The following is a 213,897-nucleotide window of genomic DNA, read 5'->3' on the forward strand; positions in this document are numbered from 1 at the left end:
TTTTTGTTGATGTGTGTGTTTTTTATGAGCACTAAATTAAGGCACATGCATATTCAGTTTACACAACTAAATCAGAATTATTTACATTGTAGTATATATATATATAAAAAAATCTAGCTAAAAAATGCAATCTGTTGTTTATTCCGAGGGTACTAAACAAAAACATTCTCCAATCTTCATTATACTTTAAAATATTTTGCAATGATTAAGTTAATATATATATATATATTGTTTGGTTCTATAGATAGTTGTCCATGTTTCTCATCTATCTTGCATTTAGTGCTCAATTTTAAATCATTAACCCATTTTTGAGATAATCCAATACGTGTTTAATCAGTTTTAGAAACACATTATCGGACTGATATTATAGTAAGGCCTAAAGTTGTTAACTAGTAATTTTGCAGTCAGGGGACGAAAAGACAGTGTTACGAATATCCGCTAACCTAATTCTAATTTGGTACAAATGACCTCGGGTAGGAGTCACGAGTCGCTCATGGTACATTCTCTGATCGTAGCCTACCTTTGTGATAAAACGTTTCTCCATAACAATAACGTACTCGAAAAAAAAAAACTATTAGGTATATACAAAAATAAATAATAAATATAGTTGGTCGAAATTACAGCACTCTCTACTCTAAAGAATTTAATCTACAATTCTTTTAACCTGGATTTGTCACAAATGAACTTGTGCATGTTCAGAACTTATCCTCTGGTCCTTAATTATATATTTAGTATGGAGTTTTCAAAAGTTATGAACAGGTTAGAAGTTGTGGAGAGAGAGAGAGAGAGGGAGAGGGAGAGAGAGAGATAGGCCAAAAAGGACATGCCATTGATCTTCAATTGTACAGAAAAAGAAAATTCAAAAACGTTATTGACTTTATGCGTGCATGTCAGACATTAACTTTGAGATAGCCTATGGTTTAAAATTTAAATAGATAATAAAAATAAATTTAAAAAAATTCCTTCTACATTGCTCTGCGAGATGAATTTTCGGTTGAATGCTAATAAACAAAAACACTTGAACAGAAATACGACGTTAGTAAGGAACAAGAGTACGTCTATGAATTGAATGATCCTGGCAAGCTATTGAACAGGAAATTATGTATTATCTCTAATCAGGAAAGAAAATCGTGTTTTTCAGTGAACAATAAATTTTATGGTCCGCCTTAGCAATGGTAAACTAAAGTTTACGTGGACTTGATAATCATTTGCGGACGCCACCTTCAAACCCTCCTTCCATGCACACTCTTTAAAACGTGTATATTTGTTTATCTTAAGGGATGATTAATTGAAAAAATCTTGATCCGCATTTGATGATCCAGGCATGGAAATTAAAGAAAAGAAAGAAATAACTATATTACAGTTTATAGATTAAAGAATCAATAATTCTCTTTCCTAGTTCAAGATAGGTGAGAAAGAAATATCCAATAACCGGGAAAAGTTTGCTGAACTTCAAAATGTCATTACGATCTGCAAAGGTGAATCTAGTGAAGAAATGAAAGAATTCGAGTCGCTGATGTCTGCTTACAACTTTTGGCAGGTAATTTTGATTTGTTAATGATGAACAAACTCAAAGTACATGTATAGAATTTTATCACAGCAAGAGCTAAGAAGCTAAAAATCGGGGAAAGTTCGCTCGTGATTCACTGATTTTAATGCCATTACAGGCATTGAATTATTCGATTCGATTCGAACATTAGTTTTTAAAATGTGAATGACTTAATCCAAAAAATCAACAAAATGATAAAAGAAAATTATACCAGTTTATCACCAACTTGAAACAAACAAGCTTTTACGCTTTCATTGAAAAAAAAATCTTTCCGTATAACAATACATGCATGTAATTGTCATTTTTTATGTTTAGTCTTCAGGACAAATTTATTCCCGGCCGCAGAAGTCTTCCGAAGAACCAGTTAGAAGGGGGGCTAAAAGAAGCAGCGGAAAAAGACTGAGTATGACGGTCAGGGAGTCCAGACATATTCCAGAAACATTTTTCCGGAACTTTCAAAAAGTTACACCCAAACCTTCTAAAGAGTCTGAGGAATTTCAAAAGATTAAACTCGAAAACGAAAAGCTTCGTGCACAGGTAGATGAATTAACCACAAGGTAAGCTTGGTCATAGCTGTTGCAAAGATAGGGATTTGATGACATTGTTAATAATATAAAATCCCTTAATTGATGTTGTAAATGCGGGTACTGAGAATACATTTAGATACTACATTTATCTAGTTTCTTTCGAGCATGGCATTACAACACTGCATAGCAACTGGTAAATGTGTCGAATTTATAGTCGCCAACTTGAAAAACAGCCTTTTTCCTTGGTGCATTTCATATAATGGGTTTTCCTCAAATCAAGAAAAATCATGAATATGGAGAAGTACCGGTAATACTAGTAATGCAGGAAATTCAATTTTGGATTGATAAAAGATATGCTCCTCTACTGTAAAACACCTTGTCAATTAGTGACCTTTCATAATATGGTTCTTTTATTGTTTTCAAACCATCTGCCAAATCTCTTTTCCTGGTAATCTCAGTGTGACAATTTGGCAGTTTAAGTTATACAGCCTACTTGTAAAGAACAAGGAAAAAATGTCAACTATATATAGTGACTATAATGCCTTTGGCATAAGTCTTTGAGTCAACAGAATAGAGCTTTTAACATAACATATGCACCTTAGGGTGAATATCAAAAGTTCATTTTCTTACAATTTTATCAAGACCCCCCTTCCTTTCAAGACTAAGTGTGATGAGAGTTGATTTAAATTTGATTACGTTTATTCATTAAAGAAATTAAATACTAATTGACTAAAATCTTATGGACGATATGCATTTTTTTGCGTAATTCTCTATGTTTGACATAAAAAAAGGGGTTCTTTAACCCTCCCCCAACTTTTTTATATTTAGTTTTATATCAGACATCTATCTTTTGATCTGCATCTTTTCAAATACTGTAGCATTCACTGTATACTTTAATTTGTTTTTTCCTCATTTCCCCCCTTTCCTGTGAAAGACTGAGCAAAATCGCTAGCGATAAACTCGCAGACGGAAATCCAAACTTTGCCGATCTGAGCGACAAGAACAGGCCAACAAAAATAGGAGAGAAGTTCGGCTTAGTGTATGACGAGGAGTGGAGCGAGGCTTTTGAGGAAATTATAACTAGGCAACATAAAGATGTGGAGGCATACGAAATCTTAATGAAAATTGTTAAGGTATAAGTCTTTTTGTTATCTGTTGTGAGTCTTAAACATTTCACGGAGTAGGAAAAGAGATATACTCCTTACAAGAGGGGAAAAGGTATTTCTATGTGTGTATTGTAATGTAACACACCAAAATAAATATTGAATGGAATTTTGTAATCCAACAGGATTCCGTTTTAATTCAGATATTCTGATCTTGCCGGCTTCAGAATGCATAGTTTTTAAAAATGATAGATTAATTTGCGTGTTTACTGTAAACTACATGTAGTAATTGTAAAGTAGACAAACTTTTGATACTGTTGTGCAGGTTGGAATAGTGTTCTGTCAAGAAGTAGCGAAATCACAAATGTCTTCTATCGAAACAGGGATGCGTGAACCAATGCTGCGTCCTCAATGGTGCAGCAACGGAAAGGTTTGTTTTCTGGTGTCGGATGAATTAAATGTAGTATTCATAGTCGTCAATTGTTCACTTTCAAGACTTTCACCTGAATAATATGGTAGTTCTTGACTATGCACAGCAGTCTTTAAATTAGAACAATCGAAATTTTCAACAATAAAGGTAATTTCATTTTTGTTTGCATAAATTCTTTGGAATTTTGACTTTAAAAAATATTTAAATTTATGAGTATTTAGGAATACTCTGTGGAAGAGATGGAGGCAAATACAAGCTTTACAGCATCATTGAAAAAGTTTGCTAAGGATTTCCGTAAAGCTACATCGACATCGTCAATCAGCCCTCTGTGTACGGTAAGTATCCATGTCCTCATGTATATGTTAAACACTCTGCCCCTTGTTTTTCTGGAACATATTAACCTTTTGTATGAATCTGTAAGTCCCCCACAAGTCATTTTTAAGAAACCTTTCCTTATTTTACAGTAGTCAGCTGTGTGTGATACAAGTTTTCTTTAAGAACACCCCTTTTTCTCGCACAGAAAAGCTTGTTTTTATTTAGTTCCTTTTTACCAACTTTCTTTATATCCATACAAGAAAGTGTTATGATTTGAGGGATGGAGAAATATATAACTTCCTTATATCTGAAATTGCTTTATATCCTTGTAAGCGAGTTTAATTGTATTTCGACCAACTAAATGCTTCTGTTTTTCCTTGAAAGTCTCCAATGTAATATCAAGTGTTTAATACTGGTAGATATTTAAAGATGCCAAACTCAAAGAAATTATCGACTGGGATGTGTACAAGATGGACAACTTGAACATTTACATAGACGCATGCATCGAATGCTTATGGTTAATGTGTGTGCAAGATCCTCCAATGCATATTGTGTCGTTAAACAAAGGTGACACCTATAACCCTGCTTGTTTTAATATGTTTATGACAAAAGGAAAAGAAGTGGAGTATACGGTTTGGCCAGCTGTTTTCCTGTACAAAGACGGACCATTGATATCCAAAGGATATGTCAAAGTCAAATAAGCGTGTGAAATGGTTATGAGAAAAGAATTTAAAAAGTGCAGCGCTAGCCAAATCAAATTATTTAATTCATTTTTAAAGATATTTATTTATATAAATCTGAATTAATATGGGATATCGAAAAGGTGATAAAAACAACAGTTAGTTGTATATGGTTGTTGAATTTCGACTTGTTTTAAGTTCACCTGAGTGATCTTTTCTGATCAAAGTTTTCCCGTCTTCCATGCATCTCTTTGTCTGCGTGGAGCCTGTACGTTTATTCAACACATTTTCAGCCTTTTCCCTTTAACCACTGGATTAATTTCAACTAAACTGAGGGGAAAAAAACACTAAGATAAAAGAAATTCGTAAGTTCTATGGTCGATACAGTGACCTTGTCAGCAAATAATTGTTAGGCCATTATTTACACACTGAATTTCCGATATTTACCGATCATTACAATTAAGGAGCACATGGCTGGTGTGACCGGTCGGCGGGGGATGCTCACTCCTCCATGGCACCTGATCCCACCTCTGATGTTTTTGGAGGTCCATGTTTGCTCTGCTCCCGAATTGTATTGTTTCAATGGACTTTGAGTTGAATATTGTTCAATATATCCATATTTCATTCAAACGAAGGACAACGCAGCAAGAGAGATAAGGGAGATAGATTATAAAAATGGCGGTTTTTCAAAATCTTTTGAAAATTTCTTACCTCCAAGTACCTAATCAAGAGGTACTGTGAGCACTGATCTCACAAAAATGATAACCCCCCTCCCCCGCCTCCCATATGATTATAACGGCAAAGTCCATGTTATGGTATGGGAGACAGATCAAAGAGTAAAAAGGGAGGTGCAAAATGGCACTAATAATAAAGATTCTGTGAAAGTATCATTTAATTATATGCAGTGATATAGGAGGAGTTCGGAAAAGAAATTGGTACTCCTCAGTATTATAGAAAGAATAGCAGTGTCTTATGTTCTGATATAAGAAACCCGAAATATGTGTCCGATCAAAAGTTAAAACAGAAGGTCACAAAGGCAGTATGTAACAAAGATTCTGTGAAAGTCTTATTAAATTTCATGATGTGGTATGAGAAGAGTTGTGGATAAGAGATGGGTACCCCAAGGCGTAACGGACGGACGGACAGACAGACGGACGGACTGGACATCAAGCATTCATGATTGTATGATTGTAATAAATTGAACTCTCTACCAAAATTGTGAAATTCAAGGCCCCAGGGTCGGAGGTCTAGTGTTATAGAGGGGCTTTATAGATAGTTTTCGTATGTTGTATTGTCCCTTCGAGTTATTTCCCTTGACCGCCATCTTGGAGGTCAAACTAGTGAATTTTCCTCTTTGAGCAACAAATTTAAACACGTTAGACAGAAATATGAGGGCAGCTATCATTAAAATACACATGTACTAAATTTGAATTAAAGGAGGCTATTGTTAACATATACTCGTAAATGAGGCTGTTGTTAACATACACTCGTAAGTAAAACTGTGTTATCTTCACCTCGCTGCCCAGTATGATAAAAAAAAAAATGGTTGAATAATGAAGGAAGTTGGGCTCGTTGAACTGAATATGGCGACCAACGGGAAATAACTCTTTCTAAAATCGCGTCTATCGAAAACTATCTATAGATAATATAGTGTAAATGAGTAAATTCTTTGAAAATCTTCTCTCCTCTGGTATATTAAGCAGACTAAGTGTGTAGATATAATGAGCAAGGGTGTCTTTTCCAAAATTGTAAAAAAAATTATGGTTTCATCTACATGATCAGGGGTTTCGGAGTGAGGAGAGAGCTCAAATGATCATATATTGAAAATGCATTAATTCTTCTCCTGGGTATTAATCAAACAATTAAGATACCCGTAAGTGCATGGTTATGATAAACACGGGTGCCGCTTCCAAAATTGTGAAATTCATGGCCCTTTAGTCAGGAGTTCTGGAGTTGGGTTGGGCTCTATTGATGCATAATTTTTTTTTAATTCTCTGTTAGGTAGAAGACTGGTAAACTAAGTGCATGATTGGAATAGCAAAGTTGCCTCTCCCCAAATTTTGAAATTAACGGCCCATTGGTCAGGGGTTCTGAAGTTATGACTGTACTGTATTATGATCATAAAATGAAAATTAATTTTTGAAAATCTTCCTTTTAGCACCTGGGTATTTACATGTAGCAGACAAACCAAGTGCATAATCATGTTTAGCAAGGTGTCTATTCCAAAATTATTAATTTCATGGTCAATGAGTCAGAAATTCCTGTGTTAGGGTGGGGCTGTATTGATCATATAGTAAAAATGCATTAATTCTTTGAAAATCTTCTCTTCTCCTCGGTATTAAGCACACTAACTAGTATATAGTTATGATAAGGAATAGTGCTTCTTTCAAAAATAGTGAAATTCATAGCCTTTAGACAGGGTGGGGCGCTATTATGATCATGGAATTTTTACGCTGCTTTAAGAGAAGTTATTTTCCATTGTTATTTACTTATGAAAATTAATCACTGTAAATAATGTTATTTACAGGTAAATTGATTGAAAGAAGAATATAAGAATTTTTATCGTATAATGCAAAAAGTACTTTCAGAGTTTTTTAATAGTCAAGTAGATGTGTAAATGATAGAAGAATAAATATTAAACAAAAATTTCTTAAATATGTGCATTAAATATTATTCAAAGACCGATGGCCTTGGAATATTCTGTGATTATTGTGTTTTATTCTAAAACATTGCTGTTTTGCTCTGTTTGGTGACAGCAATGGCACTTGCAAAAAAAAAAAGAAAAAAAAAAGATGAGGCCACATTAGAGGACTAAAGTTTTACACAGAAGTATGTAAATTTATACTAGAGCAATGTTTCTACAATGTGTAACATTTTCTATACTCAATTATAATTGCTTAAGATACTGAATTTTGTAAAATATATGCATATTTATTTGTCATTAAGATTTGATAACTCTTGTGAGCGTTGTGACTCTTGGAACTTTTGTTAACATATATTATGCATGTATTGAATTATTTTATACTTACTTTAAGTATGGACTAATCTGTTGACATACTTTTCCAGAGCATTATCAATAAAAATATGATTGGGCATACAATCAGGAAAAGTTGGTCATTAATTTTATTTTCATTGACCAAGAGAATATAGCATAATAATATTTCTTAACACACATTCGTGTTCTATGAAATACATGTATACTTTATTTTGAAATCTACGACTTTCTTGAAATAATCTGCCTACTTGTCTATAGCAGTTATTGGATTGTCCTGTCTATGGGTGAAATGTACAAAATACGATACTGTCGGCATATTTATACTTCATATTCCTTGTTTTAAATGTTCGTTTTCCAAGATATTGTTTACGCATGCATATGCAGTGCCTAAAATATAACATGTTTGCACTTATGGATTATTGTATTTCATATATGTATAAGTTGTTTTTGTTCTTTTATTAAAATTTTCAATAAAAAACTACATAATGTTACTCATATTCTTTTAACTTTATTAAATAAGTGTAAAACATCTACTGTCCATATACCTTAAAAAATGATATTAAATGAGGGTGCTTTAACATTAAAGTACCTCAGATGAAGTACCGATTTATCATTTTGAAATTCTGTCACACAATGGCTATACTTTATTCGTGTTGAAGTGGAGAATTAAAATCATATTGATGAATTATTACACGTATGAATTTCTCTGAGTTATTACGAAATTCCGAATTATGTATTTTTGAAAATATGGATAAGAATTTTTTTTACATTTTTAAATCAAAACTAGAAACTATGATAGAAAAAAAAAATACAGGCAAATTATTGTAAAGAAAATATGAATGTTGAGAAGTATCTGAAGCTTTAAAGCTAATGATTTTCTCTAGTAACTTCCTTTTTATAGGAATAAAACTTCATTGATACAAAACTACAAAGTATACCAATCAGCAAGGGCGTGAGCGATTATTATACATGTAAATCAATAGTTAAAAAAATAAAGATTCAGGAAAAAGAATCGTGAAGCCGATGTGTAGCAACTACACATGTCCATTGATTTTTAAAAATACAGGAAACTAATATATGCTGTTGTGTTTGTCTAAGTAAATTCTTTCTATTACTAAAATTTGTAATTTTTAATTGTACATTATTTTCAGTAATTCAGTCTTAATTCAGTTGTTTTGTTTTGCAATCAAATTGAAATATGCTTAATTCAGGTCCCCTGAACTATTTGCATCGGTCGTACCAATTTCAACCATTTTTTTTTTATTAAGCATCTATATGGGATGATGCCGGTGAATTCATGATATCTGACTATTGGGCCTGATGGATGAACGCAAACCAGTTTATTAATTTTTTTTCCTGAGCAACTAACAAACTGTTCCTAGGATTATCTTGAGCAATAAGTTCTTTACCAAAATTATGAAAATCATTACGTATGGTCTAAGGATTTAGGCCTCAGGACGCGGTTAAGTTGGCCATCCAACTGAAAACAGCATTAATTCAATAGGAACTCTAAAAAAATATATGAAATCATGGATCAATGGTTGAGGTAAAACGGGCTGGGCGAAGTTGATCATCAATAAAACTGTATTATAAGTACTCTATGGATGTATATTTTTCTTGTAACATCTGTCATGTTTGTGATTATAGATCGCTTAGCTATTCCAGCTTGTTCGGTCTTCCCAATAGGTGGTGTTCGATGCATTGCAACGATATATATTGCAGCATGTTTTGTTAATTGGGTCAAATGACTATCAACAGTTTTAAGGTTTATTTATCTTTGATGAACAATTGAAATATTACTTTTACATAGATTTAATACGGTTTTGACATAGTTGTTAACTTACAATTACTTTTGGGCCGGTGCCCATTGTATGTGGGACTGTGACATGAGTTCTTATCCCGTCTCTCCATCTGCGTTTCTAAGAAAAAACTATATACAATCGTCAACTTTTGACAGCAAAAATTCATGTATGTGTACCTATGTATATTTTATCAATGTACCTATATATTTTATCAATATTCCCTATTATACATTATACGAGAATAGTAAGATTGATATTGCCACACTAAGTTTTATAACATGCCGAGAACTTGGTATCCTGTGCTACCGATCTTATTATATCCTCATCCCTTAAAAGAGATTTCACAATATTTTTTTTCAATTGAATCAAATTTTTCCTTGATCATTTCAAGTTCATCTGATTGCTAAAGATTGCAAGGCAAATCATACAAAAGAACTGCTTTATCAGTTGAAGTAGATGAAGGACACTGGCTGTGAGGATGGTGTTTAAAATTCGTGAAGGAATTCGAAAATGTATGATTAATTAAATCCACTGGAGTATTAGTACTCCTTAAACCAAATTCTGAGATAATAACTTCGAATCAGAACTGAGAATATTTGTTTGGATGTAATGCGTTTCATTTTTGTGTCGCCTGCAGGGCAGAGCGACACTTACTGATCACTTTACCCGGCGTCTGTCTGTCTGTCCCGTCTGTCACATCTTATAACTTAAAAACTGGAAGAGGAATGGCTTTGATATTTTAATCTTGTATTACTTGGCAATATGGCTTTTGTAAAATATCAATTAACCTAGTGACCTTTCAGTTTGACATTGCTGTTCTATCGCAGTCTTAATATCTGTGATATTTTTTTTTTCATTGCAAGCAAATTAATGTATGAATTACTAAGTATAGTACTATTAATGCAAATAAATAAAGCTGACCACGACCACTCTCAGATTTATTTATACATGTATATTTAATGATGCTATAGCAGGCGACAAATGCGTTCCTTGGACTACTTAGTTTACTCAATAAATGAGCAGTTCGAGTTTAGTTTTGTACCACAGGCGCTTGTTTCATACAGTAGTTAATTAGTTTCGTTTATTGATTTTCAATCTAAGTTGAAAATGTTGTCGTGTAATCATTTTCAACTTCAGATTGAAAATTAATAAACGAAACTAATTTACCACTAGCATACTGTATGAAACAAGCGCCTGTTTAAACAACTTTTGTTTAATAAGGAGGCATTGAGGGCCCAGAATTTAAAAAAAAAATGTGTTTGGATATATAATTCTACTTTCAAGGAATTAGATATTTCTTTTCTAGTGGCTTTCATTATTCTAAACCAACTCCAGAATTTAGATATATTTCACTCATTATGATATGAAATTAGATTTAACAAAAGACATCAGATCACAGTACATTTATTAAATTACATTTAAGCACAATGATTTAATCAAGTTCATATAAAATAATGATTTTTGTGGAAAAAGTCCAGATCAAATAACCCGTGCTTTCTATGCTTAATTTTATACAATACATGTACCGGTATGTAAATTATAAAATAAGTATTGTGGCTTCTTTCTTGTGGTCGGTATTTAAAAGTATGCACAGAGTATTCGAGGTATACATAAGAAGAACCAACTGTTATATGAACTGAAGTCCTGTGGTACGAAGAACGTTTATTAATTTATTTTTGGCAAATCGTTGAATTCTGCATGTATTCCCCTACACATTTAAGAAGAAAGTAGAATACGATTTTTAATCCTTTTTACATCGTTTAAGTTGAAATTAATTACAAAATAGAAATCATTATTTTACATTTTAAATGAAACTTGAAAGGTTAATAATGGGTGTATTTTACATTCATCAGTGATAATTACATCGTCGATCGGAACCGTGTCTGGGTTTTTCTGGAGCTCCGTTAAATGATATTCAACGAAGTGTAGCGGAGAGAAAACATTTAGATTCCGACAGTGTGATGTTAAGAATCATAATTTGTGTAAATAATTGATACATCTTTTTTATTCTTGTTAAACAAGTATGAAAACAGATAATCAATATGGCAGAATCATTGAAATAAAACACATTATTATTTAGCTTTCATAATTGCTTAAAATGACAAACATATGAATTTATTTCAAAACCAATTCCATGATGTTTCTGAAAAAATAATCCAGAGGATATGAATTTCACAAGTTGACTTCTTTTCATTATCATGAAAATGGTATTACAATTTAAGCCCAGAACTAAGGAAGTTTATGGAAAATGCTTATATGGCAATTTCTGTACATTACTAAGTTAAACCCGCCTTTTGGCTCCATTCTCCCTTAACATTAGAATGCATATATAAGGTAGTCGTTCCTTAGGTTCTGAAAATCAGCAGTTAAGTAATTGAAAATGCTCACAAAAGTGTCACTGAATTTACAGAATAATTTGAATATACCCATGTTATTTCTTCAAAGTTATTCATAATTATTATAATTAATCATATTATAAAATTATGGGGAAAATTATCGAATCTCAAATATAATTAAGTGGATGTTATATTGTAAGCGGTAGTTAATCTAGAACTATAGATGTCCCCAACATCGATTATTTAGATAAAATGAAGCTCCTCCAGGGCGTGCGTAAAAATGGTGAATTTTTGAAGAGTGCGATTCTTTTTTTTTTTTTAATAGAAAATGTTTTGTAATGTCATTTACCCCATAGCATTTTCTTTTAAAAAGATTTCACAAAAATTATATTATGTGGATTTTAAAAACAAAGTACATGGAAAAGATGTAAACTCAAGTGCACCATGAGCATACTATATCAATTTTCTTATCAAACTTAAAAAAAAAAAATTTCTTCTTTAAAAGACAAAATTTCAGTTTCCGTTTATAAGGCTTTTTCACATAATATAGCATGGTTGTAGTTTACATGAACGTCGTTCCATTTGTGTGTTATCATATCGATGCAGATTGTTGTATATCCTTTGTCTGGTTGCCCAGTACCCCAGTAAAAGGAGTTTATAACCCTTCCATCTGCAAACCTCCATATTCCGCCAGATTTAAATGCGTCAATGCGGAAATTGCTGACACCAGCTGAAAAGAAAATATTGAAGAACGCTAGAAAAATGCTTAATGTTAAAATTGTAAAGAAAGAAAATATGAAATATGTACAGTTTAAAATACTCACTGCCTGTGGGAAATGTGATACTTTCTATCAAGTTTTGTTTTTCTAATGAGTCCACTACCATGAGTCTACCCCCGGACTGACTACACAGCTGGTGGGCGTATGTATTATTGGCTAGAGTAATGTCCGGTTTGTAACATATAGAGAAAGTCCTGTCGTAAATGTAACCATTCCTTGTGCATCTAGAGGTTGTTAAATCTATAAACATTAAGGTCAAGATCTAGTAAATGAGTTTAGACTGTCTTTTTGGTGCTAGATTCATTATGACGTCATAATTGATTTAAACTTAATTTTTCCCGAACTTTACGGCTATAATAGAATTATGTAGAAAATGAAGCATTTTCATGAAATTCAATTTGAAATCATGTCAAAAGTAACCCCGATACCTATTTTTAATTTAATATCATTTTAAAGAAGAGGTCAAGAAGATATGAAAAACTGTTTTCTGAGAGACTGTCGGCAATAATGATACATTTCCATTTTCTGAGATGGAAAAAACTCCCATATTTATACCTGACTTCCTTCTTTTTTCATTGAAAATGACAGTTTAGAATATCTTTTTTCGTTGAATTTACCTAAAAATTATGTCCCGATACACCTAATTTTACCAAGCTATATTTGTAAAGGATCATTTAAAGAACTTGTTTCTCAAATTTGAGAAATCTGAAGGCACCTTTCATTTAATAGATCTTGACCTTAAAAATAAAATTCATTCTTTTTGTACTGGATCAGCAACTTCAAGATTTTAAAAAATATTGATTTATGCTTGAATAATTTAATTCTGGTTGTAACGCTGTATTTGATTGGATAAAAAATTTACTTTATATCGTATAAAATTGGTTGCCTACGTCACAATGACTTGCGTCAAAAACATATCGATCCGCCTGACGTTACATTCAAATTTTGTACAAATTGAAGTCATTTTTAAGGACAATCATTTTTTTCTTACACCAAATGAATGAAAGTTAAATTATTAGGAATGAATTTAATAGCTACCCATTTTATACGGTATAAACTGGTTTGGGGCAGTTTACACTTTATAAACCGCGAAGCGGTTTATAAAAAAGCGTAAACTGTTCCAAAAATTTTCCAAGGAAACTAGATGGTCTGAGGTACAAATACAACATGTAGAATGTCAAATTTTGCTGTCCTTTCGTATTTTTTTCTTCATAATTTGTTTTCTATCATTTTCTTCTTTGTATTCTTTTTTTTATTTGTATTTTATAAAAGGATGACTGCACTTAAGGACATGCAAAATTTGCGACAAAATAAACTTTTAAATGGAACACTTTTCTTTTAATTGTAGGAATAGTCAACATTCAATCTACAACTTTACGTAATTACATGAAATAAAAGTATGTATTTACGAAGTACGAATCTTATGATTAACATTTTCGATCATTTTTATAGAATTAACCCCCCCCCCCCCCAAAAAAAAATACTTAAACATACCGTTGACTTCTGAATAGGATTCATTTTTAATGACAACAAAGATATCATCTCCATTTTGTCCAAGATCTGAGGAATCGTATAGCTGGCATAAACCGCTGTCAAATCGCACTGACTGACATCCAGAAGTGAAGTGACAAGCCTGAAAACACTCCGCTCTTTCGAGGAAGCTCGTAGCAGAAAGAGGAGCAGGGTGTGTCCCACTTGGGGGCAGTTCTTTTATTTGTCGTTGAAATGTCGTTTGTTTGAATATGAAACATCGCACTACATTTGTAAGAAAAAATACGAAAAATAAATATCACTTTGATACAGGATCTCACAATGAAAAGAGCTGCATGAAACAATCTTAAACACTTCGGCTTACTTTTATTTATTATTTACATATTTTTAGTTGTGTCCCGTTTTGTTTTGATTTGTTCTGTCCAGACACTTTTATGTAAATAAAGATTGGTTCAATTTCAAATTGGTGAGACCCAATTAATTTATGTCAAAAAATCATTTTAACTTGACTTGCATTGGGAGCTGAAAGGAATTCAGGTTTGAGATTCATTTATCATAGTTCAATGCAAATCTTGTGTGATATTTTTAGTTCATTGTCAGTGCCTGAAATGTTAGCTTATAGCTAATGTTTCTCTTTGTTTGGAATATCCTGTTCGTTAAAATCAATTAATGACATACAAATATTCATCCTTTGATTCAATAAATTCAAATTATCTTATTCCATTCCAAAATTATCAAAGGTTTACCCTGGAGTCTAAACAAACAAATTGAACGCAAACAGGTCAATATTTTGCAGTCTGTATGTGTGTTGTAGTTTACTAATTGTTTAACTGGTCAGCTGACTGATATTTTGGGTTTAAATTATCTTTCGCAAAAATTGGCAGTATTGTGTCTTAATTCACGAAAAGGGGTGACACTTATTAGTCAAATTTATTATATATTGTAAAAGGAAATCATAGATTTGAAAGTATATAACATTTACATTGCATTCATTTCAATATCAAAACTTTTATTTTTAGCACAAAAAGGTCACCAGTAATGGCACAATTTACGTGCACGTATGTAAAATAACTTTTGTCAAAACATTTTGTGGCACTTAATAAAACAGAAGGTCCCATGGTCCTTAACTGTTACTTTGATATCATATTACAAGTCTTTTCTTTTTAAAGCACATTTCCTTCAAATAAGCCTCCTGTATGTCACTAGCTCATTAGCAGGGTATCTTTGTTACAAATCTATAGCGTAGATAAAAATGCCATCCTCATATTCAGTGATCTTGACCTTGTTAGCGGTTTAGATCTGACAATATGTAGCAGTTGAGTGTGCTTTTATGCCAAGTATGCTTTATGTTTCTTCGTGAATCTATTGTCCATTTCTGTCGAAACATATATTTATAGAAAAAGAAACTTTTCAATACAGGCCTATAGGAACCAGGAGGGGTAAATGCTAAAATTATTTTGTGCCCTTTTTGTCTGTTTTTTTTTTTTTCTTTTGGCTTGTCAATGAATTTTTGTTCGATTGTGTCCCCAAGAACTGAAATTCCTCCCAACTTGCCTGCAGTATAGGGCACCTAAAATAATCACAGTGGAACTCTTCGTCAAGATGGTGTAGATGAAATGTGAAGATAACGAACAATAATCATGCCCAAAAGTACAATTAAACAATACAAATTGAGAGCTGAGCAAACCAAAATCCCTGAGGTGGGATCAGGTGCCATGGAGGAGAAAGCATCCCCTGTCGATCGGTCACACCCGCTGTGAGCTCCTTTTCATGATCGGGTAAATAGAGAAATCCGTTGACAATTCAGTATGAAAATAATTGTCTAACAATTTGTATAAAAAAACGTCAGTCTACATTCGACCTAAGAACAGAATGTATATACAAATAAGGTCATTGTATCCACCATAGAATTTGCGAAATGTTGACTTCAAACCAGATTGTTGATACCCTTGTATCACAACCTATTTTTTCAGTAGCATGAAAATAGGAACATTTCAACCTTATTGATTTTAGTTGCGGCAGAGACATACAATTCTATTTTCAGAAAAAGAAGAAACACGTTTTAACCTGCAGCTTTCAATTATAATCCAAGAAAAGATATTGATTAGACCAACTCATGGTGAAGATATTATCAACCCGACATAAAAGTTTCTGAAGTTTTTGCGCAGCTTTAAGCAAGATAATGTCCTTGGACCCAATGACCCAGAGTAACCCCATCCATCATTTCTATGTGCAGACGTGAAAAAAAAGCTAAAAGTAAAACTAAAAAAATTGTTTCATTATAAATGATTTTCAGTATTTTAAATATGTGACCAACCTATCCCCTCAAGCAAAGGAAGAATTATTTGTAGAAAAGCCCATTGCTCTAAATAAGTATGCAAGCAATCTATCTATAAATTTCATGGGTAGAGAAGAATATTTTTCAAGATTTTTGTTTGTTTATTGTTTAACGTCCCTCTCGAGAATTTTTCACTCATATGGAGACGCCACCACTAGGCAGTGGAGAGCTGCAAATTTTGACCTATACTCGGCACTCAGGGCCATTGAGCAGTGAGGGATCTTCGTGCAAGCACCTACTGCGACACGGGACCTCGGTTTATACGGTCTCATCCAAAGGACCGGTCTCCTCGTCCCACAGTGGGATTCGAACCCGCGACGCAAGGATCAACTCCTTACTCCGCGACTCTAGAGCGAACGTTCTAACCACTGCGCCACGCGGGCGACTTTTTAAAACATCAAACTTATAGACCTAGCTCTGGATGAGCACCAAAGCCATGGAAATGTATTTTGTATTCTAAAAGGACTCATTGTATAGAATAAGCGTATAAGCAATTCAACTAAAATTTTTGAATTCTTTAGATCAATTTTTTTTTTCAAACATAGCCCCTCTCCGACATGAATATCAAAATTAATAGTAGGGATCACAGCTCATTGTACTTAACCAAGCATTCTGTCTGCTTGGTGTCTAAAGGAAAGAGATTTATTGTATTTTTCGATTACTAGTATTGAAATTTGTGATCCATTTTGTCCAACTTTAGACCATGCATCCATGACTGAGGGTATATGGAAGACACATAAACTGTTATAGAACACATATTGAATTTATGTCTTGCAAAAAGTTCATAAACAGCGATCACGAATTCACATTTTTTTTGCCTTTCACTACAATAAAAGTTGAGAAATATCGGTTCTGTGGTTTCAGAAAAGAAGCTGATAAAAATATCAAAGTTTACGCACGGCTCAAATAGCACATCGACAGACAAAATTGAAAGCAATGGCTCGCCAAAATTTGGTGACCATGAAAATTGCCTCCTGAGCCTTTCATAAATATTGCTAAAAATGATAATGTAATTTAATATAAATAAAAACGACTAACCTATGCAGAAATTAATGGTACCCAAGAATATTGTTGTATACTGCATATCTTTATCCAGTTTTACTTGTATAATCACCCAACAAATCTGAGCGCTCTCAAACAAATACTGATATTGACAATGAAGTATACCGAAGAGGATTTGATAATGTTGCCAACAAATAAAAAAAATCTAGTGAGGTCGATCACATTTAAAGGAAACCTTGCATCGGAAAGCTGTTTGCACAAAATTAATTGGTAATGGCTATTTTATCTTAAATATTGACCTTTAATGTTTGTTTTTAATATTGACGATTCAAAGGTATAAAAGAATCTCTTTTTAATGATTATTTTATAATTGATGGTTTCTCAATGGGTTTTATTGTGATTATAATAAAGTTTTAAATTTATCAATAAAGGAAATCTAATTTTCTGATTTTTGTTGTCCTTCAGAATAACCTAGATAGAAAAAGGCTATTGGACTGTCATGCAGCAACTTTTTTTCAGCATGCTGCAAATTTTCATGTTTACCAGTTCCATTGAATTCCAGCTTTTGCCTCTAATGGTCAACTGCAGTCCAAATGAAACGGGTAATACCTGTGATATATACAGCTCCGTGCACTTTTTAAGCTCACATGTTTTTTTTCCCTCCACAAATTATGGTCATATTCTTCTAATAATAATAATAAACATTGATTATCTAACTTAAGTTCGACAAAATAACCCTAAGACGTATCTGATATCTCAAGTCAAGGGTACACGCCCTTTTTCGAGTTTTCTTTGATACTATTTAGTTGAAATTTTTAAATCGCCTTCTTAAAGGTGAGTATTTTTCTAAATATTTTGCTAATTTACCATACTCGTCTTGGTTTTGTCAAAATGTAGCGCTGAAAGGAGACACAGCTGCGGATGGAAACCATGGCAAAAGGTAGGATAATGAAGAAACTTCTTTTAAATTTACGGTTTGAAACTTTGTTATTCTGCAGTAGGACGGATCTCTCTTGAAGCTAGATTTCAGAAAGTGACACTGAAAAATGCCAGCTTTTTAACATGGAAAGCAGTTGAACAGATGAAAAATACTGTTATCATCTTGATGGAGTCATGTAAATGTGCAGAAAATACAAGTTACAGGAGCTGTACGTTGTCTGTGTGTATGCGAGGGGAAAAAAGTCACCCATAGTCAAGAGAAAATCTTCAAGAATTTAGCATCGCAGGAAAGACGTCGACAATTTCTTGCAAGAGTTGAAGGAAAGGATTGTAAAATGAAATGATATCGCACTTAAGTAAAACAGCAATTCCAAAAAAGTTATATGAAGGAGTAAAATGAGATACTTTTCTGCAAAAAGCTACTGCTTTCAAAAGAACGGATACAAAAACGGCTGCAAATGGCAAGAAACCACTAAAGCCACTTGGAAATTGTTATTTTTCCAGCCAAAAGTATATTCAAGTCCTACCACATATTATCTGTGAATTATGTTTTTAATTAGTCAAATAAAAATTTAATAAACTATCACTTTTAAAATGTAAATTGTTGCCTCGTTAAACAATATCACATTGTGACAATGCGACTAATTTGCGGAAAAAAACATGTATTTAAATAGTACGCAAAGCTATATATACTTTTAATTAATAAGTAATTTTTATACGTTATGTAAACACTACGTATTTATCCTCAACTTAACACACTAACAAGAAAATGGCAATGAAAAATTGAACAAATTATTATTTAATTTACCTGGAAGAAAGCAAATGGTGAAGATAAAAAAAGAGAAACACACGACATCGATTCCTCTTAAGACATGTATTGACATTCCACCTTACGTTATTGTTTCTTAAGGTTATTTTTGGTCGTCTTCTATTTGGAATATTCTTTATATAATTAATAAACAAAACACACCTGTATTGCCCTAATGAACCAAAGGAACTTGACCTGATATTAATTATTTTATAGCTAGTGAAAAGCGATTGGTAATTCAAAAACTGTAATGACTGTTATAATGGGATTTTTAAATAAATATATATATATACGCCATACTAGTTACTAAAGTTAAACATATCAATTTTCAAAAGGAAATGGGACTACACTGAGCTGACATAACACAAAAATGCATTTAAAAAATATTTGGAATAAATATAAATTTACAATATGACAGAGCTTCCCTAAAAAACACAATACCTAATTATTTTTCATATCAAGATCGTGTATTTTAAAACTTCTGTTTTGCAGGTTGCATTATTAATAAAGTAAAATACTTATACAAATGCCTACAATTTCAGTAGCTTTCGAGGATTTTCCATGCTATCTTTGCAAAAGTAGAATATTAAAAAATTTGCAGAGAAGCAACATTGCTTGATTTTCTGGTTACAAACGTTATGGCTAAAACCTGAAACATAATTTAAAAAAAAAATGCATTTTCAGCTCCCTTTAAATACTTTCTTACATGGGTGAATTTAAAAAAAAAAGACCAACAAGATGTGTTTGTGAAACACTGATGCCCCCGTATGGCAACTCATTACAAAGGTTAAACTTTCTCAAATGTAAAACAAATATGTTGGTACCCAAAGTAAGGTCTTGTCTCGAGGAATATACCTGTGAAATATGAAAACCCTAGCAGCAACCATTGAATAGATATGGAAGAGGTTAGAGTTTTTCAAAAGTAAGTCAAACATCAAAGTCAAGTTCAAATGTCAAAATTATTGGTGCCCAAGGAAAGACCTTCTCACAAGAAATACACAGTCATGTGAAATATGAAAGCCCTAGTACCAACCGTTCAAAAGTTATGGCCAAGGTTATAGTCTTTCAAAAGTAGGTCAAATTCCAAGGTCAAAGGGTCAAAGTTGTTGGTATCTAAATGAAGGTCTTGTCACAAGGTATACACATGTGAAGTTTGAAAGCCCTAGCACCAACTTTTCAAAAGTTATGGCCAAGGTTGAAGTCTGAAAAAAAAATTTAGCAAAAGTGGGTCAAACAGTGATCTTTTGGACAAAATATTTTGATAGTTAATTTTCTAAAGGAATTTGCATATTTCCACTTTTTATGAATTGCTTATTCCCCTTTTGAAATATTCTTTAAAACTTTTAAATCAAAATAATCTCTCTGTGTAGTGTGTGTAATGTACAAATAAATAATTTTGATTAAGTTGTTTATGAATTGGCAATTTAAATACCTAATCCAATGGCTTCTAATCTTGTTTTAGAAGTGATTAACAGGTATTAATATGTGTCCTAAGGTCAGAGATTAACACTGAACTTTAATAGATATTTGATTTGCCTAATGATAGTTTGACACATAATATGTCAAGTACCAACATTTTGAGATATAGGTTAGAATGCTGAAAAAGAAAATATCAAGGTAAAACGTATCCATTGTTTTACGTAAATACGTATATCAAAAAGCTAAAATGACATCAAATTTTGCAACACAAATGAATTACGGTACAAACATGAATAAACTTGCTACTAATCAGAATCTATTTATTCCTATCACAAATTCCCCAGTGGAAAGTATCTTCAACGTGACAGGAAAATCTTCAAACCTGATAGATGTAGGTTAGGGGATACAATATTTGAAAATTTCATGAACATGTAAATAAAAAGTGTTGTAACTGAATCTGATATGAATATAAAGGAACTTTCTAATCAATTTATTTAAACGTTTTCTTAAAAATTAATTTGTAATTTGATTAATTACCTTTGCAAAGTAATTTTAATTTAATTAATTACATTTTTTAAAAATCTTTGTAATGGTAATTTAATTGAAGGTTTTGGGCAAGTAATTGTAATTGACCCCATCCCTGGTCTTTAGATAGTGTCTTAATACCTGACAAATATCTCATTGATATCTCAATTCACAAAAAAGTTATGCCAAAAATGATGCTAAAAATGTCAGGAATGCAACAACTTTTTGTGACATTTTGAAACATCAATATTTTTTGCAAATCTGTGAAATAAATAATAATGGTTTATGTTGTAAATAAAGACTTTCCTGATAACGTTCAAAGTACTTGGCTTTAAATATAGACTGAAGCAACTTTTGTTTGGCCAAGTTCTGGTCATGGCTGATGTTGAAAAAATGTTATACCATGTCAGGAGTGCAACAAAAAAATATGTTCCCAAAAAATCAGCGATTTTAATATCTGAAACACAAATAAGTCAAAAAAGACTCTTCAAAGTGTTAAACAATAACTCATATACAATTTAAAACTTAAAAATGTTATATAAATCACAAGCAGCATTAATGAGAGTCAAGTATATGTGCATACCCAATAATGTCAGGAGTGCAACATTTGATGTTTTGCTCCTCAGCATGGAAAAAAAACTTCTATCAGTATATGAATCTCTGATTTTATTTTGGAAAATAAAAACAAAAACAATTTATCAATTACAGGATCTGTCTGTATTTCAGATCTTTCTATGGTCAAGAGTACGTGTTATATGATGAAAAGACTTCTATCCATGCCAAGAAATATTTTTTTAATTGATAATGATCTATTTTAATAATTTAGTACTAAATTATTCATAATTTTGTTATTAAAATCCTTCTCTTTTATTTTATCAATTCAAATGTGTTTTCATCTTTTCTTTGATTTTTTTTAAGCATGTAAAAAAATTAAACACACTGAAAAATTGTTATAAAATTCAAGTAATTAAACCTCAACTCCACTGATACAACAGAACAAGTTATGATGTATTTTTTGCTTCACAATTCTACTTTAAAGACTCATGCTCTTGGTCAGGAGTGCAACAATTATGTTAAAATTATTGCTGATCAAATATGAATAAATATAAAGAAAAAATTGATAAGTAGAATGTTTCTGGTTGACCTCAGTTGCTTACAGTGTTTGTCCTGTGAAGGAAAATATACTAAAAATATATATTTTATCTTCTAAATATATATTTTAGCTAGTTTTTTGACGTAAATAGGGAATAATTCAAGATATAAAGCCAAGTTTAAATACTTTCAAATGTTTTAATTCTGAAGTATTGGACAATAAATATTCGTATTTCGTACCACTTGATGTTACCAACACTTCATGAATTTTTGTGTTTTATGGTTTTAATTTTACTGCATGTTTGATGCTATTTGATGTTCAAAACATTTTGTCTATCAACTGATTATAGACATTTTACAGTCAATTCAGAGAGTAGTTTTCATCATTTAACACATACACTTGTATTTTTTAAATGCAATGTAAATATATTGCACATTGCAAATAATCATGTTTTGAAGTCTTGAAAATATTAAAAACTTGCCGTAAATGATAAAAAAATATCAAAATGACGAACTGAATTACAAACTAAGAATAAGTTATTGTGTGTTATAATTTTTAAAACAATGTTAAATAAAATACATATAAGATGTCAGAAGTATTGTAACATATGGTCACTTCAAAATCTAGTATTTTTTTTTAAAGAAAACTTGTATATCAAAATTCTTTATTGGCTTAGATTTAAAGAATTGACTTAAATGGACAAAAAAGTGATCTTGGGGAATTTTATTGTTTCATATTTCTTTCATATAAAATCTTTTCAAACTAGAGTTGAAAAAACAATGTAAAATAACAATGAAAAATCCGTTTTTTCCACATATACAAGAGAAGAAAACTCAGTCAAGGTGTAGATCTAATCATTTATATCCCTGATACCATTTTGAAGCATAAAAACCATAATTTCTTTTGATTATGTATTTTAGAGTCTTTTAGGATGCGGTGGTTTTCTTCTTTCACATAAAGTTTACTAATAAAAATCCTGAAACTTTTTTTTATGCAATTGGCAATTCTATTGCAACTTCAGGAATTTAACTGGAATGCGTGTACAATATGATGATGTAAGTGAAAAAAAAGTTATTGGTAGTTAAATTTTATCAAAAAATTTCAATTTGATGGTCATTATTTTTTAATTCACCCCTATTTCAGGGGTGTGTCAGTGACTTCCAATAGTTGTATATCACATTTCACCAATCTATATCACTTTATTTTTTAATCATACTATAACATTCATTCTTTCAAATTGTATTTATAATATTGAAATCACTTCAAAGAGCTGAAAAATAAGTCAAATGATAAGATCTTTTGCAATTTATTACTCAGTATTAATATAATATTTAATATACATGTACATGTATTATTAATTTAACTATATTGATGTAAATATTTCATGTGTATCAGAAGTGCAGACTTACAATACAGTGTATTGCAATCAATTACTAAGTTCTGAAAATTTGCAAAAAGTGAATAATTAATAATTAAAATTAAAAATGATAAGAAAATTATAAAGAAAATTCATCTGTCATTCTTCCAATCAACCTACATGAAAATAAAATCAAGAAAACTGTAGACAAAATTAAACAAAAAAAAAAAGAAAAAAACTCTACATGAAATAAAAAAAATAAATGAAGACGCAAATATTGGCTTCAATTGAGGTATTTATCAGGTATGTTTTTTTCAGTAAATCCAACTTCCAACGGAAGCCCATTTATGACCTATTAAAAAATATTTTCGTATTCAATATAACTTATTGTCAAATTTGTTATAACGAATTTGATTCGTTATAACAATTTGTTGAATTCATTATAATAAATTAAATCTTTTGAATTCGTTATAATGAAGTCAAGAAATTGCTATAACAGATTAAATTCGTTTGAACAAATTCTAACATTTGTTATAACGAATTAAACTCGTTTAATCAAATTTGACAATTAGGGTCTATAGAAAAATATACATAAATTCGATATAACGAATTGTAAAATTCGTTTAAACAAATTTAATTTGTTATAACAAATTTTTGAATTTGTTACAATGAATTCAACAAATTTGTTGTGACAGATTAAATTCGTTTTAAAGAGTTCCACAATTTGTTAAATCAAATTCAATGATAGATCCTAAATGCGCTTCCGTAAACTTCAGAGTGGAGACAATACGTGAAAATGACTATGTATTCTGCGTTATAACCATTATGCAAATTTTGCAATTACAGTCGCATCTCATTATCTCGAACTCAACGGGACTGAGGTTAAACATCGATATATCTGAGGATTCGAGATAAAGAGGGTAAAAATCATAAAGAAAAAGTGGTTGGGACTGGTAAATCACTTCGACATATTCCTGGCATAGGAGATATTGGTGTTCGAGATAAAAGCTCAGTTGTGACTGTTTAAAATCACTTGGGCCAGATGAACCCTTTGCTAACAAGGGGTCCTTTATCATACAGATAGACAGCAGGCCAGACTGTCAGGTTCACAATGTCCCCCTTCTTTTCATAGTACTTGTAGGACTTTTTGTCCATCTGTTCCCCCTGTTTCTGCCAGCAGATACTCATGGGTGGATCCTGTACCACCATCAGCCACACAAACTCCACTACTTTGTCTATGTACTGCTCCACATGCACAAGTTTTTGGTAGTCCAGTTTACGACCCTCTTTGATAAATGTTTCCTTGAACATCTGTGTACAAAATTATTTTTTTTCAAACATTTGTTGACTCTCCATATTTTTAACTGCATTTTAAGTATAATAATATTGTTATGTGTAACCATTCTGCAAAACATGAATATCTTGATTTTCAATGTAAAATCGATTTGAACTTAACCATTTTTGATTGATAAACATTAAACTTCAAAAACATCTCCTGATACTCAGTATGTTGAATATATTTTTCACACTTTTTGTCTATTATGTTTAATTGTTAGAAAATTTCTTAATTGTGGTTGCTTATTTGTTATCATAAATTTTGTTAATCACTCTCAAAACAAAACGAAATAAAGATAACTCATGAAAACAAATCCCTTGGTATCACATGAAACTTGCCCATCACGAAAATGTACCAAATTCAACAGAACATTCATGTATAACTTGCTTTATTAACCATTTTTTGTCCAATAAAAAAATTGCTATTTCTCTTAAAGCAAGATTATTCTCCTCATTTATAACAGTTTTCAGATTAAATTTCAGGTTTTGTACATACCACACATAGAGACGGCACTGAGGCTTTGGCAGACGCCTTTTGGAACTCCTTGGCATGCTTAGTTATGGAAGCAAAGCTCTGGGGGTCGTGTTTTGTAGACCTGGATTTGTCAACAACTCGAACATCCTTCAAAGAAACATGGTCCAATAATTTAATCGAAACGCATTAAAATGAGTCACATGTCGATCTTTTAAAGTCCAAAGCAATATTTTTGCAATGTACAAAAAATCGTTCTCATGTTGAATTTTAATACTTCGAATTACCTCATCTTTGATCGTCCATTGAACATGAACCATGCAGAATCTCATACTATCCATCAAACGTTGGAGCTGCTGTTCTTTGACATCCTTTGTGAATTTTTCTGCGTGCTATTTCCGGAAAGTTGTAATTTCAGTTAAAATGCATGTAATAACAATCAAATCAATGCATACTTTTTAATAGCAGTTCCTTTATTTAAAATATCAATACAATTTGTAGTCAACTTACAATAATGATTTCCATTAACAGTTTAATGATCTCCTCATCAGTTTTGCCAGTTTCTTGCAACTCTTCAAAAGCATCTGACCATTCATTGTCGTAAACATTGTTAAATTTTTCACTGAGTTTTGTAGGTCTGTTGGCATCGCTCAAGTCGGCTATGTTGGGATTTCCTTCTAGAAGTTGTTTACTGGCAAAGCTGCTTAACCTAAGGTAATAAGAGAACACTGAACTGGATTTTTTTTAATGTGTTACGTATTACGTGTACATATCTAATACACCACATCCGGGTCAGTTACAATGAAAACTTATCCACATGAAAGTCCAGATATTACCAATAACAGAGCAAAAGCCCTGGGTATAAATTTAGAAGGATCTTCATCTCATAGCTAATACTTTATACCTTTAACATTCTTGAAATAAACATTTAATGTGAGGTGTAACTAATTAGGGATCCTAACTAGAACTTTGATCCCACCTCGTGGTGAGTTCCTCGATCTTGGCAAGGTGTATCTGTTCTCGCTGTTCCATTTCTTTTAGTCTTTCCATGGACACGGCCATTTTCTTCTCGTCCACTACCGGTTTCATGCCTCCATCCTCGCTGTCTTCACTGGTCAGACTGGCTTGGGAGAGTGACCGATGAATTTTTCCCCTGTGTGGCGGATGAGGGGCTCCCCCTTTTTCTTTCTTCTCTTTGGGTGGTCTACGAACAATTTCCGGAGTTCTGATCTCATCTTTCAAAACATCCTCCTTTAAATATACATGTATTGATACTTTTCCATTTGAGACCTCAGTTTCATATTATCAGTTTTCAAAACTTTTTCCTTAAAAATAAAGCATTTTATTTTATACAGGTTGAATATCAAGAATTGAAGTTTATACACATCATATGACATTGTTTAGTGACAACTTAAACATATATATATATATATATATATATATATATATATATATATATATATATATATATATATATATATATATATATATATATATATAATCCAAATTTAAATAAAAAACTAAAACTTTAATCTATAGAGCTTTCGCCCCATGCGGGCTCATCTACTGATGGGGCGAAAGCGCTATATATAGATTAAAGTTTTAGTTTTTTATTTAAATTTGGATTTTATTTTATCCCTATACCAAGGAAAAATATTTTATTGAATATATATATATATATATATATATATATATATATATATATATATATATATATATATATATATATATATATATACTAGTATATAATGTATCAAATATAAAATTTCGGACTTTATTTAAGATTTATTTCCTCCTCCAGTACCTTCTCCTCCTCTGGATGAAGTGTGAAATATTTCCTCTCCGCGAGTAGAAGATCATCCAGTTCCTTCTTGGAGTCGGCGTTTTCTGGATTCTCATTCACTTCCTCTTGTATGAAATTTTTCAAATGCTTGTAGCGACTATCGTCAATCGTGGCATCTCTAGGATCCTAAATGTCGTCATAAAAATCTTTTCAAAAATAAATTACCAGATGTACGCCTTTTTAATAAATATATATGTATATAAAATTGAAATTTATTGGAAAATAAGAAACACCATGTTTACCATAAGGTCTAGTTCTTTGGCCTGTGGGTCTCTCTGTGTTTCTTTAAGCCATTTCTTTTCAATGATCAGTAAGTCCTTGTAGTCACTCTCCGCGTACCTGTACCTGCGGGCGGTCGTGTCGTTGTCTTCCTTTACGCGATTCAGCACCGCTTCTATCTTCTCTCTTTTGTTAACCTTCTTCTTGGGAACCTTTGAAGAGTGAAAAACATTTTACTGAGGTATGAAGTCTTCGAGTTTTTTTTATACGGGTATGTATGAGATTTTTCCAACGAAAGCTTATTAGTATCAAGTAAAACAAGATGTGTTTGTGGAACACTGATGGCCCCGTCTGGCAGCCCAAGGTTTTTCAAATGCACGTCAAACTCCAAGGTCAAGAGTTCAGAAATGCTGGTATTCAAAGAAAGGTCTTGTCACAAGGAATACACATGTGAAATATGAAAGCTCTAGCACCAAACATTCAGAAAATATGGTCAAAGTTAAAGTTTTTTCAAAAGTAGATCATACTCAACGGTCAAGGTCATGAGGTAAAAAATATTGGTTCAAGAGGAAAGGTCTTTTAACAACGAATACATATATGTATATAAGTGAAATATGAAAGCCCTAGGACCAACCGTTCAAAAGTTACAGGCAAGGTTAACATTTTTACAAATGTAGGTCAAACCCAAAGGTCAAGGTCAGGAGGTCAAAAATGTTGGCAATCAAAGAAAGATCTTGTCACAAGGAATGCAAGAAATTTGAAAGTACTAGCACCAACCTCTCAAACGTTTTGGCCATGGTTAAAGTTTTTCAAAAGTAGGTCAAACTCCTAGGTGAATGCCAAAATGTCAAAAATTTTGGTACCCAAAGAAAGGTCTGGTTACATGGAATATGGAAATGAAGTATAAAAGCCCTAGCACCAACCGTTCAAAAGTTATAGCAAAGGTTAAAGTTTTTTTTTCAAAAGTAGACCGAACTCCAAAGTCAAGAGGTCAAATATGTTGGTACCAAAAGAAAGGTCTTGTCAAAAGGAATACACGTGTGAAATATAAAAGCCCTAGCGCCATCCATTCAAAGGTTATGGTCAATGTTAAAGTTTTTTTGCGGACAAACAGATTAGCAGGCAAACAGACAGACAGACGAACGGAAAATTAAAATCAATATGCCACCGAATGATTGATCAAGGGGCCATAAAAAAATAACACACGACTATCTCGTTATTACAATATAATTATCTCGTAATTACGAGGAAACTCGGAAAAGATCTCGTAATAACGAAAAAAGATTTCGTTAATACGAGAAAAAAATGTGATTATAGATTTGATAAATGGGAAAATATACCAGGTGAATAATTTTATCAAAATTTGTTAATCCTTTGTACTTCAAAACAAAGAAATTCTGCGGTAACCGAGGAAGTTAGAAAAGTTCGCGGACAAGTTCTATTGTGAGCGGGCTATTTGCATGAAAGCAGTAAAACTCTGCAGATAAAAATATACACATTTTCCAATTAATATGAAAAGATTTGGGGTTTTCCTATTATCTTTAAAAAAATTTTAGATAAAGCATGCTACACGGAGCATGCTACTTTTTTGGCACCTTTACATTACGGAGACATTTTTTAAATCAAAAATTGCACTGTTGTAGCACGTAAAGATTTTGATATTTCACCTGTCGCTAAAATATTCATGAATCGTCATTTGGCGAAAATTTGAACTAAATTGGAGTAGTAATGATTGTTTTATCGCTAATTATAGCTGATCGATGCGTAAAAACAAAGCAAATAGTGGTAACGCCATTGAACGTCTTGGAGCATCGAGCTATTTAGGAGAAGTTATGTGTGCAGACAGGAAAATGCCCGAAAGAGACTAAAATGTGTTTAGATGATGCTGGGGATTGCCTACACGCATCTAGTACCAAAGTGTTCAAGTGGTAGCAATTTTATAAGAATGGAAGGATTGACATTTTGGCTATCAACTTCTACGAATCCCCAACATTCTGCTTATCGCATGGACGTTGCGCCCATGGATTTTGCATTGTTTCTAATACCTGATTGCTGAACTGAACTTTTATAATACCATGGGTATGATTTTTTAGTAAAACGTTAATTCTGCGTTATTTTTTGGATTTTTTATTTGGAATACATTGTAAATGTGTACCAGAAGAATAATCTATGAAAAAAGGCATAAAAATATTTTTTGACCCGAGGGGGGGGGGGGGGTCCTGTCAACAAGTACCTGTGTCACAAACCGCCTTTAGACTCATTGAGTTCAGTCCCTCGAAGCCCCTTGACGTTTCTTCGTTCTTAAAAAAAATATTATACTTGCAAAATAATTAGCATAGTAAAACTGTATTTTGGTACATAGAGTTTGAATGAAGTCTTTTAATTTTGGTCTCTCTTATATACATTCTAACAATGTTTTTACATGAGTCGATCAACGCTTACTTAGTTTATTTTTAACAAATAATACATGACTGAAGCATACATCACTGAGGTGTTTCGGGTGGGTAGAGGTCCCTACCTCGGGGAGATCAATTTAGAATTTTAATTTCAAAGATCATTTTTATCTAGACTTCAAGTATTACATCTTTGTTCGTGCCTATCTAAGTACATGAAATTGTTTTAGGGAGACACTTGTCCCCATGGCCCGTTTTATTCGCCACTGATAGTAGAAAGTTGATAGAATGATTGCGTTTTCCAGATGGAAAATGCGTATATGATATAAAACGGCATAAAAAAAGAAAGGAGAAAAATCTTATAGCGATATATCATGGGACCATTTTGTATATATTATTTCGCACTTACGAGATATTTCTCTGGTAATTACGAGATATTTTCTCGTAATTAGCAGATATTTTCCCGTAATGTTGTGAAAAAATTATCTTAATTACAATTACGCAATCTTTCTTTGAAATAAAAAGATCTTTTCTCATGACTACGAGAAAATTATCTCGGAATACGAGATAGTTTTCTCGTAAATACGAGATAATTTTCTCGTAATTACCAGTAAGTTGGTTTTTTTTTTTTTTTTTTTTTTTTTTTTTTTTTTTTTTTTTTTTTTTTTTTTTTTTTTTTACATTATACTAATAGGCTTTCGTACTTTCCTATGTCATTGTGCAAATGACAAGCATTTTACAATTATTCTGCGATACTTGTATTTACCTATTATTTGGAAAACCCAAACTGCAAGCATAATAATTTTTTTAAATAAATTAATTCATTTAGTTTAACATTTAGTTAAAAATTGTTTTCGAACCATTACAGTGTATATTTTTTTCATGTAAGCAAAACTCAATTCCAGAGCCAAATACCATGCCACAAAAATACATGTACATGAATATGATATAAACTGTGGGCTTTGGAATATATCGTTTTCGATCCTGTAACATTCTATACGCATGTCTTAGTTATTGTTTTTCAGCAGCAATCTGGCAAAATGTTAATTTTTCTTGAATATTCAACTCATTGCCTTTACAATTTCACAAGCCACTGGGATAATATGGGTTAAACAGTAGATATGTGTTAGGTAAAGTTTTTTTTCTGGAATATGCATTCCATAATTCATAACTGGAATATATTCAAGCATGCTAATAGAATGAAGATGCATTCCATGAATTTATTTAACATTTTTATTTGCATAAACTGCAGTCTTATTCTGTGATTAAAAAATCAAAAACTTTCTAATCGAATCCTGCAATTATGCTTCAGAAAAATTCAATCACAAATATTAAACGGAACTTACTATGTCTCCTTCAAATCCATTTCCTTAGATATATAAAGCATCGCTGACAAAACAATGATTGCGCTATGCCATGTGGACGATGACATGTTTATTCAGAAATGTTAAGGAAAATCATATTTACTGTATATGGACGATAGACAGATTTTGATGACAAAAACATGCATATAAGCAAGTAACTATTAATATCAAACTCAGTGACAAACTTGGGTTACAATATTTTGTAGCTATGAGACTTTGGTGATCCTACAGAATCATGTTTTCCAGATTTTTTTGCGACAAAAAGATATTAATTTGAGAAAATCTTGCTTATGGTGGGAAGGCTACATTATTGCAGCGATATGATATACCGTTACCCTGTCTCACCAGAAAATCTTAATTACATGTGTGTACTTTCCTTATAAATTACATAATTCCTTCTTTACCTGAAACTAAGAAATTTAAAACGTAAAGATATTTTTAATACATGCACATATTGTTAAAAATCCAATCATAAAAAACCAGTTTTTCTTTCAACCCAAAATTAGAGAAAGCAATGCGGTTACCTCGCCATGACGTTTGCTCTGAGCCGCGTACAGCAGAATAAGAGTTTTAAATTCGTCCAGGGCGTGGTCAAACACATTGTGACCATGGACGATCAGCTGACTGAGGATCTGGAATTTCTCACATGCCTCAGCTTTATAGGACTCCGGCACGTTCAGACTGTCCATATTCTAAAATACAATACAGAAGGAATAGCATCTAGACTGTGTTGTATTACTACATAATAAATAATACGTGCATTTCAAATATAATACAGATATTTAGAACAAACTGACCCTGTCAAACAATTTGCATTATAAAGGCTGCATTATGCAAAGAAAGGATATTTCTTTTGGATTATGACTGTAAGTTTACGCTAAAATGCAGAAAAATTCCATTAATTTTGTTCTCGATATTTAGAACCAGTTTCATTTAATTTTTACGATGTACATGTATTTATCATAGGTGTGTACCCTGGACTCTCTCTGATATTCGAGGGCTCGGTCTTCCAGTTCTTTAAGCTGTTTGTAGCCTTCATTCCGTTTCGCCTTGTCTTCTTTTGATGTATCTAACAATATTTTGATATTCTGATACCTGCTTATGTAAGATCCTGGCTGACGACTCATCTACAAGTAAAATCAAATGACTTCATGATTTATTTCTGATATGCATAGATCTCACATGAATCTGGGATCAAACTTCAGTAAAGATTAAAGGAAAATAGAATCCCTGCGGATCCAGAATTTTTCATGGGATGAATAGTTGAATACTATATTGAAAACGGTTTTTCTCTAAGGGGATCCGCGTGTATTCTAAAACTTCGTTTTGCATTTTTAAGTTATTCACCGCAATTAAGGTAGCTCTAAACAAAAAAGTGCATTTTGGACTTTAGAAAAATACATAAAGGTGTACAAATTGAGACTAATTAATTCATTTTCAACATATGGTGCCTGCTTTATTTCCGCAGGAAAAATAATAACAAATGTGGACTACTCGTGAACAGATATCATTGTTGTTTACTTATATTTGGAATATAAATGGAAATAATGAATTCAATTACTTATTCTTAGTCTAAATTAATGATAAAAATGTTTTAATGTATTACAAATTGTGTAATTAACTGTAAATAGCAATTTTTCCATGTTACTTCTAAAGGGCAGATCACTCTAACTGCATAAATCTACCCTATAAATAGAACTCTTTAGTGTACAGTGTTTAGAGCTTCCTTAAAAATTTAAAATTCCTGAGGAGACGGATTGCAAGATCTTACCAACCAGTTTTTAATTATGGGAAAGAACGATTATGAGCATAAAAATCCTTACGTGTTTTATTTAATTATTCATTCGATAAGTAATAATATTTTTGCATTAAAACATCTCTCTAACCCATCCATAAATGTTTCAAAATATTACATGCCCCAATAAAAACTACAAAGCTACTGACTGTGACGGCACATATTGACGCCCAAGCACTTTTTGTCGCTGGCGACATTATTTATGTAGAAAATTGCACTATACACATATTGTCGTCCATTCGGCAAATATTGTTGTCGACGACAATATATGCCGCAAAAACGCCTTTTATTCCTCTGCAAAATGGTTAACAATATTTGCAGTACAAATTTACTCATATAGATCGCCAGCGACAATATGTGCAGGGGCGACAATATGTGCCGTCACAACTACTAATTTACCCATTCCTGTAGTTCCATTTGTCGTTAATAATTATCTCACATCTATATCCTTAAATTGCCTTTTGCTCTCGGAATGGTTTTTATCATACAAAATGAGGAAGAAGGAAATTTTCATGAATGTTTTAAAGCTCTATGTAATAAATAAAAATATATGTGTACCACATGTAACCAGGAAATCCATTAGCGATGGCTTCCAAACAGAAAAGGGGGGTAATTATTTGAAAAACACCTACATAAATGATTTATACAAAGAAATATTGATGGAAACGTCAATTTTGGCTGTTGCATAATAGTTGAGACATATGAATGCATGTGTATACTGAATAAAGGCATGAGAAGGGAAAAACAGCTGTGCAATTAATAGAATGCCAAAAATTTGATGTACAATAGTACTTACGTAAACCTATCAAATTTATTTCAAAATGCATATTGCAGGAAATGGGCTTTCTGCACATAATCTGAATATTGAACCTGATAGATGTGTTAACGAGCTTAGGAAATATAGATTTTGTGAAATGTGTTCAAAAAATGTGATTGAAGATGAATTTCATGTTATACTAGATTGTCTTCTTTTACCCTGACCTCAGATTGAAGGACTATAGTATTTGGAAAAATTTACTATAAGAAACCTAGTGTTTGGAAATTCCAACTTTTAAGCGTATAAAATGTAAAGGAACTTCTTGGAAGTTATTTATGCCAAGCCCCCATTGGGCAAATGAATTATTGCAATTTTAAAAGTTTCAAAATAACAATTACTAGCTGATATAACATGTTCTATGTACCTGCTAATTAGTTACTTATTTATTATGCTCATTCTAAAATTACCATACCCTGTAATACTTATACTGTAAATATTTAGAAATTACATATAATTTGTACTCTTGAGTGTCGTATGGCACAAAGAAATAATTTGAACTTGAGGAAAAAAAATGCTCTCTCCGTGATTTCACTCTTGTACCGTGTCGGCACTAGCCTTTTATTAATTAATAATCTTAACTTAATTAGTAATACATACATAATGCAGACTATATGTAATTAAATACTTTGTACAACACTGATCAGCAAAATGTGTCGGCTCATCCTCGATCGTTATCAAGCTAAATTATTTCATGCTGTGAACCAAGTTATTTTTTTAATCCCAAAAATGTGATTTTTGGTTATAGCTTTGTACACGGACACTGGAAGTTATTGTAAATGTATAGTGCGCGCATGTATAAAACCTCCAGTATCCGTGGTTTTGTATACATTGCAAGTTTTAATACGCATAAAATGTAAAAGTGCACATATGCATAACAAATGCAAAAAAATCTGGACATCGCTTTTCAAACCTTGAGTTTCTTTATTTTTTCCCAACTATTAGATTTTTTCTCTGTTACTACCCACTAACGAAGTACATTTCCTATCCAAAAAATAAAATCCTTGATAAGTCGGTCTTTTGACTTTTTTTCATTGAATGTGAACAGTCTTTATTTAATAAGCAATACTGAACTCGGTGGAATAGCAGTTTAGAGTTCGAATTTTATAGTGGCCATGCATGCAAAATGTACGTGCGATGCACTTTCAGTATATGCGTACAATATACTGGCTAGCTGTTTAAAAGATTGCAGATGAAGTAACTGTTCATTGTTTTCTCATTGATAGACAAGCACTTTGTAATGACCTATTTCACAGCTAATCTATTTGTACATAAGATAATAAGTACAAGTCCTGAATTTTCTTATTCAATGCTAAATTCCAAGTCATTTTTTTACAGTAGTATTCATAAGTAATAATATATATGCTGCTTAAAACATCTCTCTCTCTCTCTGTACGTTTTATCTGTTTTAATTTAATCGTTGACCTACTTAAATTTAACATTTAAAATGCACAACAAGGAAAAATAGTACGTAGCAGTTAAAATACATTTCGGATAAACCTTCTGAGCAAGTATCAAAACAAGTTTGCAAAGTTACCCCTTTTACTCATGGTAAATAACTGCATTTCCTTCACCGCTTGTATTTTTCCAAAAACAGTCCATGTCTGTATAGCTGACATGTATGTATGTTTTTATATTTCGTTTATTTAAAAAAAAATGAAATTCCACATGATGAGGAACTAAGATGATTTCCTACGTTGACAAAAAAATATGGATATATTTATATCAAATTAGATAGAATATTCTATCGTTAAAATGATATTGTCTTACGGACCCGGTTTGTGGCGAGGGCTTGACCAGTGAATACAGATTGTTCCATCAAATGTACATGCATGCATGTGAACCAGATTTTGAAAGTGGCCTAAACTCAGTTAATGTAAATATAGAGTATGTGCATGTATACATATTTTTTAAATACATGTATATGTTTACATTAACTTCAAGTGCCCGTAAACTCGTTCAAATCATTTATAACGAACACAAATATTTCTACTTTCGGTTTAGATATGCTCTATGTTTGCATCTTAGTGACAATTATTTACATCAAACAAGTAAAACAGATATTTCATTTTTTTTCTATTTTAAATGCACAACTGCCCAATCTTGCTGTTCTTTGCAAACTATCTTACCCTGCCTCTTGGATGAGCTCTGTATTCCTTTGAAGTTCCGTCGAGCAAAACTTTTGTTTACGTAGAAGTAGGTGAAGGTCACATATTCTCGTGGGATTGAGAATGGGTTGCATGAATTCAATGTTGACATATCATGAACCTGGACAATAGAAGTTAATTATTTTTTACGTATTTTTTGGGGGAAAATTAAGATAGGAAATTAGATTAAAAAAACCCATATCACTCTCTCTCTCTCTATCACGACCCCCGGGGGTAGGGCGGGGCCAGAACAGGGGTCAAAGTTTTACATAGGAATATATAGGATAAATCTTTAAAAATCTTCTTCTCAAGAATATAGCAAAGTCATTATTAGTCATGTAATATGGAAGCATCCTCAGGTAATGTAGATTAAAGATTGTTCAAATCATGACCCTGGGGGTAGGGCGGGGTCAACAGGATTCAAAGTTATACATTATAATATATAGGAAAGACCTTTTTTTTTAAAAAAAAATTCTCAACACCGGCAAAGCCATGTTTAGTTCTATTAATATAGAAGGATCTTCATGTAGTGTAGATTCAAGTTTGTCTAAATCATGAATTCATGACTCTCTGGAGGAAGGGCGGGGCCACAACAGGAGATCAAAGTTTTACATAGGAATATATAAGACAAATCTTTTTCTCAAGAACAGCAAAACCATGAATAGTCATATTAATACAGAAACATCCTCATGTAGTGTGGATTCAAGTTTGTTCAAATCTTGATCCCTGGGGGTAGGGCGGGGCCACAACAGGGGATCGAAGTTTAACATGATTAATAGATAAGAAGAGTGAGCATGCGAGGTTAAGGAGAAGACTACCTAATTTATAAATCTTGTGTCTTATTATTTTGTCAATAAAATATTTTCGATTCAAATCAATTCAAAGTTTTACACAGGAAATTATATATAGGAAATATCCTAAAAACAAACCCTCGCAAGAACAGCAAAGCTATGATAAGTCATATTAATACAGAAGCATCCTCAGGTAGTGTAGATTCAAGACTGTTCGAATCATGCCCCCTGTCGGAAAGGTGGGACCACACCAGGGAATAGGAAAGTGATCAAAGTTTTACATAAGAATATGTAGGAAAAAGAATCTGTCGATGAAGAAGAAGGGCCATAGTTGTTCAGGTGAGCATTGTGGTCCCTGGATCTCTTGTTTAAAAAGCATCTATTCAAGAACCACTGGGCCAGAAAAGATGAAAGTTATGTGAAAGCTCAAGTTTGTTCATATCATGACCCCCGGGGGGAGGGCGGGGCCACAACAGGGGATCAAAGTTTTACATAGGAATATATCGGAAAAAATCTTTTGAAATTTTTAAAATCTTCTTCTCAAGAATAGCAAAACTATTATTAAATGTAATCATATTGATATAGAAGCATCCTCAGGTTGTGTAGATTCAAATTTGTTCATATCATGATCCTCGGGGGTAGGATGGGGCCACAACAGGGGGATAATTTTTTTTACTTAGGAATATATAAGAAATTAAGAACAGTTAATTAATAGTCATATTAATACAGAAGCATCCTCGTGTAATGTAGATTCAAGTTTGTTCAAATCATGACCACCGGGGGTAGGGTGGGGCTACAACAGGGGATCAAAGTTATGCATAGACATATATATATATATATGAAATATCTTTTAAAATCTTCTTCTCAAGAACAGCAAAGCCATGATTTGTCATATTTTATGGAACTATCTGCAGGTAGTGTAGATTCAAATTTGTTCAAGTCATGACCCCCCCCCCCCCCGGGGGGTAGGGTGGGTCTATAATAAAGTTTTACATAAGAAAATGTATGAAAAAGAATGCTGATGAAGAACTTAAGGGTCATACTTACTCGGGTGAGCGTTGTGACCCGTGGGCCTCGTATTACTGATGGTATGAACTTTGTTTGCTGCTGAAAAACACTCTAAGATGTTGGCGGTCTTGCCTAATGATCGTTATAGAAAACTCAATCTGGATTCACTGACTAAAGTATGACGTGAATCGAAGTTTTCAGCTTATAATTGGATCAATATTATAATTGTTTAAAAACATTTTTTCATAGATAAATAAATCTCCATTCTCTAATTTAAGTCATTACTTTAGCATGGAGAATTTTTATACAAGAAGAAGTATGTTTAAAACGTGAAATACCTGTACTTAGTCGGGCAAAATTACGGACTGTTCCCTTTAAATGCACATTGTTTGTAGCACAAATGGGATCTCATAGATTTACATTTTGCTGCATATATGGTATACCGAACAACAGTTAAGGTAAGTGAAATGCTTGTAATTTTCAGTTCAACCCTCAGACTCGCTACAAGGCATGTACATACGCAGGGCTAAAACTGACACAAAAAATACATAAAGTACGGCTATATCTCTCTATATATAACGTATGCTTTGCATGTTGTGAATACCAAAAGCTGTCGAGATAACCGGTTTTAGGTAAGTAAATATATAATGACAAAAAGCTTTTACTATAGGACATGAGTATTAGCAAGGGATGCCGGATCTTTTCTTTTTAAATCAACACTGTTAAAGAAAAACTAAATTATGAAACATGCATCTACACACTAATTTCACTAGATAACTTTCACTTTATGTTGAAACATAACATAATATTAGTAAATGGTGGGTAGATTAAGGGGCCGTATACACTGAATGCTAACAAGATTCCCAGTACAATTTTTCAGTCCAGTATTACCTCTAGGTCCTAGGTCCCCCTCTTAAAACTTTTTAATCCGTTTACCCCCCCCCCCCGTGATAAATAAATACTTACAACATGTAGTATACCTTGATGATTATTAGAAAGCAAAACGATCAATCCAATACAGTGTAAAAATTATTATAAAGAATGTACATGATTATGAATTATTTTAATTTATATAATTTTTTATGCATTGCAGCATCGTGTTTATTAAAACGTATCAGCGAAATGTAAATCTCCCTCCCTCTCTCTCTATTACATGTACGTGCATTCATTGTGACATGAATAAAATGAAGGTATGTAGCATCGTTTTTCAATTGAAATTGAATTGAAATTTTTTGTCCAAAAAAAAAAGAGAAAAGGAAAAATACCTAGGAGGGGGGGGGGGCTTTCTCTTTCGGAGAATTAAGGAAAAATTGAAATGCAAGACTGTGGAAGGAATTGATCATACTGCAACAACAACAAACATGGGCGAGGGGGGGGGGGGGCTTTTTTAAAATGAAATTTTCCATTGTGGCAATTTTGGTTGAAATTGGTTCAGTGGTTCTGGACAAGAATATGAAACGTGATCGAAAAGTTTACAACAACGACGACAGACAACTGACAAATTTCGATCAGAAAAACTCACTTGAGTCTTCAGCTCATATAAATATATAAGTGTCTGTTTGGTTTGGACTGAGACCATTCCACCATTTCTAATGCACACTTTCTCATTAGATTAATAACATTTTCATAACCGTGTCTAAAAGTGTTACTTATTCCACCATTTTATAAGTTTTGCAATTTGGGTGAGAGGGCGTATTGATTCATACCGCATAAACCTGTTTTTTGAGCAATCAAAACGTAGTGTTTCTTTCGCTTTCAGGTATGTTAGCACAGAAAATGTAAACGAAAGTTCGAGTCGACAACCTCTTTTACCTACGTAAAATTAATTGCTATGTTCGTAACTTCCTACCTCTAACAAGCCAGAATGTCTTCAAATCTTCATACCGAACAGATACGCAACCTGGAAGATCTAGTGCAAAGAGTAAGCAAGGATCTTTCACTTTCGCAGGATTGCAAGAGGAAAGCCCAGGAACAATATAAAATACTGAAATCAGTAAGTAAATATATACTATTCCTAAAACAGAAAACCTCCAAATGGCTACATTTTCGATGTAATGAATTCTAAAATGACAATTTTCTGTGTAGTTATAAAAAAAAGACTTACGGACGGACAAACCAGAAGATGGATGGATCATCTATACTGTAGATGATCCTAATTTGACAGAAATCCCTAAAGAATCTGATCAAGTAGCAAGCACGTGGGAAACACTTTCATTTGGGAGGGGGGGGGGGTGTCACAATCAAACACTTTCAGTTTGGGTGGGCACTACCACGCAAAAATTCCTTGACAAACAAAAACAAAGGAGGGGGGTCATCAAACGTAATTATTGAAGAGACACATCCATAAAGAAGCTTTGTTTTCTAAAGTATACTATATGTATATATCAACAAAATTATTCAGAGGGCAGTCCCCCCCCCCCTCCCCGGTTCCTACGGTCATGAGCAGTTCCCACAAATACAACCAACCGGTATTTATCTATACATATGTAATTAAGTTTACAATTAATATTTAAGACAGCTAACTGGCCTACATTTGCAAATCTGCTCAACAATGTCCTTTTCACATTTTGTGCCAGTTTTTCGAGGTCATCGATAGGAAGTACATACATGAATGTTTTTATGAGATTCGATCCATGTTGAAAAATATTTACAGATCTAACCTATTTTGAGGATTTATTGCAGTGTCACTACATTTTCTCTTCCTCCGAGCTAGATGAGGAAGTTTTGGCTCGGTTTGTCCGTCTGCATGTTAGAATTACACAATAAACTATGATTACATACATGAAAAAAGTTTAATAGGGGATAGTAACTTAACGCATCTGAAAGTCTTTGTAAGCTGGGAATGAATTGTTTAATCTATAGTTTATGTAAAGTACTTTTCCTATGTATTTTAGCTAAAAAAAATGTTTAAATGGACTGATGGATAATTAATACATTTATAGATATTTTGATAATCTAGCTTCCATAATATTAATTTTAGAACGGTGCACCAAGGTTAAAGGAAGCGTATAAGGAACTAGAGGATGTTGTTAAAAAGGCTGAAAACTATGACATCGCTGGTTTTAGAGAAGCACGTGTAGAGTTTGAGAGTTTGCTGCAAAACAGACTTGGTCAAGAGCAACAAGAGGGACCCAAAGTAAGATTATTTTGATTGTGTGTGTTTGCTAGTCTTTGAACCAGATGGCATTTCAACAGTTGAGGAGGGGTGGATCTACCCCGAACATTTCATCAAGCTCGGTTTGGTCAGACAAATCAAATTTGTGCTCGACAATAAAATGAAGCATCTAGATTAACTGCAATGATAAAGTTGTATTGAATTATTACGGCTAAAAATCAGTGTTAAGCTTTATACTTTATTGCATACAGAAGTATTTTCCTATACAATTACCTACAATTATTGAATTAAAGAGTAATTGATGACAGTGATCATTCTGAAAGCTTTCTCATTAATATAGACTATATTTTAGACTTTCGCTCAAACTTTACCGTTGGGACATTCAGCACAGAAGCAAGAGTTTTCAAAGACCTTTAAAGGACCAGTGAGTACCAAGTCTGCAGACGACAATCACCAGAAGAGATCAAGTTCTCCTGCTCGAGCAGACGGCACGATCACAGTGTCTGCTCTAGAGTATAAACGATTGGTGGAATCTGAGAAGATGAACAAGGCAAAAGTAGAAGAACTGACAACAAGGTATGATGACTAAAAGCGACATCTTTCTTCACTAAGCTTTGTTTCTGACTTGCCCTTCTCTTGATAAAGAAGAGAAACAGATAAAACTCCAGCGTAGCAAAAATGAAAATAATTAAACATTTAAAAAAATAGTTAATCATGGCCTGCATTAGTCAATCATGCCCATCCTTAGAACATTACTGATGAAGCGCAAAGTGCCACAATTATTTAAAACGTTTCGATGATCTACTACATGATCTACTAGATAATAATGGGTACTTTGTATAAATCATAAACTTAATTTGTAATGGGAAGGGACAGATAAGTGGGAGGTTAGAAAAAGGGAAGGGTAGGTGGGAGAAGAAAAAGGGGGGGGGGGGTAAAGGGGAAAGAATGGGAAAGGAAAAATGTAGATAGGAGAAGAAAAGCTAAGAATAGAGGATGGTCCAAAAATATCTCCTTATCAAACTTCAATACAAATCATATTGCAAATTCTCTATACAATATGAAGAGTAATGACTCTGAAGGACTTATTGTTTCAGACTGAGTAGTTATGTCAGTAAACAGCTTAAGGATGGTAACCCGAATATAGCTGATTTAAGTGACAAGAATCGTCCGACAAAACTTGGAGAGAAGTTCGAACAGTTGTATGACAATGAATGGTCGGATGCGTACGAAATTCTGAAAAGTACCATTAAGGATGAAGATAAAGTCGTCAAGACCTTGGTCGATATTACGCAGGTATAACGATTCCCCATATCCGCTCATATCATGTTAAATTTGATGCTAATGTAATGATCATTATGACATATTTGGTATTGAAGTTAAAACTGATGCTAATGTAACAAAAATTACAACGATTATGGTTATGGTGAATTCGTGTTTTTGAAAAATGAAGTCATATTTCATATTCTGATTTCATAATTAAAGTAGAACAAACAAAATTTGAAATATAACATTTAATTTATATATAACGAACAGTGGATATCAATCACCAAGCGGTTTTTGTTAAAACATCCGGACAGTAAGAACTGATGACTTTGTGATTTTAGTATTTACGTAATGTTAACATTCTTTACTGTCCAATTCAAATATGGGAGTTAAGTGTAGATTCAAATTTCCTCACATCTCTGTTCTGTCCTAAATGTTACTGTGGCAGGTGACGACAGTTCCCGAGAGCAGTGCAATCTTAACTTCACATATTTTATTGAAAGAAAAAGAAAATATGTACCTTTCCTCATGTATAAGAATCTTACATTTAGGGGCACTGCTAAATTTGTTATTTTCATGTTTATCGATAACAGACATGTACATATTAAATATATTTTCTTTTCAAGAAAGTGCACGAGTTTTGTTGCAACTTTGCTCCACAACAAATTGAAAGGTTGGAGTCATATTTTATGAATCCGATGCAGGACATTAAATGTAAAGTTCAAAGTGACCAAGGGGCAAGTATTTGAAGTGTAAAACTTGTATCAATATTTATGTAGTAAATACAATACCCATTGAATGTATAGATTTTGAAAGGAAATAATTTTCTCTGTGAAATGTTGTGAATATTAAGCTTCCCTAAAAAAAAATTCAACGACTTATTCAACTATATTCACCTGCTTTTATCAACTTTTGAAGGATTACGTCTTGCACGTTCATAGAAATTCTGAGGATAATACAGCATTTTTTGAGCTGTCAAAGTATATGAAAGACTGTAGAAAGTCTTGTGCAACAGCATCGATCCCTGCTTTGCAAGTGGTGAGCATACTTTGCCAATTATAACACACTTTTAATGTCCTCAGATTATTGATTTTTTTCTTTCACATTTTTCAAGTTTATGAGTAACGTGATCAAGTTTAAACTTTAAATATTACATGTTATGTTTTTTTTTCTGTAGATGTTTAAAGATTTTATTTACAAAGAACACTTCCCCAACAAAAAACCAGAAATTCCACTAGAAATCTTCATAGACAAGTGTGTAGAATTCATTTGGCTAATGTCTGTTCAGGACCCCCCTATGGATTTAAGGTACCCCATCATGGGGGAAAAGTTTGACACTTCCTCTTTTAAACACTTCAGGAAGAAAGGAACCATAGTCCAGCAGTGTGTTTGGCCAGCAGTGTATCTACACAAGGATGGACCCGTTGTTTCCAAGGGCTTTGCCCTTCCTCAATAATTCTTTCAGTTTTTTGCATTTTAACATTATAAAAAAAATAGCACTGTTTCCAAGGTCTTCAAAGATTCATGGATGAAATCCACATATTTTTGCCTTTTAAGTTTGGCAAACGAACTACATTTCACAGGCATTTAATTTCAAAATAAAAGAAAAAAACTTAAGTGTTGTCATTTTTGCTTTAATTTAATCTCTTCTAAAAGTTCTATAAATAATTTTTTCAACACTGTGGGATTTCCCTTCTTCTGAGTTGAGTCCATTGCTCTTGACACTAAAAAGTGCATTGCTCTGTCCTGCTTTCCTTTGCAGTATTTTTTCACCTGTGACATAATAACAAGCAAATACAATATATTTCACTGACTAGAAATAATAAACCATTGAACTCCAGTATCTTGAACATTGATTGAATATTCTAAGGACATGTAAAAGACAGTTGATGGTCCAAATCTTACTATTTCTTGTTTCAAACCAGATACCTTGAACACTAAGGTTCTTGAAGAGTTCCACCATATCTGAGATCAAAATTCCACAATATGAGTCAAAGAATGTTTCTATTCTTGGTATTAAGGAAGTACAGTCTAACCTCGTTATCTTGAACTCTAGGGGACTAAGACAATGAATATAGACAATCCCCTTATCTCTAACTTAATGGGGTCAAAAAAAAAAAAAACTTCAAAAAAAAAAAGAAAAGAAAAGTCAAATGACTTCCAATTTACTTTGACATATCTATGGTATTCAAGATATCAATGTTCGAAATACCAAAGTTCATCTGTATAATCTCATCAGTTTTACGCTTCAGTATGCATTTCATTTGGAGAATTACTTGCTAAGAAATAAAGCATCTCACACAAACCTGATTGGGATTTTCCTCTATGAGTTTGATACAGACAGGTCTGAGGCTTTCCACATCTACAATCTGCTGCCAACCATTCTTGTCCACTATATTTTTAGGTCTGTCAGTTGTAGATTGGTGTAGAAACATTTCCACTAACTTAAAAAGAATTATAGGGACCTTCAGTTAGATAGATGACATAGATATAAATCATGATTACATCTGTAGAGCATGCAGTCACAGGACATGTTAACTTCATTGGATGTTTCAATTTAGTGCAACTGTATGTACACTGTACATGTAAATCTTGTTTGTATTAAAGTTTCAAAACTTGTCATAATAGTCATAATAAAGATATGTAAGACACATGCCTGTACTTCAAAACATGTGCAAAATCTTAATTTGAGTAATGTATACAGGTATGTAAAATGAGAATTTATTTAAACATCAATAAAAAGATCTGGCTGGATATTTGGACTGATGCCTTAATCAGTGAAAGTGACAGTCTAAATATCCAGCCAAAGCAAATCTCATCTCAGATTACACTAAAACTGAAATTACCTGAAGGCAATGTGACTTTGTTGTATATCCACTTTTCTTTAGATCAACAATTTCAGCTATGATATCAGGTGAAATTGGACTTATAAAAAAAGATATTTTTTTATCAAACATTAAAATAATGAATAAGTACTGTGCAACATTGAAGGCTGAAGTTTCCTATTTGTAGTAATTTCATAGATTTCTGAATTCATTATTCGAATTCTAATTACATGCACCTACCTTCTTCTTATCTTTTTATCATGTTCATTGTAGATGCCTAATAAATCATTGACCATGAATTTTGCAATGAAGTTTGGTGGACTTTTTGAACAATTCACAACCTCATAGAAAAATTCAACACCTTTATCTTCATTCTACAAAAAATGAAATAATGTCCTACATTTTTTTTTTAAGTTCACTTGTGGAAGACAAATAATAAAAATAGAACTTGAACACACTTTATAGAATTAAATCTAATTACCACAAGTACATAGACATCTCTAAGCGCAACATTCAACTCATTGGTCAACTTTTCTCTAACATCTCTGGGTAGAGGAGGCATTTTCTGAATCTCTTCGTCGATGTTAGTTACATTTGTCTGTGATGATTCAGCTATGGATGCATTGTCATATAAATAAAGGGGAGGCAAATTGGGCTCCGGCATGAATCGATAATCCTGCAGTCGCTCTTTGTCTCTCATTGGAATCGTCTTCCTAAAATCAAAAACATTTCATCATTATTATCTATTTTAAATGATTGTTTTTGACAAAATCTTTATTTCAAAGAACCAAGTAACCTTACTACTTAGAGTGAGTGGCCTTACCCAGACTCTGAATCAAATGTCCGAGTTTCATTAATTACCGTTCCACCATTTTTTACCAAATTTTTTTGTCTATTTACTTCATAATCTACAAAATAAGAAAAAATAACTGATGTGCACTTTTTTCTTACCCTCTAAAACGAATGAAAGAAAAGAAAAGAAACAATGGCCATTTACAGAACCCACATATCACAGTATCAAAATCAGAAATTCTTAAACTGAAATTAGAAATAATCCTAATGTTTGATTAATATAATGATAAAGTGCTCTTCAGATAAAGACTTATTCAGAATACTATGGGACATAATAATTATTAAAGTACCACAAAAGGTTGGTATTTTAAGTTGATATCCACTCACCTACAGCATTTTTAAGATCCTTGAGACTACCCAGATTCTTAACTTCAGACCTAACCCCCAGTGGCTCTCCTGGACGGTGAACTGATATATTGGCATCCACTCGCAAGGCACCCTCTGTAACAAAAGGACAAGTCAACATACAATTCTATGTTGAGATTTTCGAAATAAATTCTTCATTTATTTAATAAAAACTAGTTTCATTAAACTGACCTCTGAAACTGCCAAGACAGACTTTAAGTTGTCTCATCATCAGCTGGACTTCTCTTACAAAGGAACTACAATCAATTCCATTTACAAAATCAGGTTCTGTAACTATCTCCATTAATCCAATTCCTGAAAATCAGAAGATTATAGCCCAAGAATATCATTATATTGTACAACAGAAACTTTAACATTTTTTATGAAAAGCTTTAAAACTCTGCATGTAAACATATAAATGCAATTTGATTGGCTGAAGTTTTTTTAAAATAGTTATAACTTTCTTAGTTTTCAACAAAACAAGACAAATTTTACAAAGCAGGAAAGTAAAATGTGTCCATACATTGTGTTATTACAGTAAAATATGCTTATAGTGAAGTTCCAGGAATGAACAAACAAATGTGATTCATTATAAACATAATTTATTATTTTGTTCACAATATGTTTTAAAATCACAGAAAATGAAAATTATTTTGCTTTAAGTGTGAATTCATTATAAGCTTATTTGCTATAACTACACTTTAATGTTTGTATGTGTTCTGAATTCTAATATAAGCTTTAACACAGAGATAGCCTTTACAGCCTAAAATATGCCATAGAATATTTTTTTTCATTTGACTTAACTATTATGTTTTTTCCTTTCTATGGTACATTATCTTTGATCTACTTCTAGTCTATATGCCCTCACCTGCTCTGTTGAGGTCAATCAAACTTTGCCCTCCCTCCTCATCATGCAGGCTCCGCCCACTGTCTTGTTCCAGCTGTAACTGGGTGATCCTGGCTGTTTTAATGATGTATCTGTTTTTCTCATCAATCAAAATATACTCAACTTCCCCTCCAACAGCCAATGGCTGTCTTTGTTGTGTTATTTGGTAGCCTTGCTAACCAAGGTTAAAAACCAAGATATTAATGAAAAAAAAATGTGGAATCCATACAATGTAGACAATGACTGCTGTTAAAGTTTCATAAAACATTAGAATTGAGAGTGTGAAGGACATATCACTAATGTTATAAGGGCTTAATTGACCTTTTTTGGTATAGGGTCCTGTATCCTTTTAATTGGGAATTTTAAATTGACCTGAATGCAAGGGTTACTAAGTCCTGGTTATACTTACTGGAAGATCTGCATAGAAGTAATGCTTTCTGTCAAACTTGGATATTTTGTTTATTTTGCTTTTCAAAGCAATTGCTGTTTTCACACCAGCTCTTACACACTCACTATTTAATACCTGTAACAACATAAAAGACATTGTTTTGATCACAGAGACTATCAGAATGAGTATACATGAAACCAACTTCCATTTCAGCTATTTAATTTATTTTGATTCTTTTTTTATTTAACAAATATGTGAAGACTTTCTCAAATTCCATAAATTCACAGACCACAGATACTGAGCATGTGTTAACCATTCAGGATAATTGCACATTACATAAAAGAAATTTGATGCAGTACTAGGCCTATATACAACTGACATTGGTACCATGCAAGCATAGATATCCGTTAGTTGCTTAAACAGGTTGGGACCAATCGCCCAAATGGGATATAATAGCTCAATTGGGATATGATATCCCAAATGATATATAAATTTACAATGCAAAAAATGAAAATTTTTATCTTGGCTATAAATATCATAAATCTGCATCAAGATACTTATAAAGGAATAACTTTTGGTTAACAAGTTTTTCTGTATGACCACTGTTTAAGAGATTGATCCCTCGGAAGTTCGTAAACTTCTTGGGCATCAATCTAACAACCCATAGGGTTGCAGAAAAACTTGCTTGTTTTAAAGTATTTTATATGATATTTATAGCCAAAATAAAAATTTTCATATTTCTGTACTGTAAATTTATATCCCATTTGGGATATTATATCCCAGACGGGTTATTCTATCCCATTTGGGCGACTGTTCCCAACCTGTTAAAGATGAAAAGAAGTTGGTATTTGCACTAAATTTTTCACTTAATAATTTCTTATTAGAATTTGTCAAACAATTTTTTTTGGCAACATGTCACATCACCATACAAAAAAAAAAAGATTTACTGGTAGTGTTCCTGGCAGTGCAGCATCAAATATCGATACTTGTGAGTTCGTAGGGGCTCCGAAAGCAGTAGAGGAGGCTGAAAATAGTTTACTGTTGGTGTTGATCTGTGCATGGATTTCTAAACCGATCACACCTTTCAAGTTTTCTTGAGTGCTGCTTTGTCTTAAAAATAAAATACAAGTAATTACAAATAAAATTGGGCCATACAAGTTTCATCAACTTGTGAATCATGAAAATTACTTAAGTGTTGTGTCAATTTAATTTTACCATTTGGTATAATGTGAATTCTATACCTGCAGTGTTTGTACAGATGAGTATGCTTTGGACTTCTTTTGATTGTTGAATAAATAGCACAAGACCTCAGCGTGCAAATTTTCATGGGCGCAGCCATATTGAATGAAAATTAATAATTCTTACATAAATGTATTCGTATTCGTAATAATAGCGAAACTATCATTTCGGATTATATTGACTAATCAGTGGAATATAAAATGTGACACAGTTGTGAAAGAATCAAATATGCTGCTCTTTTATTAAATTAGACTGAGAAAATAGTGTAAAATCTTCCAATAAATTTGTAGAAGTTATCTCCCTTAACTTTCACGCTCTTTCATGTTTGCGTCATCAACTCATATTTCTCTCGAGGTATAATATGTATGCTGTTTTGGATCTCGTAACCAGCCTCTATAACCAGGCAGAGCGCATGCGTGAAATAAATTTCCATCGAGATCGGAAAACAGCAGAGAGGAAATTCGGAATATATAATGGAAACTAGTAATGCGGAATGATACTATAGTCAGATGCAGAAATTTTTGCATAATTCGATCAACTTTTATTTAAAAAAGCAGAAGAATAAATGAATCAACTTTACAGTTAGTTTTTATTTATTTATTTATTTAATTAATTATTAATTTATTTATTTATTTAATTTATTTATTTATCATTCTTATAATTAATTGACTAAGTAACTGATTTATTTATTAAAAAATATATATTTGTATTTTTTTTAATTCATTTATAACATTCTTTCCTTCATTTATTAATTATTCCATCCATTAATTAATTATCTATTAATTAATTCATTGATTTATTAATTTGTATGCATGTTTGTTTATTTATTTATTTATTTATTTATTTATTATTCTAATAATTAAGTAATTGATTAATTTATTAAGAAGTTCATTTATTTGTTTGTTTATCTATTTATTATATTCATTCCTTCATTTATTTCGTATTCTATTTATTTATTTATTATTTATCTATTTATTTATGCATTCATTTATTCGTATTTTTATTTATTTCTTTATTTTTTATTTCTTTATTGATTGATTGATTTATTTTTGCATTTATTTATTGATTTTTTTATGCATTTATCATTTATTTCTTTTATAAATTAATTATTTTTACAGGGTTTGTATACTTATTACCAGGGTCTGTTTATGTATTGCCATAGTTTGTATACCTATCACCAGGGTCTGTATACCTATCACCAGGGTCTGTATACTTATCACCAGGGTCTATGTACCTATCACCAGGGTCTATATACCCATCACCAGGGTCTGTATACCCATCACCAGGGTCTGTATACCCATCCCCAGGGTCTATAAACCTATCACCAGGGTCTATATACCCATCACCAGGGTCTGTATACCTATCACCAGGGTCCGTATACCTATCACCAGGGTCTGTATTATCTATCACCAGGGTCTGTATACCCATCACCAGGGTCTGTATATCCATCACCAGGGACTGTATTATCTATCACCAGGGTCTATGTACCTATCACCAGGGTCTATATACCCATCACCAGGGTCTGTATACCCATCACCAGGGTCTGTATACCCATCCCCAGGGTCTATAAACCTATCACCAGGGTCTATATACCCATCACCAGGGTCTGTATACCTATCACCAGGGTCCGTATACCTATCACCAGGGTCTGTATTATCTATCACCAGGGTCTGTATACCCATCACCAGGGTCTGTATATCCATCACCAGGGACTGTATTATCTATCACCAGGGTCTGTATATCTATCACCAGGGTCTATAAACCTATCACCAAGGTCTGTATACCAATCACCAGGGTCTGTATACTTATCACCAGGGTCTATGTACCTATCACCAGGGTCTGTATACCTATCACCAGGGTGTGTATGCCCATCACCAGAGTCTATATACCCTTCATCACGGTTTTTTCTTCCCTCGTGCAGGGTCTAGTTCCCATCTTTTTAGTAGGGTGACCTTCAACATAGTTTGCATTATGAAAATGAATCCAATTACTTTTTAGGGTGTCTTCATAAACGTAACATCTTGTGGAGAACGTATGAGTTGTTTAATGAACTATAATGATTTTATTGTGATTAAGATGCATTGACTCTAATGTTATATTGATCTTATTTACTTTTTATTTTGTAGTGTAAGCCTGTCAAGGAGGAAGCAAAGGATATAGAAACTTATAACAATGGACAAAGATTTATAATTGTGTGAAACTATCTTTACATTGTAAATGCCAATGTATCCTGATTCCTCTATTGCATAAATCGAGAGAAATCTAAAAATTCCATTATGTTGTTTACTTGTTCCAGAAAAAATGTGAAGATATACATATCTACATAATTAATCAATAAAGTGTGAAATTTTAAAAATTATCATAAAAGAAGAGCAACCAACACAAAGTTCAAATTTCTTCTATGTTCATGACAGTAGAACAGTAGGATAATAGTGCCAAAATTTGTGTTCTACAAACCCTAATTGTCATGTTGTCAAGAAGGAGACCCAGTGTATTTTCACTGCATGGAAATGATATGGAATGTCTTTAATCGTTTTTTGTTGTTTTTTTTTCTTTTTGGTTGGGATGCAATCGTCTATGGCATATTGTGACTGTCGTGGCGGCTCATCATATTTAAAATTATTATATATTTTTAAAGTGGGATGTTCTGTTTAAAAGCTTAGGACCAAGGATCGAGTTATGATTTGAAAGTCGATCAAACTTCAATGTCAAGTTTATGAGGTTAAAAATCAAAGTATATTTGGAAGGTCTTGTTACAGCTATGTTCATGTACAAGAAAATATTAAAGTCCTGTCTCATCAGGTGCAAAGCTTTGGCCAGGATTAAAAGTTTTGTAAAAAGAAAGTCAAATGCCAAGGTCAAAGATCTTAGGCTATATACATTCCAGTGACTTGTTATAGTTTTGTCACGGGTATTGCACAGGTCAATTATGAAAACATATATCTCATTCCATACTAAGCTTAGGTCAGGGTTATTTTTTTTATAAGTATATCAAATTTCACTGACAAGGTCATAAGATAAAAAAAATAAATTCAGAAAGATTTTGTAATTCGTAATTCATATGTGGAATATGAGAGTCCGATCTTCTCAAAATTATTATATATTTTCTAGGTGAATATTTCTTGAAATTGATAAACTAAACAAAAAATTATGACCAATGTTCAAATTTTTGTGATGAACAAACACATAGACTGTCCCGGCGTATTTGCTTTAGCAATGGCGAATAATTGAATAAAATTCCATGAAAGATAAATTGATAATTATGATAAAACGTTTTATTTGAAGTAGTGATATGTATATCTTTCCAAATTAATTTTATTAGCAATACATATATTCAAAGAGTAAGGCGTAGATAGTGTATTAACCCCCCACCCCTCCATTTATTTTTGTAAACTTTAAAATATCATGCTGGCAATTTTTTTTATGCTTGCTAAAATAAAAACTGATATATGAATAATTTACGGTCTAAAATTATTTCATATAAACACACTGCCCACACGTTAGGTGCCTGCAAACATCTATGTGCATGCAACAGAGGCAATTGATGTTACTTTTTTGTATATATGAGGTAAAAAGGTTTTTTTTGTTATATATACCTCCTGCATTTACAAGTGAGGTTTGAAATATTAAAATTTTATTTTAAGAAAATGCTCCGAATATTCGACTATCGTTCGAATAATGTTATCGAATAGTCGACTAAGGAAGATAAATATTTTGACATCCCTAAAAATACACAGTAACAAGATTTCGAATATGAACTTTTCGCATAATTAAATATGAATCACAGGGATTTTTTAAATATAATTATGAAGTATACACAATTTCAAAAATAAATCACAAGATAATCGAATATGAATTACAAAATTGAGTGTGTTTGTTTCTTATCTGACTATATCTTTGCGATTTCAAATAATTCTCCCATGTATCGTACATTTTTGGGCAATTTCATGATTTTAATCATGTGCGGGCAAACACAATCTGTGATTAATGTGTTAACTGTTGATTCTACTTGTTTTATAAACAAAATATTTCATAGAATTTTCCTACTAGATTTAAAATTTGCAACCAGTTTAAGTGTTCTCAATTCTTTAATTTATTTGATAAGATAAATTAATCGAACGCTTTATTCGCATTTTTATGCCCCCGTATCGAAGATTCGGGGGTATGTAGTTTTGCCCTGTCCGTCCGTCTGTCTGTTTGTCCGAAAAAACTTTAACCTTGCCCATAACTTTTGATTGGTTGGAGCTATGACTTTCATATTTTACATGTGTATTCCTTGTGACAAGACCTTTCTCTGACTACCACCATATTTGACCTTGACCTTGGAGTTTGACCCAGTTTTGCAAAATTTTATCAAACTTTGACCTTGGTCATAACTTTTGAAAGGTCGGTGCTTTGGCTTTCATATTTCACAGGTGTATTTCTTGGAAGAAGGCCTTTCCTTGGGCACCATTAATTTTGACCATTTGACCTTGACCTTGATTTTTGACATACTTTTGAAAAAAAAAAAAACCTTATCCATATCTATTCAATCGTTGCTACCGGGGCTTTCATATTTCACAGGTTTATTCCTCGGGACAAGACCTTACTTTGGGTACCAACATATTTGATTTGCGTTTGAGAAAGTTTAACCTTTGCTATAAGTTGCCATACGGGGGCATCAGTGTTTCACAAACACATCTTGTTGTCCGTAACGGTGATTTTTGTACATCAGTATTGGGGGAATTAAAATTCATACTTTAACATAAACTCAGTAGGAAGGAAAATATTTATACAACAAATCAAATAATTTGCAATTATAAAATGTTAACTTGTTTTATAAAAGATAAAAAAATGTAATAACAAATTGTTAATCTGAAATTATAATTTGATGAATTGTAAATATAAATGAAATAAATAAAATCTGTAGTGTTTAGGTGCCTTGAAAATCTATAGTGAGGTCGTTATTATTGGTCGACCTTTCCCTACACCTTGATCTACATGTTTAGGCCTTGAAATAAATTCCAAGCAACACATTCCAGACAATTATTTAGCCATTCTTCTTTATTTATCATGATAGTTAGGCTGACAACACTTTGTTATAAATAGTGACTTTAACCCACTTCCCCCAATAAAAATTCATGTAATCGATAGGTTATACCTCCTTAAATTTAAATTGAAATTTAAACTTAAATTTTCAGTGCAGGCGTTCATTAAAAAATATTTTTACAAAGTCGCAAAGTCCAAATGTAGACTTCAAAGCTAAGTATGCATGAAAGTTTGATATGTTTGATGTCAAAGAACATACCGTATTAATTTCTCGAACGGTCTATAACATGGTCATTTCAGGCCAAAAATAAATAAACAAATTAGTGAACAAATAAACGTACAAATAAACCTCACTTTACAGCAAAGGACTTTCTCTTCTTTAGTGAACAAAATTATCTAAAATCTATAATGGTTATTATCGAATATTTCAATTTAATTTTGTTTGGTATTTCAAATTAAAACAAAATGTGTTTGTGAAACACTGATGTCCCTGTATGGCAGCTTTTGACAATGGTTAAAGTTTCTCAAATGCAACTCAAACTCAAATATTAAGGACATACGCAACGTACTTTACCTACTGATAATTTTTAAAGATATTCTTAATTTAAGATTATATAGTGCCATCAGATGTTCGTAGACAAAAAATCAGCATGCATTACCAGGGGTTTTGAAAAGATATCAATTGATGAAAATTCTTGTATAATTCAAAGAAAAATATACAAAAATTATTAAACATATATTCTAGATGTTTTGTTTATCCAAATTTATTTTAGAAGAAGTGTACAACAGCATATATAGACATTAAAATGTAGCAAACAGTTCCTTTAAGTATTTGAAATCCTCAACTCCAGGGAAAAAGACAATAAAGTTCAAACCACGTTGCGTATGTCCTTAATAGCTGAAAAATGTTGTTACCCAAAGAAAGGACTCTCAGTGAATATATCTGAGAAATAAGAAATCCCAGGCACTAACCATTCAAAAGGTTTAGCTCAGGTTAAAGTTTTTTAAATGTGGGTCAAACTGCAAGGTCAAGGTCAAAGGGTCAAATTAAAGGTACCCAGGGTAAGGCTTTGTCATAAGAAATACACATGTAAAACATTAAAGAATTAGCACCAACTGTTCAAAATATATGGCCAAGATTAAAGTTTTTCAAAAGTATGTCTTATTCCAAGATAAAGGTCAAAATTTCAAATATGTCGGAACCCAAAGAAAGGATTTGTCACAAGGAATACACATGTGGAAAATAATAGCCCTGATACTAATTTCTCAAGGTTAAAATTTTTAAAAGTTGGTAAAACTCAAAGGTCAAGATCAATTTTTTTATATCCGTTCAAAGGTCTTGCTACTATGAATACACATACTAGTATAAAGTATGAAAGCCCTTGCACCAACTGTTGAAAAGTTATAGCCAAGGTTAAAGTTTGGTAAATTCTTGAAAAAGTGGGAAAAACTCAAAGATCAAGGTCAAAAAAGTCAAATATGTTAGAACCCAAACAAAGGCCTTATCACAAGGAATGCACATGTGAAATATGAAAGCCATAGGTCCAACCAATCAAAAGTAATGGGCACGTTTTTGCGGACAAACAAACAGGTGATGGGTATACAGACCCTGGTGATAGATGTACAGCTCTAGTGATAGATAATAGAGACCCTAGTGATAGATAATATAGACCCTGGTGATAAGTATACAGACCCTTTTAATAGATAATACCGACCTTGGTTATAGAAATACAGACGCTGGTAATAGACATACGGACCCTGGTAATAGGTCCACAGTCTCTGGTGATAGGTATACACACCCTGGTGATGGGTACATACAGACCCTAATGACAGATAATACACACCCTTGACATAGATTTACAGATTAAGACCCTGTTCATAGATACCCAAACCCTGGTGATGGGTATACAGACCCTGGTGATGGGTATACAGACACTGGTGATAGATAATACAGACCCTGATGATAGTTATACAGAACCTGGTGATAAGTAAACAGACCCTGGTGATGGGTATACAGACCCTGGAGATAGGTATACAGACTCTGGTCATTGGTATGCAGACCCTGGTGATAGGTATATAGACCCTGGTGATAGATAATACAGACCCTGGTGATAGGTATAAAACCCTGGTGATAGGTATAAGGACACTGGTGATAGGTATATAGACCCTGGTGATAGGTAATACTGACCCTGGTGATAGGTATAAAGACCCTGGTGATGGGTATACAGACCCTGGTGATAGGTATAAAGACCCTGGTGATGGGTATACAAACCCTGGTGATGGGTGTACAGACCCTGGTGATAGGTACATAGACCCTGGTGATAAGTATACAGACCCTGGTGATGGGTATACAGACCCTGGTGATGGGTATATAGACCCTGGTGATAGATAAAACGGACCCTGGTGATGGGTATACAGACCCTGGTGATGGGTATACAGACCCTGGTGATAGGTATATAGACCCTGGTGATGGATATACAGACCCTGGTGATAGATAATACAGTCCCTGGTGATGGATATACAGACCCTGGTGATGGGTATACAGACCCTGGTGATAGATAATACAGACCCTGGTGATAGGTATACAGACCCTGGTGATGGGTATATAGACCCTGGTGATAGGTTTATAGACCCTGGTGATAGATAATACAGACCCTGGTGATGGGTATATAGACTCTGGTGATAGGTATACAGACCCTGGTGATGGGTATACAGACCCTGGTGATGGGTATACAGACCCTGGTGATGGGTATAAAGACCCTGGTGATAGATAATACAGACCCTGGTGATAGATAATACAGTCCCTGGTGATGGATATACAGACCCTGGTGATGGGTATACAGACCCTGGTGATAGATAATACAGACCCTGGTGATAGGTATACAGACCCTAGTGATGGGTATATAAACCCTGGTGATAGGTTTATAGACCCTGGTGATGGGTATACAGACCCTGGTGATGGGTATATAGACCCTGGTGATAGATAATACAGTCCCTGGTGATGGATATACAGACCCTGGTGATAGGTATACAGACCCTGGTGATAGATAATACAGACCCTGGTGATAGGTATACAGACCCTGGTGATGGGTAAAAAGACCCTGGTGATGGGTATACAGGACCTGGTGATGGGTATACAGACCCTGGTGCTAGGTATACAGACCCTGGTGATGGGTATACAGACCTTGGTGATAGATAATACAGACCCTGGTGATGGGTATATAGACTCTGGTGATAGGTATACAGACCCTGGTGATGGGTATACAGACCCTGGTGATGGGTATAAAGACCCTGGTGATAGATAATACAGACACTGGTGATGGGTATACAGACCCTGGTGATAGGTACATAGACCCTGGTGATAAGTATACAGACCCTGGTGATGGGTATACAGACCCTGGTGATGGGTATATAGACCCTGGTGATAGGTACATAGATCCTGGTGATAAGTATACAGACCCTGGTGATGGGTATACAGACCCTGGTGATAGTTATATAGACCCTGGTGATAGATAAAACGGACCCTGGTGATGGGTATAAAGACCCTGGTGATAGATAATACAGACACTGGCGATGGGTATACAGACCCTGGTGATAGGTACATAGACCCTGGTGATAAGTATACAGACCCTGGTGATGGGTATACAGACCCTGGTGATGGGTATATAGACCCTGGTGATAGATAAAACGGACCCTGGTGATGGGTATACAGACCCTGGTGATGGGTATACAGACCCTGGTGATAGGTTTATAGACCCTGGTGATAGATAATACAGACCCTGGTGATGGGTATATAGACTCTGGTGATAGGTATACAGACCCTGGTGATGGGTATACAGACCCTGGTGATGGGTATACAGACCCTGGTGATGGGTATAAAGACCCTGGTGATAGATAATACAGACCCTGGTGATAGATAATACAGTCCCTGGTGATGGATATACAGACCCTCGTGATGGGTATACAGACCCTGGTGATAGATAATACAGACCCTGGTGATAGGTATACAGACCCTAGTGATGGGTATATAAACCCTGGTGATAGGTTTATAGACCCTGGTGATGGGTATACAGACCCTGGTGATGGGTATATAGACCCTGGTGATAGATAATACAGACCTTGGTGATGGGTATATAGACTCTGGTGATGGGCATACACACCCTTGTGATAGGTATACAGACCCTGGTGATAGGTATATAGACCCTGGTGATAGCTATACAGTTCCTGGTGATAGATAATACAGTCCCTGGTGATGGATATACAGACCCTGGTGATAGGTATACAGACCCTGGTGATAGGTATATAGACCCTGGTGATGGTATACAAACTATGGCAATACATAAACAGACCCTGGTAATAAGTATACAAACCCTGTAAAAAATAATTAATTTATAAAAGAAATATATGATAAATGCATAAATAAATCAATAAATAAATGCAAAAATAAATCAATCAATCAATAAAGAAATAAAAAAAAAGAAATAAATAAAAATACGAATAAATGAATGCATAAATAAATAGATAAATAATAAATAAATAAATAAATAGAATACGAAATAAATGAAGGAATGAATATAATAAATAGATAAACAAACAAATAAATGAACTTCTTAATGAATTAATCAATTACTTAATTATTAGAATAATAAATAAATAAATAAATAAATAAATAAACAAACATGCATACAAATTAATAAATCAATGAATTAATTAATAGATAATTAATTAATGGATGGAATAATTAATAAATGAAGGAAAGAATGTTATAAATGAATTTAAAAAAAAATACAAATATATATTTTTTAATAAATTAATCAGTTACTTAGTTAATTAATTATAAGAATGATAAATAAATAAATTAAATAAATAAATAAATTAATAATTAAATAAATAAATAAATAAAAACTAACTGTAAAGTTGATTCATTTATTCTTCTGCTTTTTTAAATAAAAGTTGATCGAATTATGCAAAAATTTCTGCATCTGACTATAGTATCATTCCGCATTACTAGTTTCCATTATATATTCCGAATTTCCTCTCTGCTGTTTTCCGATCTCGATGGAAATTTATTTCACGCATGCGCTCTGCCTGGTTATAGAGGCTGGTTACGAGATCTAAAACAGCATACATATTATACCTCTTCTCTCGGAGCAAAACAACAATGGCAGACCATGATCCGTTTGACATAATATACGAAGAAGGAGACGATGAACAGTCAGAATCAGCGTCAACTCCAGACTACTCAATAAATTTACCGGATCCTATTATAATTAGAGGTGCTGGAAATGTCACAATGTAAGAAGTCAGGGGATTTTATTTTGTTATTATTGACAGATAATGTTAGGCAAAATAACAATACATCATTGTAACACCTCAATCAATTGGGGGCTTCATTTTCATTATTAAATGATTTCTTGAGATGCAAAGAAGACATAGGGTTATAGGTTTATTGTAATTTTACTAAATTTTAAGAGCAAGGCAGATTATTTTTCTTTTCCAGTTTACTTTTCCTTTGTTTTACATAAAAAGCAGGAAGGTTATACTTAGCATGTGACAGGGGAAAGGAATTTCATGCATCAGATATTAAAGCATGATAAAACTGGATTATATGAATAAATGCGTAATGTATTGTATGAATCGATAGATTAATATGTGATATATAGAGCATCCACTCATCTTCACCTTAGTTACTTATCAATATATATAATAATAAATGTTTTTAACTACTTTTTCAAGATTTGGACTCAGCAACCGATTTGACACTGAATTCCCTTCTGGTCTGGCAGCAAAGGTAAATGTTCATCCTAAATTTTTACTTATGTTTGATTTCAGTTCATAAACTGTTTCATTTTGGGTAATAGTACTAATTAATACATGTATAATTTTTTTTACCACCATAGGAGTTGACATTAACCTTGATCTTTGACAAAGAAGTTAGCAAATGAAAAAAATATCTGACCAAAAAAAAAAACAAAACTTTCTGATAATCATGTTTCTAACTTAATAATTGGTAAATCAATTAGAGTTGACCATGACCTTTTTCCTTGAGTTAGTACGAAACATGCTTATCACTGTTGAGGATAACCTAGCTGATAGGATCATGGCCGTAGGAACCGGGGGGGGGGGAGGGGGAAGGGGGGCATGCCCCCCAATAATTTTGCCGCTGTATAGAATACTATAGAAAACTTAGGTAATATATGCTTGTGTCCCCTCAATAAAAACGTCTGATGACCTTTTTTTTTTATTTGCTTGTCAAAGAATTTTGGTAATTGATAGTGCCCCCCCCAACTGAAAATTTTTGGCTGTGCCCCCCAAACTGAAATTGCTTCCTATGGGCCTGAGGATTATTTCATCCAACATTACAATTATCTTCAAATTTCATGTTTTGATAAATTAAGATGCAATATTTGATTCCAAGAAGTACATGTATGTTAAAGTTGACTGTCACATTAAACTGATTGCAGAAACATACTTCTCTCTCAATGTTTGGAGGTTAAATATGCTAGTAATTTAGGACTCATCACAACCATCAAGATTTCATTTTATAAGACTGAAAATACTTTGCAGTCAGTCAATTTTTTCCTTAGTTTTTATTGAACTTCAGAATGCACATTTTGTATTACAGGTAGCTCCTGAGGAATACAAGGCTACAATATCTCGTCTCAATAGCATGCTGAAAAAAGCTCTACCAGTCAACATCAAATGGCTGTTCTGCGGCTGTATATGCTGTTGCTGCACTCTAGGTTGCTCCATGTGGCCTGTTGTCTGTCTCAGTAAGAGGGTAGGTATTATGTTGTGTATCCCATTAAATGGTTATATTGACATTTACTTGATTGTGATGTGTAAGTTAAAAAAAAGGTTTTTTTGCTGGTCTTTGATATAGGACTAATATTTTGTATTTTAATTGCCTTTCACCCTACAGACATATACAAAAGAATTGTGATTGAAGACTTAGTTTTTAGGCTCATGTGGTCAAAGGTCAAGGTCAAATGTTAAATTAGATACCATTATCATTACATATTTATGTGATACAATCCCCAGTATGTTTTTAATCCTACAGACATCATACTTACTACATAGGTAAAGAATGGTCAGAGAAAATAATTATAAGTTGTTTGGTCACTTAGGGAGAGGTCAAGGTCAAAAACTTTAGATTGTTGAATTTACCATTTTCATGCAATATTTTACACTCTAGGCCTAAGTCTCTATATTTACATTTGCAAATGTTTTCTTTTATATAACACTATTAATTAAAAGCAACACATATCTATATCCGTAGAAACACGGGTTCCTCACGTCATAAACATTCGATGTAATTTCTCAGTGATGTAATAAAGGGTCGACTCACAATTAATGGATCAAATACGTGCTGTTGAGTTTGAAAAATAAAACATTTCACGCATTAGAGATTATAATCAGGAAAGAAGTCATAATGTAAATATAAGTAATAATGTATCATTTTTTAAACATCTATCGGGATATAAATACAGGTTGGTACAAGATCAAATTTACCATAAAGCCCTTTGGGCTTTATGGAATTTGTTCTCGTGACCAACCCGTATTTATATCCCGATAGATGTTTAAAAATTATACAAGTCTTTATAACCCACAGATTTCTTATTTAATATATCGGTTGATAATGTTCAGACAAAATGTTCAAAATATAAGCTCAAGTTATTGATATGTCCATTATTATGCAATACCTTGAACATTTTGTAACCTATAATCATCATATGTAGTAGAGAATGGTTTGAGGAAGATACCTACAAATTTTGAAAAGTTAAGATTATTTATGTATATATTCTAACCTTTCAATGTCTAAATAAATAATAGTCAGAGAAAAAAAGATTTGTAGTTTTTGATTGGGATCACTTGGTCAGAGGTCAAACTTATTTATAGGATCATTGTTATGCAATATTTGGAAATTTTATTTCCTATAGATATCTTAAACATGTGTATAAATGCAGTATGGGTTGAGAAAGATGTCTATAAATTTTGAAATCATCAAAGGTATGACCATTATGATGCAATAATTTGAACATTCTGAAACCTGTAGACTTCACATGAACATGTAGTTTATTAATGGAAATTGCTTCAGAAAACATACCTTTAGATTTTCAAATTACTTGGTCAAACAGTTAAGATTGCTGAAATTACCGTTGTATTTAAATAACGGGGTTTTTTTTAATACACATAAAATTTCTTTATTAATTAATTGATATCAAGATTGGTTGGGATATCAAATGTACTTTTTTCTGTCATTAGCTCACCTCGACGAAGTCGAGATGAGCTTATGCTATACCCCCGGCGTTGGCGTCGGCGTCGGCGTTAGCGTCGGCGTCCCGGTTAAAGTTTTAGGAGCAAGTCCCATTCCCAAGTTACTATAAGCCCTACCTGGACCAAACTTGCATGGATGATGCATCTAGAATGGACACTGCCACACTTGCTTCGGATGCTGGTTCTGACCTAGATTTTCCAGATGAGTGACCAGGTTAAAGTTTTTGGAGCAGGTCCATTCCCAAGGAACTATACGCCCCACCTGAACCAAAATTGTATGGATGATGCATCTAGGGATGGACACTACCACACTTGCTTCGGATGCTGGATCTGACCTAGATTTTCCAGATGAGTGACCAGGTTAAAGTTTTTGGAGCAGATCCATTCCCAAATAACTATAAGCCCTACCTGGACCAAACTTGCATGGATGATGCATCTAGGGATGGACACTACCACACTTGCTTCGGATGCTGGATCTGACCTAGATTTTCCAGATGAGTGACCAGGTTAAAGTTTTTGGAGCAGGTCCATTCCCAAGTAACTATACGCCCTACCTGGACCAAACTTGCATGGATGATGCATCTAGGGATGAACACTACACACTTGCTTCGGATGCTGAATCTGACCTAGATTTTCCAGATGAGTGACCAGGTTAAAGTTTTTGGAGCAGATCCATTCCCAAGTAACTATACGCCCTACCTAAACCAAACTTGCATGGATGATGCATATAGGGATGGACACTACCACACTTGCTTCGGATGCTGGATCTGACCTAGATTTTTCCAGATGAGTGACCAGGTTAAAGTTTTTGGAGCAGGTCCATTCCCAAGTAACTATAAGCCCTACCTGGACCAAACTTGCATGGATGATGCATCTAGGAGTGGACACTACCACACTTGCTTCAGATGCTGAATCTAACCTAGATTTTCCAGATGAGTGACCAGGTTAAAGTTTTTGGAGCAGATCCATTCCCAAGTAACTATAGGCCCTACCTGAACCAAACTTGCATGGATGATGCATCTAGGGATGGACACTACCACACTTGCTTCGGATACTGAATCTGACCTAGATTTTCCAGATGAGTGACCAGGTTAAAGTTTTTGGAGCAGATCCTTTCCCAAGTAACTATAAGCCCTACCTGAACCAAACTTGCATGGATGATGCATATAGGGATGGACACTACCACACTTGCTTCGGATGCTGGATCTGACCTAGATTTTCCAGATGAGTGACCAGGTTAAAGTTTTTGGAGCAGGTCCATTCCCAAGTAACTATACGCCTTACCTGGACCAAACTTGCATGGATGATGCATCTAGGGATGAACACTACACACTTGCTTCGGATGCTGAATCTGACCTAGATTTTCCAGATGAGTGACCAGGTTATAGTTTTTTGAGCAGGTCTATTTCCAAGTAATTATAAGTCCTTCTTAAACCAAACTTGTATAGATATTGATCTTGGGATGTACTCTAACTAGAAAAAATATGATGTGAGATTTGCCTTACTTATAGATAACCTTCGTCGAGGTGAGCTTCGTAATCTTTGATTACCTATGTTTTTGGAAGTATATTATGCTCTGCTTAATGAATTTGCTAGCTACATGTATCATGGGAGATAAATGAAAATTAAAAGACTCTATATTTGCCAACTTTTTCATTTTTGTAGACAAAGCATGCCATAGAGAAAATATTAGATTGGGAGAATAATCATTTATATCAAAAGGTAAGTCATGAATACTTCAATTATGATGTTAATTTTATTTTAATCAGCTGTTTTTTAAGATGTGTTTCCTGCTTTGAGGAATGTATCAGTAAAGATCACACTCAAATAAAAATCGGATTTCACTTTGATTGGGTGAATTGAAGGCTTATGATTTTCAAGAGTGGCTTACATGTTTAAGAATTCGAATCTCTTCAATAAACCATGAAATCTTTCCTTTCCTGAAATTGACTTACATTTTGAAATATAATTCCTCAGATCTAAAGCTTTTCTGGGGGACTAAAAAAGTGGCAAGTACTTATGAACATTAAGCTTATACAGTAAAATTGGTCTAATCCAGACACCACTGGTTCCATATACTGCCCCTTTCGCCATATTCACTGTTGGGCAAAAATAAAATGGGGAATTCGAACAACACGATGTAATTTTTTTAACAGAACCGTGACTGTGTGAATTTAAAATGGGGCAAATTTGTTTGCAATTGTGAAAGGGCGAAAATAACATAGGATGAGAAAAATCGTGTATACAGTAAATTGGCTGGATTAGATACCATTTTGGATTAGGCAACATTTCAAGCAATTGAATTAACTGAAAGTGATTTCAAGTTTACACTCTTTTAGAAAATATTTTGGAATATACAACATCCAGTTCAGAGAAGTTCAACTGTACATTAGTATAATGTAATGTATTGCATTGCCTTGTAGCTTGGACTACATTGGAGGTTAAGTAAACAACGCTGTGACTCAAGTAGTATGATGGAATATGTGAGTATGCATGACATGGTGAATTCATGAGACAGACTTATAGAGCAGGGATATAAGAGCAAAGTCATGTTGTTTTACTACATGCTGAATTTAAACTAAATGGAGACTAATTAAATAATATATTGCCTGAAAGAGTTCATTCTCTTGTATTCATTAAAATACATTGTACACTCTAATATAAATTGCCATGTGTACAGTATTTTAGCATTACATGATCAAAATGTTACTAGTGTGAGCTTTTGACCTAGCTATGACACTGATCTGTTGTTTTTTTTTTCCAGGTTCTTTTGATAGAATTTATCCCTAAGGTTCCTATATTCCGACCAGACTGAAGAAGCAGTATCACGTCGGAGGTGAAACTGTCTGTCTCCTAAAGCTTACAGCTCTGCCATATTGTCAGAATTTCTGATTCATTTTTTTCTTCTTTTGTGTTGACCAGATTTATTTTGTAGTACAAAAAAATGTAGAATAGAGTATTCAGTCCATTTTGGTACAGACTTGAATGTCACCATTGTGGTTCTCTTGTAAGATTAAGCAATAGTAAAACAAACAATGCAATTTTGTATGAATGAAAAATTTGTGTCAGATTGCTTTGGATTTTTTGAAAAGAAAGCTAGTGGGTAAATGTAGTGTAGAATTGTTTTTCATAGTGCATTTTTTTTAATGCTTCAGAAACATTTTTTTTTTTTTTTGAAAGTGAAGGCTTTGTGGATCAATGTTCAAAATTCATATGTAGAAAGCACTGCCATAGTCTTGCTCAAATCAGATTTCCTTTGCTTTTCTAATCAATGATAAGGTACTGTAAACCAGTTATTACTTGTGACAATTTTTATTTGTGATTTGTCAGTTTGAAATCCATCCACGACTAATTTTTGTGACTGAGGAAACGTTCTACCTAAAAAAAAATTTAGTAGAAAGTTTGCAATGAGAAATGTGTGCGAGAAAAAGAAGGTCACGAAACTCACAGATATTTCTCACATGCAGATGAAAGTTGGTTTTCATTATTCCCTTTTTTCTTTTTTAAATTGAGCTGATGAAGTGTTCATTAAATCTTCGTGAAGTTCATGTTAAAAGTTTTCATGAAGAAGTACATCAACATTTCTAACTTGACAGTAAATATTTCTCCACAGTACAAGCTTTAATGAATTTATGGGGTCAGTCAAAGTTGCTTTAATACCCATGAGTCATTTTAATCTTGAATTCTTTGAATTTTGTTAGGTTTTGGGAAAAAAATAGCATTAGCCTGGTTTTTATTTAGCCTTTCTGCACAGCATGATAGAATATTAGGACAAGGAAATCTAATGTAATAAATATGATTTTAATGTTTAAAAAAAATGAAGCAACCAAAGCTGTGTACAGTACCTTTTAAATCATGAAGTCACCAAATGCCTAATTTTTATTTCATGGCTTGACCAAACTTACATTCCATGGCAACATCTATTAATTGTTTTGTTCATTATTTACTGACAGTTCAAGCTCAACATTTAAGAGTGTCAAAACTTGCACAATGTCCTTGTCACTCACAAATACTTGTATGTAAAAGTGTTATCAATGTTTAATGCCACTGAGCAAGTATGAAAGTGACATAGCTTTGATCACGTCAATCTACAACATTAACCTGTGAGAATAATTTTACAAGTTCATGCTGTAATGTTTGAAATTTCATCCACATACTTATCCATGTAATAAAGATAACTGAATTATATGAAAGTTAACTTGAAAGCTAAAAGCACATTCCATAAATTATGAAATAAGATTCTTGATACTCACTTTCTAACATTTTCTTTATATTGACAAAATATCAAAGAGCTTGAACATTAGAATTGAGTCCGATAAGGCTACTGCTTGAATCAAAGTATGTGTGTATAAACATAGCAACTATGGTCTGTGCATATCAAAATATTTATTGGAATTTCAGATGGAAAGTTTCAAGTATGAAGTGTGTAAACATTCTGAAATATTTTCTGAATAGTTCTGTGTACAGAATATATTTTTGCTTAATTTTTGTTTATTGATTATTTTCATCATTATCTTCTTGGTGAACAAAAGATCTTAATGCAGCCTATAAAGGTACAAAATGTATTTACATGTACCATAAACATTCCATAGGAATAATAATTACAAACATAAAAATTGATGTGTTTATATAAACTTGGGAAAACACTTTTTTAAATTTGTGAAAGAAACATTATACTGTGTGATAAAAAAAAATGTATTTAAAACCTACAGGTATATATATCAATCCTTGCTTCAATATCTCTGACTCAACAGAGTCAGTTATCTACTAATTTTTTAAGACGCAAAGTTATATTTTAAGTATACACAGCAAAGACAGATATTGTTTTGTCTTTGTTGGTATATTTATATAGTACATGCTCACATTTGTGTTTCACTCAATTAGTATTTTACACTTATATATATTTTTTTAAAATAAAACCAAGATTGAAAAAATTATTTGCATGAAATGATGAGTGTATAATGAATTAAAATAATGGCTTGAATCAGCACTCATGAATATTAATTTATTGGTAGTCTATATATTACATCTTTGAAATTAATTGTTAATTCGGTACAAACCAAGAATAAGCTACCTCAGATTATTAAAAAAACAGATAAGAAAAAGTTTTATTTTTAATGTGTGATAATGATCAATATGTTTTGGAAGCAATTCATCTCACTTCTTTGTAGTGCTGCAGCAAATGCATGCATGTGTATAACTTTTCCATTAGAGAATGAGGAAGAGAAAATGAGATAGTGAAAGAGGGAGGGAATGTGAACACTCATTGTAATGATTTGTGTTATTTTCTCAAGCAATGTGTATTATATTATTCATTTATTATTCATTTTGAATAATAAAGAAAGTCTACATCATTGTTTTGTCTTTTTTATTTCTTAAATTACATAAATGTGACATCATTAAAAATACACTTTCTCAACTTTGATTTTAATGGATTTAATAGTTATGTTACCATGATCAAGTGATGCCTATGCCTACTTTGATACAAGAGAGTAAAGTCAATGGCAGGGACATAATTTTGACTCCAATTAGATAAGTTACATGTACATGTATTATTGTGAATATCATTTGCAATGCATGCTTGATAAATGTTTAAGGTTGTTATGGACAAACCCCTGTAACGTTGACCTTATTTAAATGTCCTTGGGTGAGAATACATGTATGAAGGCCCCTTTTATTCACTTCAAAAGTTATGGTCTGATGTTTGATCTAATGGAAAATAATAAAACATGAAAATAAGCCTTAAGAATCTTTTATATTTAGTGGTTCTTGCAAAACATACACGTACTGTACACGTGTATAACAAATAATGTGACATGCTGAAATAAACTGCATGCCTTTCACAATAGAACATTTTGAAAGTAAAAATTGTCCATATAAACTTTAACAACGTATTCCATATTTTCATAAAAATCTGAATGTTAGTAGATTGGTGATGTACGAGTACAACAGCAATCACAAATCACATGTCATTTACAATGTAAAAAGTCACCATTCATAGAGTTGAATAAACTGAAATTACTATACACTGTAATCGTCCACTTGCTGAAAACCCCCAATATATTGCATTTGGGGTTAAATTGAATGCTGTAGAAATGTTCCTGAATCCCTTTGAGCCAACTTTGTATCAGTAATTTCCATAGTGCTTGACTCTGCAAAACAAGGGTGAGACAACAATGAGAAGAAAAGTTGTACAAAAAAATGTTTGTCAACAAGGAAATGGAACCTTAAAGGAAATATCTCCTCACTCCTTATACAGGTACGATTTCAAACAATAAATATGTTATTATAATTATTAAAAGAATGTGTTGTCAGGACTATGTAGTGATAGCCAGAGGTATGATTGTCAGAGAAAGGGGGGACCTCAAAAGTGTCCCGAAAAATCTACATCTTTTTAAATACATGTATTAATATACATGCACATATCCTCACAATTACGGAGAGTACATGTATTTGGATTTTAAAAGAAAATATAACACTCCTAATAATTATTTTGGACTGGTACAATTCTACACTAGTAAGAAATGACAGATTTCTTATCTAATTCGCCAATCATCAGAAAATCAAAAGTGACTCTTAACAACAAACCTGTATAAGAGAGCACAGCCTCTGTGTGTTCCTATAGAAAAATAACCACTGTTCAGGGAAAAGTCCATACATGTAGGTATCCGTAAATTATCCACTTTTCTTTCTGGGAAGTTTGAAAAAACTGTCATGGAGGGAACATGGACCTGAGAAAGGAGAACAGAAGGGAAATTATAAATCATTCAAAAAATCTTATTTTCCTAATCAAGTTTGGGGAAAGATTCAGTCAATTTGCTGAATCACTACACATAGATGAACGTTACATGAACATGTTTTGTCCATTAGCTCCAAAGGGAAAATGCAAAGATCAGTAAATATTTTAGGTCAAACTTTTTTGGCAAATGTGTCCATTTACATTTAAAACAAAAAAAAGAAAGAACTTTTGATTAAAAAGAACTCACAAGTTTAACTGCTTTTTCTGCATAATTAGATGACACAGCTAAGATTTCTGACGTCGAGTTGAACACTGCTTTTGTACATGGCGTAGTGAGGTTCATGATGGCCTTGACCGGTTTAGGTGACCTTGAACTCAGTATGGTCTGTGAGTCGTAGATATTGACAACACCACTGTATGACCTGATCAAGAAAAAAGTGAATAATAGAATATTTTTCTTGAAATATTTGAAGTTGTCATATCTTAACAAATATTTTTCATATTTTTAAGACCTTTTTTGGATATTTGAGCCAAGCAACTTCAGACACAAATAATCAAGCACTATCAAATGTGATCAAAATCATATTTTAGTAAAATCTTTTTGATTCTAAAAATGATGCCTCTTTTTCTAATAATTTTTATCATAAATACAGTTGAACTTCAATATTTCGAACATCGATATATATATATAACACCATGGATATCAAAGTGAATTGGAAGTCCCAACCACTTTTTCTTTATGCATTTAACCTCGCCTTGAATCCTTGGGTATCTCAGAGTTTTTTTTTTCTCAGCCCCATCAAGTCTGTGATATTTTAATTACAAGTGATAATGAGTAAAACTGAACTTTAAACAAAGTTTTGTTTTAAAATTAATGATCAAAATTAATGAAATTTTCAACCCATCAAGAATGGAAAAATCATATTGTCAAATAAATTCATACTCCAACTGCAATTTTGTAATTATTTGACAGCAAATATGCATATAAACATTTTTCTTCCTTTCACTTAATTCTAGATGTTTTTTCAAATGACATCTAGTTTGCGGAACACTATTCCCAATGTTCTTTAGGCTACTAACAAGAGACGAATAATTCTATGCTGTATAGATCAGTAATTAGCAATTTCATTTCAATCTTGTATACATTATACATTTGAGATTCAGAACAAAAACTATGTTAAATAAGATGTGTTTGTGAAACACTGATGCCCCCGTATGTCAACTTATAGCAAAGGTTAAACTTTCACAAATCAAATCAATGTTGGTACCAAAAATAAGGTCTTGTCACAAGGAATATACCTGTGAAATATGAAAACCCTAGCAGCAACCATTGAATAGATATGGAAAAGGTTGAAGTTTTTCAAAAGTAAGTCAAACATCAAGGTCAAGATCAAATGGTCAAAATTAATGATGCCCAAGGAATTGCCTTCTCACAAGAAATAAACATGTGAAATATGAAAGCTGTAGTACCAATCGTTCAAAAGTTATGGCCAAGGTTTAAATTTTTCAAAAGTAGGTCAAACCCCAAGGTCAAAGTCAATGGATTACAATTGTTGGTATCCAAAGGAAGGCCTTGTCACAAGGAATAGACATGTCAAATATGAAAGCCCTAGCACCAACTGTTCAGAAGTTATGTCAAAGATTAAAATTTCCAAAAGTAGGTAAAACTCCAAGGTCAAGGTCAAAAAGGTCAAAGTCGATGGTATCCAAAGGAAGGTATTGTCACAAGGATTACATCTGTGAAGTATGAAAGCCCTAGAACCAATCGTTCAAAAGTTATGGCCAAGGTTCAAGTTTTCCAAAAGTAGGTCAAACTCCAAGGTCAATGGGTCAAAGTTGTTGGTATCCAAAGGAAGGTCTTGTCAAAAGGATTACATTTGTGAAGTATGAAAGCCCTAGCACCAACCGTTCAAGAGTTATGGCCAAGGTTATAGTTTTACAAAAGCAGGTCAAACTCCTAGGTCAAGGGTCAAAGTTGTTGGTATCCAAAGAAAGGTCTTGTCACAAGGATTACACATGTGAAGTATGAAAGCCCTAGCACCAACCATTCAAAAGTTATGGCTAGGGTTAAAGTTCAGTAAAATTTTGCAAAACTGGTTCAAACTCCAAGGTCAAATATGATGGTACCCAAAGAAAGGTCTTGTCACAAGGAATACACATGTGAAATATGAAAGCCATAGCTCCAGCCAATCAAAAGTTATGGGCAATGTTAAAGTTTTTGCGGATAAACAGACAGCTAGACAGACAGATGGACAGACAGGGCAAAAAGTATATACCCCCAAATCTTCGATACGGGGGCAATAAAAAATCACTTTAAACATACCCACAAGCCAGGTACTGCCCATTTGGAGATAGAGCAATGGATGTTCCCTGTGTACACCCATCGTCATAGAAACGATGTATACAGTCCCGCCTATCAAGATCCCAAACATAAACATCACCTTCAACTGAAATGACACATTTCACATTATGATAATTCCTTCGACTTTGTTGTGAAGAATAAAATCATAACTGAACGCACAAAAAAATCTATCTTTTTTTAAATCTATATATAATTAAATCAGCCATTTCTTTGGTTTATATTACATTTTTTACCTTTTACAGATTTTTAAATGTAAAGAGAGAGAGAAAAAAAACAAGCAACAAGTAAATACATGTATCATGGTTTCCAAAGGGGCGTTTTGGTATTAAATATACTTCTTAATCACTTTCTTGTATTATTATTTAATTTACTACAATATATATATATATATATATATATATATATATATATATATATATATATATATATATATATATATATATATATATATATATATATAATCACATACTAGATAAATTGAGGAGGAGTACCAAATTCATGCAATCACCAAGAAAATGACCTAATTCTAGAGACAACTAACCTCCATGTGAATACATCAGGTGCCCATCCTTGGAAAATGCCACATCTTTTACTTCACCATTCATCTGCAGTGTATGAATCCATTCTTTGGACTAAAAAAAATTTAGTGACCAGGTTTCAGTTGTATAAAATTTTTAACTTTCTGATTTGAGATTAAAGAAAAAGAAAGTTCTCAGCTTGGTAATCAAGAATTAGTTAGCTCAAAGTTTCCTTCAATTATTTTTTAAAAGCTTAGAACATATAAGAAAAATATATTATCTGAGTATCCGATACTAAAGTAAAGGGACAATAAATTGATAATTGTTCCCTTCTTTTTTTTTCTAATATAATTTTGACTATATAACTGCAACTTCAACTTTAATGAAATTGTTTTTCACATACTATCCTTCTCCCCATTAGGTCGAGTTTCCCTATTTTTCTCTTTACATCTATTTACACCTACTTTTGCTGACAGAAGATGCATTCCTCCAGTTTTCCCAAGAAACACTAAAAATCTTCCATCTGGTGATACTCTAAATTTCTTCATCATTTTCTCCTCTAACCCTGAATTTGAACATAAATGAATTCCATGTGAAATAACATAACGATAAATAATTTTAATCTTTCAGTGTGAAATGCAGCATTTATGACACACTACTACACTCCCCATCCCCAGAAAATATTATACATGGCAAGGAATCGAAGTCTTTTTTCACTGTTTCAAGAACTCCTTCTTATTTTGAGTGGTACATATGCACTAAGAATGAATGATGATCATAAGCAAATATGAAAGATTAGAGAGGTTTAGCAAGCTCACTTGTACATGTTCGTGTAAACTACAAGTTAGAATTACACGTACATGTACACGTTTACATTATTTTTCTTATTTAGCAAAGTATAAGCTGTACGTGTACTTGTACGTGTTTTAAATGTAAAAATGTAATATGCATATCACCCTTTTAAATAAATATATGCACACATTTATAAGAAAAAGAATGAAAAGAGCTCTTATAATTTTGATCCGTCAAAGCCTGCTTTGAAAGTCTAGATGTTGTGTATTTAGCATTCTATGAAATTATATTTTTCAATAATAGACATTTAGTTCTTTATATCAGTATCTGCATTAAATCTTCAGGTTTTAGGAAAATGCACAATTTTTAAAATATAAACAGCAGTTAAAGAAATATAGGCTGCAAGACTGGACCAACCTGTACTCGGTAATCTACATGTAAGTGGATACACGTAGAAATTCGTCATTAGCAAAACTAATGACGTAATGCACATATTTCTGGGGGGATTCCCTCCTACACGTACTTGTACATGTTGGTTTGCTAAACCTCTCTATTCATTACCTTTTATTTTGGGAACATTGATAATTTTTCCAGCCATCATATCGTAATATTTAAAGTTTTTGTATCTAGACCCCATTATAACTTCATGACCATCTGTGCTGAAATGTGCTGTGTGGATTGGAAAACCATCAATAAACACACTTTGGATCTTTGGATTATGTTTACCATCCACCTGCAAGCACAAAAGACTTCTTAGCTGTTCAAACTGAACATTGCACAAGTAATTGGTCTAATTTTTTTTAAAATTTATTTACAGTTGCACTATCTCGAACTTCAATATCTTGAATACCATAGATATGTCGAAGTCAGTTGGAAGTCCCAACCACATTTTCTTTACGCAATTTAACCTCATTATCTCCAACCTTTTTTCTCGGTCCCATTGAGATAACAAGGTTTGATTGTATTTATCTTTACCTGAAATAGGCTCAAAGTGTAGTTCATCCCTGCAGTTAGAATAACCTGAGCTGTTGGGTGAAACTCTACTGATGTCAACTTGCCCTGTCATCAAAAGGAAACAGATGAAGGCATTCAACATTTCACAAATTAAATATACATACAAGATTTTTATCCCCTTAATTGATTATTCTTTCACTTATGTGGCATAAAAACTTTAAAATACCTTTTCTGTAAGGACTTGAGACACTTTTAATCAAGAATTTTTTCTTTGCAACATATTAGTTGGAAGGATAACGGTAAGTGTATAGGTATTTATTGTTAATTCCCTTGATAGAATACTATACTCCAGTAACTGAAAGCTGCATTACACATTTATTTCCTCTGACACTTAACACATGTATCCCTGAGGGCATTATGCATTTACATGTGTACATGTACCGGGTATATCCCCCCAAAATCTTTACCTCAGAGGCATTACATATTTATTTCCCCTGAAACTTCATCTTTGAGGGCATTATGCATTTATTCCCCCTGAAACTTTACCTCTGAGGTCATTACACATTATATCCCCTGAAACTTTACCTCTGAGGGAATTACACATTTATTTCCCACAAAAATTTACCTCTGAAGGTTGTTCCTTGTTGGCATCAGTACATTGTTTAAGGTCGATTAATCCTTTAGGTAATGAGGAGGAAGTTATTAAATAATTTCCAGTCTTCTGAAGTAAATCATCTACATCACTGTCATCTATAAAAAAAAATTTATTTCATTTTAAGTTTTCTTTATGTTTTTGTCTAATGCTTATGTGAAAAGATTCATGACAACCGATATACAAGTATTCCATGAAAAAAGAGGTTTCACGGTGACTGAAATATACCCACCACATGCATATATTTTCTCGATGTTAGACTTACCATCAGATTCATGAGTTCTCTCAGATTGTAACTTGGCCCAGTTAGGAACAGAGGAGACTTTCTCAAATCTGCATTCAAAAATGAACAAAATTAAATTTAAAACAGATGTAAAAAAAAAACATAAGTTTTACTTACTCAGATTTAGATGAGAGGTGTACTATTATGGACCTGAATTTAGCAGTGTACATGTACTTACTCAGATTTAGATGAGAGGTGTACTATTATGGACTTGAGTTTAGCAGTGTACTAACTCAGATTTAGATGAGAGGTGTACTATTATGGACTTGAGTTTAGCGGTGTACTTACTCAGATTTAGATGAAAGGTGTACTATTATGGACTTGAGTTTAGCGGTGTACTTACTCAGATTTAGATGAGAGGTGTACTATTATGGACTTGAGTTTAGCAGTGTACTAACTCAGATTTAGATGAGAGGTGTACTATTATGGACTTGAGTTTAGCGGTGTACTTACTCAGATTTAGATGAGAGGTGTACTATTATGGACTTGAGTTTAGCAGTGTACTAACTCAGATTTAGATGAGAGGTGTACTATTATGGACTTGAGTTTAGCGGTGTACTTACTCAGATTTAGATGAAAGGTGTACTATTATGGACTTGAGTTTAGCAGTGTACTTACTCAGATTGAGATGAGAGGTGTACTATTATGAACCTGAGTTTAGCAGTGTACTTACTCAGATTTAGATGAGAGGTGTACTTTTATGAACTTGAGTTTAGCTGTGTACTAACTCAAATTTAGATGAGAGGTGTACTTTTATGAACTTGAGTTTAGCAGTGTACTAACTCAGATTTAGATGAGAGGTGTACTATTATGAACCTGAGTTTAGCAGTGTACTTACTCAGATTTAGATGAGAGGTGTACTATTATGAACTTGAGTTTAGCATTGAACTTACTCAGATTTAGATGAGAGGTGTACTATTATGAACTTGAGTTTAGCAGTGTACTAACTCAGATTTAGATGAGAGGTGTACTATTATGGACTTGAGTTTAGCAGTGTACTTACTCAGATTTAGATGAGAGGTGTACTTTTATGAACTTGAGTTTAGCAGTGTACTAACTCAGATTTAGATGAGAGGTGTACTATTATGGACTTGAGTTTAGTGGTGTACTTACTCAGATTTAGATGAGAGGTGTACTATTATGAACTTGACTTTAGCAGTGTACTTACTCAGATTTAGATGAGAGGTGTACTGTTATGGACTTGAGTTTAGCAGTGTACTTACTCAGATTTAGATGAGAGGTGTACTTTTATGGACTTAGTTTAGCAGTATATTTACTCAGATTTAGATGAGAGGTGTACTGTTATGGACTCGAGTTTAACAGTGTTCTCACTCATTCTTCAGTTGAGAGGTGTACTGTTATGGACTTGATTTTAGAAGCATTGTTACTCAGCCTTCAATTGAGAGGTACACTGTTCTGGACTTGAGTTTGGCAGTGTACTTATTCAGATTTAGATGAGAGGTATATTGCTATAGACTTGAGATTGGCAGTGTACTTTCTCAGCCTTTAGTTGAGAGATGTACTGTATTGGACTTGAGTTTTTCAGTGTACTTACTCCGCCTTTAGTTGAGAGGTGTATTGGTCTGTTTTTATTTTTCTTTCATCTCCTCTTCTTATTGAATCATATCTTCTTTCTCTTGTTATCTGTATACTAAATACAAAGTATTTCGAAAATTATATTTTGCATTCAGTGCATGCCTTCTTATAATTCTGTGACAAAAAAAGTATTAAAGTATTTTCACATTGCCACAAACACATCCTAAATATTAATGATGATAAGTCATTACCTTCCCTTATCATCTTCATCCTGCCATACAGGGGCCTTCTTTTGCTTTGGGGGAATTTTTTTCTTTTTAGCTTGTGTTTCATATTCTGCCTATATGTATAAAAATATATATATATTATACAAAAATAGCTCATACGCAAAACCAGTGAATAACAATTCTCAGCTGAGCGAGAGTGGTATATCATACGCTCATATGCAACTTGCTGATATATGCACTTTATAAGACTTTTTATATGATGCTATTACAGTTGAACTTTGGTATCTCAATCACCGATATCTCGAATACCATGGAAATGTTGAACTGAGTTGGAAGTCTGGGTTTCTCTTTTTCTATGAATTTTAACCTCAGTATCTTGAATCTTCAGATATCATGAAGTTTTTCCTGGTCCTATTGAATTCAAGATAATGAGGTTTGACTGTATATGTAATTTATTTGTAAACAATACATTTAAAAAAACCATTGTATATTCTGAAGGAAATATGTAGAAAACCAGTAGCCAATCAAATCATTTACATCCTCTGAATCATTAAAGTAATTTTACTTCAGCAGCACTCTGTGTTTAACTTTAAGTGCAGCTAATCATGTGGGATGCTTTAAGTAGCCAATATTTAATTGCGACTGTCTGCATTTCATTCACTGCATTCAATAAGTCACTTGTCAGTAAGACAATAATTTGTTTCACTTAAATGATGACTAATTTCAATTTACATAAACACCTTGTTCTTCACTGAAAGACACATTCTATAGGCTATCTACCCCAGTAGCCACTTTCTATTTCTGAGCCTAAATCACCTCGTCAACCATGTACACTTTACAGAAACATAGTTTCCTGTGCAGCTTGGATATTTCACACATCTGTATGCATTAACTGAATTTAAAAAAAAAAGTAAGACATATACTTTTGGGTGTCTTGTACTTAAAAACCCTTTCATTGCCTTTAATTTTCTCTCAAAAAAGAAATTGCCATTGATGAATATATCAAAAGGCAGCTCATAGGGCTAAATTGACCATTTTTGGTACAAGGTCCTGTACCTTTTTCAAATGGGAATTTTTAATTCCAAACATGGTAAAATTTGGAAAAATTAATGTCTTATACTATGTTTTACTGTAGAATAAAGAGTTAGATTGTAGGTTAATTCCCTTTTCAATCTTTATGAATCATCATAATCTCTAAATTTGATAAATTCAAGTTCTTTTTCATGCAAGGATCTAGAGGGGGTTGGGGGGTTGGGGGGTTCCAGCCCCCCCCCCCCCCCTGGAATTTGCAAAGTTATTAAAAGGATATACTGAAGCAGATAAAAAATAACTTTGGACCCCCCACTCCTGGAAAACGTGGACCCCACCACCATGAAATACGTTCTTTTTCTCTCATTTTTTACTTTTTTTTTTTTGTTTTTTTGCTTGTCAAGTTTCTATTTAAAAAATATGAAAAATGCATTCTGCTTGCCATTTGGGAATACCTATATTTGGTTAAAAAAAAAGTCAATTTTCAACTGGGACAGGGTCCTTTGACTGGACATGGCTGCAAGGACTATTAACAGAATGAAGCCATAGCTTAGCATTGGTAATGTATATTTAGAATACAGAAAATTTTCACATGTGTTTTTAATGCTGTGGAATTTAAGTGTATTTTTGATGCTCATAAATATAAATGTGTTTAAATTTTACAGATTTAAAACACATAAAAATTTTTAGCACACAAAAAAAAACAAGAGGCCCAGGGGCCGCATCACTCACCTGAGCACTATGGCTAGGAAAAAGCAGAAATCAGTTCAGTCTTGAAAGGTTGAAAAGTTTAAATATAAAAGTGGTTCGGTTCGGGGGGGGGGGGGGGGATGGGGGGGATGGGGGTTGATTTGAACTAACTTGAATCTATACTTCATAGGGATGCTTTTGAATTAATATGACAAATAATGGCTTTGCTGTTCTTAAGAAGAAAATTCTCATTGATATATCCTTTGTATAACTATGATCCCTTGTTATGACCCCACTATTCTCCTGGGGGGGGGGGGTCATGAATTGAACAAATTTGAATCTACATTACCTGAGGATGATTCCATTTAAATACGACTAATCATGGCTTTGCTGTTCTTGAGAAGAAATTTTTTTTAAAGATTTTTCCACAGGCACTTGGGGTATGGACCCCCCCCCCCCCCTTTCCATTTTTTTTCTTTTTAAATCTGGGGTCAAGTCACCTTTTTCCTATTTTTGTATTCTAATATGCACTGTATGTTATCAATAATGTAACTCTTTTGTCTCTATAAGCTGTTTTTAAATATATCGTTTTCAACTGATCATAAAAAGAGAGAAGGCTTGCAACTTTCTCATCGCCTGCCTCACCTCACTTAAACTTCGCCTGATTATTTATCGAAAGAATAAGAACAGTCTTCGCCAAATCTTTTTTTCAGTACATGCCCTTCGGGCAGGTTTAACCACTTATTATGCTAGCCCGAACAAATATTTACATGCCCAGAATTTTATCAAGTAATTTTATTCTTATTTGCCTTTTCATGCCCAGGAAATGATCGGAAATCCATTTCTATCGATCTATTGTCTCGCCATTAATATTGTTTTCAACCTGTACACTTTTTGTGTCTCCTTTGCAAAAGAATTCCTTGGAAGTCACGTATTATTTTCAACGTGTATACTTTTTGCGTCTCCTTTGCAAAAGAGTTCCTTGGAAATTGCAGTAGAATATTTAAACTATCGTTAAAATTTTATTTGATGCTCCACTTGAGATGAAAAATCAGACTTTTAAGTACATTTAATGTTATTGGTATTGTTTAATTTGATAATAGGGAGGCTTAGGCCTCAGAATTTACATGCCCTTCGGGCTTGTAAGTATGCAATTTCCACATGCCCGTTTCCAATTTTACCAGGTCCCGGGCTTCGGACTCCCGGGATTTGTTGAAGACTGTAAGAAAACATGGAATGTGCATACATCAATAAATTCGTTATACATTCTTCTTCCTTTTCATATTCCATTTAATTTTTATGTGCCCCCGATTTGTAAATATTTCGATTAAATCACCCGCATCTAGGGTAAATTTTGTTTATGTGCACCAGCTGGGACGGAAGTGCCCGGTATTTTCGGGTATCATCATGAGAAAGTTGCAAGCCTTCTCTCTTTTTATGTATCAGTCGAAAACGATATATTTAAAAACAGCTTATAGAGACAAAAGTGTTACATTATTGATAACATACAGTGCATATTAGAATACAAAAATATTAAAAAGGTTACTCGACCCCAGATTTAAAAAGGGTCCATACCCCAAGTGCCTGTGGATTTTTCCTATGTATTCCTATGTAAAAGTTTGATCGCCCATTGTGGCCCCACCCTACCCCCGGGGGTATTGATTTGAACAAATTTGAATCTACAGTATCTAAGAATGCTTCCATATAAATATGACCAATCATGGCTTTGCTGTTCTTGAGAAATAGATTTTTACTATGTATTTAAATGTAAAACTTTGATCGCCCATTGTGGCCCCACCCAATCCCCCGGGGTCATGATTTGAACAAGCTTGAATCTACACTACCTGAGGATGCTTCCATATAAATATGACCATTCATGGCTTTGCTGTTCTTAAGAAAAAGAAGATTATTACAGATTTTTCTTATATATTCCTATGTAAATTTTGATCGCCCATTGTGGCCCCAACCTACCCCTGGGGGGTCATGATTTGAACAAACTTGAATCTACACTACCTGAGGATGCTACCATATAAATATGACCAATCATGGCTTTGCTGTTCTTGAGAAGAAGATTTTTAAAGATTTTTCCTATATATTCCTATGTAAAACTTTGATCGCCCATTGTGGCCCCACCCTACCCCCAGGGTCATGATTTTAACAAACCTGAATCTACACTACCTGAGGATGCTACCATATAAATATGACCAATCATGGCATTGCTGTTCCTGAGAAGAAGCAGTGATTCATTTTGGTGTGCGTCCCGCGTAAATTACGCACAAATTTTGCTCAGGACGCATTATTTCAATAAATGTGCATCCCAATAAACGCATTTAATTTGTAAAATGAAAGGTATTATTTTAAATTATTTCGGTATAATCTGCTTCAAAACTTCGCCGATTGCATCATATCCACGTGCTAAGCGATATGCATGAACACAGTGGTTCTTGAGAAGAAGATTTTTTAATGATGCCATTAATTTTTCATGAATTCATAATTATCTCCCCTTGGAAGAAGGTGTGGCCCTTCATTTGAACAAACTTGAATCCCCTTTACCCAAGAATACTTTGTAGCAAGTTTGATTGAAATTGGCCCAGTGGTTCTGGAGAAGGAGTCAAAAATGTGAAAAGTTTACAGACAGACAGAAAGACGGACTACAGACAAAATGTGATCAGAAAAGCTCACTTGAGCCTTTGGCTCAGGTGAGCTAAAAACTGTTATATGGTATATTTTTTAGACATTCCAGATAAGCAATCATCAAATAATATAACTATTTACTAAAAGTTAGTTTAAGTTAAAACTTAACTTCATAAACACAGATAAGTAAATTGGGCTGATCAATTACTGAACAAGTTTGCAACTAAACCCTGTTTATGATTTGATTTGTCTTCAGTTAGAATTTGATAAGAATGAAGTATCCAGAATACTATACAACCTGTCTCGAAATTTCTTGCAAAGTTTGTATCACATCTGCATCTCCACCGAGGACAAGTTTCTCCAAATGTGTTTCATCCGCGTTTTTGTCTCTCTTTTTGCTACCTAATGGAATATTTGCCTCTGCAGGGATTTTTCCTTGTGTGACGCGTGCTTCCAAGGAATGGGAAACTGTTGTCTTTCTCTTTCTACGCAACATATTGAAAATATGGTGTGTTTTAAGATTATTCACACATGGACATGTTTCTGTATTTCTGTGCTCGTTGTTTTTATAGAACTTGAATTCCAACTTTGTAACTCTTTTAAAAAAACATTTGTATAACCCATTCTTAATAAAAGTAAATGATGAAATTATTATGTAAACAAAATCATTCCGGGAAAGCCAAAAAGAAAAAAAATAACGACTTGTTCAAATTAATATTATTTTCTTTTTCAGTATCATTATTCTATCCTGCTTCAAGCATACTGTTTAGCATTTTTTGGTTTTATAGAAAATATTTTCATTAAATAAACTTTTAAAAATTTAATCCGGAGAATAATTTTTTCAGCTAATACATATTCATCATGGCGCTGTTCATGCAGCTACAAAAGGTTATTATTTGCAAATGCATTTTTGTTATAGTAATCATAGTATTCTTTAATCAGTCAAAATGAACAATGGTTTAAAAATGCATAATTTGATATACAGAACAGTTACGTTTATGTCTTTGGGGATGGTGAGTGGTTGATTCGAGTGACAATGTTTTCCATTTTTTAGCTTGCCTGGTCAGAGAAGCTTCAGATCGGCATAATCATGTTATTCAATTCGCGAATTGATTAAGTTTGACGTTGTACACGTAACCTCATTACATTTATAAAACTGATTTTAATGATAAAAAGCATTAATAAAATGATAAAAAGTATTATACAGTTAGACAAGACTCTTAAATTGACTTTTCACGGAAAGCGAATTGAATAACATGAGTATATATATACAGAGGCAACATTCTAAACGTCTCCGAAAGGGGAGGTTTTCCCCGGAAAAGGGTTTCTTTGGGGGCCATACAGATAAAAAATGGGGCTTGGATTTTTTGGGGGGATTTTCATTTTTAAAATAATGAAGGAATTGAATGAAGCGAATTGAATAACATGAGTATATACCGACGCAAGTTCAATTTTCCTTTCTATAAAAAGCAAGTGAACCGAATCGATAATACATATCAGATATTAAGAGCGAATGGAATAACATGAGTATATATATAGTGAGGCAAGACTCTTAAATTGACTTTTCACGGAAAGCGAATTGAATAACATGAGTATATATATACAGAGGCAACATTCTAAACGTCTCTGAAAGGGGAGATTTTCCCCGGAAAAGGGTTTCTTTGGGGGTCATACAGATAAAAAGAATGGGGCTTGGATTTTTGGGGGGATTTTCATTTTTAAAATAATGAAGGAATTGAATGAAGCGAATTGAATAACATGAGTATATACAGACGCAAGTTCTGTTTTCCTTTCAATAAAACGCAAGCGAACCGAATCGTTAATACATATCAGGTATTAAGAGCGAATGGAATAACATGAGTATATATATAGTGAGGCAAGACTCTTAAATTGACTTTTCACGGAAAGCGAATTGAATAACATGAGTATATATATACAGAGGCAACATTCTAAACGTCTCTGAAAGGGGAGATTTTCCCCGGAAAAGGGTTTCTTTGGGGGTAATACAGATAAAAAAATGGGGCTTGGATTTTTTTGGGGGATTTTCATTCTTAAAATAATGAAGGAATTGAATAAAGTGAATTGAATAACATGAGTATATACCGACGTAAGTTCTGTTTTTCAACGCAAATCAGGTACAACGAATTCATTAACACGAGTAAATATATAAAAATACAAACTATTCCATTTATTCCGTAAATAATACACATTCTTAGTGAACTTTGAAGTCAGTTAAAAATTTGTAAGGATTCACTTATCAAAACCAGTAGATACATATACTGACATAACTTTGAAAAAATCAGGACTGTGGTTGCAAATTTATAATACAGGTGCAAGTAAATTGCATTTTTGTCTAAAAGGGAAGTATATATAAACTTGTCTTATATCTACATTACATATATTTTTCTTCTCATTTTCGAGCCCACTGCGTCAACGAACGTCAAGTTTGATCTATACATTTGAGTACACATCACTCACGTTAAACTTGGACTGTACGAGGCCTATGAAAACAATTGGGTGGTGAACGCCGTGAACACTCTTAACACTACACTGAATAATATGAAAGAAGGAACACAAATTATTTACATTTTAATAATAGTTGTAATTAGCGTTTTTACCACATGCACTTCAATACGATACGAACTGTTTGAAGAGTGAAATCCCAACAAGCTATTTAATACTGCGTTTATTCCGTAAATGGCATACAAATTAATATGTTACGTCTTTATATTTCATCTAATACGAAATAAATAGCAAATGGATGATGTATCTGTTATTTTCTTTGAACACTAGAAGTACAACAAAATTAAAAACATATTAAATAAAATTCCGTTTATTCCGTAAATGGCATCAATGGCATAACCCGTTATTTTAAAATACGTACTTTACATATAAAATATTAGAAATAAGTAAATTTAATAATTAAAAAGCACATTTTGGTATTTTTCCTTTTAATTCCTTCTCCATTAGTTCTCATTTATTCTGTTTGCAGTATTATATATTTAAATATACGTGAAAACAGAAAAAATTAGTACATTTACGGAATAAATAGCATATTTTTAATTTAAATTCCTTTCATATTTCTTTTGTTTCTTGTATCATATTCTTAGATATATGTGAAAACAGCAATTCCTTTCATATTTCTTTTGTTTCTTGTATTATATTCTTAGATATATGTGAAAACAGCAAAAATTAGTACATTTACGGAATAAATAGCATATTTTTAATTTAAATTTCTTTCATATTTTTTTTGTTGCTGGTATTATATCCTTAGATATATGTGAAAACAACATCCTTCAAAAGGAAAAGAAACGTAAATGTTAACGTGTACAACGTCAAACTTAATCCATTCGCGAATTGAATAACATGATTATGCCTTCAGATCACATTTTTTTCGGCATCAGTCCATCTGTCCGTCCGTCTGAAAACTTTTAAATTTTCGACTTCTTCTCCAGAATCACTTGGCTAATTAAAAAAATGCTACAAAGAAAGCCAAAATAGAATGCTGACGTTCTATCGTTAAAATGTCCTTTAGACCAAGTTTAATGATATAATTCATTCCTTGTTAATTTAATAGATAACAAAATGTGAAAACAAATAACAGGGTCAGGTATTGTAAAGTATGTGAAAGGCTAAAGCTACAAACAATCCAGAAAATTCAAAATGTCAATATGGCTTGAACATTGGAGAGAAAAAGTTAAGAAAATATCCCCCAGCATTTTCATAGTTAATAAATTTCTATGCCCCCCTCCCCCACCATCACCAAGTTCAAGTTTGTTCAAATATAGAGCCATGCCCTCTTTCAAGGGGAGAGAAAAATAATTTGTGAAAGTTTTTTTTTTTTTGTCATGACCTGTTAGGGCAAGTCTGGGGCCGCAATAGTGGATGAATTTCCATGGGAATATTAAAGGGGGGGGGGGGGAAGCAAAGCAAAGCCAAGGTGACTCTGTTGAGCATTGTGGCCCATGGGCCTCTTGATATGAACTTTTCCCAAACAGGTAAAATTTTTCATGAAGTACTAACGTTTCATGAAATATGCCTTTGTGAGAAGTGTATGTTCATATGTATTCATGTGACTGTAGTTTATTTTAGAACAATAGATGTTGATTGTATACTTTTTATTTACATACAGTCAAACCTTGTTATCTGGAACTCAAAGGGACAAAGTAAAAACTTTGAGATATCCAAGGATTTGATATTGAGGGTAAAATACTTAAAGAATAAGGGGTTGGGACTTCCAATCACTTTGACATATCCGTGGTAGTTGAGATTTTCAGTTTTGAGATACAGAGTTCAGCTGTTTTCACTCTCAGATAAATGTAAAATCTTTTGAAGATTTTGGAAGTGTTACAGTTATTGTGACATCTTCCATTTTTATCTATTTAGAGATAGGATTGTATAAGAATTGTGACATCTTATGCTGCTATGGGAAGAGTTGTATTTTTGCTCATCAGTGATAGTTCATTAGAGAATGAACTTTTAAAAAAAATAATGAAAAAGGAAAAGTTTTAGTAATATAAATACTGAGTTCTAGTTTGTTTCGCCAACCATCATGAGTATGGAAAGAATGTTTTTTTTTTTTTTTGTTTTTTTTTTCAGTTTGGCCAAGACAATTTATTCCTAATAGTCAGGGCTCTAATTGGCGACTGATTTAGTCGCCAGGCACCTAAAAATTTTGATTGGCGCCTTAAATTTCTCTATAAGTCGCCAAAGTGGCGACCAGTTAAAATTAAGTTGGTGATCATCAAATTCCGAAACTATGAATATTTTCAACAATTTTTTTTTTCTGAAGAGGAGAAAAGAATCTTAATGATTGCAATAGACCCCCTCCCCATCTTGGGACTAAACCAATGAGTCCATATATCTAAATTGGCACCTAAGAAAAAATTGCCTGGCGACTAACAATTTGCATTGGCAACTAAATATATTTTATTAGGCGCCAGCTGGCGCCTAAATTTTAGAGGTCACTTAGAGGCCTGATAGTAAGCTGACTACTTAATGTGAAATCAGTAAACTTGGCAAGCACATCAATGTCTCTTGTGTCTTGAATGTTGTATGTAGACTAGTGTATAATCAACAAAATCAAAGTTGATGTGGGAGAGGAGAGGGGCAGGGTAAATTGGAGGTAAAAGACAAGGGAGAAGGGGTTGTGAAGGAGAGAAAGAGGATTAGGGGAGAGGGAGAATAGTACTCTTGTGCCCACCTCACTGATTTTGATAATTCATTGCTGTATCAAAGCTCATTAGGCTACAGTGCATGATGATTGTGTAATCTGTTTTTATTTGACATTGTAGGTATCAAGTCAGTTATTTAACAGATGTGCACCTCAAAAGTTATGTGTTCGCTACAAATATGTGAACAGAACTGCATTGAAAAGAAACAGACGGAAGAAGAATGACATGTCCTGGGCAGCAGACTTGTTAAATTACCAAAAAAATGTATTAAAAGAACAGCCTGAGCCCTCACCACTTCATCTGGTTAAAAGAATTAAACCATTACATGTATTTGGACGGCCCAAAAAAGAAAAAACTATGTTGGAGAAAATCGGATTTACATCAAAGGTGAAGTTTGTATAGCACATTTTAGTATAAAATGAAAATTTACAAGTAGATCAATATGTCAATAATAAAAACATGAATAATGATGAAAGAATAATTTAATGAACTATCTGAAATTTAGATTAAATAGAATGAATATTTCCAATATTGATGCCCCACATGTCTGGTACATATATCTAAAAATTATCACATTTGCTTTAAATTTAAAGCTAGGTTCTAAGAATGCACCAAATGCAGTCATTGTGAAGAACACTCCTACAATAAACAATCAGCTAATGCTCATTAAGCACTTGGTTACCGTCACTCCCATCACATTTCCATATGGATATCCTGAAAGCGAGGCAGACTTCGAACACTGTCGCCTAAATGACAATGGAGAATTCATTTTTGTGAAAGACATCACGCCTAAAGAGGAACAACAGATGTTGCCCATGGAGCCCAAGACAGAAACTGTGTGGGACATGGATTCAGAAACTATTAAGAAACATACAGAGAAAATCCGAAGAGACATGAGTTTGAATGAGGAGTTCTTTACAGTTGATCCTGTATACAAACTGAACCAAGACGGGAAGGAATACAGATATTTTGGTGATAAATCAAATGAAGGCATTAAACACCACAATGAATTAATTGATCACAAAGATGGCTCAAAGAAAATGTCCTGAATACAATACACAAGATATAACTTTTATTGTATTAAATGTAATTTTGAACTAAATATTTGTTTGTTTGTTTGTTTTTTTTCTAAATGGATTTTTTTTGGGGGGGGGGGGGGGGTAACCAGAGACAATCATATATTTTTATCTATTCCCCTCAGTTCTTGTGAGGTTTGCTTCATGCATTCTTAACAAAATTCAGAGTATTTTGTGCTTTTTTTAATTTTTTTTTTTTAAATGCTAAACCAATTTCAACTAAACTTAATGTATAGCATCTATGAATGCAGTCAACTGAAACCTGTTAATTTTCTTTGTCCTCACTTATACCTTAGAGTTGTTGCCAGATTCATCAGAATTGATTCAATCTTTAAAATATCTCTTTCTTTATCAAGTGGACAAACTGCATCATATAATGAGTAATTAGTCATTACCATATTTTTTAATTCATTATAATAGAATGGGATTATGTTGGTCATGTATTGAGAATTGAGACTTTTATTTTTTTCAGCTGTGAAAATCTTCACTCCTGTATACATTGCATGGAAAATTTAAAGTGTATGATTATGAAAAGCAATCAGTTCTTGTAAATTAGATTCTAAGAAATGCATTATATCTTAGAAAGTCATCTTTGACCCACAACATCTTATTCAGGCACCTTATGACCAAGCATTATTTTTTAGCTCTACTGGTCAGAGACCAGAAGAGCTTATGCATTGGTAAGGTGTCCATTGTCTGTCCATCTGTCTAGCTGTCGGTCCCTTTGTAAACATTTTTCAAAACAATATTCCTCCTACAGTTTGGGACCAATTTCAAAAAGACTTGGTTCACAAGTAGTGTTTAGTTAGATACATAATTCTCTTTATTGTTGTTTTGATTTTGACAAACAGTGTTGCCATGGTTACTAAAAATAGAAATTTTGGAATTCTTTCAAAATGCTACTCCTTTAACAGTTTTGGTTCAATTTCATTATGACTTAGAACAGATGTAGACTATACTAAGATACAGAATTCTCACTATTAGTTTTTAATTTTGACAAATGGTGTTGCCATGGTTACAGAAAATAAAAAAAATCTTGGAAATTCTTTCAAAACACTACTCTCCCTACAGTTCTGGTCTGATTTTAATAAAATTTGGTACACAAGTAGTCTAGACAAAACTAAGAAACATAATTCTAATTATCGTTTTTTGATTTTGACATGAGGTGTTGTCATGGTTACTAAAAATAGAAATTTCTGTGCATTTCTTTCAAACCCTACTCTTCCTTCAGTTTTGGTCGAATTTCACTATGATTTGGTACGTACACATGTAAGTAGACTTTACTAAGATACATGATTCTGAATATCGGTTTTTCATTTCTACATATGGTGTTGCCATGGATACTAATAAATAAAAATTTCTGTGAAATTCTTTCAAACGCTTTTCTTCTTCCAATTTTTGAGATTTTTCAAAGACTTGGTTTAAGTAGACTACACTAAGATACACAATTCTTTATATTGGTGTTTGATAATGAACCAAAATCCACCGTTGCCACCGATACTAAAAATAGAAATATATGAGTAATTCTTCCCCCTACAGTTTAAATAAGGCCCCGGGATCATGAAATAGACTTAGACTTAATTCAGTCAATTTTTCCCTTGCTTTCAAAATGTTGAATAACTATTGAATTAATCTCTAAATATGCAGAGAACAACATTTTTAAACCCTCTGCTCACTCATATAAAATGTTTAATTCTTATGATTTTCGAAAAGAATGGTACATGTATTTGTTAAGTAAAATACAAACAATTATAGCATAGCTTGCGGGGCAAAATTGGACCAAAAAAAGACACTTCAACTTGACAAATTTATAAAGGAATGATAATTATTTATGTCATTAACAGGTATCTGCCTTATCAGAGTATCGATGAACCTTAAGGAACATTGAAAATTAGTTTAAGTTGGTCTGCTTGACTTTTAAAAAATTTTAGTACAACATGAAAATTTTGACTTAAGCTTAAGATGTTTCATGATCCAGGGGCCAAATTTCAGTAAGACTTGGTACACAAGTAGACTATACTTTGATAAATAATTCTGTTTATTGGTTTTTGATTTCAACAATCGATGTTACAATGTGTTAGTATAAATCAAGCACATAGTATCGGAGGATGGAGCAATTTTTTCCAAACAGAACATTTTACGGTTGAAAATTTGAAAGGCTAAATTGCACCCCTCCCCCTCTCAACAACTTTTTGTTGTTATAAAGTTAAACTTGGTATTGTTATATATTAATATTTGGTTGTGAAAAAAAATTGAAACCTATCCCAATCCCCCAACCTCCCCTTCCCCCACGAAATAGAATTTTGGAGTTTTGACAACCCCCTTCCATTTTTTTTTTCAGGTAAGTTGACAAATACCCCGAAATCAGATTTCGATGTAAACACGTTTGTCTTAATCATAAGTACACACGTAGAGCTACAGTCTCGTCAGAGACTTCTACTCAACGATTGGAGAGTTGATAAACAGAAAAAAAGACCTGTAAAAAAGTGGCGGGGGGGGGGGGGGGCAACTGCCTTTCAATGAAAACCTCAGTGCTCGCCGTCGTACTACTTGCGGGTGCCACTTTTTCTAATGCATTAAACATACTTATAATCAATGACAAACATTTCATAAATTTCTATCTATATTCAAAGTTTTTCAACATAAAAACGTATAGCTTAATTTTATTACTTATTACTCGAATCTAGCAAACTGTATGTTTGATGACCATGAGCCTCCCCCCCCCCCCCGATATTGTGAAATGCGAATCCCCTTTGTTTATGGTTTAGCTGCAATAATGTAGCCCTCCCTGTTTTTTTTCTTTGGGGGGGGGGGGGGTAGCATCTAGCAGGCAGATTTATTGTGTTGTAATAATGCACACAAAAATTCTCTTTATAAAAATTAAAATTCCCGTCACCTGGGTCCAGAGTTCCAGTCCCAGGAGAAGATTAAGTGCAGTAATTTGTGTTCATGATATGAGCTTTATTACTTTTAAATTTTTGATTTATAAATTTTATTGATTTGATATTTTTATGCTGAACTGCATATTAAAATAGCTGCTCAGGAGTCATAATTTTCAAATTCGACGAAAAAATAAAAAATAAATGTATGCCTGATGAGACAGAAATGCAACCAGACGTCTGACCTTTTAACCTTAACGAATGACTCTGCAGCTCATTTTGAGTGATTGTTAAGATAACGATTATTTAACGTCAATCCCTATCGTTATTTAAAAAGTATAGTTTTTGAAAAAAGCAAAATATTGACAGGCATGCTTAAAATTACTCATTGATGAGCGTCTGAGCTTAATCGCTCGATCCCACAAAGATTAGTACAGAACTATTGTATAGACATTGAAAATAAGACCAATTATTTTTTCGATGCCAAAATTATTAATGGAGTATTGCGAAAATGGCTGTGTTCATATTACATGTCAGATTTTCCCATGGGATTATTATCCAGTAAATCGGGTTTACCGAATTTCAAGTCAACAGTAGCCCCATGTAAAATATAGTTTTAATAATTGATGTTTTATTTCCGTGTCCTTTGCAATCGTTGTATGTTTCATCAAAGATGTATCATTATTTTGTCCATTTCATAAAAGTTTCCACATGAACTACAAAAGTAGCCATTGTATTTCATTCGAGTTATTAAAGTGACTTAATTAGGTATTTTAAATGCGTTTTTTTTTCGTCGTGCTTTGTGCATCATTGTATCATACATTTTTTTTGGACATTTGCGACATCACCAGAAGTACTCAACCTATTTCCACCAAATCACAGGTCTATGTTTGCTCAAAGGAACAGCAATACCCCTTCCCCCCAAAAAATATATATAGGAAAGAGGGAAAAACAATCGCCAGAAATGACGAATTTCAGCCCCCCCCCCCGGGCCCCCACAATGCAGTATTCGCCTGTAGTACTATTGCATTTTTTAAAAACTATTATTCTAAAACATAATCCGGTAAAAAGGAATGGATTTTTTTATCTGAAGTGCTTTTTGTTTGTTTTGTTTTTGGTTTTTTTTTTTTTTTTGAGGGGGGTGATAAGAAAATTGAATATTGCCATTTTTATAGACGATTCTACTCTTTTTTTCCCGTTATATATGACAGGTCACAGCAAAATCAATCTGATCATTAATTTAGCCTCAACACTGGTATATTCTGCTGAAAATCTTTATTTTTTTAACCACATCCCTATAGGCCAAGAGGACCCCTGGCGCCAAAAAATGAAATTTCAAAACTTGGAAAGATATATATGACATGACTAATCCTATGCTAGGAGAATTTTTGGGTACGTAGGCGTTTTTTACGTATAAATGTTATGTTTACGTTATCGTCTGAATAATGTATAAATTATCCGCACCAGCTGCTCAAATAATTTTCTTTGAAAATGAGAATTCTAGCATGATTTGCGGGTTTTTAAAAATAGATTTTCCCTATTAAATTATAACCGGACACTTGATCGTTCTTGGTGATGACTGACAAATGCAAGACTTCTACGAGGGTTAAGTTACAGTTCAATAAATTCGCTGTTGTTTAGATTGAAAGGATTGTGCAGATATATCATGGAGTTGAGGCAGGTGGATGAATTTGATTGTGAGAGGGGAAAATAACCCTTCTTAAATATCTTCTGAATGCAAGAATTTGTCAAAAGATCAAATTAAAAAAATTGTGTGAAAAAAAATTAAATGAAAGAAATAAAACGATGACAATAATAAAATGCAGTGCATTTGTACAAACCTAGCGTTTGAGAGCACACTGCCCGTTTATGTTATAGTAAGTATGAAAAGATATTCCAGGCGATTTAAGTTCACCATTTTTGTACATACATGTTTGTCACTTTAAATTACCTTAGATGAAAATGAATACAGTGCTAAAGCTCTCATGTAGAAAGTATCTGGCAACGCTTTGTACTCTATGCCGGTCGAGTAAATCATATTTTAAAAAATATCAAATTTGTATGTACAGAAAGTGTGAAGCCATCTTCTATTTTCAAAAAAAAAAATTCTTTTTTGATCGATAACAATCGTGTTTCGATCGTTTCGTGTAAACATGCTAATTGATGATAAGTAATTAATATTAATTATATACCCCGGTGATGTGTCAGAGCTGAATTTTGAACAAAAAAAAAAAGAAAAGAATGCGATGCATAACAAATAATGTCTCTGACAAAAAAATTGATCCGGGAATTAACTCGATCTTAGTTATAAATACTAACAAAATACTCTTCGTTTGCATTCGGACTGAACAATGCAAACGGAATGTCATCAACTGGTAAGAATTCGCATGAATTGTACTATCAATTCAAAATAAAGAGAACTTAATTTCAATATAAATACTAATAGTAAATTAGTTTCGTGTTTGAATGTGCTTTGACTATATTAAAAAAAAAAATTATAAGCATTAAATGATTTTTTCCCCTCTTTGTACTCTGTCATAAATCAAAGGAGATGTGCATAATTATTTGAGGGGAAAAAATGTGTAAAGTGTACGCATGTTTACAAGTGTGTTATCACATAATTTATAATATTTACAAATATCATAAAAACGATCTTTAAAATATAAAACGTCACTTTTTACAGGTTATCGTCATTATTGTGTGGTAAACATGCTTTTCACGTCGATTGCGTTGTTGGTGCTCGTAATTGGGAAATCAAATGCCAATATCGATAACATACTTAGTTCATTTAACATGTTTAACGAGTCCTGCAAAATCTACAACGGTACCGTTCTGGAATTCAACTGTGAGGTGCACTCGATGACGACGTGGAGATTTTCAGAGTTCCGTCACTGGACTTTGTTACAAAGCCGTCCAAAAATCTATCTGAACATCACATGTAAAGGTGGACAACTCGTCCTCACTCATCCAATAAATGCCGGGAATCTGACAGAATTAAGGATAAGGGACTGTCTAAATATAACGGGGATGTTCGCAAAGTTTGAAGAAGGAGTTCTGGAGGGTTCTTTTGCCACAAAGATGTCTGGGACACTAAGGGATACTGACATGACATTACGAATTTTGGAAATTACAAATTCTTCCTACTTGTACAATACCAGAAGCGTTCTTCAGCATTCTGACTGGTTACAGAGACTCTACGGCTGCATGACCTTCTTTCCTCGAGGGCTTCGTGTCTTGAAACAGAGTAAAACACATTTTGAGGGAGATTTTGACGGATTTCAGGACCTACCCGTGGGAAATATCTGTGATTATAACAGATTGGAAGTGTACGAAAAGTCTGTTTTTCTCTCGAAGATTCTCTTTTTCGACTATGAATCGGAGAATGAAATATTTTATTTTCTACGTTTTGGAAAATTCAAGAACTTGCGTGTTGCAAATTTCTCGAATATGAACCTACACTTTATACCAACCCATTTTACGGAGTACAACTGGTTTCGACGTTTTGAATCCATCGAAATAATTGATCTTTCGCATAACAGAATAAAAGAGATTCCTTATCTAAGAAATCCAAAATCAGGTGTAAAAATTATTTTACAACACAACAATATTTCCAAAATCACCATGACCTTGATAGACAAACTTAGACAGGTTTATGGCATGCTCGTGGATTTTTCCAAGAACAGATTTTCTTGCACCTGCGAGGACGAACAAGAGACGATACTTCGCTTTGTCAAGAACAAAATAGAAGAAAACTGGGCGACCCCCTACCGATTCCTTGGAAACGAAACTTGCTCATTTCCATCAACATTAGAAGGGATGACCTTCAAATCCCTTGACGCTAAGCTTCTCTGTCCAGGAATAGCCGACCCAATACCATCCAATACTGCCCAATACCCGAATATCTCGTTCATCATTCTCATTGTTCTGGCAGTTGTCGCACTTATTTGTATTGCTTTTATGTTTCGTAGGGAGATCAGAATGTTGTCCTACACAAGACTAGGGATCCGCTTCTGGAGACCAAGAAGAAACACCGCCAAGGAGTACGACGCGTTTATATCTTACAGCACATTGGACGAGAGTTGGGTCTTGGGAACTCTTTGTAAGCGCCTAGAGAAACTGCGGCTTTGTCTTCACCATAAGCACTTTGTTCTCGGAGCCTGCATATCGGACAACATTATAGAAAGTGTGGAGAGAAGCAGACACACTATAATTGTGTTGTCCGAGAATTTTTTGCAGAGCGAGTGGTGCCTGTTGGAATTCCGAAAAGCTTTTCATCAGACTCTACTGGAAAGGAAACGCCATTTAATTGTTATCCTGATGAATAATGTTAAAATTGATACGCTTGAACCGGAAATGAAACATTTCTTACGAACTCATACTTACCTTAAACTGAACGACTTCTTGTTTTGGGATCGTCTTATTTATGCTGTTTCCGATGCAAAGTTTCAATCGTCTGAGAAAAGAAAACATCTTAGAAAAGAGAATTCTTTGTCTGTAGACAATATGGAGGTTGACCCTCTGAAATCGGACACTGTTCTTACAATTAATAATAGTAACTAAGGGACAAAATTAGTGTTTGCAACTTTACAAACTCATGTACATGTAGGTTAGATCTTACTGCTTTTTGTAGATGATAGTATTAGAAGTAGCTATAGGGTACTCTTTGTTGTTTGCCTAGAAATGTAACGTATAACTGACGACACTGAGCTCAGTTGAAAGATATATCACAGTTCAAATGTATGTTGAAAATAGATGTGACGTCAGAGACCTTTTGCTGATTTACTTTTAATCTGTGTTGAGGCAGTGCTTGCCAATCTTTTTTATTTACCTGCCCTTTGATGTACATGTAATGAGTAAATTGTTTCATGTAACCTTTCGCGTGACAATGGAAGACAAATACATAGATCTAACTTTTTTAATTTCAAATTACGTCTCTTTCATTACTTGGGTTTTTATTTTCTCGAGGTTGTCCTGCAAATATGAGGTATGTACATACATGATGTTTGTCACTTAAATTGAATTATAGGAAGTAATTATTGTATAAGCATATATTATATTCTTCACCGAGAAATGAATCTAAATTACAAATGAAATTGTACATTTTTTTAAAATAAAAACCTTAAAGCTTCGTTGAAATTCTAAATTTTACTAAAGGATTGACTGTAAAAATTATTACTTTTATCGAGAAACGAATCTAGAAAAAGAATTGCATGCTTTCTTATATATATATATATAAGTGATCTTTTTCTTTTGAGGGATCTTTTTCGTGCCAGCACCTACTGCGACACGGGACCTCGGTTTATACGGTCTCATCCGAAGGACCGGTCTTCACGTCCCACAGTGGGATTCGAACCCTCGACGTAAGGATCAACTCCTTACTCTGCGACTCTAGAGCGAACGCTCTAACCACTACGCCACGCGGGCGACAGTTTTCTCATTGAAGAGTGTCCAGTGTCCGTCTGTGTATCTTGTGTTGTCCTTTCCAATTTCTCCAGAACTGCTATATAGGGCAGTTTTAACCAAACTTGCCACAAAATATCTATGGTGAAAGGAATTCAGATTTAATCATAAGAAGGGCCACACCCTTTTTCAGGAGGAAATAATCGAGAAAGAATGAAATTTAGTGGCATCATTTTTAAAAAAAAATCTTTTGAAGAACCACTTGGCAAAAAAGACAATAATTATTGATTATGTGAACAATACCCCAATGTACTTAGGTTGGGGCCATAATAAGGGTCAAAGTTTTACCCAAGAATGTATAGAAGAAGGGGAAAAAGTTTGTTCAACACTTTCACCCCCCCCCCATCCCCCAACCCATTTTAGAGTAGGACTACAATATGAAATGGAAATTATATATACTATATACGAAGGTTGTTCGGGAAAGTTCGTGGACTACAGTCCTAACTTTCGTTCTTAACGTGATATTATATCCAAATTTGGAAGAAATATTTCAACAGTAAATTCAAATGGTATGTATTAAAAAAAAATAAAATATCCGTGATTTATTTCAAACTTATTTAGACTTAAAAAATGCGAAAATCGGATCACGGAGCAAGTCAAAATTTTGTAATTTACAGTCAAGACAGTAAGTAATATCTGAAGTCATATCTTCTGTAAAATGACACATAAACGGAAAAATTCTCCAGGTTCAAATTAAGAATTGTTTCATCGTTTCTGATTCTAAATTATGACTTAATATTTTGCTTCCTTTAAAAGAAATCAGCTTCAGAAGATAGGTAGTCGTCATTGAAAAAGGCAAAAAAGATGACGTCGTGGAAACGTCAAGGAGCAGCAGTTAACCACACAATTTTGTGTTGTACTCTAAAAAAATCCAGAAAAAAACACTGAAAATGGCTGAGGAAGTAGGAAATATGTCAAAAGCAAGCCATGCATCTGTTTGTACATGGTACAAGCGGTATTTGAATGATAGACTACTCTGCTTAGACGATGGTGATCTGTGAGAAAACGGATTATCTGTAAAAATCTTATCAAAAACATTGAAAAGTTAGTAACGCTATGCTAAGGGTTTGGCGCTTTTCAAATGCTGATCTTGTGAAAGCACACTTATCCAGTGAAAAAAAATACAACATTGACAAACAAAATAATGCTACTGGAAGAATTGTTAGCAAAATAGATTTCAAATGATAAAGAAACGTTTTTAGTGAGTGCACTGGTATTGGGCAATACTGTGTGAAATGTATAGGGATAGTATTTTTGAGAACCTCATGTCGGTATGTTTTGACGTTACAGTGTTGTTGAGTTTGCTCCGTAGTTACAAAACGTGTTGATTTTAAAATCAAATAACATTAATTCTATTAAATCACATGGATTGAAACTTCACACGTAAACAAAAAAGTATTTTTACATATGATAATGTGCTCATTTTAAATTTCTTGAAGACAGTATAACGAACATTGGCAATAGTCCACGAACCTTCCGAACAATCCTCGTATATATATATATATATATATATATATATATATATATATATATATATATATATATATATATATATATATATATATATATATATATATATATATATATATATATATATTTTAAATGAAAATCCAAAATATTTTGTCCAAAATGATGCGTTAATGAATGTGGTATTACAATCGATTTATTCGTTAATTTGTGAGTTATTTTTGACGACCAGCTGATAATAACACGACAAAACATTTGAAAAACAAAGGAATGCTGTTCTGCAATGGTTTAAATATTTTTAATATTCATGTCTTTTCAGAAACTGGCAATAGCGCAATACAATTGTTCAATTTTATTTGAATTTTTATCGTTTTGTTCATTGAAATATACTGAAAGAGTTATCATTAAAATGAATTATGAATGACAGTTTTCTGTTCGATCTAAGAAAACTCAACTGAAGTCAAAACGAGTTAACAGATGTTTCAAAAAGGATCAAAGACAAAATTCGATCACATCTAATATATGTTTCATATCTATTCCTTTTGATAGTCTTGTGATAAATAAAGACATTATTTTAATTTTTAAGTCCCTCATTTAAATAATAAGTAAAAAGAAATTGCCCCTCTGGATATAATAATTTTCTAAATAAAATGTTAAAAAGCCCAATCTACGGAGGCCCATTTAGGAACTATCAAAATATTTTTGAATTCAATATAACGAATAATTAAATTTGTAAAATCAAATTATATTACTTAAAACATTTTCTTTAATTCTTTTAAAAGAATACTGATATATATTAAAATGAACGAAATTCGTTTAATTGAATTTTTCATCCTAAATGGACTAAATGGACTTCCGTAGAAAACAAAAGAGAATGGGAAAAATAAATCGCATCTGTTTGCATTGGTCACTTCCAAAATATTCTGTAAATAATGCTCGCGGCAACAATTCAAAATTTAGACTGGTATTGCCTGTCTCTGTCGTTCGAAAGATCGCGCATATCCGACAGGCAAGCCAGTCTACGCAAAATTTCAAACACCAGACTAACTCGATCAATTTGTTTATATTTTTCAAAGTTAGGCGGGGGCAAAACAGCAATAATTGACAAGCAACAAAAACAAACAAACAAACAAAACAAACAAACAAACAAACAAAAAACAATAACAACAACAAAACGGGGGGGGGGGGGGCTTGCTCTAACTTTTCGACATTTTTTTTAATGCGCTGACCAATACTGCGCTTAAAGGGGGCAAGCGACCTTTCAATGAAAATTGCTGCACTAAAAAAAAAAATACATAAAGACTTCTTTAAAAAAGCATAATAAAAAAAAGTGGAATTATCTGAAGATTGTATGTATAAAGTTTAAATTATATATGCGTACAGTTTGAAGTTAAGGCGATAGGTGGTAAACATATAATGTAGTATAAAGGTTAATGACTAAATTAAATGTACCTAGAAATCATTTTTTAGAAACGTTGCAATTCACAAATCATTAATTAATCCAGTGGCGGATCCAGGAATCTTGAAAGGGGGGGGGCGACTAGTTTGGGGTCGGGGTAAGGGCCCACGGCCACGCCAACAAAATTGATTTATTAAATCTTATGTATATTTTGGACACAAAAGGGAAGGGGCGTGCCCCCTGCCCCCCTCTAAATCCGCCAGTGTTAAATCTATGGTTTATTGAATTAACAGTATCAATATCTTTTAAGACAGAGACCTTCTTGCTACATGTATCTGCATAAATATGGCGACTGATTTCAGATTTAATTGCTAGCATCTATATTTAGTAATATACAATGTCTATGCCATCTGATTTCATTTGACAATTGGGATCAAACCTCGCGAGCATAAGATTATAGCCATAAAAATGACCATTACTTCTGGGTCGCACCGAATAACCAATATACAGGTGCTTACTTCTTTAATAATTGATCAGCAATGAAGTAACCTTAAGCCAATACATCGAAGTACATTCGAAATTGAATATCTAGATCAGATGTCAGGGCACTGAGAATTGGTGTCATTTCATTCTTTGTTATTGAAATAATGCGGAAACAATTTGATGAATTCGTATCATCCACAACAATTCATGGAATCAACAAAGCAGGAGATTTTAGTTTAACAAGAAGAAGGTAATTTTATATGCTTTATTAATGATATGTATGTGACGTATATTGGTATACTGGAAAGATCGACGATGGTTGAAAAGGGCTTTTCATTCCGCCAAACTATGGACATTAATCTTTCATATTCTTAAAGGACATAGGATACTCAAAAAATTATATTACTAAGCATAGAAATCTGCAGGTTTAGTTATTGCCAAAATACATATTTATCTTAAAATTTCCCTATTAAATCAGGCTTAATTTTTCATTCTCCCCAAAGCAAAACTGTTAATATCTATACTGAAATTCGAAGCAAAACATGAAAAAATAAACTTACCCAAAATAAATAAAAGTTTAACCATTTTACCATGTTATAAATTAATCTTGAAACAACAAACAACAAAAGCAAGAGGATATGAAAAAAAAACCAATTATCCCGAATATTGGATATCCTATTACCTCAATCAAATGAATTCAAAGAGGGTTTGTGACCAAATTAATGCTCGATATGCTGTTTTCTTACGGTTGATAATGAACTCCTTCATTTAACCCCTTGTAATAAATAACATTATCTAAACAGAAGACAATATCTTTAAAATGAACAAAGTATGCATGTGATGAAAAAAAAATGCTACATTTGTAAGCTAATTTTAGTTCTGATGAAGCAATTCATGTACATTATTACGTAATCTTTCTATTGTATTGTCTTTCCACAAAGTTTTGTTTTACTATCAGATTTAATGTAGCCAAATTTTTATTTTTAAATTAGAATTCAGTTTGCATATTTATCTAGCACACTTTTGAAAGAATTGTGAAGATTACGAACAGTGTCAGTCTCGAATGTCTATTTCAACAATACAAATTATGTGCAGAGCCAAAGCGGACCTCTGAAAATATAGGTGAGATCAGGTGCCAACGAGGAGTAAGCATCACCCCTTGACCGGTGACACGCGCCGTGTGCTCCTTGTCATGACTGAGCAAAATGAAAAATCCGTGGTCAATTCAGTTTGAAAATAACGGCCTGACAATTTCACGGGCACTTGTTTCTGTAATAAATTTTTGACCCATAGTATAATAATAACACAAGGAATCCAACTCCGAATTACACGGAGTACCCAAACCAGGTTATACTCGAATAATTTGGCCAAGAATTAGAGTCATTCCTAAAATAAACTTACCCAAAATAAATAAAAGTTTAACCATTTTACCATGTTATAAATTAATCTTGAAACCACCAACAGCAAAAGCAAGAAGATATGAAAAAATCACCAATTATCCCGAATATTGGATATCCTATTACCTCAAAGCAAAACATGAAAAAATAAACTTACCCAAAATAAATAAAAGTTTAACCATTTTACCATGTTATAAATTAATCTTGAAACCACAAACAGCAAAAGCAAGAAGATATGAAAAAATCACCAATTATCCCGAATATTGGATATCCTATTACTAGTACCTCAATCAAATGAATTCGAAGAGGTTTTGTGACCAAATTAATGCTCGATCGATGCTATTTTCTTACAGTTGATAATGAACTCCTTCATCTGACCCTTGTAATAAATAACATTATCTAAACAGAAGACAATATTTTTAAAATGAACAAAGTATGCATGTGATGAAAAAAAAAAGAAGCTACATTTGTAAGCTAATTTTAGTTCTGATGAAGCAATTCATGTACATTATTACGAAATCTTTCTATTGTATTGTCTTTCCACAAAGTTTTGTTTTACTATCAGATTTAATGTAGCCAAATTTTTATTTTTAAATTAGAATTCAGTTTGCATATTTATCTAGCACAATTTTGAAAGAATTGTGAAGATTACGAACAGCGTCAGTCTCGAATGTCTATTTCAACAATACAAATTATGAGCAGAGCCAAAGCGGACCTCTGAAATATAGGTGAGATCAGGTGCCAACGAGGAGTAAGCATCACCTTTTGACCGGTGAACACGCGCCATGTGCTCCTTGTCATGACTGGGCAAAATGAAAAATCCGTAATTAATTCAGTTTGAAAATAACGGCCTGACAATTTCACGGGCACTTGTTTCTGTAATAAATTTTTGACCCATAGTATAATAAAATTTTTGACCCATAGTATAATAATAACACAAGGTATCCAACTCCGAATTACACGGAGTACCCCCTCCCTCAGAATCGCACTCATTTACAATTCCAGAGGACATGTACTTGCAAACTGTTTATACCTGTGTCTTCTACAATAATTTATCTACACAACAAAATATGGCATGCTTGTCTTTATTTTCGTTTATCCCCGTAAACAGCGTCAAACTCTGCTCGCCGAGTGGAAAAGTCGAATTCAACCATGAAATGGTATGTGCTAATCCCGGGCAGAGAGCAAAATTGAAAAAATGAGTGGGTTTAAAAATTCAATTCCAGTGTTTAAATATTGCAGTAAATAAATAAAATTTGTTTACCTCTCATTTTCCATTAAAACACTACGATATTTTTTCCGATATAATTTTAGAAACAGATTTTTAGCCAATCAAAATCTCTGCCCTTGGACAATTTGTATAAAAGACGTCAGTCAACATTCGATCAAACGACAGATTGTATTTGGTAACAAGGTCTTTGTTTCGACCATAGAATTTGCAAAATGTTAACTTTAAACGACAATATTGTTACTATCCTTGTATCATCAACTTATTTGTTAATAGCTTATCTCGTTCTATAAATTGTTCGTTCGTAGAGCATGCTGCTCTCGAATCAACTGAAAAACAAACGCTTCATATACAGGTTATATTGGTATATTGCTACATAAATAAGGAGAGTTGACGATAGAAAAGTTGAAATCATCACATTTATCATAAAGTCTAGTTGACAGTTTGCCATCATCAATGTCTTTCTCTAGTAAAACATCAAATATGCATTTTTTCCCTAGGAAATAAGAGGGCAGCTTTGAACTCAGATGTCAATATTTCTTATGTTAAAAAAAATAGGAAAGCAACATGAGAAATGCATACAATATTTAATCAAAACCAGAATAATTTCATTTGGTTTGTAGATACATCTGGTTGATTTTGACCTTGTTGATGACCGGTGTTTTAGTTGCATCCATTGTGGAAGCATTCATTGACTTTTTTAAATATTCTAAACTCACTCAAGTGTCTGCCGAAAACAAACAAAACATCGATTTCCCTGCCGTGACCATCTGCAACATGAACATGGTCAAAAAATCCATAACACAGTGCAATGACTCGGTCTTCGCAAATCTTGACAATCTTTTTCTGAATTATGGCGAAACTCTGGTAATAGAGGATAGACTAACGCCAGGACTTGGTTTTGTGATTGGAGAAGATCCAAACGGAGAGGAAATGCTGAAATGCCTCTATGAGTATTCTAACACAGTTCGCGAAATGATACCGATATGTACGTGGAAAGGAACTCTTATGAACTGCTCAAGTCTCTTTCAGAAGACTCTAACTGAAATGGGTGTGTGTTTTACTTTCAATGGAGAGGAGAGAGAGAGGCTACAGGCTTCGTACACTGGTCCTGATGGCGGCCTGAGGGTGTTTATAGATATCGGACAACTGGAGTATTATTACTCTGCTACAATACAAGCTGGAATCAAGGTACATATCTCCAGAAGACGAGACATACTCATAATTTCAGTCTTACAATTCTCTTACTCCTTGGCTTTCTGAATTCTTGACCTTAACCCCCAACCCAAAATCGCCAACATAGCTTTGACTTTAGTTTCAACCATCTGTGAAAACTACATAAAAGTCCGTAGAACGCGAGGGGGGGGGGGGGGGCGCCCCCTTTTTTTCTGAGTATAATACATTGCTATAGTAAGTTTTCCTTAAGATCCTGCCCCCCCCCCCCCCCCCCACTAATTGATGTTGTAAGGTCGAGCACTGGCAAATTTCAGGATTTGGACAGTGAATTAGCTTTTTCTTTTTCTTTTTTTTTTTAATTGTCAGATAATTTTGGGAAGTATTGCTCCCCCCCTCCCCGCTTTTCTGTTGGTCAGCTTAGTTTTTTAATTTCTTTTTATTTATTTGCTTGCTAGATAATTTTGGGAAGTGTTGTCCCCCCCCCCCCCCGCTTTTCTTTTTGGTCAGCTTAGGATTTTTTTGCTTGTCAGATATTTTGGGAAGTTGCCCCCCCCCCCCTTAATAACCTTTGCTACGGGCTTGCAGTCTAACAGGCGAATTTTTAAGTGATTCACTCTATTACTTTCTAGATACAAATGTTTATATATTATTTCAAGCATTCAAATACATGCTAGCTTCGTTGTTGAGCTAACTACGATCCATTACCGGGGTGGGGGGCTGGTGGCTATACATTGATTTGATCGTAAAATAAATCTCTCAGACATTTGATTACAAAAAAAATCAATATATGTAATGCAATTATGTATGTTGTACGTTATGCCCATTTAAGGTCCTGATTTGACATTAAATTCCATGTAATGTATAGAAATCTACAAACGTTCCCTTGGTCGTTCACTTTTATCAAACAACACACATTTGAAAATTAGAGACGTAGTTTGTTTTGAAGCAGATGTCATATAATGAAAAGCTACAGGGACCAATATTTCGTTTACCCTCGATATAATTTCATTTGTGAAATAATCATAAAAATAAATACCGCATTGTAACAATTACTTCAAAATAAAAGTATACAAAAGAGTGGTCCGGAAAAATAATGGAACTGCATTTTTTATTGAAATACTGTAAGTTAATGAGCTGGCTCCCCCTTTTATGAATAATGAATAAACTTTAATCCTTGGAGATACCTCCTTTAGGGTTTATTTTCAGAGCTGAAATATTAAAAGCTAATGTCAAAACCATTTAGGTGATCTTATTTGCTAAGGCAATGTACGTTTATTTAAAAAAATGTAGAACATGATTGATTGAATTGTTTAAAAACCCATCTGTCCACTTTTAAACAAATGTTTTCTTCGAAAAAACGTGACTCACCATTTCATTCAAAATTAAATTTGTTCCGCCCTATTAGAATAGGCGTGAAGATCAAATTATCAAAACAAATTTACAGACAAACACCATTACAGAGTAACTATGAACCAAGCATCTAGTGTACACACATAGTAAAGCTATCCCATAAATACTTACCTATAGCGTTTCCAACAAAAAAAGGGGGGGTGATTACACCCTTTCTCTCTCTCATATATAAGCTACAAATTAGAGTATCTAAAATGTAGATAATTTTTTACTTTGTCGACAGGTAATTCTTCATGATCCAGGGACAGACCCCCTTCCTTCTCTGGGTGGATTTTTGGTGGCTCCTGGATTATCAGCCGACGCAATCATCAGTAAGACCAGGGTAAGTTGCCATGCAAGTGAATGTGGAATCAGGGGCGCGGATCCAGGTTTTTTGAAAAGAGGAAGTGTAATAATATGCGGTACTGAAGCTTCCTTTCCCCTCTTTTCTAAAGAAGGAAAACCGTGCATTTGTAGAACAGATATTTGAAATATGCCTGTATTGACTTTATTTCCCTACATATTTACTCTTACAAGTGAAACATATCAATTTGTTTTTAAAACCCAAAATAAGAAATTAGGCATTTATATTACTGAATTCATGCTTGAGAATAAAAGTTTTAAACAAAAGAAGCCAGTCTGACTAAAGCTAGCTACTGTTTTACTTCGTTAAATAGTAGGGACTGGCTTTAGTCAGACTGCAAAAGAAACCTAAGTAAATATTTAACTGTTCTGTAGACACAGTTGTGTTAAATACTACCTGCAAATCCAGAGACAGAAAAAAAGGGAGAGCATGTGCCTCCTGCCCACCCACTTAAAACCGCAACTGTTTGAACAACCGAGATTTTAAAAGAAGTTGAAGCATAAATTACAGAAAAAACATAGTTCTTTATTGTGTGTAATGATAATAAAGCAATTCATTCACTTCCTGCCAGTCCTTCTTATTAAAGCCTTTCATTACAAATAAATTCTAGGAACATTAACGAATTTGGAGAATATTTAATGACTTGAAAGATATCGACGTAAATGTGTAAAAGTACATATATATGCGTGTGATTTTGGAGGCAGAAAATGACTTTAAAAATAATATGAATCTCATAGATCAAGACAAAATCATGAACATTGCTTTCTATTTCCATTTTGTTTTACGCTTAGTCCTAAACTGAAATCATTATAATGGAAAACCAAAGAACAAAAATTGTTTTTGTGTTTTATGCTATACGCATTACTGTAAACATATTACATTTGGCTGTGTATTATTTTAACCGCCTTTGGCGGAAAGCAATTTCCGCTAATTCAAGTATATAAATACACATCAATAAGAACAAAAAGAAATGCACTAAATCAAATCTATTCTTAAATGTTCGTGTCCCCAAAACAATTTCCGCCAAATATCGTACCCGCTAAATATAATTCATTTACAGTATTTCATGGCAGTCTTAAATAATCCAGAAGTGAAAAAAGAATTAGATAGATTACATGATCAATTTTGTACATGCATAACCTATGTAAGATAATCATAATGACCTTTGGTTCCAGTGTAGTTTAATATTTTAACATTATTTTGTGTAATTAATTGTTATAAAGGAGAGGACGTTCTAAGTTTTAAGAACTTGTGTCCGATCCTTTTGTTGTAATATCTAAACAATAAAATATGTTCATATCACATGATCAGTACGTACTGGTCCCTACTGACAAAGCAGGTAACAACATTGTCTTTGTTTGTAAGGTTCATTATATTAAATGTATCTTAGAGGAACTTGGATTTAATTCTACAAGTGGTAATCCAGCTTATACTCATAGTTCCCTTTCTAAGGAAGAAATTCTTCAAAATCATATGTCAGTTTTGAATATTTTTAATATTCCAAACAACCAAAATGAATTTGAATTACCATATGTATTTGAATTACCATATTTATATTGGATTCCGAAACTTCATAAAAATCCTTACAAACAAATATACATAGCAGGTTCCAGTAAATGTTCAACCAAGCCTCTTTCTTTACTCCTCACTAAGATATTAACAGTAGTGAAAGAGAAACTTCAAGAGTACTGTGCAACAATATATTCGAGAAGTGGTGTAAATCAGATGTAGATACTTAAAAATTCCAAGAAACTTTTGGAATATTTGAAATCACAAGATTTTACCAAAATTAACAGCTTAAAAACTTACGACTTTTCAACTTTATACACATTCCCCACGATAAATAAAGTCCAGGCTTTTTGATATCATTGACAGCTGCTTTTTCAATAAAAATGGTACTTGTAAATTTACTTACCTTATCATTGGTCATTTGCAAATATATTTTGTTAAAAAACATTCTGATTGTACACACAAGTACTCTAAAGTTGATATTAAAAAGATGCTCGAGTTTCTGATTGACAATATCTATGTGGTTTTTGGAGACCAGGTCTTCCAACAATCTACAGGAATTCCCATGGGTACCAATTGCGCCCCGTTATTAGCAGACCTTTTTTGTTTTCATATGAAGCAGAATTTGTCCAAAATCTTGTACTTGAAAAGAAGAAAACACTTGCTGTGGCCTTTGACTCGACATTTAGATATATCGACGACGTATTGTCAATTAACAATGGCTATTTCCATTCTTATGTCGATACGATATATCCTGGTGAGCTTGAGATAAAAGATACCACAGAGTCTGACACATCTGTTTCATATTTGGATATTTTACTTGAAAAAGACGTTAATGGTAATCTAGCAACCAAGCTTTGTGATAAACGTGATGACTTTAACTTTTCAATCGTCAACTTCCCTTACTTATGCAGCAATATACCTTCATCACCTGCATACGGAGTATATAATCTCTCAGTTGATTCGATACGCAAGAGCATGCTCTACGTATGTACAATTTCTAAAACGAGGTTAATTATTGACAAACAAGTTGATGAAACACGAATATCAGTAGTCTCGTTTAAAGTCATCATTTCGTAAGTTCTATGGTCGATACAATGACCTTGTCAGCAAATACAGTTTATCATTGAGTCAAATGCTGACTGACGTTTTTCATACTAATTGTTAGGCCATTATTTACACACTGAATTGTCGACGGATTTTTCCGTTATTTCCCAATCATGACAAGGAGCACACGGCGGGTGTGACCGGTCGGCAAGGGATGCTCACTCCTCCATGGCACCTGATCCCACCTCTGATGTTTGGAGGTCCGTGTTTGCTCTGCTCCTATTTTGTATTATTTAATGGACTTTTGAGCTTGTATACTGTTCGTTATCTCCATATATTTCATACAAATATTATTATATGATTATATTATTTCTATTTTACATCTTTTTCTAGAAAAGCTTTCTTGGTAAACCCTACGGCAGCTGTTTAAACGTCAATGAAGCTGGAAACCCACTAAAACGGTATTCTTTCTACAGTGAGAAATCATGCCGAATGGAGTGCATGATCGACCATCTGGTTAGCGCGAACGAAAGCTGTAAAAACTGTCGTCACTTCCTTCATCCAGGTATACATGTACTTGTAGTGTCATATTTATTAATATATTGATCCAAATCAATTTTTTGGGAGGGGGTGGGTACATGTGTAATTATGTATTTAGAAAATATGTGAAGTTGGTATGTAACGATTTTTTAAAATAAATTTAGCACCGGTAAAAGTGTTACAAACGTTAAATACCTATACCTTTTCCCTTAAACAGGACCAGAACGACTGTGTGCATATAAGGAACTGGAGAGATGCTTTGTATTCTATAGTGAGTATCACTATTATTCCGTTTTAACTTATTTCAAGTCACCCCTTGGAAACTTGAGAACTGAGAGATACTTGAAGACACATAAAAATTGCATAAGGTGCACTTTTTTTAATAGATATTTATGATTTATTGTCATATATTGTCATTTCAGGAACCAGCAATTTTGCAAGAAGATGCAAATGCCAGAGGCCCTGCTATAAACACGAATACAAAACCTCCATTTCTTACGCTCGATTCATGTCTGACTTCATGTACCAATATTTTGTAGGGAGGGGTATTTTACTATCTCCAAGTTACGCAAAGTAAGTTAAAAAGACCTAAACACTTTGAAATTATATAGTATACATAGATTTTAACAGAGAAAAATATTTGGCAAATACTGGTACCAGGTAAGCGTAATTTTTCTCTCGGCCAAAATTATAGTGAACAAAACATCAGATCTCTTGTGTGTATGTGTGTGTGTGGGGGAGGTTCTATTGAATTATATTTTGGCGATCTTGATAGTTCTAGCTATATTCAATGACCGAAATAACTTGTGAGCACTGATTACCCCCCACCCACCCCCCCCCCCACCCCCCCTGATGGATTCGGTATGAATAGAATTTGAAACAGGTTTGATGCGACACAAAAGCGTGATCGTTCAGCAATCGATTTTTTCCCTGTGTCACGTGTATATATTTCGGGTTTTGGATTACCCAGGTCCATGTTAGGATTGATTGTACATCATGTTGCTTTGCGTCCCGTTCGAGAATTTTTCCCTCATATAGAGCTTTCACCATATACCGATGAGGGGTTTCACATTAAGACCCTTATTAAGACCCTTATTCGGCATTCAGGACTATTGAGCATTGAGAGATCTTAGTCGTGCCAACGCCTCTCGTTACATGGGGCATCGGTTTCTAAGGTCTCATCCGAAAGACCCGCAACTTTCACTTCAAGGTGCCGAGCGCTTGGAGAAGGAACAGTTGCTACTTCATCGACATAGGTCAGTCGCGGTCGGTGTTTGAAACCATGACCTTCCGATCACGGAGCGAGCGCTCTACTGTCCATTTTATGCATAATATCGCGATGTACTTATCATAATTGATATTTTTTTTAGAAAGATTTTTTTCCCAAACAGATCGGCAAATTTTTTTTAACTTCATCCACTAAATAAAAAAAAATATGCAAAATAACGGATCGCATCTCTTTTAGAAGACAAGAGACTTCTATTAATAATTGGTGAACTAATAGTCTAAAATTTTTTAGTATCATTTCGTCTAGAATGGAATCTAAATCGTCTAAACTTAAGGGTCATTGACTTTCTTATATGAAAGGTAACTCCCACTGCGATTTATGACTTCGAGGCATTCCCGAATTTGCCTTGACTGAGCTCTTTCCTTTTGTAGAAATAAACGTATTTTATAAAATTTTCTTTGTTTACGTAGTGTGTTGATTGATAAATTACGCTTTTTAAACAGGATTACTTAAAAAATCTACGAATAATGATAAATTTAGTGCATCCTACTCAGTACCTTGTCAAATGTAAAAAAAAAAAAATAAATAACGTTAAGCTCACTGGTAATTATTTTAGAAGAAAAAAGACCACATATTTCTTGAAATTCAGCATAATATGTTAAATATAATGATGGCATATTGAAACATTATGATTGTTGTGAAGTAATATAACAATTAAATATACAATGTACATACATGTATATGTATTTAATAATTCATAAAAAATAACTTTCAGAAGTTTTTTTTTCCTTTGGTCTGTTTTCCCGAATGAAGGTGCACAGTGTCGCTATGATTTCTATGTTCATTTCTTTCGACCGATCTCTTTCTTAGATTGGTTTATTCACATACTACTCGGCACACCTCGGCCGATTCGTACCTCATCGTTTGATGAAGGTGATGGAATCAGCCGAGGTTTGCCGAATGATTCACATACCATAGAAAACCGCTCATGTCATTTAAACACTAACGACTGGAAATCTGTTCTGTGTGTTCTGAACATTTGTGACTTGATTGTATGCTGCTCTGATAGAGTTCATTCAAGTTCCGAACAACAGTTCATCAAATTGCAATGAGCCGTCATTGTTAATGCAGCTGTCATTACGTAAGCAGGTGTAAAAACGGTGCCTATAAACGTTATATAACTTTTTATTAATTAAGGCCTGTGCAATAAAATTGGAGTAAGGGTATAGTTAACTATTTTTTTAAAGAAATTTTTATTTTTATACCAGAATTTCTGACAAGAAGGTGCTTTTACTCGAAATCGAATTTCATTTACCGATTTTCAATAGCAATTTTTGGTACTATACCGCCTTTTTACAACAAACATTGTAATATTTCATATGAATAGTTTTGGTTTTATATATTTCAAAAGTTTCATTAATTTGTGACACTGGGTTACTAGTACTTACAACAAAAGGACGCTTTTGTGCGGTACTTTGTAACAACCCGCCACTTATTCCCTTTTAAAAAAGAATGTCAAATGAAAATGTGATTTTTGTCAAATTATACTGAAAATGGTCTCATTTCAATTACAGTTTAGATTTTTTTTTTTTTTTATAAATCATTATCATAAAAGCAAATTCGTATGAGTGAACAAATGGAGGAGGATGAACCTTAACCAATTTTATAAAGATGCCCCATTTCAAAATAAGGAGATGGGTGAACATAGCGTGCAGAAAGCCTATTTATACGAGGGGTGATCAAAAAGTTCGCGAACTAATTGAATAACTTCCTTAAAAGACATAAAATGAGGTTTCAGTGTTTATTATTTTTTAAAGTAGTCCTCTCCGATTTTTATGCACATCTGTGATCTGTCATTGTTCTATGCGCGAATCACGTGATCCAGGCAGTCACGTGACATGCTCCGTAGCAGCTAAGAGATTTTTCCGAGTCTTATGTTTCTTACCACAGGCCCGTAGGAAGCAAATTCAGTTTGTGGAGGGGGGGGGGCACAGCCATACATTTTCAGTTGACAGTTGAGGGGGCACTATCCAAAAATTTCCTGACAAGAAAAAAAAAAAGAAGGTTATCAGACGTTTTTTAAGGGGACACAAGCATATAGTATCTTAAATCCGAGATTCCTCTGACTCTAACCCCTGCTTTTATATTTTGACATGTGCAGGGGAGATCATGTCAAAATATAAAAGCAGAGGTTAGAGTCAGAGGAATCTCGGATTAATAGTATCTAAGTTTACTATAGTAATCTATATATCGGCAAATAATATCGGTTCCTACGGCCATGTACCATGCAAGTTATTTTTTATAACAAGAACAGCCCATCTGTCAGAAATGGCCAAATTTCGGCAATAGGTTGGGTGGATAAGGATATCCCTTCCCACATATAGTATAGTGATCCATCACAACCCGAGTTCTCTGTCTCGGAAGCGTCGTTTATCCAGTGTGGATAAAGTATGGGCGCATTCTTTTTATCATATCTCATATGTTTAAAGTCTAAAGTAAACGATATTTCAGGGATTTATTGATTATAGTATTGTTAAGATATTCAACCATTTTTCTGATTGTAACTTGACGATGTTTCATAACAAAGTGCTCAGCTAAGGACACATCTTTTTCCCCGGCTTGCTTTCGCTGGGAGACATAACAAACATCATTTTTAACCATCTCCCTGCCTTCACTAAAACAATCCATCCAATTAATGATTGAACGTCTGGTAAGTCTTTTGTCTTCATAAACCTTTTACAAATTGTCATCTTCTACTGCAAAAGAATTTCCAGGATATATGTTAAACTTTACAGCCGTTCGTTGCTCGAGTACGACTGAGTCAACCATTTTTTGTCACAAGTGACCTACATATTGACGTCATTTTCACATTGTGGCGTCACAAACACGGAGCAAAACATTATTTAAGAGCCATTCTCTGGAATGACTTTAACTTTTATATAGGAGCTGTGGCACGCATAGTCTCAGAATTTCTCCAAACTCTCTATGATAAAAGTCTTTGACACCGTAAACTCAAATCAGGTAAAAATTGGTTGCTACGTGTCATGGTTACCATAGCAACATGTCCTAAATTTTGAAAAATGGCATTTTTCAACATGTTCAGAGTCCCACAGTTAACGTTTGCAGCAAAGTAAACAAGTGGCAATGACTGTTTCTGAAAGTTTAAGGCCTGATGTTTTAAATGCATGATAAATATGTTTGTTAAATCAACTATTACATACGTTACTATGGAAACAAATTATTCAAAAGTAATAATTTTGTTCATTTAATTTTATAAAGTCATACACTTAAGAATAAAAACAATTATAGGTTGAAATGCAAGCAAATAATAGACAAGAGATCCTTGAAACATATACCAAGGACGAAATATGATATTTCTTATAGGTTGGCAATGGTTGCCATGGTTTTAATACCACAAAGGGATTTTAAATTTACTCTCTTAGTATTTTAATCTTATCCTATCTTTTTACAAAGCATATTTCTATATAACTGATGATCAATTTTTAAAGGCGTTGGTGTGACCCTAATTTTCACATTTCAAAAAATTCAAATTTGATTCTTTAAAAAGAGCGTTGCTATGGAAATAATATGCATAAAAATCTGAAAAATATTCTGTTTCCTTGGATACGTATCCTTGTATGTAGATTCCCAAAACTTTTTTGATTGATATATATATGAACAACTAACCTGACTTTCAATTTTGACTACCACCCAATCTCTAACTGGATGCAAAAAGCTGGCACATAGGATTTCATATTGATATAAAATTAACAAAATCGAACATTTTCCCTTCTTGGTAACCATAGCAACAGTGTTGTATTTTTCAACAAGCTTTATCAATATACGATATTCAACTTTAGTTCTACCAGATAAGTATTATTCAAGGTGAGTCAAATCATAATTATGTTCCTTGATTAAAAGGTAAGTAAATTCCTAAAGCAATTTAAAAAATATCACTTTAACAACTGGTACGTTGTTTCCATGGTTACACTGCAAAGTAACAATTAATCCCAATTTTTCTTATGTATGTATATGTGCCAGTCATGAATTTTATTGTTTTTCCTCAAGATAGTAACATTAACCCAATCTTAGCAATGAATTTTGCATGGTTACACTGTGTTACCATGGCAACCATGAAAGTTATTTTTAGAATAATATTGCCAATACCTAATTACTTAAGGTCAAATGTTTTTATCGTTTTTCTTCAATTGTTGATCGAGTTTGATCATGTAACATCTATCTTTATTGAATATTGAGTGTTTTTCAGCATTTTTCAGCATCTAAAATGTATTCCAAATGTACCCATGGTTACCACTTACTTAGAGATAAATTCTAAATAGTTTCTTTATAGCATAAGTTGCAACAAGGTGTCATGTTTTTGTGAGAATAGTTTGTTTGTTTTTCTTAATCTTTATTGAGGCTTAATAAAGATTCAAAGTGGCTGAAAATCTCAATTTTTTCAACTTTTCTGGCTGTTACCATGGCAACCAAGACACATAGCAACGAAATTTTATTTGATATATGTTTCTAGTGTTAAGTTGTAATAATGGGCAAAGTTTCATCAAAATCTGTGACCAAGCGTGGCAAAGAAGTTTAAGTGGTTACAGAGAATAGCTATTTAAAAACATCTGTTATTTATAGAACATGTGTATGACTATATGTGTGCCAAATTTCATTCTGATCTGAATTGTGGTTTTGTAAATATAGAGATAGTTCGCGAACTTTTTGATCACCCCTCGTAGCTTCAGATATATAAAAATCATATTAAATTTGTGAATTTAGTATTTAGATTAAAGTTCTCATTATTGAAATTTATGAAATTATGATAAACAAAGCTTTTCTGAGGAAAATTTTCTTTATTCTTTGATTAAAAAAAAATGATGTGGTATTCGTGGGGTTCGAACCCTAGCAATAAAAAATCCTGTGTATCACTTTCTTTCGAGACTAGTACGCTAATCACTAGACTATACAAGTCCTGATGAATAGTGGCATTTAAATCATGTTTGTGACTTGACTTAACGGACTTCAAGTATTTCTCGAAAAGATGCGAATATTATGTCATAAAAGTATATTTTTAAGGTATAGTTGGTCTTTGCCCCATATTTTTGGTAACGAAAAAATGTTTTAATGCAAACTTTAGGTATTAACTTTCGAAAAAAATGGAGCGAAGACCCACTCATATCGAAAAATAGTGTTATGAGAAAAATGACTTTTTTTGCCCTCTTTAGTGTGTATATAATATTTCAAAGGCAAATAATTTCAATCTTTGAGAGATTTTTGCAAATTGTAGAGATTTTACATAAAGTATATTTTAATGTTAGATGAATTTTGATATAAATGAGATTTAATTTTTCACCTTCATGTTTGTCACACTATAGGCTTTTCGCTCGTCATGTTCACCCATCTTCTTTATATCACGTATATAAATGTATTCATCTCTTTCCAAAATGACACTATCTAGGGAATTAAATGCTGTTCAAAAATAGCTGAATGTCAACAGTTGTACGCAAAAATAACCGTTTTAGCCTCAACAACTAGAGACACATTATGCAGACTACTCTAGAATCAATTTAATTTATCAATTTATAGGGTTTGTGGGGAATCAACTTGGGACTAACTCGCTTGCAGAAGATTCACGAATCGATACGTTGATAAGGTTTTCGTTCGTGGGGTAAGGACGACTCCACGAACATTGGTCCCCACGAAAAGTGATGATTTCGAAGTACATGTATATGCATGTACATGTCGTTTAATCCAGTTTGACATACATTTTGGAAAAGCTGTAGATGCATAAATAAGGTGATCGTAACTGAGTAGTAATAGTAGATCCATTTGAAAATTGGCAATGGGTTTATCTTTCTCAAGAAGTTGTTGATTGTCTAGTCGACAGTATTTCAGTCATGTTTCGGCGCCTTCAAAGTGGTGGTTTGTTGTTTTTTAAAGGGGGGGGGGGTAAAAACGAAAATAAATTGTTAAATAACTAAACTCCTTATTCACAATAACATACACACAAGAATGCCACTTACTAAATTGTTCAAACAGAAAGAAGTACAAAGTTTTTGCATTTGATCTTAGATTTAAAGGCAGAACATTGTGCTTTATGAAAAGAAGGTTTTCTTATACGAGTATAAACGTACACGATAAAGAGCTTTTAATCAATCACTGCTAATGAAAATAAATTTACACAGAATTGTTAAAAAGAGTAACCCTACGATTAAGATATTTTGTTATAAGAAGAAAAAAAAAACGGAAAAGGGATCCCTTTACAATGACGACAAGAATACTAAGTATACCCACGACTTTATGTGCACATTTTTAAGATGTTTGCCGTTTTATTATAACAATGAGCGAATGTTGTATTTTCTTTCAGAGACAATTATATCGAGTTGAAGATTTATTACGACTCGCTGATTGAGACAGTTGTCACAGAGGTCCCAGAGTTCAATATTTTTGAGATGCTCAGTAAGTGCAAAATCTAAAATGAACATTTAAACTTCTCAAATGAACTAAGTAATTGCACAGTTTTAGAATGCTGAACGTAAATGCATTTGAAAAATTCAGGACAAATAAAATATCGCATAAATATCATTAAAAAGCCCTTTTATATTGGTCTCTACAGGTAATATCGGCGGCCTGATGGGGATTTTCTTAGGCGCCAGTCTTCTCTCTGTGGTTGAGTTGGTGGAGTTCTTTCTGCTTATTTTGAGCCATCGGAACAAACTTGAAACCGTTAACCATGGAGTATCTCGTGTTGAAAATGGCAATGTATCGCTAAAAAAAGCACAATCTAAACTCACCTCGGTGAAAAACAAGCAAAAACCCAAACAAATGTGCAACAGAAAGAATAATACCGGATTGAGGAGATTTTAGGAGTATAAATGTTATCCTGTTAGTAATTTTTGTCATTTACTGAGATGAATTGATAGGCAGTTGATTTCTCCTCTGAGACATCTATATCAAATGCCGTTGATCTCTCCTGCAACTTCATTGCATGCTGTTGACTTCTCCCCTGTGACTCCCCCGCGAAGCGGCTTGTAAACAAGAGGCCCATGGGCCACATCACTCACCTGAGAACTTTGGCCAGGAGTTCAGTATTTTATAAGTGGTATCAAACTATCCCTAATGGGAGGGGGCATGATTTGAACAAACTTGAATCTACACTAACTAAAGATGCTACCATATTTCTTTGACAAATCATGGCTTTAGAAGTTTTAAAAAAGATTTTTTCCTATATGTTTTATCTTCTGTCGTGGCCCTACCCTACTCCCAGGGGTCATAATTTGAACAAACTTGAATTTACACTACCTGAGGATGCTTCCGTATAAATATGACCAATCATGGCTGTGCTGTTCTTGAGAAGATTTTTAAAGATTTATCCTATGTATTCCTATGGAAAATTTTGATGGTTCATTGTGGCCCCAACCTATCCCCGAAGGTCATGATTTGAATAAACTTGAATCTACACAACCTGAGGATGTTTCCACATAAGTTTCATCTTTCCTTGCCCAGTGGTTCTGGAGAAGAAGATTCTTGAAAGATGCCATTAATTTTTCACTAATTTGTAATCATCTCAATTTGGAAGAAGGCTTGACCTTTCATTTGAACAAATTTGAATCCCCTTTACCCAAGGGTACTTTGTGGCAAATTTGGTTGAAATGGCCCAGTGGTTCCACCAATCAAATACCGCGTTACAACCTGGATTAAATTATTTATAAAGTAAAAACTAGAAGTTAAGTTGCAACTTAATGCTTTGCAGCATTTTTAATGTGTTCATTTACATGTGTCCAGTTGAAATTTTAGGCGATTTTCTGGTAACTTGTTTAATTTTGTTTTTAAAGAGATTGTTGTGAACCCTGATCTTCAAATATATACCGAATAAGGAATTATGGGACTTGTGAGAAAAAATTTTCTGGCTTAGTAGTTCTTCCATTTTCAAAATGACACCACCTGATTTTTAATCACCTCCCTCTTAAAAGATTGGCCCTTCAAACGAAAAAAAAATTAATCCTACACATCCATAGCATGAGGCGTTGTACCAATTTTTTGTTTAAAAAAATCCTGACCCAGATTTTCTATAAAAGAACTTAGAAAACGTTTTTAGCTCACCTGAGCTGAAAGCTCAAGCGAGCTTTTCTGATCACCCATTGTCCGTCTGTCTGTGAACTTTTCACATTTTCAACTTCTTCTCAAGAACCACTGGGCCAATTTTACCCAAACTTGGTACAAAGCATCCTTGGGTGAAGAGGAATTTAAATTGTTAAAATGAAGGGCCAAGCCTCCTTCCAAGGGGAGATAATCAAGGAAAGACAAAAATAGGGTGGGGTCATTAAAAAATCTTCTTCTCAAGAACCACTGGGCCAGAAAAGCTGAAACTTATGTGGAAGCATCCTGGGGTAGTGTAGATTCTAAATTGTTCAAATCATGACCCCGGGGTAGGGCGGGGCCACAATAGGAAATCCAAGTTTTACATTGAAATATGTAGAAAAAATCTTTTAAAATCTTCTCATGAACCACTGGGCCAGAAAAGCTGAAATTTGTGGAAGCATGCTGGGGTAGTGTAGATTCTAAATTGATTAAATAAAGACCCCCGGGGGTAGAGCGTGGGCACAATAGGGATTAGGGAGTCAAGTTTTACATCCAAATATGTAGTAAAAATTTTTTAAAAATCTTCTTCTCAAGAACCACTGGACCAGAAAAGCTTAAACTTGTGGAAGCATGCTGGGGTAGTGTAGATTCTAAATTGTTCAAATCAAGACCCCCGGGTGTAGAGCAGGGCCACAATAGGGAATCCAAGTTTGACATTGAAATATTTAGAAAAAATCTTTAAAAATCTTCTCAAGAACCACTGGGCCAGAAAAGCTGAAGTGGAAGCATCCTGGGGTAGTGTAGAATCTAAATTGTTCAAATCATCACCCTTGGGGTTAGGGTGGGGCCACAATAAGTACTACAAGGGGGGAAATCAGGTGGGAAACAGCAAGGCCTAAGTTACTCAGGTGAACATTCTGGCCCATGGGCCTCTTGTTTAAAGTTCATTGTCAAACTGGTATGAAAAATGTTAAGTAATTTATGTAAGCCTTTGGCTAAGTTGAGCAAAAGATATGAGCCCCAGAACACCCCCCCCCCCATTTCCACATACAAAGCCTTCTTTCAATATGACAATAAAACTCAACACATGAAAATGATTTATTATTTTTATTTCATTCTTTTTTCTCTCTTTTTTTCGTTTCTCTCTAAAAATAATATCAAAATGTATTCAATATCTGAGTTTGATGCAATAAATAACGGATAATATTTACAAATATACAAACACTTCTTCCATCAACAATTCAGCTACTCGTATTTCAAAATCCTAGTACTGGAATTATAAATTTCAAGCTATTCAAAGATACAATTTTACATACTGGTACATATACTAGAAGAGATGCTTTCCACATATATTAAATATTTGCAGATTACATCCTCCTGAAATATTCTTTATCATTAAACAAAACATATCTGTAACCAAGAACGTCACATAAAATGGTGTTCAAAATTCTAACAAGCACCAAAATTGAAAAACTCTAAAAGTGAGATTTTCTATCCCTGCAAAGTTATTTTTTTTAATCCATATACATGTAGCCCTAAAGGATTTCTGCAGAACTCCAAAACAAACCACAAAAGCACACATACTAAACTCACTCACACTTAAGAATAGATAAGATACATACAAATCTCATTCATACCTATCAATGGATAAGACTCAAATATCACAGATAAGGATTGATAAATCAGACACCTAACAAGGACATATACTAGTATTTTAGGTTACATATTAAATGCATTAATATCAAGTAAAAAGCGGAAAATTTTTCTTACTGCGTTTACCACAAAGAGAGCAACAGAACATTTTTAAAAGCAGTTATTTTTTTTTCACACTGTTAAGCAGTGTTTCAGATTTTAGACTTCAAATTTTTGAATTCAACAAGCAACTAATGGGATACAGGAAAATATTTACCTTTCCAAATATTTTCCCCCAAAAGTCTTTGCAAATTAAAAAATGGTTTGCTCCCTCATGAACTACCATGGATGAACTTGAATATCTCCATTGTGATGTCAATATTATCTTACTTGATGACAAAACTATAATGCAAACTGCTTTGTTTCAAAATGAAAGTTGAATGACATATTTTGTTGCAAGCCATTAGATAAATAATGTAAATATAAGATATGAATTTAATTTTTGGAAATTCTGGAGATACATGAAACACAATGCTACATGTCTCCATATTTATCATGAAATGGTAATGCCCTTCATGAAATATGCTGGCATAAAGAGACATAGTTCATGTCCTCATGAATTACCAAAAATTTATTTCTTAACAGAATGACTAGATCTAAATCTGTCCATTGGTGGACATTCTACAACGCAAATAGTGAGTGGGAAGGCCATATGAGGGTCATTCATGGGTGATCAAAAGTTTTGAACTATATACTAAAATACAAAACAATAGACAAAAGACGTAGGTATTTGCTCATCCCTTTCCAAATATTTTTTCAAGTTCACTTTTTTTTGACATTAAACCCGAAAGAGCTGAAGGAGGTTTTCTTGATAATTCTTATTAATAAATTAATTTCAGAACTTTTTATCACCCTTGTATTTAGTTTCTAGGATGGGCAATTATCCCAACGTTATTTGTTACATGTCTCTTAATTTAATAGATGAAATTAATGTCTAGCTCTCTAATGTCCTCTCCAAAGAATCTACATAAATTTAATCCACATCAGATCTATAATATCGGTAGTGATACATATTTCACTAAATGAGTCTACTTAATGAGATAAAGGAATTAACAAAAAATAAATCTTGAAGAAGTTGGAGCAAATTATACATGTGTTTAAGATGCCTTAGATGAGAAAATTTTAGCAATCCTCTTGGCTTCCTCTGCAGTTGGGAGTTGTCTGCTCTTGACTGGCCCATTAGTAAAGCGTGACTGTGCAGTGTTTTGACAGAGTTTGTTTTTCATTTCTGCGGCTGCTTGAGTTTTCTCCTCCCTGCATTCAACACTAAGTTCCTGCAAGAGATAGATTTAGGAGTTATCAAATTGGAAAAAAAATTACTGCATCTGACAAAAATACTTTTGTAATCTTTTAAAAAGTACTACAAATCTGGCAAAAAGACAAAAAAAAAAAAAAAAAAAAAAAAATCTGAGAATCACTTCACATATTTTAACACTTCTTATACATGTGATAAGATAATAGTGTTTCACTTATTATCCACAATTATCATATACACTGAAATAATTTAGCTATATAGTGTATTGAAACATATGAATATTACACAATTATAACATGACATGGAATACATAATCTCTATCATTAAAGTTGATATTAGCACCATTTATTTGCATATTTTCAATAATTTACATGAGCCCCATGGGACACATCGCTCACCTGAGCACCTTGGCTTGAAAAGATTAGGCCTAAAAAAAAAAAAGTTTGTTTCCTGTAACCCGACCGACCCATTCAAATTACCCCCGGGCGGATTTTTTTTTCCTGTCAAATCTGCATTTGCTCTTTGGTTTGATCAATCAGCTGATTCCATTTATTCAAAAAATATTAATTGTAGCTTTATTTGAGATATAAAATATGTCATCCTAAACAACATTTACCTTGAATATAAAGAGTAATCATTATTGTAACAACAATTTCCACCCACAACTTTTTGAAGTTCGTTTTCTGTCGCTAGGCAGCCATGTTGGGTGTCCACTTTATATATAACACATGGTTAATTCAGTCCGGGGATGTCTGAGACCCTATTATCCACAAGCAAAAAAAAAAAAATCCCAACCTACCGACTCTTGATTTTTTGGGAATGTTACAGGAAACGACATAATTTTTTTTTAGGCCTGTGGGGGGGGGGGGGGGGGGGGGTTGAATTTTAAACTACCTGATGATGCTTCCATGTCAATATAACAAATGGCTTTGTTGTACTTGAGAAGGTTTTAAAAAAATTTCCCATATATTCCCCTGTAAAAATTTAATCCCCCATTGTGGATCCTCCCTATCCCAGGGGTCATCACTTTGAACAAACTTGAATCTACACTACCTGAAGATGCTTCCATATCAATATGACTAAACATAGCTTTTCTGTTCTTGAGAAGAAATATTTTTTCTAAATGTTCTTATGTAAAATTTTTTGATCCCACATTGTGGCCCGACCCTATCCCCAGGGGTCGTCATTTTAACAAACTTGAATCTACACTACCTGAGGATGCTTCCTTATCAAAATGACTAATCATGGCTTTGCAGTTCTTCATCAGAAGATATTTTCCTATATATTTCTATTTAAGACTTTCATCCTCCATTGTGGCCCCACCCTACCCCCGGGGGTCATGATTTGAACAAAATAGAATCTACACTACCTGAGGATGCTTCCACATAAATATGATAAATCAGGGCTTTGCTGTTCCTGAGAAGATTTTAAAAATTTTTCCTACATATTTCTATGTAAAGCTTTGATCCTCCAAAGTGGCCCCACCCTACCCCCAGGGGTCATGATTTGAATAAATTTGAATCTACAATATCTGAGGATGCTTCAATATAAATATGACCAATCAGGGCTTTGCTGCTTCTGAGAAGAAGATTTTTAAAGATTTTTCCTATATATTTCTATGTAAAACTTTGATCCTCCATTGTGGCTCCACCCTACCCCCGGGGGTCATGATTTGAACAAACTTTTATTTACACTATCTGAAGATGCTTCCATATAAATATGACTTATCATGGCTTTGCTGTTCCTGAGAAGAAGATTTTTAAAGGTTTTTCCGATATATTTCTATGTAAAACTTTGATCCTCCATTGTGGCCCCCCCCTACCCCCGGGGGTCATGATTTGAAAAAAATTGAATCTACACTACCTGAGAATGCTTTCACATGAGTTTCATCTTTCCTGGCCCCGTGGTTCTTGAGAAGAAGATTTTTAAAATATGCTATTAATTTTTCACTAATTCTTTCTTATCTCCCCTTGAAAGAGGGCATGGCCCTACATTTGAATAAACTTGAATCCCCTTCACCCAAGGATACTTTGTGGCAAGTTTGGTTGAAATTGGCCCAGAAGTTCTGGAGAAGAAGATGAAATTGTGAAAAGTTTACAACGAAGCCGCCGCCGACAACAACGTCAGACAACGGACAAATTTTTATCAGAAAAGCTCACTTGAGCCTTCAGCTTAGGTGAGCTAACAAGTTACATGTATATTTAAATTCTTAAATATTATGAGATAAAGGTCTTTTACCTTTTCATTTGTTGCTTCATTCCCTGGCATGCCTTTGGTGGCTAAATGAAGAACTTTCATCGACTCCTGCAAATGCTCCACAGGTAGAAAGAAGTTGGGAATTTGTTTTCCAATGTCTGTTTTGTTTGCTTGTTGTACAGGAATTTCAACTCTCTCCTCATCCTCCTCCACAAATTCCTCCCCCTCTACATCACTACTGCTATTTTCTGGTTCTCCAGAATAAAGGAAACCCCCCTCCTGTTCCTCCTCGCTGTCTTGTGAAAACTGAACTCGGGCATTTTCTGATTTGGATTGTTCAAAGAATTCCTCTAACTCACAAACAACATGAGAATACATCTGTTTAGGTGACTGGGGGACAGTCTCAATGCTGGTTTCTTCTAGATGATAGTTTTCATGGTCACCACTCCGACTTACATGGAATGACGTGGTGGAGTTCCGCACAGATTCTCCTTTTTGCGTATTTGTTCCTGAAGTTACGGAGTCTAAGTCCACATTGCTTAGCAACTCCCTCTCTTCTTTGAAATAAAAACTGTCATATTCTCTACTTCCTGCTGAGGAAATTGTGTCAAGTTTCACTTTTGATAATAAATGTTTTGTATTTTTCGACAAAATCACATCACTACTGTCATTTTCATTGGGAAAATTTGATGCATCTAAATTTGATTTGCTGTGGTCATTTGAAAACCAACTGTCTTTTTCAACAATTTCTTCAACTTCATATTCTTCCTGGACAATCAAAGAATTAACCCTTAATGATTCAGGTCCATTAGAGGGAACATAACTTGATTTCTGAAGGTCAAGTTCTTCATCAGAAAACCAACTATCCTTCTCCACATAAAACTGGTGTTTATCACACCTTGATTCCTGCAGATTTTCTTTCAGAGGTTCCTCCTGGTCTGACAACTCTGCCTCAGAGGTCTTTTTACTGCCGGAACTAGATTTGGATCCACTTCCTGGGCTAGATTTGGATCCACTCCTGGAATCACTTCTAACATCGAATGGCATGGTGTGATCACTCTGTTGGAACTCCCGGGGGGATTCTCTTGGTCCAGTTGATGAGTGTAACTCATGGCCAGGTATTCCCCCAAATTTGCCTGAAACATCATTCAATGTCCTAGGTACCACTACATCCGCTTCACTTTCCACATCTGAACCTTCGCTGTCTTGTTCGTCTAGAATATCCCTGTATCGGTGATAATATTTCTCATCACCCTCCCCTCCACTCTCATCTGCATTTTCCTCAATGACAGACATATCCTTTGGTTCCATTTTCTTCTCTTCTAAGTTTGAATTTACATTTGAGTTATTCTCATCTCTTTCAAACATCACGTCCACAGATTTTCCAGTGACATCTTGTACTCCATTTCTTCCTGACATATGACTCCTGGAAGACATATCCCCCTGATACTGAAATCCCAATGAAGATGGATCTGACATTTTGGATCCATTTGACACAGAGTATGGATCTCTTGGAGTACTCCCAACACTGTGTGTAGCTAGTCCTCTTGGGGTGCTATTCTTACTGTGTGATTCTCTTGGTGTGTTCCCAACATTGGAGTTTGAGGAAGAATCTTCCTCACGAGATGTGTACGGACAATGAATCCCAGTGTCAGAATTGTGATCTCTTGGTGAGTCCTTATTATATTCTCGAGTCAGGGATCTGAGTCTAAATGTTTCTAGTCCATCACTCCTCTGTGAGTCCAGAGCCTCCTGATATTGGTACTTTTCACTCGAGTGAGTCACCGACAGAACACCTGAGTCAACACCTGTCCTCGAGGACTCGCCCTCATTAGAGGCCGTCAGAAGCAGCTCACTCTCCGGAGTATGTGAGGAGTCTCTCTGACTGTGTTGTAAGTGGAGTGTGGAGATAGTGCTTAGTCCTGAATGTGTGGAAGTCAGAGTGGCATGTCCTGTGGAGCGACAAGACACAGGAGCCTCTGGTTCGGAAGAGAATTGCTGGGGCAAAGTAAATATCGGAGTTAACTTTTGCTTCAGCCTTGATGTTATTAGATCCAAGTCCTGCATTTGTTTCCTGCAAAAAAAAAAGTTAACTAAGAATCCAATTTCATGCTGTTAATCAGTTACCTGTAAAGTTTCACTGACTTATTTCAGGCAAGAAAATGTTAGTAACAATATAGATGTACCTTAAATTTCCAAAAAGAATTGATCTGGAGCTATCACTAGGCTCTTCAAATTTGTGCTCTGGCATTTTGGGGACCCAGTGAATGGACGGTTCTCTTTCTATGCTGATCCCTGTGAAGTCTGGTTTAGAATCTAATGTTGCCTGCTGCTCATCAAGGAAGAGTCTGATGTTCTCAACAAGCTGCTGCTGCAAAGCATGGGGCTGCTGCATATTGGTCAATGGAGAAGGCTCAAACTGAGGTAGATTAGAGGAGAAAGGTTTGCTAGTGAGAGGGAAAGACATTGGCTGTTCATGGATCCAGGACGGAAGGTGGTGGACGGATGATTCACTCCTCACTGGAAGACTGGCTGGTTGGTTTGCTGAATTGGTGTCTTGGTTGTACTGTCTCAGACATTCTTGCGGAATAATGTTAACCTGAAAATTTAAAGAATGATTAGCTTAAATTCTTTCCTCGATGAAATTGAACCAAAAAAATATTTACATGTATTTCAAAAATCATAAAAGATTAAATAGCATGCATGAATGCTTAAGTTAATCTATTCCTTTGAAATGCAATCGAATATTTTGATTTTGAGATGGTGATGAACAAAAAAAATTCCCTTTCTCATGGGTGTCAAATTCAAAAATTTTGCATCTTTAATGAATGTTCCCTTTAATACAGTACAATTCGTTTTTTATCATACCGGTTTTATATCATACTTCTGTTTTTATCATAGATATCTGAAACACAAAACCATTTCTTAATAATTCATTATAAATTTCGTCTGTTATTATCATAGGTAAAAGTATACACTTCGCTTACTATAATAGAAAATTTCCGTCCGTAATATTTTTTTCACACCTTTTCACTCTTGGGACAATCAACAAAACAAAAGATAACACCTATCTACACCTGTGGTTCATGCACTCTCGCTTGTCTATACACAATGGCTTGATTTTCACTTTGAAATTTGCCGATAGTGAAAGACTGGGGAGATTAGTCACACTTCAGTGCACTTACCTGAGCAATTGACAGGGAGTCTGTTTATTTCATGAAGTACATGACAGGATAACACGAACTCTTTTTTTTCATAACTTATTTTCTTCTTATGTTAATCCTGAATTGTACGTTCGTAATAAATACGTTTTACCAAATGTGTTGAAACTAAATTTAGTGTCAATATTAACCTAAGCTTTCTTACGCTTGGTGTCTGGATCAATGTTCATAGTTAATTACATTTACAAAACTACCCGATTAATTAAGAAATAATTAAGAGAAATTAACTCTTTCACCAGTCTGTACAAGCGGCTTTGAATGCATATGCTCATCAGTGTATCAATTAATTTTAATTATACGGCGACATTAAGTGTAAATAGGTAATTTTTTTTATGTCTACTTTGGATGAATAAAAGAAACAATTTGAATGCATGCTTTGTTGCTGTGTCAATTTATTAAATATGTGACCAAAAAAAAAACGAAACGAAACATTTGTAATTTGAAAGACCATAAATTAAAAATGAAAGTAGATCAAAATAAACAAGATGGATGCCAAGGGATCTAGAAGATTGAGTTTGAAGAGTATTAAGCTTTATTTAAGTGAATTTATTTATAATAAAAAGTTGAAACAGTAAGTAAATATTGTGAAATGATATGTAAGTTAACTTGTATTTCAAATAAACCTAAAAAATCGAAATTATATGTAACGTAAGATGTATAATACATCCAATAATTTACACAAACGTCGTATTGTCAGCCGTCCGACAAGAATTTCAGCCGACCATGGTTATTATAAAAGTCGCTTATTATAAAGTTTTGGCCTGACAAATAAACTATGATAATAAACGAATTGTACTGTATATCAACTAAAATGTGAACTTAATATTTAATTCACTGACCTTGATCTGCCCTTGGCACTGTCCATTAAAGTCAGTGATGTTGTACCAGCCACACATCTGCTGGAGTCCAGTGGACAAGGGAGTTAAATCTACCGAGACAAATCCCAGCACTCTATCAGAGCACTTGTCTGGAGTCTTCCCACAAGTGCTAGGTTTGTGCCAGACTTTGAATACCAAGTTCTAAAATCAAACAATGCAAAACACTATTTAAAATACTAAATGTAAACATATTTTTATTACTAGCTTTTATATCAAAGAAATTTTTTTTTTGATTACATTGTCAGGTAAAAGGAACAGGTACATGTAGCTTGGTGAAACATTTCAAATTTATTTACAGCCTGTTCTGAAAGTAATGTTACACTGCTTAACGCTGTAAAGTAATGTTCCAGCACCCACCTTGTTTTCCTCAAAGAGGAGCTCTGTGCTGAGTCTGGTTTCATTCTGATGATCCCAGATAGGATTGTCGGAGTTTGGAAACACATCAGTGAATGTAGGATCAGCTGATTCAGCAGTCTGGTAGGAAACATATGCATTTGGCAATTGTTCACCAGATCTGTTAAAAAAAATGCAATTTACATGTAAATAGTTTGTACATGTACACAGAAATGCAAAATAGCATCAATACTGTATTAGATGTACAGAAAAAAATGATTATAGAGAACACATTTATGATGAATTACAGAAGTGATTTTCAATCCCCATGGTTCTAAAAATGTATTGTAAACTTAACAGATAAAGAATTATGTTTATAATGAATCAACTGTTCATCCCTGCCACTTCACTATAAGCGTGTTTTATTGTATATCGAGGTCATCTGACTAAGTCTCCTACAAAGCATGATCCTTGTCAATTACAAAGTAACACAGAATTGAAATACATATAGTTCTAACCTCTTTTGCTCTGACACCCTAGGTAAATGCATAGCTCTTTCCACTGAAATCATAACAGAGAATGTTGGGACAACTTCTTCATCCTCCTCCTGAAGTCTGGCCTGTTTTCTGGGGGATTTGGCACGTTTTGATTGGCCAGTCAGCTGGTGGAAACTGTCATTGGGGTCGTAATCAGTGTCATGGATATCGGACATATTAGCTTCATTGTCCCTCTGAAATTCATGACATGGACATACATGTACAATATAATTCATGTTTATATAGTTTAGAAAATCCAGTTGAATAATAGAGTTTCCAATGTTAAAACTGAGAAATTTAGTTCTATTCAAAACCCTCTTCTACCTATGCCTATATTGTATTTTAAAACTTTACCCTTTTGTATACACTGTGAATGACTGATATTCACAAAAAAAAATACAGTCATAAATTAAAGTCACACTATTTACCTGATTTGGAACCCCAAACATTGGTTTTAATGTCACATGAGCCTGAATACAGGCCCCTCCTAAATTAGCTCCTCCTGCCTTGAATAATGGGTAAAGCCCACTACAAAAATAATAAGATGACGATAATATGACAGACTCATCATGGCTGTGAATAACATGATCAAAATTACTTGCAATAGAAATGGCCAAATTGCCAACTAAAACAATTACCGTGAACAAGTATACAAAGTTCAGACAGGTTACAATCAAAACAAAGATTCTGTAGGAGAGAAATTTTCGTACCTAACTCTGTGCTGCGAGCGTCGCTTGTCAGCCAGTGTCTCCAGGTTGATGTAAGCTGTCCCTATCAGTTTGTCTCGCTGCTGGGGTCTCTGGCTCTGGTTATAACTGTAACTGACCCACACCTGCACCTCCAGCGTCTCCTCCCGAAGATACCTGACAAATATAATAAACATCTAGGTCAAGGTGTGTATCTTTACAACTTCTTTCATTATCAAGAAAGATCTATATATGAAAACTCAGATAAATTTCTAATTGTCATAAAACAAAACTGCAGTTACATACCAGCGAAATGGAGAAGACGCAGGAATTTGAAGTGTGTGCTTGTGTCCCAATTCTGAGGTCAATATGCCATCACTGTCAGCCATTTTGGTGACTTTGGATATTACAGCAGCTAAAACCAGTGACATTTACATGATCATTCATGAGCATTATATATCATGTTTCAGATAAGTTTTCTAAAGAAAGAGTAATTTTTTTTTATTTTATTTACATGCACATGTACCTCTGTCATAAAGTTTATAACGAACATAACATCTGGCTCCCTTCTCAAGTGTATCATGACCAGTTGTAAGAGCATTGGCTAATGGGAAGTTTGCCTGGTCTACACAGATGGTAACACTATAAAAGCGACCTGAACTTTCATCTGAAAAATAAGTAAAATCACGAAATGTATAAAATAATTTTTCAAACTTTTTCTAATTATTTTACTACTAAAATTATTCATGATCTAACATAATCAATAAATATAGATGTTAATATTGGATCCACCTACCATCACTCATCCATTCCTCCTCATCCTCCACCTGTAGATCCACAGGGGACCACCCCACACTCCTCCCTGCATGTATAACCTTCTCCCTGTCATTGTGATGGGCGAATTTAACCTCCAACTCCACACCCCCTACAACTCGATGGAGGTAGTTTCCATGGTAACCTGAGGCATCCATGTTGTCCTCTGGTGAAGAATTAGGTGAGAGATTGATGGGAAACCAGCCACTTATTCCTATAAAACAAATCAATATTACATTATTTAAAAGTAATTGATTTTAAATTTCCAAATGATTCATGTGGTTATAAAAAATTGTCATTTTCCAAAATACTTTCCACATGTGTGCAATATTACATATGCACACTGTAAGTGCATAAATTCTTTTTGTATATTCAAGGGTACATTACCTGTTCTGTGAGTTAACAAAGATGAGAGAGGAACTTCACAAGTTCCCAGCAACACATCACTCAATTTCCTACCACTCCTGTCATCTTCAACCAGCATCTGTCGATCAATATCTGTAGGAAAAAAGAATCTACCAGCATTCATTTCCAATCTAACCAAAAACAAACATCCACTCTCTTTTCATCACATATAAAAATTAATCTATATACGTATATGTAATTTTATGTGGGCTTACAAAATCATTTAAACATTAAAATCCCAGTTATGTGAAAGGAGGTCAGAACTTAAGCTCACCTGATGCCAGACCTGGGACCTGGTGCCACACTTCTAACTTGAGCTGGCCTCTCTCTAGGATTTCTGACAAGGACAAAGCCTCATTATCAGCCTCAGTCCAGATCAGGTTACAGGGAAAATCCATTGTGTGGGAAAACTCGGGAGCAAAAGAACGGGCAACTGTTCTGGTGATTCTCTCCTCCTACGCAAGACAAAGCAGACCAATTCATAAACCAGACACAAACAAAAAACATATAACACACAGTGACTTATCTTAAAATCTACATTTTCATGTTATGTAATCCTTTCAGAACTTCTGAATGAACTAGAAGTCTCACAGTAATGTAACTTACAGATCTGTCGAGGAAGGACAGTTACACAGTAACGTTACTTACTGATCTTTTGAGGAATGACAGTTACACAGTAACGTTACTTACTGATTTGTCAAGGAATGACAGTTGGACTTTAATGTAGGTGTTGACACCCACTTCTGCTGGGTACTGCATTCCCGAGTCTGTGTAGGCAATAGCCTCTGCTGCAGCCTGCACAACAAAACAACAGATAAAACGTTACTATAATGATGAGACACTAATCAAGGCTAGACAGTATGCTGTTTATAAAGGAGAGAGATTTTTATCCTCAACATAAAACAAGAACTCCTACCTTGAGCCCGCAAGCCTTGAGAATACCAACAGATAAACAGACTTGGGATTGTCCTACGTTTCTGTGAGCTGCAGTACTAGTGTCATTGTGGACAACATGTGTCTTGTAGTGAATTGTAAGAGTCAACAAGCCACAATCTTTCTGCTACAAGTACAAAATGTAACAAATTAAAATATTCCAATGTACGTAATATCTAAAATTGATGATTTGTTTCCACTAGCAACAACCAGATTAAATAAAGATGACAATGTGTTGCTACCTTTGCCTTCTGCTCTGGGTCCACCTCCTGCCCATCACCTGACACAGAGTTTATGGGCAGGGTGAAAGTCTGGACAGATCGGTCATTTCTCTTCTGCATAGTAACCATAGCACACAGCTTGGCTAGTGGTAGACTAGTCTGAATAAAACATTCAAATCCAAATATAAATTTTGTACTTATTGTAACATATCCTTTTTTTTAAATTATTTTTTGTAATTTTGTAACAACACTAATTTATCAATGGTATATTTTAGTACTCACTTTGGCAATACATTGGTCCCTAACATTGGGGTGGTAATATCTACACCAGACCTCAAACGGAACTCCCCCACTGCTACCAGATCCAGCACATGCTAAATATATAAATTTAAAATAAGATCCAACATTATCTTTAGGTACATTTTCAGTAGCAAAGCCTTATAATGCTTTGAACTTCATTCAAACAGAGAAATGGATAAATCACTCTATCTCTCTAGATAACTCTAACTTGTAAACTCTGAGAATAAAATGTATATTTCCATGAATAAAGCAGTATTTTGAATTTACCTGTAAGTAACTCTCTCTGAACAGGGCTACCCTGGGGGAGACATAGCCTGTGTCGAGTGATATCATTAAAGGTTGGGTCAGGTATACATAGAGTGGTGGCACTGCGGAATGTCTTCATCTTTGGTACACCTGAAATTATGAAATAATCAGAAATTTACACTCTGTCTGAAACATGAAGTAACAATCCAATCCATAAGTTGCTTTAGATGATGACAAAGGATTTAGAAACTTATCATTTAAAGTGAAAGAAAATTACTTTTCATCAAAATTCTTTGGATTACTTAATACATACTGTGTCTGACTATTGGTGCCCCAGGAACCTCAGTTTGTGTTTGGGTGGGGAAGTGATACTGTATGAAGCAGTCTGCCTCCCCCCACATCATGTTGTCAAACATAGAAAGACCTCGGATTCGTTCTATCACAACCTCAAAGATATGCTCCACTGAAAATATAGGTCAAATCTTTAGAGTAAATTTTTATACAATGTACATGTACATGTATTTACAAGAACGGAAGTGCCAAGTTTACATTATTGATCAGGGTTGGCAAAAAACTGGGAAATACTCGTATTTCCCAGGACGGTGGGAAATACTGGTAATTACCGGGAATTACTGGTAATTACCGGGAAATACTGGGAAATAAGAAATAGGTACATATTTCATTCATATTGACATGTAATACACCTTATTGGCTAAGATATCTACCTGGTATCACTGTTCCCGATTTAAAAAATTCTGGTTTCCAAGTAATTCATTTTATCTACATGTAATCATAACACAGTACATTCATATACCAATCATGAGTGCTTGAGTCAGATGTAGTCTATAAAGGTCCATGAAATGAACACAAAGATCCCAATTGGGTTTTTATGTAACTAAAGAAGGATCTAAGAAAATTCTTAAATGTAGAGTATGGTATGAATATCAAATCTGAGAAGAAGCCTTTAGTTTTACTCAAGGTAATTATCTCTCAAAACAGGAGCACAAAACTGTCCAGAGCAATTTGTTAAAACAACGTGATTGTTTGTAATAACTACAGTATTTATAGAAGGATGAAAACAAGTTTTTTTTGTTGTTCTTGGATTTGTAATTAATAAACTTAATAATTTTACAAAACTGAAAAGAAACTTGAATTGAAAAACTTCAGTTTTTGTACAGCCAGGGAAATGTTTTAGAATGCTTTTGGGTATGGGACCTGGAGTAGGTGATACATTCTGAATATGTTATATAGCAATTTGAGACATATTCCATATTATTCATCTTCTGTTTTTATGTTTATTTTATTTTTAAATTTTGTATAAGATTGAATGAATTAGAGAAAAATAAAGAATTGATTTCTAATAACTTAGTATTTCCCAATATTTCCCAGTTTAGAGAAAATTTGTAGTATTTCCCGGGACGGGAAATACCGGTATTTACCACTGGTAATTCCCACCATTAGTATTTCCCGGCCAACCCTGTTATTGATCTTTCCACATGAACAAAATTCTCACAAAAATCACAAAAGTTCAAAGGTCAACAAAGAGAATCTTGTTAATACCTAACACAGATGTTCCAAACTGATTCCTGACTGGGGTTTCTTGACTAGTTTCCATATTTCTAGAATGAAACATACAGTACTAAATAAAACAAATTCACTCATAAATGTACATATTACACAAACTACTGTTTATAAATTCTACCTGGAAATATTTGTATCCACAAAACTGAAAGTAATGAATATACAACTTACCCATCCAGCTGATGAGCTGGCCTTAAGACGTGTAGGCCCTCGGCATTCTCCATCTTCATTCGTTGTAATGCCGACACTTGCTCTGCTGAACCCATGGCCAACAAAACTTTGAGCTGTCCAAACTGTGCCCCACTAACGGGGTCAACAATGGGCAGATAATTGTCCACAGCGATCACTGGGTACTATGAAAAAATATAAAAAAGTTAACAGCATGTTTTAAAAAGCACCCATTTTAAAATGTTTTGTAATACACTTGAAATAGTAAACTTTACGTAAATTGAATGACATGCAATTTTTTGAAGAGCATTCTTAAAAGGAACGTATAATGTACACTTACCTGTGATTTGAGCAATGCAGAAGAAATCTTACGGTCTCTAAATGACATGTAGAACTGGTGAAGACTTAGTTTAACTATACCTATCAGCTACAAAGGAAGATCACACTCAATTAAGTATATTTAGGTAAATATTTACGGAATTATTGACAGAGAGAAGTGAAATGTCAAAATACCTTGTCATTTTCTGCATTTGTTTTCTTGTCCCATACTTCCACAATCATAAAGTTGTTTCTCATTCTTTCCAGCAGACTTTGAGAAACAAGCACTGGTGCAATCTGATATGTGAAATAAATATACATGTAGCTAGAACTTCATAACTTAATAATAACTAATACATGTGCCTTTCAAAATTTGAATGTGGGCATGTTAGGTCTTTACATATCTGTGCAAACCTGGGAAAAATGATACTGAGGTTGAGGGTCGCTCCAACTGACATCTGAATGTACAGCATCATCACACCAGAACATCCTACATACCAGATATGTGTTCCTCGAGTTCATACTGCGACTGTTGGGATCTATGAACATTAATGTAAAAACTTATGAATTATCAGACTTAACTTCTCAGTACATAAAGGCTCCACTGAAAACATACATGAAACGTGCAGCATTAACTATGTATTTACATGTAGCTAACTATCTATTGTAAGTTAAAGTTTCCAGCGTACAGTAGATATGGTACATAAATTAGTAAATTTTAGAATAACTTTATTTCCACAGCATAATGTGAATACATTTACAATGTATCCTCTGTCCTTGGTCAGACAATATTTGACAGTTCCCCTACCTGAGGACAGTACTTGTGGTTTGGGAGGAAAAACTGGGTGTCTCTTCATTGAAGTAAGACAGGGAATGCCATTAAGGGTGATATTTCGTCCCTCCGGAATCAACAACAAAGTATGCAATGTTAGCACCTGGTAAAAAAAAAAAACAACTAATAATTAGACAGATAATTGTGTCAAATTGTTACAGTGCTTCTGAGGTTGACAGTTTTGGACAATATATCCAGCATTTACATGTAAGTATTTATTCAGCTGTACACAGGGATCGACATTTACAGTTGTCCGATTGCCCGGGACAAGTAAATTCTCAGTTCGGGCAAGTGAAATTGTCGACATACTTGTCTGATCGGGCAAGTGAATTTTTCTCATACAAATGTACATATTTATTTAGTTAAATACATTAATTTATAAATAAAACAATATATTGAACACTTGATTTCCGCCACGCACCTCACTGACAATGTTTTGCATTCGAAATTCCTTGGTAGCATTTCTGGATTATACCATTCATTTAAAAATCGAGTTTGTTGTTTTCTTTCGTAGGAAATACACTCTACGTCTAACAAAATTTTGTTAACTTCTTATTAGGAAATTAAATTATTCAAGCACAGAATATAAGTACAGTGTAACACGTTGTATCCTGATCGCAATATGTATGTTTTGTAGCAACTATCTTCCTTAAGCGTTGCTTCACAGATATCACTGAAAATCACGAATTACTAAATGATCCTACCGCAAACAATTTTCAAAAATATGATATTTAAAAAGGAAATGGAGGGTTATTGCTGCATGGCAGTGTGTGTTAACAGGTTACATTTACAAGTACAGCGGTATACATTTATGTACAAATGCAAGATCAAAATTTTTTCAGGTACCAGGTAGCTCAACTTGCCAAATTGACAATAGTGTATTTCGTCACATTTTTTCTTTTCATAACATTTGCAGTAATTAATAATTTTCGTCTTAAGTTCCATCCTAATTTTGGGCAACCAAGTTTTGCATTCGGACAAGTCAAAGTTTGAGATCAATTGCCCGAAGGGCAAGTGAATCTGAAAGTTAATGTCTATCCCTGGTACATGTAAATATCATAATGCAAAAATAATTAAAGCTTTTGTAGATTTATTATCTGAAGAAAAATCGAAACTTTATCAACTATATACATTTTAATTTTACAGTCACATACCTCTGGTAAATCAGACTGGCCATAGGACACTGGGATCTGAAGCAGACCCTGATTAAAGTTCCTCTGCTGGGAAGATGACACACTGCTGGACTGAGAATTCCTTTGTAAAAAGGCTTCTACCTCTTTCACTATACTTTCTTTCATTTCTGATTCTGAAAGATTATTTTACATAAAGAGTACAAGAACATCTTCAAAAATTTTTTACTGTGTAGGTTTTCTTTCAAAGGCATTGATATTCTAATTCATTGATATGTACAACACATTTTCATACCTGTCTGTTTGCGTAATTGGTTGAAATGCAGCACTTGACTTTGAGCATTAACAGCACTTGGTTCCTGAGATACTGGGGGTTTGGGAGGGGGAGGTTTAGGAATGGGCACTATTTTGGCTTTTCCACTCATTTCAGCCAGCTTTGTCTTTGCCAAAGCTGAGGAGAAATCTTTGCTATCTGATGCTAACTCTACTGACAACTGTTTTAATAGGAAGATACAAAGATAAACATGAATTAAACAGTGTGCAAGTTTCTATAAAACTAAAATTAAACTGGATTTGTTAACAAAGAAGGATTTCCACAGCCTGATTATTGGTTTTATTTATAATTTTTGTTAAGTGTTTAAATCTGAATTTTGCATGCAGCCGCAATGGACTGAACCCTACCTTTAATTTTCCATAGGCTCCCTCAACATCACTGCTTCGCCTTGAGGAGCTGTTTGGTCTGTTGACACTATTTTCCTGTACATCTAGTGAACAGTCCAAGTGAAGGGAGTCGGACTTTAACACAGATTTTAGTGGAATGCCACAACTCCCAACCTGATTTGGCTGAAAAACAAACAAAGTTATATTGTATGGATCCTACATTATCCAATGAAACTGAAAATAAACACATTTGTGCCAGATCTCATATTTTATTTTGAATAAGCAGGCTGAATTTACCTCAAATTGAGGAACTAATTTTAGCAACCTTCAGCGTAATTCAAAAGCATTTTTAACAAGCACTCAAACTCTCCATCATTACAGGAGTTTTCCATAAACTGTATATGCAAAGTTCCTTACCACTTTTTGACCTGCAGACCTAGCAAACAATTTAAAGACCAGAGCAGACTTCCACCAACTGTCCACTGCTGTTCCATCAAACATTATAGGGAAGACTGAACGATGATTAAAACTCACAACTGTAAAAAAAAAAAAAGATAATGTGAAAGAATTAGAACATGAAACTTCAAGATAGAAGCATGTTTCTAGATTAGCGCAATAGGTTTTTGTTATAAAAATCTAAATTACCTCCATCTTTAACATTTTTTGAAGCAACTCTCATAACCTCTGTTGCCATTGCATTAGGTGCATGTTTATCTCTAGATGTGGCCACAACGGGAAACTGGTATTCAATGAAGTAGGTTCTACAAAATACACACAGATACTTTGAACATGTACATCATCACATTTCCACCCAGAATTTCAATTCTTTTAAGCAAAATAAAAAAAAAAAAAGAAATGAAAGCTAAATACTGCTGACTTACACAGCCTTTTTGGCTTTTGGTGAGGGTTTAGGAGGCCTGCCTACAGATTTACTTGTGGGTTTCTTTTTGGATGGAGTTGTGTTTTCAAAGCCCACCAGTTTGAGGTGGTCAATGACAACCCTGGCCACATGAACTCTCCCTAGTAAGGTCAGTCTCTCAACACTCAGACCATCCACTTTCTTTTTGCCTCGCCTTGGAGCTGCCTCTGTAAAATGAAAATATTTGTGCAAGTATTTGCCACTACTACTCATTTCCATGTATATTCAGAAAGAAGGAAAAAATCTATTTCTGGTTTGGGAAATTTTTTTCTGGATTTAGTTAGAGAATATTATTCTGTGCTTCCAATTTTTGGTTTAAAAAAGAACTCTCCTTCATGAAACAAACAGGTTTCTACACATGTAAAAACACAGAACTTTACACTTCTCAATCTCTGATTGACACATTAGCTGATGCACATGATTATCTCAAATCTTATGAAACTGCTGGGTGCAAGCACATTTGTTAACCCTGATCATCAAATTCTTACCTTGCTCAGGTTCATCCAGGTCAGAAGCTGGCATATCAAATGACACCTGGGAGGTTTCTGACCTAGAGGTATAAATAGAATCATTGTCACTAAGTTCACTGGCACTGCTGCGCGACCGAGAGCCTTTCCTTCTTTTCTTGCTGCCTTTCCTGCGGAGTTTAATTCTTCCCTTCCTTTTAGGAGTCCTTGATTTCTCTGTCTTTTTCTTGGTTGCCTTCTCTGGAGTTTCTGTCACTGGCAGAGGGAGGGTAATACTCGAGACAGATGACCGTCTTGAAGGGGGGCGCTGAAATTCATCGATACATACAGTATATACAATAATATTGAATATATACATGCGTCTTTTCACCAAGTAAGTTTTAGAATAATTTTAAAAAATTGCAGAATGCTATGCAATTATTTATATCATCCCTGTTCAAAATGTATAAATACATTTGGACTTCAGATTCTTACAGCATTGTCAGGGTCCTCCATAGATGGAGCAGGAGAAATAGCCCTCAGTTTACTCTCTGTTTTCCTTGGTTTTATTTCATCATCACTGAGTTCACTCAACTCGCTCACCTCGCTGTCCTGAAAACCATTCAATTAAAGCATCTTCTAGAGAAATATACATGTACTCAAGTAATCGAAAAGACAGTGATTATTGCCTCTTCTTTTTTTAAAATATGCAGATAAAGGAAGCAAACTAGCTTGATAATTTGTATTATAATCAGTATTGCAGAAAGATTCTTACTGGGTTTTTGTAGAACAACTCCTTTAGGAGAGTTTCACTGTGAATAGGATCTCCTGGATCACTGACCAAATCCATATCATCTGATATGGAACCTGGACTTCTTCCTCCCATGTTCAACATCTGACAATAAATGTTCAACATAAAACTAAAATTGGTAGATGTGCATGCATCATAAAATATGTGTATCCTGAAAAATGGTTACTAAACAACTTTTCAACAATTTATTTAGTGCATAGCTTAGTTTACCTGTAAATCATCTATTCCTGTTTCCCCTACAACCAAGTCAATAGCATTCTCTTCAAACGGCAACTCAACATGTCCATTCATGTGAGCCTTCTCAGACTGTAATATTTCCTTCAAAAAACTTCCTGATGACTGGCGGCTAATAAATGACAAAAAATTGTTTTCAATTTTTAAATTAAAAATGATCCTGGTTGTGTTACCAATTTCAGATTTTACACATACATACAATTAAAGTATACCACATTTCCATCACTTTATAATCCTTACAAGTTTTAAATAATAACCAGTACAATTCATTTGTTCGAGAACTGACCTTTCAGACATTCTGGAGATATCCATATCTCTGTTTTCCAACTCAGTCCTATGAATAGCACTAGGAATTTCTCTTGATTGAGTAACATTGTCTTCAATGGATGAAATGATCATTTCTTTGCGTAATTTATCTCCCCTTTCCAAAAGAATTGACAGAACGTCCCCTCCTACTGGGGCTTCACTGCCATTGGCTAAAGTTTGTGAACTAGCTACATGATTGGATGATTTTTTCTTTGGTGATTTGGGTTTATGTGAAGCACTGGTGGAGTGCACTGATATGGCACTGTGGTTGGGAGTGGGATGTGAGATGAAATTAAGGTGGTTTTGGTCCAGATTTGACGTGACAATGTCGCCATTAGCCGTCACTTCTACAGAACTACCAGACTGCACCGGCTGTGGATGGGAATGGTTGTCATGGAAACTGTAATTGAGCTGCTTCCTTAAATCTGCTGCAGTGCTTGCATAGCCATTTGAAACCGACCCATTCTTAAAGAAATAAACAATACCATTCACTTCTTAAATCCACAATCCCTTTCATTTGTAAAATTAACATTTTAGTCAAATTATTTTAAAAATTCCATTTCTAAAAGATTTTTGTATATTAATGGCTTTTTGTAATGAATGTTGTTATAGGTATTTAAAAATAATTATCTACCTGATTTGGAACAGGTGATATAAATGGATCATCTGTTGGTTTCTTTGGTGGCATTGCATAGGGTTTGTGTTGTATTCGTTGTGGGTACATGGATCCGTTAGCACCATTCATCTCCATACTGATGTCTGTTGTTGGGATGGTATCACCAAGGCTGTCATACGAGTCTACAAAATAAAATTATACATCATTATGATCAAAGAGTTACCTCAATGCTTCTGTTGTAAGTTTCACGATTTCGCTACACGTAAAACTGAATCATGTCTTGCCAGGTAATCAGTCTAACAGAGCATTTTTTACCTTTAACAGGAAGGTAGCACCTTTTACACTTTTTACACTAGAAATATTTTCAGACATACCTGCCACAGTTTCCAGCTGTAATGAGACCTCAAGATCTGCTATCTTATCTTCATTTGGGGACATTACAGGGTACCATCTAGAAAATCAATTATTCTAATATATTGACTGTACTACTGCAACAATATTTTCTAACCATTCCACATGAACAATACACATTTTTTCCCCATTAATTAAGATAATTATCAATCATACAATTTTTTTCCCTATTCATACAATATAGACGAGTTACTTACCCTTGAACTGGAGAGCTTGGAGATATTTTTGCAATGTCTGTAACTTCAGCATACCCAACAGGTACCATCATTCCCCCACTTAGTACTTCTATCAACAGACTGGACATGTCAGTTAGGTAGGCTGCAAACTGCTTAGGACCAGACTTGATTGGGTACCTGGCCAGAGTCTTTGCCATGGCAAAATTTCCCTTCCTGGCATCATATGGTCTGAAAAAAGAGATTTTAGAAAAGCATAAATTTGAACTTATTTCTTCAGAGAATTCAGTACTATTTATCAAGTTTTATTTATTTATTTATCTTCACTAGTCAAACTGGTTGTTCAATATTCAAATATAAATTTAACCATAAAACAATGAACAGAAAAAATTAAGCAAGTGAATACTAACCTGAAGATGGCCCCATCTCCTTCTTCTCCCCACCACCTCACACGTACATGGGTGACATCAGGAGGGGAGGGGCAGGACCACTTAATCTGACTGACAGTAAGGCAACAATAACATCTCAGCTGACCTTCAACCTTTGGTGGCAGTCCGGTGTGAATAACAACATCTCCTTTTTTCTTTCCTGCATCTGATAAAATCATTTGAAATTTATAATTAATACAGCAACTTCAGCAAGCTCTGCAAGCTTAACATTTAAGAGGAGAGGAAATTCAAACTGAAATCTGCACATTAGCCAAACAAATTCTCATATTCCTGTTCCCAGAGTGCCATGATCTGACAATCACATTTCCTTGCAAAATGGATAATGTTGGAAAACATATGGGCAACCAAGATTTTGTTCTTGCAAAGGCATATTTTTTCCTTAAATTATAAAAATATGTCACAGTCTTTTGAAGAATAAAAAGTGCTCTCTTTACATTCCTCTATGAAAATGCAACTGACTGTTTTATGTTAAGTGATTTCACAGGTCAGATTAAAAAATACTGTCCAAAAAGTCATGCACATTATATGCTGAGCAGAAAATAAAGGAACATAATAAATAGAGGCATACTGTATACAGGGAAATTTTTGCCCCTGTTTTATTTTCGCCCCTTTCGCCCTACTCACAGGTGGGCAAATTTAAAACGAAGCAAAATTGCTTGCGTGAAAGGGCGAAAATAACATGGGGCGAAAATAACCCTGTATACAGTATTTAAAAGTCATCGTAGATGCAATCTATGATGCATATATAGATTTGGACTTTCAAATTTTTAAAGGTTTTTTTCTCTTTGCGGGGTCCAATGGGGTCAAATGGTGAAAGTCTCTAAAACATTACCAACTTTACAGGACAATATTTGATCTATACCTTTTTTTTTAAAATATACAAGAAAACTTCAGGTCACTCAAGATTACTCGCTGGTGTGCATGCATGAAATACATGCAATTATTGCATCTTGTACCAGTACAGAAAAAAGGAGTTGTGTTTATGATACAACAGGTGATTAAAAAGAAGAATTCAAAATGAGAATGAAAATGTCTACATTTACATGAGAGTACAGTTAATAGCTGTGATTAGCTGTTCTTAAAATGTCTACTGTAGAAGTAATATTTCCATTGTTTAATCATTGTAAGAAAAAGAGGTCATTTGTTTGTTTCTGTGTCTTGAATATGTCTGTACCTGTGTGTGTACCTGTGGTGGTGTCTGGTTATGTATATGATCATGCTGCCCCATACTAATACTATGTCAAAAAGGTACAAAAGTGTCCAAAAGCATTTGAAGGCTTCAAATATCTACAAGTTAGTAGCAAAGAATGTAGGGAAAGAAATTTTAGTAGCCTTGAGAAAGAGAAATGACTTTTAAGAATGTAAAAGCTGTCCATTACTGCTTTTTGTGATACTTGAACATGTTGAACAAATTATATAACAGTCAACCAAATGGTCAAAACCAACTATCTGGCTTCAATTTTCATGAATAGTTGATTATTTACTCTGTGATAAAAGGATGAAAGGTGTAATCAACCTTACATACCCATACTATTTACACTTCAGGATGTGAAAGAGGCAAGAAATTGAACATTGTTTTTTTTCTGTCAATGACAGTATAGTACCATGCATTTTGAAACTACAATAATTGGTTTCATACGTAAAACACATTGCTGTATAAAATTAAAACCCCTTTATTAACTTTTTAAAAGCTCAAAATCTAAGAAATGGGTGTATAAAGATATGTGGATAGGTTTCAATTCAAAAACATGATTGTCATTTTTTGCCGCCAGAACAGCTGATGGCATGTATGAACACGGTTGAAAGCCTGCACGTATCACTAAAAGTGTTACAATACCTTTCTTAACAGATTGCCTGGACACTTTCTCTTTCTTTTTCACCATACTGAAATATCACCCCGTTTCAAGTAGCTTTAAACGATGCATATTCTAATGGTTGTTGCAAAAATCGTGTTATCTGTTACCATCCAAACATTGACGTCCAAACTTGTCCGCCATTTTTAATCTCTAAACAGTTGAAAATGCAATAAAATGTTTGTTTTTAGATAAATAATCTATATATTGTTGTGATGATTTAGACGTTCAGTTATACAATTTTAGATATAAAAAGCAGAAATTATCGCTATTTTAATTTTCATATTTTCAAATGTTAAAAAAATGAGATACAGATATTTACGGAAACATGTATGGCTACATGGTCGAGCAATAATTATTTTTATTTTTTGTGCTATTTTGCTTTATGTTAAGCCAAAAGAACATAGTCATAACCCATTACTGATGTAGAATTGAATTTTTGAAAATATAGATCATAACAAAACACAAAATAACCAGAACCAGCTAACAAGCATTCGAAAATAGCTGTTTTGAGTTGCAAAATAATCTATTTATATCCGAATAAAATGTCAGCTTTGGAGAGGCAAGCACTAAAAGCCTCTTTAGGTGGTTTGCCGCCTATGCCACCACCAGGACTTGGGTAAGAACGTACTTGATGTTGACAGCAGTTAAGCAACATATTATTGGAAAATACTGTTTAATTGATACATGAATTGAATGGATTATAGAGAAAATTCTAAGCATTAAATGAATGAATCATTCTGTCATACATGTCATATTGACTTTATCTGTGTGTGGTAATATATAATGCATAGGTAAAGACTGTTGTAAATGGAATTTTTTTTTTAGATATCTGTATTTACAGTTATACCAAACTGAATGTAATGTGCATTGTTCTATATTTGCATATATATACACGAAATGTAATTTAAAAACAATGCCTTGAATTTTATATAATCATATATGATATATACTGAGCGATTTTCTATGAAAACATGGAGTCACACAAGCTTTTATTCTTATTGTAGTGGACCAAAGAAAAGGCCCCTGATAAGAAAAAGAGATTACACTCCAATTCACTGGGACAAATACTTTGAGCGGATGCATGATGTCAAGTGCGGAGATAATGATGTATCCTTTAATACTGAGTAACAGAGTCTCAATATATAATATGTTGACGGTGCGACCATTGGGGCGAGCGCATTGTTCACTTAGTTTTAAGATCTGCCTCTTCAAGCCGCATGAGACATTTGGAACGTCTAGACTCTACTAATCTGTATGCAATATCCATTAAATTAAGGTGAGTTTATTTTTTATGAATTTTTAGTTGTTGTTACCGCGCGAACGAAGTTAGCAGCGACAACAACAAGCGATGCATTGTGGGTCCAGAATTACTGCGGACAAAAATTCTATTCATTTGAATGAATGTGCAGCAGTCCGAATTTTCTCTTCGCCCAGGTGTTGTCGATCGTTAGAGCTCGCAGTGACGAGCGGCGCTATTATCTGGTCATATCAACTGTTGACTAAATATTTTTTACTCAGTTACTCGTTGTTTTTAAATGCATCAGAGTTATGTAAGTAAAATTTAAGGGTAAGGCTTAAAATTTTTCTTAGGTTGCTGTTCTCAGTAAGGAAATCATCATACATACCTTTAAAATTTGCAGTCTGGGCATATTTTAAAAGGTTTCACAATGAGAAGACTGAAAAATGTAAATTATGTGAAGCTAAGCTGGTTCATTGTGTCTGGACATCAAATTTATTATATCATATTATAGGATTAAAAGCCGACATTCACCAAATTAATCTAAATCTCTAATTGAAATTTTTCTCCTATGTTCCCTGCAAAAATGCCAATTAAGGTGCATCTGAGCCTGAAAAAATAACTGATGCTTCCACAAATATGATTGTAATAAACTTTCTACCTCTAAGTGCTGGAAATGGAGAAGATTTTAAAGAATGATTTGGATTCTAGCTTCAAATCATAAAATTCGGACTCGCACTCGAGTAAAATCTTGCGTAATCATGTGCATACATGTTCATATAATTTAGGAAACAGTTATATCATGTTTTATATTAATTCATTTCGCAAAGGTATTGGTTGTTTATACAGTTATGGGTTAATGACTTAGCTGAAACTGCCAGGTAATGGCCACAGGTGATAGATCGATCACTTGTAATTAGAGAGGACAAGTGAAATATTTAAAAAGTACATGTGCAGTAGAAGAATTAAATATCTACAAATACATTAAGTTCAAATATTTATTTTTACATTAAACATGTTAAATGTTGATTTGAAAATACTTAGTATATGATGATAGCATGGAATAAATATTATACCAGTCTGTAAATGGCAAATACTGACATAGACAAAAAAATATATTTCAATGAGTGTTCTACTATTGTTCTACTAAAGCATTCAACTATTTGACTAAGCCGTGCAAGTGAAATTGACATCCCAAATATTTACCCTAACAAAAATGTCATTTAAAGAACCTGCAGGGCACTGATATCATTGTTATATATTTAATATATGTATAAAGATCATTGCATATTTCACTCCTTTATGACCTTGACCTGTTATTTAGACCTTCAGGGTCTATGAGTGTGGGAGCTCTGGGCCAGTCTTATTCTTTCTACATGGAGGAGGTTTCTCAGCTCTGAGTTGGTCTCTTCTATGTGTGAGTCACTCTAACAGAAATTTCATAACCCACTTTTACATTTAAATTCATGCAGAACAGTAAATTTGCAATTTATGCACATTCCAATTTTATACCAGTACATATTTATCAATAACTATATTTTTAAGATATATTTGAAAATTTCACCATGTTCACAAATCAGAGGCCTGTTCAACAGAGCGAACGTCCGCGAGCGCTCGCCAAAATTCCTTATCCCTCCGACAGAAATGTTCGCGAGCGCTCGCAGACGTTCGCTCTGTTGAACAGGCCTCAGAATTTCCATAAATTTTAAATATGTATTAAAACAGAAATAAACTAAAGCAGATGTTATCAGCAAAATATTACTGATGGAGTTTACTGACATTATACACTTTTTGATTCTATTGTAGTCGGCTCTATCTGGTATGGTCACTTGTCGATGTGCAGCTGTAGACTTGAGAGGACATGGTAGACTGATTTTTTAAATACATGTATATTCAAAATTTAGTGTTTGGGAGGGACAGTCAATATATGAATAAGTAGATTTTTCATTTAGATTGCCTTAGAAGGGCAAAATATGTAAATTTAATAATATAAATGATGATGTCAATGAAGATGATGATGGTGACGATAATAATTTTGTGGCATTTTGTCATTTCTTAATTACATGTATTAATTAAGTTAGATGAAGAATGTTATATATTTCCTTCATTTTTCATATAAATGCTAGTAAGAACAAGGTATTTCCAAAACTGATTTGAATGAATTTAAGGGGAAAGGAAATTTAATATTGAAATGCATTTGCTAATTAAATGATGCAGATGCAAATTTAGTCATCGTGATTGTTAAAAATCAAGAAAAACAATATAGTCATGTTCAAAAATGATGTGTATGCATGCATGTTCTCAGAGTACCTATTTTGTTTCTGTTGATCATTGGTAATGATTGAATTATTTATTGAATAGGTGACACAAAAACCTCAGATGACCAAAATTTATCAGCGGAGAGGTTGTCAAGGTAATATTTTCAAATTCTCATCAGTGTGAATAAATGTAGAGAGTACAAGTTTGAAAGTTTCAGCTCTAAAAACTTTCCTTGTTTAGTATATAAATGAATTGGCATAAATTGAAATAAAACTGTTTTAGTCTGTTTTTCCCACAAATCCACAACTGTTTTCCCTGTATACTCTTTATAAAGAACTTTAAATATGAAATAGTGAAAGAATGAGATAGGCATTGAATGATATTTTTTCCCCATAATTGCATTAAATTAGGGGTGTAAATGAATATAAGATATGTAGCAGAGCAAAAATATTGAGTGTACTTGCTTTTGAATTCCTGATTTTTTCCACCTTCATAGCGATGTTGGGAACGTAATAAAAGAAATGTATGGAGACGACCCTCCACCTATTTTCCTTGTGGGTCATAGGTGAGTTCATAGTTCACTGCTTTCTTAACTCTATCTGTTTTGTTGAAGTGAAAGTGTTAAGGTTATATTAAATCATGATTATGTGGGCTGTGTGCTTTCCGCTGACTTCAGAATTATGATAATGTTAAAAGTGAAAGCAAGATACAGGCATATTAATCCAGATTTTGCAAATTGGGAATAAACAAAAAAAATCTTTTAAAACAGAATGTCTTATTTTCAGTCATAGTAGTCTAATAGAATGAAAGAACATTTGGATATTTGATTTTGTCCCACTTTTATAGTCACTGTGACATGAGAAAAACTGGGAGGGGATCAAAGGAATAATTTTAATTATATAACAAGAAGTGTTTTTTAAGTCTTTGTGAGGTGTATGTTCATCATGTACATTTTTTTACAGTATGGGAGGTGCTATTGCTATACATACAGCCATTAGAAAACTGGTCCCCTCGCTCATTGGACTGGTCGTTATTGATGTCGTCGAGGGTAAATATAGCTTTTAAAGTACGGCTACATATACATACTTAAAATGAATTATGAACATGCTTAAAATGAATTCGCCCTTATAGCAATGTGATTTGTTTTACTGAATTATTAAACCAGTACATAATAAAGCATACTTGTATCACAAGTTCCACAAATCTGAATGGTAATGTAAATGTGTCTTTATTACTTTAGGAACAGCCATGGATGCCCTTGGTAGTATGCATACATTCTTGAAAGGAAGGCCCAGTGTATTTAAATCTCTTGAACAAGGAATTGAGTGGTGGTATGATATTACAAGTATGATTACAAACAAATGTAATAAGCTACATTTCATTGGTATTTTGAACTTGAACAGTGTGTATTTAGCACTAAAATCCCTTATGTCTGAGTCAATTGAGAGTTATCTTTCTTATATATGATTTACCTAGTATCTAATATTCTACTAGATGGAATTTCAGATTCTAGCTTCTATTTTTTTAATCACTGCAGTGTAAGAAGTGGACAAGTAAGGAATGCAGAATCTGCCAGAGTCTCCATGGTGGGGCAGCTGAAAAGGTAACAAATTGAAAAATAAAAAAAGAAATTCCTCATTTACACACTGGAGATGTGCCATGATTCCTATTACATTAAGAATGAGTAAAAATAAGCAGGATATTTCTATTTTTATATTATCATAATTGAGGAAAAAAGTCATTTGACTGATTTTATGTAATTTTTATTCTACAAAATGCTGTAAAAGCAGAAAAAGCAGCATTGGGGATTAAATTTCGTATATTTCATTGTTAACAATTATCAATGAAATAAAATCCCACACGAATTTTTTATTTGACCATATATTGAGTAAGGTAACTTTCAAAACAACGTAATTTAATGCCAACGAAACCTCTCTAGATGACAAATTAACAAAATTTTATCCCCACATAAATTTGTACTTCTACAGTAATGTATATTTATTTGAAGAGTTGAAACAGAGGAGACTGCCACAGCAGAATTAGACCATCAGTTTGAAGCTGGTTCTCATCCACAGGGAACCAGCACCATTATGGAGGAGGAAGAAGACGAGAGTAATGCCAATAAATCAAAAAGTGAACCCCAGATGGCAGAGGAAAATGCCAACAGCATGCCAATAACAGAAACCAAATCGCCTCAGACACACGAATTCAAGAAACCTGTCCCCAGAGACCAGGTAATATAAATACAGTAAAACTCATTTAGTACGAACATGGATGTAACAAATTTATGGATATAGCAAAGTTTTTTGCAATCCCTAGCGAAATTCTTAACTATTCCTTGTAAAATTTTACAGATATAACGAACTCGGATATAGCCAATTTACAGTTATAGTGAACTGGTTTTATGTCCCCTAGAAGTTAAAAATAACAAAATTTACATCTTTTATGGCGAAATTTTAGAAGATCTAAATTTTTAGAATATTGAACTGACATAATTTTGTAAGTACAGTACAATCCGTTTTTTATCATACCGGTTTTATATCATACTTCTTTTTTTATCATAGATATCTGAAACACAAAACCATTTCTTAATAATTCATTATAAATTTTGTCTGTTATTATCAGAGGTAAATGTATACACTTCGCTTACTATAATAGAAAATGTCCGTCCGTAATATTTTTTTCACACCTTTTCACTCTTGGAACAATCAACAAAACAAAAGATAACACCAATCTACACCTGTGGTTCATGCACTGTCGCTTGTCTATACACAATGGCTTGATTTTCACTTTGAAATTTGCCGATAGTGAAAGACTGGGGAGATTAGTCACACTTCAGTGCACTTACTTCTTCTTATGTTAATCCTGAATTGTACGTTCGTAATAAATACGTTTTACCAAATGTGTTGAAACTAAATTTAGTGTCAATATTAACCCAAGCTTTCTTACGCTTGGTGTCTGGATCAATGTTCATAGTTAATTACATTTACAAAACTACCCGATTAATTAAGAAATAATTAAGTGAAATTAACTCTTTCACCAGTCTGTCCAAGCGGCTTTGAATGCATATGCTCATCAGTGTATCAATTAATTTTAATTATACGGCGACATTAAGTGTAAATAGGTAATTTTTTTTATGTCTACTTTGGATGAATAAAAGAAACAATTTGAATGCATGCTTTGTTGCTGTGTTAATTTATTTAATATGTGACCAAAACAAAAAACAAAACGAAACATTGGTAATTTGAATTGACCATAAATTAAAAATGAAAGTAGATCAAAATAAACAAGATGGATGCCAAGGGATCTAGAAGATTGAGTTTGAAGCGTATTAAGCTTTATTTAAGTGAATTTATTTATAATAAAAAGTTGAAACAGTAAGTAAATATTGTGAAATGATATATCAATTAACTTGTATTTCAAATAAACCTAAAAAATCGAAATTATATGTAACGTAAGATGTATAATACATCCAATAATTTACACAAACGTCGTGTTGTCAGCCGTCCGACATGAATTTCAGCCGACTATGGTTATTATAAAAGTCGCTTATTATAAAGTTTTGGCCTGACAAATAAACTATGATAATAAACGAATTGTACTGTATTTATATTTGAAACTCAATTCTTCCAAAAACTTTCGAACTCAAAAGGATTTTATACTTCCCTAAATACATTTGGTAGACATACTTGAAGGAAAAAAATCTATATTATGAATTTGCTGTATATATATTTAAGGAATTCGTTATACAGATATAACAATTATGGATATAGCGAAGTAAATTTACTGGTCCTCAGAACTTCCCTATAACCAAGTTTTACTGTACATATTGATAAATATATAAGATGAACTTAGCTTTTGCTGATCAGTGATCATTTCAGAGAAATTAGAAAAGCTTGGCAAAGGAAATCATTTTGAAAAAAAAAAAATTCTAAAATTGTTCCCATTTTAGAGGTTATAAATTTTAAGGATTAAATTTACAGTCTCTTGACTTGGAATTAATATGTAGAAATAATTTGTACCTGTCTGATTTCTAAACATACATGTATATTGTAACTTATTGTAGAAGGAAGATTCTCATCACTACACATGGAGGATAGATTTAGATAAAACAGAACCTTTCTGGAGAGGTAAGCAAGGAGACAAACTGTGACAGCATTATCAAACATCGAGTGAATTTGGGAATGAATGGGGCATATCACCTAATGCACAAAGTACTAACTCCTTATAGAATTAATCTGATTTTTTTAAATGTTTTAATATTTTTTTTGTTTGTTACCAGCATATGATTTTTACTCTCTTTTATTATTCAGGATGGTTTGAAGGGTTGTCAAATAAATTCTTATCTTGTGATGTCCCAAAGATGTTATTACTTGCAGGTAAAAGATAAAAAGCCAAAGAAAGCTTATTCATATATATATTGCACATGTACCATGTACTCACAATTACTTAGAGATAATGAAAGTGACATTAGAGATTTCAGTAAGATGTGGATTTGCGTGTATAACATGTATCCATAACTAACATTTTCACTTTCTCTCAGGGGTGGATAGACTAGACAAAGACTTAACCATCGGCCAAATGCAAGGTAATGGCATTCATCTGACTACCTTTTAGAAATAACTTTATGATATTGAATCATTATTTTTTCTATCTTATGTGCACTTTGAATGTCACCACTCCTTCCAGGAAAATTCCAGATGCAGGTGCTTCCTCAGTGTGGTCATGCTGTGCACGAGGATTCTCCAGAGAAGGTTAGAAAGAATAACAGTAGTTTGACTGACATATCAAATGTGACTTTCAGTTTTGTAAAAAAAAAAAAATAATGAATTTAAAAAAATGTTGACTTTTACAGGTAGCAGAGGCCCTTGCTTCATTTTTGGTCAGATACAAATTTGCTCAACCCACTGCTGATTTTCACAGGTACACATTATACAATTTAACAGCATTTACAGATAGTTTTCTTAGGCAAAACTTTCTGATTATATCCATAATCCTTTGGAACAAAGTTGTAGGAAGTACATATATAATGGAATCATCATGTCCTTTTTCTATCTCTGAAATAATCTCCAGTGCATCAAGTGATGCTTTTTATGCCCCCGTATCAAAGATTCGGGGTATATAGTTTTTGCCCTGTCTGTCCGTCTGTCTGTTTGTCCACAAAACTTTAACCTTGCCCATAACTTTTGATTGGTTGGAGCCATGACTTTCATATTTTACATGTGTATTCCTTTTTTTTGAACAGTTGGTGCTTGGGGTTTCAAACTTCACAGGTGTATTCCTTGTGACAAGACCTCCCTTTGGATACCAACAACTTTGACCTTTTGACCTTGACCTTGGAGTTTGACCTACTTTTGAAAACCTTAAACTTTGGCCATAACTTTTGAACAGTTGGTGCTTGGGTTTTCAAACTTCACAGGTGTATTCCTTGTGACAAGACCTCCCTTTGGATACCAACAACTTTGACCTTTTGACCTTGACCTTGGAGTTTGATCTACTTTTGAAAAAAATTAACCTTGGCCATAACTTTTGAACAGTTGCTGCTTGGGGTTTCAAACTTCTCAGGTATATTTTTTGTGAGAAGACCTTCCTTTGGATATCAACAACTTTGACCTTTTGACCTTGACCTTGGAGTTTGACCTACTTTTGAAAAAATTTAACCTTGGCCATAACTTTTGAACAGTTGGTGCTTGGGGTTTGAACATGTGGTGCTTGGGGTTTCAAACTTCAGATATGTATTTCTTGTGACAAGACCTTTCTTTGGATACCAACCACTTTGACCCTTTGACCTTCACCTAGGAGTTTGACCTACTTTTGAAAAACTTTAACCTTGGCCATAACTTTTGAATGGTTGGTGCTAGGGCTTTCATACTTTACATATGTAATCCTTTTGACAAGACCTTCCTTTGAATACCAACCACTTTGACCCTTTGACCTTGACCTAGGAGTTTGACCTACTTTTGAAAAACTTTAACCTTGGCCATAACTTTTGAATGGTTAGTGCTAGGGCTTTCATACTTCACATATGTAATCCTTGTGACAAGACCTTCCTTTGTATACCAACCACTTTGACCCTTTGACCTTGATCTTGGAGTTTGACTGCCTTTGAAAATCTGTAATCTTTGCCATACCTTTTAAACATTTGGTGCTACGGCTTTCATACTTCACATGTGCATTCCTTAAGACAAGACTTTCCTTTGGATACCAACAATTTTGGCATTGACCTTGACCTTGGAGTTTGACCTACTTTTAAAAAACTTTAACCTTGGCCATAACATGTGAACATTTGGTTCTAGGGCTTTCACATTTCACGAACATGTGTATCACTTTTGACAAGACCTTCCCTTGGGTCCCCATTTGACCTTGACCTTGATGATTTACTTACTTTTAAAAAACTTAAACCTTCGCCATAACGTTTGAACAGTTGGAGCTAAGGCTTTCAAATTTCACAGGTATATTCCTTAAGACAAGACCTTTCTATGGGTACCAACATTTTTGATCTCTTGACCTGGATTTTGACTTGCATTTGAGAAATTTTAACCTTTGCCATAAGCTGCCAGACTGGGGCATCAGTGTTTCACAAACACATCTTGTTGTCAATGTTTATGCAATGTTTGAAATGTATCATATTGTTTTGTTACATGGTGGAGGGCAAGATTTTTAGGGCAATTTCAGTGTAATGTATCCTCCAGTTAAGTAAACATGTATCTGAATAATCACCCTAGAATTTCCACTTCTGAAAGTCTGGTAACACTAACAAAGTTCTTCTCTTTTAATATTGCAGGGTTTTTCCTGCATGCTGATGCAGAATCCCCAACATTACTTCAAGGATAAATAATTCAACAAAGGCTACAAGGACTTCTGAAGGCCATGAAAACTTTTATGTGATCACAGAGGGACTATATAATAACAGCTCAGGTGGCCACATGTGCTCCGTCCTTTGTGTATTCAATCCAGGAGATTTCTATATTGTACATTTATGTATGTTTTAAATAGAAATTTCTTCATTGAGAAACCTGAATTGTTTGGGAATTACATTTATTAAGATCATATTAGATACATGTATTAGTGCCATGTTTTCTGTATTTCATGTATCAGATCTATTTGTTTGTTTGAAACAGCTTCTTTTTTTTTTGGTGATATTCAAACTTACAATTTAAAAAAAATGGTTTAAAATGAGGTCACTGTTGCTTGCCTTTTGGTATTTTGTGGCTTTTTACTTATGTCCATATGATATGATGGTAGACTATGAGACGCTGAATCATCAAACTTTGTCAGTTAATGCATCTTGGAGTGAATTAAGGTGTGATGCAGTACATGAAGTAATTGAATATACATGTACTGCTTATATCACTTATCTAGTAAAAAGGCATTACATTTCCTTGTTCATAATTTAAAAAAAAATTTTTTTTTTAGCTCTTTCAGTAGATTAAAAAAAAGTTCTTGTTGTTTTTTCTGTAAATTATAGAAAGCCTTAAAAATTTTTTTACAGTAAATATGTTCTAATGTGGAAGCAAACAACATTGTCAGAGCTGTGAATTCAAAAATACACTTGCATAAATCGATTTGCATTGTATAGTTCCTGATGATCTTTTCATTTACACTAGTGTACATTATCAGAATTAGGAAATGCGTTAAATCAACCATTTTTAGCTCACCTCAACGAAGTTTGGTGAGCTTATGTAATACCCTCGGCGTCGGCGTCCCAGGTTAAGGTTTTTGGAGCAGTTTTCTTTTCAAGTACTTCTATGGCCTATATTAGTCAGAGATGCATGGAGGATGCTTCTAGTGTGTTTTGTTGTACCAGTCAAGGTTTCAGATGCTGCAATTTCAGTTAAAGAATGACCAGGTTAATGTTTTTGGAGCAGGTTAAAGTTTTTGGAGCAGGTCTCATTTCCAAGTAACTATAAGCCCTATATTGACCAAACTATCTAAGGATGCACACTACTGAACTTGCTTCGGATGCTGGATCTGACCTACATTTTACGGATGAGTGACTATGTTCACGTTTTTGGAGCAGGTCTCATTTCCAAGTAACTATAAGCCCTATATTGACCAAACTTGCATGGATGATACATCTAAGGATGCACACTACTGAACTTGCTTCGGATGGTGGATCTGACCTACATTTTACGGATGAGTGACTATGTTAACGTTTTTGGAGCAGGTCTCATTTCCAAGTAACTATAAGCCCTATATTGACCAAACTTGCATGGATGATGCATCAAAGAACGAACAATCTCAAACTTGCTTTGGATGCTGGATTTGACTTACATTTTCTGGATGAGTGACTAGTTTGAAGTTTTCAGATAAGTCTATTCCCAAGTAACTGCAAGCCCTATCAGACCAAAATTGCATGAATGTTGCATCTAGGGATGCACACTCCAAGGTTATTAGTTCAGTGTGGGACTTTGCCTTACTTAAAGACAACATTTGTTGAGGTGAGCTCTGTAATCTCTGATTACCTATGTTATTATGTAATATCAGTGTTCTGAATTGGATTTAATCAGAATGAAATGTATGTTTTCCATGCTATTTGAGACATTAACAGGGCTCTAATTGGCGACCAATTTAGTCGCCATGGCGCCAAAAATTTTTCCATAAGTCACCAAATTGGCGACCATTTTTAATTGATTTGGCAATCATCGAATTCAAGAAATTTTCACATTTTAAACAATTTTTCTGAAAAAGCGAAAAGAAATTTAAAAGAAGAAGAAATTATTTTTTTTAATGGACATGTCAAGTTTTCTTAAGCACATCATTGGTCCTTCTATTCTATTAACCTTTAAAGTTGGCGCCTTAGAAAAATTGCCTGGCGACTAAAAATTTGCATTGGCGACTAAATTTTTTTGATAAGGCGCCAGCTGGCGCCTAAATTTTAGAGGCCACTTAGAGGCCTGCATTAAGTAAGCTTTAAGTTAGTTCTTTAAGTTTCCTATGTACGTTGTACTTTGTAACAGTATAATGAACTTTTCTATGTCAGACTGAAGAGTTGCCAGTTTATATTAGTTATATTTTTGTAATTTACAAAATTTTCACATTCATAATAATTTTTTTAATAAGATTTGGCATTAAAATTTCGTAATCACACTAGATTTTTTTTTAAAGTGACCAGAAAAATTCAGGTAGATGTTCATCTGAATAAAATTGAATAAGATGACAAATTTGTGCTTTTTATTTTGAGGTATCATATTGAAGTAGCTTATTTATCAGTTAAGAAATGATTTGTAATGTTATTTAACTTTGTTAACAGGCAAAAAAAATCTGACACAAGTTTAGTGTCCATGAAATATCAGGGAGTATTGGAGGGACATGAACATGTATATGTAATTTCTTGTTGCATTGTATTAATTGATTTTGAATTGTATCCTGTTAAAATGAACAAAAAATTCATATTGCTTCTAAGTTGATTTTGATGCGTCAAAGTTGAGTAAATTATTCAAAACAGTTGGAAGGCAATTTTTTAAGTGAAGGGGAGGTAATTCTTCTATCAAATTTGGGCAGTCTGTTTTGGCCATATACCCATGCAGGTAAAAATCAGTTCCAGTTGAAATACATGAACATGATTATATATAAGCAGAGTTGGTTCAGCATTACTGTACAGAGCTAGATTGATACAAACTTATTACAATATACATGTATTGGTTTCAATTCATGCAATAGTTATTCTTTACATTTTTCCATAGACCATTTCAATATAAAATGAGAAATGTTTGAGAAACATATATGCCTCCATTTGCCAATATTAAAGGAACAGTTTTAAATTTAGAATGTTTGTAATGATAGTGAAAGCAATAATCAGGGGCAAACATAATACTTGATCTCTATCAGACCTCAATATCATGAGAGGTAATTTACTTTTAGAGGGATGACCACTGAACCAAATTTGATATCGTCAAGCAAAGGGTTCTCAAGATATTGAGTCGTCATCTTCCTATGTCCAGTTTCACCCTTGATCTTTGACATAAATGTCAATAGGGGTCATCTCCTCAAGGGGAACCAATGTACTAAGTTTGATGTCTGTCAAGCAAAGGGTTCTCAACATATTAAATGGACAATATCTTGCTATGCCTAAAGTAGTTCAACCATTGACATTTACCTTATGACCTCAAAATCAATAGGAGTCATCTACTCTTCAGGGGTAAGCAGTGTACCAAGTTTTATTTCTGTCATGCAAAGGGTTCTCAAGATATAAAGTGGTCTTCTCAACGAGAACCAGTGTACAAAGTTTGATATTTGCAAAGCAAAGGGATCTCAAGATATTGAGTGGTCAATGATTTCCTATGTTTATTTTGACCTTTGACCTTGTGAATCAAAATCAATAGGGATTGTCTACCTGGTACTTATGGGAAACCAATGTACTGGTACGTAGTTTGATTTCTGTCAATTAAATGGTTCTCAAGATAATTTAATGGACAAGATCTTCCTGTGTAAAGTAGTTTGACCCTTGACTTTGACCTTGTGACCTCAAATCAATAGGGGTCATCCACTTTTCAGGTAGTACCAGTGTACTGAGTTTGATGTCTGTCAAGCAAAGGGTTCTTTGATATTGAACAAACAACACTTGATCTACCAACATTCTGACAGACAGACAGGTGAATTTAGCAATATGTTTTCTTTTTCAAGGGGGGGGGGGGGGGGGGCATAAAAATAGTATCATAATATATAATTTTTATTGCATTAGAAAACAAGATGTGTTTGATAAATACAAATGCCCCAAAAGAGGCCAATTCTAATGAAAGACATGAGGGGTTTAATCAAATTACAAAATAACGAACAAATTCAAGAATGGTGTTTCCATGCTTTCTGTGTCTTAGTGGTTTGGATGCAATTACATACAACATATTGTAACTGTCTTGTCTGTGCATCATACAAAACAGATTTAAATTTTTTAATTAATAAAAGTTGCAGCCAAGATTAAAGTTTCTTAAAACTTTATCAAACTTCAAGGTCATGGGATCAAATACCATGATACAATCTGAAAGATCTTGTCATAAGTAATGCACATGTGAAAGCCCTGTCTCTTCTGGGGTGAAAGATATGGCTAAAGTTAAAATTCGAGATAAGTAGGTCAAACTTCTAAGTCAAGGTTGTGAAGCCAAAAATGATAGTTCTTTCTGAAAGGTGTTGTCACAGATAATGTACAATATGTAAAATATGAAAGCCATATCTTCTTTCATTCAAAAATTATTACCATCTGACATTAAAAATTTTGAAAAAGACTGTAAGTTAAATTCAAGAGGTCAAAAACCATAGTATATTCAAAAAGCTCTTGTAACAGGTAATGCTTGTGTCTAATATGAAAGCCGTATCTTCTCTTTTTGAAAAGTTATCATCAATGTTAAAATTTTTAAAAGTAGGTCAAACTTCAAGGTCAAAGTAACGGGGTCAAAAATCATAGCATATTTGAAAAGAACATGTACCAGATAGTTCACATGTTAAATATGAACACCCTATCTTTTCTCATTCAAAAGTTATGTTTTTGTAATAGATGGACAGACTAAGAGATGATTGAGTCCCCTGGCTTTTGCAAAATGAACACCTATCTTCTCTCATTCAAGGTCATAGGGTTAAAAAATCATAGAAAATTTGGAAAGCTCTTGTAAAAGGTAATGCACATCCTTTTGGAAGTGTTGTCATAGGTAATTTACGCCTGCAATATATGAAAACTCTATTTTATCTCATTCAAAAGTTAAGACCAAGGTTCAAGTTCTTGTGACAGACTGACAGAGGAATGAGATTTAAGTCCTCTCACTTTTGCAAAAGTGGAGGACAATAACAAGTAACTGTCAATGGGAATAAGTCTACTTAAAATGTGGTTGGGTGGGCAGTTTCCATTATACCTAGCAGAAACATGTCGGACACATATATGCCTTATATGAAATCTATGAATGTACTACTGTAGATTCCTAAATATACGCGAGGAATAAATTAGCGCGTAATTACGCGAGAAGCACCGCTCGCGAAAGAAAATTACTCGTTTTTATTTTTATGATGCTTTAATGTATGTAAAATCTCTAGATAAATCAACCATTCGCGAATTATTATTCTCGCGATTTGACGCCCTTGGGTCATTTCGCGATAATAGGTACTCGCGTAAAATAAGGAATTTACAGTAATTCATCAAAGTCTTGGTGCCCTCTCAATAATTCATCTATTTGTAAACACACTGATAAAATTCAGTGAAGATCATTAGATGTGTATTTGAACTGTAAACCACACTGAACAGTGACGAACTTAAAACGACTAAGGTCCAGCGATTTATTTCACTGATGATTAAATAAGACATATTAATTATTATAATTTTAGTAACAAAATTAATTAATTAACATGATTAATGTTAATCACTCTCAGAGTGACTCTGTGTAAAACATTTCACATACACTGAACTGCAACAGAGACATCCAAAGTAACAAGATAAATGATTTATTGTTTAATTGTATTAAACATTATAATAATATACATGTACTATTTTTTCTGTTTGATATGAATATAAAATTTATGGTCTTGTTTGGCTACATATCCCTTGCTCTCAAAGAAGTCAATCAATTTTTCAGTTTTCTTTGTACGTGCATGAAGTTCCTGTGAATATATAAAATAACAATTTTTAAGAAGAGCATGCATATATGCAAAAAATGCCAAATCCAAACAAGCTTTAAATTGTCTACATTATAAACACAACAAAAGTAGAGCATGTGTGGATCACAATACTGGTATTCCTATTTTCTTTTCATGCTTGAGATTTATTTTTTTTTACTAAACAAAAGGTTGATTCCCCCTCTCCCTCCCTTCCCCTCCTTCAATTTCATTTTAGAAATGTAAACTACTGTTTTACCCTTGTGTGTCTGTCTGTCTGTGTGTCCCTGTGTCTGTACGTAACAAATTTTCGTTGCAGTTTTCTCGGCAACTACTCATCACAGATGCTTGAAATTTTAGCACACTCTTTGTCTAAGTATGTCATATGGTGGGATTCATTTTTTTACAAATTGGATGTCAACTTCTTGTTTATCCGTGCATCTGTCTGTATCAAATTTTCATCAGTTTACTCAGAAACTACTCATTGCTGATGCTTGAAATTTTAGCACACTCTTTGTCTAGGCATGCCATATGGTGGGATTCATTTTTGTACAAATCTGATGTCAACTTCCTGTTTTTCTGTGCATCTGTCCATACCAAACTCTTTAGGCATCTCAGATGCCATACAGTGGAATTCATGAGAGCTATTACTAGTGAGCACTGGCTCAAAGACTTCTTCTTGTTTTTATCTACACTCAAACCTTGTTATCTCAAACTCAATGGTGCCAAAAAAAAAAACCTTTGAAATACCCAAAGATTTGAGATATTGAGGTTAAAATACATATAAAAATATGTTAATGACTGGGACTTCCAACTTGCATCGACATATCCATAGTATTCAAAATACATGTATCAGTGTTCTCGATACCATTTCTCTTTTACTGGTCTTTACCATTTCAGTATAAGGAAATTGCTCCCTCAAACATCATGTACAATTTTATTGTTAATACATACACATTTTACTACATGTATTATAACTGTCTCCTCTCAAAATAAAAATGAACATACCTGCTCCTTATCCTGATATGCTTCTGACTTGCTTGTGACCATCAATATAACTGGGTGACCTTTCATCAACACATTTTCAATTTTTCTTATCATTATACCACTGTCATAATCAGAGGCAGTGGTGGTTATTTTAAAGTTTTTGGGACTTTTGACCTTTAACCTGCCCTGCTGAGCAAGTTTATAGTCTTTATACTCTTCCATTGTTATTAATTTAAAGGCCATCATATCACTAGTCTTCGGGTCTTTTAAGATGGTCATCTTCAAGTTCCTGTGTTTTGCCTCTATGTCTGCTTCCTCATGTGTTACTTCATGTTTGATAACTTCATCTTTTTCATCTAAAAGTTTCAGTTTTTTGTCTTTGTTAATTTTAGAAATCACATTTGAGAATGTTCTTGATGAAGTTGCAAACATTGCTTTAGTAATGTCATTCAGATTGGAATATTGAAGTAATCCTGTGCCATTTCCAAGTTTTTTTGGTCCCTGTAAGGAAAGTCTGAGAATATTTTGGTATTGGAGTGTCCAAAGTATCTTTCTCCTGATAAGATAAGCCATTTTTCTGTAAAGAAACTATCAAGAGGTTAACTGACCACAGCATTTACATGTTACTGAATACCATAAACTTTGGACCCCTGTGGCTTTCTGTACAAGAGAAGTGTAAAAGAGATTTGGTTGGAATGAAGCAAAACTACCTCTCATTTTTGCAGATTTTAGAATAGATATGCATTGATACATGTATAGAGCTTGACTTTAGGGTTGAGGACAACTAGAAATATAGGAGCAATTGAAATTTTTGTGTGTGATCTATATATAAACCAAACTTGCAGATAATTAATGAATGTTCTGTCAATAAAATTTGTACTTATATAGTTTATCTGACTAAAATCTGATCCTGTCAGTAATTGAGCAATTAAAAGAACACTTGCATGAAGTGGATTAAATTAATAAGGGATAAATTTGGTCCCATGTTATTAAAGTGCCAACCCCCAATAGACGCTTGCTGTAGAATACTAGTAGATTTTTTTGTCTTTCAGATTGAACACTTTTCTTGAAGAAGAAATATAGTGAATCTGCTTGGGACAAAGTACATTGTAACTCAATATACACTAGGTTAGCAACTATAGGATGGTTGTATGTTCGTTCGCCTTAAAATTTGTTCGCCCTTGACGCCGTTCACCCTAATTCTCGTTCGCCCAGAGTCCAATCGCCCTAAAACTTGTTTGCAGGGTCCATTTGCCTTATTTCTATTGCAGAAAGTTGAATAATGAACCAATGGATTTTTTAAAATAAATCATATTTACATTGGTACATAAATTGCACACGGGTATGCATGTGGTCACACTAAATACCCCTCCTATCAAAGACCCGGCAGACCAACAGAAATTAACATCCTTTAACTGTTTTCAAAACATAACGCAGATTGTAAAAAAAAAAACCATGGATATGATCCCCTAAATTACAGTGACATTATTAAGTATAATTAAACCAATTAAGCATGTAAAAAGCATTAATATCAAATTTGAATTGTTTAATTAAGATTACGGTAAATAAAAAAAATACTGTAGCAACATTTGGAAAAAAAACACCAAGTCGTAAAATATTGAATAAAAATTAAAAATGTTAATATTGCCTATATACTGTTCATATATTAGGACGAACGAGATATAGGGCGAACAAGAACAATGGCCAATGGACCTTGCGCGAACGGACTCATGCGAACAGGTAGAAATGAACCTCATACCCTAAACAGCTAAAGGATTCAGGGGTTGATTCCTGGTTGCAGTGGTTGGGTTACTATATTTTCTGTCCATGAATTTTTGACACCTGTGGGTGTCTGATGGACAGTTCCATCATAAACATAAATATTGTAATATAATATACACAGTCAAGAACTTGTATTTATATTTCTCTGGTTGCATAAGGTTTGATTTCTGACATTTGGTCCAAAAATTGAAATCCGGTCAGCCTAGGAGTACTTGAAATATCAATACGAATTCAGCGAATGTAGAATTATTGTGTGTACACAGAACAACATTAAAAATGCATATGCTGGTGCCAATGACAGGCATACTTACCAAAATATAAAACTGTCCTTGCTTACGGTCTTCATTTAGTGAAAGTGAAAATAGATGTTTATTTTCGTATATCTCTTGTCATGTTTTTCCCAAGGAAAAAATGATTTCAATAAAATAATTGACAGAGTGGTATTGAATATCATAATTTATTTATTGCATAAAGCACAAAAAGGCAAATATGAACATTTTACTAATATTGTACGAGAATAACACCAAACAATCATGGCGACTGAGGTCCAACCGGCTGCCCCAGCGCCTTCTTCAACCCCGGCTGAGGATGATGAGACATGGTTATATGGCGGTAAGGCTTATTGTTAGACACATAAAATGTAATGTTTTCAATATATTGCAATTATAAACATATGTTTAAATAAGAAACCAAAACGTCGGAATCCTTTTTTTTTTTAATTCCGAATTTCCTCAGCTCTTCTCATTGTCTCACCACTTTAATGCATGTTTCAAAGGAATATGTCTACGCGAAAGCTGTATAGATTTTTAAGTTTACTTTGGAGAAGGTTGTTTTGGATTAAATTTCGCAGTTAGATTATTCTATAACCCAGGAAGGCTGTTTCAGTCCCATGAAAAATTTCCACCCCTTTTTCTTCAGTTCCTTTACAACTGGTATACTCAGTTCTCATTATATCGCGGGTTCCATTGTATCGCGGTATTTTCCAAATATTAGGATACACGTCACTAGGACTGTCACGGTTCCAAAATTTTTCGGGTTGGGTCGGTTCTGTAAATTTTCGGTTCGGTTTCGGGTTTTTCGGGTCGGGTATTTACATCTATTTTAAACCTTAATTTCATGAATTTAACTTGAAAAATCTTTATTTGTTACATTAAATTTACATTGAAAACAATTCTTAACCATGCGAACGTCTAGACATCGGTGACTTGGCCTACTATTAGCCACAACCTGACCATTCCTGCTTGTTTTGATAATTATCTAATACTTCCGTGACAAGTGTTTTGTCATGGAATGAACAGATGAAGTAGATTTCAGTTGTGATGTTTATTTATCACTGTTATCGTCATCATTCCTTTGATTTCGACGCCATTTTTTGTATTGAACAGACTCTAATATATAAACCAGACCAGAACCGAAATCCGGAAAAATGGAACCGGAACTGAACCGAACAACTTGGACCGCGATTCTCGGTTATTTCGGGTACTCGTGACAGCCCTACACGTCACATATCCTTTTTGTTTATGTACCGTCTGTCGTCTGATTATTGACTCTTGCGATGATGTAAAAAGTATGGAATACACATTGGAGAATTTATTCAAATAAAGAGATATTACAGACTTCCATTCCCGTTTTTATTTTTTGAGATTTTAAATAAAATGCAAACTTGTGAAAGCTTGCATTAAAATAGCTAAATCAAGCTTCTTCAGGATTCTAAAAGGCTACGTAGGTAATCCAAGTCATTATAGTGAGTGCAGCACAATGCACAGATTGCATCGAGGGTTCGTACAACTATGCCTGGATGAAGAGAAAATTCGGACTACAGAATATTAATCCATTAGAATTTTTTCCACAGTAAACCTTGGTACCCAAAATGCACCAAAAATAGATTATTTTTTCAATATAAACTGCTGAACTGCTCTCTTGCTCAAACTCTCGCAATAACCAAACAAAAGTTGTTCACAATTAAAAATACATACACCATACATTAATGGAAATTGAAGACAGATAATAGATTAAATGCTTTTTGGTAAAAATTTGCCCTTTCATAGGCTACATTATAGAAATGCAACCTACATAAGACATCTTGACATCACAGTCTAGACCTTCCAAATGTCTCATGTGGTTTGAAGAGGTTGCAGATCTAAGTCAAAGTGAATGGTATATAGTAATAAATTATACACAACTGTGCTCACCCCAACGATTACACCATCAACATATTAAATGATAGTCTTCAAAGGGTTATGTAGAATCCAGCACATTAGATATTATTGGGATACATGCATACTTTAACAAAAATACAAGTCTTTTTTTTTTTTAATTTAGAAGAGAACAAGGAAAAAGATAAAGCACAAGAACCACCAAGGTAATGTCTTATTTTTTTCATTTAAAGTGATTCTTATGAATTCTATTTAAATTTAAAAAAATTTTCTTCTTTACATGATCAGCAAAAAAACATATTCTTTATTGGGGAGAAGAATGGTATTTGTTTATTTTAATACAGTGAGTTTCTGTATTTATATATTATGGTAAGAAAGAAAAAAATTACAGTAGTTAATAGCTAGTTGTTAATAACTTTTATAAGGTGACGGTTTTAAAATAAAATTTTTTTATATTCACAAACATTTTGACTGATCTTACCTTGTTGATTTTTTCATGCTAGTGAGACTGTTGGAAACGGTGCTGCTAAGGAGAATAAAAAAGATGACCGAGAAGCAGGGGAATTGGTAAGGACAATTGGAATAAGCGCAGCATATAGTATAAATTGAATGTAACATCTGTGAGACGCACCCATTGAAAATTCAATTTCTGAGCAATAATGTTTTGACATTATAGTATGTACCTTAACATAATTTCATAAAAAAATTAGGATTATCCTCTTTATGAAGCCAGTATTGAAACTATTTATGAGCATTTTCATTTTATGATTGAAAGTTCAATAAATCAAATGTTCAGTTGTACTTCGTTATTTTGAACACCGGCATCTCAAATACTGGGGATATGTCGAAATGAGTTGGCAGTCCCAACACTTTTTCTTTATGTTTTTTACCCTAATAACCTCATATCTTCAGATATCTCAAAGTTTAGTCTGGGTCCCATCGAGTTTGTGATAACAAGGTTTTACTGTATTTAAAAAGTGAAGATTTTTATTGGCTATTATTACTATAAAACCTGTTTCAAAAATTTTATCTCTGAAGCAAATAATTTCTATAGAATGATGTTTTTGTGCTTGAAATTACATGCAATTTATTAAATCAGTAAGTGATTTGTAGAGTGGTGAAGAAGAATCACAAGACAAAGGAAATGATGATGACGATGATTCTGATGATGATGTACAGGTCACTATTGGTGACATTCAGGCCTTTCCAATTGGAGAGTAAGTTTGCACAGACATAATAAACAATATATAAAGTAACAGATACAGGTGACTGAAAAAAGAGGTGTTTCTTGGTATAACACTAGTTTTCTCAGTTTGTTCAGCTGTCATTTGTGACTTGTGTCACAAGTGAAAAGTCTGCTGCTTTAAAAGTTGTAATGAATGAGGTAATACCGGTATATAACTTTATTGTACTAATTGGTTTTTACAGGATAATTGAAATAGTCAAATAAAAAAAAATAAGAAACTGCCATCAGTTTTAAGTTCTATTCTGTTTAGTTTATTCAAAGAGGTGCTTGTGTGCCTCTTGCTTCAGTTGCCATTCACGTATGAGACAGTACATGTCGTAGCACTCTAAAGTTGTATTTTTTTTTTCAGTGGTGCAAGAAGTCTCTTCAAAGCCCCAGGATACCAAAAAGCAGGAGCTGGTGGGTATTTAATGAAAATGCTTCAGAACATTTAATATTGACCAGTACTTGCTTGTACTTTAATAATAAATTGAATTTTGTAAATTTAGGTGCCACAGGTAAAGGCACGACAGCCGCTGGAGCCCAGAAGGGTGTGGATCTAGAGGCAGTGGGTACCATCAATGGGATCCCTGCCTATGATTTTGATTTGGAAACCCTACAGGCAGATGAAAAACCATGGAGAAAACCTGGTAAGTTCATTTCATCATTGTATTGTTAATTGATAGGAAAGTGTGTATCTCTTCGTATGGTATGTATATTTGTAGCAAAAGAGTAAGTTTGATAAATATTCTTCTCTCTTCTAGGTGCTGATATTACAGACTACTTTAATTATGGTTTTAATGAAGAAACATGGCAGCAGTATTGTGAGAAACAGAGGCGACTAAGGGGAGAGAACCAGGGCTCCAGACCATATGTATGTCTCAATGAAAGTGTTTGAAATTTAAAATGAACAAATTTTTATTAATGTCCATCTCAATAGTACCAATGTTCATAATTTAATTTTCATCAATTACATCTACTTTTCTTGCATAAGTATATCTAGCTTTCAGTTGTGGTGTTTTATTTAAGTATGATTCCCTCAAGTGAAAAATTTAGTAACAGAACAAGAATTAATTTTACTATAGCTTTTACTGATTCGATGATTAACACAAGGTATTTCTTAGACAATAACTTTTATGAAGGAAATGAAAAAACTTGAACAGTATCCATTATGAGACTTTGTCATGAAAATGGAGAAGGGGGAAGAACTGTGGAGAAAATTAATATCTTAGAAATTACTTGACAATAGAAGGATAAAATAAAGGCCTTTTTTAAAATTATATTTGTAGACACATGTGTCATCTGGTATAAAGAAAGATATAACAGGTAATTATTATACTAAATATTATCATTATAATTTACATGGTAAGGTTTATATCATATCATGTACATTGCAGCAGTTTTTATACAAAAAATTAAAATGCTTTTAATTTTTATACACCTGTGCATATGCATTTCCTTAGATGCACTATCCGTTCCTCAGATTTTTACCTTGTCAGTATTCGATATAATAAATACCTTGATGTATCACTAACAAGTTCTTTGATAATTACCAGAATATTTTTGCTTGTAAGAAAGTTGATCTTTGTAATCACAGTACATATTCATATATATGAGATATTTGATCAATTATTTTTATAACACAGAGACGCCACAAAATGTACCTGTGCTGTCAGGTAGAAAGGCCATCATTACCGTACCACGTAAAACATCAGGCACAATAGATGTGATTGGTGGAACAGCCCGAGATTCCAGAAGACCGGAGGGAGAACCCATTCAAGTGGCAGGGTAAATCTCACTTCCTTTGATTCTCTAGTAGTAAAAGCTACTTAGAATCTGGTGCAAGTTATCTAGACTTTAAAATACATTATAAAGGGAAATTTTCATTACATTTATTTTTGCCCCTTTCGCCTGCATTGCAGGTGGGGTAATTGAAAATGGGGGAATCTAATGAGGACAGCATTATTTCTTTAACACAAATGTCTCTGGGTGAATTTAAGCCAGGGCGAAATTATTTGCTTAAGGAAAAGGGCAAAAATATCATGGGGCCAAAATAACCTTCTATACAGTATTGGGTATTTGCATTTATTCAAATCAGTGATGATAGTGAAATATCCTGATTCAGTGTAATACATGTACTTGCATATATTATTTATGCATGATATTTTATTAAACAGGAAGTACCCAAGTGCAGTGCCCCCACACCCTCCTCCTGGAATGGACTTCAGTGTCCCCCCTCCAGGGATGCCCCCACCTGGAGTCCCTCCCCCAGGAATGCCAGTACCTCCTGGTAAGACAAAATAGGTTTTTTTTTTAAACAAAAAATAAAAAAAAACTTTCAACACTATCAGACTTAGTTTATGAATTTATTGAATGGTATTCATTGTCAACTAGTGATATTTGATAAAAAAAAAAATAAAGCTCTATATGGCATATCTGAGCTAAAAAATAAAAATAAGAGATTGAGTGTAGATAAACATGATATATATTATTTACGTTCAAATTAAAATTTTCACCGATTTTGAAATTACATAACTTCATGTTTAAATAGTTAAATTGGCTTTAAACTGTGTCTGTTATTTAAATGCGGAGTCAGTAAATAAATCGGTTATTGTTTTAAATTTCTAATATCTTTGAAACGTGATTGATTTAAATGGTGTAACTTACAGGAAAGTCCTATCTTTACATAAAGTAATTAAACAAATAGAAAGATCTTTTTAATTTTAGTTATTCTGAACTTATAAAAAATATGCCATATATGACTTTTAACTGACATTTAATCATTATTTGGAATTTTTAAATGTTAAGCTGTCATTTGCTCAAATTTTTAAATGTTGTGGGTTTTGGTTTTTGTCTTTATGTCTGCTTTATTCCTTCCCTTGGTTTTTATAGGAGTTCCTCCTCCTGGTATCCCAGGCATTCCTCCTCCTGGTTTCCCAGACTTTGATCGTAAGCATTAAGTTGGATACTTCAATAATTTATTCTTGATTTACAGATATGCATTGTTAGGTTTACTCTTTACATACATGTACATGTTAATGGAGTGTTCATTTGTTTATCTCAAGATATTACATGAAAAAAAAAAACTGGTAACAGTTTAATTAATGGGGTTTGTGTTTTATTTCATGTTGAATATTTCTCTTTGAGAATTTGGGAAATGTCTGCATTTTTAATGCTATACTGAATAAAGTAGACATGTCTTTCAATACATGATGTAAAAGAATTTGAATCATCTCCAATGTATTTTAGTCACAGTAATTAATTTTGATAAATGTATTTACTGCAGTGAGTGCCATGTATTTACTTAAAATACAATCGTGAGAATGTAATATAATGGAATTCAAAACTATGAAGAACTTGAGCCAAATACATGTAAAAGGGATTTACTGATTATTCTGTGCTTTTCAGCTTTCTTCCCTCCACCTGGGCAGCCATCCAGCACTCGTTACGAGGACAGACCCTCCTATAACTATGACAGCCAGCACACATCCTACCCCACATCTTACCCAGACACACCACATTCCTCATCCTGGGACAGGTTAGTATCCAACAATAAACACAAAATCTGTCACATCATTTATGACAATGATAAATTTCATGTTTAAAAAAAACCTTCCTGATATTAGTGTTCTAAATATATAAAAAGTTCCAAACACATTAAATTGAAAAGTTAATGCAAGTGCATAAAATTTGCTTTTCATAATTTTGAGTTAACTCCCTTATGCTGTGATTCGTTTGGATTTGTGTAGAATCAGCAGCAGATTATGTATAATTTTTTCCCCCCTAATATTTGAACATGTTAACAATTTTAGAATGATTAAAATAAAACTTTATAAATACTTTTGGAAAATTATAAGATGTGCTTTGTTTTCAATCTAGGACAGAGACGTATTGGAGAGACTATGTGGGGAGGGGGGATAGGAGCCCTGTCAGGTCCGAATCTGACTTCAGCAGGTAAATATAGAGTCCAGCATCAATTCTGTTTTATTTGTATATTTCATTAAGCCTGACAAACATGGCAGACCATTCTAAATTTTTTTTGTAATTAGTCTAATTACATTAATTAATTAATAATTACTCTAATTGCATTTCAAGCATGTAAATTAGAAATTGTGTTAGATTATGTAATAATTTATTCTGGTGGATGTGGAGAATATACGTTTAGGCAACTGATATAATAAAATATCAGACATGATGATATCATGGGCTGCATTAATTTTGAATCAATCCATTTTAAATGCATCAAATAACCATAAATGTTGTCTTTGTAGTTCTGGCAGTGAGCGTGATTACAGATACAGGGACTCATCCCGCAGCAGTCGATATGACAGAGAAAGGTAATGCTAAACCAGCTTTTCTTATCATGGTGATTTGGTTATATGCTTAATGTAATTACTGGTATACTGATGTGGCATTATTATAAAAAATTGTGTGGATTTATGGGGTTTTTTTTTTGTTTGTATAGGGACTCCTACAGAAGAGACAGGGATTCTGAGAGAAGTCGAGATCGAGACAGAGACAGATCTAGAGAGAGAGATAGGGATCGAGACAGAGACCGAGATAGGAGACACAGAGATGAAAAGCACAAGTCACGAAGGTAAATCTTGTCATCTGAAAGATTCAGTTAGTAATACTATAAAAAAAAAAGAAAGAAATTATCTTTTTCTGGGTGTTTAAAACATATCTGAGATCAGAGAAATCTGTTGCAGGAAGGACAAAGAAGATGATTCTAGTAGATCTAAACACAAGAAGAGCAAGCGATCTCGACGAGATAAGGACGAGGACTCGGGGAACACAGGATCTGAGTCGGCCAGCAAAGCAGACTAATAAATCATTTTATTCCAATTTCATGTCTATTATAGTCATTAAAATTCATGTAGTCAAATCTTTTTATCTTTTATTTGATTTTGTATTTTTAACTTTAAAGAGTGAATGGATTCAAGAAGAATTTTATCATGAAATTTATGACGGTCTGTGTTTAAGTAAACATGCAGTTGCATCTAGATCAAAGACATTATGCAAAACTATACAGAGATTTTGGAATATTCATGGGGATTTCTTATCTTTGGGATTGTATCATGAATATATTGTCCTAGCATGCTGTTGGAATTTATTATTTTGTTTATGTTCTTACCAAATTAAATACACCTCCATAGTATTAATGATCGGGCACTCTATTACATTTAATCCTTGAAGTATTCATATGTTAAGTATCCCCTCTCATCTTTGTGCAGGCCATTAGAACTTGTTAATGTGGTAACTCGATACAAAGACATTAAACTGGATGTTATATAGTTGTAAAATATTTCCTATTGTACTTTGCTTAAAGAATTCCTGATATTTTACTTGAGTAGTACACATGGCCCCGTTCTTAAAGACAGAGTTTGGATTAGAAATGTGCAGAGTCATTATTTCATACACCAGAAGTTGGTACATACTTCCTTGGGGCTTGATTGATATGTAAACTGTTTGCTCTTTGTATGTGAATCTTGATGGCTAAAAATTATATTTCATGTTAAGTTGTAGGCTTTTGAATGTTGTTCCATATCTAATCTTTGTAGAAGGAAAATTATTTTCTAATCTTGACAGATATGATAAAAGCATAGCTCACAGAATAGTTCTAATGTAATATTAAAATCTTTTTTTTTTTTTTTTTTGCCCGAAATTGCAAAACAAGGATGTCGCTTTAAAAAAACGATAGACAATCATACTGTGGGATACCCTTCGTTTGTCTGTTTGTGATGAGTTTATCATGCAGGGAACATGTCTAAGTATTTTGAAATGGACAATCAAGGGTCCCTCCAAAACGTAAGTAAATCTCGGCTTCAGAGCTGAAGACTTGCAACGGTTGTGCTGAAATAAAATCTTCAGTGGCGCTAACGAGTGTAACATTACAACTGTAATTTTTATGTCAAATTTTCTCTTTTTTTGAGTAATAAATGAGAAATAAAAACAGTATAATTAGAGACGTTTATAGGTTAGTCTGGCTGAAATATATATTAAAATAGGGGGGAAAAAGTAATTCATTTTTTACACTTCGTCATTCGAATCCAACTCTAGAGACCTGGAGGATTTGGTTGACGAGATTCCTGTGTAAAAATCTATAATGCGTTACGGTATATGGAGCTTATGGTGACTAGAGATTTTGATTAAGGTTTGATTAATGTAGAAAATTAAAATTTCAAAAGAGCATACATCCTAAAATCAGCGAAATGAAACCACTAGGATAACGACCTTCAGTTTATTAGGCGATTACCCCTGTCACATAAATATTACATGGGATTTAAAAGACATCATTAATGTATTTTATGTCTTTTGATATTGAATATTTTTTTTATGTAGAACTTCTTGTGCACTTCTTTTAAAGATGTGTCGTCGGAAAAATCACACTAACATTATATAATACTTTCAGTAAAATGGTATTTGATATCCCTTTGGGGAGATGGGAAAAGGACACTTTCTCAATTTAAAGTTTGACATACAGCCGTGGGATTATGAAACAAATAAAATTTCAACCACCTGTAAGATGTTTAAGTAAACTTGAAACTCATCTTAGTTATCTACAGATCATTTTTCTAATTTAACCGTGATATGTCGTAACTGCATGTATAAGGATTTTAACATAAGTGTATGGCATTTACTTGTAGTACTTTTTTTTTCTTTAGAACTCGAGAGTCAGAAAAGGCGGTGTTATACAGCATAAGCTTTATTATTCCGTGTAAATTCAAGTTCATTCAAATCATGACCTGGGATTCTAAGGTGGGACTACAGTATGGGTTCAATTTTGTTCAAATCATGATCTGAGATTCCAGGGTGGGACTACAATATGGGTTCAATTTTGTTGAAATCATGATCTGAGATTCTACGGTGGGACTACAATATGGGTTCAGTTTTGTTCAAATCATGACCTGGGAGTCAAGAGTGGGACTAGAATATGGGTTCAGGTTTGTTCAAATCATGACCCGGGAGTTTACGATTGAGCCATAATATGGGTCTTTGAATTTTTTTTTCTTTCAAAAAATGTTGATAAAATTTTTCTTTATAACAACTATGATAAAATTTTTACATCTCATAGCAAACATCTTAATGTTGTGTAGATTAAAATTTGAGAAAGAACAAATAAGGAAGTAAAAAATAAAAAAAACAACCATAACGAAATTTCCTTTGATATATCAAAAAATGTAAACTTGATTTGAAATCTGTAAACTATTCTACAGTCTTGTGAGTATCAAAGAAACGGTATGCAGACACCAGGATGTGCAAATTTTATCATAGCACATGCATGAGTGACTTGTCGCTCCGTTTGATTGAAAACATATTTTCAAAATGCGACTAAAATGTAGCTTTTTCGGTTAACAAAATCATGGAGCAAGGACCCCACTACACATTTAAAGTACATTTTTATTTATAACAAAGTATTCGTATCTTTTGTAAAAATAGGCTGCAAGAGCACGATATTCGTCCCCCTAAACGATATCTACCGTGGCAACATCATAGTAATGAGGGACTAGACTCTTTCAGTTACGAAAAAAAAAACGATTTTTTATATTAAAAATTAGTTTTTGATGCTTAGAATTCGATTTCTTGATATCAGACAATCATTATCTGAAATCCCTAAATCGATTATTTCGATTTATGAAATCGATTATTAAATTACTAGTACAAGAATTCAGAGAATGATTTACACGACAAATAGAATTTTTGATATCTGAAATTAATCTGGATTGAATTCTTTCACATAATTGAACTATTTATATCGAAAGATCATTTTCTGACATAAGAAAATAAATTATAAAATTAAATCTTTTTTTTTAAATGTATATAATTTTTTATTAAAAAAATATATATATATATATTATAGTTAAAAAGAAAAATTATTTAGACATTTTCTGTCCTTTGTGAGACAGTGAAAAAATACTACGTATAACTATAGACAATTTAACAATGAGTTATGAAAAACAAAGGATATACACGTAATTTTTATGAATTATGTTGAAGTGATAAACTTTACTTTATTTATTAAAAAAAAAAAAAAAAAACATTTCTGTAACTCTCAAATATACACAGTATTTTCCGCAGTATAATATGAAGTTCATTACTTCATTGGTCAGTGAACCGTACGAAAGAATCAGGGTGTGCAATGGTGTGCCAAAAAAAACCTTCTTGGTGTGATTTAAATTATAATCTGTTTATGTCAAGTTAATTCTCTTCTTAAGGTCAAGATCTATTAAAAGAAAGGTGCCTTCAGATTTCTGAAATTTGAGAAGCAAGTTCTTTCAATGATCCTTTACAAATATAGCTTGGCGAAATTAGGTGTATCGGGGCATAATTTTTAGGTAAACTCAACGAAAAAAGATACTTTAAACTGTTATTTTCAATGTTAAATGAAGGAAGTCAGGTATAAATATGGGAGTTTTTTCCTTCTCGGAAAAAGAAAATGTATCAATATTGCCTACAGACTCTCAGAAAACAGTTTTTCATATTTTCTTGACCCCTTCTTTAAAAATGACATTAATTTGAGTATATGTATCGGGGTTAATTTTGACATGATTTCAAATTGAATTCCATGAAAATGTTTCATTTTGTACATAATTCTATAAAAGCCGTAAAGTACGGGAAAAATTAAGTTTAAATCAATTATGACGTCACAATGGATCTAGCACCAAAAAGACAGTCTAAACTCATTTACTAGATCTTGACCTAAAGTGATAAAACGGGTAAAAAATATGGATATTATTATAGAATCCACACGCAAAATGTAGGAAAAACTAATATACATTTTATCATCCATCAGTTGAATTCCCCTCTGGACCATAAGGAGATTAATTTCTAATATCTTGTATTGTGAAATTTCATGGGGCAATGTCAATTTTATAGCTCTCAGAAATATAAACATTTAGTTACTGTATATTAAAACTTCAGATATTTAATTATTGGTGGGATGGGGTTTCACGTGCCCAAACACCTGTGAACAACACGAGTGATTTAAATGTCTTTGCAGTACAATTTTTTTTTAATTTTTAAATTTGTTGATATAAATGATAATATTAGAACTAATTCTAGGTGTTAGGAGCAAAATAGGATTAAAGGATCTAGAATCATACATGTATGTAGAATGTACTAACCGCGAAGTCCAGATTTGTTTTCTTGAACATTTATCATGATGTGTATTAAATGTAAAACTCGTTAAATGCCACCTACACCATGTATGTGTGATAAGATCATGCTCCAAGTCTTTTTTTTTTTTATTATTTTCAATCATACAGATTACAACGTGTATCAAGAAATCAATCATGCATAGCGGACCTGAGTTGAAGTTGTGACGGAAAGTACCGTCGAATACTTGAACAGTGTGTTTGGTGTTTTGTTTTTTTTTCTTTGAAAAACGTACCTACGTTGCAGTTTTTTGCGGTAAACTTTGCAGATACGAATAAAGTTATTTTCATGTTTAAAATAATTAGACCGCGACTTAGCGAAAACTTTATCTTTCCTATCATTATTGTAATTATGGTGATTATAGTACTAAGTAATTCACAGACCTTAAAAAACAAATACTTTTTAAATAAGTTTTCGTTTATATGGTTCCCTTGAAGATTACAAAAATACAGGTCACAGTTAAAAAGGGGGGTGTTAAGAGATGGTTTGAGAGAGAAAGACATGGAGAGAGAGGGGGGAAGGAGTGGGCGGGTTGAGAGATAGAGGGAGAGAGGGTTGAGAGCGGTGCTCGACCGAGAAGGGAAGTGAGAGAAGAGGGACTCAAGCGATAAGATGTGAGTGAGAGGGAGTGCGAGAGAGAAGGAGTGTGAGAAGAGGGAGGGGTTGAGAGCGAGAAGGGGTGGGGATAGACAGTCAGAGAGTGACAGAGGTTATTAAAGGAATGAAAAAATAAGAGAAAATTGCGCCCATTTTTAGTAAGTGGTTAGTGGTTATGAAGATACATGTATGTCAATAAGTTGTTGGAGAATTCACTGGAATACAAGAGGGAGCATATTGAAGATATAGATAGAGGGTGAAGAAGGTCCAAATTTCTAAATTTCAACTTTCAAAACACGTTTAAAAGTTTTAGAAATTCGATTCAAACTCTCAAATTTTAAACAGCCAAAACATGTTTTACATTTTGAGTTTCATACTTGTACTAAAGTAGGATTCTTGCATTATCAATTTGAGAAATTCAAGCAACAATAACGACGAAAAAGTCCAATCTACCTTGTTAAAGGCAAAAGACACATGCATCAGCCGATGTATAGTAAGTAGACTTAAGTTGGCAGCCAAATACGAACTTGATTAAGAGTATTCAATCTTGAGATAATTGTTCCTTATGACCTATGTCACGACCTTACTCAAGGTCATATACTAAAGGTCAAGTTCATGTCAAAGTCACACTGTGATTGTCAGGGTATAGACGGGAAATATGAGAATATATCCATTTGTTTTTGCTTTTTTTGTTTGTCGTTTAAAAAACAGAAAAGAAAACTTACGCCTACTAGTTTATATATGTATTTGAATAGCGTGCAAGTATAATGATTGCTTCAAACCGGTATTCGACCTCGACCGATCTCCATTTCCTCCTGTTTACTCCGAAAACTCCATCAGATAAAGTCCTATAAAGCATTTTGTTTTCATAAGAAAACCGATTTGATTAGAATTTGAAAAGGTTTGATATTTGAACCCCTTCTAACAAGGACAATTTATTAAGACATTACCCAAACACAGAAAGCGTGCGGGGGACATTCACCGTTGTCTTCAATGGACACGATAATAACGACCTCTAGCATTCACCCCTCGTTGTTTGTCCTCAACCATTTTGTAATTCCATCAATCTTGTTTTTTCAATAAACTTGTGTATGCCTTTGGACATGAGACCACCATCTTTATACAAAGTTTCATATTTGTGTTTAATTTTATTAGAATTTCGATAAAGACATGTTTATAAGTGACCACATTGTACATTTGCTTTTGTTTTTGGCATTATTTAAAGGTGGAAGTGCTGGTAAGTAATATCAATTCATTATAAACTAAACTAAACGATAAATCATTATTAAAGACAGGACTATCAACATCATATTTTATTTCTTTTTAACGATATTGTTAATTTTTTCCCTTTACATTCTATTTTGACATGCAATATGGAAATACTTTTCAATATATTATAAAAGTTGCTGGATGTACCTACCCGTCCCAATGGGCAGCGAATTCCTACACCGACAGTGAAAAGGGCTCTGTGACCTTCACAAATACTACCATGGATGGTTGGTTGGTGACCTTGACCTCTATTCAGACTACTGTTTCTTCCTGGGAGTGTTTTCTGAGGAACGGATCTATAATCATTTCTAAGTACGTTTTCTCTACAGATCATATTTCCCTAACGAGATATGAAAGGTAGATAGGAACGAATTCAAACGATTTTTTGGTCATTGTTTGAAACGAGGCATTCAAAAAATGTTTGATACTTGTGAGATAAATCAATTGCTGATAATGTTAAAATCATGTTATAATTAACAAAACGTATACAGTCTTTTAAAGAAAACCTTTTTTCACCATTTTTTTTCAACCAGGAAACTTCCAATGAAAGTTTGAAATTTGGAAGCGGGGAAAAATATATGTCTCAACGAAGTTAATCTTTTCTTTCTATTAGATCTTTATAGTACTAGTAAGTAAATAATGTCTTCTCAAAGATTTTTAAGGTATTTAATGTAATCAGCAGTTTTTATTGTATTAAAATCCTGTGGATTAAATGCTTGCATCTAACTGGCTTTTTGGAACTGAATCATTTGAACAATGTATAGACTAGTAATAAATTATATACATATATTTAAGTCGTAAGAGGTATGACTTTTAAGATACGTTTCATATGCATTTCTTGTCACAATCTCTTTGACATACAAATAGTTTAAAGGTTACCAACCTTATTACTTTTATATTGATCCATAAAGAGGAAAAAAATAACTGCTTTTATAACTAGCCATGATGGAGAACTTTAATGTTAATGATGTATTTTATTTGATATTAATGATATGTTTGGTATTAATTAATAATTATATACTTAATTTGATAATTATTATAAACTTTTCTTTTTACTTTGCCAAATTTTATAAACCTGATATATGACGTTCTTATTTCAACTGCAAATTTTCAGTAAATTGAGGAAGACATTTTAAGCAATTTTTTTTAAATGGAGGGGGGGGGGGGGTGTTCCTAAAATACATCAATTCAAATTTGATTTTTGTATGTACCTTTCCTGGTTGTCTTTTGTGTATTCTACTTACAATTTCTGATTTCTTTTAAATCTTTATAAGTAAAAAAAAATAAAGGTTTTCATTGTATATAGTTATACTATTACATACGTATTTAATTCAAAAGAAAACTTAGGTTTTTTAAAGATCCAGAACACAATTTTCCATCAATTGATACAAATATGTTAAAGATTGATTGATTGTGTGTTGTTTTACGTCCCATCCGATAATTTTTCACTCATATAGAGATGTCACCGTATGCCGGTGAAGGGCTTCAAATTTAGACCAATTTTCTGCACTCAGGGCCTTTCATTGAATAGTGAGGGTTCTTTATCGTTCCAACGCCTACTGTGACATGGGACCTTTGTTTTTAAGGTCTCATCCGAAAAAAAAAAAAATAAAAGTACCATAACTCTGCTAGTCAAAGACAGAATGTTTGCTTAGTATTATAAAGCATAATGCAGTATTCGAACGTCATCTCATCTTTAGGCCTAAGAAAAAATATGGTTGTTTACTAGTATTTCATGCTCATTAAAAGCAGGGTCGGTAGGAAGGATGTTGTATTTATTTATTTTTTACATAAAGACATAACTTTGAAATACACCTTAAAGCTCTCTTCTTGTCATTTTTTTTTTTTACAATCTTCCTGACAGCTCAAAAAACAAGGGACCTTAAGACCTATAAACCGTTACGTTTGAAGGAAAACTATAGAGTGATGGGCATTTTCCGGATTTTATAACGAAAAAATAAAATTGGGTTGGTTTATACATTTAAACTCGGTGTGTAACCATAAACAAACATATTTTTTTTCTAAAACGATGTTAGAATCTATACATAATGTAATATCATCATATCGCCCACTTTACGAATATCGTATTATGTTATAATTTTGAATTTATTGGGTGTAGATAAATACAAAGTTTACAGCATGATACAAAGATACGACATGATACAAAGCAATCCCATCGCCAAATATATGAATCAGAAAGCAAAATTAAAATATATAGAACGACAAAACAAAACAATACAAACAAATAAACAAACAAAACAAAAACAATAAGCCCCCCCCCCCAAAAAAAAAGACGAACAAATACGAAAACAAAACAACACACACACGATCTTTAAAAATTGACTTGTAAACGAGCAAAACAGATTTTTTTTTTGCATACGTTTGGGCATACAGCTATTACTGCAAAACAATAATTCGACATGAAAAAGCTTGTAATAATTCATGTTGAAAGTGTAAATTTATGTTCAGGTGATCCACTTTTATTCGATTTTCTTTTTTCAATGCATAAATTTATATGCTCTTTTTAATCAAAATAATTTCTGTTTCAGGAACAAGAATGCATTGATGATACATGGTTTTCATTTCTATGCTTTTATCTGTATGGTATTGGATTTCAAAGGGACGCATTTCTTGTACAAACTGTGGTCAGGTCGGGTCTCGCATCTATCAATTTGTTTATACTTTACTTCAATGTTAAATGCAGGTGGTGAAGAATCATTATTCACTTTTCTTACCTCATTAACAAAAAGATACGTTTTTGAATGTGTTGTGCTAAGCATGAAATTGTTTTCCTTACATAGATAAAGAACCTGGCGCAGACGGGGAACGAGTCTATGTAAATACACATTCTCAGCCCGATTTATGTGAAGTATGTAACAAAGAATTCATTCCAAACGCTTCAGAGATCAAATATATGTGCACAAAAGGTGAGGCAATTTAAGCAAAGTAACACTTTTCTAGGTTATTTTAAAAAATATTCAATATTGCTGTAAATGATTTTTTGAATGTTGATGGTACGGTTTCAAAGGTACCTTTCTTGTATAGAGTTACTTTAGCGAAAAAAAATGGGGCCACTGATAGAGTATGACTAAGGCTAATATCTAGACGTCTTAATTATTAGATATATTACAAAAAGATAGAAAAAGAGGACAGTAATTTATGTTCAAAATTCAACAGGACTGATTTTTAGGTCACCTGAATCACTCAGGTGACCTATTGCTTTCCGTTTTTGTCCGTCGTCGTGTGTTGTGTGTGTCGGTCGTAAACTTTTGAACATTTTTAGCTTCTTCTCTTGAACCACTGAACCAATTTCAACCAATTTTCACATATAGCATTAATAAGTGAAGAGGTACAAAAATTGTGAATTTCATGGTCCCTGCCCCCCCCCCCCCCCCTGGGCCTGAGGGATGGGGCTAAAAACCATCAAAATTAGTGCTATCTTTAAAAATCCTAGACATCAAGCAGTCAAACTGTTGGCATAATTGTAATAAGTATTTAGCCATCTACCAAAATTTTGAAATTCATAGCCGCGTTATCTGGGGTTCTGTAGTTAGGGTGGGGCTCTAATTATCATATAGTGAAAGTCAATAAGTTCTCCTCTCCACTGTATATATAGCAGGAAAACTAGGTGCATGGTTATGATGAACAAGGATGTCTCCTCCAAAATTGTGAATTTGTGGCCTCAGGGTCAGGGGTTCTGGGGTGCGAGGGTGGGGGAGACTCTATTGATTATGTAGTGAAAAATGCATTTTTTTCTTTGGAAATCTTCTTTGCTTTTAAATTAATAAAAATGCATTTTTCCTTTCAAAGTACTGCAAGTACTAGAAAAAAAATTCACTATTAATAATAGATCTGAAGATTAGGAAAATGGTAAGGATAATATTTAATTATTTGATTAATTATATTCCTACTACATGTTGGACTGACACAAAATTCGACAGGGATTTCTGATACAATGGGTGCACGCAATCGGGGAGTTGGGTTAAAGACTATTACTACATGTATATAATATATCTCCCAAAGCTACGGAAAAATCCTTTTATTATATGTTTATGGCTCAAATTAACTACTCTTTACAAATAATTCATTTTTTAAAAATAAATCTGTTCCATTTTAAAAAAAAAATAAATCTGTTCCATATTAAAGAACCAGCTTCTTTTACACTGAGCTCATGAACGATTTCATTGTGCATGTAAAACGTCAAATGACGTCATAGTGCATTTTGTGTGTTTTACTCGTAAAAGTTCCAATATTCAACGACAAATATCTCTTTAACGGATGCAAGTACCTTTTAATGTCCGGAATAAATAATATCGGGAAAATTCCCAGCTTTCAGGTTATGGCATTCATTTTTTATTTTATTGTGTTTGTAATTAAGATAAAGCCAACAGAATATAGCACAAAATCAGTCATTTAAACGTAGTTTTATCAACTTCCTGCAATGATATGCAATATTCAATAACAAATTTATACCAAAGCTCTTGTTGTTTCACGGGGGGGGGGGGGGGGGGGGGGGGCTGGCTATGTTTAAAGATAAATTTACTTGAGTTAAACACATGGAAAAAATGAAGGATAATTTATCCATGTCCATGAGTATTATAAAATCTGAGTACTATTTTAAAATCTGGTGATGTTTTAAAGCCTGATTTCAATGGATATACATCTTTCAGCCCCCTTATAAAAAGAGTTGCAATTAAGAGCAATTAACAATTTTACACTGGTATTAATAATGCCATATTGTAATTTTTGAAGTTACCGGGTGGTAGTAAACAACAAGAGGCCGATGGGCCACATCACTCACCTAAGCTCAGGAAGATGCAGAAATCAGTTCAGTATTGAACGGGGAAGGGAGGGGGGGGGGGGCAAACTTTAATTTAAATTACCTCAGGATGCTTCCATATCAATATTACTAATCATGGCTTTGCTGTTCTTAAACAGAAGAATTCTAAAGATTTTTCTCCTATATTTTCCACCGTCACGGTAGCTTATTCTGTAGAGCTCTCTCTCCGTGATTGGAAAGTAAGAGGTTCGAGCCCCGACTGCAACTGACCTTAGTCGATAAAAAATAGGTAGCAACTTCGCCAAGCGCTCAGCACTTTGAAGTGAAAGTTGCGGGTCCTTCAAATGAGACCTTAATAACCGAGGCCCCATGTCACGGCAGGCGAAGGGACGATGAAGAGACCTCACTGCTCAATGGCCCTCGGCACTCGGCCGAGTAAAGGTCTCGGCTGAGTGCCGAGGGCCATTGAGCAGTGAGGTCTCTATTTAATTTAAAGTCCTTCACCTGTATATGGTGAAGTCTCTATTTGAGTGAAAATTTCTTGAACGGGACGTAAAGCAACATACAATCGATCAATCCTATGTTTTCCTATGTAAAACTCTGATTTCTCATCATGGCCCCACACTACCCACCATAAATTTGAACAAATTTGAATCAACACTTCTTGAGGATGTTTCTATAATGATATGACTAATCATGGCTTTGCTATTCTTGAGCAAAGGATTTTTTCAAGATGATTTCTATATTTTTTTTCTTATGCAAAACCTAACTGACCCCCTGTTGTGCCCCCATGATTTGAACAAACTTGATTCGTCAATACCTAAGGTTGCTTCTGTATAAATATGACTAATAATAGCTAAGCTGTTCTTGAGAAGAAGATCTTAAAGATATTTCCAATGTAAAAGCATTTCACAGTAGAAAAGAATTTTCAAAAAATGTAATTAATTAAGCAGTAATTAATTAACAAAGATTGTATTGAAGTCTATGGGAACAAGCGATTTCTTTTAAAAATAAATATTCAAATAATATGAATATTAATAAATACTGTGGTGGAAAGATGCATGAAAACGTTAGAAATAGAATGATAATTGAAAACGATTTTTTTACCAGATAAGTTTTTTCATAATTTTTTTTTCATTGATTAAAAACAGAGGGAGATAACCCTTACCAAAATTCAAGGTCATAAATTAGGACACATCCCACCCCTACATGCTAATAGTAATAAATGGTAATAACCTCAAAATAAAGTGAGTATTAAACACCTACACATCTGTTGTGTATTCAATTTTATTGAATCTGTTGCTATTAGGGATGAAATACCTTAACTTCCTTATTGCTGATTCAGCATCCAACTTCTTCTGCTAGCTTCTGAATGCCCGACTTTCTCAAAGCATTGCCTTATATACATGTACCCTTTGCTTTGGCTAGTCCATTCCAAGGGTTGTCAGGTCATTCCATTATTTGAGGTCTTCAATGTGTTTTACTCGAATATGCCCCTTAACCATTACACCTATATATTACTATGTAAAACTTCGACACCCTCTTACGGCCCTGCCCTACCCCCGGGGGTCATGATATAAAAAACTTGAATCTACAGTATGTAATGAAGCTTTCACGTAAGTTTCATTTTTTCTTGTCCAGTGGTTCTTGGGAAGAAGATTTTTAAAAGATGCCAACATATTTTCATAAATTCTTAATTATCTTCCTTTGAAAGACGACACGGCACTTCCTGTGAACAAACTTAAATTCCCTTCACCCAAGGATGCTTTGTAGCAAGTTTGGTTGAAATTGGTCCGATGGTTCTTGAGCAGAGGTCAAAAATATGAAAAGTTTACGGACTACAGACGACAGACGGACGCCGGACACTCTTTGATCAGAAAAGCTCACTTGATGATTGATTGATTGATTGTATTTTGTTTTACGTCCCATTCGAGAATTTTTCAGTCATATAGAGACGTCGCCATATACCGGTAAAGGGCTTCAAATTTTGACCTTTACTCGGCACTCAGGGCCATTGAGCAGTGAGGGATCTTTATCGTGCCAACGCCTACCGTGACACGGGGCCTCGGTTTTTAAGCTCTCATCCGAAGGACCCGCAACTTTCACTTCAAAGTGCCGAGAGCCCGGCGAAGGAACAGTTGCTACCCATTTTTTTTTTATCGACTTAGGTCAGTCGCGGCCGAGATTGGAACTCACGACCTCCCGATCACGGAGCGAGTGCTCTACCGACTGAGCTACGATGAACGGTAAAAGCTCACTTGAGCCTTCGGCTCAGGTTAGTTAAAAATTACAATATGACAAGTTGTCATATTGTTATTTGTTGTATTTACTTCCACCCTGTAAATTCAAAAATACATTTGTAATTATAATGCAATCACTAGTGAACTCTTGTTTGCAAAAAAAAAAAAAAATTAATGGCAAAATTGTCATTTTTATTGAATAAAGGCGTGTAAAATGTAGGCTGGAATCGAGAGTTAGTGTGCGTAGTTCTTTACCATACTCTCCCCATGGCCATCTTTTAAAACTTAATGATGAACCAGTGATATTGTATGTTCGAGCACAAATCAGGGTGTTGTGAGTTCTCAGATGAAGGTCGCTGGAACCAGGCAAGTAATTTTATTCAATGATAAAACTCTACTGAAGTAAATAGGGGCCCGTTTGATATTAAAAAAAAACGACTGGGCATTGTTTCTTTTAAAACATATGGGTTTTCCAAAAAGAAGAAAAAATGGGTATTTAAGGCAAAATATTTTCTCGCATGATTCCGAGATTCCGAAATCAACATTTAACAAACGAATAAGAGACAATGTTCAGCAGAATCCCCCCTCCTCTTACTTCGACCAACGTTTTATAGATGTCAATTTTTGTAACGTTGATATTGTATTTTAATGTGTACCATGACGTTGAATATAGTATACCCATGTTTTGTAAGAAAGTTCCCTTCTCAAAATTGCTATTTTTGTAACCATGGCAACACTCTTCATTGAAATAAAGATACTAAAATAAAGAATTGTGTATCTTAGTATACTTTACATGTATACCAAATTTTATTGAAGTCAGGCAAAAACTGTAGGGGGGAAGCGATTTGAAAATTGCTTATAATTACGACAATCAGACAGCTGTAAAGCCAAAGTTTTAAGGATGACGGACATTGTGTCATTGTATAAACTCTTCCTATTAAATAAAATTGACCGGTATAACTAAAAACTAATTGATTGCATGCCTTGTTTTTTATAGTATCACTAAATCCTCTGTTATGGAAACATTATATGTAAATTTGTTTGTATTTCTGGGATGAAAAAGGGGAAAAACACATTTTTTTGGCAATTATGGGTCTCATTCGTTGCCATGGCAACCACGACGTCATTTTATTCTGCATAATTAAAAACTTTAAGATTTTATCTTTCAGGAAATGTATAGGTTGCTTTATGCAAAAGTGACCAGAAAATGTTAAAATTTCAATTTGAAATTTTTAGGCAGTTTTGCAGAAAAAATGCAAAATCTCTGGTAGTTAAAGGGTTAAGTAAACAAACTAGTGCATGGTTATGATGAGCAATAGTGCCTCTTTCAGAATTTAGGTCTCATGGCCCCTGGATCAGGGGTTCTGGTCTTAGGATGGGCCTCTATTGATAATATTGTGAAAAGCACTATTTCTTTGAAAATCTTCTTTGCCATTGGGTATTAAGCAGACAAACTAAATGAAAGGTTATTTTGAGCAAGAATGCCTCTTTTAAAATTAGGAAATTTGAGGGAATGAGAAGGTTTATTAGTAATGCTCAACACTACATGCATTATTTTGTTTAGTATGAATGGTGATATTGACAAATGGGGGCAAGTACAGACAAGTAGAAACTTATTTAATTTTTTTTTATTGATTACTAGACTAATTATTGTGTTGATCCCTAATTATCCTATAATATCTCTTGCCTTTGGGCAATATAACTTCATTTTTCAGATTATTTTGTTTTATTTTATACTTCTATGGATCCTGTGCAGTGTTGTCTTATATTCGGGTGACCGTTTAGGCCCTTCAAATTTGGTCTCCTGTTTCATTTTATGTGTACTTATGAAAAATACACAGATTTTCAACAAACGCATAAAATGGCCATGGACACACATATTTAAATATTATCTTCAAAATTCAAAATTTTGGGACTTACATACTGCAAGAGCGTTTCAGATCGATATATTATGAAAAACTGTTTAGAAACTTCTTTCATTATCGAAACTACGAATTGTAGGTGTGTTTGTCATAAATCCTTGCGCTATCGTAAACTAGAATGTTTCTTTAATATTCAAGGAAAGTAGGAAATCTGATGTGTATTAATAAAAATATTAAAACTATAATAAAGAAAAGTTAAAAAAAAATTAAAAGGGTAATGTAAGAAAGCAAAACTAAAACAACAGTATTGTCAGTTTGTGATCAGTGATGTGAGCAACGTCAGCAAATCGAACACACCCGGTAAAACGTTGACAAATAACAGAGCACCTACTCTTGTTTACAAACACAGGTTTTTGGTGTAAGGTATGAAGAACGCCGTTGTTACTGAGTATTAAGAATGTTCATGGTAAAATTCAATTCATTAAACTGAACCTATTTTCAAATAAGAATAGAAATTCAAAATTATAAACAAAACAGCAACAAATGTTTCCACGTCCCTTTAAAACACTTTTAGAAATATGAATCTCTGTAGGTGTATGCAATTTAAACAAATAAATAGTTTTGACTACAGATTTTTATTCATGGTACTTTTAGCGAAATTAAATATCCAAAATTTTTGATATTTTGCATAACAAAGTTACCAAGAAACTATCAATAAAATGGTCTACGGATTAATATTCAGCTAAACATAAGGCTATTTCAATGAAAGGCTTTTGCAAAAAAAAAAATTAAAAGTCAAGTTAAATTTTCTTTATAATACTGGCAGTTTTTGTTTCGACAGGGCATATGCATATATTTTTATATCTAAAATTGAGAAAAAAAATCAATGTAATAAATGTGTACTTTGTTACAGACACCTGTGGACAGATTGATGTCACGCAGTACAGTGACCCAGTTACCATCTGTTCTGATCAACCAACACAAGAAGTGACTACATCAGAAATGACCACACCAGAAAAGCTGCCATCCAATCTCTTTGATACGTCTACAGTTAACCTTCCTACGAGATCAGTTTCAACTGGTAACACAGATTTATCAACAAATACAGTGAACCAGTCAACATTCTCCAGTAACATAGATTCACTGACAACTACAGTTAACCCGTCAACACGGTTATCCTCAATCGCTAACACAGATTTATCTACATCTACAGTAAATCCGTTAACAGGGTTATCCTCAACCGCTAACACAGATTCATTGACAACAAGGTTATCCTCAATCGCTAACACAGATTTATCTACATCTACAGTAAATCTGTCAACAAGGACATCCTCAACCGCTGACACAGATTCATTATCCTCAACCGAGAAAATAGATTCACCGACAACTACAGTTGCTCCACCAACAAAATTTGCTCCATCAGAAAACACAGAATCATCAACACCAGTTTCTGTTCACCATTCTTCAGAGCCCGCCTCATCCACTAACAAAGAGTCAAATACAGCTACAGTTAACGCATCTGTAGAGGTTATCAATAATACAGAAACGTATCCAACTTCATTTACTCCATCGCTAGCATTTTCATCCACAGTGACGTATCATCTAACAACCCTGTCATCAAGCGATACATCGACAACAGAGACACATTTTACCTCAGAACTCAGTACAACAGAAGATTTAACAGAGATCGCCAAAACAACAAAATTCCAAACAACAAAGACCACATTAACAACAGACGAAGCAGAAAAATACACTACAATGTCTGATCCACAAAGCATTCCTACGTCAGAAACGACAGTGGTTTCACCACTAACTAACCCAACACTAACTACTTTAAAAGATTTAGTGCGCACCTCTATGGCTCCATCGGATAACAGCACGCCAAATCTTACGTCAGTTACAGATAGGGCGGAGTCTTCCATTACTTCTACGGAATCAAGTACCAACAAAGACTTTTTATTTACTAACGAGGCTTTGATAACAAGTATTTTGTTGTGTCTTGTGATAATAATGTTTGTGGTGCTTATAGTCATAGCATTATGTTGGGCATTGCGTAGACAGAAACTCAAAGTTGCTGCGAAAAAACAACCACACTATCGTCGTCCATTGCACATTAAGTTAATGTACCACGATAAGCATGCCGTTTATTTTCACTCGTCAATGTATTCAGGCATCCAGGATAAAGTTTAATGTCTAAATACATTGTATTCTTCATAAATCAAATTTTGTCGTATCTAGTGCCTGTTAATTACTACTCTGAAAGTTATAGATAGCCAATTTTAAAATCATTTCAATGGGATATAGAGAAACCTGTCTAAACAAATATGTATGTACTGGAAGACAATTTTTGTGTCGGAATAGACAGGGTGTCAGATTCCACAGTGTAAAGAACATAAAAACCCCAGTAAAACAGGAATTTTAGTAAGGGTCAGAATTCACTGTGAAACGGATTGCACGGGTGTCGGATTAGGCAGTTTTCACTGTATACTCAAATAAACTTAAAAATATAAAAGGTATTGATCATGACAACTATCTTAAAGAGTGAGAGAGAATAAGTCATTTTCATTTCACGTCCTGCCAGAAGCAATAATGACAACACAGGATAGAATGATGCAACTTAAGTGTGCCGTGTAATTCAAGTAGCACTTATTATCTGAAACTGCTTTTCAAGAAGTAGCACTGATCTTATTAAGGACCATTAATCATGTCTTTAAATTCCTGTCAGATTATATTGTACTCTTTGTCTGGAAACATAACACTTAATCCATCAATAGCACCACACAGGAGGGAAACGTGCAGGGAATACGTTGAATGTACAAGTATTTAGTATTCTATTTGTCGCACCTCTTAAAGACAGAATACGGGAAACTCAACACCATTTGACAATAAAGAAAAATATCCCAGTCATGGTATCATTACTTGATACATGAAGCATAGTTTCCCCTGCACTTTTAAGAATTATTAGAAATACAGCGAAATATCACTACGAAAAAGTGTTTTCTGTACTGCCTTTAACTTTTTTTTTATAATTTGAAACAAATATATCATTAGCTAATACAGTCTATCGTCGAGTCGAAAACTGATTGACGTTTTGCATACAAATTGTTAGACCATTATTTTCCACACTGAATTATCTATGGATCATGACAAAGTGCACACGGCGGGTGTGACCGGTCGACCGGGGTGGGGGGTGCTTACTCCTCAATGGCACCTGATCCCACCTCTGATGTTTTTATAGGTCCGTGTTTGCTCTGCTCCCAGTCTGTATTGTTTTAATGGAATTTTTAGTTTCATATCTGTTCGTTATCTTCATCTTTTATTATTGTCCATGTTAAAAATATTTAAGTCATTTTTTTCATAATTTCACTGCAAACAGTGTCAAATCATTCATTCAAATAGTGTTGACAAAGAATAACGGTGTCATTTATAGTTAAGCCTTTTATTAGTATTAATCAATAAAACAACTTCATCAAGTCAAACTAAAATGTACACACACGCAAATGCCGAGTCATTTATAAACAACTTTGTCATCAAAATACTACATTAACATAGGCATATTTGCTCCATAACTCTCTACAAAAATTAAACAAAAATAGAACAAACACTATATTCACAGTCTTCATCAACAAAATATAGAACAACAATAACGTCCAAACTGAACACTTTCTTCGTTCTAAAAGTAAAGTTATTCTACTAAAAACGTCTAAAACATGAGTAGATCCTTTACCAAAAGATTGGAATTTTTTTTACCTGATTCAATCGTAGAGGCTTCAGTTAAAAATATCTTGTCTCTTGACATAAATATTGTACTTGGCATGAGTGGAAACAAAGTTACTTAATTCATCGTCCTCAGCTGTTTGTTCAGTCAATGCATGCAAAAGGGGCGTATAATATTTTTTATTCATAAAGATGTTCGAGTATCCAGGGTTTTGTTTGATATTTGAATATTCTGTATTGTAATATTCTAAAAATTGGTATGTTTCTTGCACTTGTTGACTAACTGAAATGATAATAATAAAACACTTCAAAATAAATCGTGTTAAATTCATAATAAAATTTCAGATATGAAAGACATTGGCCACACGCACTCTTTTCAAAATATTAATCTTCTCGTTTCACTATAGGATACAGCAAGAACAATGGCGACACATGGAAACTCATTTCTTTACACAGAGTTTACTATGTAATTTTTAAAATGGCTTGAAATATTTGAAAATATCACTGATGTTATGAACAGACATTAATCTTTTTTTTTAAATCCCTGTCAGAAAATATAAAATATGTCTAGAAATACAAGACGTAAACATCAGTAGAGCCACACACGGGGAAAACGGTTCGAAAAATGTACAGGATGTTGTGTTACAAAAATGGAGGAAACCCTATGCTATAGAGACAAATTCCACATTGTGTAGAATAATCATATCATGTTTCTTTTGCACTTTTAAGAGTCTGTTATGAAATGGACATGTTGAACTGCAATTTTTTTTTCTGAAAAGATTCGTCGGTATGTGTATTCATTTTTTTTTTATCACCATGAGAAATTGTTTTCTATAAGGCTTTTAGTCTGATAATTGTACAGGTTTTTAGATGTCGAAATGCAGCAAACAAGTTGGTGTACTCTGAGGTTTTAAGAGTCTTTTTTTTTTAATTTATTGATACGAAACATTTTCCAACAATAAACAATTCGCCAATTACTACCGCTAATAAATTAATTGCTTTAAAAATCACATAAAATTGTTTAATTTGTAATAAACTAATTGATCATATGAATAGTTTAAATCAGTAGAAACTGTGACATATCTTAATAAAACTTAAAGGAGGTATTGAAAATAAATGAATGTCAAACAGTCCAACTGTAACACTTATTGTTACTATATATGGAGGTTTTAGATCCCTTTGGACTATATTCCAAAGAAGGTTTTTTAGTTGAAAATGCATAAACAATGATAAGTATTGCAATGATTATCAGAATGAAACATGCACAAGTCAGCATTGTGATGAAGGCTTCATTTGTCATGACTGGCAAAATACTTTTGTCGTAAATTGACTTTGACAAAAGGGTAGATGATGTTGATGTTTTAGATGTTGTGGATGCTACAGATGTTGAGGATGCTGTGGAAGGTGTAGATGCTATGGATGACACTGTTTTAGATGACGTGGATGCTAGGGATTTTGGGGATGCTGTGGAAATTGTGGATGTTGTGGATGCTGTTGGAGTTGTAGATGCTGTGGATGGAGAAGATGCTATGGATGTTGTGGATGTTGCAGATGTTCTTTGGGTAGATGTCGATTCTGTGGGAGTTGATGATGCTGTAGTCGTTGTTGATGCTACAGATGTTTTGAATGCTGTGAGAGTTCTAGATGTTGTGGTCTCTGTGGATGCTATAGATGATGCTGTTGTGGATATGGGAGTTGTAGATACTGCAGATAAAATTGCTGTAGATGCTGTGGATAAAGTTGATACTATGGACATTGTGGATGTTGCAGTAGATGTTGGGGATGATGTAGATTCAGTGAGAGTTGTAGTTGTTTGAGTCTCTAGGGATGATGTTACGGATGATATGCGAGCTGTAGGTACTACAGATGATGTTGGTGTTGTAGATGATGTTGATGCTTCAGATGCTGTGGATGATGTAGATGCTACAGATGTTGAGGATGCTGTGGTAGGTGTAGATGCTATGGATGACATTGTTATAGATGATGTGGATGCTATGGATTTTGAGGATGTTTTGGAAGTTGTGGATGCTGTTTTTGTTGTAGATGCTGTTGATGATGCGGATTTTATGGATGTTGTGGATGCTGTAGCAGGTGTGGATGCTGGGGACATTGTAGATGCTATAAATGATGTTGAGGCTTCAGATGTTGTGGATAACGTTGAGGTTTCAGAGGTTGTGGATACTGTTGTTATCTTAGATGATGTGGATGCTGAGGACATTGTAGATGGTATAGACATTGTGGATGCTTCGGTCGTTGGGGTACATGAACATCCACTACAAGGACCAGATTGAGCTGGTATTGTGACTGAGGATGGGTTTCCTAGACATCAAAAAATGATCTGTAGATTAAAATTATCAGAATAATACAACTGCAAAGGGACAAAATTGCAACAAAAAGCAAAAGTTTAAATGTATTAATGAAAAGAAGTTACAGAACAATAAACAACTAATTTAAAACATTGACATTAAAATAAGGCTTTGTTAAAATCAAATAACAGTTACATAAATCAAGAGTACATAACACACTGGCCAATAAAAGACCAAAATGAAGGAAATAAAATAATATAAACAACCAGAATGGAGGGAATATAGTAAAGCAGACTAGAATTTTCAAAATAAATGAAAGATCTGAAGGAATGAGCAAGTAAATCATGCATAAATAAGCTAATATACTGGATTACTAGTAATAATTATCACAGCATTTGAGACATGGAGTAAAGGTTTTAATTCTCCATTTCACACAAGAAAGATTTCCTTTCTCAGTTCGTGACTCTCACCACCATTACCAATTGATAATTTGCATCTGAACAACATTCACTTTCATTGCGTTCAAATCCACAAACACAAATTAGAGGCCAAAATTTGTATGGAACATATCTATATCCTTAAAATCTAAACAACAATACATCCAGTATCTATTTTCATTCCGGGGATAACGTTGCTATCGCATTGCTTGATTTCTTTGACTTGATGACAGCCACAATTATAATAGAAAGAAGAACTATTACTAGAACAGTGGGGATTATAATCGCTGTGTATAGAACAACTGAATTATTGTCATTGAGGCTGGATCCTGTATAACTTTGATTTCCAAAGGTGGATGCTGTGGATGTTATAGATTCCATGGATGGTGCGGATGATGTGGATGTTATAGATCCTGTGGATGATGTGGATGTTATAGATCCTGTGGATGTTATAGATGACATGGATGATGTGGACGTTATGGATGCTGTTGATGTTGAAGATGCCATGGATGATGTGGATGCTGTGGTTGTTGTAGATGCTGTGGTTGTTGTTGATACTGTGGTAGTTGAAGATACTGTTGACGTTGTTGATGCTTCAGATGACGTAGATGTTATAGACATTGTGGATGTTTCAGTCGTTGGGGTACATGAACATCCACTACAAGGACCAGATTGAGCTGGTATTGTGACTGAGGATGGGCTTCCTAAACATCAAAAAATTGTCATTTTTAGGTTAATATTACTAGAACAATATCAGTGCACAGGGACAAAAAATCAAGAAAAGTTCACGAACAAGAGATAACATTGATAATGAGCAAGTTGAATTTAAAAAAAAAATTTCTATAAAGAAAAAAAAACAGGTTTAATGAGGTAATTTACATTTTTAATGATTTATTTGCTTTCTAAGTACATAATGTATAGCTATATTACAATGCCATTTCTTTAGCACAGTATATAAAAGATATTTTGGGTCCCTTAAAAAGTAATCGCTAATAACAGTTGTGATCACCATAATACATGTAGTTAAGGCAATGTTGACATTGGTGTCTCAAAGATATCACTGGAGAGTTAAGAAATCCTTGTTCAATGTTGTTCCACTTATGGATAAGTTCTAGACCAATTAAAGTAACTGGAGTCCAGAGATCGCTAGTAACTTATTCGATATTTCACTTTTATTCTATAAATAAAAGGTAAGGAGAAACAACTAGCCATTTTAACACTTGAATGTTCTGCTGTGCGAAATAGCCAAGCACAACTTTTGCAACATCTGACCGGGAATGGACATGTGTAGGATGGTTTTAATTAACCCTATTTGTAAAAGGCGGGATGGCGTTGTTCTGAATAATTTCGTTACGGAACCGAACTTCATTTAACGATCTCTGATACGGAACCGAACTTCATATAACGATCTCTGAAGATATTCTGTTGTGATGCCTTACAACACTGTCACACTACCTCCATCAAAAGTCTGGCGTTGATCATGAACAATCCAGTTGTCAGAATTGCCTGCATGCTCGACACTAGGCAAAGAATCGTCGAAAATGAATGTCCAAATGAGAACGAGATTCGTCTTTTAACATATTATTAATCCAATAGGAAGTGCCATTCACCAGTCAATCCTCGAATTACGGTGACTGCAGCAGTTAAGGCTGTACAGACAGTCGTCTTGGTTGACTATTGTGCTCTCATAGTCGTTTTAGAACATTTGTTTGAATGGTAGGCCTTAGTCCTGTTAAGTCAGACTTGGAAGAGAATCCTACGATGTATTCCTATTACATGAGTTCGTCCTCTCCAAGGAGTGCCTCCACGGAGCCTACCAAATTTCTTATGCCGTCACCATCAAGACCATATTTTGATGAACATTCAAATATCCTGTATATTCAGTACTTGATGTTAAATCCATCTTGCAGCATACCAACAGCATAAAGATGCTCATTTTGATTTTTTTTTTGCGGGAATTGCTTTGAATTCCGGGTTATGTCGTTCGTCGTACAGATAAATACTCAACACTTGAGATGCACCATACAATCGATTAACATATTTATTCTAGCTGCGTTTTTGAAATTGGTTAAAACACGTTGAGGATATACAGAGCAAAATTCCTTGCAAGCTTTTCAAATACATGTATACAATACGCTATTAAGTTTGCAAGATATCAAAGCAATCAACATATAATTTTTTGTGAACTTTTTCATTTTTCCCCATGAGTATATTAATCTTATTCAATAAGCATGCAAATTAAGATTTCGATACATATGAGAACATTTTTAGCAAATACTGGGATACCAAGGATGAAATGACATACAAAACATGCAAAGCGCTCCCTTCCATATCCCTACTCACCACTTGTAACCATGGCTTTTCCTTGTGAGGTGTCCAGACTTAAATCTAACTTACACACGTCACAAGCACCCAGACTACTATCATCGCTGACGTATAAGCGTGTATTGGAATCTGCATCCTCTGGTAAAATTTAGATTTCATTAGCATTAGATTTCATCATAGTATAATTTATTTCAATTACTATATTTTATAAATTTGATATATATATATATATATATATATATATATATATATATATATATATATATATATATATATATATATATATATATATATATATATATATATATATATATATATATATATATATATATATATATATATATATATATATATATATATATATATATAAAATTTATTTATATTATGTTATATAATCATAATAAATATTATATTACCTGGTATATTTTACACTGATCAGTACTCTCGACTTATACGGAGCAACTACCAAATGTTTTGCGGATTAGTATTTGAATAAATTCGAATGAACTCTGTTAATTGAATGCATAATTTTGAAAGTGCGTTGTTAATATTAATCATATCCGTAAAATACAGTGTTATTCCTTTATCACATCGTCCTTATTATTCATCATCATTCTTTAATTTTCCAAGGTAATGCTACTTGATAGAATTTTTTGAAAGTACAAAATTCTTTTCATGATCTCCCCTTAGAAAAATGAATATTGACCCTCCACATATATTCATCTGAATTCCTTTTATTAAAGGACAATTTGAGGCAAGTTTGGTTGAGATGATCCAGTTGGATTTAGATAAGAAGTCAAAAATGTGAAGAGTTACGAGTAATCAGACAGACATACGGACATAGGACAAACAGACAGATGAAAACACTTTGATCAGGAATGATAAATGCAGTTAGATATATCAAAGACAATTCTTTCTATTAAAAAACGAATTGTATGACATCACATAAAATTCTGTGTAAATTTGAAGAAGAATAAAAATATCTTACTATCAGCCAAGAGATAGTATATCATTTTGTCCGTCTCTACGGAAACAGTCCACATGCAAACGTACACATGTTCTGTTGATGGTGGTACAAAAGGTATATTCTTTTCATAACTGGACCTAAAAAGTGCAAAATCATCATTATTGTTCATAGCCAACGATGTCATACTGTTTGAAAGAATTGCATGTTTTAGAATAATAAAGCAAATCTTAATAAATTCTTGGCTTTCACACTTGCCGACGATACTCACAAAATATTCATACAATGTAAAGGGACGTTTGTATTCTTATTTATTTATATATTTTTTATATTTTATGTTAATACCTCCTCATAAATTTCCAAATCACGAAAACAAAATGCCCATTTAAAAAGGTAAAAATACTGTGCAGCCAGCGGGGTGACTTCTAAGTCTACCTGAGTTGCAATTAATTTTGGATTAAAATCACGCGATAGGAAACTTATATAATTACTATTCACATATGTATTTCTTACTTGAATACAATAATGTTATTTTGGTTGAACAAACATGTCCAGCTACTTATTGTTTCAACTCCAAATGTAACACTCCAACCCGTCATTCCACCTCCGCTAAAGGTTATAGGGCGACCTTTATCGGAATCTTCCCAGGTTTTTCCTTCCAAGATTGCGGGAAATGTACAACTATCTGAAATATTTTTTTTTAGTAATTCATATTTAAATGTATTTATTTCGTAAAGATGAGGTGAAAAATCTACTCGATTTTTAAAAAAAAAAAATACACACAAACAACAAGAATTGCTATCTCCCTTTTTGTTTGGGTTAACGCCTAGAAAATAAACCTAAAACCAAAATTGATAACACTGAGAATTGCCCATGAAATAACAATGTGCTTGTAATAAAACTTCGCAAGAAATGACAAATGAAATATATGAGACAAGCTGCAATTAGTGACTTCATTGAAGAGAAAATCATCTGAAAACAATCATTCTCCTTATTTATTCTAATTCACATATCTGTTTGACATTTTTTTTCACTTGGCAAAGTTTAACGTTTTACAATTGTAACTTTAAAATACACATGATTTTCGATGGGATTGGTTTGTTTTACGATGTTGAATTATATTCTATTCACTTCCCTCGAAAAAAAAATTAAATTTTTTTTTAAAGTTTTTAATTTGGGGGGGGGGTGTTTAAGACCACACCCTTTCCCTACCTCACCCTCACAAAATTATTTTACTACATATACATGTCATGTACTGTTTCAGAATAACTCACCAACATGGTACAGTACCAAATTCCACAACATCAGAAATGTCACATCTTTTATGGTCATTTTGGATATACCACTATATAAAGAAGACATAAAAGTCAAATTAAATTTTAAATAAATCACCTTTACTGGAGATTTACCGGTTGGCTTGTATCGCGATGTAAACTCGTTTAAACTAATTATGTAGCTTTATTTCCAATAAAGTTAAAGAAGAAAATGTGATACATGTCAGTGAATATTCATAAATAAAGCCCTCTAACTGGATGAATTTTGAGCAACGAACTTCGCATCATCTCAAGATTTTGTTACTTTTTTGAATTCCGATTTTTTTTCCAGAACTTAAATGGATTAAATTTGCCGTGAATGGCGAATTCAATGACCTAGCATTGTTGATGCCACGATAACTTCTACTACTAGTCTGCTACATATAAAAGACGCTGTTGAAATGATTATAGGATATTGTTTAAAAACAAACAAAAACAAAAATCAAACAATAAAAGTAACTAACGATTTTATCTATATGTATAAATAAACTATTTATCTATAACATTCTTTAATAATCATTAAATTAAATTTGAATTTAAGTTAACGAAATCCAAAGAAAAAAAAATGACTAAATAAATATGACTACCGTTCATGATATAAATGGCCGGTTATTATTAACGTATGACTTCATTAAAAAAAGTCAATAAATCATCTAAACAACTTTATCATTGTCGTCATTTATTTTAGAATCCATTGATTCCATGATACAGGTTATTAATACATGTACATGTAAACTCCTCCCCCCCCCCCAAAAAAAAGAGGAAAACATAAGACTGAATTAAAGTTTACAGCATCAAGTGTACGCCCATCAAAATCAAACCTTGACAGAACCATACATAACAACGACTATCGTCGGAGTTTTCGATTCTTTTGATATATTTACATTAAACTGGTATTTTTTACTAATTACTAATTAAATGCAAATACGTTACCAACCTGGGTGTTCAAAGCTTTGTGTTGTTGGCTTCGAGGTCCTTACACTGGGGTTTTAATTGTAACTCCACTTTAGGACACCCAAGTCAAAAAGCTTTTCAGCTAGTGTAAAGTTTCACCACATTTGCATTGTAAGAAGTGCCATGAAAGTTTTTCGATTTTGGTGGTATAGCAGATCATTTTAAGAAAAGATTTTTAAAAATGAAGAAATTTGTGCACGTTTTTGTATTATGGAATATAATATACCCGTGACGTAAATTTTAGACTCAATACAGGAGATTTCAATACACAGTACAAGGCATCACAATTTCTTTGCAAATTCAAGGGCCAATTAATGCATAAATTACCAATTACTATAATAACTTTTTGACCCGGAACTTTGATTTAGTATCAGTAAATGCAAACTCTGTGCTCTTCATTTCACAAAATAAAAAATCAACCATGTAATGAAATTCAAGAGACAAGCATATGAATGTTATTAATATTTAATGTGATTTTATGTCAAGATTGAATTGGCAACAATGGGAGGCGTAAGTCGAGAAAAGTAAAGGGGATTCGACACAGATATAAGGAAAATTTAAAAAGGCACGGTTAAAGTTTTGTAATAAACAGTAAAGTGCTCCGAGAAGGCACGATACGCCCGCCAGGAAAACATCATAAACTACATGTAGATGCTATCATATAAGACAGTAAAATATCTGCACGTAAGTCTATATGCACGCGCTAGCTCCCTTGTAGCTGGGTAGTCTCAATAGATATTCTGTTATTTACATAAAATATGTATACATGCATCAAATCGAGCATAAAATGCACAGGTGAGCATATGACCATGGCCCTGCTAGTTATGGGGTATTTTAAATAATAAATTAATTACTGGTCTGAAATTAATGATTGTAATAAAGTAAATTCTGATTTTTTAAGAGGGAACTTTAGAAAATGTGTTTCTGTAAAGAAAAAGTAAAATAAAAGGCCCAAAATGGAACTGAAACGTCATTTTTCGATCTCGTTTGGCCCCCTATGGTGAAAATGAAAATTCCGAAATTTTATTGCACATTTACAGCACACCCCAATCATCTTGCAAAAGATGAGATGGATACTGTGTAATATGTTAGAGGTGTTCCAGGAGCCAGGTTTTTGTAAAATGAAAAACGTATTTTTTCGACCCCACTTGGCCCCGAGGGTGAAAATGAAAATTCTAAGCCATTGCACTGTGCACTAATTACCTTCCAAAAGATGATTTGGCACTAGGTAAAATGTATGAGTAGTTCTAGGAACCAAGTTTCTGTAAAAACGATATTTTCGACCCCCATTTGACCCCCAAGTGTGAAAATGAAAATACCTAAACCTCATTGCACATCTACAGGACATCTACAATCATCTTACAAAAGATGATTTGGCTACCGCGTAAAATGTATATGAGGAGTTTTGGGAATCAGGTCTTTGTAGAAAAATCGTCGTTTCTTAATTCCCATTTGGACCAAGATAAAAAAGAAAACTCTGAAACCTTATTGAACATCTATGGTACACCAAGTACCATATTCCAAAAGAAGAATTGGTTACTGCTTTAATAGTAAGAGGGATTGCAGGAAGAAGAAAGTGTGACAGACGGATGGACGGACCCAAACTCTCGTATAATTACGTGAAGACCATGATGCACCATATACCAATAGTTTTGGCAATAATTTACTTTGCAGTATATGAAGCCCTTGCAGCAACCATTCAGAAATTATGGTCAAGGTTAAGTTTGTTCAGAAGTAGGTGGAAATTCAAGGTAAACATCAATGAGGTAAAAAAAAAATAATAATGATACTTTAGAAAAAGCCTTGACACAAAGGAATAAACTGTCAAATATGACGGCCATAGGCATAGCATCAACAGTTCAAATGTTATGGCCAGCGTTAAAGTTTTTTTTTCAAAAGTAGGTATATCTCCAAGGTCAAAAGGTCAAAATTGTTGGTACCCAAAGGTTAAAGCTTTTTCAAAAGTAAGCCAAACTCCAAGATCAATGTCAAACCGTCAAAGGGTAAAAAATCTCGGTACCCAAGGAAAAGGTGTTGTCGCAAGGAATATACATGTGAAATATGAAAGCCCTAGTACCAATTGTTATAAAGATATGGCAAATGTTAATTTTTTCAAAAGTAGGTAAAAACTCCAAGGTCAAGGTAAAAAGTGTTGGTACCCAAAGAAAGTTCTTGTCACAAGAAATACATAGTGAAATATGAAAGCCCTACCATAAAAATATTCAAAAGATATGGCAAAGGTTGAATTTTTCAAAAGTTGGTCAAACTCCAAGGTTAAGGTGAAAATTGTTGGTACCCAAAGAAAGTTCTTGTCACAAGAAATATACATGTGAAGTATGAAATCTCTAGCACCTACCGTTCAAAAGTTATAGCCAAGGTTAGTGTTTCAAAATAGGTCAAACTCCAAGGTCAAGGTCAAAAGGCAAAAAAATATTTGTACCAAATGAAAGGTCTTGTGACAAGGAATACACGTGACATATGAAAGCCCTAGCACAAACTGTTCAAAAGTTATGGCAAAGGTTAAAAATTTACAAAAGTAGGTCAAACTCCAAGGTCAAAAATTGTTGGTACCCACGGAAAGGTACACATGTGAGGTACAAAAGTCCTCTCACCAACCGTTCAAAAGTTAAGGCCAAAGTTAAAGGTTTTTTTGGGGGGTGTGTGTGCAAAAGTTGGTCAAACTCCAAGGTCTAGCTCGAGAAGAAAAACATTGTGGTACCCAAAGAAAGAGCATAATCTTTGTTATCGAGGCATTTTCTTCAGTAAGTTTGCAGTTTCTATCAATAGGCAGTGGTTACTTGTTCGAAATTTAGCTAACAATTACCTGTTCTTGAAACTATTTTCAAGCATAAGATACTCCTCCTTTTCAGGCTACATTATTTTACTGTATAAATATAGTCTGGAGTTCTCAGTAAATTTAGATAGTTTTTCCATGGTTTCATCTAGTACTACTTCAACTGCTTTTAATTGGATTTCAAATGTTGTCATTTTTTTTTATCTTTGACCTTGTAGTCATTGCTATTTACTAGTATATTATTTTCTTTATAGATAGTGCGAGAGAACGCAATGAGTAAAATCCCTCTTCATGCAAAGACACATTGATTTTATATGACTTTTTAATACAAAAATACAAGAGAGAGAAATGTTCGCGAGCAATCAGTCTCGGGTAACTATTCGAAAATAAAGTTCTCGCGGATAATATGTATTATTTGACAGTATTTTGAGATGTATTAATCAGCAATAGTTAATCCTTCATTCTGTTATTCTGTGAAACAAACAAAATAATGTGGATAATTTCTTGCATTTCAAACTTTTGGCGCATTTAGGTAGAGACTGTTAAAGTTTGTAGTAAAAAAAAATATACGTACATTTATATATATGCTATGGGGAAAAGTGCTTTGAATGGCATTAGAACTTCATTTTTTTTTTTAAATATCACCAAAACGGACTGCAATTATATAATTGTGGCAATATTTTATTTTATCGTTACTGAATGTATCACAAAGATGAAAGAAAAAAAAAGTATTTGTAAGCGCAAACTACTTGGTCATTTCCGTTTATTTTCTGTGATTCAGTGGAATATGCGATGTAAGGGAGTAAACTCGCCTTTAGAAAAAAAATCTTATCACATATTTATGATCATTATGAGCCTCAATAAAATCTTAACCTTATGGTATTTTACGACCTGTAAACAAAGCTGAAATAATTATATAGGCCTAGCTACAAGTTTGTTTTCTTTTAATTATATCTTCAGACTTAGCATAATGACATCAGCATTTCTGGTGTGGTACTGTCACATCTGGAGAAGAACTCTTCGTAAGATTTTTCTTTTAGGGCCTATCTGTCATCATTTATAATGCGCGTCATCATTTATGCAAGGATGAGGCAGTTATGAACAGAAGTAGATCCCGTTTATAACAAAGAACTTACGAAAGACTAACTAAAATTTAAGCTGGTTCTAAAAGCTTTTAATCTATAGATAACTTTATTAAAAAAATTGTTTTTCTAGAAATAACGTTATATTCCTAAATTCTTATAATTTAAAAATTTAAAAGCTAATTTGCGGCAAAACAAAATTGTTTGTCGCGATTGAGTCCTGTCGTAAAAACAAACCCCACAAATCCTATTTTTTAAGTACTCATATGAAAGGATCTTAGTTCTTACCGCAAACAATAATTCGTCTTGGTGTCAAACAGTATCACATCCGTTGATGAAACGATATGATCAACACACTCTTACGTCAGTGTAGTTCAAACAAATGACGTCATCGCATTCAGTCCACTAAAGGTCAAAGATCTAAGTGCGTATCGACAAGATCTAGATTCAAATCCTCAAACTTCGATCCCGCTGTATTTTGAACCAACCGGAATATTATGGGGTACTTCCAATAAAATTTATTGGTTATTGCATTCTGATCTTGAAAAGATTGTCTTTTTGACTCCCTCTGGCACAGGTTAGGGGGTTGGCCGGGGTACTGGTCATTTTTTTATATCATCATTTTCAAGTTCGTGTAAAGTAGGGACTAGGGTGGAAAAAAAATGTCATGTACGGTATAATGGTATTAAATAGTTTCCAGTTTCACTTCAATCCTGTTTAAATTATTTCCTATATCGGCGATATATATTGATTTTGAAGTGAAAAGTTCAAAGGTTATGGTCACAAGCATGATAGGTACAAATAAATTATACCTAGGTTCAATATTCAATTGCATATACCTCTAAATCACGTATGCTGGTACCTATCTTTAATTCTTCAAGGAATGAATTGAAAAGCTACCCAAATTATACTGTATAACCTGGGTTGGGGCAGTTTACGCTTTATAAACCGCGAAGCGGTTTATAAAAAAGCGTAAACTGCCCCAACCCAGGCTATACCACAGGCGCCTGAAATGTGGATCGATAGCCCCCCCCCCCTTTAATAAAAAAAAATGTAAGAGCTTATATTTCTCAAAAATATAAAATTTCCCCGTCAATCACATCCATATGTCGTTCTATGCAAGCAGATTGTACTTTTTTCTTACGTTAAGAGAATGACTCTGTACGGTATAATACCGTACAGGGTCATTCTCTAAACGTAAGAAAAAGTACACTCTGCTTGCATAGAACGACATATGGATGTGATTGACGGGGAAATTTTTTTATTTTTGAGAAATTATAAGCTTTTACAATTTTTTTTAATTAAAAAGGGGGGGGGGGTGTCGATCCACACTTCAGGCGCCTGTGGTTATACAAGTATAACTTGGGTAGCTTTTCAATTCATTCCTTATATTTTTTTATTTTCTATCAATTATTGTAAAAAAAAAACTAAGACAATTTATCCTTCAAAAATGCCTTCAAATTGTAAAAGTTTTAAATGTAACGTCAAGCGCACGTTGTTGACGTAAGTTATTGTGACGTAGGCAACACAGGTTATACGATATAAATGATTTTTTCTATCCAATCAGATTGCGTGTTACAGTCAGAATTAAATTATTAGTATTTGTACCTACCTACAATTCTATTATACCTATCTTCAAATCTATTGTACCTATCTCCAAATGAATTAAAGAATTAAACCTCCAATTCATTTAGAGATAGGTACAATTGATTTAAAGATAAGTACAAATATTTGAAGATAGGTACAAATACTCGTATTTGAAGATGGGTGCAAATCTACATGTATCTTCAAATGATTGAAATATTTGTATATTATGTTAATTTGCCATTCCATACTAGTAATTCTGTCCGAAGAACATAAATTCCCTGAATTAGCTTGTTTATACTTGTAGCATAGTTTAGTTTTCTGTGCTTAATTAACTTTTGATAATTTTTTATAGGCAGCATAAACCATGAAATAAATTATGAATTGATGAAATACATTTACAGGGTAACCTATTTCACGAACAAAGCAGGGTATTTTTGCATTGGAATACAAACAGACAAACCGAATTGGATTTTTTTTCTTCCAATATATGTTTCAGGTGATAATGAATGTCAATGTTAAAACAAAAAGGATTTTTTTTCTATATTTAATTGCATGATCTGAATTCGTCATTTTCTAGAAGACTACAAGCACTATTAATTTGATAAGAGTTCCTGACACGGATATGTTATCTGTTATTCCTCCATATGTATATATAGATACATATAACGTTGACAGCATGGTATATCCGCTCTTGTTTTTACTTTTTTGTTCTATTTCGGACATCAATTGTCTTCTGAATAAGGCCTATCCCACGCCACCCACGGCAGCGTCCTCCTCGAACACTCTCGATTCCCAGTTTATGCATCAACTTCTTCTTCAAGAACAACAACTCCGGATAGAACTGCAGAAACAAATAACTAGCATCCAGTCTCAGATACAAGGTACGCAAGGAAATTAAATGCATATACATGTATATGGATTTGATTCTTGCGCGTGTGAAAATGCCAAGCAAAATTTATAGTTTACCTCCACCTGTCCTTTTCAGACCTGAGTACCAATGTCATTACATGTGAGAATAATTACAGAAATCTACAAACAAAATTTTCCGACCTGAAAGCCAATCTGTCGACAATTTGTAAGTAAATACATCTTTATTTTGAATATATTTTCCTCAATGTTTACATTAATTAGCAAGATGAATAAAATTAAACACTAGGAAAATCAACGGAAAACAATAATTTGTATTTATTATATGCTTGAATGATTAAATTAATGCAAATTAATGTTACGTTTATTTAAACATGCTTTTCTCATAGTGTATGGCTAGAACTTCAATAAATGTATCCAGTGAAGGAAGATATCATGGTTTGCTTAACGAGTTTGTATCATTTAATCATTGAATCATATAATAATGAATCATATAATAAAATGGTTATTGCTGTTTTTTTCAGTGAGTACGATGATTTAGCCACTTGAGGAGTACAATATTCGGGCTCGATGAATATTGTTCTCCTCAGGTGGCTAAATTATCGTATTGACTGAAAAAAAGCCAATAATTGTAAAATTAGTAAACATGTGCTCATTACATTTGTTTTCTTGATTTTCCCGCCAAATTTATTCATAGCAAACAGCCAAGCGCAAGTAGCTTTCTTTGTGAGGCTTCGTAACAAAATAACCAATCACCACCAATCTACCATTATCGTCTTTGATGACGTCCAACTGAACAAGGGAAATGCTTATGACGAAAACATTGGGACATTCGCTGCTCCTGTCGACGGCATCTACAAATTTGACCTGGTGCTCTCAAGTGACGTAGAAAACGGTCACGGAGAAATGATGCACAATGGCGTCAGAGTACTCGATGTGTACGCAGATAAACACAACCAGAGATGGTTTGGTCGTGGAAGTGGTGCGATTATAGTGCTCATGAATAAAGGGGATAAAATGTGGATTCAAAATACAGATACTGGAAACACAGTCATCAATGCTGGAGTTGAGACAGCATTCTCTGGCCATCTACTGTTTCTTCCATAAAAGAAAAGCTTTAACAAAAGTTATATTCTTTGTTGTTATAAGCGCATAGTTCGAGTATATTGTTGTTATATCCTGGTCAGTCCGTCTGTCACACTTTCCTCTTCCTCAAATTCCCTTTTTTTTATACTAAGAGTAACCAATTCATCTTTTGGAATATGATAGGTGGTGTCATTTAGATATGGAATAAGGTTTCAGAGTTTTAATTTTTATTCTGGAGTCCAAATGGGAGTCGAAAAACGACGTTTTTCCACAAAACCTAGTTCCCAGAACTCCTCTTACACAGTAGCCAAATCATCTTTTGGAAGATGATACGTGGTGTACTGTAGATGCGCAATAAAGTTTCAGAATTTTGATTTTCATCCTGGGGGCTAAACTGAGGTCAAGAAACAACTTTTTCTACAAAATGTGGTTCCCAGAACTCCTCTTTATGCAGTAGCCAAATAGTCTTTGGGAACATATGCGGTGTCCTGTAGATGTGTAATAAGGTTACGGAATTTTGATTTTTGTCATAGGGCGTCGAAATCGCCGTTTACCTCTTCAAAAATACTGGTTTCCAGAACTCCTTTGACATTTTACAAAGTAGCCTTCTCATCTTTTGGAAGATGATACGTGGTGTACTCTAGATGTGCAATAAAGATTCAGAATTTTCATTTTCACTTAGGAGGTCGAAAAACGACTCCTCATGCCTTTTACACAGCCATCTCATCTTTTGCAAGATGATCGGGGGTGTTCTGTAGACGTTAAATAAGGTTTTGGGATTTTCATTTTTACCATGGGGGTCGAAAAACGACATTTTTCATTTTATAAAAATCTGGTTCCCGAACCTCCTCATAATTTAACGCAGTAGCCATTTCATCTTTTGCAAGATGATTGGAGGTGTCATGCAAATGTGCAATTAGATTTCAGAATTTATTTTCACCTTAGGTGTGTTGATAACTTCCATAAAATAAATATTACAAACAAAAAAATTAGCAGAAAAATCCAAATCCTTGTGATGCAACTATTCAACCTTCACAAAAATTTTGATATTTCTTACGCAAAATTTGTACATGAATTTTAAATTTTGCATCAGAAATATCAAAATTCGTTATGACAAATTAATGATTTGTTATAGCAAATTAAGAAAAGATACTGCTGCGGCCCTAATATGCTTCCGTATGTAGTTGTGCTGAAAAAAAATATGTTTGTCTGTATTTATCAAATATTGGTCCTCTTTTATTATAAATCCAGTGATTATAGATTTCATTGATATTTACGTGTTAGTATTTATGACAAATTATGTAAGAAAACAACCGTTTCCTATGATCATGATGACTCTAATTAACCTACACTCAAGCAGAAAATATGCCTTTAATTAATGGTGAATTAATTAAACAACAACAAGACATACGATAAAGCTGGAATCTTGCTAACACGGGCTTCGGCACGGGAAGTAGTCCGGAATCTTGTCTGGTACCTTTCCCACAATTCCGTTCGCGTACTCAATATTGAAGTGCGCGAACGACCGGAATTGTGGGAAGAGTACCTGCCCTAACTGGAATTTTGCTATCGCCCTCAATTATATACTTTAACTGTATATTTTATCGAAATTAACCCCCAGAAACATGAAGTCCATGCAATAGATACACCTGCTCACCTACAAGTCAAATATACTAGTATATACATAAAAAATGCAATTTTATGTATTGATCAGTATTTTATTAAAATAATGGAAAGAATGATGAGTAGTTATTGAAAAATTAAAATTTATTGTATAGATCGAGAGATGATCGATCATATAAAATGTTAGTTAATGTCCAAGCAATGTATCACAAGTGAGTATCTTTCATATGAAACACAGCTTTCTTCATATAAGTCACAAACACAGACTACTATGCTATCCTATTTGAACCCGAAAATTTTTCGAAGTTTCCGTCCGAATGATTTCTTTTTTGGCAGAGAAGGTACCTGAAAAACAAAATTAATTCTCACATGTTAAAGTAAGTTGAATTTCAAATCACTTCATTGATTTTATTTTTGTAACGGAGATATAGCAAAGATATTGCACATTCATCCCTTGAATTCAATCCTCGATCATAGCAACACTGGGTGTTTTTTAACCTTTTTTTTTAAATAAAGTACATTATGATTAAAGACATAAGAGTTGTAGCTTTTCATGAACTATTTTTTACTGAATTACATTCAAATGAAAATAAATGCATTGGTACCATACAAATTACTACATACCATATCTACTCTTGATGTGCATTTGTTATCCATGATTTCTGATTTCTCATGGAGAGTTGCAGTCTCAATATTCTAAAACGGAACAAAAGACTTTGTGAAGCACTTTTTGTAACCCCCCCCCCCCCCTCCATCACTCATTCAAAGAGAATATTAAATAATTATCATCTCCCACGGAATTTACGTAAATATTAAAAATATGCATAAAATATTTACGGACTGTATTAATGGAATGTTTCTGTACATGAAAGTTTTCTAAACGTTTTCCTAAAAGTTAAAAAAAAAGATGGAATCAAATCAATTTTTTACCTGTTGAAAATTCTTAAAAGTTTCTACATTGAAGAGGAATAATTTTCTTGGAACAAATAAATCTTGTTCCTCTTCAGGCATTGCTGTGTCTGGTTTGATGGTTTTCTGTAACACATTGAACCTTTCATCAAAGTACTTAAGGTCAAGATCTCGTAAATGAAAGGTGCCTACAGATTTCTCAAATTTGAGAAATAAATTCCTTTAATGATGCTTTGTAACTTTAGCTTGGTCAAATGAGGTGTTTCGGGACATAATTTGTAGAAAAATAAGACGAAAAATAATATTTTAAACTGTCAATTTCAATGAAAAATTAAGAAAACAAGTCATGAATATGTGAGTTTTTTTTCATATCAGACAAAGGAAATGTATCCAGATTGCCTACAGTCTCTCAGAAAACGGTAATTTGTATGTTCTTGGCCTCTTCTTTAAAATAATATTAAATTGAATATAGGTATCGGGATTACTTTTTACATGATTTCAAATTGAATTCCATGAAAATACTTTATTTTCTACATAATTCTATGAGAGCTGTAGAGTACGGGAAAAAGAAAGTTGAAATTGATTATGACGTCATAATGGATCTAGCACCAAAAAGTTAGTCTACAGTCATTTACTAGATCTTGACCTTAACAATAATTTTAAATTTTATTTTTAATTTTAGGTCAAGATTATGAAAATTATGCAGTCATTTTTTTTTTAGATGTATGAGAATGTTTAAAAATAGAGAACCATCAATGAATGAAAAATGTAACTTACAACTACATCCTTAAGGGCAGGTTCAATGTTTTCTCCTAATTTTCCTTCTTTAAACATTTTTGTCCTGGTGTCTACAGTTACATGTACCTGAAACAAATGTATGAAATGTGTGTGGTTAAAAATTCATCATATCTCAAATGTGAGGTAGCATTGGCTTATGTCTGTATAAACTTAGGTAATAATACACACACTCGGAAATAAAATTAATTCATTTTGTTAAAAACTGCCAAATTTACCATAAGCTCTTTACATATATCAGACATCATTGCCTTTTGCCTTTGGAGCTGTATTCTCATGGTCCAAACTGTCTGCACATAATATTTGATAGAATTAAAACAAGTTTTAATTTTTAAAAAGAAATTAACTTTAAATTTTAGAAAATAATCAAGGGACATAAAAAAAAATCACAAAATAAAAAAAATAGAATAAAGGATTTGCACATGAAAACTTACCATCAGCTCTTTGTGAATCGATTTCCTCATTGTTTCTGCTCTTGCCTTCATTTCCTTTCTACGCTCTACATCTCTGGATGTTACCACCTAAAAAATCATTTTATTTCTTTTTAATTATTGACTTCTTACCCTTTTGCTCTTTGTGATTTTTCTTTATTTTTTAAAAACTTGAAAGTTCCCATATTTTATTCATAGTTAATATTACAATTACTTTTTACAAATTTAAACATTGAAAAAAAAAACAACTGCCAAATATAGTAAAACCTTAAGTTCTTTTAGGATCTCCGACATTATTTTCGTTTGTCTTCTTATCTGCTTTTCCTCCAAATTTCTCTTGGTCAAAACAGTCTGAATAAATGTTTTGATAAAATTAAAACAAACAAAATATTCACACAAACAAGACAGGAACATTAAAATTAAGAACATAATCAAAAGTCTCATTTCACATTATGATAACGAAATTTAATATAAATAAAGGAAATGCACATCAGCACATGAAAACTTACCATCAGCTCTTTGTGAATACATCTCCTCATTATTTCTGCTCTCTCCCTCGTTGTCATTCTATGCTCTGCAGCTCTGGATCCCACTACCTGAATATCAAAAATGATCAGAAATTATTGCATGTAACAATTTACCTTTCTTCATTGTGAATTGTTCTCATTTTTAAGTTCTTGAAACATTGCAAGTCATGACTGAAATTTGTGGCAAATTTACCTTGAGCTCTTTCAACATGATCTCCTTTTGTCTTTGGATTTTTGTTTTCTCCAGATTTCTTTTAGCCAAAACTCTCTGTATAAAAATATTGATTATATTAAGAAAAATTGAAATTTTAATATCAAAGAAAGGTACATCTAATCATGAAAATTATTGTACAAAAAAAATTATAGCACATGAAAATTTTACCATCAGTTCTTCGTGAACTGGCTGCCACATTTTCCTTGCGTTTTCTGTCTCTAAAAATCTGCTTCTTAATCTCACAACCTTTTGAGGGGCTACTTTCTGGAATAAAATTAGAACATTTATCAAACTGAGCTAAAAAAGGGAAGTTAACATCATTTTGCAACTCTCAGTATTAGTCTATTCAGTACCTTTAGTTCTTCCTGCATTTCTTGTTTGAAATTAATCTGCGGATCCATCAATTTTAACTCGGATTCTACCTTTATTAAGTTTTCCTGGAATAAATATGTAATAAATGCATGAAAGACATCGTAGATAACAATAATACCAAAGACGGACTTCATAGAATTTTTTTTTGCGAGACAATTTTTTTTCTTTTTATACACAGTTTGACAAAAATTTCGAAAGGTCTTTAATCATGATGATAAAGAATTCTAAACAAAACCATTACTCTTGTGTATTTAGTCAATCAGAAATCAAATGCATTTTATAAAGCCTTGTATTACCTGTTGCTTTTCCTCTTCTTCAACCATTTCAATCCAACTCTTTTCAAATTTTAGTATCTCTTTTTTTGATTTCTAGAAAAAGAGCAACAAACACTTAAATGAACTCTCTCTCTCTCTCTCTCTCTCTGATTAACTTAATAAATTTTATATTTCTGATATGTATAAAGAATTTTTCACGCCTTGGTAGATTTCGTCAAAAGGCACGAATCTAGTATTTCGACTTATAAAAATTACCAAGAATATTTTTTTAGTTTGAATATGAAAATAAAAACTATTAAAAATGACTGTTTCAGCTATAAGAATGTGGACGTACGAGGCAAGGACAATCCCCCGCTCTGAGGCAATACATTTCTCTACTTTCAAAGCTCAAGGACAAGTTTTTTTTAAAAGAATATTTTGTGCATGAGTAACGTCATCTGTAACATATTTGATTCATTTATTTTATTGAATAACTTTTTGATTGATAATTTGTTTTTTAAGTTGACTGTTAAAGCAAATTTAGTGGAAAATTAATCTATCTGGGCCATTTAAATGATTTTTGAAAGCCAATGGGTAAAGTCTCCGTTCCATATAAACGTTCAAATTACTGGACTCAAAAATGAGTGCAAAATCTCTTTTATGTTTAAAAAAAGGAGACTGAACCCATTCTATATGAAAATTGAAATTTTCTGGAAAAAAAATATGCTTCAAACACTTTATTTATATCACACCGACATTATCTATGTAAATGAGGACTGCGTAGCACAGTGTTTAACGCGTTTAAGACAGATGATACAAACAAAAAATGGATGCCTGGATTGGTGTTTAAAATTCTACCTTTCTGAAACCCTCCGTATTAATCTATACAATTTTTTGTCACCTAAAATCACATTATTGTGAAACTTTGAACAAAAAATTAAAATCTATGCGGTTAACCTTATTCATTTAATTTAAATAAACAAGACTAAAGTCGTTATTTTCAAATTTTTTGGTAAAAGTTTGTTTGCATCATCTGTCCTTAACATTAGGCACCATCGCTAACTTAGGAGTGAGTTCAAATCATGTGTGAGGTTCTATTTTTTTTTTTTTTTTTTTTTTTTTTTTGTCTTTTCACGTAACTTAAAACATAAATGAAAAATAAATTATTTTTAAATAATTCCATGAAATAAGGGAATAAAATGTGTAAAAGATGAGACCAACTAAACAATACATTTTAAGAAAACACTTTTCTTGTGAAATTTAAGAATTGAGAAATATCTTGTTTCAGAGTGGAGAATTGTCCTCGCCTTGAACGCCTCCATTCTTTACCAGTCAACAATACGCCAAGTTAATGTACTACCCAATTAAATTAAACATAAAAATATAATTAAACGGATTTATTTTAAAAATGCTAAAGTAGCGAAATTAAATATACATGTACATGTACTAGTATATGTACCATACGCCAGGGAGTTCAGAGACTGAAAATGGAAAATAAATTATTTATTAATAAATAATCCCATGAAATAAGGGAATAAAATGTGTAAAAGATTAGACCAACTAAACAATTTTTGAAGAAAAAACTTTTCTATGAAATTTAAGAATTGAGAAATATCTTGTTTCAGAGTGGAGGATTGTCCTCGTCTTGTACGCTTCCATTCTTTACCAGTCAACAATACGCCAGATTAATGTACTACCCAATTACATCAAACATAAAAATATAAACGGATTTTTTAAAAAAATGCAAAAAAGTAACGAAATTAAATATACCCGGTACATGTACATGTACTAGTATATGTACCATACGGCAGGGAGTTCAGAGACTGAAAATATATCAATTTTTTTTTAAATTCATGTATTTCAGAGGAAGTCCGTACAAGTCATGAAAGATCATATAAATGTATTTACTCACCAGGTCTTTTACAGGTTCTTCACCAAAGTCCAAAATTAATTCTTCGTCCTGTAATGGATTGGTCAAGAAATGATTTTTTTTATATATGTGAAAACATGGTCGCAAGCCAGTGGTTCATTTTGTGTCCATTCTATTTCCATGGAAACAAAATGAATAGACAAAAACATGTAGCTTGCTACGATGATGTAAAAATTAAGATACATATTTCAACTCAGTTTAGTAAATAATCGACGTAGCAAGATAATAGTTATAAGTTATAACAAAACTTGATGACTTGTTTTATAAAGTTTTATCTTTCTTTCCCTTATTAAGTAACAAAATAAAAAAAGAAAGACTTTTGAGGAGTTTATAAAAGAACTGTATTCATCAATAAAAAAAAAAACATACTCCCATTCACCCCACCTTCTAATAGACATTACGTGAAAAATAATACTATTTTTTGTCTTTGTTCTCAATACCCCCTCCCATATTGCCAATCAAAGCAGAAAGAGTAAGAATAAGTAAGCTAATAAAATACTTACAAAAGGGATGGGAAGCATGTTTACTGGTATATCAGCCGAGCGGCAGGCCAGCTCAGTCAGAATTCCTTGAAGTCGTTCGCTGTTCATTTTTTCACTCGAGACTGCTCTCTGAAAAATAAAAAAAACTTCAAATATTAACGTTATTAACCTTGAATTTATTCCTAAAATATAAGAACTCGTCTCCACAAGAATAAAGTATCCAGAAGTTTTAAAAGTAAATTTCCTTTTTGAACTATTAAAGCCGGAAAGAAGAAAAACTTTTAATTAAAAATTGGTATCAATAGAAATAGCAATTTTACAAATGTCAAATTTCGATCGCATAGAAATGTTATGTACGTTACACAAAAACTGAGAAAATTAAATATTTTATTGTACAGCATACAATCAACGAGGCATACTAAATACATGTAGTGATTAAATCTATACAGCAAAATAGGTGTTCACGAAGAACAACAACAACAACAATTCACTTACATGAAAAGTTTTACTCACAAGCTGCATTTCCATCGCTTTTGTGTAAACAAATTAATTATGACGTCATAGGTCATAAGACCTCCATTGTGACGTAACAATGAGCTTGCATTTTCTCAAAGTATTTTTATTTTGGTAATTACTCTAAACTAAAACGATTCTTAATATCACATGTATATTTAAATTAATCATGGTAAATAATAAATATTTGCGTCAAAAGGCCTTGTACATTAAAAAAAAAAGAGGAAAAATCATATATATATTGGCTTCGAGTCATCTCCCTGTTTATATCCCCTTTTTGATATATTAATGAAAATTGTTTTTAAAAATCAGATTTGAACTGGCGAGGACTTGCACTTTGAATCACCAAGAGACGAAAGCTTGTTCTCCACCCACACTTAGGAAAATATTATAAACTAATTTGCAGTAAATATTCTCACAGTCTACTTACAGTTTGCAAGTCCATTGCTTTGTTGTAAACTAAACTGTACTGTGACGTCATAATCATCGTCAAAGACCGTAAATTCTTTATATTTTAATAGTAAGTACTTTAATTTGAAAACACATAAAATTGCACACATTGCTCTATTTCTTTATGTTTTTGGACTGCTTGACAACATTAAAATTAAAAAATGTCATTTTTTATGAACATGGAATATATTACTTCATTAGACAGTGAAAAGTTAAAATTCTAGGAATAACAAATATTACTATCATACTAATAGCCCATTGTTAAGTGCACCTTTTCGTAAGCAAGGAGAATACTGGATTAGATCCATATGGTTGCAATGACAATTTCAATGAGTGGGAAATTTTTCAAGTCCCGATTGTAGCAAATATGATGGGAATTTTTAACAAAACACAATTCTTAACATAATTTACGTTGTAAACGTAGTCATGGACATCGGTCTTAACCTAATATACATGATGTTTCTTCTGATTCACTACTATACTTTACATTAATAAACAGTTGGGTCTACATCACATTATAATATAAACCGCCAAGTTTTGCGGAAGAGAATACTTGTCGAGTAACCTGTTTTTTCTTAAACTAAAATTTGGCAACAAAGAAACTGACGCTATAAATATATATTTAGTAATATTCTTAATCACAGAAAAGTCCAGTTTTGTATTCCATCATAATTCAAGTTGAAGTCTACACCTTATGCATGTATTTCTTACAAATATTCTTTGACTATTGCTTTCAAATTGTTTAATTACACCCCCCCCCCCCCAAAAAAAAAAACCCATATCGACCATCTGAAACAAAATTATCCTAAGTATTCATCTTCTTCTCCTCCCAACAGTCCTGCTGGGTACGTCATTACTGGTGATGTGAATACAGATAATAATGAAGACCTTTATTAAATCACTCATTTTAAAAGGGTCTAAATTAAGGAAACTTTTTTTTTTAATAAATATTATGAATTCTTCGAAGATTATGCCATACTATGGTTAAATATGAAGGGAAAGACCTTAATACTTTGTCTGAATGGATAACAAGAGACCCAAGGGCCACAAAGAGCACCTGAGTCAATATGGCCCTGCTGTTTTTCATCAGCAGATTTTTTCCCTATATATTCCCATAAACTTTGATCGCATATTGTTGCCCCATACTATCTCCTATCCCCGGGGTCATGATTTGAGTAAAATAAATTATTGAATCTACACTATCTGCGTATGCTTCTATATGAATATGACTAATCATGGCTTTGCTATTTTTGAGAAGAAGATTTTAAAGAGATTATTTCCTATGTAAAACTTTGATCGCCCATTGTAGCCCCAACCATCCTTCCTTCCGTATTCAGTAATTCAGAAGCGACTAAAGAATTAACTAGATTACAAAATTAATATGTAATGCTTCCGATGACAACGTAGGTAACGATATCGCCTTTGTTTGTAAAGCTATGTTATGTAACATTCTACATGTGGTAATCCAACTTATAGTGCCCTTTCTAAGGAAGAGATTCTTCGAAATTACAGTCTTGAATATTTTTTATATTCCAAACGACCAAATTAATTTTGAATTACCATACCTAAACTGGATTCCAAAACTTCATAAAATTTTTTAAAAAGATACATAGCGGGATCTAGCAAATGTTCTACCAAGCCTCTTTAATTCTTTACTCCTCACGAAAATGTTAATATGCAGCAGTGAAGGAGAAACTTCAGCAGCACTGTGGAAACAACATATTCGAGAAGTTGTGTTAATCAAACGTGGATAGTACTGGATACCTAAGGGAAAAAAAAGATAATAAACAACTTGCTCAAGCCTGAAAGTCGTTGGGGGAAGGGGGGGGGGGTGTCGAAGACGACACACTTTCACTTTCCTAAGTCAATTTCTCTTCTGATAGATGACTCTCCTTGTCGTTTTTAAATGTGTTCGTGTTTCCTAGGGGGTAAGGTAATTTTTTTTCTTTACTTTTACATACAAATTTAATAACTATGAAAATTCCCCACGTGGATAGTACTGGATACCTAAGGGAAAAAAGATGATAATAAACAACTTGCTCAAGCCTGAAAGTCGTTGGGGGAGGGGGGGGGGGGTTGTCGAAGACGACACACTTTCACTTTCCTAAGTCAATTTCTCTTCTGATAGATGACTCTCCTTGCCGTTTTTAAATGTGTTCGTGTTTCCTAGGGGGTAAGGTAATTTTTTCTTTACTTTTACATATAAATTTAATAACTATGAAAATTCCCCACCGACCTTCCCCTCTAGATATGCCCATGGGACATAGATCTACAAATTTAGGTTGAAAAAAAAAATCTGATTCTACGCACTCTGAAGTTGATATTAAAAGGAGGCGCGAGTCCGTCGTTGACAACTCTATGTAATCTTCGAAGACAAAGTTTTCCAACAATTTGTTGGAATTCTCATCGGTACTAATCGAACCCCGTTATTAGCGAACCTTTTGTATTCTTATGAAGCAGTTTTCTTTTTTTCTCTCCCCCCCCCCTACAAAAGATGAAGTCTCCTGCTGTGGCCTTCAATTTATTTCATTCATACGTTGATTCGATATATCCCATTGAACTCATAATAAAAGATACCACAGAGTCTGACACATCTGCAACATGTTTGGATATTTTACTGAAGAAACCCACTGATGGCAAACTAACAACTAAACTCTATGATAAACCTGATGACGACTTCAACTGTTTACGCATAATTTCAATATAACAAGGAAAACGACTTTGTCGCAATTTATTACGGTTTATGGCAATTTGACAGCAGTAAAATTAATCTGTTTATGTGGTTTATGTCTCTTAGTTGATTCGATACGAATTTAAGAGCATTTACTTCTTACAACAAATTCTAAAAGAGGCAGACTGCTGACACAAATAAGTTGATGATACAAGGTTATCTACAATCTCTCTCTCTCTCTCTCTCTCTCTCTCTCTCTAAAATAAAGTCAACATTTCGCTTATATAGCCGATACAATGACCTTAATTTTGTTTGCAAATACAATCTGTCGTTAGG

At 33.4% G+C, this 213,897-nt stretch overlaps 16 protein-coding genes and 1 long non-coding RNA gene across 17 annotated transcripts in view; 10 read left to right on the forward strand and 7 right to left on the reverse strand.

Moving 5' to 3' along the window:
* LOC133192359 (uncharacterized) overlaps window positions 1-8,048 on the forward strand; it is an 8,345-nt gene extending 297 nt beyond the window's left edge. Inside the window, exons 2-7 of the mRNA XM_061328375.1 lie at window positions 1,400-1,540; window positions 1,865-2,106; window positions 3,011-3,209; window positions 3,505-3,609; window positions 3,831-3,944; window positions 4,344-8,048. Of these exons, the coding sequence (XP_061184359.1) occupies window positions 1,400-1,540; window positions 1,865-2,106; window positions 3,011-3,209; window positions 3,505-3,609; window positions 3,831-3,944; window positions 4,344-4,625 (1,083 nt within the window). The 3' untranslated portion in view covers window positions 4,626-8,048. The remainder of the gene's footprint in view (window positions 1-1,399; window positions 1,541-1,864; window positions 2,107-3,010; window positions 3,210-3,504; window positions 3,610-3,830; window positions 3,945-4,343) is intronic.
* A 4,213-nt stretch (window positions 8,049-12,261) lies between these two features.
* LOC133192360 (uncharacterized) lies at window positions 12,262-14,557 on the reverse strand. Its single transcript, XM_061328376.1, has 4 exons — window positions 14,518-14,557; window positions 14,011-14,271; window positions 12,562-12,756; window positions 12,262-12,467 (listed from the first exon to the last, which is right to left on the reverse strand). Exons 1-4 carry the CDS (start codon window positions 14,555-14,557, stop codon window positions 12,262-12,264), a joined length of 702 nt encoding a protein of 233 aa, XP_061184360.1.
* A 9,619-nt stretch (window positions 14,558-24,176) lies between these two features.
* Window positions 24,177-35,894, reverse strand: LOC133192742 (uncharacterized). Its single transcript, XM_061328755.1, has 10 exons — window positions 35,853-35,894; window positions 32,089-32,241; window positions 31,639-31,806; window positions 27,381-27,569; window positions 27,100-27,264; window positions 26,275-26,546; window positions 25,806-26,004; window positions 25,583-25,687; window positions 25,320-25,445; window positions 24,177-24,799 (listed from the first exon to the last, which is right to left on the reverse strand). Exons 2-10 carry the CDS (start codon window positions 32,239-32,241, stop codon window positions 24,518-24,520), a joined length of 1,659 nt encoding a protein of 552 aa, XP_061184739.1. The 5' UTR covers window positions 35,853-35,894; the 3' UTR covers window positions 24,177-24,517.
* A 3,550-nt stretch (window positions 35,895-39,444) lies between these two features.
* Window positions 39,445-43,619, forward strand: LOC133192226 (uncharacterized). The gene is made up of 7 exons (XM_061328204.1): window positions 39,445-39,662; window positions 40,650-40,805; window positions 41,137-41,360; window positions 41,882-42,080; window positions 42,677-42,769; window positions 42,969-43,088; window positions 43,228-43,619. Exons 1-7 carry the CDS (start codon window positions 39,534-39,536, stop codon window positions 43,504-43,506), a joined length of 1,200 nt encoding a protein of 399 aa, XP_061184188.1. The 5' UTR covers window positions 39,445-39,533; the 3' UTR covers window positions 43,507-43,619.
* Window positions 43,620-43,668: 49 nt separating this feature from the next.
* On the reverse strand, window positions 43,669-48,692 carry LOC133192221 (glutamyl-tRNA(Gln) amidotransferase subunit B, mitochondrial-like). The gene is made up of 12 exons (XM_061328199.1): window positions 48,588-48,692; window positions 48,294-48,456; window positions 47,368-47,481; window positions 46,941-47,133; window positions 46,265-46,387; window positions 46,055-46,168; window positions 45,699-45,783; window positions 45,357-45,588; window positions 45,116-45,249; window positions 44,897-44,975; window positions 44,357-44,494; window positions 43,669-43,823 (listed from the first exon to the last, which is right to left on the reverse strand). Exons 1-12 carry the CDS (start codon window positions 48,683-48,685, stop codon window positions 43,674-43,676), a joined length of 1,623 nt encoding a protein of 540 aa, XP_061184183.1. The 5' UTR covers window positions 48,686-48,692; the 3' UTR covers window positions 43,669-43,673.
* A 253-nt stretch (window positions 48,693-48,945) lies between these two features.
* Window positions 48,946-50,859, forward strand: LOC133192743 (uncharacterized). The gene is made up of 2 exons (XR_009721861.1): window positions 48,946-49,166; window positions 50,712-50,859. It is a non-coding gene; the product is annotated as an uncharacterized LOC133192743 (long non-coding RNA).
* Window positions 50,860-58,759: 7,900 nt separating this feature from the next.
* On the forward strand, window positions 58,760-67,246 carry LOC133192225 (cysteine-rich hydrophobic domain-containing protein 2-like). The gene is made up of 6 exons (XM_061328203.1): window positions 58,760-58,908; window positions 59,350-59,404; window positions 60,239-60,394; window positions 63,556-63,612; window positions 64,314-64,373; window positions 64,655-67,246. Exons 1-6 carry the CDS (start codon window positions 58,775-58,777, stop codon window positions 64,703-64,705), a joined length of 513 nt encoding a protein of 170 aa, XP_061184187.1. The 5' UTR covers window positions 58,760-58,774; the 3' UTR covers window positions 64,706-67,246.
* Window positions 67,247-67,626: 380 nt separating this feature from the next.
* On the reverse strand, window positions 67,627-80,828 carry LOC133192222 (U3 small nucleolar RNA-associated protein 18 homolog). Its single transcript, XM_061328200.1, has 13 exons — window positions 80,605-80,828; window positions 75,978-76,066; window positions 75,746-75,841; window positions 74,173-74,240; window positions 73,881-74,005; window positions 73,277-73,360; window positions 72,863-73,034; window positions 71,974-72,074; window positions 71,533-71,623; window positions 70,953-71,076; window positions 68,877-69,051; window positions 68,479-68,621; window positions 67,627-68,042 (listed from the first exon to the last, which is right to left on the reverse strand). Exons 1-13 carry the CDS (start codon window positions 80,800-80,802, stop codon window positions 68,018-68,020), a joined length of 1,491 nt encoding a protein of 496 aa, XP_061184184.1. The 5' UTR covers window positions 80,803-80,828; the 3' UTR covers window positions 67,627-68,017.
* A 312-nt stretch (window positions 80,829-81,140) lies between these two features.
* On the forward strand, window positions 81,141-86,582 carry LOC133192744 (uncharacterized). Its single transcript, XM_061328757.1, has 3 exons — window positions 81,141-81,194; window positions 85,601-85,867; window positions 86,074-86,582. Exons 1-3 carry the CDS (start codon window positions 81,168-81,170, stop codon window positions 86,527-86,529), a joined length of 750 nt encoding a protein of 249 aa, XP_061184741.1. The 5' UTR covers window positions 81,141-81,167; the 3' UTR covers window positions 86,530-86,582.
* Window positions 86,583-92,153: 5,571 nt separating this feature from the next.
* LOC133192745 (toll-like receptor 4) lies at window positions 92,154-94,494 on the forward strand. The gene has a single exon (XM_061328758.1). The coding sequence runs from the start codon at window positions 92,229-92,231 to the stop codon at window positions 93,993-93,995; it is 1,767 nt and encodes a 588-aa protein (XP_061184742.1). The 5' UTR covers window positions 92,154-92,228; the 3' UTR covers window positions 93,996-94,494.
* A 7,152-nt stretch (window positions 94,495-101,646) lies between these two features.
* LOC133192361 (acid-sensing ion channel 1B-like) lies at window positions 101,647-114,992 on the forward strand. Its single transcript, XM_061328377.1, has 7 exons — window positions 101,647-102,060; window positions 103,679-103,777; window positions 106,748-106,919; window positions 107,112-107,165; window positions 107,317-107,467; window positions 114,493-114,584; window positions 114,742-114,992. Exons 1-7 carry the CDS (start codon window positions 101,647-101,649, stop codon window positions 114,990-114,992), a joined length of 1,233 nt encoding a protein of 410 aa, XP_061184361.1.
* A 2,338-nt stretch (window positions 114,993-117,330) lies between these two features.
* LOC133192219 (C2 domain-containing protein 3-like) lies at window positions 117,331-140,962 on the reverse strand. The gene is made up of 41 exons (XM_061328194.1): window positions 140,814-140,962; window positions 138,938-139,121; window positions 138,552-138,758; window positions 138,318-138,394; window positions 137,962-138,125; window positions 137,308-137,792; window positions 136,998-137,133; window positions 136,752-136,871; window positions 136,472-136,588; window positions 136,019-136,304; window positions 135,493-135,697; window positions 135,257-135,372; window positions 135,029-135,147; window positions 134,633-134,794; window positions 134,247-134,445; window positions 133,976-134,127; window positions 132,798-132,924; window positions 132,404-132,528; window positions 132,185-132,286; window positions 132,012-132,098; window positions 131,675-131,856; window positions 131,483-131,541; window positions 130,236-130,385; window positions 129,944-130,072; window positions 129,659-129,750; window positions 129,398-129,535; window positions 129,139-129,282; window positions 128,913-129,017; window positions 128,497-128,677; window positions 128,205-128,315; window positions 127,801-128,031; window positions 127,531-127,671; window positions 127,311-127,419; window positions 127,029-127,181; window positions 126,747-126,846; window positions 126,301-126,512; window positions 125,807-125,963; window positions 125,411-125,590; window positions 123,537-123,949; window positions 121,393-123,424; window positions 117,331-119,173 (listed from the first exon to the last, which is right to left on the reverse strand). Exons 1-41 carry the CDS (start codon window positions 140,857-140,859, stop codon window positions 118,997-118,999), a joined length of 8,412 nt encoding a protein of 2,803 aa, XP_061184178.1. The 5' UTR covers window positions 140,860-140,962; the 3' UTR covers window positions 117,331-118,996.
* A 358-nt stretch (window positions 140,963-141,320) lies between these two features.
* LOC133192223 (protein phosphatase methylesterase 1-like) lies at window positions 141,321-154,099 on the forward strand. Its single transcript, XM_061328201.1, has 16 exons — window positions 141,321-141,448; window positions 141,837-141,939; window positions 143,394-143,486; window positions 143,876-143,933; window positions 144,431-144,482; window positions 144,825-144,893; window positions 145,291-145,376; window positions 145,569-145,659; window positions 145,866-145,931; window positions 146,337-146,562; window positions 148,395-148,458; window positions 148,642-148,707; window positions 148,872-148,916; window positions 149,018-149,082; window positions 149,184-149,251; window positions 151,113-154,099. The coding sequence occupies exons 1-16, from the start codon at window positions 141,375-141,377 to the stop codon at window positions 151,129-151,131; spliced, it is 1,245 nt and encodes a 414-aa protein (XP_061184185.1). The 5' UTR covers window positions 141,321-141,374; the 3' UTR covers window positions 151,132-154,099.
* Window positions 154,100-156,771: 2,672 nt separating this feature from the next.
* On the reverse strand, window positions 156,772-160,022 carry LOC133192224 (uncharacterized). The gene is made up of 3 exons (XM_061328202.1): window positions 159,985-160,022; window positions 157,913-158,468; window positions 156,772-156,910 (listed from the first exon to the last, which is right to left on the reverse strand). Exons 2-3 carry the CDS (start codon window positions 158,462-158,464, stop codon window positions 156,797-156,799), a joined length of 666 nt encoding a protein of 221 aa, XP_061184186.1. The 5' UTR covers window positions 158,465-158,468; window positions 159,985-160,022; the 3' UTR covers window positions 156,772-156,796.
* A 173-nt stretch (window positions 160,023-160,195) lies between these two features.
* Window positions 160,196-167,943, forward strand: LOC133192746 (pre-mRNA 3'-end-processing factor FIP1-like). The gene is made up of 16 exons (XM_061328759.1): window positions 160,196-160,285; window positions 161,996-162,035; window positions 162,333-162,396; window positions 162,943-163,046; window positions 163,425-163,474; window positions 163,564-163,704; window positions 163,819-163,928; window positions 164,344-164,380; window positions 164,701-164,842; window positions 165,232-165,344; window positions 165,947-166,003; window positions 166,463-166,592; window positions 166,934-167,008; window positions 167,326-167,391; window positions 167,520-167,651; window positions 167,764-167,943. Exons 1-16 carry the CDS (start codon window positions 160,207-160,209, stop codon window positions 167,879-167,881), a joined length of 1,458 nt encoding a protein of 485 aa, XP_061184743.1. The 5' UTR covers window positions 160,196-160,206; the 3' UTR covers window positions 167,882-167,943.
* Window positions 167,944-186,381: 18,438 nt separating this feature from the next.
* On the reverse strand, window positions 186,382-194,047 carry LOC133192747 (uncharacterized). The gene is made up of 5 exons (XM_061328760.1): window positions 193,982-194,047; window positions 193,221-193,392; window positions 192,732-192,847; window positions 191,762-191,881; window positions 186,382-188,994 (listed from the first exon to the last, which is right to left on the reverse strand). The coding sequence occupies exons 1-5, from the start codon at window positions 194,037-194,039 to the stop codon at window positions 187,799-187,801; spliced, it is 1,662 nt and encodes a 553-aa protein (XP_061184744.1). The 5' UTR covers window positions 194,040-194,047; the 3' UTR covers window positions 186,382-187,798.
* Window positions 194,048-201,111: 7,064 nt separating this feature from the next.
* On the forward strand, window positions 201,112-202,411 carry LOC133192748 (complement C1q-like protein 2). Its single transcript, XM_061328761.1, has 3 exons — window positions 201,112-201,318; window positions 201,423-201,516; window positions 202,009-202,411. The coding sequence occupies exons 1-3, from the start codon at window positions 201,114-201,116 to the stop codon at window positions 202,409-202,411; spliced, it is 702 nt and encodes a 233-aa protein (XP_061184745.1). The 5' UTR covers window positions 201,112-201,113.
* Window positions 202,412-213,897: the final 11,486 nt, after the last annotated feature.

Source organism: Saccostrea echinata, unplaced genomic scaffold (genome assembly GCF_033153115.1).
Source record: "Saccostrea echinata isolate AGI-Se365-2 ecotype Australia unplaced genomic scaffold, CSIRO_AGI_Sech_v1 ptg000025l, whole genome shotgun sequence".
In the NCBI taxonomy this organism is placed as follows: Eukaryota; Metazoa; Mollusca; class Bivalvia; order Ostreida; family Ostreidae; genus Saccostrea; species Saccostrea echinata.

Bases quoted from the DNA above. Each gene is read 5' to 3' on its own strand.
- LOC133192225 (XM_061328203.1), top strand. From the start codon at position 58,775: ATGGCAGACCATGATCCGTTTGACATAATATACGAAGAAGGAGACGAT. The intron at 59,405-60,238 runs GTAAATGTTCAT...TTTGTATTACAG, and splicing joins CTTCTGGTCTGGCAGCAAAG to GTAGCTCCTGAGGAATACAA. The intron at 63,613-64,313 runs GTAAGTCATGAA...ATTGCCTTGTAG, and splicing joins ATAATCATTTATATCAAAAG to CTTGGACTACATTGGAGGTT.
- LOC133192745 (XM_061328758.1), top strand. From the start codon at position 92,229: ATGTTTAACGAGTCCTGCAAAATCTACAACGGTACCGTTCTGGAATTC.
- LOC133192748 (XM_061328761.1), top strand. From the start codon at position 201,114: ATGGTATATCCGCTCTTGTTTTTACTTTTTTGTTCTATTTCGGACATC. The intron at 201,319-201,422 runs GTACGCAAGGAA...TGTCCTTTTCAG, and splicing joins CATCCAGTCTCAGATACAAG to ACCTGAGTACCAATGTCATT. The intron at 201,517-202,008 runs GTAAATACATCT...CATAGCAAACAG, and splicing joins AATCTGTCGACAATTTGTAA to CCAAGCGCAAGTAGCTTTCT.
- LOC133192742 (XM_061328755.1), bottom strand. From the start codon at position 32,241: ATGAGTCGTCAGCCAGGATCTTACATAAGCAGGTATCAGAATATCAAA. The intron at 26,547-27,099 runs GTACTGGAGGAG...GTATATTTAAAG, and splicing joins TTCATCCAGAGGAGGAGAAG to GAGGATGTTTTGAAAGATGA. The intron at 26,005-26,274 runs GTGGGATCAAAG...TTATTACCTTAG, and splicing joins ATCGAGGAACTCACCACGAG to GTTAAGCAGCTTTGCCAGTA.
- LOC133192222 (XM_061328200.1), bottom strand. From the start codon at position 80,802: ATGTTGCGTAGAAAGAGAAAGACAACAGTTTCCCATTCCTTGGAAGCA. The intron at 75,842-75,977 runs GTAATGACTTAT...CTTTGTATTTAG, and splicing joins GATGAAGATGATAAGGGAAG to TATACAGATAACAAGAGAAA. The intron at 73,035-73,276 runs GTAAAGATAAAT...TTGTGCTTGCAG, and splicing joins ACACTTTGAGCCTATTTCAG to GTGGATGGTAAACATAATCC.
- LOC133192219 (XM_061328194.1), bottom strand. From the start codon at position 140,859: ATGGTGAAAAAGAAAGAGAAAGTGTCCAGGCAATCTGTTAAGAAAG. The intron at 136,305-136,471 runs GTAAGAATCTGA...GATGAATTTCAG, and splicing joins TGGAGGACCCTGACAATGCT to CGCCCCCCTTCAAGACGGTC. The intron at 130,073-130,235 runs GTATGTATTAAG...TCATAATTTCAG, and splicing joins GGCACCAATAGTCAGACACA to GTGTACCAAAGATGAAGACA.
- LOC133192226 (XM_061328204.1), top strand. From the start codon at position 39,534: ATGTCTTCAAATCTTCATACCGAACAGATACGCAACCTGGAAGATCTA. The intron at 41,361-41,881 runs GTATGATGACTA...TTATTGTTTCAG, and splicing joins GTAGAAGAACTGACAACAAG to ACTGAGTAGTTATGTCAGTA. The intron at 43,089-43,227 runs GTGAGCATACTT...TTTTTTCTGTAG, and splicing joins CGATCCCTGCTTTGCAAGTG to ATGTTTAAAGATTTTATTTA.
- LOC133192747 (XM_061328760.1), bottom strand. From the start codon at position 194,039: ATGACCATAAAAGATGTGACATTTCTGATGTTGTGGAATTTGGTACTG. The intron at 193,393-193,981 runs GTGAGTTATTCT...AAAATATTTCAG, and splicing joins TTTGGTACTGTACCATGTTG to ATAGTTGTACATTTCCCGCA. The intron at 192,848-193,220 runs GTAAGAAATACA...TGCACTTTTTAG, and splicing joins AATAACATTATTGTATTCAA to GTCCAGTTATGAAAAGAATA.
- LOC133192224 (XM_061328202.1), bottom strand. From the start codon at position 158,464: ATGGCTTATCTTATCAGGAGAAAGATACTTTGGACACTCCAATACCAA. The intron at 156,911-157,912 runs GTATGTTCATTT...ATATATTCACAG, and splicing joins CATATCAGGATAAGGAGCAG to GAACTTCATGCACGTACAAA.
- LOC133192360 (XM_061328376.1), bottom strand. From the start codon at position 14,557: ATGAATCTCAAACCTGAATTCCTTTCAGCTCCCAATGCAA. The intron at 14,272-14,517 runs GTCAAGTTAAAA...TTACAAATGTAG, and splicing joins CCTTTCAGCTCCCAATGCAA to TGCGATGTTTCATATTCAAA. The intron at 12,757-14,010 runs GTATGTTTAAGT...TAATGTTTATAG, and splicing joins ATCCTATTCAGAAGTCAACG to ATTTAACAACCTCTAGATGC.
- LOC133192223 (XM_061328201.1), top strand. From the start codon at position 141,375: ATGTCAGCTTTGGAGAGGCAAGCACTAAAAGCCTCTTTAGGTGGTTTG. The intron at 145,377-145,568 runs GTAAATATAGCT...TTATTACTTTAG, and splicing joins CGTTATTGATGTCGTCGAGG to GAACAGCCATGGATGCCCTT. The intron at 148,708-148,871 runs GTAAAAGATAAA...ACTTTCTCTCAG, and splicing joins AAAGATGTTATTACTTGCAG to GGGTGGATAGACTAGACAAA.
- LOC133192746 (XM_061328759.1), top strand. From the start codon at position 160,207: ATGGCGACTGAGGTCCAACCGGCTGCCCCAGCGCCTTCTTCAACCCCG. The intron at 164,843-165,231 runs GTAAATCTCACT...TTTATTAAACAG, and splicing joins GAACCCATTCAAGTGGCAGG to GAAGTACCCAAGTGCAGTGC. The intron at 167,652-167,763 runs GTAAATCTTGTC...AATCTGTTGCAG, and splicing joins GAAAAGCACAAGTCACGAAG to GAAGGACAAAGAAGATGATT.
- LOC133192744 (XM_061328757.1), top strand. From the start codon at position 81,168: ATGGCGCTGTTCATGCAGCTACAAAAG. The intron at 81,195-85,600 runs GTTATTATTTGC...TTGACATTGTAG, and splicing joins TGTTCATGCAGCTACAAAAG to GTATCAAGTCAGTTATTTAA. The intron at 85,868-86,073 runs GTGAAGTTTGTA...TTAAATTTAAAG, and splicing joins AAATCGGATTTACATCAAAG to CTAGGTTCTAAGAATGCACC.
- LOC133192221 (XM_061328199.1), bottom strand. From the start codon at position 48,685: ATGGCTGCGCCCATGAAAATTTGCACGCTGAGGTCTTGTGCTATTTAT. The intron at 45,589-45,698 runs GTAAGGCCACTC...TTTTGATTTTAG, and splicing joins ACATTTGATTCAGAGTCTGG to GAAGACGATTCCAATGAGAG. The intron at 45,250-45,356 runs GTAATTAGATTT...CATTTTTTGTAG, and splicing joins GAGATGTCTATGTACTTGTG to AATGAAGATAAAGGTGTTGA.
- LOC133192361 (XM_061328377.1), top strand. From the start codon at position 101,647: ATGAACATGGTCAAAAAATCCATAACACAGTGCAATGACTCGGTCTTC. The intron at 107,166-107,316 runs GTGAGTATCACT...TTGTCATTTCAG, and splicing joins GAGATGCTTTGTATTCTATA to GAACCAGCAATTTTGCAAGA. The intron at 107,468-114,492 runs GTAAGTTAAAAA...ATTTTCTTTCAG, and splicing joins CTATCTCCAAGTTACGCAAA to AGACAATTATATCGAGTTGA.